The sequence below is a fragment of the Miniopterus natalensis genome, chromosome 3, assembly GCF_054644295.1.
Source record: "Miniopterus natalensis isolate mMinNat1 chromosome 3, mMinNat1.hap1, whole genome shotgun sequence".
Taxonomy (NCBI): Eukaryota; Metazoa; Chordata; class Mammalia; order Chiroptera; family Miniopteridae; genus Miniopterus; species Miniopterus natalensis.
The window spans coordinates 35,221,310-35,509,667 of record NC_142083.1 but is presented as its reverse complement, the minus strand read 5'-3'; the positions used below and the strand labels follow the sequence as shown (position 1 = coordinate 35,509,667).

General features: G+C 39.0%; 7 protein-coding genes, 2 non-coding genes and 1 pseudogene across 16 annotated transcripts; 4 read left to right on the top strand and 6 right to left on the bottom strand.

Moving 5' to 3' along the window:
• Nucleotides 1-13,266: 13,266 nt before the first annotated feature.
• Nucleotides 13,267-58,394, bottom strand: MCCC2 (methylcrotonyl-CoA carboxylase subunit 2). Of its 2 annotated transcripts, XM_016213901.2 has the most exons (17): nucleotides 58,137-58,394; nucleotides 53,847-53,913; nucleotides 49,327-49,411; nucleotides 47,874-47,975; nucleotides 46,146-46,273; nucleotides 43,735-43,847; nucleotides 40,710-40,823; nucleotides 37,244-37,308; nucleotides 32,838-32,937; nucleotides 32,631-32,726; nucleotides 29,933-30,005; nucleotides 26,531-26,607; nucleotides 23,783-23,849; nucleotides 21,252-21,408; nucleotides 20,278-20,392; nucleotides 18,361-18,446; nucleotides 13,267-15,349 (listed from the first exon to the last, which is right to left on the bottom strand). In XM_016213901.2, exons 1-17 carry the CDS (start codon nucleotides 58,263-58,265, stop codon nucleotides 15,232-15,234), a joined length of 1,692 nt encoding a protein of 563 aa, XP_016069387.2. In that variant the 5' UTR covers nucleotides 58,266-58,394; the 3' UTR covers nucleotides 13,267-15,231. The 2 variants fall into 2 exon arrangements, with proteins under 2 accessions (XP_016069387.2, XP_016069388.2); XM_016213902.2 differs by lacking the exon at nucleotides 40,710-40,823 and having other exon boundaries at nucleotides 58,137-58,393.
• A 2,864-nt stretch (nucleotides 58,395-61,258) lies between these two features.
• On the bottom strand, nucleotides 61,259-61,377 carry LOC148093468 (5S ribosomal RNA). The gene has a single exon (XR_015714351.1). It is a non-coding gene; the product is annotated as a 5S ribosomal RNA (ribosomal RNA).
• Nucleotides 61,378-62,162: 785 nt separating this feature from the next.
• On the bottom strand, nucleotides 62,163-142,635 carry BDP1 (BDP1 general transcription factor IIIB subunit). Of its 5 annotated transcripts, none has more exons than XM_016213892.2 (40): nucleotides 142,298-142,634; nucleotides 138,677-138,953; nucleotides 136,999-137,108; nucleotides 134,912-134,968; nucleotides 130,624-130,752; nucleotides 128,951-129,084; nucleotides 127,503-127,597; nucleotides 125,767-125,821; nucleotides 122,730-122,873; nucleotides 119,574-119,858; nucleotides 117,782-117,929; nucleotides 116,446-116,604; nucleotides 113,345-113,504; nucleotides 111,101-111,192; nucleotides 110,164-110,359; nucleotides 108,988-109,121; nucleotides 103,167-104,517; nucleotides 101,657-101,841; nucleotides 100,984-101,200; nucleotides 98,815-98,993; nucleotides 97,864-98,074; nucleotides 96,132-96,271; nucleotides 92,117-92,318; nucleotides 91,667-91,854; nucleotides 90,434-90,821; nucleotides 86,692-86,814; nucleotides 81,818-81,854; nucleotides 81,279-81,371; nucleotides 79,666-79,891; nucleotides 79,041-79,198; nucleotides 77,680-77,830; nucleotides 77,257-77,437; nucleotides 76,288-76,351; nucleotides 75,763-75,949; nucleotides 74,837-75,041; nucleotides 71,166-71,205; nucleotides 70,260-70,527; nucleotides 68,818-69,064; nucleotides 68,251-68,286; nucleotides 62,163-64,807 (listed from the first exon to the last, which is right to left on the bottom strand). In XM_016213892.2, the coding sequence occupies exons 1-40, from the start codon at nucleotides 142,507-142,509 to the stop codon at nucleotides 64,676-64,678; spliced, it is 7,596 nt and encodes a 2,531-aa protein (XP_016069378.2). In that variant the 5' UTR covers nucleotides 142,510-142,634; the 3' UTR covers nucleotides 62,163-64,675. The 5 variants fall into 5 exon arrangements, 4 of the variants coding, with proteins under 4 accessions (XP_016069378.2, XP_016069379.2, XP_016069380.2 ...); XM_016213893.2 differs by having other exon boundaries at nucleotides 92,117-92,291; XM_016213894.2 differs by lacking the exon at nucleotides 68,251-68,286.
• Nucleotides 135,202-136,453, top strand: LOC107537779 (ubiquitin thioesterase OTUB1 pseudogene; annotated as a pseudogene).
• A 1,809-nt stretch (nucleotides 142,636-144,444) lies between the features above and the next one.
• Nucleotides 144,445-147,532, top strand: LOC107537785 (small EDRK-rich factor 1). The gene is made up of 3 exons (XM_016213891.2): nucleotides 144,445-144,537; nucleotides 145,296-145,404; nucleotides 147,329-147,532. The coding sequence occupies exons 1-3, from the start codon at nucleotides 144,531-144,533 to the stop codon at nucleotides 147,399-147,401; spliced, it is 189 nt and encodes a 62-aa protein (XP_016069377.1). The 5' UTR covers nucleotides 144,445-144,530; the 3' UTR covers nucleotides 147,402-147,532.
• A 5,089-nt stretch (nucleotides 147,533-152,621) lies between these two features.
• Nucleotides 152,622-167,749, top strand: LOC107537799 (survival motor neuron protein). The gene is made up of 10 exons (XM_016213914.2): nucleotides 152,622-152,744; nucleotides 153,719-153,790; nucleotides 156,391-156,510; nucleotides 157,577-157,777; nucleotides 157,919-158,071; nucleotides 159,883-159,972; nucleotides 160,951-161,061; nucleotides 161,586-161,636; nucleotides 165,237-165,262; nucleotides 167,417-167,749. Exons 1-8 carry the CDS (start codon nucleotides 152,667-152,669, stop codon nucleotides 161,631-161,633), a joined length of 873 nt encoding a protein of 290 aa, XP_016069400.1. The 5' UTR covers nucleotides 152,622-152,666; the 3' UTR covers nucleotides 161,634-161,636; nucleotides 165,237-165,262; nucleotides 167,417-167,749.
• Nucleotides 167,750-172,537: 4,788 nt separating this feature from the next.
• Nucleotides 172,538-211,212, bottom strand: NAIP (NLR family apoptosis inhibitory protein). Its single transcript, XM_087815408.1, has 16 exons — nucleotides 210,366-211,212; nucleotides 203,997-204,068; nucleotides 201,269-201,839; nucleotides 199,938-200,037; nucleotides 195,756-195,837; nucleotides 194,818-194,869; nucleotides 192,705-192,824; nucleotides 190,695-190,794; nucleotides 186,489-186,570; nucleotides 185,465-185,522; nucleotides 183,234-185,351; nucleotides 179,656-179,820; nucleotides 178,461-178,613; nucleotides 178,049-178,135; nucleotides 175,514-175,678; nucleotides 172,538-173,786 (listed from the first exon to the last, which is right to left on the bottom strand). Exons 3-16 carry the CDS (start codon nucleotides 201,834-201,836, stop codon nucleotides 173,422-173,424), a joined length of 4,215 nt encoding a protein of 1,404 aa, XP_087671534.1. The 5' UTR covers nucleotides 201,837-201,839; nucleotides 203,997-204,068; nucleotides 210,366-211,212; the 3' UTR covers nucleotides 172,538-173,421.
• Nucleotides 211,213-216,092: 4,880 nt separating this feature from the next.
• Nucleotides 216,093-238,642, bottom strand: GTF2H2 (general transcription factor IIH subunit 2). Of its 3 annotated transcripts, none has more exons than XM_016213911.2 (16): nucleotides 238,507-238,642; nucleotides 236,622-236,710; nucleotides 235,286-235,363; nucleotides 234,926-234,962; nucleotides 234,632-234,718; nucleotides 232,865-232,915; nucleotides 232,485-232,539; nucleotides 228,023-228,128; nucleotides 226,832-226,922; nucleotides 226,574-226,661; nucleotides 225,675-225,782; nucleotides 224,155-224,218; nucleotides 222,392-222,495; nucleotides 221,499-221,601; nucleotides 217,666-217,705; nucleotides 216,093-216,339 (listed from the first exon to the last, which is right to left on the bottom strand). In XM_016213911.2, the coding sequence occupies exons 2-16, from the start codon at nucleotides 236,675-236,677 to the stop codon at nucleotides 216,220-216,222; spliced, it is 1,188 nt and encodes a 395-aa protein (XP_016069397.2). In that variant the 5' UTR covers nucleotides 236,678-236,710; nucleotides 238,507-238,642; the 3' UTR covers nucleotides 216,093-216,219. The 3 variants fall into 3 exon arrangements, with proteins under 3 accessions (XP_016069397.2, XP_016069396.2, XP_087671533.1); XM_016213910.2 differs by lacking the exon at nucleotides 238,507-238,642 and adding an exon at nucleotides 237,679-237,800; XM_087815407.1 differs by lacking the exon at nucleotides 238,507-238,642 and having other exon boundaries at nucleotides 235,286-235,379; nucleotides 236,622-236,800.
• A 6,343-nt stretch (nucleotides 238,643-244,985) lies between these two features.
• Nucleotides 244,986-283,982, bottom strand: OCLN (occludin). Its single transcript, XM_087815068.1, has 9 exons — nucleotides 283,895-283,982; nucleotides 278,568-278,678; nucleotides 273,204-273,879; nucleotides 269,309-269,470; nucleotides 259,467-259,612; nucleotides 253,279-253,494; nucleotides 251,215-251,386; nucleotides 248,429-248,470; nucleotides 244,986-246,450 (listed from the first exon to the last, which is right to left on the bottom strand). Exons 2-9 carry the CDS (start codon nucleotides 278,615-278,617, stop codon nucleotides 246,328-246,330), a joined length of 1,587 nt encoding a protein of 528 aa, XP_087671194.1. The 5' UTR covers nucleotides 278,618-278,678; nucleotides 283,895-283,982; the 3' UTR covers nucleotides 244,986-246,327.
• Nucleotides 262,719-262,830, top strand: LOC148093467 (U6 spliceosomal RNA). Its single transcript, XR_015714343.1, has one exon. It is a non-coding gene; the product is annotated as a U6 spliceosomal RNA (small nuclear RNA).
• Nucleotides 283,983-288,358: the final 4,376 nt, after the last annotated feature.

The following is a 288,358-nucleotide window of genomic DNA, read 5'->3' as shown; positions in this document are numbered from 1 at the left end:
TATTTAGTTGATTGGTTTTAGTGTGAAATCCTCTGACGTAATTTTGCTCTAAGCTTGGAATTCACATTTTGCAGTATTTCTTTCTAGTTTACCATAGGCTCATTATTTCTTTCTCCCTTTTTTCTAAATGGCTTATTTTAGACCAAAATATATAGCGTAGAAACCAAGGAGTTTTGTGGAAACGTATCTGTGGATATCGTTAATTTATTGTCTATTATTAATCATTGAAATCATGAACCTTATCACAGGGGAATTCTGGTTAAGACAGGTCTACAAGGCAGGCAAGGGAGAGAGGGGAGGGGAGGAAAATGGCTAGACCTCAGCCAGCTGGGTCTCACCCAGGGAACAAAACGCCTGTAAGCTGTGTTCCTTCATTGAAATGCTTTATTAAAAAACACAGTTTTTCTTTGTCTTTAACCACATTTTGAGGCAATTTTCCATTCTCCCCTTTGTTTCAATTGGCTGGCTAACCCTGAGGTCATTCAGGATGACTTCCCCGATAATGTCAGGCACACACAGGAAAAGATAAAGGCTGTAAGGTTAAAGGCTCGGGCTGCTCCTCACCAGGACTGACCTGCTGGGAGTAGGGGGTCTGGCTGCCCCGGCCCCCCACATACTTGAAGGAGTGAGGACCCACTTGGTGGGAAGCCCAGCTCTCTTCTCTGTTGTCTGTGTGTGTCTCTTTCAAACCACTTCAGAGACTTGGGGTAAGGTTGGGTCTAGGCGTAGGAACGAACCAAAGCAACGCCCTGGATGTTCACAGGCTGGGGTTACTCCCCTCCTTCCTCTGCAGTGACACTGAAGTGCCCTATTACATCCCAAGGGGCCACACTGGCAGGCGCTTTCTGCGCTGAGCCCTGCCCACGCTGCGCGGCAATTCTGCGGGGTGGGTGCTGTCAGTCCCCGTGCCCAGATGAGGAAGGGGTGCAGGCTGGGAACTGCAAGGCCAGGCATCCTGGCTGCAGGGCCCACTATACCAAGGGCACGGTTCTGCCAGCGGGGCACCCCACCACCCCTATGGGTGTGTGGGTGCCTTGGGTAGAATAATGGGGAGTAAGAAGGCAGGAGACCGAAGGCCACGGAAAGGCTGACGATCTGTACCCGGTCCTCTACCTTCTGGACCTCAAGAGGTGAACATAAGCTCCGGGCCCACCTTCAGGGCTGCGATCTGGGTCCTCGGCGGCCTGGGGGCGAGGAATGTTCTCATTTCTTTCTGGGGCTGCTGAAAGGCAAAGGTCTGCCTGAGGAAGGCTAGTCTGTGCCTGGAAACGGGTGCTAAGGAGAGAACTGTCCTCTGCCCTGGTGTTGAACTTTTGCTCCATCAAACCAGGACGTTCTGCGTCACCCCAGCCCCACCTCCAGTGAAGTCCACTTTTCTCTTCTCCTGTCTGCCCCTTTCTTTCTGTCCAATGCTTCCCTAATTTGACATTTTGAAACATTCTACCACTTGTCTAAAACTTACTCACATCATCCAATAATTTCATGAGCTCCTTGAAATACAGACAATTAAATAGCTCTTGGCTCAGTAATGACTTACTATGTCAGACTGACAGAAAAACAACATTTCAAAACTCCTTGTCCCCACAAATCACTACTCTTTCAAGCCTGCGACAAATGTCTACAATTAAGTATTGATTGAATAAATGAAATTTAAAAGTTTTCCTAATAACCCCTAATTCTTTGAGCAATAAAATTGTTCATTTTGACAAGATCCCTGTAAATCTTTATTTTTTCCTGTTGGTCGCACATGCATCACATTGAGCTAAGTGCTTGATGTGGGTTCATTTATGGAGGGAGGAGACTTTTAATGTCTCCCCTGCCAAAGGCCCCTCTGGGTGACAACTGCCTCTCAAAAGCAATGTTCCTCTCTGGGGAATTTTTCCATTAGCTGTGGGTCATCTCCACTCTCAAAATTTATTGTTTGTCTCTACACATGACTGTGTAAGTGAGAGAAGCACAGTGTAGTGCTTTGGCATTAAGCAGGCCTGGGTTCAGTTCCAACCCAGCAATTCTAGTCTCCCACATGTGCACAACAAGCCAAGGACCTGGGTAAATATCACAGCATTGTTTTTAACAGAAAAACATAGGAAACAACCTAAATGTCCATCCCTAAGGAAATACACTGACATGGTATAATATACAAGAATTCAAAGAAGGGATTTAGAGAATCACAATGGCTCGCTTTTGTTAAGTACTTGCAGTGGAATAACTGGGCAAATTTCTGTTCTATAGCTAAACATTTCAGGTCTGCCTCCATGCAGCAATGTTGGTAACGCTTGCTTGAGAGCCCAGGAGGGACTCAGTGGAAATCTCTATCACCAACAGAAATGAACAATTCAGCTCTTCTGTCTCTAATTAGAGAGGCACAGCCAGGGGCATCTTTAAGAACAGCAGCAGCACAAATGGCAGTTGCTGAGCACGTCCTGTGCCGGGCACTGTGCTAAGTGCTTTGCACGTTTCTACCCAATTGATCCTCTCAACAACCCAATAAAGTAAAAACTATTAGAACCCACATTTCACAGATAAACAAATTTGGACACCGAAGAGAAGGGAAATTCGTCAAGGTCACACAGCTCATAAAGGTAGGACTGGAATTCAACCCAGAGGGTCCGGCCCCAAGTCCTATGATCCTAACCACATTGCTGTCTGTTTCTCTATTGGAATCAAAATAGATAGATGTCCAGATAAAATGGGAATTGAGGGGGGCAGGGAGGGTGCAGAATTTTATGTAAGCCACCATTTCTGGGACCTTTGCAAGTATGTACATTATAACAATACCATGTACTAGCTACGAATATAATAAATGTATAATGTGAAAGTATTCTGTGTACATGTGTTTAGAATTCCTTTTTTATACATATTACACGGTTTAATGGTTTGAGGAACAGAAACAAAGATCACTGGTAATTTTCACCCCCAGGTATTTTTCTTCTAAAAAACATGCAAAGCCAAAATTGTAAAAGGGTTTTTAAGTGAACTGGAAGCTACACCCAGCTCCTGAGAATGGTCCACTAGGGAAAGAGCAGGAAACAACCATGGGGAGGGAGAGAGGAGAAAAGATTGAATATCTCTAATAGTTTATCTCTTTAAAAAGATTTCTTCAGTTTCGACAAGAATATGAAAATGCACTGCTCTTTTAGTTTTTCCTCTACTCTTACAAAGTGTGCCCTTTTCCCCTGGTCATTTATATTTGCAAAGCCCGCCATCTGGAAGACATGCTTTAATTTTAATCCTGTCTATTAACATTTGCATTATTAGGAGAGGGTTTAAAGGGCATTACTTTTAACCAAATTTTATTAAGGTATGAATTTAATAGAGTGAAAAGATTAGAAGTAAAAAGCAAAATAGGTGAAAACAAATTTACTTTCTTACAATAGAAGTAATATAGATTCATTTGAGCAACTTTAGAAAATTCCAATATGCAGAAAGAAGACTCTGCACTGATATACCACTGTTTACCTCCCAAGTATGTTTTCCAGGGCTTTCCTATGATTAAATATACATCTATAATTTTTATATAAAATGACATCATACTATATATCCATCTCTATATTTCACTTAATATACAGCAAATGTCTTTTAATATATTTTGCATTATTTTAAACAGCTATATATATTTCATTCTATGGATGTACATATTTAACCAATTGTTATTAACCCCTCCCCCCCAAAAAAGGTTAAATAAATAAAGACACTTTCAGAAAAAGGAAAGCTGGCAGGATCTTTGCTAGCAGACCTACACTACAAATCACATTAAAGGAAGTTCTTAGGGCTGAAGGAGAATCACTCCAGATGGAAACTCAGATCTATACAAAGGAATGAAGAGCTACAGATGGTAAATATGTGGATAAACAACTTTTTGTTGATTTTTACTTTTCTATAAAAGATAACTTACAATTTAAAGCAAAAAAAATCAGTAACAATGTATTGTGGGGTTATAAAAATGTAAAATTACAACATATGACAACAACAGCACAAATGATGGAGAAGGAAATGGAAGCCAACCGCTGTGAGGCTCTTACGCTTTTCATGAAGTGGTGCGATAGTGTTTGAAGGAAAATGCAACGACATGCACATTGTAAACCCCAGAGCAACCAGTGAATAATTAAAACAAGACATAAGAAATAAGACAGTAAACATATGATTCAAAGCAACAACTGGTGTATAAAGAAAGGGCCCTTCATGGAGAGACGCAGGAAGATTCGCTATTTCCCCTGCTGCTATTCAAGAAATAAAAATATCCTCTAACGACCTGACTCTTGTCTAATTCCTTACTCCCACTTTTCGACTCAAAATGTGCGGGCAACCAAATCCGCCTGAGTAAACTCCTAAAGAAACTGAATATAGACAAATAGCCCAGAGGGGCCCACAGAGAGAACTGACCTAGATGGATTCCAAGTACCCTGTGATAAGCCCATGACCTAAGCAGAAAAGCTTCGGGTCTGAAGCTTTGGCATTAATCACCTGTATTTCAGTTTTAACATTATCACCACTGAAGAAATATTTTTAGATTCACTTTTAATACAGTTTGATGTACAATAGCCAAAGTGAAACGATATTGACATTTTCAATATCAAGGGATCGAGTTTTCTAAGGTTCAGTTCCTTTTCACATCCATGTGTCCACAGAGACAAAAACACAGTGACTTGGGCTAGAGTGAGCCCTTCAGGGAGTGATTCCAAATACATATCAATGTTCTGGGGATGGAAATAAACCAGACTTTCTGAATCATCACATCCTGTTGCTGGTCCCAGGCAGAGCTCTGAGTGCCTCTGAAAACGCCTCCTGCTCAGTGAGGCACAGCAAGTGGCTGCAGAGCTCTCTCCGCTGGGATTTTTAAAGTGGCCCTTGAATCTCAATATGTATATTTGTCACTGTAAACCTACCCTAGACTTCCTGTGTGGCTTTGGGTAAGCCACTTGACCTCCTAAAGTCTTGTATTAGTCACCTGGTAATTATTATATTAATAACATCTAACACTTAAGACTTAGTATATGCCTTCCAAGGATTCTAAGTGAAAAAATATATTTGAGTAACTTGCCTCCAAATTACAAGACTAACAAGTGATAGAGCTGGGACTCAGTTCCAGCTCTTTGCTTCCACAGCACAGTCTCTAGTAAAAAATATAAAAATAAATGGCGGGAGACTGAGACATCACAAATCAACTCCTAGCAACAATTTCGAGGTGACAATAGGCAAACCTGGGACAGAACACAGTAACCTCACTTCTGCTCGGGTCTCTACCACCAATGTGCTGCCCACAGCCTCCCCTTGACAGCCCCAAATGTTCATCTTGTAAGCACTTCCCCCAAAAAGGTGGTTGGAGGTAGGTAGCTCTCCTGCAATCACACTGGAGAGGTCCCATCGGTCACCAGGTCCTCTTCTTAGCTGACATGTCAAGCTAAGTTGGCTTTCTCACCCTTGGGGAATACATTTACTCGTACATTAGCAAGTATTACAAAGCCCCATATTGCCAGGCCAGGGGCTGTGCCCGGGACTAGGAATTTAGCGACAAACAAGGTACAGTCCCCGGCTTTGCAGAACATAGAGTCAGGTAAGGAGATGGCCTGAGAACTCGACTATCAACTGCTCGAAGGGGGAGCGCACGATCGGGGGCGTGCAACAGAGGAGTCCACTCTTGAGGACTTTGAGGGAAAAGTGGGAGTTTGTCAGTCAGACCAGGAGCCTGGAATTGCAGGCCGAGCGAGAGCAGGTGCAAAGGCGAGAAAGAGGGAAGCGTGGCTGTGGGACTGCGGGCAAATGTGGCAGAGCAGAACCCGAGGTAGAGACAGGCAGGCCGTGACGGCGGGGGCCTGGCAGGCAAGGCCTGCGCCTCCTCGCCCCTTCACACGCCCAAATAAAACACGGAAAGCGCCCAAAAGGAATAGGCCCACAGCAACAGAGATAAGGCAACAGGACATCGGCGGGCGTACAAAAGAATTCATCGGGTGGAAGGCTCTCGAAAGATGCTGGCTCGTCATAGAGGGAGCCACACTGCGCAGAGCGGCTGCAGCCAAGTTCCGAGTCCTTGACGGGCGCCTGAGTTTCCCAAAAGCAGGACCCGAGGCAAAGACTTGTGTACGGGTAGTTTATTTGGAATGTGGTCCCCAAAAAGCTAATGAGGGGGTGGGCAAAGTGAGATGGGGAAGAAGGGGAGAAAACGTCAATAAAGTGCATATTAATATGAAGGTTACTGCTGCGGGCGACCCGGGCTGGGCCCCAGTGCGGATCAGAGCTTCCATGTGACATTCGGGACACGCCGTTGAAACGATCACCGCCATCAAGCTCCCTGACGTACCTGTCGCCCACACAGTTGCCTTTCTTTTTCTTCTCGTGGAGTGACAACACTTAGGATTTATTCTCTCAGGAACTTTCAAGAATACATTATTATTAACTAAAGTCACAATGCTTGGTCTCTAGAATGTATTCATCTTCTAAATGAGAGTTTGTACCTTTTGACCAAAATCCAATTTCCCCCACCCCTCAGCCCCTGGTAACCACCATTCTGCTTTCTGTTTCAATGAGTTTGACATTTTTAGTTTCCACATATGAGTGAGATCATGCAGCACACTCTTGACACTGCAGGCTGCCCTGACCGTCCTTAACAATACTTATTATGGCCATACTCTTGCCTAAACACTTTTTTTTTTTCTTCCCTATCACTTAGGAATAAAATTTAAGTGCCTTTCCTTATTATTTTTGAGTGTTCTGGACATGGCTTAAATTCTTTAATATTAAAAAACACACACAAATAATACAGTAGTTAAAAAATAACTAGAACAGACAGGCTCATAACAGCCGCCTAATCGGCCTTTCTCATCCATCCCTTATCAACAGAGGCAACCATTTTTAACCACTTCTGTTCTGTTGTCTTGGTGATATCCCTACATAAATGTATACGTTAGTATTTCTTTGCTTTTCAACTTTAGAAGTTATCTATTTAGTTCTAGCTATAAGTAGAGAAAACATGTAGCTCCTGATTTTGGAAGGTGAAGGTCAGAAAATGCTAACAATAAAGACATGAGACCCCAAAAAAGTATTTCTAGAAATCTAGGGCAAGTACCTGAATTCTGAGAGCTCACTGTATACTCTAAGACATCTGCAGAGCTCTCAAGAATCCTCCAAGAACATAGGAGGAGTAGGAAGGGTAACAATGTAGAGCTGATGCCTGTTTAAATAAGTTTTATAAAAATAATAATGGACAGTACCTATCAAGCACTTGCTCTATGCTAAGCACTTTACATGTGTTAACACACGAACTGCTCATAAAACCCAGTGAGTCGGTTTTTACTTGCCCAGCTTCATAACCCTAGTAATGGGGAAGGTGAGACACAAAATCTAGTTCATTTGATCCTGAAGCTCCTGCTCTTGGTCACTCATCTGTAATACCTAGTTTCTAGAGATATGAAAGAATTAAACTAAACAAATTAAAGAATGTTCCACACCAGAAGTCCTGAAGGATTCTGATGTAGTTTGAGAAGCCTGCTTTCTTCATCTTCAGTTAATTAACCTTTGCTGACACCCACTCTGACCTGAGAGATCACAGGTCACACGGCCAACGAGGACCAGCGCCCCCCGCAGCCTCTACTAAAGTGCGCTCCGCAGACCAGAAGCGGTGGCAGATCTCAGATGCTAACCCAAATCTATTAGATTAGAATCTGCTTTTGAATAAAATCCCCCAGCAGTTCATACACACATTAAAGTCTGAAGTACTGCCCTGCAGCATCCCGAACATCCGGGCTCCTCCTTAATCTTTCCTGGGACAGCCTGGTCCGTAACCACATCGCTTTCATTACTAGTAACTTCTCACTGACGCTTCCCTAAACACACTACACCTCCCCCTCCTGTGATCTTACCTTACAAATAACTCTTCAGATCTTGGAAACACCCATTACATCTACCCATAGTCTTTAAGCTGCATGTCCACTTCCTGCAGTATGTTCCAGATCATGCTGTTCATATCCTCCGTATCAGTGGTACCCAAACTAAGATGTGCATTAGAAGCACCTGAAAATATCCAGGAGAAGATCCCAGAAATCTGGGTTTTTTACATACTTCCCGAGTACAGCCAAGGCCCAGTTCTCAGGCCCCAGAACCGCCATCCTGCATGCCCTTGTTAATATTCTTCATAGGCTCTGGCTTATGGCACTGAAGACAATAATCAGCCCAGAGTACAGACATTATTATGGCCCATAATCAGGACATTTTCAAAATTAACTCAGCCAAGAATGTGGCTAGATCTTACCAAGAGTCTCATCACACTGTTAACCTGTATCAAACTTGCTGATAACCAAAATTCCAGGGTCATTTTTCCCCAAGTGAACAGCTGCAAAACCAGGTTCCTCTGGTTCCATACATAAGTCTTTATTTGCCTGAATTGAGATGTAGGTCTCTGTACTTACTACTCTTAAATTTCCTCTTGTTGCTTTGAACCCTTGATTTCACCTACCGAAAGTTTTTCCACCCTCTGCTGGAAGGCAGTGAGTGGACTGGGGAAAGCTGGGCTCTAGAATCAATGGATTCAGGGTAAAATCAGGTTTATTTGAGACAAATGGCCCAAAGGTCTATGCAGAAGACTGTAACTTAAGAGGCCAGCTTAGCACCTTACAAGAAGTGTTTGTGCAAATGTAACATTTGTTGGATGACTTTATGAAATAAAGGCTCATGGCAGTGATAACCAGAGACACTGGTTTGGAGTCTCTGATACTATCCAAGCGAGAATAGATGGCAAGGTCTGATTGAGGCCAGTTCAGGGATAAAAAAGGAGGATTTGTGGAGGTACTTGAGAGGTAGAATCGATAAGATTTGCTGAGCAATTGAATGTGAGGGTAAGGAAGAGGAAAGGGTCACAATGACACCCCTGTTTCTGGACTGAGTGACGGCGAGGAGCTGCTGCTGAAAGCAGGACTAACTGCTCCCTGCCTCAGCCCATCCCACGGAAGTGCCTAAGGCTCAGGGAACCAGCGCTCCATCGCCAGGGTGTTTAACTGGAATAAGACTGACACCTTCATAAACCTAATTCAATTGTGACATGGATATATTTGATCAAAAGAATCTCTGGGCGAACCTTGAAGACATCACGCTAAGTAAAATAAGCCAGACACAAAAAAAGACAAATATTGTACGATTCCACTTATATAAGATACTTAGAACAGGCAAATTCTCAGAGACAGAAAGTGGAATATTGGTTAACAGGGGCTGAGGGAAGAGAAGAGTGGAGAGTTATTGTTTAATCAATACAGAGTTTCAGTTGAGGAGATGAAAAAGTTCTGGAGATGGACAGTGGTTGATGGTAGCACAGCATTTTGAGCCTACCTAATGCCACTGAACCGCACACTTAAAAATGGTTAAAATGGTAAATTTTGTTACATATAGTTTGTACAACAAAAGTTTTCAATGTAATTTCAACCACCCTTGTTGATGAATAGTCTTCTTTATCTAGTGATGGTTGGTTAGCAATGAATTACTGACAGGAGTCCTCAGAGACTTAAATCCACTGAGAAGTTACAACAGAGGCACCAGGGCATAAAGATATGTCTCAGAAAGCAATTCTGTGGAGGCGAAATGTCGCCTGTCGTTATGGCTCATTATGTAAAATACTTCTCCTGTGATTGCTTGTTTGTTTTTGGTCTGATCTTATTTCTTTTTATCACCATGGAAACATCTCATTAGAAACTTTCAGCTATTGGTAACCACTTTTCAGTAGTTAGCCTGAAATGAAGTACATACAGATATCAAGGCAAACTTTTACCTAGGCTGTTAGCTTAAAAAAATGTATATACAATTTAAGTTTAAGCTTTTAAATTCATGCAAACATCTTGAAATAAGTAGTTGCTCCATTTTGAAATCTCCTGACCAGCCTTACCCTGTGAAGTGACTCACTTTGGCGCACACTGGAATCACTCGAGGGAACTTGAACAATGACTGACACCTGCATCTTCACCTGAGACAGTCTGGTTTAGTTATCTGGAGTCCAGCCTGGGCACCAGGGCATTTCATAAGCAAAGTTACTGAATCTAGTGTTCAGCAGGGCTGTGACCCACTGACCAAGAAGTTAAGACAAATTCACCCTACCCTGAAAATGCAGAAAGAGAAATGTTCAATGACCTAATCAAAAATATACAAGAGTGATATCACCAGAGCAGAAATTGCTCTTGCAATCCTAAAATTTTAGAACTAGGAAGGATCTTCAAGATAATCTAGAGCCCCAGTTGGCGTGGCTCAGTGGTTAGAGAGTCAGCCCTTGTATCAAAGGGTCATGGGTTCGATTTCTGGTCAGGGGCACATACCTGGGCTGCAGGTTCCATCTCCAGCCTAGTCAAGGCACTCACAACAGGCACCCAATTGATGTGCCTCTCTCACATGGATGTTTTTCTCTCTCTCTCCCCTCCCACCCCTCCCTTCCACTCTAAAAATCAATGGGGGAAAATATCCTTGGGTGAGGGATTAACAAAACAAACAACAACAACAACAACAACAAAAGTCATCTAGAGCAGTCTGTGGTTCTCAAAGTGATCCCCAGACCAGCAGCATCAGCTGGACATGTGTTAGAAATGTAGATTCTGGGGCCCACTCAGACCTATAGACGAAGCCCAGGAACCTGTGTTTTATTTATTTATTTAAATATATCTTTTATTGATTTCAGAGAGAGGAAGGGAGAGGGAGAGAGAGATAGAAACATCAATGATGAGAGAGTCATTGATCGGCTGCATCCTGCATGCCCTCTACAGGGGATCGAGCCTGCAACCCGGGCATGTGCCCTGACCGGGAATCAGACCATAACCTCCTGGATGCTCAACTGCTGAGCTACACCGGTCGGGCGCAATCTGTGTTTTAAGAATCCCTCCAGGTGATTCTGATGCCAGCTGAATTCTGAGAACCTTTGTTCTAAAGCAGTCATAGGGTGTTTTAAAAAATATCCCACCACTCCCCCCAAAGATTCTGATTCCAGCATTTTTTTAAAAAAACTCCTCAGTTGATTCTCATATGAAACCAGAGGAGAAAACCACTCCTCTAGTCCCACTCCTGTACTGAGACAAGGAAAGGCTAGACCAAGATCAGACAGCTAGTTAGTACCATCACCTAGACAAGAGCCAAGTCCCTTGATTTCAAGTTGAGCTCCCTCTGCAGCAAGAATTCCAGTTCTCTTACTCAGGTTTAACCCATCCTGGAACAGATCTGTCATGCCACCCTTCAAAGTCTCCCCTGCTCCCTTACTTACAGTGTTCAGTTCTAGGTACTTAGCCCTCCATTGTTGGTGGAAGTGGAGCTCTTAGGGTGCCACAAGGAAAAGAAGTTCCTGAGGCCCCCCTGGAAGGATGGGTTTTGTGGAAAGCATTATTGATGATGTAAAATTAAGGAGGTTCCTTCCAAGGTCCCATCTCCATCTGTCCCACCATGGAAAAAGTCCAGTCCTGTCTTCATCAGGGCCAGGATTAAGGCCACTGCCCAGAAATTCTGCTCCATATTAGAGTCCAGTCCAGTCCAGCATTTCACTAGCTTAGCTTGTGTTCCCAGCTTCAGTCCATTGCATGTGGGGTCCACACGGCCATGGGCCATGCGGCTGCTTAAGATCACATGGCTACGGAGAGAGAACAGAACGCATGGGCAAGTACCGGTGAGCGAGTGCAAACAAGAGAGCGAGAGAGAGGAAACTCTGGGGATTTTAACCAAAAGCTTCTTCAAACTAACCAATTAGCTTTCCAAGATTTCACACTTCTGATAGGTCCACCCCCTAGCCAATCCATTGTTCCCCAGGCTAGATGGACAGGCAAGCACCTTCCCTAGTCACCCTGACTTCACTGCACATGTGCCCATCTCCCCCAACAATCCAGTACTGGATGGGGGAGGGAAGGGTGTTAATCCCCTTGGAGGAACAATGCTGTGTGAAGCTGTAGCTGCCAGGTGAAGCTTCCCAGGTGACCATGCTTACAATGCTCTCTTCCTTTATTAGTATTAATTAGCTAATTCTGACAATAACATAGTTACCTTTCCTATATCGCTCAAGGTGGAAAGAGATTAGAAGACAGGTCACATTAAAATCAAGACAAAATTAAAATAAAAATACCAATAGCTCCAAAATAAAAACAGGAGCCTCACAGATACTTGTAAACATTCATGCAAAAACAGCAAAGTATTAACATTTCAAAAGAGATTACCAACAATCTGTTTACCATTCATAAAAGATTAGCACTGTGGTCTTAAGGCTACCCAAAAGGTCCCTTAAGGCTACCTAAGAAGTCACTTACTTGTACTTTCTCGGTATGGCTGTGTTTAAATTATCCCTACTGAAAGATTGTCAGATTTTTTAGCCAGATTTCCAATTAGGAGTAACCTAAAATCTTGCTCAGTGACACATTTCAGTGATCAAAAGGTTGCATAAACACTCAGTCCATCGTCACTATTGATGGTGGTGGGAAATCACATCCCTCCTTTGAATGCTCATGTATCTGAGGGCCAATACCCTCAGTTTACTCTTCCGTCTCCATTATCTTTTTGACTTAGTTTCAATGTTCCAGTGGTTTCATTTCTAAAAAGTCTTTTTAAAAATGCAGGCAGAAAAGTTTTCATCAAGTTTGAAAATACAGACTTATTTAAACCTCCAACCTGCAGGACTTGCTCCAGTGTTTGTTGCTACGAGCACAAGAGCCTGACTCTGGCAACTTCTTTTAAAAGATCGCTGGAAAAATACAGGATGGCAGAGTACCTCGGGCTCACAGAGCCTAGATAACGAGAGTGTTGAGGGGCCTAGAGCAAGATGAATAAACAGCCTTAACAGTCCCCTGAAACAACTCGGGGCCAGGCGCCTTCCATCTTCGTCCCTCTGTTCAAGTCAAATCCTAGAGTCAACCTGGCCAAGGCTCCGGGAGGTATCCAGCTCTTTGCTGGGGACCAGGGCCTTTGCCTGATGCTCACCAAGACTACACAGAACAGGAGAGCTACAGAAAATAAAATCGCCCTCGCACTATGGTAAACTCCTCAAGTCAATTAAATGGCTCTCTACAATGCTAACACATAATATGGTTGATATACTGAAATCTCTATTAAGTTTCAAAGCAGGCAGGAGGCCTCTAGAAGCTGAAAAGGTTTCCCTTTAAAACCTCCAGAAGGAACTCAGCCCTGCCAACTGAGAACATTCCACGTGTTCTTGATTACCTCCAACATCCTTCTAAAAATGCAACTTACCTCGAAATTGAGATCACCTATCTGCACACAACTCAAAAAACTAATGCACAAATGCAGCCTAAATTGAACACCACACACAAATGTTTAAAATACAAATTTTATTAGGAAAGCATTTGATAATTATATTAGATCATATAATCAATCAATTTTAAAATGATGTGATCTGAGAATATCAATTAAAATATGGATATATGGATTTTTTTCATTGATTCAACAAATATCTGAGCACCTGCAAGTGCCAAGCATTGGAGATACAGTCTAAACAAGTAAATCCTTGCTCTCATAGAGCTCACATTCTAGCAGGAGGGCAATATTAGAAAACTGTTTATACTCCTTATAGAAGAAGTGACCGAGGGAGTGATGGTGCTTTACAAGGGCACACTGTAGGTAACTAACTCAGCCCCAGGAAGTCAGGGACAAAAAGATGTGTTTAAGAAGAGACAGTGGAACAGTTCAGGCAGAGGGAAATTTGTAGACCCTGAAGTGGGAAAGACTTCGTAGGTTCAAGGGACTAGAAGTCAGGGTGGCTGAAGCACCAAGGGTGAAAAGAGGAGTCTAGATGAGACTGAAGAAGGGATGACCATGGAGGGCATTAGTGGTCTGGCAGTTCTACAGAAAATCAGTGAAAGATCTGAGTAAGGGAGTGGCACAACCAGATGTGCATTTAGAATGGCCATCCTAATTCCACAGTGATGGCGATTAGACCAGGTGAGACTGTATGCAGCAAGACCACTCCTAATGCCTGTGGTAGTGAAAGACAAAAATAACTGGGGGAATTCAAGTGATAGAGGTAAAATCAATAGAACTTGTTGACTGAGTCTTACAGTTCTTGTAAGACAATCAGTGCAGATATCCAGTCTATCTGGCAGGTCTGAAGATCATGGAAGAGATGTGTTAGGAACTGTCAACACAGGAATCATCCTCATTTAGATGGCAACTGAAGCCATAGGGCTGAAATGGCCAGAAAGATTAAATCAAGCCACAAAAGTACATACATTTAAGAATAAGGAGGTGTGCCCGGGGTGGGGGGGAGGTGGTGTGGAGTTAGTGTTTAACGACAGAGTGTCAGTTCGGGATGATGAGACATTCTGGAGATGGATGGTGGTGACAATTGCACAACAGTTTGAATGGACTTAATGTCATAGAGCTGTACATTTAAAAATGGTTAAAATGGTAAAATGTTATGTATCTTTACCACAATTTTAAAAAAGAATGAGGAGATATTTTATATTATTTGTATCTTTTAGAAAAAGACCGTATTCATGTATTACTAATGAAAAATCAGGATAAATGGCGAAGAGGGCAGGGATCAGCAGAGGAAGAGAGGCCTGCAAAGGAAACTGAACAGAACAGAGTGGCCAAAGAGGCTGGTGGGAAACCTAAAGTATCACGGAATGGGAGCTAAGGAATGTGTTTCTAGGAGGGAGCATTCAACTGACCTGAATGCTGCAGACAATTAAATCGGATGAAGTCAGAAAAGAACCCACTGGTTCCAGAGACCCGGAGGTCAACAGTGACCCTGCAGAGGGCTGCTGGCAATGGAAGCCAGTGAGGGGTAGGTAAGGAGAGAATGGGTAGGAAATAAAGCCCCGAGTGCACACAGCAAGAAGTCTATTATGGGCAGAAACAGGATGATGGCTGGAGGAAAACAGATGCTTTTAAAAAATATATGTGTTATAATACCGTGCATAATCACCAAAGCATCATTTCACTGGAAATCCAACTTTAATACTCTTGATAATATCTGGAATTTATAGGTTACAGAACTTTTCATACTACATGTGGGTTAGTAAGGATAACTGTAAGTTACTCTCTTCATTTTAAGGGTGGAAAAGCTGAGCCACAGAAAAATCTAAGAAAACTTACAAGGAATTGAGGTTCATGAAATAAATATCTTCATTGATTTTTTAAGGGAGAAAAGTACAATGCACTGTGCTAAGAAAATTTTACTGTTTAACAGTTGAAATTTGAAAAAGTCTATAATGTTAAGGCTACTAATGTATTAATTTCTAGTACATGTCCAATGAAAGATGCTTTATATTCCAGTTATATCCTAAAGATGCCAAAGTCGGTCTTCTGGATTGGCGCATTGAGGGCTGCACTGATACTGAGACCCAGGACCAGCCTGGTGTCCACTGGATCAATAATCCCATCATCCCACAGCCTGATAAAAGAACAGAATATGAGTTATTAGGAACCCACCACCAAGCTACCATTTATACATACCCTGCTAAGAAACACTGAGGTTCATGTTCAGGTAATGTGTAGATCTACTGATTAGCTTCTGTGCACTGTAATCTCACAACTGAAACCATGTTCGAGAGAGGGGAGAAAGGGGGAAAAGTAAATGAAATGACATTCAGGCTACCACAGAATGTCAAATCAAGCTATGGCCTTAGGAACAGCTTGCTACAAGAAATCACAAAATAATCCCATTTAAAAATATTTTTACTTATTTCACGAAAAACTTTTCCTGTCCTTCTGCAACATACAAATCAAGTAGATGTATTCCTGTTATTAATATGAAGAGCCATATAAACCCAGGTAACAGTCTCAAACCAAAGTCTCTACTAGAAAAGATGTATCCCTGAAAACTCTCTCATCTCTTAAGAAACTATGAAAATTATTGAATGACTTCAATACATTTTATTAATAAAATAATATCTTCCTATGTAGTTCTTTATTTTTTGAAATACAATAGGAAATACAACAGGAAAACACAACAGCTTTAAACTGCTTTCAGAAGAACTTTTAAGTAGAAATTTTAGTTTGCTTTTCATTGACAACCTCACATTTATAAAGAAAAATGGATGAGAAATATTGCTTTTTTAAAGGGCATTGGTAGGTGGCACTTTTGTTTTCTTTAAACAAACTGCCTTCAGTACTTGGACATAGCATCAATTATTAAACCACACTTACATCGACAGACCATGAATCAAATCTCTGCTCATAAAATATTCATAATAGGGACCCTGCAGTATGAGCTGCCAATAAGAAAAGGCCACTCATGTAATTTGTAACCAGGTCAACTGATTACACTCCTTTCTGAAGCCAACAGCTGAGTAATACAACAAACATGATGATGCCGGGGGAGGGAGCAGGCTGCTTCATCATGGCCATTAAAAAGACTGCTAAGAGGCCTTAACCAAATACCTACAAAGTTTGATTATAAAAACAGGGGGGCAGAATAAAACTGACATGCTGCCAACATCAGTATGTAAGGATTAAGAAAAACATAGGAGGTTAGAGTGGCAAATGATGACAGCTCTCTTGGAAAAGACAGATCGAGCCGTGTGAAAGCCTAAACAGACCCCAGAATTTTACTGTTAAGAGGAGATTTATTAAACCCAAAGAAGGTGCCATATCCTGGCCTGAGAACCCTTCCATCTTTCAAAGTTGCTGCCTCCAAGCCAACAAGTGTTTCAACACTCGTTGAAGGGTTAAGCATCTACAAAGTAAGAGAAAAACCTCACTTCTCTCAATATTTATTTCCAAAGATAACTCTACCTGGCTGTTTGCTGTCTTGCCTTGAATATAATCCATTAAAATAATAATATAAGTATGAAAATAATAAAGGATTGAGTCTTTCTCAAAAGATGGGTTTAGCCAGGGCTGAAAAACAAATTCATGGCTCACACAAAATATGCTATTTTTTGAAGTTTGAAGTTTCAACTGTCCTTGTGAATTTCAGTCAAAATCTTATATTAAAAAAAAAGTAAGTGTGCTTACAATATATATTTTTCTCTTAAACATTTTATATGGTTTTATATTTCCTCTTTTCTTCTACTGGTAGTATAAAAAGATGTTTATTTCTGAAATCAAAGACTATAAAATGCTTTGTTCTTAATTCAATGAATCAATGACCTACCCCAACAAAATATACCTATAAAATTACTTATTAAAGTAGATGTTAACAAAAAGAGAAAAAGGCTTTTTTAAACATCCCAAATGGCATTATTAGAATTCTGATACTAATGATGCTCTGGACAATAAGCATGTCCAGTCTTTTTTTTTTTGTCTTTTTTTTTTAATAGGTTGGTTGTTCCAGTTTGGCTCAAGTTATTATTATTATTATTTTTAATATATCTTTATTGATTTCAGAGAGAGGGAAGGAGAGGGAGAGAGAGATAGAAACATCAATGATGAGAGAGTCATTGATCAGCTGCCTTGAGCCCGCAACCCGGGCATGTGCCCTGACCGGGAATCGAACCCCGATCACCTGGATCCTAGGTCAGTGCTCAACCGCTGAGCCACGCCTGGCCGGGCAGCATGTCCAGTCTTTGTGTGCCCAGCGTTGGAAGCAGTGCCACCCACAGAAGATGTGTTCACATGATTGAAATGGATTCTAACTTTTTATTTTCTTCTCTCCCTCCTCCCCAGTAAATGGCATAAATCAAAGCATAGCCTAATTTTAAAAGACGCAAGTTGTCATTTTCTTTTTCCCCATCTGCCCAAGGGATGAAATGAACCCACGAAGCTTATTCTTCAGAAAGCAAAACACTGAAGTTGTTGGAAAAAAGAGGCCTTGGAGCGCATGCCCTCAAGTCTCCAGCGAGGCAGGCCGTGGTAATTCATTACCTTATTGAGGGTATCGGAAACAAACAGAGCCAAGAGCTGCATGTGTGTACGAGGAAATTATGTGGTGTGGACATATGGACCCTGGCTGTGACTAAGCACCTCCTGAATGCACGAGCACATCTGTTAACAGTGCCAAAGAGCGTCCAACCAACCCACGCTTAAAGTGGGGTCAAAAGGAAACAAACAAAGGGAGAAAGGGAGGGGATGACAGGAATCCACCGGTTTAAGCAAAAATTGAAACAGAACTAATTCCTGAAAGTTACATAGCCAGGATCACGACTCTTAACTTCCTTGCCCCTGTGAGGCCCACCTGTGGCCGCAGTGCCCCTCCAAGGCCTCAGACACCCCACAGAGAAATGGGGTAAAGGAGGAGGGTGAAGGGTGGCAGAATCAGCCCCACGGTGATGGATCCGCAGCCCAGCCTGGGAGGAGCGGCAGGCGTTCCCATTATAGGGACAACAGTACAAAGCTGTGTTCAAACATTACTTTTTGGTTCTCACGGAGGCTGGGCCACCCTGACTGCCAGGTCTCTGTGTAGCCGCTGCCCTGATTGCCAACATGCACCCAGCAAGGAGTGAGTTATCCTCGGGTTCCCACCTTGCACTGGAATAGTAAGGGTTTCCTTCCTCTTCGAATCTCTTAATGATGGGCTCTTTTAAAGCTGCTTCCTCAGCGCTGGAGAACTGAAAGAAAAGGGGCCAGGAATGAGTCCACTGCAGTGGAACAACAGATCCACCCAAGAGAACCTCAAGAAAAAAGGGGCAGAGATGTCATGACTAATGCTACAACCAACATCTGCACAGCGAGGTAGAGATTACAAATGATGCTTTCACATACACAATCTCACCTGAGACGTGACCATCGAATCCGTGCACCACTACATCTCCCTCAGCGCAGACGACAGCCTGGGCTGTGTGATGTACGGTCAAAACCAGGGCATCCCGCATCCCAGCCCAGTACAACAATGCAAGTGAATTCTATAAAAGGGCTACATGACATTTAGCAGCTTCTGTTTAAGAAAGTGGAGAAGCAGGGGGTTTTCTTTCAAAACAGCCAAAATTTTAAATATTTTAAAGCTTAAAGAGAAAAAATATCAACTGCACCTTGAATAATCTCTTCAATTTCCCAGACAGCTGAGAGGTTATTTCCCTAATTAAATGTAATGGCTTGCCCCATCAGTATTGCCAGAAACAAGTGATAATTAATTCAGATGTAAAAATCTTTATGCAAATTAATTTTGAAATCCTGAAAAGTATTTTCAACTTAAAAAATATTCCACACCAAAAACAAATGACTTATTTCAAATAAGTCCAACCTTCTGTTACTATTTTCATAGTTTAGTATCATCTATAGGTAAAGAATTCAAAGGAAGAACCACTGAAATCCTGTACTTCCATATATAAAAACAGATGAATTCATACATCCGTATATCCAATTAATCAAAGAATAACTATTTAATAAGAGATCACCATGTTGGGCTAGAGTTCAAGACATGTCTTCAAAATATCAGGTAGAATTTCATACTCCCGCTCCACTGCCCCTCTACACACACACACGCATGTAAAGCTTTCCTTTTGCTTGGACACTGGTTAACACTACAGTGAATCTGAAACCTCAGTTTTGGTCTTCAAAGTTCCTGCTGTTAGGAAAACACAGCTGAGGATGTGAGGCTGGGTGGGATGTATTCAGGGAGGCAGGAACCACCCTCTGGCTTTTTATTACCCCACTCCATGAACTGGGCAGTTGACCAGGTAGATGCTTGCTAAATGGCAGGACTGAGAGCCTGAAGGCAGGGCCTCCTTCATATTATGCCTTCTTATGAAAACAGTGCACCTACCAATTTCAAGAACATGCAATCATTTTTAAGGCTGGGTGCTTACATAAAACATTTAAAAGCTATAACTAATAAAAATTAATGCAAAAGTTCAGAAGATTCTCTAACAGACACACAAAGGCATTCATTTTAAAAGCAGCCACTTGCTGATCTACCTTCCATCAAGCTTCCAGCACCCTTTCCATTTTGCTTCATTTCTACTTTCACAGTATAATAATGTTAATCAATTCTCATTATATGACTGAACCCTCCCACTCAAGGCATCCTTAACAACAACCTAAAAGTAAAATAGAAAAAAAGAAAATTCTGCTGCTTTGGGTCATAAAATCAAAGACGTAAACCAGATTTATTCAAAGCTCACTAACTGTGAATGACTGAGAATCAACATCTTTATGTTTCAGGCACTCACAGGAAGTTTCTGGAAGTGTTGTCTTGGGATTCTGAAAAAATCTGTACATTACCACAAAAAGGTACCTCAAATGGTGCTAAAAAGAGAGAATGCCTAAGTCTAAATTCCTGAAACAACTCTGAGGTGGGCATCTTCTAAAAAGCCAGGCCCTGCAGGCAGGACCCCGAACCCCTGACCCCTGACCATGGAGGGATTCTGGCTGCACTACTCCTGGCTGCAGGGTGTTCCCTGGTGAAAGCCAAACCTGGAGACGAGAAGAAAAGGCACTTACCTGTTTCCCTTCCCGCATTCTCTGGTCCTTTGCTATCGTCGCCAACACAGTGGCTGCCTGCTCTCCTCCCATCACTGAGACACGAGCATTTGGCCACAAGTAAAGGAATCTTGGGCTATGAGGGGAAGAATGGTCAAATTACCTCGCTGGACAACACAAATGATCAGAGGCCCAAGTTCACCTTTTAAACTAATGGTTCTTCACTCTAGCTGCACATTAAATTCATCTGGGAATTTAAAAAGATACCAATACCTGGAACCCACCCTCATCTCCAAAGGTGGGGCCTAAGAATGGTTAGAAATGTTATGTTCTCTAGGTGATTCTGATGTCTGTTTTCATACACTGTATTTTTACATTTCATGAAAATTTATTGGGTATAAAAATATTCAAAATATCCTCTTATTATCTGTGGTCATGTCCTGTTTTCTAGTCTAGATATTGGTTACTTGTATAATCTCCCTTTATCTTTTAGTTTTACCAGGGGATTATCAAGTTTGTTAACCTTTCAAAGAAAGCAACTTTGGTCTTTCCTGATTTCTTCTGTCTTATGTTTGTTCTTTACTACATCCTGTTGTCTATTTTTCTTGTGTTCAAAATGCTGTTGTTTTTTGAACTTCCTGAGCCAGCTACTTAGCTCATTGACTTTTTCAGCCTTACTGTTTTTCCATGATATGTATTTACATCTATACACCTTTCTCAAAGCAAGACTTTCACCACATAACACTAGTTATGACATGTACTATTTTCATTATCAGTCATTTCAAGATATTTCCTGATCCCCCTTGTGGATTTCTTCCCAATAGTACCTTTAGCATTAAATTTCATTTCACCACCACCCCAATTATACAAATTACGGTATTAATTGTTCAAGATTTGTGAATGCCATTCTATATTTCAAATAAACCTGACAATTTATAATTATACATGAAGTATAAATCTTTCATGTATATACAAAAATCATGACAGCCACCTACCTATATGCTCTGCCACACATCCCGTAGTTTCCAGCCCCGTAGGATCCCCCAATGATGACAGTTATCTTAGGCACATTGGCACAGGATACAGCAGTTACCATCTTGGCACCGTCCTTGGCAATTCCTTCAGCTTCATAGTCTTTACCAACCATAAATCCTGAGAGAAAAAACAGAAAGAGAGCCTCTGAGTGATGGGATTAATGTTCAGAAATCAATCCCACCAAGGTATTAGAAAGCTATCTTATCAAATTACATTTTCCTACAGGCCTCTCACCCTAACAAAATACTTACATGTGAAATGTGCCCCCCAAAAGGTTTGCTTTCAGAGATAAAACAGCCCTGGCTGGTGTTGCTCAGTGGTTAGAGCGTCAACCCGCACACCAAAGGGTCACGGGTTCAATTTCCGGTCAAGGGCAAGTGCCTGGGTTGCGGGTTCAGTCCCCAGCCCCGCAGGCGCGTGCGGGAGGCACCCAATTGAAATTAGTGTGTCTTTCTCCCCCTCCCCTCCTCCCCTCTTCCATTCTCTGAAAAAAAAAAAAAAATCAATGAAAAAAATATCCTCAGATGAGGATTAACAACAACAAAAAGATAAAATAAAATTTTCTCTAATCACTTTTTAAATTTCCTTAAAACAGTTCATCTGGATACACATAGAGATCTTCAAACAAGGTAAGGATGCAATTTATCTTCAAGAAATTACCTCAAACAGTAGCCTGGGATGAAAGGTGACAAGGGAAGCTAAGGAGAAAGTGCTGGGGCAGCTGAGCTGCGAGGGCTTCGGCACCCACCGACCTGGTTTAAAAACAGAGTGTTCCTTCTGAAGGGCTGCTTAAACTTCGATGAAATAAACATTAATGTTTCATAGAGACACTAAGCGTCCCTGTCAGAGACTCAACAGCAAGGTAGAAGAATCTGTCATTATAATTATGGGATCCTTCTACTTCTTCCAGCTCCCATCTCCAAGGAAGCTGGTCTGCAGCTGCACTGGGCCTTCCAGGCTTTGGGCTCCTTCCTCTTCACCGAACAAACACCAAGTCAGCTTTCCGTCCCCCTCCCCACTTGCAGACTCACAGCCTACCTGACTGTCACTGCTCTTGCTTTGCAAATCTCCAGCATCGGATCAGCCAAGTCCGTTCAACCAGTGTTGCAGAGCACCTGTACCCGCTACGGATACAAAGGTAGCGACAGGACAGCCCCTGTCTCACCAGGTACCATCTGCTTCCTCCAGCTACCCCTGAGCTTGCCAGGCCCTAGGAATACCTCAGAGCTCCTTTAGCTACCTTATCTTGACTCCCTATAATGTTCCCACAATATCTACCTCAAATATGGACCCTCTTCAAGCTCTCACCGGCCCCCAACAACCACCCCACTGCCCCTGTAGTTCCTGTAGAACATTCTGCCTTCAAAAAAAAGACTGACGCCATCTCACATGGCTGTCTCCAATCCTTCTCCTTCCCATCCTAAAAAACAACATAATCATACTCCATTTCTTCCTTAACTTTCATCTCTGTGGAAGAAATCAGAGCTACTCACAGATTGTCCCTGAGCCCTCTTCTTGCTTCAGAGTGTTCTTATCTATTCCCATAGCTTTAAATACCATCTCCATAGTCTAACGATACCTACACTTTCACCTCCAGCTAACACATCTCTTCTGTGCTCAAGATTTTTCAACTGCTTACTATATGTTTCCAAATGGATGTCACACAGGTCCCTCAAACGCAATGTTACAAAACTAAACTCAACCTCTGCTCGCTGCCCCCAAGCCACCCAAAAAAAACACAACAAAGCAAAATTGCAGGAATCTTCCGAGCACACAGTTTAACTTACTGGTGGTTTATGAGTCGTGAATCCCTACAGAAACAAGGCCCTGCATGGGTGAAGCCTCAGAATACTTCCTATCTGCCCCATTTTCGAGGATTGCCACACAGGGTCCCCAGGCTTCCATCCGGATGTAACTCCTCTCCAACCTCATCTAGCCAAGTATCTTAAAGTTAAGATGAAGATGTTTTAGCAGTAGTAATATTTAAAACCCTCCTGACTGTCAAGAGCCAAACTCCTTCTCATGAAGGTTTGCCGGATCCCAGCAACTGATTAAGAGCCTCTCCTTCCTTCAAACCTGAGATAACCATGGATGACATAGAAGACTGGGGAAAAAAGACGTTTTCAGCTAACCTACACATCTGAATGTCTCCTATATGTCAGACACCATGCAACATACAAAAAAGTATAAATGGGAGAATCATGGAATTCCAGGAAAAAGAACTCTAGAACCATAAAAATCATTTCATCCACCATGTTAAGATCATCTATGGAACATGAAATCCAGAGAGTTCACATTGATCATACCATTCTTTGCAGTCAAAACTCAAGCCGCAGGGAAGTAATGTACAGCACAGGGAACACAGTAATAACATCACAGTAATGATGCACAGTGAAGAAGGCTACTACACTTACTGTGGTGATCACTTACGAGATGCTGGACAGTGCAGCTCTAGAATAAAGCAACCAGACTGAACACTCTATTTTCTTACCAGTAATGTTTTGCAGAAACAGCAGAGGGATTTTCCTTTGGCAGCATAACTGGATGAAGTGAGCCCCCTATAAGCAAATAAGATGAAAACCTTTTCAAAGATTTGCGATCACCATGCATCCACAACTATACACGTGGGCCAGAGAAAAGAAAGAACACCCTCGCCTGGCTTGTCTGACTTTATAGTGACAGTAACCACACTACTACAGTGCGGACCCACTCGCACTGGGTCACGTGGCTGTGGTGTTGCTGCACTTGCTTTGCAGTCTCCTGTGTGATCATGGGCACACGGCTATGGGGCAACTGCTGTGTCAGGAACAAAGTTAATCACTAATATTTTGAAGAGCAAGTGAAACTTAAGTCACAGAGAAAAAAGGATAGATTGTCAATGAGAATTGCTGAGCTTCATTTAAAAAAGACAGAATATAAACCCTTCGAGAAAATCTATGATGGTATTTACATTTTGATGATCATCTGCAATTCTTTCATGAACAAAGATTATAGTAAAATACATCTCTCTTTCCAACATACCCCAAATAAATGGGATTTTAGATGAATGTTAGAGGCATTCTAACCTTGAGTTTAGGAAACTGTTTAATGACACAAAAATATAACTATTCCTTTCCCTATCTTCTAAAAATTATGTAAGGTCACTCCTATAAACCACTTCCTTTACATTTTACTCTCTATTCGCAGATCCCCTTAACTCTGCTGGAGATGCCGGGGTGAGTACAAATCCTCAGAGCAATTGCTCGGCCTCAGTAAAAGGATGAGAAAACCACAGGCTTGGGGCTCACTTCCAAAAGCCATGTGTCGGGCTGAGGCTGAACGTAGCTCCTCCCAGCTTATCTGCGCCAAGCCACTAATAAAACGAGGTAGAGTTTGCTGGTCTCAGTCTGACATTTCCTCCATTGAAATTAACACATTATATATTCATTAAAAGTCATCAGTTCAGGAATATTTGATATTTTAGGAAACACTATATATACTATTAAATGAAAAGAAGCCATACCTCTATATACAGTAAATCCTCACTTAATGTCGTCATAGGTTCTTCAACTTTGAGTGAAATAACATAACAAAACCAATTTTACCATAGGCTAACTGATGTAGATAAGAGTTAGCTTCCTACAATATCTCATTAATGTTACAGTGAAATTAGATTTTTCAAGGGCCTACTGCATGTGGCAATACCAACTTTATTTTTAAAAGGGTGATAGAGGTATGTGGATTGTTTGGAGCTAAGGGCAGTTTTAGCTTCAGGCTCAAGAGAAGCTCCTGCCCCTCACTTTATTTATTTTTATTTTAAAATATGTTTTTATTGATTTTTAGAAAGAGGACAGAGAGGGAGAGAGAAAGAGAGAAACATCAATGTGAGAGAGAAACATCAATCGATTGCCTCTCAGTTGCCTCCCATATGCACCCCACTGGGGATGGAACCCACAACCTGGGTATGTGCCCTGACCCTGACCAGGAATGGAACCAGTGACCTTTTGGTGCATAGGATGACACTCAACCAACTGAACCACTGCCCCTCTATTTAACTACCTATGACTGGAACTGAGCCTTGCCCATAATAAGAGATTACCAGTGATAATCTCTTTTGACCCAGCTATATGGCAGAGAAAATTTCTACTTACTAAACATCTGTTCTTCTTGTCCTGCAATGACCCTTTGAAGGCCCCCAGGTGCATTACTGAATCCCTAGCTCAGAGTGTCTTATATACCTCAATCCCCCTTTCTATCTCTGAACCTCTCCTGTGTGGGGGGTCTCTGACTCTCAAGTATGTGAGGTTCCCACACTTAGGTATGTGTTAAATTTGGTTATTTTCTCTTGCTAAAAAATGGGGGATAGAAAAAACTAAGGAATCATAATAATATGTTACTCAAGGTTATTTCTAGTATGTGTAGGTGATTTTTTTTTCCTTGCTTTTACTTTCTTGTTTTTGTCTTATAATTGCAGTGGGGAGAACAATAATAACAGCAGAATATAGAAACTGACTTTACTGATAAAACATTCCACCAGAAACAAATTCTTCCTCAATTAAAGTCTGGAAGAGCCTAGCTGCCTGTTACCTGCATCAATATGAGACCATCAACCTTGCTATTTACTCTATAATTTGAAGTAAAAAAACAAGGCTAGAAATTTTTTTCCCTAACATTTTATCAAGTAAGTACATTAATGACATTTATTCAAGTTTAGGTAAGTCTGAGACAACGACATGAAGTTGAACACTAAGCCAAAGGACATTCACGAACTTCCTCTTTTAAAACCAGCATTTCAGTAATGAGACCCACTACCTTCCCTTTTCCAAAGAGTGAAGAGTGTCAAGTTAAACTGATGAGGGGCTAGAAGAAGGTAAACATCACACTGAGACCCACCTGGAAAGTATCTCTGAGTCCTGCACTGTGCTAAGCACTAGAGTGAAACACTCAAGACAAGGATCCTACCTTCTTAGAATATATGCATGTCATAATTCAAGTTCTTATAAGAACAAAACATTTTTGTTTAACTTTTAGTAGTGCTCAAGACAGTTCATCATGCTACTGTAGACCTCCACAAAAACTTTCAAACACTAACCCACACACACACATACATGCTCACATGCATACACGCAGTATTCTTTTTGCCAAGGCATCCGGTTAAATCTTTTAAAGCTTTTATGCAATCACTTTTCATGCATTACTTGTCTTGAAAGTTCACTATGTTTAAAGAAGAAAATCTTGAAACATGTTTAACAGTACTTGCCTTTTTTGCAGATTCAGAAAAGAGAACTCCATTATTTCCAATGATGCCAATTGGATATCCAAATATTCTAGCAAATCCTCAAAAGAAAATGGAAATAAAGATTTATGTAATTCAGAGGGCTTTTAATTCACACACAAAAAAACAGACATATTTAACATCCTTTCATTTCAAATCACACTTTAAAATGTAGAGATTTTTATCTATGGTAGAAAACAGCTCATGTCACATTTTATTTCTAAGGCACTGGAGTCTGGGTCTTTTGCTTTCCTGAAAGGAGTGAGTCACATGTAAAGTTGTCCCCTTTGACTGGTTGGCCTGGTTGGGCCGTAGCATCCATGTGAGTGCTCACTGTGCACCAGACCTGAGGGACATTCTGAAGTAGACCAAAGCAAAGACGGGGAGCCCTTTACAGGTCAACGTTCAAAGCTGTGGGCCAGTGTCAGGTGACAGCTTGCCTGAAAATGCCTGTGGTAATGATAGACCCTTGAAATAAAGGGGATACACTCAGCAAAGGCAATTTAAAAAAAAAAAAAAACAGAAACACTGTCAAACCTGGTGGTAACCAAGTTTAAAGTAAGAAATTCAGGTAAGCATAGGAGAAAAATGAATCACTCCATTTTCACTTTCTCAGTCTGCATCTTTTTCTTTCTCCTTTCCATAAGTTTCGTTTACATCTCACCACCACTTCTACTAACATTCCAGACACCCACTCTCCACACACACGAAATAAAGAAGAAAAAGAAGGGGAAAACATTATATTGTGAAGTAGACTCTTTAGATGACTTCAGGAGGTTAATTACTTTGTGAACCTGAAGAAACTGACTAGAGACCTTCCCGAGAGTAATCCCCAGCAAGCCTACTTACGACTACATACAGATGTCAACTACTTGGAACCCAGGAGCGAACAAGCTGTGCTGGCTGAAGTGGGCCAAAGACAGCACGCTACCAAAGTCCCCGGCTGGCTGTCTTCAGGCGCAAGCCCGACAGGCTGCCGTTAAGACACCCGCTGTGTGATGCCCGACACAAAGCAGGTGCTCAAAAAATTAAGGAGTAAGAGAGGCTGTCAACTATTGATAAGCAGAACAGTTAATTTTTAAAAATTCATTTTTGTTCTTTACTGTGACCTTGTCTTGATTTATTTATTTTTAATTATGTTTATTTAATGTGATAAAAATGAAACACTGATCTGATGGTCACCTGGATTTCTCTTGGTCTTTCAGGCCTAAAATCCCAGCCTGTATGCTGCACACCCTCCATGGCACTGCCACTTAGAGAGTCAAAGCAAAAAGGGGTGACTTCCCAACAGGCCTAGCAATCCACTTTGAGTCCTGCCTCGCCCACAAAAAGAGCTGGGAACCTCGCTCATCTCTCAGCAATAAGGTGCTACCCCCGAAGATATACTGCCCTCTTCACTATTTAGGCTTTTAACCCATCCTTAGCCCCGCCTGGGATCTCCAGGCACAGGGCCTGCTGAGTGGGGCACATGCCCCACTATAATAGGGACACCCCTGAAGGGAGTGCCTTCAGCAGCTTCCTATGGGCCAAACAGGAAAGCAAAATATCCAAGGAACTACTAGGGCCGACATATGGCAAGCGCAGTGGCAGGAGGAAACCCTTAGCTGCTGCCAGGAACTCCTACCTGATCCTTAGAAAATATCTGTTCTTCTTCCTCGCTCCCTCCCCCTAGGTAACCACCCCCCATGCTCCCTTACCCTTCCTTGAGCTCTCATGCTCCCCCACAGCCTCTCATTCGTTTCTTCTCCTCCTCACTCCCCTTCTCTTCCCTCCCCCCAACTTTATTTGAATTCCAGTAGTCAAGAAGAGATGGAGGAAACTGGATCTAGCCACAGCATTGCAGGGGGCAAAGGTGCCACCAGTCTTTTAGCAAGTACAGGGCAAATACACAAAAACAGATGACGACAGCCCATCCATCTTGAGAAAGAAGCAGTTTGGACTTGTTTTACACTACCACACAATGAGGGTAACATCCTGAACTATTAAGTGACAAATCCTGTCTATATATCAAAGAAAAGCTCCTAATCACTTAAACACCTAAATACAAAAACATAAAGTCCACTCCCAGTGTGAACCCTTCTCTTGCTCATAAATCAGACCAGGAGAAAGTGTGCCGACTTATCCTTAAGCCTCAATGTGTATTTGCAACTTGGATTTTTGCAGCTGGTTGTTTTTTCTACTCTGAAATGTTGTCTTCAGACTAACTGCTACATTTTTGAGCTTTTATAAGACCAAACAAAATGCCCACATTTGTTTTGCCATTTGTCTAAGATAGATTATTACAGGTCTAGCATCTATGTTTCAAATACTTTTCTCCAAAGGCCTACAAACTAAACACTTCGGGTGAATGAATTAACTTTTACAAATATCCTTGTTTTGTTTTTTCAGATTTGGTATTCTGTCCTGTATTCTGGACCTAGTATTTACATAAATCAACACAATATCTACACAGAGGCTGTGAGAAGGTTTAACTCAGTCTACATTCTTCTGGAAAGTTTAAACATCATACAAAATTTCCCAGTTGAATTAGAAACCAAATAAAAAAAACTGTGCTGAGTCTGGCCAATGTGGCTCAGTTGGTTGAGTGATATCGCATGTAGCAAGAGGTCGCCGGTTCAATTCCTGGTCGGGGCATATGCCTGGGTTGTGGGCTCAACCCCCAGTGGGGGTGTGTGCAGGAGACAGCCAATCGATGTTTCTCTCTCTCTCTCTCCCTTCCTCTCTCTTTTAAAAAATCGATAAAAACATTTTTATTTTTTTTAAAAAAAAAAAAGAGTGCTGAAAATTTCAAAATAATTAGTTATCCAGAGAAACAAAATGAACTACAAATATTTCTGCTGATTTTATGGCTAATGCCATTAAGTCACAGACAAGGGCCTATCCCACAGCATCTAGACATCATTTAAAACTCTGGTTCCTTGAAGCCATTCAGCCACAAATGATCATTATAAAGCAACTCCCTTTGTTTTATTTTATTTATTTTCTTTTTAATCCTCACCAAGGATATTTTTTCCATTGCTTTTCAGAGAGAGTGGAAGGGGGAGAGAGAGAAAAAGAGAAGGAGGAAGAAAGAGAGAGAGAAACATCAATGTGAGAGAGACACATCGATTGGTCGCCTCCTGCTTGCGCGCCGACTGGGATCGAGCCTGCAACCGAGGTACATGCCCTTGGCTGGAATCAAACCTGGGACACTTCAGTCCTCAGGCTGACGATCTAACCACTGAGCCAAACCGGCCAGGGCAAGTAGCTCCCTTTAAATACTGACTCACACATTTGTAACACTCTAAATAACAAAGCTCTTGCCAAGTGCATCAAAGCCTTGAGACAAGACATCACTTATTTTTGAAGCATCGGAAAATGTTCATATTCAATTCTTCATCTTTATACCTGTAACTAATGTGTCTCCATACAAGGCTTTGAACTCATTGAATCTGCTTCCATCCACGATTCTAGCAATGACCTAAGAGGAAAAATAACAATGTCCCTGAGAAATTGTATTATAAAAGAATTGTTGCATTAAAGTTATTTATAAGGAAAACAAATTCATAGTGAAGTCACTTTCACAAAATTGCACCCTACATAGAAAATCTTCTCACTAGAATTTCACTTTACCTGCATGAAGTCATTCTGGGCTCTGATTTTACACTTTACTATAAAAACAATAGCACCGCATTGCATACCAGACAAGCAGAGACTCCATGAGCTGGTTGCCAGACTCAATCAAAGCTTCAGAGGCTGTTCAAATATACTGGCCTAGGGTCAGGGATTCAATCGGAAAGCAAGGTAGAGAGCTTAGAGTCAGAAGACCCAGGCTCCAACTTGAGGTATCACATATGATTTGTGTGTCCAGGAGTAAGTCATTTAACCCCTCTGAGTCTCAGTTCTCGCTTCTGCAAAGATGGGACAAAATTGTGAGATGTGATGACCTAGTAGTAAAGTAACCTAATAAAATAACACTGAGATGAAGAACTAGCTCTGACTCCCAGCTCTACCACTGAGAAATTAGAGTCACAGTCTGGTTACCTAAAATCCTCTAAGCCTCAGTTTCATCATCTGTTTTTAAAAAGATGAAACACTTAAAAAGTGATAACCACAGCACACTTCCTGGCTGTCATTAAAGATAGCTATTATTATTAAGCCTTTGAAGGGGTTCAGAAGAGGCCCCACCAAGACGTGCTATCTTGGCATGTGGATTAGAGCTGAAGGTAATCGAGATCCTATGGGCTCATCAGAAACTTTTAAGTCTCCCTTAAAGAATTGAAATTAGGGGATTTGCCCATACTAAGAGTTATCAATAACCTATATATAAGGTAGGGTAAAATTCTAATTATTAAATATCTGCTCTTCTTAATGTCCTGCAAATGACTTTCCTCCCTTCTGAAGCCCCAAGGCACCTTCCATCACCCTTAGCTCAGAATGTCATATACTATACACTTCATTTTAACTTTCTGTCCCTGAACCTCTCATGTACGTGGGGTCTCTGACTCTCTCATGTATGTGAGGGTCCCATACATATATATGTAATTAAATTTCGCTGTTTTCTCTTGTTAATCTAATCTGTTTTGTGTATATTTAATCATTAGACCAGTTGAAAGAACCCTGCCAGGTAGAGGAAAGTTTCTTCCTCCTCCACACCTTCAACAAAAGTTCACTGATTCTGAATCTGATACACTTGAAGGATCACCATATATGTATACATATATATATATATGTATATGTATATATATATACACACACACACACACACACACATAATTAACCTAAGAGGAGTAGAAATTAATAAATAGTTCATGCTTGGCACTCATCAGGATTATTTCAAAAAGTTCCAAATATGAAGCATATTCCAAATTTCTTTAGAAACTATTTTAGATGATACACATCACTTTTCTACCTAGTTCAAACTTCCTTTTCCCTATTTACCATACTTTTGCAAGATGAAAAAGCTGAAAAATGAGTGTTTCCCAATATCTTTCTTTCAAAAAAGTAAAAGCTTACTTTGAATTATTTTTTAGTTATTTTTCTGAAAGGTCCTGTTATATAATGGAAATATATGTTATCTGTTCTAAGTGGTATATGCCTCCAAAACTGTACCTTTTAAATACAATCAACAGCTTGGCCAGTGTTGCTCAGTGGTTGAGCATCGACCTAGGATCCAGGAGATCAAGGATTGATTCCCGGTCAGGGCACATGCCCGGGTTGTGGGCTCGATCCCCAGACGGGGGCGTGTAGGAGGCAGTTGATCAATGATCTCTCATCATTGATGTTTCTGTCTCTCTCCCTTTCCCTTCCTCTCTCCGAAGTCCGTAAACATATATTAAAAAAAACACACACATTAAGCCAAAAGACGAAAATATTTGCTGCTTTCTCTGGATAGTAGAATTACAAGCAATTTTATGTTTTTCTTTATTTTCTACACTTTCCACAATTAATACAATAATAGTTTTACAGTCAAGGGGAAAAGTAACACAATATTAAGAGAGAGAATCTGGTATTAAAATAATTTTCTAGCTTAGAAAGTATTCTGCCAGATATGGATACTGAACCAAAAAAAAGACTACATGCTATATGCAAACACTAAAAATTGTCACTCTAGACTACACAAGACTATGTTGACAATCTGTAACCATAGCAACATCTTGACCTGTAATCAAAAGTCTAATCTTTGCTAATGTAATATTGATATAAAAGGGTATATTTTTTCTTTCAACAACTTACTGACATTTCATCCATTCCCTGAAACAAGAACACTGAAAAGATATAGCTGAAAATGATGACGTTGCCCTACATCATTCCTAATGTCCACATTACGGAGTACTATTTATGAACAAACCAAGCTTCGTCATTGTGCAATGAAAACTTTCCGATAATTAAGATATTTCCCGCCCCCCTCTCTCTTTTAGTGTTTACTCTGTACCAACGAATCCTACACTATGGAAAGATCTTTCCCTTACATGTCTGTAACTCCTTAATGAGATCCAAAACAGTTCCTAGGCATGAACATTCTAAACAGGCTCCCGCTTTAAAGATGGATACACACATATGGAGAGACAGCAAGGCTGACAGCTCACAGCTCCCCTTTACATACCTCTCGGACATCAAAGTTCCTCTTAAGGTTAGTGCCAACTATTCCGTACAATTCATCAGCAGGAAATAAAGGGTCTTCAGAAGGCTCAATGGTAACCTGCAGAGAATAGAAAAATCCTATTAACCATTTTGAAAATATTATTTCAAGATGACATAAGCCAAAATGCTTTTTAGGAAAATAAAAGATATAAGAACATATCCAACTCACATCCAATTTTTTCTGATAATTGAGATTCCTCACAATCTTCCTAGTTAAGTGAAGGGCATGATGATCATCCAAAGCGTAGTAGTCAGAGACCCCAGACTTTCTACAGAGTAAAGCACACTAAAATAATCATATTAGAGAAAAGGAAAATACTTAAATATCTTACACCCTAAATATCTCTCTCATCTAAGAATGGAATCATTTTTACTTCCAAACCACTTTCATAAGTGTCATTTAGTTTGATCTTCACAATGTCCCTGGCAAACACTGTCACATCCCTGGTATTGTCCTTGTTTTACAAACAGGAAAAGCTGAGGTGCACATAAGAACCTGGGTAGAACCACCAGCAGCTGCATGAGAATCCATGCCTTCTATTTCTCAGTCTTGACCTCCTTCAACTAGACCACGGGGTTTTGCTGATAAGGACTTCTATTTAATGGTCATCCCATGTGCCTCAAACAAAATTCTTTGTGATAAAGTCCAACCACAGATGGCATACTTTCATCATGCTGCTGGTAACAACAAAAAGTGCTTGCACCTAAGTGAGCTCCTAATGAAGATGCCAACTATGGTCTCTTGCTTCTGAAAGACTGCTGAGCTACCTTCCTACAAAGTTACACCTAAGAGCATGCTATTATAGGGAAACAAATACTCAAGTTTGAAGACACTGTCCCTCGGGTCATGGGTAAAAATGGGTATTGATAAAATGATTCTGTGGTAAGGGCCATAGAAGTTCAATTTCAAGTTCAGTGTCAATGAAATAGGGGCTTGCTCTGGCTATTAGATCTGTTCTGATTAGATGGCTTGTTATTTCAAATGTAAATGTACTGTGACTTTCTAAATAAAGTATAAACAAAATGATAAAGTAGGGCAAAAGTATACACCTGAAAAAAATAGAATTTTGGTTCACTTTATGAGTAAGGACTAAGCTGCTGCAATGTAAATTTTGATGCCTTGTCTAGGGAAAAACCAAACCCCTGGGAGACATTTCTTAGAGCTGGGCTCTCTCAGTGGTTCTGTGTCATTCTCTGCCTCTGGACTGGGTGTCCCTGAAAAGAGCAGAGACAGCATTTACTCCTCATTATGGCCCTCCAATGCCTTTGCAATGTCCCACCCTTCCACCTCTTTAATTTAATACAGTAACTTACAACTGACCATACCTTTTAAATGCTTCATTAATAATTCCAGCTATAATTGCTGGTTTCTGGCTACACTGTAGTAATTCAAAAAGCAAACAGAAGCAGAAGGAACTGCTTCCAAATCAGTAAATATTTAAAATAAAATGCTTTCTTTTAAAAACTGCTTAGTATTTACCAAAATAGCAGGAAAGGGAAACCTTTGATGAGGCATTATGTTATGTAAGTCTTTGTGTCAAATTAATTCTTCAGGATAACTAAAGAGAGGTACAAATATGTATTTATAAAGACAGAGAGAACGTTTACAAATACACATTTATCACTCTTTGATTAGAGAGAGAACCCGAAGCAATTTGTGACTAGTAAATTTTATGACACTGTTCCCCAAAAAAGCCATCACCATCTAATTATTGTCCCATGATTTTAAACAAGTTATTAAGAATAATAGCCAGTAGTAATAGGGTGCTTAGTATGCACCAGACGCTGTGCTATGATGTAGGAAATGAGGTTCAGGGAGGTTAAGTCATTTGTCTAGTCATAAAAGTAATAAATGGGGCAAATGAAAGATGAATTCTAGAACCTACACCCTAAATTGATATACTGCCTACAGCTTTCATGGGCATGGGATTACATTTTTTAAATAGTAAAAAAAAAATGTTTTTAATTAATATTCCTAAAATATATCTTCATCAACCTTCCCCTGATTAAGCACCTACAAACAATGGCAGCCCACTCTGTCCCATACCCATGTACCCTACTCTACCTGCATCCTATCCCTCCGCAGGCTGAAACATCCACTCCCTGTCGCCCTGCAAGGGTCAGTAAATGGCCAGATAGGAGACAGTCATGCTGCATCTCCGCTCACACAGCTATGATCACCTAAATGAACCAGTGTTCTGTTCAAACTCGGGCAGAGCCTCAAGCTCTCCCTCTAAGCTTTTCTCTGCCTTCCTCAACTCCAGTCATTCCCTTAATCATTTCTCCTTTGGCCTCTAGTTGTAAAATTAGAAGCATGTTAGCATATTTTGTAATTGTTTTTTAATTCATTCATTTCTTTCTCTTAGCTGCCTCATTAAATTATAAATCCTGAGGGCAGGGATTAGACCTAAAATTCCTCTGTATTACTCACAACACTTAATACAATCAATCTTTCCAAAATAAGTGCTCAACCCTGGCCAGTGTGGCTCAGTGGTTAGAGTGTCAGCCCATGCACCAAAGGGCCGTGGGTTCGATTCCCAGCCAAGGACGCGTACTGGGTTATAGGTTTGATCTCTGGCCCCACTTGGGGCACATGCAGAAGGCAACCAATTAATGTGTCTCTCTCACATTGATCTCGATCTCCCCCCGCGCCCGCTCTCTCTGAAAAGCAATGGAAAAAATATCCTCGAGTGAGGATTAAAAAAATGAATAAATAAAGAAATAAAGAAATAAAGAAAATAAAGATGCTTTTCTTTAAAAAAAATGAAAGATCCAAAACCTTTAATGATCAATTATAGTGATAAACAATGGCAGTTAACATTTTTTAGGTACTTATTTAAAGCAGGTATTATTTCAAGTAATTTACATGTATCACTTCATTAATCCTCATAAAATTCTAGAAGGTGGGAGGTGGGCAATAAACAAATAATTACCAAAAATAGAGCCCGGCCGGGCGTGGCTCAGAAGTTGAGCATCGATCTAGGATCCAGGAGATCAGGGTTCGATTCCCGGTCAGGGCACATGCCCGGATTGCGGGCTGCAGCTGATCAATGACTTTCTCATCATTGATGTTTCTATCTCTCTCTCCCTCTCCTTTCCTCTCTCTGAAATCAATAAAGATATATTTAAAAAAAAAAAATTCATATAAATGTGTATGTTTGAGAAGGTCTACAAAGGAGGCCTGAACTCTAACCTGAAGTGGTTGGACCAGTGATGCGACGGAGCCAGTTCGTGGCCTGACTCACAAGCGCCAACCGTGCGCATCTCTTCCTGATTCCACGCTCAGTGGGGTCCTGTTGGTAGTTTGAAATGGGCTGTGATGGGATAATTTATACTATAGAAGTTGGCAGATGCCACAAAGCAGGGCTTTTTCCTTCCCGCAGGGAACCAGCTTTTAAATATTTACTTGCTACCAAGAGTTTAGCTAAGCTATTCCATGGTGCTATGCCTCAGCATCCATTTGGCTTGGCCAAGAGGCCTGCAGGGACCTTAAACTGACACTAGCACAGGCACAAGCCCTAGAGAGCAGCTGAGAGTCCCAGCAAAAGTAAGTCCTGATATGACTCTCCCAGCAGCCCTGGTGATCAGCAGTCTCCCCTGCCTTCCAGCGCCTATATGCCTTATGTACCCTTAGATAAGAATCCCCCGCATTGGGCTTATCAAAATTCTGCTCTTTTGGATTGAACTGGCCAATCTGACCCTAGCCCAGGAACCCCAAAGCACTCCAAACTAGGACCCTATTAAAAATATGTGCCCAGCCCAGCCAGGCGTGGCTCAGCGGCTGAGCGTCGACCTGGGATCCAGACGACCATGGTTTGATTCTGGTCAGGGCACATGCCCGGGTTGCGGGCTCGATCAATGACTCTCTCATTATTGATGTTTCTGTCTCTCTCTCTCCCCCTCTCCTTTCCTCTCTCTGAAATCAATCGAGATATATTTTAAAAATAAAAATTAAAAAAATATGTGCCCAGGTTCTTCCTCTCTCCCTGCCTGCACTCTGCCTTGACCTCCCTGTGTGGCCCCTGGAGGCATGCCATGTACTTCCTCCAGGATCCGTGAGTAATAACTTCTCTATTTCATTTTCTGTTGTTGAAGTGCAGCTCACCATCCACCACCCCAGGCTCCACTTCCCAAAGGTTAATTTAACCACTGGGTTTGACCCACCTTCTATATGCTCTCCCTATACTTCTCCTTCGTAGGCCTTATCACACATATACATTTACATGAATTTTTTGTAAGCATTGTTTATTGCCTACCTCCCTGACTACACTGCAAACTCCCTGAGTTCAGAGACAATGTCTAGCTTATCTCAAACACCTAGAACAGTGCCTGTCACCCAACAGGTGCTCAATGGATATTTGTTAAATACGAAATCTGTCTCTCCAGTCTTTCTACAGTGAAAAGCTGATGTTCTAACTTAGAAATGCAACTCTACAGTTCAAAGAATTGAACCCTAAAACAGCAGATCAAGAACAAATAAACATGGCAAGTTTAACACTTGGAAAAATACTTTAAACTTTTTAAAACAAACAAGTGACAATCAATCTTGAGAAGAAACAACCTCTTCTGTTTCACCTGCAGTGAAGATCAGCACCTCCAAGATCCTCAGCTGACACCTCTTCTCCAGTAGCTGCTTTAACCTACAAAGAGAAAAGTGAGTGGTGAGATTTACCCATCTGACACATGCAAATGTCTTCCTAACACACACAGTTCCTGACTATGCCTACCACTCTTTCTTCCAAGGAGCTAAAGAACATTTTGTTTTTTCATTCCACTTGTCTAGCAAACCTAGATAATACTGTCTCTAGTCTACAGATGAAAAATCTGAACCCACAGTCACTAAAGACCTTGCCCACAGCCCCTAAGCAAGTGCTGGAACTGGATTTGAACACAGGCATTTCTGGCCTGAAAGTCTGCTCGGTCCCCTCCTTTAGACTGCCTCCACAGCACGTCAAAGCCTTCGTGTCTGAGCCCACTGCGGGAGCTCCCTTCCCCCTTTCACCCTCCTCCTGGTGCATCCCTGCTTACCCTTCAAGCCCCATCTGCTCTATGTGGCTTTCCCTGACCCATGCAGGCCTTTCACCATTAATGACACTGCACAGTAATAACAGAGCAATGCTTGCTTATCTGTGGTCCAAGAGTATTACACTTACACCTCCAACATGGCACTTGCCAAACTATATTTCAGTAATTTGCATGTGTCTCTGTTGTCTCCTCTACACTGTGAGTTCCTTCACAGAGAAATTATGATTTATCCATCTTTGAATACTCAATAAATGTGCTGACGTAATGCTCTTTCTTCACTGATGTTGAAACACTCCAGCGACTATTATGAACTCTTAATGGTATAATAACTTTAAGATGGGAAAAATATCCAAGATTACTCACATCTCAGATTCAGTAGAATATGACCAAAAAGAAAGAAATCTCAAGTAATAAATTAAGAATGACTTAATTATAGCCTGACAAATTCTAAACAAGAAAAATCTTCAGTGCTAAATGCCAATCTGATCATTTCTTTTTCTTCAAATAGGAAAAGCTTTAATTAAAATAATGACCATTAATCTAAAATACAGCCCAGAAACAACTTATTATTCACTCCATCAAAAGCTGTCTTAAATAAGAAATTATCCCACTGGGAGAGGCAATTAAAAATCTTCACCTCCAACTGTTTCACCCCCAGAACTAAATTTTTGGTTGTCCTCCCAAAGAAATTCAGTGTGAAACAGCATTCGGTTCAGACAATAACTAATTATAAGAGGTGTCTGGATTCTTAGAGTTGTAAAAAGTTATAAACAACCAATATACTATATTTATTTTCAGAGATGACTGGAAAAGCAAGGATTTGTCACTGGTTAATATTTATCGAGCACCCACGCCATGTTTGGTACTGTAATAGGTGCAAAGATGATGAAAGTCAAAGAGAAAATTAAAATAGCTCATTCTACTAAATTACAAGTTCAGATAAACAAAAGAAAAGGAGTACAAAACGCTCTTCCAAAAACCTGTCCTATTACTATGCCTTTTTTCAACCATTTTAAGCTACTGGAAACTATAGCAACTCAACCCCACATGTGTGAAACCTACCAAGCCTTTCCTTAATTTTCAGTGAAACAAGTGTGAAATTCAGAATTCTCCAGCAGATGAAGATGCTGCTGCCTCCTGTTCTACCATAAACAAGCGTCTCGCTGGTGGCCTCCTGAACGAGGGCCAGTTCTGGGGCAGACCGCAGACTTCCCTGGCTGCCGAGTAAAATCTGAACGTGCTGCTGACCTTTAGACAAAATCTTCTCTCAAAAATAGTTAGCATTATTCTAGTAGTATGATGCTGCCTATTTCCCAGAAAGATGTTTTCAAATTTAGTCACATCTTTATCCATTCTCTAATGAACAGCAAACGAGGCCTACTCATGAAAGTATATGCCCCTTTCTATCCAAAGGTAAATTTGGAGGGATTTTCCTTCACTGAACACTGATCGCTATCACATAAAGCTAGAGACATGTTAAAGAGTAATAAACATCACAGGCATGAAATGGCAGCTCCTCAGGCTCACCTGATCCTCACTAAGTTATGAAAAATTAACACAACCATCTGGAAAATATACTGATTTCACAACAAAGCATATGCTCGTTTTAACACACTCTTTTTAATAAATGTGCGTTAATATTCCAAAACCAAAGATGATTCTTTGACAGACTATTTTGAAGATAAACTTATTCTTTGAGATACAATTCACATACCATAAAGTTCACCATTTAAAGTACACAATTCATTTTTAAAATCATTTACAAACTTATGCAAGCATTACCACCAACTAACTCCAGGACATTCATCACTCCCAAAAGAAACTCCGTACTCATTAGGAGTCACTCCCCATTCCACCCTCCCGGTCCCTGGCAACTACTAATCTACTGTCTGTCTCTGTCTCTGACCATTGTAAATATTCACAGAAGTGGGACTATACAATATCTGTCCTGTTGTGTCTGGCATCACGTGTCCAAGGTTCATGTTGTGGCATGTCAGAACTTCATTCCTTTTTACAGCGGCATAATACCTCACTGTATATAGATTATGGTTTTATGACATTCTTCTTCTACCTATTTAATATTCTTGGATTTCACTTATATAACAGGACATTTTGTTGTTCCTGCCCTCTATCACCCTGAAGCCTAGGATCATGTGTGACGTAGGCACGGTGGAGCGGTGACTGCATTACTGAAAATCACTGGAACGGAGCTGACCAAAGCAGAGGGGAGGAAGAGCCAGGGTGTATAATCCAGTCCTCAGTGCTGCACCACAGGCAAGTGACCAGTGAGGCTGCACAGGGTCCCGCTCTCAGAAGGGCACTGGGCTTGAAGTTTAACGCTCGGTGGTCACCCTATTGAAATTCTAGTTTACCTTTGAATTTGTGTTCTGTAAGTAAAGTCTGAGAGGACAAGGGAGTGTATGTGTTGGGGTTTACAGCCTCAGCTCTTGGCTGCTCTGCCTCCCACCACCTCTCTGGGATGGGTTCTTGGCTCCCTGCTTTCCTGCTAACTGGAGCCTGGGTGCTGGGCCCTGTACTATCTTCTCCTCCCTGTCCCTTTCCGAATGACCGTTATATCTGCCCAAGGGAGGGCCTGGCCTGGCACAGAATCAGGGGTCAGGCGTGCCCCCTGGTGCCTCAGGGTGGAGCACAGCAGCACCATCACTATCCCGGCTGGCACTGCTGAATTATGTTCTCCAGCAGATGACTCAGTGGGGGTATGAGCTAAGGGCTAGCCTCTTGCCCACTCCCCGTCAGGATACCAGGCGCATCCTGGCATGGAGGCTGCCCTCCCTCAGGGATCATGGATGCACTGGGAGATGGGCTGGTGGGCCACTGGAAGAAGAAATACCTGGGAGGGAAAAGATGAGCAAGTTCTGGAGATGATGGTGTGATGGTTGCATAACAAAATGAGTACACTTAATGCCACAGAATGTATACTTAAAAATGGTAGAACTGGAAAGTTTTATACTATGTATATTTTACTTCAATCAATCAACTGAAACTGTATTCTTACCAAGGGGGGTCCTGCCAAGAAAATGGTACCCTGCTTGCGTACAATGATGTTTTCATCAGCCATTGCAGGCATGTAAGCACCTCCCGCCGTACAGGAGCCCATGACCACCGCTATCTGGAATCCAAGCATATACAAAATGCATCAGGTACAGCCCAAGCAGTGAATTATACAGTCTCTGGATCTATAGTCCCGTAAGAGTTGCAGTACCAGGGCATACTACTAGCTGGTCCCTGTAGTTCATTTTAAAAGTAGAGTCCTCTAAACATTTGGAATAGTTTCCTTGTATCAAAGCATTCTGAAGGGCCTATGTCACACTTTTACAACGTTTACGGACAATCTCCCTATCAGAGAAGAATGGACCGATAGACCATTAGCCTAAACAACTAAAGGAGAAGAAACCCACAACCCACTTATAGATTAGCAAAACTGTATGAAAGGATAACTTTTAAATCTAATAATAATAAGTTCTCTAAACAATTGCCACTTACCTCACAGGAAAATGGAAATAATGAGCATTGTTAATATTGTGTGTTACCCTGCATATGATACACTCTAAACATAAAACTAATGTTAGCATCACAGTTAAAAATCTTGCTCAATTGTGTGGAAGCTGGGTGATGCCCGCAGGTGGGTTCACAGCAGTATTCTCTACTTTTGTATGTGTTTAAAATTTCCCATAATAAATGCTTTAAAAATATTCTTTCTTAGAGATTAGTATCAATAACCCAGCAATCTGTTTTCAAAATATCTATGGCTAGAAAAACTCATGCCCGTGAGCACACACAAAAAACATTCATTGTGGCAGTGTTCATAACAGTGAAAATATGCAAATAACCACTATGTCCAAGAAAATATTTTGAATAAAGGAATTATCAGTAAATAAGTTCTTTAAAAATCTGAGGCAATAATGGTGAAATACGAACACTTCATAAATCTGAGTTAAGGGCGGGTGAGCATGCTGTTCTACTATTCTCTGTACTTTGTCTGAAATGTTTTATGGGCTTTTTCTCTGAGGTTCCATCAGGAGCAAGGGACATGATTTCACTCTGTCAGCCTGCTCTCTGTGCTGGAACACCAGATTCCACTTAAACTACATCAGTATTTTAAAAAAGTCAAGGAGGCAGAGAAGAGTTAGACCGAAGTAAGAATCTAAAAGAGGACACTTTTCACAAGTAAGACATACAGACCTAACCCGGCCCAGCGGGCCCCATGAAAGCCACCAGGCAGAGGGGAGAACACAGCAGCACTGCCCCACGCAGGCGGTGCAGCGAGGGACAAAGACCAAAGACGGAGGGATGAGTTTGCCAAGGAAGAATTCAAACAGAACAAAACACCAAGAACAGAGAGGGGAATGAAACTGAATGCCATCACGCCATCCGAGGCTGGGGGCAGCTACCAACTTAGTAGAAAAGCCTCCCTAAGGAGGCGCCGGCACACCATGAGCACAGCGACAGCAGGGAATTCCGCCACAGTCCTAAGGGCGCTTCAGGAAAGGTGCACACAGCACCTTTCCCCCTCTTCTTCCCTCAGGGCACTTACTTTGCTCCCTCTCTCTCTCCTAAGCTTCAAGGGCCCTTCCTTTGTTTCTGTCACTCGTTCCCTGAGCCAACACAGCCCAGCTGGCTCACTTTTTCTACCTCTGTGACTTTCTAAATAAACCTTTGCTTGGGGGGGGGGGGGGAAGGGGGGGGGGGAGACCTACACAGAGATTGGAGTCATGTAGACACAAGGCAAAGAAATGCCTAAAGCCACCAGAAACTCAAAGAGGCAAGGAACAGAATTTTCCTTAGAGCCATCTGAGGGAGCATGGCCCTGCTGCCACCTTGATTTCAGACTTCCAGCCTCCAGAACTTGAGAATAAATTTCTGTTATTTTAAGCCACCCAGTTTGTGGTACTTTGCTATAGCAGCCCTACGAAACTAATGCAATGTTAGTACAGCTATAGAAATTATAATACCAGATTAAATGGGCTAATTTCCCCTATAAAACAAAAGATCACATTAAGAATTTCATACCAAATCATAGAAGAGCGATCTATGCAAAACTGAGTAAAGCTGAATTTTCTATTTATATAAATAAAGCATACAGATAGGCAAGGTTACTACATAACAATAAAACATATACTAAATAATAACATACTTTATTGATAGAAAATAAAAAAGAGGAGATATAATTCCAAATGAAGACTAATTCGAATATTAATAAAAATACTACAAACTTAAGAAATCCAAAAAAACATAAACAAAGGAGAAGCATCAGTATTATGAAACATTTCAAACATGCAAAAAGATTAGAGAATAATAAAATAAATACCTTTCACCTAATACCAAGTCTTAATAAATCTTGACATTCGTCCAAATTTTATTCAGATTTTTTTTTTTTAAATAAAATATTTTTTCAGACATAACTGAAGCTTCTATATACCTCCTACCTGACCCCCCCTCCTCTCTACCACTTCAAAGGTGACCACTATTTTAAAGCCAAGTGTATCATTCACATGTACATGTTTAGACAAATAATAGTATTATTGGATGTATTTAAGTTTTACATACATAACAATTGGCTGTATATTTATTCTACTATTTTTTATTCAAAATATATTTTGACATTTATGTTGATGCATGCAATTTTAATTCATTCACTTATACAGCTAAAAATCGTATTACTAATTTCCCATTAATGATCATTAAGAGTGCTCTTCAACTTTTGCTGCAACAAACAATGCTACAACAAACTTTCTTGTACATGTCTCCTCACACATATACTGGAGTTTCTCCAGAGTATAGTTGTAAAAAAACCAATTACTCAGTGCCTATTCTTTTTAAAAACTATTTTTTTGGTGAATTAACTTTATTACAGTAAAAGCATATCCCATAATTAACAGGAGAATCTGACTGAAGGTAACCTTAAGATACTTTCTGTGGAAAAGAATCTCTGAACTCACTTGTTTTAAGTCATCTCACAGTGCCTAGTTAGCAAAGTCACCTAGAGCAAAAAGCAATACATCTCATTAACAAGAAATTACCTGTGCAATATTTTTAGAAGACATGATTGCCTGATTATAGAATATGCGGCCAAAGTGATTTTGATCAGGAAATATTTCTGCTTGTCGACGTAAGTTTGCCCCTCCTGAATCAACTGAAGACAAGGGAAGTGAAAGAAATAAGTACATTTCTATGAACAACATATGCTACACACAGGAAGACTTGTATCAATGACAGCATCATTTCTTAATCACTTTCACAAATGTCTTTCTAAACTATTCTATAGTATCTTTCTCCAATTCCCCAACGCAGCCAAAAGGATTCAGTTTTCCTCAAATCCATTAGGCTCTCCTACCCCCATGCCAAATTCACTTGAAATGTGTAGGGTAATCTCTCCTTTGAGGACCAGCTAAAGCCCCAGAAACACTGTAAATGCTTAACCAGTTCAGCTAAAAAAACTGTCTTTCCCTCTTTTTATCTAATACAAAAACCACCTACAGAAGTTGTGTGACAATTTATCACATACTGCCTCCTAGTGTTGTTTTCACTGCAGATGAGAGTGGTGGGTAAGAACATCAGCTGAGTTCAAAACCGAGCTTGGTGACCTCCTAGCTTTGCAATCACAGGCATGTTTCCCAGCCACCCTACGCCTTGGTTCCCCCACCTGTAAAATGAACAGGTGGGATGACAACAGTAGCTATCCCACAGAACTCTTATTGGGGTGATACGAAATAATGTGTCTGACATACTTAGTTCAGCACATACTGTGAGTGCAGAGTAATACTACAAAGAGTGAGTTAGTCCCATACCTATTATTCCTGCCTACAACCATAAATAAGGCTTTTATTGTCATTTGGTACATTATATCTTGTTTCCAATCATTACAAGCAGGCTGAAGACAAGGACAACATAGTACTCTTCACTGCACCCCCTACAGTTTTTGGCACAGCACCTGCAAGCAACAGGACCTCATTTGCTGTGTTCTATATGTACAAAGTAGTCAACCAGGCAAATTCACCTTCACAGAAAAAAAAAATCTATCAGTTCCTGTTCAAATACTCACATAAATGAACACTATATCTTGGCATTTTATAAAACTAAACCAATAACCAGAAAGTAGCAATTTTATACTGTCTTGCTTTTATGTTCTTTTTGAAATATCTGTAGATTTAAATGTATTTTAATTTTAAATATAAATGTACTTTCATTCAAAATTAAATGTCCTTACTAGACTTCATTGGGTGACCAAACTAAGAAATACCAAAAGCCCAGCCGGGCGTGGCTCAGCGGTTGAGTGTCGACCTAGGATCCAAGCGATCAGGGTTCGATTCCCGGTCAGGGCACATGCCCGGGTTGCGGGCTCGATCAATGACTCTCTCATTATTGATGTTTCTGTCTCTCTCTCTCCCCCTCTCCTTTCCTCTCTCTGAAATCAATAAAGATATATTAAAAAAAAAAAAATTCTTAAAGTATTTAAGTGTCGATCACTATGTTGTACACGTGAAACTAATATATAATACTGTATGTCAACTGTAATTGAAAAATAAATTTTAAAAAATTAAAATTAAATTTCTTTAAATTTTATCTGCTCAAATTATATACATACTCGGCCCTGATGAGGTAGCTAAGTTGGTTGAAGCATTGTTCCAAAATACCAATTTTGTGGGCTCAATCCCCAGTCAGGGTACAAGAATCAGCCAATGAATGCATAAATAAGTGCAACAACCAAACAACAAAAATCAATGTTTCTCTCCCCCCCTCCTTTCTCTAAAATCAATGCATTTTTAAAAATAGTTTATTGATTTTTTTAGAGAGAGAGGAAAGGAGTGGGGGAGAGAGAGAGAAACATTGATGTGAGAGAGAAACCTCAATGGGCTGCCTCCTGCACACCCCCTTAGCGGGTATCAAGCCTGCAATCCGACCGAGCATGTACCCTAATCACGAAGTGAACCAGCAACCTTTTGGTGCATAGGATGACACCCAACCAATTGAGCCACACCAGCCAGGGCTCAAATCAATAATTTTTTTAAAAAAATTATATACATAAGCATTTTAACATCATACTTCACACTCAAGAGATCCAAAAATATTAGCTATTATTTTTTCAAAGTTTGAACCCATTATGGTTAACAGGAAAACAAAATATATAGAAGGAAAAAAGCACACACGTGTAGAGAAAAAATTGGCACAAACCAAAATACTGTCAAGGGTTATTTCTCAGTGATGTTATTATGGGTAGTTCTTACTTATATTTTCTCCCAGAATTCCCAGCCAAGAACATGTATTTCTTTTGTAATTATGAGACAGAGAAACCAATAGTTTTTAAAAATACTCACTGATAGTGTCATAGACACACACACACACACACACATACACACACACACATATCCTTCTAAATAGTAATCTATTTTACCAGCTAAAAATTGTTCATTTTAGAACTCTTTTGACTTGCCCAAGTAGATGCAGGGGAGCCTGTTTTGCAGTGCAATTTCTTGTGCCCGTAAATGTTTTTTCACAGTCACTGGGTAGTAGGTACCTCCTTTAACAGTGGCGTCATTGGCAAAAATCATGCATTCTACACTGAAAGGCAGAAATTTCATTGGAAAGAGAATATGAGGGATTTCTTCACAGTTTAAGTCCAATTACATCATATTCCAAGACACTCCAATGCCACCTTAAACTTCTAGTACATATGAACAATGACAGGCATTAGTAGACAATCTTAGGATATAAAAGCAAGCTTTAATCACAGGTCGAATATTTATTTACGTACTAGAAAATGATCACTTTTAACAAGCATCATCAGTCTTCCATTAGTAGTGAAACCTAACAACCTAAGCCACATTTCATAATGGTTATTTGAATTAAAGGGCCCTAAAAAGATAAGAGTAGTAATAATGGCACCCCCCCCCCCCAAAATAAATCCAAGTCTCAAGAAAATGTCTCATAATTAACCTTCAAGTTTCCTTTTAGGAAAGTAATTTGCAAAAATAAAAACTGACCCATCAAGATTACTTATTTTTCATGCTTTCAAAAGTTCTTCAACATTACTGCCATATGCTTTTCTATAAAACTAAAAAAAATTTAAAATATAACATTCATCTTGCTTAAAGAAACAACAGATGCAATCTTTAAAACAGCGTATTAACAATGTGTACTATAATGGGTCATAACAGTACCCTTTCTCACCAAAACCAGTTTGTTAGGTGCCTCAGCCCACAAGTAACACACAAAGGCCAGGGTGGTGAATACAGGTAGCAGGTTAAGGAAACTGCTTAGAACCCAACTGCCTGAGGTCAAAGCTGAGCTTTGCCAGCGGCTTGGGCAAATTATTGACTCTCTAAACCCCAGTGTCCTTATCTGCACAATAGTTATGACAATAATAATACCCATTCTCACAGAGCTATGGTGCAGATTAAGACAGCTAATCAGTGGGAAGTGTTTACTAAATGCCTGGCATGGCAACTTCGCAGAAAATGTGAGATAATACATAAATATATACAAATACATCTAACATAGCAATCTAGGTTCCCTAAGTCCACAGTGGTTCTCAAATGTTAGCCTTTGAGAACACTGATTGCAGGGCCTCACCCCCAGAATTTGATTTAGTTCTTGGAAGACCTGATAATCTACATTTCTAACAAAGTTCTTAGGGGATGCTGATGCTATCTGGGGACTACACATGGAGAGCGAGTAGCCACATCCTCTTAAGACAGTGATTTTCATCCTCGATGTGAAAAGATCACCTGCAGAGCCTGGGAAAGCACACAAGCAAGGTTTAGAGAGTAAATAACTTGCCCAAGATGAAGCCACTGGCAAAGCTCAGCTTTGATCTCAGTTAATTGGATTCTGAGCCCAATACAAGTACATCTGATTCAGATGGTGTTTATTGGTGTGTGTTCCTCCACCTTCTTGCCAGATCTCTGTGCCTTCAGGGGAGGTACAGCTATAGCCATTTGCCACTGGCCGCAGGCATTCCTGGCTTCTATTCTATAAGCTATGGTTTTTTCCCCTTCAATTTTTGTCTCTAAAGCTCCACAAATGAATCTAATACATGTCTGTCCTAAATAATATCAATAGCATAAAACTTGCATGCTAATATGCAAAGCTGTGAGAGCTGGATGCCCATGCCCTGTCAACCTTCCCGACCCTTGAGGTTGAGTGTAAGTAGGGTACTCACCCTGATACTCTCCCAATGCCTGTAATAATGCCACCTGCAGAGACCTCCTCATTACCATATAATTGGTAACCTGCAAACTGGGATAATTCCAGAAATGGAGACCTGAGAGGAAGGAAGGATGTTGCTTGAATTAAAGTCATTAAAAAAAAAAAAAGCGTATTTAAAGACTTACATGTGGGGGGAAAAAGACATTTTTCTTTAATGAGCCAATGTTTCAAATATGCATATTTTATGTAAAAATCTACAAAAAGAGTATCTAAAACAAAACCTAGTGTGAAAATTTTGGGGATTTATATGGTATAGTCATACAACAGAACACTAGGTACTTACTTTAAAAGATGTTTACGAATGTGTTTATTAATATAGAAAGAGCACAGCACCTAAAACTTATGTAGCACTTACTATGTGCCAGGCTCTCTTCCTAGAACTTTCAGAAACCTCATTCATTTACTCCTAAGAACTACCTTCTCAGGTGGATCCTCTTATAATCCCACTGATTAATGAGGAATCTGAAACACAGAGATTAAGTCACTTGTCTAAGTCACTAGTAAGTGGCAGAGCTAGGTTTTAATAACCAATCTGGTTTTTGTGGGGGGTTTTTAACCACTGTTTTATTCTAGCTCTTAAATGTTTAAGATACAGTAAGTGAACGGGAAAGGGGGGTTAGAAGACCCACATTTAGTATGATTCCATTTTTCCTGAAAAAAATCATGTGTCTAATACACATACCAATGAAAACGGTCTACATGGATATATGCTAGGTATCAGCAGTGTTGTCTCCAGTTGTGTGTGTGTGTGCCTGTCATAAAAATACTTCTGGAGTCTTTATTTCCTTCTCTCCACCCCACATCCACCTAATCCAACCCTCCAGGAAACCCTGTTGGGCGAGCTCTGTCAGAGCCCGACATTCTCAGCATCTCCACTACCGGCCCTCTAGTCCGCGTCACCCGTCTCTCCTGAACCACTGCAACAGCCCTCTAACTGTCTCGGTGCTCCCACCCTTGCTGCCCAGTCACTCACAACACAGCAGCCAGAATAACTTTGTTCAAACATAAGTCACATACTTAAATGTCACCTGCTCAATGAGGCCTGGCCTACCCTACCCTCATTTAAAATTGCAACTTGACCTTCATCTTCTCCCTTACTCTAGTCTACCTATTCTTCCTCCTATAACAGTTATCACCTTCTAACACACTATAAAATTTATGACACTTATCATTTATTTTCAGTCTCCTCCTGCTGCAATGTGAACTCCAGGAGGGCAAGGATCTTTGTCTATTTTGACCATTGATGTATCATTAGCACCTAGAACGGTGTGCAACACATAGTAGACTTTCCATAAGCATTTGGTATTGAATCTTACAAAAAGAACCAGAATTTAAAATCATCTGTTTACAAAGTTAAAGTCCCATGGAACAGAGAACACTGAGTAAGCACTTGGGTATATACCAACCCTGGGTCCATAAGGCCATCGACTCTTTCCCTGGCTAACAGTTTTCCTCTTGATGTATGGCGTTCTCTGGCTTTCTCGCTACCTCCTATAATACACAAAGGATTAGATTAGATTTACATGCAATAATGTCTCTGTTTAACTTAATGCCAGAAAAATATACAACACTCAAGCCACAATATAGAGCTTTTAAAAGTTCAACATATCCTGTGAGGAAAGGCTTATTTTTCAGATCATTCGCTCAACTTACAAACTGCCAGTTTTCTGAAGTTAGTAAACAGGTGTGTGTTTGTTTGTTTAAATCAGTTTATCCCTATTACAATATTATTGACTGAAACTATGTATGGTGTCAGGTGGGTACTAGATTTATTGTGGGGGCCACTTTGTAAGTTATATAAATGTCTAACAACTATGCTATACACCTGAAACTAATATAATATTAAATGTCAACTGTAATTGAAATTTTAATTTAAAAAATAAAAATCAAAAATAAACTAAAATCAATCTTTCCCTGATTTCACAGCATATTATACATTTTCTGAATTCACTAGTATTTACTTAAAAAAATAACATAGTGCCCACCAGGTGTGGCTCAGTAGATTGAGTGTCATCCCCTATACACCAAGAGGTCGCTGGTTCGATTACCGGTCAGGGCACATGCCTGGGTTGCAGGCTCCATCCCCAGTAGAGGGCGTACAGGAGGCAGCTGATCAATGTTTCTCTTTCATTGATGTTTCTATCTCTTTCTCTCTCTCCCTTCCTCTCTATCTAAAATCAATAAAAACATATTTTAAAAAAAAGAGGTGAGCTCCCATGTTAAGGAGAGATTAAAAAAAAAAAGAAATAGCATAGTATTTTCTCTGCAACTTGGCATTGCAAATACTGCCTCATCTCTAACACATTTATTAAATACCTACTACAAATATCTAGCACTGTGCCACATAAAATTTGAAAAAATCCTACCTTCATTTGTACCAGGTAAAAAGCACTGTTTTAGAAATGACTTCCATAGCAGCACAGCAAAATGTATCTAATGGTGCCATTAGCGTGACCCAGGACTTTCGAAGTTGCTCCAAATAGGAGAGGGTTACATGCTTTCCTTATACAGTAATTACAAAGTCCCCTTTTGTTAGTATCTTGACTCAGAGGCTGTCTTTGGTGTTTCCTGATGTTGTTCCAGATAAAGAAAATTACAATTACTGAAGAGTCTGCTGAGGCTGCTTGAGGTGAGAGGTGCACCAAACCTCACCCAGCCTGACGGCTGCCGGGCTCCAGCTGTCAGGATGTCAAGAACACACTTCCAGAAAACCAAGGCAACAAATCAGAAGGATCAGACTATACTTTGTATGTTTATTTTCACTGTTGCCCAAGAATTTCACCTTAATATACTCCTTTTTTTTTTTAATCCTTCCTTTATTGATTTGAGAGAGAGGAAGGTGGAGAGAGAGAGAAACGACGATGTGAGAAACATCTACCAGTTGCCTCCTGTACACGCCCTGACCAGGGACTGAGCCCGCAACCTAAGTATATGCCCTGACTGGAAACTGAACCCACGGCCTTTCGGCCTTTTTGGCGTAGGAAACGAGGCTCCGACCAACTGAGCCTGCGCTTAATATGCTCTTGGTCTAGTGAAATGTTCAGCTATTTAAGAGAGCTATTTCTTTGTTCCTTTAGGTGAGAAAATAAGTTCCTATCTATTTCAAACAAGCTTCCAAGTATAACCTTGTTTTACAAACCAGGACCCTTTCCTGTATCTAAGAGGACTTTTTTTTTCTGAAGAGGTGGATGGCATATTTTAAAAATTAAATCTGTCTTAAGGTTACAAAGAAAATAATATCATATATCTACTCTTTTAAAATGAAAATAATTCTGAGAAGGAAAGACTTAGTTACAAAACAGTGTAATTTAGTCAAATAGCTTTTCTTTTTTCTCCCAACCACAAGGAATGCAGAGTTCCCCACTGAGGTGGGTTTAGAGGTAGGGGAGGGAGTGGGGGAGGGAGGGAAGGGCTACCAAGTGGCAGAAGGAACTTCCCGGAGGGACATGTTCATTATGCTGATTGTGGTGATGTTTTCACGGGTGTATACATATCATAACTCAAACTGTACTCTCTAAATGATGTGATTCATTATATATAAATTATACCTTAGTAAAGCTGTTTAAAAATAAATAGTAGCCTGGCCGGTGTGGCTCAGTGGCTAGAGCATCAGCTTGTACAATGTAGGGTACCGGGTTCGATTCCTGGTCAAAGGCACATACCTCGGTTTTGGGTTTGTGCCCCGTCCCTGGTCAGGGCACATGTGGGAGGCAACCAGCAGATGTATCTCTCTCACATCAATGTTTCTCTCTCTCCCTCTCTCCCTTCTACTCACTTTCTCTGAAAAAGCAATGGAAAAAATTTCCTCAGGTGAGGATTAAAAAAAAAATAAAATAAATAAAAATAAATAGTAAAAGAATAATGAACCTAAAGCACTGCCAGGAAGGCCCAGCCTTGGTGACTATCCTTGGAGAGTCAGGTGACATAAGTGCCCACTAAGGGGCTAGCAAGGGAGGATGGGACAACAGAGAGATGACAAAAACGTTTAAGTACTTAAGACATCATTCTTTCTTAATTCTTCCTAGAGTTTGAATTTGCAATTTGGAACAGCTAGTGAATTCCGGTTTTATTAAGAAAGACCAGAAAGAGGGCCATCCTGATACAGATTCTCAGATGACAGAATTAAGTTCCCCTGGCATTTAAACTCGCCGCCAACGTGGCTCAGCGGTTGAGCATCGACCTAGGATCCAGGCAATCGGGGTTCGATTCCCAGTCAGGGCACATGCCCAGGTTGCGGGCTCAATCCCCAGTTGGGGACATGCAGGAGGCAGCCGATCAATGACTCTCTCATCATTGATGTTTCTCTGTCTCTCTCTCCCTCTCCCTTCCTCTCTGAAATCAATAAAGAAATATATATATTTTTTTTTTAAAAGAGCAAGTCATGTGAATTTAAACATTAATTAATTAATTAATTAAACTGGCCTAGGACATATGGACCACAAATAGATAGCATGACACAGAGTATTAGCTTTCCAAGGATTATTCTTAAAGATTTTGTGTTATCTCCATTTCCACAGATTCAGGGCCAGAAAAGCCTGTTTCCTTCTCTCTCATTTACCATATTGCATCATTGCTAAGACATACATTTTGTTCACATTTTAAGATCCCTGAAATCAGGAAGCATTTTACAGTTTATCTGTTTATTTATTTTTAAATCCTCACCTGAGGATATGTTTTTTGGGGTTTTTTTCATTGATTTTAGAGAGAAGAAGGAAGAGGGAGAGAGAGAGAAACATTGATTGAAGAGAGAAACATCGATTGGTTGTCTACCGTAAGCACCCCGTCTGGGGATTAAACCTGCAACCTGGGTATGTGCCCTGACCCCAGAACTGAACCTGTGACCTTTCAGTGCACAGGAGGACGCTCCCACCAACTGAACCACACGGGCCAGGGCAAGAAGCATTTTACAGTTTACAGCATCTTTCTATCACTGTCACCAGGGGGCAATCACACCATAGCCATCAGTCCAGCGTGCCAAGTGTGATGCTGTGGCTGCAATAAAATCTGAAGAAGCAATAGTTGAACAATTGATGAATTTAAATTTCTACTTTCCCCAAATAGTGGAAGTGCTATATGAGCAGAAAAACTGGCCAATAGGAAAAAATAAAATTTCTGAATACAAACAAGCACATAGTCTTGAAGAGTCAAAAGCTTAACACTACTAGTTTTCCCTAAAAAATGATAACTATAAAGGGACATCTTAATTAAAAGTGTAAAAAGTAATATAAATGGAGCCACTTCGCAATAATATAAATGGCTGCCACTTCAAGCTGCCTTGCAGGTCTTACTCCTCAGACCTTTGGAAAGTCAACACTGAGGAAAATTGCCTTTGGACTGGGCCTAAAGCAGCATTGTATTCTAAACAACTATTGGCAAAGCTATCAGGAAAGCAGAACAACTACTGGACCGAAAATTAAAGACATTCTTTAGACTTATCATCACTATGTTAGCTCATCTATAGAATTTCCTTCCTTAGCTTATTAACGCCCATAAAAATTCCTTCATTTTCTATTCATGCAAGTATTCCCCTTAACTTTCTCATAAATACCTTTGTCTTCACCTCCTAATTGGAACACTATTTGGGTTTCGGCCTGAATCAGTGCTTCCACGATAGCTATTCTTTTGGATCTCAAATAAATACTTGTTGCCTCTTACTTGGCCTTTTATTTTTAGGTTAACAACAGCATAAACTGAAGAATAAATACCCCGATCAGTGTGGCTCAGGTGGTTGAGCACTGTCCAATGAAGCAGAGGGTCCCCAGTTCAATTCCTGGTTGGGGCACATGCCGAGGTCGTGGGTTCGATCTCTGGTCAAGGTGCATGCGGGAGGCAGCCGATTGATGGTTCTCACATTGACATTTCTCTCTCCTCCTCTCCTTCCTCTCTCTCTAAAATCAGTAAAAACATATTTTTAAAAAGTGTTTACCTAATCTTATTTTCTGTGCTCGTCCATGGAGTTCATTTACTAGTGCTTTCATCTGTTCATAGTTTTCCTAAAACAGAAACAAAGAAAGAGTAAGATTAAAAAGCAATTATCTTTTTTACCAAAATAAGAGTTAAGAAGAACATCATGTGCCAACTCCATATGGCCTCCACACTGGGCCACCCTATCCATGTGATGTCCCTGCTAGGCCATTCTGTTGTATCAAATGATTAATTCCTGCCTGTAGCTTTGTTCAAGCTCTTCACTACCACCACCCCCCTCTGGTCCATCTATCCAAACAGCACCCTCTTTTAAAGCCTAATGCATGTCCCATCTCATCTCCAACACCATTTCTGGCCACTCTTACTCATTTTAACATCTTAAACATCTACTGAGTTTAACTGATCTCTATTTTATTTTTTATTTTAAGGAATATAAGCCACATAGTCCTTCATTTTTAAGGGTTAGAATGACATCTTATTTTTTCTATCCTACTTATAACTTTTTTGAGGAGATTCTAACCAATGCAAAAATATTTGCTTACTGACAAATTACACTTAAAAAGAAAGCCTAGGATTTGGAAAGGTGGATCCTATTTTATGTTTAAGAAGGAATAAAACTCTATATTTGCATATGTTTAGAAATTTTCTAGAGTAATATACAAAAATATATAAATACTGAGAAGTGGAAAAAGTGCAGAGGAACTTTCACTTTTATTTTGTAAGTTTTGTTTGAGCAGCACATTGCTTTAAAATAATACTTAGCTAATTATTTTTGAAAATTCAGAGCTTTACCCACTAACACATTTTGTTCTTCATGTTATAACTGGTGATTTAATTTCCTTTACATGACACAATGCTAAGCAGCTTTCCAGCTATTCAAAATTAGATGAATTCACAGTCTTTATGATATAGTTCCATTATTTCCTATTTTCTACAGATCTGAGAGTTCCTGAGGTCATGGAGCAATCCTACTTTGTGTGTTTAAAAGTGAAAAAATGGTTTTTCAGTGACATCATTTGGGGCTCATTCCCAAGCGAGTCCATCCAGTCATTACGACACACTCAACAGCACTGGAAAAGGAAGGAATAGACAAGTTGCATGATAGCAAATTAAAGAGAGGAGGGGTTTCACCAACATGTTCAGCAATCATTTAGTGTGGTTTGTTCTCATTATTGTTAACTTTCCTTCATGGAAATTATCAAACATATACAAAAGCAAAAGACTAGTCTAATGAAATGTACCCAATGCACTTCAACAATTATCCATATATGGCCAAAGTTGTTTCATTTATGGCCCTTGAATTATTTTGAAGAAAATCCTAGACATAACACTTGATCTATAAGTATTCCCAAATCTCTAAAAGATGAGGACCACTATGGATATTTGGGGATATTGTCAATAATTTGTTAATATCCCCAAATATCCAATTAGTAAAGACATTTTCCCAACTGTCAGATATATTTGTTTTTTACAGTTTGTTTATTTAAATAGGCTCCTACATACCCACAATTGGCTGATATGTTTCTTAAGTCTTTTCTAAAATGCAAGTTCTACAATCTTTTTTGTCTTGAAATGTTTTGTTCGCCTCAAAGATTTTTCCCACAGTGCTAAATGCATCCCCACAGTGTCTTTTAGCAAGTTCTTCCCTTGTAGATCTACTAGAGGCTTATGGGATTCCAGTGTACCTTTAGTTTTTTATTCTTTCCCCCCTACCTCCACTCCCCTCCCGCATCCTACCTGCTGGTCTCCTGCCAAGTTTGCAAACCACGGGTTCAGGGCTGATGAAATACGGTTCACATACATACAGAGAAAATAAGTAACCCTCTATTTAAATCATACCCAAACCTCAGGGTACAATCACTGCAGTCAATAACGTCCAATTTGGAAGGCAGCAATAAAAGCCAAAGCTGGTTATGCAAGTGATCTTTACCCTAGCTAAGCTAGCCTCCCATTAAAAAAATAAAGAGAACTGTCACTACCAAGCTTTTCTGAAGCACACAGTGGTAGGAGAAGTGAAAGTGGGCAGTACATATTACTGGTCTAACATGAGCGACTAGGAAAAGTAGGCAGGGAGAAACTAGATTGTGATCACGGCCCTGTGTGCCATCTCCCATCCAAGGCATGGCTTTACCTTTGTTCCCCTTTTATGGGTTTTTTGCATCAAAGTTTACTACTTGTAGCTGGAGGTCCCAGGAGATATGGCTGCACCTAAGTGAAATCTTTTAACATCCAACATAACTTGAGAAGAACACACCCACTCTCTCCACGCTATTTGTTATCTGTGGCAGGCAGTATTAGCTGCTTATCCATGTCCATTCTTCTCATCTTCCTTGATGAAATCTCAATTTTACTCAAGGTGGAAACAAGACCAGCTGGAAATGTAACATATCCTGACCTTCTTAGGTAGACATGTGGCTGTGTGACTAAATTCTAACCAATGAAATACAGGCAGAACGTATAACTTCTAGAAAGACTCCTTAAAAAGAGGACAAGCAGATGAGAGTGTTTATTTGGAACTCAGACATGATGGTTGGAGCCTAAGCAACCATCTTAGACTATGAGGTAAACTGTATTACTTGTTCAAAATTCTTCGTCCCCTCCTATCCTTGCCGAGGTTCACTGTGAGATTATACTTCCCCACCCCACGGTCCATTATTCTGTATATATTACTTGCTTTGTTCAGGGGAATGTGGGCAAATGTGACAGTGTACCAACTGCAAGCAGAGGCTTTAAGAGTGACAAAGTGTTTCCACACTCTCCTCTTCCGCCCCGGCCTTCCACTATGAGAGGAGTCGTCCCCCAGAGCCACTGCCCCTTCGGTCTGGATCCTGGATAGGAAACAAGGAGAACAAGCCCTGGCTGGGTAGCTCAGTCAGTTAGAGTCCTCTCGATATACTAAGGTTTCAGGTTCGATCCCTGGTCAGGGCACATACAAGTAACAATGAATGAATACATAAGTAAGTGGAACAACAAATCAACGTTTCTCTCTCTCTCTCAATCAATAAAAAGAAAGTAGAACAGATCTGAATCTGATGCACTGCTCAGACCAGAACTGCTACAACCAACCCACAGATCTGAAAGTAAAAAATAAGTACTTGTGGGTGGAAGGATTGAGCAAAAAAGAAAAAAAAAAAGAGAAAACTCATGGACACGAACATGTGTTGATTGTGGGTGCTGGGGGTTGGAGAGAGGTATAGGGGGGATAAATGGTGATGGATGGAGACTTGACATGGAGTAGTGAACACACAATACAGTGTACAGATGATGCTGTGGAACTGTGCACCTGAAACCAGTATAATTTTGTTAACCAGTGTCACCCCAATAAACTCAAAAAAAAGGAAATAAATAAATACTTGTTATTTTGGACACTGAGATCTTGGGATTGTTTGCTACACAGCATTACTGAAACAAGAGCTGACTAATACAGATTATGAGATGACCTTGGGCAGAAGAGGAAAAGCATCAGGAGTTAGTATTTCGGGCCTGGCCGGGTAGCTCAGTTGGTTAGAGTGTTGTCCCAATATGCAAGGCTGCAGGTTCAATCTCCGGTGAGGGCACATACAAGAAGCAACCAATGAATGCATAAATACATGGAGCAACAAATCAATGTTTCTCATGCTCTCTCTGCATTCCTCTATCTCTCTCAAATCATTTTTTTTTTAAAGTTATTTCTTTTTTTGAGAGAGAGATAACATGGGACAGACTGAAATTTCCAGCTCTGAGCTTTCAGAAGCTGCAAGTTGTTTGTTTGACCTTGTAAATAGCTCCCAGTTCCAAGAAAAGCCATTCAAAGGTGCTGTAGGATAAGTATTTTCTATTTAACTAAAGTTTGATAAGCACAACTTCCAAGGCTAGCTGTCCTAGGCCAGTGGTTCCCAAAACTGGAAGGCACTAAGCCCCAGGACTTCATTAAGCATGTAAACACCAGAGCCAAAAGGTCCGGGGCGGGGCTTAAGGCAGCTCCCTATCCAACGAGCTCCCCAGCTGGCAATGCTAAGCCAGGTTTTGAGAACCACTTATTTCAAAGACACAAAAAATAGTGCCAATGCTAAAAGTAAACTAAAATGTATTTGATTTGGATTTTTTTTTCTTTCCAATCTTCATGACCCCCTAGTGCGTCCCAGAATCATGACTGAGGCTCCAAAGAAAAGAATAGAAGCTGGTAAAGTGTGTCCACCTGCCTCCTACTCCGGCCAGTCCCGGGCCCCGGAGGCCTGGCGCTAGCGGACGTGGGGCGGAGGAAATCTCAGACTCCCCGGGGCTCCTGGCCCGCGCCGCTCACCCAGCCTACCTGGTAGATGGCAGAGCCCGAGTCCGGCTGGGTGCCCAGCGTGGCCACCGCCTCCCCGTGATAGGCGCGCGGCCGGGGGGCGGCAGCGCGGACGCCCCGCCACAGGGCTAGCCTCGCGGTGGCCCACATAGCGAGGGACGAGCACGACAGCGCTGCGGGCCCGGGGCTTTCCTCTCGCTTCCCCGCTTCGGGCTACGGCTCGGCGCCGGCTCCGGCAGCCCCTACCCGCCTGAGAACCTGCCCGAAACACTCCTGATTCTCTGGCGGACCCAGGCACCGGCCCGCACACGGGCCCGTGATCGGTAGGCACTACGCACCACACCCCCAGCCTCAGCCAATAAGGGATGGAGGAGCAGTCTCGCGAGACCCTGTACTATCGCGAGCCCAGGAGCACTGCGAGTCCAGGGCGGAGAGGCCTTGCTGCCAACCTCGGCGCTGAGTTGGCGAAGGGCCTTTGGGTTTCCTTGGACTCGGTTTTAGTTTGTTTTCTATCACGCTTTCTTCTCCTCCTGCTAATAGGGTATTACAAGACTTGAAAAGGCCTATTCTTATATGAGAGCTGCAAACTGAACAGACATTAAGCTGCCCTAAGAAAACTCTTTAGAGGAGATATTCATTCAACAAAAGTTTCTTCCATGTCTTCTGTGTCAGGTGCTCTTCTGGCACTGGGAGTGCAGTGGAGAACAAAGTGCCTTCTTTTATAAAGTGGAAATATCATAAACAAGTAAGCAAAGAAAAATTCTAATAGTCATAAATTGCAACTTAGCTGTACAGTTTAATGTACTTCTGAAACTGCCTATAACAAATCTGGGCTTCCTCACAGTCCCTCACCCACTGGACAATGAAAAAAAATTAGTCCATGTAAGTCTTTGATTTAATTTTTGTATACGGTATTAGATAAGGGTCCAACTTTATTCTTTTGTATTTGGATATCCAGTTTCCCTAACACCATTGTTGAAAAGACTGCCCTTCCTTCCTCTATTGCATAGTCTTGGCTCTCTTGTCAAAAACAGGGTAGGAAGAGATTAACCAAAGAACTTATAAGCACATATGCATAGCCCATGGATACAGACAATAGACAGGGGAAGGCCTGGGTGGGGTGGGAGAGGGGTGGAGGATGGCAAAGGGGGAAAATGGGGAGCATCTATAATACTCTCAACAATAAAATATATATTTTTTAATTTCTTTATTGATTTCAGAGAGAGGAAGGGAGAGGGAGAGAGATTAGAAACATCAATGATGAGAATCACTGATCAGCTGCCTCCTGCATGCCCCCTGCTGGCGATCCAGCCCACACCCCCTGCATGTGCCCTGATGGGGAATCCAACCTCGATATCCTGGATCATATGTAGGTCGATGCTCAACCGCTGAGCCACACCCTGCCAGGCAATAAAATAAATTTTTAAAAAATCATTTGACCAAAGTATATGCACCAGCTCTTTGGGCTCTATATTCTATTCCGTTGGTCTGTATGTCTGCCTTTATGCCAGTACCACACAGTTGTGATTATTGTAAAGTTGTAAGTTTTGAAATTAGTGTGTTCCAGCTTTGTTGCTCTTTTTCAAGACAGGCAAATAACATGGGCTTCAGAAACAGGGTACCCAAACCAAGAAAGAGGGGTAGGGAATTCACAGAATAATGGCAAATGGAAATCCCAGGATGACAGCTGTACTGCACATGGGGAGCTATGAAGCCACTGGCACCCATTAAAGTAGGAGCTCCAGAAAGTTTTTTTTTGGGGGGGGGGCAGTATCTGACAGTATAGCAATGTAGAAAATTACAAGCAGAGGCATTTAACAGGCTTGCTGGAGGGTGTGGAAAGTTAAGTCAGGGGTTTAAAAACAAACAAACAAAACCCAAAGCAAATGAAAAGTGAAGCAATTACTAAATCCAAGAAAAACAAAAATTGTACCAGATAGGAAATAGCATCTTAGTACATAATGTGGTACAGCAGTGAATAATTACGATAAATACAATGAAAATAGTAAATATGGTTTAACCCCAAATTGTAATTAACAGTGAGAGAAAGCAGGAGGGAAGTGGGGAGGGGTGAGTTATAAGAAAGCTAAAATTCTTTTTAATTATTTATTTTAGAAAGTAAAATTTATTTGTTGTTCCACTTATTTATGCATTCTTTGGTTGATTCTTGTATGTGCCCATATCCTTTGCATATTGGGACGATGCTCTAACCAACTGAATTACCAGGCCAGAGCAGAAAGCTAAAATTCTTATGTACCATAACAAAAAATCAATTGGCAAGGCCCAACATTCATAAATTAGAGATAATCATTTTTAGAAATGTGTAATACCAGAACAGCTTGTGTAAAATCCCACAGCGCTACTTAACTTTTTAAGCCATGTGTAATACTTAATTTTTAAAAACATAAAACAATGCATATTAAAAGGTTAGTACAGTACCTAGCATAATAAATGGCAGCTTCTTGTTTTGAAAAGTGACAGGTTTTTAAAAATTTGGGCAGGGGGAAATGAAGGTAAAAAAAAGTCAGTTTAGGACACAAAATGTATGATATGAAGTATTTTACCTTGCTACAGTTTGGCCCAAAATTTAGCTTTGCATTGCAAAAGTAAACACAAGGATTCACACAGCTCATATAAAAAAATCAGACCGATTGAACAGAAGCCCAAGTATTCCTAGCACTGAGACCAAAGAGAAGTATCTACTATAGATTCCTCTAAATAGGATATTGGATGATAAAGTCTACAACTTCATTATAGCAAAATTAGTTTCTTTAGGCTTTTAGACTATTTCACATAATGTCCCTAAACATGAGTAGGCAAAACAATGTAGCCTATATTCATAGCTCTGTTTTGCTTTTTAATTGACTTTTTTAGAGGAGGAGAGAGTGAAACATAGATAGGCTGCCTCCTGCATGCCCCCTACTGGGATTATGAGTAATCTCGAGATGATTTAAAGTATACTGGAGGATGTGCACAGGTTATATGGAAACACTATGCCATTTTATATAAGCACTTGAGCATTTTGGTACCCACGTGGGATCCTGGAAAAAATCCCCACACATACCAAGGGATGACCATACTCTACTTTTGTGGAAGAAAGAGAGTAAGTATAAGCTGTAGTTGAAAAACTAGAGGCAAAGAAAAGCCTACAGCACCCGGTATTCCCAGGCGGTCTCCCATCCAAGTACTAACCAGGCCCGACCCTGCTTAGCTTCCGAGATCAGACGAGATCGGGCGCGTTCAGGGTGGTATGGCCGTAGACGCTGAAAGTGGCCTCCAGGAGCCTCAAGAGCCTGCGCCTCCTCCGCCTCCGGCCCCTGGGTCCCCGCACGCCCCTCTGCACCCCAGCTGGCAGCTGCGCGCCTTCTGGGGACCCGGGAGACCGCTGCGGTGCGGGGCCTTGCCAGGGCGGTGCGCGCTTCCATTCCCGAGCCCAGGGACGCTGCGGGAAGACACCGCCTTTGGGGGTGGGACGCCCTGGGGGGCGCGGAAGGGGTGCCTTCCCCACCGGCTTCGGACCCGAGCCCCCTTGCGGATGGCGGAGGGCAGGACGGCCCCGGCCTCCCGGCCCCCCAAGCCGCCGGGGGCGCGGTGTTGCCTCCGCCGCTTGCGGGGTGCCTCCCTGGTCTGCGGCGCGCGGGTTCGCGCCGTTCCCCGCGTTTCGGGGCACCTGGTCTCGAAAGGAAAACTTTGGGCTTTCCCCCTGGATAGTGGGGTCAGGCGGCGCGCCCCGCCGGCTCTGGGGGCCCTGTGGATGGCGGGAGGCTCCCTTCAGTGATCGTGGGCGGGGGCACCCCTCCAGGAGCCAGGTTCCCTGAGGCTGCCGCGGGCCGTACCCCCCCCCCCCAGGCATCTTGTGGAGGGGCAAGGGAGGGCTGGGCCACCTCCTCCTGGGAGAGCCCCGGGGGGTCTCTCCCAAGGGCCGGGGAGGGGTGGGGATGGGAAGGTGGGGGCCCGCGGGGTGGAGGCGTGTGGGGCCGAGAAAAAAGAGAAAAAAAAGAAAAACTAATAGTTTTGGTTAACTAAACATTAAGGACACAACAAAAATAGTATAAAATAACTTTTATTTACATAATTTCTATCTGTAGAACATAACTGCTTTCTTTAGAACAAGAAAATTTACAAATGACAGATATTCAGATATTGCTTTTTTTGTCAAAGATTTCTTCAAGCAAGATAATATATATACATGGTCACTTCTATTTTAAATAATATAGTGGTAAACAGTAGATATTCATATTTTTATCTGTGCCTCAATCATTTACCAACAAATTAGGCTTTTAAACCAGCATGTTCACCATTTGCTAAGACGTAAGTGTTCAGGAGGAAAAATCAAGAAAAAAATAAAGACCTTTATAATCATATCTCCTTTAAGATTCATAAAATACAAATTCTTTCCAACATCATCTTTACATGAATGAGATTAAATACAGGTATATGAACAAGTCTTTCCACCTTAAAAAGTAAATAAATACACTGATTAAGGTTCTCTTTCTCCAAGGTAGTTTAAGGACTTAATAGTAGGATAATTTAGCTGGGTGACTTGATTCTCTAATACAATAAATGCCCAAAAGATAAAATTAATCTTTATACAGTAAGAAGTAACATCTTTCATAAAATTAATTCACTGTAGATGAACAAGAGATAGACATTAACAAAGTTAAAACATAAATATTATACAAAAGATAAAATAATAGTTTAATTGTGGCAACCTAACACCCAAATTAACATTAACTGAATGAAAGAAACCTTTTCAGAATGAGATTTTAAAAAATTTATAAAAACAGGGCATTAAAATAGCAATGTGATTTACTACCACGATTCTTGTGATCACATAAAATAAATAAATGCATATCTATAAAGAATTTCCACTCAGATTTAGAGATCCTCCTTTATGAAAAAAGTTAAACTGTAAATTTCACTACAAGAAAATGAAGAAATGCTCTAATATAAATTGTTTTAATAAATTAGGATTACTGTTGTACTTCCTCCTGAGCTACATCCTATTTTACCGATGAACTTGAAAACTGCCCTCCATTTTTTTCAATATACAAACACAATTATCTAGACATTAAAATACCTTCCCATTGAAATACTGATCATTCCATAATGCTAACAACAATTTTAATTGTTAGGCACAACTTATAACTTCAATGACAAATATCTCATAGCTAAAGACATCAGCACCTTAAGGTAAGAAAATTACTATCTTGTGTAGAGGGTCAAACTAAAAGTGCAATCCAGCCACATCCACATTGAAGTATTGTCTGTGGCTGTTTTCAACTAAAATGGCAGAGTTGAGTAGTTGCCACAGAGGCCATCTGGCCCACAAACTCGAAAATATTTTGTGAAAAATGTTTATCAACTCAGGATAAATCTGCTCTTCGAGATATTTAATTGAACCACACCAAAGAATTACTTGGGTAAATAACAGAATTACACATGTAAATCACAAAGTCAAAAAGAACTCAAATTCATATTGATAATAACTGACGTCACGGTCTCATCATCTTATTTTCTGTTACTAATATCACAATTACATTCTGCACTTAAAGGCCTAAGTGTACCTTAAGCAGAATTTAATAAGGGAAAAACTATCAAGAAATTGATTTTTTTAAAAAGGAATGTGTGTTTGTGAGAGTGTGTGTAAAGGAGATTGAGTTTTGCATGGAAAATTTGCCTCATAAACGAAGGTAAGGGTTTTCTTTCCCATACAAATCCTGAGATTATCCAAGAAATAAGAAAAACAAAATATTCACAGTACAAAGTCAATATACTAAAACTATGAGAAAAAATGTATTCAAAACATATACACTATCCAAATACTTTTAGTTATATCACTTTAAATATCTTTAAAATTAAAGAGGGAAAGGAGACAAAATTGTTAATGCCTTCTTTACCCAAATTCTGAGGAGTGAAAATAATTAAAACTGAATATTCTATTAAATAAAAAATTTAAAAATAAATAAGCTTTTTGATGTTTCATCTTTATAAATAATAAGTTTAAATACTAGTTCTTCAATTAGGACTAATGTTAACATGAATTAGAAAAATACATATTTTCGGTCAAATAGCTGATAATAGAAAAGTTTTTAACAATTACCTTTCATATACTTAGAGGCAACTGAAAAGGCCTTAATCACCCAAAGAAAAATCCAAACAAACAGAAAACACCTTCACAAAAGTAGTTTGCTAAATATTAAATACAATCCACAGCCAAATACATCAGCACTGTGATTTATACAGAGACATTTATCCACGCTCACAACACTCCAAAATGTCCATGTGTTTTCAGCACAGGAAGAGTCAAAATGTAAACAGGAGTTGCTATTTCAGTCGAGAAAGCAGTCTTAATTGCCTGGTAATTCCAGAATGCTGAGTTAGTCAGGATGAAAGGAACCTCAGCAAGGTTTCCCACCGATTATAAAAACTTCAAATCAAGCTTATTAAATATTCAAAATCAGCATAAAGAAAAACAAACATGATGCTTTTTTTCTAAATACTGTTTTTGTTGATATAACTGACTCTGGAAATCCTAAACTTAAAAAAAAAATACACTTTCATTCTGTTTTATCCACTTCAATAAAGATATCACTAAAGAAATATTCAGAGATTGTGGTTGGCTCTTCTTCAAGTGCCTGGTTTTGGACACTTTTACATTCTTCTTCCGGTAAGGAACGATCAGGAGAAACCTAAAAAGAGGTAATAAAAGTAAGTATGCAATGTAACCTTCGTGTATTGGTAGCAGCAGTCTAAACTGGTATCTGTTTGAAAAGTAATACAGCATAAATATTAAGAGCTTTAATTGTTCACACTCACTGATCCAAAAACTTCACTTCTGTGCTATTACACTAAGGAAATAATCCTAAACAGTAAGAGTTTTGTGAATTAAATAACCCTCGTAGCATTAGTTATAATAAAATTGGAATCGACAAATAACACATGATTAAGTTAATTGTAGTGCATCCATGATCCATCACATCACCCTAATTTCCATGAAAAAATTTTAACATAATAGAAAAATATAACATCATTAAGTCTACAATCGAAACATTTTATTTTTTTAAATTATTTTTTAGTCCTCATCCAAAGACATCTTCCCATTGCTTCTCAGAGAGGGAGAGAGGGAGAGAAACATGGATGAGAGACGCACATCGATCGGCCGGCTCCCACTCACGCCCCACCCAGGGCCAGGGATCAGGCCCCGGACCCTTCAGGCCATGCACTGACACTCTTCCTGGGCCGATGCTCTTACCACTGAGCAAAACCAGACCGGGCTACAATGAAAACATTTTAATAACCAGTATAAAAAGACAGGAAACAGAACAGTACCCAATAGAATCATCACAAATGAAAGCAATTCTATCAAAAATTAGCATACTTATAAATCTATCAAAAATTAAGACAGGATAGTATCAGCATAGATATAGACATGCATATCAATTATGGATGGAAATAACATATGGATGAAAATTTAGTATCTTATAAAAGTGATGTTTCCAAAAGGAAAATAAGAAAAGCTGAATTATTCAATAAATGATGATGGACAACTGTATAACCATCTCAGAAAAAAAAAGAAAGACCTATATTTCACCAAAATGAATTTACATGATTTAAAAGATTTAAATGTAAAAACATTTTTTAAAACTCTACTATAAAATACCATGGGAAAACTTTTCTAAGAGTGGGGGAGAGGGAGTATCTTTTTAAATGACAGGAAAGCCAGAAGCCATGAAAGATTGAGAAATTCATCTATGTAATAAAAAATGTGTGCATAGCAAAAACCACCACACACAAAATCAAAAAACAAATGACATACAGGGAAATATATATCTGCAACCTATATCACAGATAAAGAGTTTTCTTTAATGTAATAACAGCTTCTACAAATCAATATGAAAAAGACTAGTAATTCATTATGAAGTCAAATGATATGAACAGATGGTTCACAGAAAAAGCATAAATGATTGAAATACATGAAGAGATGTTCAACCTCACTCTTTAAATCTGTAAAGAATGATAAAAGTAAAAGAAAACTGTTAACATGTCCATGTGAGGAAAAGGGCCCTCTCACCTACTGCTGATAATAGAAACTGATACCATCCCTATGGAAGATAATCAGCTGATATCTGTCAAAAGAAAAATCATTCCTTTTGAGCAGCAATTCTATTTCTAGGAAATTTAACCTGCAGATAAAGGTGCAAAATGGCCCATTTATGAGTTAGCTATTGCTACACTGTTTGAAATAGCAAATAATTAGGAATAACCTAAATGCCTACCATATGAGACCAATATTACTTTATGGTACACCCAAACAATAGAATGTTATGTCATCCTTAAAAATAAGTACAGCACTCTTGGACACTTATTCTTAAAAACTGAAAACAAATACCTGTACATAAATGTTCGTAACAGCTTTATTTATAATAGCCAAAAACTGAAATTCACAACCCCAATGTCCTTCAATGGGTAAATAGATAAACAAAACTGGTACGTCCATACTATGGAATACTATTCAGCAATAAAAAGGAAAAAACTATTGATACACAAACCATTTAAATGACTCTGTAGGGAACTATTTTTGGTGAAAAGGAGCCAATTCCAAATGTATGAATCCATTTACACAACTGTATATGAGATGGCATTTACATCACTTTTTTGGAATGACAAATTTAATGCAGAACAGGTTTTCAGAAGTTAAGGAGAGAGTGAAAAGAATGTGGTGGGGTGGTACAGGGTGGAAGTGGGTGTGTCTATAAAAGGGCAACACAAAGATTCCCTGTGGTGACAGAGCTGTTCTGTATCTTTGCTGGAGCAATGTCAGTATGCTGATTGTGATATTGTACCCTAGATTCAGAAGATGCTACCCCTGGGGAAAACCAGATAAAGGGTATATACACTGGGATCTCTCTGTATTCTTTTTTACAACTGACGTGCATCTACAGTGACCTCAAATAAAGTGTAATTTAAATTTTTTAAAAAGAAAGAGAGAAAGAGGAAGTTCTTTAGCTACTGCTTTGCAAACATCTCCAAGACGTACTGTAAGGTGAAAGCAATATGGAAGAGAACAGTAGAGTATTATTTATATAAAAAAGAAAAATGTTTATATTTGTGAATACATAAAATATCTCTGGAAAAGTAAACCAAAAGCTGATCATACTATATATCTGTGGAAAGGGGGAATAGGAAGCTGAAAGGACAGATGTGGGAAACATTTTACTGTAAACTCTTTTTTACAGATTATGAATTTTAAGACGTGGAATATATTACTTATAAAAAAAATAAAATAGCAGTTAGAAAATAACATTTAGTTTAGATTCTTGTCTCTCACTATATACCAAATATACCTCACACTATATACCAAAGTCAATAACCATGAACAGAATTAATTTAAAACTGAAATTTTTATACCTCTGGATAAGAAATTGAAAAAAAAAAAAAAGTAATGGATTTCACTAAACATTCAAAACTTGCAACAAAAAACCTCAAAAATTTTAAAAAATAAACAAACTTGGAAAAACTACTTGCAGCAAAGAGCTAGAAAGTATCTGGCCTTTTTACACACATAAAAATCTCACACAAATTGGTAAAAACACACACTAAGATCCCAAAAGCTGTAAGTTAGCAAGATGGAAACAGGAAAAAATATCTAGTAAATATATGGGGAAAAACCAAGTCACTAGTAACTGAAGAAATGTAAATTAAAAAAATTAAATGACATGTCCACCCCTCTACCATTATATTAAATAAATATTTACTTTGAAGAGTTATTTATCTAATGCTGGCAAGGATGTGATTAAACTGGCATGGCAACACTGCTGGTAATTACAGCACTGTTCTCCAAAGTAATCTGGCAATAATAATAAAGGCCCAGAAAATCTTGGTCTCAGAAGAAAATTCTAGGAAATAATATAAAAAATTAAAAAGATGTTAAAGGTATTTTTACAAAAGTACTCTTTCCTTTGAGTTTCATGCTACCCACTAGCGGTCACCAGCCTTTGTTGAGATGTTAAGTCACCCAATATTCTTCTGAAGTCTTTAATACAGGTTCACAGATTTTTCCATCCCAATACTTCCCATATGCACAGCTTTGGAATGCATAGAAAGAAAACATGCAAACAAATTCTAATCTTACCATTCCTTGATTTCTTGCGGGTGTCAGGACATTTTTCTGCAAGTAAATAAAATGTAAGTACTGCTTTGTTTTGCTTTCACGGTCAGAAGGGTCTTTGCTTGAAAGAAATGGCAATTAAGGGTCTATTCATATTTATAGCTGGTCCAATGGCTCTATAATAAACTAGCTGCAACTTCCTAATGAAACACCTTATCTTCTTCCAATACAGTGGGGAGTGCATGGGTATGAGGAGGACATTGATAAGATTTGTTCGGCAATAATTTCTGACATCCATATAAAAATAACAATTGCTGCCTGCCGGACATGGATCAGCGGTTGAGCATCGACCTAGGATCCAGGAGACCAGGGTTCCATTCCCGGTCAGGGCACATGCCTGGGTTGTGGGCTAGGCAGCCGATCAATGACTCTCTCATCATTGATGTTTCTCTCTCTCTCTCCTCCTCCTTTCCTGTCTCTGAAATCAATAAAGATATATTTTTTAAAAATAATAACAACTGCCATGTTTTTCCTAGTTGAGTCTGATATCCAACCCATTCTATATAAACAATCAAATTAGTTATCACATACCTGAGTTGCTGAACTGCCAATATTCTCAGATTGAGTATTAACAACACTTGGAGATGGAAGCAGATCAGAAGACTCTTGAATTTTTTTCTTGCTTTCACTGAGTAGATTGGATCTTTTCAAATTCTGTCTTGATACAGGTATAAGAGGTTTTAAGCGTTTCTTTCTATGAACCTGAATAGGTTCTTCAGACTCCAAACTATTCTTTGAACATATTAAAGACAAAAATCCCAGGGGTCTCCTGCCAGGTCTAGAAATGGAAACAAAGACATTCAAGAATATCCAGGAAGACACATTCTTAATACCAACTTCTTTCCATTAATCCTACAATGATACATGTGATACCACATTAGTGGTATCGGCACATCTACTAAGGACTGATACCACCATTCCATGACATGTATTGTGACAAAGGTCAAAGCGTACTCTAGAGCAGTACTTCTCAAGCTTAAAAGTGCATACAAATCACCTGGGATCTTATTAAAATGAAGATTCTGACTTAGTGGGGGGTGGGGCCTGAGTTCTGTATTTCTAACAAGTTCTCAAATGATATCCATACTGCTGGTCCCAGGACCAGACTTTGAATACCAAGGCTACAGAGCAGAGGTCAGCAAACTATCACCCACAGGCCAAATGCACTCTACCACCTGATTCTATAAACAAGTTTTACTGGAACACAGCCAGTTCATCTGTTTAAATATGATGCTTTTGCACTACAAATGCAGGGTTGAGTAGTTACAACAAAGACATATGGGCCACAAAGCCTAAAATATATACTACATGGTCTTTACCAAAAAAATTTGCTGACCCTTATTCTAGATACTGCTTCTCAACCAGCTTTACCCCAAACCCCATGACGCCTCCCTCCATGTTCAGCACATTTCTAAGACCAGAAAAGATACTGCTGAGCTTTACTTTCTGTAGTTTATAGAACAAAAATAACAGATTAATTAAATATGCCTTTTTAAGCCATACAAGCCTCCCCCAACCCTTTCCTTTAGTGGAGATTAGTGCATGTCCTACCCTCTTCAACTCACCAACACCATACTAATGACTTTAGTACTGCTGGCAAGCCAATAATTGTCCATAACCCAGAGGCTTTGCTCCTAGAATATGAGGAAAATAATGTGGGGAAAGCTGGCTTTCGGCTTAAATTCCACACTTACTCTCATAGGGACAAAGCCATGGTTTACCTCTGGTATGCCACAAGGGGGAAAAATGCACATTATTTGGGACCTCAATAAAACAACACCCAGAGCTATTGCTGATGTTAGCCTGTGTCTTGGGTCATCTATATCTGCACTGGCAGCTACTTTATGATAGAACAATGATCAAAGTAACAACCATGGACAGCCTGGAAAACAAAGTAGATAATACTAAACCCTAAAAATTTTCTATCTAAAGAGTCCCAGTTTTAGCACTTATTAGAGATTTTCTCATGATACCTGGAGAGTGTGGTTTTTGAAGATGATGTGATGCTATCCACTTGTTCAGACTTAGAAGCTGCACCAGTTCCTTCTTCCTTACCAGACACAATCACCTTATCCTGAAGTAACTGAGGTGTATTCTTTTCTATATGTGTATCAATTATTTTATCAATAGGTCTAGATCCTATACTCTGAAAAGTTGGTTCAAGTTGCTCTTCCTGAGGTTCTGGAGTTGTATGTGTGCTTTCTGAAGTAGGGAAGATATCTTGTCCCTTGTAAGACTTTCCTTAAAAAATAAGAAAACAAATGGTAAGCACACATATTGAAATTAATACATACAATTGAACTGCAATATTTGAAAGAAAAAAACCATGATATTCTATCATAAATGTGCCCTAATAAGAGTAATCTAAATTATAAATTAATGGAGTTGCCTCAATTCTTAAGAATAATATAACTAGTTAAAAGCTAAAGCAACAGCTTCTGTATTCAGATACAGAATAGTAATATCAATATATTTTCACCTAGAAAATCTTTCTCCATAAATATTTCTTGAACTAACAAAGTGATCACTTTCTAATCGCAGGGTATAGCTAAGGACCTATGAAAACTCCTTTATACCCAGCTTTCTCATTCCTAAAATGTAGTTGAGGGGTTAGAGCACTGGTCTTGTAAAATGTAGTTGAGCTTTTTCAGGAATCCTGCAGATATATGGTTTTCTATTAAATACAGGAAGAAAGTAGATTTTTATGGCTCCCAAAGTGTCAAGTCGAAAATCTCAGCAAGGAAGAAAAAGTTCTAATAATAAAAGCATGATTCTCAGAGGAAAGTGAGCAAGACTGCTTCAATCACAAATTTGAACAAGATGGGTCAAAAATAATCAGGGGTGTGTAGGAAAGTATAACCGTAGTAAAATTTACTCACCTGTCTCTTCCAAAACATTTATTAATTCCTTTGAAGATACCTGTTTTAAGAAAATTTACCAAAAAATTAAAAATCTGTTTAGCAAATAAAATGAATTTTCTTTCTTTTTTTTAAGAAAACATGTATCGCCCAAAAAGCTCTAGGGTAAGCCATGTCTTACAGGAATTCTACTAAACATTTATGGAAAAGACATTGTCACTGTTACTTAAATTGTTCCAGAGCACAATAAAAAAGGGAAATTTCCAAATACCTTTTATAAATTAAGCATAATATTGATACCAACTAACCATTTTCACATCAGTACAAAAATATCAAATGAAATATTACACATAATTTAGCAGTACATCAGAAAACTAATAATGTATAATCAAGTAGAGTTTATTTCAGAAATGCAAAAATGATTCAATATTATGAAATCTATTAATATAACTCAACAAATTTGAAAAGAAAAAAAATATATCTACTTTTTGCAGGAAGTGTCCAATAATACTCATTCTTGAAAAACAGCAACAACAACAAAAACCCTTAAAATTGAATAGACAGAAATTTTCTTAAAACCCTAAAACACAACAGTGGCAAACCAAAAGCCAGCATCCCACTTTAGAAACACTAGAAGTATTCCCATTGAAGTCAGGAATTTAAAAAAAAAAGGTTGAATACCAAAAATGTTTTCTGATTTTTTTTTAGTTATCTTAGTCAATATAATTAGAAAAGAGAAAGAAATTAAAGGTATAAAAAGTAGACGAGAAGAACTGAAGTTATATTTGCATATGATACAATTGTTTACTTAGAAATCCCAAGAGAATCAACTGAAAAACATGCATACAATGAGGGGAGTAGGGGAATTCAGTAAGCTCTCTCGGTAGAAAAGAATTTAATGATACTAGGAACAAAATAGGTAAAATTCTTTGAATAATCTAATAAAAAATGTACCAGATTTATATGAAGAAGAGCTTAAAATACCACTAAAGTACACCATGTTTTTGGATGGAAAGATTCAACATCACAGTTATGACATCAATTTTCCCTATGTTAATCTGTCAAGTAATATGATCCTAATACAAGTACCAATAGGGCTTTTTTAATGTTCTGAGCAAGCTAATTCTAAATTTGATACGAACTTTAGAACATAGAATAACTAGGAGAAACTTGAAAAAAAAAGAAAAGTTATTTGGGGGGGGGAATACCCCTTTATTAAAGCACTTAGAAACCACAATAATTAAAACAGCATGATAATGGCCCCAGAACAAATAGGTGATAGGTGAATAAATGTAGAAGAAAAGACAGTTCAGGAACATACCCAAATACATATTGGAATTTAATATCTGATAAAAGTGAATTTTAAATGAGTGAAGAAAAAAGGAATTATTTAGTAAATGGTGCTGGAACAACTACATAGGCATCTGGGTTAAATTAAGTTAGTTCCACTCTTCCTAACACCAAAATAAATTGTAAACAACTTAAAAATGTTAATGAGAAGACTATATTAAATCTCAAGGTAAATTTTCAACATATAACATAATCACCATAAGCCATACATACAAAGACTGATAAATTTAATCATAAAAAAATAAAAAATGTTTGTCTATCTAAAGGCAGTATGTGTGCATTCTAGAATTTAAAATTATAACATTGACTTTTATAAGCAAATTTTATTGTTAAAACATGAAAACAAGGTTTAGAAAAGAAAAATAACAAATTAGCCCAACAGATATATACTTTTCTTCAATGTACATCTATCATTTTTTAAATGGAATATTAAAAACTGATGACTGTCAGCTAGAGTGGCTCAGTTGGTACAGTCATCCTGAGCATACAAAAGGTTGCCACTTTGATTCCCAGTCAGGGCACATACCTGGGTTGCTGGTTTGACCCCTGGTAGGGGGCATGCATGGAAGGCAACCTATGGATGTCTCTCTCTTACATGAATGTAAATGTCTCTCCCAATCCCCTTTCCCCCTACACATGTCCTCAATACATATATGCATAACCCATGGACATGGACATTAGTGCGGTGAAGGCCTGGGGCAGGGAGTGGGTGAGGGGTGGAGGGAGTCAATGGGGGAAAAGGGGGACATCTGTAATACTCTCAACAATAAAGATAAATTTAAAAACAAAAAACAAAATCAAACCAATGACCTAGTTTTACATATAGTAATGTACTATGATATTTTTTCCATGTCATTAAATATACTTTTAAAACACAAAAAAAACAATACAATGTCTACATGGAATGCTAATTGTTGAAACTGGGCAACTACTACACAGGGATATATTATACTAACCTGTCTACCTCTTTAAATGTTTGAAAGTGTTCCTATTAAAAAGTTAACCAAAAAAAAGTCTCCATGAGAAAACCACATAAAGTAGAGTCAAATGGCAAATAACAAACCAGGAAAAAATATTTGCAACTCATATCACAGACATACGTAAGAGAGTTCCTCTAGCCCGGCCGGGCGTGGCTCAGCAGTTGAGCATCGACCTAGGATCCAGGACATCGAGGTTCAATTCCTGGTCAGGGCACATGCCCGGGTTGCGGGCTGGGTTCCCAGTCGGGGGCGTGCAGGAGGCAGCCAATCATTGACTCTCTCATCACTGATGTTTCTACCTCTCTCTCTCTTTCTCCCTTCCTCTCTCTGAAGTCAAGAAAGATATATTTTTTAAAAAGAGAGAGTTCCTCCAAATCTATAAGAAAAAGACCAACAACCCAATTAAAAAATGGGTAAGGAATATACAGTCATCTCACAGAAAATACAAATGGCTCTTGAGAATATGAAAAGATGCTCAACCTTACCCATAAGAGAAATTAAAACTATTCTGGGACACCTTTTTTTCACCTATCAGATATACAAGGATACACTGCCTCTGTTGTCCGCTATCACCTAAGGACTACTAGTCTTCAACTGTCCTTTTGAGAATACAAATTCTTAATGAACTTTTCCATAGTGGAGTACATCATGACAAGTACCAGAAACAAAAACCAGAGGGTGCTAAGAAATAGACAACACAGTGCGTGCTGACTGAATCTGTGTAGTATTATCAGGCTTCTCTAAGGAAGTGATAATTGAGCTAAAGAAGTTTGTATGTTTTGCAAGGGAATGTTTCAGAAAAAGAGACAGCAAAAGAAATGGCCCAAGACATGAAGGAGTGCTATGCTTTTGAGAAACTGAAAGATGACCAACTCGGTTAGAGTGAGGTGGAGATGAGCACAAGACAAGACTAGAGACAGAAATGAGCAAGATAGAGCGCCTCAGAGGTTGTTTTTATTCCTAATAGGTTCTGTTTTTATTCCTAATAGCAACAGGAAGCTTTAAGCATTATGATAATGGTGGTGGTGATATTACTATCATCATTTTACACAACAGCAAACTCAATCAGAGAGGTGAAGATTCTTGCCTGAGGTCTCACAGCTATTAAGTGGTACAACCAAGATCTAGACCTGTGTAATGCTTTTGGCCTATTTTTAGCTAATGACACAGAGCTGGAAATGGATTTCCTGATTAATGTCCATCAATTTTCATGTAGAACAGGTTAAAAGTAAAAACACAAAGCTAGTTTTACTTGAATTATTTATGATGAAAAGTACTAAAACTATCTTTATATAAAGAATATAAAGGAAAAAACAGAAATTGATCTGTTGTAATATGGCCATCTTACTTAATGACTCTTACCTCAGAGGTATATTTTTGACAATTGTCTCTTGAAGTGAGTGAACATTTTTTAGCAGGAAGAACATAGTCACTTTCATCGGGCCTACAATGAAATCTCTTCCTAGACGTAAGATCCAAATTAGCAGGAGGCTTTTCAGAATCATCACTTCCAGAATTAGGTAAACACATGGCATCCTGAACAACTGAAGTTACTGGAAAACTTATACTGCATAGAAAATACATACATATTAAATCAGTGAATTAGAAGTTATTTAATGAGGTTAAAGGCTGAGCAATTCCAATCAAAACTGCCAAAAACACTTCAAAGAAGTAACTAACACATACTTGGCCATGACCACAAAAATGTTATTGAGCTCCACTAATACTTAAAGACTTAAAACTTAAATTCCATAATATTGAACTAAATCTGAGGCATAAAAAGTTCTTGTCTGTAAAGTTAAATTTTAATTTAAAATGTCTCTAATATAAAAGGTTTCAATTTCTAATGCTACTTAATAGACAATTAAGCATCTTAATCAATTATTATTAAAATCCACAGCAAAGAATTAAAATGAGTATCAAAAATATACAGAAATATTACCTATTTTTGCAACTTTCTGTGAATGTATATTCATTTCAAAATTTAAAACATGTATGTTTACAAAGTAACCAAACCTTTAATAGGTGCCACTTTATGATGCAGACTGCTAAGTGTTAGCTTTCAAAACACATAAAATACCAAACAAGTTTCATACAAAAAAATTATATATTTAAGTGACATCATCAGATATAAAATAAACAATCTGTTCTCTAGTTTACCACATAATTACTAAATAAGATATCTAGAACAATTACAAATGATGTTGGTGAATGGCTCGTAACAATCAATAAATTTGATTCATAAAGCACCTTTTCTTCTAGCAAAAACAGATTAGCTCATTCATTACCTCATGTCACCCTTTTCTTCTGTAGTCACTGATTTGACCAATATGGGCGCTGGCAGTAGCGGGTTTGGCATTAAGTGTGTAGCAGTATCAGTAAATTCTTCTACTGCATTGGTTGGAATTTCCACCAGAGTTAATATGAATGCTTGTTCATCCTCACTGTCGTGATGTAGGTTACCAGCCAGGTTCACTATCAAAGTTTAAAAGTTAGTAATGAAAAGCTGAACCATGAAAAAACAGAAAATCATTAATTTATTTCATTTCTAAAAAGCCTCAAAACAACTGACTGCCAAGAATAAAAACTGAACTACATCCAAAAAATAAAAAGTAATTTTATAAAGGATAAAGGTGATTCTCTACTGAGATTTATAATTTTGACCAACAAAATACGTCGTTTTGTGTGTGTTTTTTCATTTAACACCATCATAGAAAAAAACACACAAAACTGTTTTGTTTTTTCCAGTCAAATGGGGGGTAAAAATCATACTGTTAGGCTCTTTGATACTCTACTGAAGCAGATTATCATACCTGTTAAATCCTGAGGATTGATTACATTCTCTTTTTGGACTTCTGGAGTACTAGTTGGTGTGCACTGCCATAAAAATTAAAATGAAAGAGTGAGGTTGACCAAATCTCAGTTTTAAAAAGTTTTCCTGACACTATGATACAGTGAACAGTTATTGTTTCAAAACTCAACAATTATCTAACCATATGCAATTTTTCAAGTGTTTTGAAACTTTTAGTTGTACCAATAAACTTTTGATAAAGTTAAACATTCACACACACACACACACACACACACACACACACACACACACAGGAATTCATACTAAATTGTTCAATATGTATCATCCATGAAATGAATTTTCAAGTAACAGGAAAGAGAGAGCCAAACCCCTCAACCTTTCTCTGTCCTCATTACAGGAGCCACTGTAGCATTACTAGTAGATGGCACGTGAATGGAGGCAAACTGGTCTCCTTGCCTCCAGCATGGCTCCCTCCCATCTGTTTTCCACAAAATTGCAAACATGGCTTTCTCTAAAATGCAATTCTGATTCTAAGTCTCTACTGTTTAAAAATCTCAAAGCTCTCACTTTGTAACCAACAGTGATTGACTTAGGCGAGAATCATCAATGTACACTAAAAGTTGGACACATAGTAATAACATCTCAATAAATGCTTGCTCTGTGAATGAACTTCTCACATCCAGGGGCTAAGTAGAAAAAGAACAATTCTCTGTGTACAAAACACTTCCTTTTTCAAAGTTTTTACAATGAAGCTAGGTATTGGCTAGTTTATCTCTATGCTCCAGAGACTAAAAACACAGTATAAATTCTATCACAGTACATTCTTGCAAAGGCAAAACAGATCAGTGGTTGCCAGGGGCTAGAAGTGGCGAGAGGGGAGATGTATACTGTGTTTATATTATATCTTAATTTTTTTTTAAATGAGGAACAAACACCTAACTGCCACTTGTTATGTTTTTCATTCTTTTACCTCTGGCACATAAAGTGTAAGCACATTGTCTCCACTCGAGTCCTTTTTCAGGGGCTCTCCAGCAGAACTCTCACTCAGACCCCTACCCAAACCAAGTGTATGGGAGCTTGACTCAGAGGAAACAACTGGAGCAAATGACAATAGCTGAACTTCTTGAGATCCCTGTTCTTTATTTTCCTTCCTGAAAGAGAAATTAGTATGTATTAGTTTCAGCATATATTTGAAATCAAGCACACAATCAAAGAATAATGTTTAGAGCTAGGTACATCAAATTCATCTGATTTAATGTTTTTTAAAACTTTTATATTATATTTAATGCAACAGAACCTGTTTTTTTTGTTTGCTGGTTTGTTTTTAAATCTAATTCTTATGGCTACAGCTGAAACACAATGGAAATGAAAGCCCACGACCCCTCCCTTTTACCTCTCAGCCAGGCTCGCCTCCCGCACGGTGCTGGTCTCGTCCAACCCGGGTACACATGCCAGTCTGCTCTGCTCCTTATTCTCCGCTGTTGTAACTGACTCAAGGTTTTTATCTTCTAGGCCTGTTGCTTTAGAAGCATTTTTCTCCATTTCTTAAATAAAAAACATTTAAGATATAGTCCAAAATAGTACAGCTAAATTCTCCATATTAGAAACACATTCTTTCTTCGAAGACAGATCACTATATAGTGGGCTCTTCCAAACATCTCTTAATCCAAAAAGCAAGTTTATTCACAGGGCAGAGGGGTAGTCCTGGCCAATGAGATTTTTGACAGTAAAACATGATTAATGAACCCTACACTGCACATATTTCACTCCTGGCTACCACAACAACTCTATCTCCACTTAATGATAACAGCAGTTTAATTAGAAACCCACAAACAAAAGAGGTTCAGAGGTGGGTACACATGAGTTCCATCTTGGGAAAAGTCCTGGGGAGGGAGCTGTTCTACAAAGAACAATGTCACAAAGGGGAAGAAAATGACTTCTTTATAGAAAAGGTAACCTGAGCCGGCATAATGAGAGAGCTCTGGGAACTGCTCAAACCAGAGTAAGTAATGAATTAACTATCTGGACCACAGGCATTGCTGGTTGAAAGAGAAATCCCAGAAATCAGGAATCCCAAAACAGAAAAGATGATGCTAACCATCCAGACCTTCTACATACAACATGCAAGGTTCAATACAATCTCAGTAAATATATCAAACATCACTAACTTGTACATTTTTAAAAGTGCTGAACAGTGTACAGTATGCATACATTTTTACTTTCTGATAAGAATACACAGACACACACACACACACACATATATGGGTGTACACATACCCTCATTAGATGCTTATGTGTATAAAATATTTCTGGAAGTCTAAGACTGTTAAGAGCAGTTTACTACTAGAAGTTGGATTAGGGGGTTGGGAAGCAAAGGAGGAGGGAGTTTTTAAAATCATGTGCCTTTTGGGCACTGTTATTTTCTGCCACATGCGTGTATGCCTTTCTAAGAAATGTGTGCTTCAGTATTCATGTACACACAACACACCACACACACACATGAACACACACAAACACAGAGAAAAAATACATATGAAAAGAAAGTTTGGTCAAGTAAGTATAGCAAAATGGTAATATTTACTGAAACAAATTGGTGGATTTACAGGTATTTATTTTATACTTCATTCTACTCTTTGTATATTTGAAATTAATAGTAAGTTAAAATAAGTTTAACTGAATATTCCATTTGAAATGTTAATGCAACTTCTTGTGTCAAAGTAATTTTATAACTTGCAAGGGAACAATAAAATTTACCTCTTTGAATTTCCACTTCTCCTTTGGTTACAAACAAACTGGGAACTTCCTGATGAGCACCAAATGTGTTGGTCCCTAAAATCTTCCTAAGATTTGGCTTAGGCTTGGCAAATCTACTTCTCATTCTCAAATTATTGGTCACCTCAGGAGTTTTAGTCCTAGAAAAAGGGAAAAAAAGAGAGAAATTTGTCAATGTGTAATTCTCACATTGATACATTCTGTCTAGCACTGATACAATTATGGTCCACCTTCTAAGGAGCCACGATGTCTATAAGTTTCATTTCTTAATGTTAAAATTATGTGGTAATAACTTCACTAAATGTCTTGTGAAGGGAAGAGAATCTGGACCATGTTTGTAAAACAAAGACTATTACATAAAACTATTTCATTAAAGCCTCAAAGACACACATATTGCAGTAATTTTAATATGTAAAACATTAAACTAAAATAAAAGTCAGCCAATCATTAAAGGGTGAGAAATTAGCATTGCCTACTTTACATTTATACAAGTATTATTCAAAGCTATTAACTAAATTGATGATTGGTTTAAATACATTTATTAATAGAATACTATATTTTTTAATAAAACTCAAAAGAAATAATAATTTAATAAAGCAAAATAAACCTGGTTGATACAGCATTTTCCTTTACTTTCTCCGTTAAACCAATTTCTTCTTTAGTACTTTGTTTCTCCAATACAATCTTGTTTTCTTCTAATGATGAAAGAGGTATACTATTGACAGGTGAAGAAAGCTCCTGACATTCATGAACAATTCTGTCACTGACATTATCTGGGCTAAAAGGAATATGGCTTTTATCCTTTGAATGAACACCAGGAGGTACACATACTCCTGTTACAGAAAAAAATAGAAAATACAAATAGATGTAGAAATAAAATAAGTCGTTCGACATTTAGCAAATGCAAAATTCTATGTTGTTTTTAAAGTTTGCTCTATTGGGCTCCAAAATTAAATTTATGATCTCATATTTTATGCCAAAGATTTGACCTATTCTAATCTTAATTCTTATAGACAGAAATTTTTTGGTTATTATAAGAAAAAAATGAATCTTTTTGTTACTTTCAGTAAATAACCTCAAATGAATTTCAAGATAGGATCACCTTTATTTACAATTTATTAAAACCTGTATTTTATGTTCTAAAGATTTGCGACAGGCTCCAATGCAATACTCTGCGTTAAGAAAGACGCCCGCCCTGGCCAGGTGGCTAAGCTGGTTGGAGTGTTGTCCCATACACCAAAAGGTCACAAGTCTGATTTCTGGTCAGGGCACCTACCCAGATTGAGGGTTTGATCCCAGGTATGGGAGGCAACCAATTGGTGTTTCTCTTTCTCTCTCTCTTTCTCTGTCCATCTCCCTTCCTCATTCTAAAATCAATAAAAACATGTCCTTGAGTGAGGATTAAAAAAAAAAAAAAGATAAGCAATGGTTTTGTTCGCCTCATACAATCTAAGGTTTATGCATCTTTAAAAGAAACATTTCTGTATTCACATGCCATATTTATAGAGTAAAATAAAAAAAAATAAAAAATAGAAGCCCTATAGGGAATACAAATCAGAGAGTTTACTGATAAATATATAATTACAAGCCTAAAAGTCTAACACCTAAATAAATGGCAGGCTATTCATCATCACCAGCCAAAATAATTAACAAGAATATAATTAACATAATTATACATTTAATGTACTTAAAGCAGAAGGTACTTAGAGAGTCAAGACCATTGCTTCTCTGTAAGATCAGCCTAAAATATTAAAAATCTGGGTTGATATAGCTTTTGGGTCAGTCCAAACTAACAGAATATTCTAAACCAAATAATCTCAATGATGGCTATTGCCCCTTCATACTGTATTCGATTGTTATGTAACTGTGAAACTATCCAAAGAGACAGCTCCTTTGTTAAAGAAACGTGTATAAAGTAAGCAGTGATCAATGAGCAAAGTTAACCAACCACTAATGTTTATGACGACAAAGGTAACTCTTCCACAAATACAGATTATTCTTAATAAACCAAGCACACTATCTCGAAATGGTGGCCACTACATCTAAAGGGGCAGTTAGATGAACAGTGCATACATATTACCTTTTCTGGAAAAACAAGCAAGTGGTGCCAACTTCAAATGGAAAAGGCAGGTATTCACTTATTACTCAAATGTGGGTATAATTTCTTAAAAGTTGAATTTTAACAGTTTCTTTTTTTGAGGATTTATCTTTCATTCTTACCATCACTCTGCTCTGTACTGATCTCTGACTGCAACACTAGATCTCCCATTGTAAGTAAAGTTATGGCAGCTTCAGTGCTTCCATCGTTGGTATCTTGTGAGAAAATATACCAACATTAAAACAGAAGAATGAATTTGGAAACTTAAGTTTGTTTACTTAGAAAAGCTTTTTAATCCAGGTGTTTATCCTCTAGCAACAAATTTCAATATCCTCTGTGCCACTATTCTCTTACTAGGGTAATGTTTTCTTCAGCTCAGTATATAAATGCCTCCCTCCCATTAAATAACTTAGTATCTTCAAAAAATGCATCTATGCAGATCAGAGGAAATAAATACTTATTTATTAAACATTTAACTCAACTCATTTTCTAAAGTAACATGCCAAGAAAACACGTTTCTCCTTAAAGATAACACATTCAAAAGCTGCATTGTTTTGTTCACCTCTCCAGCAAAATGATTCATTTACAAACTACCACCACTGCTAAATCTTCATGTTAGTGTTAACCAAGTAGTTTTTAACAGTTTCCTATTAACAGTTACCTGTTCCATCTTGGGTATGTTCACCTGTGGTCATTTCCTAAAAGAGGAAAAGTGATATCTTATGTATTTTCCCAAATATATGTTCTGTATCTCAAAAAGTCCTATGTTGTACTGATCCTTCTGTGCTTATTATAATGGAGTAGAAACTGGTCCCCCCCCCCTTTAATTATAATTATTCATAAAATTTCATAAACAAAAACAAATAATTTAAAAGCCAAGTTCTTCTTCCTCTTGCTCTTTACTGTGCCTCTGCCTTGCACCGTGTGTAAACTGTGCTCTGATCGCACTGTAACGTGCGTCCCATTCCCACTTCACTTCTTCACATTCACAGTCCAGCTTTAGTCACAGCTGCCATTAGTTTTGACTCAATGGAAACCAAGGTCTGAAAAATACCACAATTTTTACACTACTATAAGGCTTAAAAGTTAAATGAATTTTAATAAATTTAAGGACTGATGTCCTGCATGACAGCATTAGGAGCTCTGCTGACCCTCTCCCTAATAAAACTGGTGAGATTTATTTAAAAACAACCAGTAAGACCTCTGGAAATGAACCTAAGGGCATAGGATGAAGAAACATCTGATCAAGAAAATTGATAAAAATTTAGTAACAAAGGCCAAGAGTCTGTGGTATTTGAACAAAGGCTGTTCTCTCCCTCCTTCCTCCCAGCTCAGCAGAATCCACCTCAAAATGCTGTAGCCAAGATAACAGGGCCCCTTCTCCCTGCAGGTCCCAGCTAGAGGGGTTTCTTCCTACCAGGAGTAGGACTTCAGCTTCTAACACAAAAATCTGGTGTCAGATTCATAGTAGATAATAGGCCAATTTCTAACATGATTATGGACACAAAAATCCTCAATACTAGCAAACCAAATTCAGCAACATATAAAATTAGACGTCATGAACAAGTAGGATTTATCCCAGAGATGCAATTTTTTGTTTAATATACAAAATTCAATCAATATAAAAATACATTATATCATACAATAAAAAAATCACGTGACCACCTCAACAGAAGCAGAAAAGGCATATGATAAATTCCACCACCTTTTCATGATAAAATACACAAACGAGAAATAAAATGGAACCTCTTCAATTTGATAAAGGGCATTTATGAAAAAAACCATAGCTAACATCAAACTTAATGCTGAAAGACTAAATGCCTTCCCCTAAGACCAGGACAAGACAAGAATGTCCACTCTTGCCACTTGTATTCAGCATTGTATTAAGGTTCTAGCCAGGGCAATTAGGCAAGCAAAGGAAATAAAGAACATTTGGATTGGAAAGTATTGTAAATTGAATTGTGTCCCCCAGAAAGATATGTTAGAGTCTTAACCGCCAGTACTGTGAACATGACCATGTTTTGGAAACACAGTCTTTGTAGACATAATCAAGTTAATATAAGGTCATACAGGATTAGCGCTGGCGCTAATCCAATATGACTGGTGTCCTTATAAAAGGAGAAGAAACACAGACACACATACAGAAAGAAAACCGTGGCAATCAAGACAAAGGTTGGAATTGTGCTGCCACAAGCCAAGCAATGACAAGGACCACCAACAACTGCCAGAAGGTAAGGAAAATCCTACCTTATCCACTAAAAATTATTAGAACTAAAAACTAAAGTCAGCAAATTTGCAGGATACAAGACCAATATATAAAAATCAACTGTATTTCTATACACTTACAATAAACAATCCAAAAATGAAATTAAAACAACAGTTTCGTCCTAGTTGGGTGGCTCAGTTTTCTGGAGCATCGTCCCGTACACCAAATGGTTGTGGGTTCAATTCCCGGTCAGGGCACATACCTAGGTGTGGGTTCAATCCCCAGTTGGGGTACACATGGGAGGTAACCAACTAATGGCTCTCTTGCTCTCCCTCTCTGGTGAGGATAAAAAAACAGTTTCATTTACAATAGCATCATGAATAACAACATACTTGAAAATGAATGTAACAAAGGAAATACAAAGCTTATACACTAAAAACTACGTAACACTGTTGAAAAAAATCAAAGGTCTAAATAAATGGGAAAACATCCTATGTTCATGGATTGGAAGACTCAACGTTGCTAAGATGGCAAATATACACCCCCCCCCACCTCCAAAAACCTGATCTATAGATTCAGTGCAATCCCAATCAGAATCCCAGCTGACGTCTTTGTGGAAACTGACAAGTTAATTTTAAAATTCATATGGAATTGCAAGGGACCCACAATAGCCAAAACAATCCTTAAAAGAAAAAAAAAGTATAAAGTAGGATGACTTACACTTCTCAATTCCAAAACTTACTACAAAGTAACTGTAATCAACAAAGCATCACCTGCACAAAGACAGACATATAAATCGATGGAACAGAATTGAGTCCAGAAATAAATCCATACATCTACAGCCAACTGATTTTTGACAAACATGCAAGACCATTCAATGGGGAAAGAACAGAAGGTGTGACAGACAACTGGATAGTCATATGCCAAAGAATGAAGTAGGACTCTAACCTCTAAAACTTTTAGAAGAAAAATAGGAGTAAATCATCAGGACCTTGGCTTTGGCAAAGTATTCTTAGATACATGAGCAACAAGAGAAAAATATCAGATTTATTGGACTTGGTCAAAATTAAAAACTTCTGTGTTTTGAAGAGCCATCAAGAAAATGAAGACGACCCGCAGAATGGGAGAAAATATTTGCAAATCATGTATCTGATAAGGGACTTGTATCCAGAACACAGCAGTCCCCCCGATCCAGTTTCACTTTCCATGGTTTCAGTTACCTGTGGCCAACCACGGTCCAAAAATATTAAATAAGAAATTCCAGAAACAAACACTTCATAGATTTTAAATTGCACACCATGCTGAGTGGCATGATGAAATCTCAAGCTGTCCCGCTCTGGCCTGCCCCAGAAGTGAATCATCCCTTTGTCCAGTATATCCATGCTATACATACGGTACAATAATTTTGAGAGAGGCCACATTCACATAACTCTTATTACAGTATATTGTCGTAATTGTCCTAATTTATTATTGTTAATTTGCTACTGTGCCTAATTTATAAATCAAACTTTATCATAGGTATGTATGTATAGAAAAAAACAGTATATTAGGGTTCGGTACTATCCGTGGATTCAGGCATCCACTGGGGATAATGGAACATATACCTGTGGATAAGTGGGCATTACTGTATATAAAAATTATTACAACTCAGTAATAAAAAAACAAATAGACCAATAATTTAAAAAATGGGCAAAGGCTCTGAATAGACATTTCTCCGAATAAGACTTAAAATGGCCAATAAGTACATGACAAGATGCTCCATCTCGTTAATCATTAGGGAATGCAAATCAAAATAAAAAATGAGGTACCATTTCACATCCACTAGATGGTTTGATCTAAAAAGTCAAATAACAAATGCAGACAAAGACATGAAGAAACTGAAACCCTCATACACTGCTGGGAATGTAAAATGGTGTAACAGCTTTGGAAAAGTTTGCTAGTTCCTCAAATGATTAAACACAGTCATTATACAACACAGCAATTATACTCCTAGGAATGTAAATATATGTTCCTACAGAAACTTGTACACAAATGTTAATAGCAGCATTATTTATAATAGCCAAAAGACGGAAACAACCTAAATGTCCATAAACAGATGAATTGTTAAACAAAATGTGGTATATCCATAGGTAATATTATCTGACCACAAAAAGGAATGAAGTACTGATTCATGCTACAATAACAAACCTTGAAAACATTATGCTACGTGAAAGAAGCCAGACACAAAAGACCATATTATATGAGTCCATTTATATGCAATGTCCAGAACAGACAAATCTATAGAGATAGAAAGTAGATTACTGGCTGGCCAGGCCTGGGGAAGGATGGAAGTGGGGATGGGAGGAACTGCTAATGGGCATGGGGTTCCTTTTAGAAGGGATGAAAATATTCCAAAATTAACTGCGATGATGTTTGCACATATCTGTATACCAAAAATCACTTAATTGTACACTTTAAATGGGTGAACCGTACAGTGTGTGAAACATATACTAATAAAGCTGTTTTTAAAAAGTTGTAATTTCAAGTCTTCATTTGCAAAAATAAGATAAATACTAACCAAATAAGGAAGAATGCCAAGCAAAATGCAATTAAATATATTCCTAATAATTTATATTTGGTATAGATTTAATGCAACATAAGGCTATGAGGATAGTAAGACCTATCCTCAAGTCAAATATAATGCTCTTCAAGTCAAATATAAAACCTATAGATTATTTACTACTTTCTACTATTCACACTTACAGCTCCCTACATGACAAAAATTAGCTAAAAACTGCTTGTAAACCTAAAGTATTCAAAATAAACTTCCAGCCCTACCCAGTTTTCTCAGTGGTTAGAGCATCGGCCCTCAGACTGAAGGGTCCCGGGTTTGATTCTGGTCAAGGGCACGTACCTCGGTTGCCGGCTTGATCCCTGCCCCTGGTTGGAGGGCGGGAGGCAACCAATCAATGTGTCTCTCTCACACTGATGTTTCCCTCTCTCTCTTTCTTTCCCTTCCCCTCTCTCAAAAAGCAATAGAAAAAATATCCTCGGGTGAGGATTTAAATAATAAAATATAATAGAATAAAACTTCCCGTCTTTTTTTTAAAGAAGTTACAAAAGTAGTAGAAGTGAGCTAGCTGGGCTGTGTAGGCTCAGGAAACAAATTACAGAAGCAAAAGAAGGGCCCTTGGAACTTAGGAGAGAGAAAGGCAAAGGTAACACACCTAGGGGAAAGAAGAGGGGGACGGGGAAAGGTGTGGCTATGCTCCCGAGAGGGAGAGCACCAAATTTCCAGTCTTTTGAAAGTAAGCAAAGAATTAAAAAAACATATTAAAATGGATGCTTACAACTGATAATGCATTCAAATGTTCTTCTTGTTTAATTTCTTGAGTGGTCACATCTGTGTTTGAGAGCTGATGTTCATCAACAGTTATGAATCCAATATCTGGGACATTCACCGTTATTTCAAGCTGTCAAAATGAAAAGTCTCATTATTTCATTTTGGCAAACTATATACAAAAACGTTAAACTGAAAAATTAATCCAGGTCCATAAATGATTAAAAAACTGAAGTACAGTCATTTTTAAACCAATTTGACATCAACTTAGCAAAAGTAAAACATTTAAGGCTTTTGAGGGGCCTGTGATTCTTATAATCAGTAAGCAAATTTTCCAAGGCTAATCTTCGTAGTACCTAGCATTTAACTTTCCATTATCCCCACTCTCTCCTTACTTTCCCATAATTAATCTCATCAGTCTGTTAACATTTATGGAGTGCTTCCTAAAAATCAGAGGGCTACAGGTAAAAGGATAGAAAGCTGAATAAAAAAAGTTTGGTCCCTGCCCTCAAGGAACTCACAATCTAAGAAAAATAGATATGTAATCAACTAACTATATACTGACTGTCTTAAGTACTTTAATAGAAATGAGTTGAAAATTCTTAAATATATATATTACCCACACCTCCACCAAGGCAACTACCCTATCCCACAACCCAAAACCTATATCATTCTTGATCGCTATATCAATAGCTATGTAAAATAATAGGTTCACTCACATTTACTCTTCATTGAGCAGTCTTTTTGGTCAAAGATTCCTATAATCTGGGAACTAAAAGGGCTAAGGTTTATCACTGAGACTACAAACAAGACAGTACGCTCCTATCCCCTCACTAACAGAGAGGAGTAGAAAGCCTGTGTGACTCGAGAGAGAATGAATATAGAGTCAGGTACAGCATGAAAGCCTGCCTTCAAGATATTACTACAGTAACACCTGTGTGTTCCGTGTTAGTCTTCTCAGAAGCAAACATTAGGGAAAAATCTCTGCTAATATCCTACAAGCCTGGGATGATTAAAAAGTTCAAGTGATTTGAAAAGAAAATATTTCCTGAAAACTTGGGTGAAAATGGGAATATTCCAGATAATTGAAAGCTGGTTCTTTGAACACCATACAGTTTCAAAGCTTTACTTTTTAATGGCTTCACTGAGATATAATTTATATACCATAAAATTCATCCATTTTAAGTGTATCATTCAATGTTTCTTGGATTATGCACAAATATGTACAACCATCACCAGTCACTTTAGAACACTTTCATTGCTTCAAAAAAGAAACCCATACCTGTTAGTTATCACTCCTTTAACCCCTCATCCCCAAATCCCTAAACAACCAGTAATCTGCTTTCTATCTCTACAGAGTTTCTTATTTTGGACATTTCATATGAATAGAATCATATAATATCTGATTTTTTGGTAACTGGCTTCTTTTGCTTAGCACAATGTTTTTAAGGTTTCAAGATTCATGTTGTAGTATGTATCAATACTTTATATTCCTTTATGATTTAATAATATGCCATTGTATTTCAATGCTTTTTAAAGGAAACATTTTTTAACATATAAATGATTTCCCTGCCTTAGTAATCTTGCTATAAAGAATAATATTTAAGCTTTCTTTACTCAATTATTATGATTAATGCTATTTAAGAAGGCATTCAGTATTAATTCAGTGATAAATCCTGGAAGCTGATTTTCAGAAGTTAATTTTTTATATTAGTTTTCGCTAGCAATTTGCCTTTTACCCAAAGAAATTTGTAAAATATAAAACATATAGCTAACTGAATTCACATGCAATGTCAACCAGCTGTCCTTGCACAAAAGTAACTTCCCTTTTGCATTTTTCTTAGTTTCAACTAAAACGTAAATCCACTATCTTTACTTTGAACTGTTAGTTACAAGAAACAACTTGAATTTGCATCATTTTTGTATAGCTTCAACCATTCTAACTCAATAACTTTACAACATCTAGGATGTTATTATTAACAGTAAAGAAAGGCTGGTTTGGACTACCATTCATAAATGTAAACTTACAGATTTAGTAATCCATTAATTCTGGGTTAACTTAACATTACTTGACTTGAATTATTTTGTTTCCTTGTTCTTTTATCATCATGAATACTATCTCGGTTGCCCGGCCAGGTGTGGCTCACCTAGGATCCAGGCGATCGGGGTTCGATTCCCGGTCAGGGCACATGCCCGGTTGCGGGCTTGATCAATGACTCTCTCAACATTGATGTTTCTATCTCTCTCTCTCCCTCTCCTTTCCTCTCTCTGAAATCAATAAAGATATATTTTTTTTTAAAAAAAGTAAAAAAAAAATTTTTTTAAATACTATCTCAGTTAACTCCTGATTCTGTTTCAAATGACTCAGAAACTACCATGAGTACTTATTACAAAATTGATTCATACATGCTACTCTATAAGCCACATTAGTCACTGAAAATTGAAGCAAAACAGAAAACTTTTCAGTTACGAAGTTGGAATACTAGACCTAGAGGCAAAGGAGTAAGGAGCTTTTATAATAAGTAAGTTGAAGTAGTATGTTCCTCCATCTCACATCAATTAGGATGGCTACTATCCAAAAAAAAAAAGAAAAAAGAATAGAAAAGAAAATAACAAGTGTTGGTGAGGATGCAGAGAAATTAGAACCCTTGTACACTATTGATGGGAATGTACAATGATGCAGCTGCTATGGAAAACAGTATGGTGGTTGCTCAAAAAATTAAAAATAGGCCCTGACTAGTGTGATTCAGTTGGTTGCGCACCATCCCATGCACCAAAAGGTTGCTGGTTTGATTTCCAGTCAGGGCACACGCCCAGTTTGCAGGCTCAATCCTCAGTGGGGGTGTGCAGGAGACAGCCTATCCATGTTTCTCTCTCCCTCTTCTTCTCCCTCTCCCCCTTCCTCTCTTCCTCTCTCTCTAAAATAAATAAAAACATATATTTTTTTAAAAATCAGTGAAACTTGAATTTAAAAAAAAATTAAAAATAGATTTATAATCTACCATACATTCCAGCAATTCCACTTCTAGGTATATTCCCCCAAATAATTAAAAGCCGGAGTTAAAAGAGATACTTGTATACCCATGTTCATAGCAGCATTCTTTGTATTAGCCAAAAGGTGGCAGCAACCCAATTGTCCATTGACAGACAAACAAAATGTGGTATATATATATATACATAAGCAAATATTATTCGGCCTTTAAAAAGGAGGACATTGTGGCACATGATAAAACACAGATGAACCTTTAAAACATTATACTAAATGAAATAAACTGCTAACAAAAAGGACAGATACTGTATGATTCCACTTACATGAGCTACCTAGAATAAAGTCAGAGACAAAAGTAGAATGGTGGTTGGCACAGCCTAAAGGGGAGAGGGTAATGGGGAATTAGTTTAATGGGTACAGAGCTTTAGTTCTGCAAGATAAAAAAAGTTCTGCGGATGGGTGGTGATGATGGTATAGCACAATGAATATACTTAATGCTACTGAACTAGACACTTAAAAATGGTTAAGATGGTAAATTTTATATTGTGTGTATTTTACCACAATTAATAATATATAGACCTATGTCCCTTCTATCTTCTCTACCAATCAGAACTCAGGCTGAGCCTATAAAAATTCCATTTGGTAGAGGTAATTTAGAGAATGAACTCTACAAATCCTAATAATCGCTAAGAGAAGAAAAAATGATCCACTGAAGGAAAAATACAAGTAAGATAAAGTTCCAAGCATTCAAAAAACAAACTACCTCTTCCATCGTTTCCTCAATCTGAGTAGAAACAGGTTCAGGAGATCTGAGACCAACAGGTACAAACACTGGAGCTTTGTTTATTTCTTCTGGAGCAAGATGATAGTTTTCTTCCTCATAGGCAGACTCAAAATCTTCCACATCATCTTCTTCCTCTTCCTGGGACGCCCGAAGAGTCACCAGCACGGCCCTCGAAGCTCTAGGTTCCTTCCTAGACGTCTTACTCCGAATTCGTTTTGATCCACGCCCTCTGTTGATATTTGGTTTGACCTTCCGATGCATTCTCCTTTCACTATGATGTATCTCACATCCAGAGGTAGAAGAGAAAGTTGTTCTTCGATTTAGAGCAATTTTAGAGTCATTTGATTCTTTTAACAGTTGTGAATGGCTGGAAATTTAATCAAAATAACAACATAGTCACTACACACACACAATGATAATTTTAATGAAAACCAAACTTTTAGAGTGAAATCCCAACTCAAGCTTTTAAAATGAAAACTCCCACCACTCATTCTGTCAAAAACTTATACTGTGAAAAGAAGAAACTTACTATTAGTTTCTCATTCAGAGTTATCTGAATATAAAAATATAAAAAATTAAAACCTTAGGTATCTACCCACAAATTTTTCATAGTAAGTTTTATTTCTGGGCCATTTTTCCCCTTGCTATTTAAGTGGAGATGAAATACAAGACTGGAAATTATCAGGAAAAAAAGGAATAAAGGTCAATGGGCCAATAAATACAAAATACGAGGTTAAAAAGTGATACTGGTTTATCCTATTAGGTAAACAGATTAGGATAAAAGAAAAAAAGAGGATGCAAAAAAATCCATCAGAACAATGTTGGTTTTAAGAACTCAAGTTCCCTTCCACTTTTCTTGAAAATTATGGAAAAGGGGTACTCTTCCTTCACTGTTTTTATGACCCCATCTAAATTAGTACTCTATTAAGGTACTGCATATTACTCTTTGGTGAGATTTCTGCTCATGTCTAATATACTTAATACCAAGAGATTTTAAATGTAAGAAAAAGAAAATCTTCCTAAAAAGATCAGAAAAAAGTAAATTTTAATAAATAAAAATCGAAAGGGGGAAAGAAATAGACTTGTAGATAAAAAACAATCTATACTTCTGTTAACAGGTCATCTTTTACTCTATCAATATATTAATGTAGGACATCCTTAAAGAGTAAGTTTTTATTTCCTCTTCTGAAAGTATATTATGGAAAATTTTACCTTGCTGGTTTACTGAGATATTGCTCTTCGACAACTGAAGAGACAGAATTATCCTCTACAGTTTTCTGTCCAGCACTTCCTGATGATCCAACTTCTGACTGAGCATCTTTCTTGGCTAAACCAGCTTCTTTGCCTACACAATCTTCTATTGCTGAAACCTCCAGAGGTGTCAGCAGCTCAGCTTTTTCCTTAAATGTAAGAAGAAACAGCTAATATTACCACAAAAACAATCTCTAAGGCAATATGACTTGGTAGTTTGGCCTAAAGTTCCAAGCTTGCTTACACACACACACCATGACTGGCTTCTAAGTTTTTGTAATACTAAAATGTCACTTCAATTTTCATGAAAATAGTAATACAAAAGGCAAAATTATATATTTTTTAATGTTCTTCTTCATGATCCTAACAAAACACAGCCCACTGATAAAAATTATATTTTTTCAAACTTACTTTTTGAAGGAGCTGGGTGTCAGAATCTCCTTGCTGCAGCAAATTATCTTCTGGCTTCCTTGCCTCACTCAGATCTGCTCTGTCTTTTTCTATACCTAGTTCCTCTTCCTTATCATGTCCTCTTCCCAAATTAGGCTTAGCCTTTTGGAACTGTCTTCTTAACAATTGTGCTGGACTAGAAACAGAAGTTTTATGTTCATCTCTGGAATGAAGCACAAATCATTTTGAAGAACAAAAATCAGAATTCTTTCTTAATGTAACAGCTGTTAAATCAAACAATTTTTTTAAATGTCTTTATTGATTTCAGAGAGTGGGAGAGCGAGAGAGATAGAAACATCAATGATGACAGAGTCATTGACTGGCTGCCTCCTGCATGCCCCCTGCTGGGGATGGAGCCCACAACCCAGGCATGTACCCTGACCGGGAATCAAACTGTGATCTCCTCGATCATAGGTTGATGCTCAACCACTGAGTTATGCCGTTTGGGCAAATCAAATAATTTTTGACACAAACAAATACTATATTCAAAGGATTATATGTAAATTGGCTATGCTGATATGAAAGGGAGAACATAAAGGCTTTTATAACATCCATTTTCTGTACAGCGTGGGGAATAGTTTTATAATAATATTAATCTTTTTTACTTTCATTCATTCTGGTTTGTGGTTTCATTCTACTTTAAGTAATTTTCAGAGTAATAACTAGAAATAAACAAACCAAAAAAATTCTAGTAGTTGAAGATGGATTCACAATGGCATTTTAAACAAATGCTTCAACTGGGCTCTGAAGCAGGACCAAATATACGATGTTCACAACAATTGTGGTCCTACTGGTCCAAGAGTAGGCTTGAAAGCTAGAGTCCTTTCTCACTCCAGATGCCTAGCAGTTCACGGAAAAGGGTTTACTGATAGCCAGTGTCATAAGCATCTCAATGTAACCCATTTTATCTGCCAAAACATAGAAAGACATGATTTTAACATTCAATAGAGAGTAACCATAGCCTCCAAGGCAACCCAAACAGCTGTCTTAAGGTTTCCTGAGAATAACTGGCAACAAAATAAATTTGGAAAGCTTCAAATTAATATAAATGTGGATATTTATAAAGAATAATTGCATATGTGTCTATTATTAGTTCGCTAAAAGATCTGTATTAAAGACTAATCTTAAGTAATATTTCTAATAAATTACCCATAAAAAAAGTACTTAGTGACATTTTCAAATATTCCTACCTAAGCTCTTCTGGCAGTGAAACGCCAAGGAAGTTCAAAGAAGTTCTAACAAGGTTATGATGCTAACTAATACATTTAGTGTAAGCTAATGCTTTTGGGAAAACACTTATATGTAACTTAAGTATAATCTATTTACAATCAAGTGTGATTCTACAAAGGTATTTAAAAATGAAATATATACATACGCTACAATGTGCTACTGAAGTCAAAAGGCACAAGAAAATGCTTTACATAAGAATAAGCTAACTTAAAAACTACAGAATATACACTCTGAAGAAAGTATCACTCAAGATATAGCTAACAGCTAGAATAAACTTCATAAAGAAAGAAGGTTAAAAAGGGGGTGGGGGCTGATCAATGTGGCCGAGTTGGTTGAGCATCGTCCAGGGCACGGAAAGGTCACTGGTTTGATTCCTGGTCAAGGGAACACGCCCGGGTTGGGGAAATTTAAAAGTGAGCTCTCCCTTCTTAAAGAATGCAAAGGCTGAGCATAAAATGTCTTGGCATATGCAAAGTTTCTTTCAGGAAGCTCTGCCTATATAACTATATAGAATTTGCTAGTCTGAGTCAAAAATCCTGAAAACTTAAGTTTACATACTAAATTGCCAATGTTACTTTGAGCAAGCCATTTAAATCCTCCAGGTTTATTTAGTCAATTATAGATGAGATCATTAGGAAACGCTGACCTCAAAGGTTACTAGTCCTTAAAGGCTCCTGTGGAATAAAAATCAAAATACTTAACAAAGGTCATAGGCAATCTGCCCTTCTCTCTACTCAGCCTTCACCTTTCTTTCATTTACTACTCGTCCTCTCTTTCCCTGTTTCACTCTGGCCCCCTCTGCTGTGCCTCACACATGCCAGGGGTGTTCTTCCCGGGAGTGCTCTTGAACTGCGGTTCTCTCTTCGCCTACACATCTCCTTGACTTGCTCCTTCACTTCTTTTAGGTCTTCTCTCCAATGGTACCCTTTCAGTGAAGCATTCTCTGATTACTGATAATTAAAAACTAAATACCAGTCATGGTACTTCCTCCTCCCCCATCTGCTTTATTCTTCTCTACTTATTTATTATTCAATTTATTTGTTTATAATCTGTTCCCCTAATTAGAATATAACCACCACAAGGACAGGATTTTTTGTTTGTTCCCATATTGTAATATATTGTCAGCACCCAGAACAATGTCTGGCACATAAAACACTAAAATATTGGTTAAATGAATGTAATAAGGTTCTTTTCAGTGGCAAAATTATGTAATTCTGTAAGACCAAAACGGGATTAAATTATACATGGACAATAGATCCATTAACAATAATTAGGAAAAGCCAGAGATGGAAATAGGTCCATCGTTACTGTTTGGAAATTAACACCTCATAAAGTATTCACTGGAATCATTTTTAGAGAGGAATTACCCAATAGGATCAATCACCAACTAATCCAATATACCACTTGTAATACAAAGGTTATCTATAATGCATATTAGTGGAAATATTTCTAAGCACCACTTTATTTAAACATCCAATTTAAAGAAATGAAGAAATGACTTAGTAAGGAAACTTGATATTAACTGAAGAAAAAACTGGCCCTTAGTTTTAAAATAGTAATATGAAAAGGCTTTTCAATAATATGAAAAGGCTTTGCCCACACCCAGGGGAATAAATGAAATGAGGAAAATTCATACTAAAACAATAAAAGCTTCATATAAGAAACCTGCCGAAAGGAAAGCAAATTGTTTATAGTCATCCAAAATCAATAGCACTACTCATGCAGTTAGATGACATAACATGCCCAAATTCTATTTCTATAGCTTTAGAGAGGGTGAAAAAGGGATACAGTAACATTTCTTCTGCACTGTCCAAAAATTCAAGATAAGTCTATATAATCCTACAAAGGAAGCTGGAATGTTCAAAGTAAACTTATATGTGCTGAAGACATCCTGAGGGAAAATTAATAAATATGTCATTGAAACATATCCTAGTTACAAAGATAGTGCAGTAAATAAGATGGGCCATGGACTATATCCAGAATAGGACAGGTGTTTTGTTTTCCTTATGTAATAAAAAAGAACGTAACACATCCTGCTTTAATATCAGTACCAATAAAACAGATTGCAGCTAATAATTTATAAAAGGAAATGCTGATATATCTTCACCCTTCTAGCATATCCCATTTAATAGATATCATTCTTACCACTTGGTTTGGGACACAGCCCAAATATAGCATGTAGTTAAGTACTTTATAGCACTTCCTGTTTATGAATTTTAGTCAGGAGATTATAAATTTCTAAAGATACAAAGAACTCAAGAACCTATCATAAAAGTTTAGTTTTACCCAGCCGGGCGTGGCTCAGTGGTTGAGCATCGACCTAGGATCCAGGAGATCGGGGTACGATTCCCGGTCAGGGCACATGCCCGGGTTGCGGGCTACAGCTGATCAATGACTCTCTCATCATTGATGTTTCTATCTCTCTCCCTCTCCCTTCCTCTCTCTAAAATCAATAAAGATATATTTAAAATAAATAAATAAATAAAATAAAAATAAGAGTTTAGTTTTAAAATAAGAAATGAGCAAGCTTGTGAAACTTTTCAGAGAATTTATAAATTAAGAGAAAATTAGTCATGCATTTCTTACAGTATTGGAAGAAGCAGATTTAAAGTATTCTAGATCATAATTATTACTTTATCCTCTCATAAAACTTTCAATAAGTGAAGTTATGTAAAATCAATTATGTAAAAACCCAACCTTTATTTCTGGAAAGTTTGATACTTTTCTGATTTAAAAGCACACTCACCTCATCTTTTTATCTACAACATTAATTCTGTTAACATGAAGGTTCTCTACAAGAGCCACATGACTCTGATTTTCATCCATTCTTCCTTCGGAAACTTTGGAGGATACAACTTCAATGTGAGTTCCAATTTGAGAGTTTGGCTGAAATGACAAAACCATACTTAAGTGTTCTTTTAGACAACAGAATATACCTCCTAAAATATTTTGATCATTAAGAAAGGTATTTAGTTTTTTAAAATGAAGGCTCAAACTGGGTATGTTCATGTTCTGTTGCCCAAAACAGAAATGCCTAATTCAGAAAGTTTCAAACATTATCACAGTAATATGTTTAGATGATGCTTTTAAAACTACCATAACCATCTGTTGTGAAACTCAAAACAAAAAAAGTTTAATGATTTTTAAAAGAAAAAGAGTTGGGAGGCTCAAATAAGAACTACAATCACTTTATTTTTATTTTATTTAAAAAAAAATAATATCTTTATTGATTTCAGAGAGAAGAAAGGAGAGGGAGAGAGAGAGATAGAAACATCAATGATGAGAGACTCATTGATCGGTTGCCTCCTGCACGCCCCCAACCAGGGACTGAGGCCACAACCTGGGCATGTGCCCTGACCGGGAATTGAACCCCGATCGCCTGGATCCTAGGTCAACGCTGATCCACTAAGCCACGTCCGGCTGGGCTACAATCACTTTAAATTTAGATTTTTCCCTTAATAGACAGAGAAAGGGACAGAGAAACAAGAACTGACATGGAAACACCAAAGTGTCCTGCAGTAGAGGACTGGATACAGAAGCTGGGACACACGTACACAATGGATACTACTCGGCCATAAGAAAGAATGAATTACTGCCACTTGTAACAACATGGGTAGACCTAAAGAATATTATCCTAAGTGAATTAAGTCAGAAAAAGCTAAGAACCATATCATTTCACTCATATGTGGGATATAAAACTGAAACTCGTGGACACAAATAGCAGTGTGGTGGTTACCAGAGGGAAGGGGAGTGTGGGTGGAGGTAAAAGGGATCTTAAGAAGATATGACTGGGTGGTGGGCACACACAGCAATATACAGATCTTGTAACACAGAAACCCACATCTGAAACCTGTATGTTCATATTAACGATTATCACCCCAATAAATTTAATAAAGTGGAAAAAAGAAAAGAAAAACAAGAACTGTTGAACCGGGCATTACACTACTTAGATTTGTTTCTAATATCAAAAGATCCATCAGTAAGAGAAGCTTAAACTGTCATCCAAAAGAGCAGAATGCTATGCAGCAGTTAAAAATAATATATCCCTGTATTCTTGACACAGAAAGTCAGTTAACACATTAAATTAAAAACGGGGAGCCCAGCCGGCATGGCTCAGTGGTTGAGCATCAACCTAGGATCCAGGAGATCAAGGTTCAATTCCCGGTCAGGGCACATGCCTGGGTTAAGGGCTTGATCCCTAGCAGGGGCCATGCAGGAGGCAGCCGGCAATGACTCTCATCATTGATGTCTCTCTGTCCCTCTGTCTCTCTCTCTCTTTCCCCCGCTTCCTCTCTCTGAATCAATAAAAACATATTTTTTTTAAAAAATTCAGAATGGTAAATCTATAACAAAACTAGATACATTATGTATTGATTGAATACACTTAAGTATAAGATTACGTAAGACAAGTCTGAGCTATCATTTGATATTTTAGTATGCATTAAAAGGCTCAACTTAATTACATAACAATAACTCACCAGAGTCAGGAATTTCCTTTTAGTTTCATCTTTTTGTAGTATTGTTCTTTCTTCCTTAACTATGCCTTTGGCTTCTCCTTTTTCTACCATTTGCCTCTGTCCAGCCTTTTTTATGTTTGGTCTAGGTCTCTGAAGTCGGCCCCTTACTGGTTGAGCAGTTTGGGTAACACTTTCCTTCATTTCTTGTTGAAAAGTGTTTATATTATGAGTCCTAGAAAGAGGGACAGGGGAAAATAGAGGGATTTGACTGTAAAAAGATTAAAATTCACTGTAAAAATATAAAATTTGAGTATCTTCTAAAAAAAATATCCTCTCTATAAAAATATTTTATAGCATTAAAGGAAAACTGTATTACTTTCTGATTCTAACTATATCTTATTTTATAAAAGAACATATTATTCAAATTCTTAAAAGGTAATGAATTTATATGAGGTACCTACAACATTCATATTCATAGAAAGTAAGTATAATTGTGGTTGCCAAGAACTGGAGGAAGGGGAGAATGGAGAGTTATTGTTTAATGAGTATGTACTTTTAGTTTGGGAAAATACAGTTCTGGAGATGGTGGCAATGATTTCACAATGTGAATGTACTTAATGCCACTGGACTGTACACTTAAAAATGGCTAAAAGGTAAATATTATGTTATATGTATTTTACAATTTTTTAAAAGACAAATAATACGTACCTTATATACATATATTTTTAATGCACTGTTTTGTGCAAGATCTGAAGCAGTAAACAGTGAATATAAGCAGACAAGCATTAAAAGGTGTTGAACTCAATCTGATTTTCAATTTTATGGGCAGTCTGCCATAGGAATAAAAATAAACCAAGTATAATATTCTTTATATTCACTTTTAAAATAGATTAACACATCCTAATAAAAATAAAGAAGTATTTGAAAGAACTCTGTCTTATTTTAGATTTTCAAAGGACTATCACTACTTACCCCATAGAAACAAGTAATTCCTTTTCCTGGGTTTGTGTAGACTGAGAGGCCTCATTAGGTTCACAAGAACTTGAAGGTAAAAGGTTCTCTTCTGTCAGTACACATGGTAATATCACAGCCTCCTTCTGACTGTGACCCGATTTGTCTTTTTCTCTTGATGTCATCAGGGAAGATGCATCCTAGAAGGAGATTTAAAAAAAAATTTCATTGAGGGTTGGTAAAAGTATAGGGAAATACAAACTTTCATATACCATTAAAATTATAAATTAGTATAGTATATATATGTAGAGAATAGGGCAGATCTATTAAAGAGTTTATTTCCCAGCTATTCTACTTCTAGAAATGTATCTTATAAAAATACTCAAATAAATATCTAGAAAATTATATACAAGGATATTTATTATAGCAATATTATTAAACTCCCCCCTGCCAAAAAAAAAAAAAATGAGCATTACACTAAAGAAAAAACAAATAAAAAATTGAAAACAAGACAAATCTATCACTAGGGGACTGAACAAATAAATTACAATTTCTTTATAATACAACAGTATAGAGCCATTTAAAATATAAAATTCTAAATACTGCCCTGGCTGGTGTAACTCAGTTGGTTGAGCATTGTCCCATGCTCCGAAAGATCACCAGTTCGATTCTTGGTCAGAGCACATGCCCAGATTCTGGGTTCAATCCCTGGTCAGTGTATGAGGGAGCGGCAGCTAACTGATGTTTCTCTCTCTCCCCCCCGTTCCTCTCTCTCTAAAAATCAATAAAAACATATAAAAAAATTCTAAACACTGATTTCCAAAAGATGTTCACAGCCCTGGCCGGGTGGCTCACTTGGTTGGAGCGTCATCCCATACACCAAAAGGTTTCGGGTTTGGTTGCTAGTCAGGGCACATACCTAGGTTGCACGTTTAATCCCCAGTCACGTGTGTATGGGAGGCAACCAATCAATGTTTCTCTCTCACACTGATGTTTCTCTCTCTCTCCCACCCTTCCTCTAAAAAAAAAATCAATGAAGCCCAGCAGGGCGTGGCGCAGCAGTTGAGCATCAACCTAGGATCTAGAAGATCCAAGTTTGATTCCTGGTCAGGGCACATACCCTCACATTTTATTATTTATATAATAAGTATCTATAGAAAAAAGTCCAGGTGGATATATTCAAAATTACTACATGATTAACTTGGGAGGGAGAGATGGGACATTACAGCGGACTTGCACTTTTTATATTCTACATATTTTCCAATTTGAAATTTTTATAATCAGATAAAATATCAATAAAAAAGTGATTTATCTTTTTTAAATATAAGATTAGAATAAAAAAGTACAAATGTTCAAGCACAATAAGAATTAAGCTACTTAAGATGCAAAATAAGAATTTTATTTTTTTAAGAATTTTAATTCAAAAAAGTACTTTATATGTTTAGAATACTCAATTTATGAATGTTAACATTTCATTTCAAAGTTTCTGATGCTACATCACACAATCTTATTTCGTTTTGAACCAAGTAAATAAAACATCTCCTTTAACTCTTATCAAGCTCTTAACTTTTTTCTTTCAATCCTCACCTGGGGTATGTTTTTTTAATTGATTTTACAGAGAGGGGAAAGGAGGGATGAAGGAAGGGAAAGATGGAGGGAGAGTGGGAGTAAGGAAAAGAGTGAGGAAGAGAGAGAGTGAAACATCTGTGTGAAGGAGAAACATCGATCACACGAGCTGGGACTGGGGATCCAACCTACAACCTGGGTATGTGCTCCGATCTGGAGTCAAATCCGCAACCCTTTGGTGCACAGGACAATGCTCCAACCAACTGAGCAAAACCAGCCAGGCCAAGCTCTTAACTTTGTATTTCGCCTTCACAACAGAGTAAAAGAACTGTCATTCCCGTTTTTCCTTTGAAGAAACTGGTTGCATCACTTGGCTATGATCACATAGCAAAGTTTAGAACCTGAACTAGAGCCCAGGCTTCTTAAATTCTTTCCCATGAAATACTTGCCCATCATGAGAGATTTGAGATTCTTACACAAACCATGTGGAACAATGAGGCACATTAAATACAGCTACAACAAAATCACATACTATAAAAATTATATGAGGAAATATTTGTGAAATTCCAATTCCAGGTGTTTTATTAACTAAAACAAAAAATCTGCATCTTAAATATCACTCACATGTTCAGAGGAGGGAGTGTGCATTTGTTCACCATCCTGTTGTATCACACTAGTCTCAATTTTATCCATTTCCAATTTCTTGCCAGGTATATGTTTTTCTGCTTCCATAGTCTCTCTTTTTAAAGCTGCTCTTGATAAGTTTGGTTTTGGTCTTTTTAATCGACTTCTCATAAAAGGTGCTGGCTTTAATGGCTTCTGTTCTTGAGGAAAAGATTTGCTTTTGGAACAAGGATTATGAAGCTTTAGAATAAACTGAAGGGGCAGTGGGAAAGGAGTCTTAGGACAACCTTAGAGACTGGCAGTAAATATTTAATTCTAATTCTTAACAGGAAGACAAATCAAACTATTTGGTAGATCTTGAAAAAATGAGTGGCACAATCCAGACAGGTGTAAGTCTAGGAATTATATTTTCTTTGCAACAAAGAACATACAGGTTTGTCACACCCATACTGACTTAGGAGTATGTGTTTACACGCAATTCTGTATGTTAGTATTTCTTACAATCAACCGTCAGAATATCCTCAATCCTCTCTCCCAGTCTTTCCCAAACTAGCTTAAAATCAGTAACACTATGCTATAGATTATGTCTTGAAATTCACTTAATTTAACATAATCTGCAAATATAACTTTATATGCTTTTTCTTTAAAAGCACAGAGATCTAAATACTTGTACCTTAAATTAGTATCTGAAAACTGCTCTGGAACATCTGCAGATCGTGGCCCCTGGTCTTCTGTTTTACCAAGTTCAGAAGTCTGCAAAGAAGTCTTCCAATGACTCAATTGACTTGACACTTCCTTTTCAGAATTTTTTTCTTCTATAGATGTATGCACCACAGATAGGACATCACTGCTAACGTTCTGGAAGAATAGTCACAGTAAATCAGTACATATACAAGACTCCTTAAGCATTTCAAACAAAAGCCTACTATATTCTAAACATTTTTCTTTAAAAATCCAGAAGTTTGTTTTTTTTAATTTTTTGGTTTTTTTTAAATGTGTTGCTCTCCTTTTAACATTTTATTTTATTTATTTATTTTAAATATATCTTTATTGATTTCAGAGAGCGGAAAGGAGAGGGAGAGAGAGAGACAGAAACATCAATGATGAGAGAGTCATTGATCGAGCCCGCAACCAGGGCATGTGCCCTGACAGGGAATCAAACCCCAATCGCCTGGATCCCAGGTCAATGCTCAACCGCTGAGCCACGTCTGTCCGGGCTGTTTTTTTTTAATTTTTAAATAAAATTTACAAATGTTAAAACATAAAATTCAGTTAACTCTTCCTTTTATACTGCATATTATGATTTTTCCAAGCCAGTCAAAAAAAAAAAAAAGTCCTCGAAAATGTTAGAATAGGATGAACTTCAAATAACTGAAAACTTCTAATGGAAAGAACTTTTAAAAGTAGAATAAAGTGGGGTGGGGAAGGAAAAATAGAGAAAAACTGATACATTTAGAGTCAAAAGAAATAATTCCAATGTATGTTCACACTAGTTAACACAAATTTAATCCAATTTCATTTATTCCTTTTATCTAAAAGAGTAACTTCAAACTCACATTAAGAATAGTAACTTCACGAGGCCGGCGTGGCTCAGCAGTTGAGCATCAACCCATTATGATCCAGGAAGTCATGGTTTGATTCCTGGTCAGGGCACATGCCCGGGTTGCAGGTTTGATCCCCAGTAGGGAACGTGCAGGTCAATGACTCTCTCATCATTGATGTTTCTATCTCTCTCTCTCTCCCTCCCTCTCCCTTCCTCTCGCTGAAATCAATGAAGATACGTTTAAAAAAAAAAAAGTGACTTTTCCACAATTAAAAAGAATTTTTAATTTTTTTAAAAACAGAATATATAGTTCTTCAAGGTCCCAAAACATAGAATTTAGGACTAAGAAAGTCTTTAGGCTTTCGAGATTTATTTAAATCTGTAATATTTTACTGTGTTTCTAAAATAACTCCATTTTGAACATAGCCTCAATAATATTATCATACAGAGAAAAATTAACAAATTCTTTAATATCATCAAATATCCATTAGTGTTCACTTTCCTGATTGTCTTACAATTTTTGATAGTTTTGCTTTAGAGATTTTAAACATTGTTGGACTCAATAATCATGGAATTATTTTGATAATGTTTCTCTGAAAGAGCATTTTAAAAAAATGTTTAAAGGCAGAAACATACATACTTTGATATTTAGTGAAGGCACAGCACTGCAGTCAGCACTTCTGCTCTGCAATAAATCTGTCTCTGTTTGTTTTGAGGTCCCAGTCTCCTCTGGTTCATTTTCCCTTAAAGAAATATCTATTTTTCCAGTTTTTTTCAAATCTGCCACCATTTCTTCCGCAGCACCGATCTCTTCTGATCCACTTTTCCCCAAGGATATTTTTCTTCCAGTTTCTTTCAAATCTGCCTCTGTTACATTAATAGCAGCCATCTTTCCTGATGTCTTTTCCATCAGGGAAATGTCTCTTTTTCTAGTTTCTTTCAAATTCTCCCTTTCCCCTGTGGCACTGATCCTCTCTAGTACCCTTTCTCTTGAGAAAGTTTCTTTTTCAGTTTCTTTCAAATCTGTCTCCACTTCACCTATAGTTTGGACCTCTGCGGCCTTTTCTTGTGTGGATATTTCTCTTCTCCTGGTTTCTTCCGACTCTGTCTCTCTTTCCTCCGTGGCATTAGTCACCTCTGGTACCATCTCCCTTGGAGAAATCTCCCTCCCAGTTTCTTTCAAGCCTGTCTCCACTTCCCCTACAGTGTTGACCTGCTCTGGGGCATTGTCTTGTGTGGAGAGTTCTCGTCTTCTGGTTCCTTCCGACTCTGTCTCCATTTCCTCAGTGGCACCAGTCACCTCTGGCATCTCTTCCCTTGGGGAAATCTCTCTTCCAGGTTCTTTCAAGCCTGTCTCCACTTCACCTACAGTTTTGACCTCTGGGGCCTTTTCTTGTGTGAAAACTTCTCTTCTCCTGGTTCCTTCCAACTCTGTCTCTATTTCCTCAGTGGCATTAGTCACCTCTGGTATTTTCTCACTTGGAGAAATATCCCTCCCAGTTTCTTTCAAACCTGTCTCCATTTCTCCTACAGTGTTGACCTCCTCTAGGGCATTTTCCTTTAAGAATATTTCACTTCTTTCAGTTTCTTCCAAATCTGTCTCTCTTTCCTCAGTGGCACCAGTCACCTCTGGAATCTTCTCCCTTGGAGAAATCTCTCTTCCAGTTTCTTTCAAATCTGTCTCCATGTCCACAGGGATGTCAATCATTTCTGGTACCTTGTCCCTGGGAGAGATGTCTCTACTTCCAGTTTCTTCTAACTCTGATTCCATTTCCTTAGTAGTGTTAGCCTCCACTGGTACCTTCTCCCTTGGTGAGGTTTCTAGCCTTGCTGCTGTCTTTCTCCCAGGAACAACAATCTCCTCTGGTACCTCTTCCTTTGAGAAAATGTCTCTTCTTCCAGTTCTTCTTATATTTGGTTTTGGCTTCTGAAATCGATTCTTTAGAACTGGAACTTGTTTGAGTATATTTACTTCAATATCCTCTTGAATACTATAAAAAGAATAGACAAATTTTAAACCAGACTATCAGTTGAAGAGAGGATGGTTGAGAACTCACTACTAAAACACCAGGAACTCTCAAATTTGATTAAAAAAAAAAAATTAAGAAAGCCTTAGGAATCTCTGGGTAAAATTTTAAAATTAAAAGCAAGCCCTGGCCAGGGCACATAAATTAACCAATGAATGCGTAAGTGGAACAACAAATCTATGTCTCTCTCTCTCTCTCTCTCTCAAAGCAATAAATTTAAAAAAATAAAAATAATAAAAGAATTTATTTTTTAAAATAATAAATTTAAATTAAAAGAGAATAATTTCATCTTTTGAAATTATGGCAAAGTCTTAAAATAATTAAATATATCTATTTATACAGAGACTTATATAAAGAAAACCTCATCAGCAAGGTCAATAAGAGCAGCAGCTAATTGGCCCTGAGCAGTTTCTTCCTGTGATCCACACCATTCTTCGAAAACACTGCCTGAGAAAAACTCTCCAGGCTCTACACCGGAGCTAGCCCAATTTGTGTCTGCTATTCCTGCATCGTTGCCCCTACTATCCTTTACACAGGCATGGGCCTTGCCACAGAGTTAAGGAACAACTCATTTACATGGCCAGACCTGACTGGCATCTCAAACAGCTAGATGGAGGCATGACTTGAACAAGATACGGCATTATGACTAAGAACCAGGTTGACACCTTCTCACTTTTAAAAACAATTAAAAATGGTATTTCCTGTACAGACATTTCCTAAGAGCTGGGGTTTCATAATACAAATTGGGAATAAAAGGAAGGATTAAATAAACAACATTTTGCAGTTACTTGAATGTTACTGGGCATACAACAATTACTATCTAGAACAAGTACCTTGTTCTCCAGAAAAGCAGCAGCACTTTGGTTTGTGTTTTATTATAGCACTAGATGGTAAAAACCAGTAAAAATATATGAATGAAAACAAGAGTTCTTAGTAACTGGTTAAGAAAGGTCATCAATCTCTTGACAAAAGCTAGAACAAATGAAACACTAGATTTATTCACCAATGTTAGTCTGAACTAGTGTATATAACAGTATTTTAAAAAGGTTTAAAGCTATGTTAGTGCTTGTTTGAACTTGTCTAGGTCCTAACCTATCTTTCTTTATTGAAACATCTGTTTAATGCAATTTTTGATAATTCAAGGCAGGTTCTTAGGACAAGACTGCTTTTCAAATTGTACTTGTTGCCCGGCCAGGCGTGCCTCAGCAGCTGAGCGTTGACTTGGGATCCAGGAGATCAGGGTTCGATTCCTGATCACGGCACATGCCCGGGTTGCGGGCTTGATCAATGACTCTCTCATCATTGATGTTTCTGTCTCTCTCTCTCCCTCTCCTTTCCTCTCTCTGAAATCAATAAAGATTTTTTTTTTTTAATTGTACTTGTTTATATAACTGAGGTGTTTTTTTAACTATCATTAATTTTAGTAATAGGTAATGTTCAGTGTAAAATTAATATCAACTGATAAAAGAAATTTAATTTAGTTAGTCCTCGGTGGATTTTATTCTATTTTCTGACTTATGATACTTTTTACCTCCAACCAGAAATGTTTAGCTTTTAGCGAGGTTCATGCACTAGCAATCCTGGTTTGGTTATCATGGGAAAAGATTAAATGTCATTATAAAGTCACATTTTAAACACTAGCATAGTCTTAAAACATATAACTGCTTTAAGAAAAAGATTTATTAATAATTTCATTATTTCAATATCAATTCAGATTTTAAGATACAAATACACAATGTTATGATTATATTCTATGTGCTTAAATTGTCTGAGTAATCAAGGGGCTTTGATAAGCTTTATTTTATGGATAAATAATCAGTACCAAATTACTTGGAGTTCATGAACAATCAACGAATAGTTCCTAAGCACCTACTACATGGCAAGAAGGCCGGTGCTAGGAAATGGGAATGCAGCGGTGAACAACACAGACCTCTTACAGAGCTCACATCAGCTGCGTAATTAACTGAAGGGCAGTACCTGAGATTAGAAATCAGATACGCAATTGCACTCGATTATTTCTCAATTTAAAACATATAATGGGTTCACAACTCTCTCCAAGATCACAGAATTTAAGAAAAAAGACAAAGAAAAAAAAGGATCACAACTAGAGAACGTAGAAGAATGCACACAAAACTATAAATGTGCTGCATGGTCCACATGTGTTTTTCTATAACATAGAGTTTAAGTATCAACAAAATATTTATAAACCTCCATAAGATAATCATATGAAGTACAAAGGACGCAAAATTAGCCTAGAGAAATAAGTTTCAAAGACATATTTGCTAATATATAATCAAGAAGACTTTATAATGCACTCTTCATCTCAAAGTCTCTGTCTCTATTTTCTCTTTCTTACACAGTACCTTGAACAGTTCAAAGTGTTTGGGAAGGGAGAACTGCCTATTAGATATAAAGAGGCATATGGTTTGATAAAACACAGAATCTTAGAATTGTTTTTAAGGATGTTGGAGATTCAAAGACCACATGAAAAAATAAAAAGGACACAGCCTTGAAAAAAATAGTTGTTGAGATTAGGCTGGATGTTAATTATAAACAATATCTACAAGGGTTCTAAAACCCAAAGACCGCTAAAAGAAAAATTTAATTTTCTACCAAGCCACAGTTTTTTTTTTTTAATATATCTTTATTGATTTCAGAGAGAGGAAAGGAGAGGGAGAGAGAGAGATAAAAACATCAATGATGCGAGAGTCATTGATTGAGCCTGCAACCCAGGCATGTGCGCTGACCGGGAATTGAACCCCAATCGGCTGGATCCTAGGTCGACGCTCAACCGCTGAGCCAAGCCCGGCCGGGCCACATGAACTATTAAATAGAGCCTGAAAATAAATAAATAAATGAAGTCTGGCTTCGCCCTTGAAGGTGTGGCTCAGTTGGTTGGGGCATCGTCCCATACACTGCAAGGCTGTGGACTCGATCCCCAGTTGGGCTGTGTGTGGGAGGCAACTGATTGATGTTTCTCTCTCACATCAATGGTTCTCTCCCCCCATTCCTCTCTGTCTAAAAATCAATAAAAGCATGTCCTCTAGTGAGGACTTAAAGAAGGAAAAAAAAAACAAAACAGTCTGGTTTAAGCAGAAAAAAATATAATCAAAAAACCCAAACTGTCAGAAATCTGTAATTGTTACCTGTATCAAAGATACGTAAACAAGTCATGTTGTTGTACAGGATTCTACCCAGAGGTTCTGTGGCAGAGCGTACAGTAGTTTGGGGGTGGCAGAAGGCGGTATAGGGAGGGAAATAAGCAAAAGAGTAGAGGAAGAAGCGAAGAATAAAGGAAGTTTTCTGTCTTCTAATGAAGATCAGGAAACCGAGCTTCCATTCTCAGGTTAGGTAGTAAATAGGTTAACATAGCTGTAAGAGTATAGAATAGGCCAGACTTTAAATGTAAAGATTGGAAAAATATTAATAATTGTTGAAATTAGAGAGTAAGTACATGGAAGTTCGTCATTCTGTTCTCACTGCTTTTTGCACATTAAATATTTCCAAAAGGAAAAAAATTAAAGTATATTAATAATTTCATCACTCTGGTTTGGTGCCCTCCAGAGGCAAAATAACATATACAAAGAGCTTTGGCTGTGATAAGTATGGGTTTTTACATAAAATTTATGTTAACCTTAAGTAAAGGCAATATGTGATCAATCTAATCCCAAAGAACCAAATACTAACAAAATAAGAAACGTTTCTACTTTTGGACACAGACATCTGATTTAAAATGCATGTTAAATAGTAATCCTACCCATGTTAACTCAAGGTCTGATTTATGATGAGTAGCTCTTTTCAAATCACTCATAACTGAAAAATAAAGCTATGACATAAACTACCTTGAAAAATGAAGTTTATATTTCTAAATATTACATAACTTGATATACAGAAAATAAATCTGTCTGATTTGCTTGTTTTTAAAAATTAACAATTTCTGCCCGGCCGGGCTTGGCTCAGCAGTTGAGGAGCGTCGACCTAGGATCCAGGCAATCGAGGTTCGATTCCCGGTCAGGGCACATGCCCGGGTTGCGGGCTAGCCGATCAGTGACTCTCATCATTGATGTTTCTATCTCTGTCTCTCCCTCTCCTTTCCTCTCTCTGAAATCAATAAAGATATATATATATATTTTTTTTAAATTAACAATTTCTAGCCTAGCCAGGCGCTGCTCAGCGGTTGAGCGTCGACCTAGGATCTAGGAGATCAGAATTCGATTCTCAGTCAGGACACATGCCCGGGTTGCGGGCTCAATCCCCAGTCAGGGGCGTACAGGAGGCAGCTGATCAATGACTCTCTCATCATTGATGTTTCTATCTTTCTCCCTCTCCTTTCCTCTCTCTGAAATCAATAAAGATATTTTGTTTTTTAAATTAACAATTTCTAAAACTTTATACAAAATTTTAAAATTATATAATCAATAAGATGATGCTTACCTTAGACATTCATTAAGAGACTTGGGCTCATCTGGTTGCATATTTTGAAAAGAAGTACCTTTTTCTTCAGATTGTGATGTGATGTCTTCACACTCAAAATTTTTACATGACTGATTTTCTATTTGTTCAGGAGTCTTGATAACAAACACAGACATTTTTTTTAAAGTTTTGGGTTTCAAAATGAAATAACCATTTATAAAAGATTTCATTGAAAATTGTGTCCAATTTGAGAACAAGGAAAATAGTAAATATTTCAAAATTATAAAATGATATTCAAGGGATGCTTTTTGGTTTTTTCTTTAGATATTTCAGAAAATTTCATAAGCCATATCTTTTACCTCATCTCAAACACCCATTTTCCTCCCAATCAGAAAGCAAATAACTGCTTCAGTCTCATCTGTAAGAATTATATCCTGGGGTCTATCTTTCTGAATCTGTTTTCTTATAATCACATTATAGATCTTGGGAATTATAACAAGAAATTCAAATCTCAAACTATGCCAACTGTTACCCTTATCACAAAGACCAGTTATTATGTAAATAATCTAAAATCCATAACCTTTGTTCTTAGAATTATATTTTAGTAGGGAGTTTTTAAGATTTTATTCTGTTTAAGCCAGCGTTAAAATTCACATATTTAGCCTGGCCGGGCATGGCTCAGCAGTTGAGCATCAACCTAGGATCCAGGAGATGGAGATTAGATTCCTGGTCACGGCACATGCCCGGGATGTGGGTTCAATCCCCAGTAGGGGGCCTGTAGGAGGCAGCCAATCAATGACTCTCATCATTGATGTTTCTCTCCTTCTCTCTCCCTTCCCTTACTCTCTGAAATCAATAAAGACATAAAAAAATTTTTCTTTAAATTCACGTATCTAGCTATATTTTCAAAAAGGAAGTTTAATTCAAAATCTGCAGAGTAATGAGGAAAAGCAAGTCCAAATATGAAGTAAGGTGAAAGCCAATGATCCATCACATAAATGCTCAAAATCCAGAGGGCTGAGAGTTACATGGCTTTACAATTAGCAAAGTGGCTGGTTATGAGATTTTGCCTTTTATATTTAATGAACAATGCATACAATTTTATGGCATTCCTGTTTAAAAACAGGGAGGGGAGGCAGTGAAAGGAGGCTTATGTATTTGTTTAACAAAAAAACTGGGAGGAATCAAAGTACTTACATCTATATCAATACAGGATTCATTTTCATTCTTTTCTATATTGGCCCCAATCTCTTCCTGGGATGCCAGGATTTCTTTTCTCTCAGCAGCTTTACCTATGTTTGGCTTTGGCCTTTGCAATCTGCCCCTCGTTAGTCGTGCAGGTCTGAAAGCCTTCTGTTGATCATCTTTCTGCAGATTCATTTTTTCACTCAAGCTAAAACAATTACAAAGAAATAAAATCTAGTTATTCTGAAGTCACATACTTGCTTGTTTTCAGTATTCCCTTCTCTGATATGAATAAACAATTTATAATATAAAAGACTTCACAAGTATCCTCAAGAATGTTCTTCAAAGATATTCATACTTTTACACTTTGAATCTTTGAAACTCAAGACATAATCCTGGAAGCCTGAGTATAAAAAGCATTTTTAAATCAAATTTTCATCACAAAATTAGAAACTCTACACCTGACAAGCATGTAATACAATTCCTCACTAAGTATAATATTGTGTAATGCACACCTCCAGGGAACTGGAAATAGATTATAATATAAACGTACAGTTCATAATCCACTGGTTCAGATTCAGGCTGGCGCAATGCCTATTTGAGACCGCCGCTGAAAGTTAAATATTCCCTTTTGAAACCCCTCGCTATAAGCAAAATTACCCAGAAATACATATCTTACCCATTAACTTATCTAACAAGACTTTGTTAATAATCCTGTTAATAAATTGAGGGAAAATGAAATTGCTAACTCAATGAATCCATATCACAATTTATTTCTACAATATGTATTAAACATAAAGGGCATTATTAAAATATTTTAACACCTACTGCTGAAAATGGACTTAAAGTACATAGCTGAAAATAAACTTCAGACAGTATCAAGCAGAAAACAAGTTACTGCAATCATTCCTAAGAGCTGCCATTTTTATTTTACTTCCTAAATACTTACTCAGACACAGTACCAGCTGTTGAGCTCTCGCTCTCTGTATTCTCCAATCCAGAAATGTTGAGTGAATTCATTTTATCCTGCTCCATGTGAGTCTATGAATTCAATGTTTTACATTTAGTCTACTTAACTTCAAAAAGTTCAAACTTTGCAATAAATAAAGGGAAATTACAACAACAAAATTTCTTTTGTACTTCTAATTAGAAGAGTTTTGAAAACCATACATACAAATTTAAGTATTATAAAACATACAGAGTGGGGCAAAAGTAGGTTTACAGTTGTTTGTATGGAAAATAATGCAATAATTAACAAAAAATAATATAAGAATAAACTTGTGTTTCACGTACTCACAACTGTAAGCCTACTTTTGCCCAGCCCTGTATAATCACATACATTACTGACAAAAGCACAAATCAGTATATCCTTTCTGGAAAGCCTATTGTCAATATGAATCAAGAGCCTTAAAAATATTCATCCTTTCTGACGCAGCTGTACGATTTCTAAGACTGTATTCTAAAATATTTAGATAAAGATTTAAGTACAAGGATGTTCACTGGAATATTATGCAAAAGAGCAAACACTGTAAACAGGCAAAATATTCAATAATGAGTAAATGGTTAAAAAATTCATTTCACACCCATTGATAAAATATTATGAAGTCACCAAATTAAAAAAGCATGTTTTCAAAAGATGTTTAATGATATGGAAAAATATTTATAAAATGTTAAGTGCCAAAGAAGGGTAAAAAACTGAATTAAAACTACTAGTTAATTTTGTAAAAGAAAAGCTGGAAGAATTAATATGTTAAAAGGTTAGTTGCATCTGAATAATGAAATTACAAGTTACAAGTAATTTTTGTTTTAATATATTTTTTTTAATACTCACCCAAGGATGTGTTTTTATTGATTTTTAGAGAGGGAGGAAAGTAGGTAGAGGGAGAGAAAGAGAACATTGATGTGAGAGGCTCCATACAACTAAGCGACACCAGCCAGGGCTGTTCTAATTTTTATATGAATCTATATTTCCCCAATTTTCTATAATTTAAAAATATCTTCTATAATTATAATATACTATATTTTAAAAAGCATGATAAGAAAGATATTTCAGATAAGAGGAAAAAGGTAGACTAACATTTTAGCAAAAATGAAAAACATACAACAATATAATGCTGGCAGGAATATAAGGAAACAGGAACATTCATTTGATACTTGCAGCAATGTAAATAGTCATGTTTTTGACTGTCAGTCTGACAATGCACAAGACCTATAAAAATATTGAAAATACTTTGCCCCATTAATCTAACCACCTCTGGAAATTTATCCTTTGTCTTATCCTTAAGAAAGTCCTATTTACAAAATTGTTTGCTTTTATTTCAAAAGTTTTTTAAAAATGGAAATAACCTAAACGTCTACAACTAGGAAAATGGTTAGTAAATTGATAAGTTAACCCGATGCAACTATTTAAAAGGATCAATCAATCCCAAGAAAGTATAAATGAATAATTTCAGAGAAAAAAGTTTTAAATTTTATGTTATAATTAAAAACTACAGAAATGTTTACATATATAAAAAGAGTCAAATTTTATAAAGGAAAAACAGAGTAATGTAACTGTGTTTAGATGAAAGGGTTGTAGATATAATTTTATGTATGGCTGGTTTAAAAAATATTTAGAATAAATATTTTATATGAGTCAGACTTGTCATTACCGTACTGAAGATGTTTGAAATTTGTCCTCGGTTCTAAAGAAAATGCGTAAGTCCTGGCCAGTGTGGCTTAGTTGCTTGAGTGTCATCCCAAGCACTGAAAGGTCCCGGTTCAATTCCTGATCACAGCACATGCCCATGGTGTGGGTTTGATCCCTGGTAGGAGTGCATTCAGGAGGCAACAGATTGATGTTTCTCTCTCACATCGATGTTTCTCTCACATCAATGTTTCTCTCTCTCTCTCCCTCTCCCTTCCCCTCTCTCTAAAAATCAATATAAACATATATAGCTTTTAAAAATTGAATTAAAATAAAATAAAGCAGAAGCCTAGTAAGACAAATTTAATATTAATAGGTAAATTGTTCAAAAAAAAAAAAGCACAAGCAGAAGACTAATAAGACATTTAATGTTAATATGTAAGTTCTTGTATCTTTGTTTTAGTATGAGCAACATTACTTTGTAACTACAACTAAACATCTTTACTTCCAACTATTCAGAAAACTTTTTTTATAATTTTAATATCCATAAAGTCTCTAACTTCATACCTTATCAACTGAAGTTTCTGGATGTAAACTCTTACTCTCTCCATCTCTTTTACCTTGTGGAAGAACTGATTTCTTCCCAACAGCCCTTGATAAATTAGGTTTAGGTCTCTGGAGTCGTCCTCTCACCATCGGTTTAACATTTTCTGTTTGATCAGTTTCCCTAAAAAAAAAAAAATTATTTAAATTGCACTATCATTGAGGCATACTAAATGAAATTCTTTAACAATCCACTCAGAGCCAAAAAAAAACTCCTTTAAGCTTACTTACGATAAGAGTAGCAAAGAAAACTGAAAAAGAAGAGCAATGAGGTAATAACTAACTTGTTCCAGCAGACGTTAAAAACGTAGTAGTTCGCATCAATAATTAAAACACTGTGGTACTGACATAGAAAGAAAAAGATAAATGAGACAGAAAAGAAAGCTGAGATGACCTCAAAACACACGATTTTAGTATATAATAAAGTTAGCATTTCAAAACAGTGAAGATAAGATGAAATACAAAATAATAATATTCTTAAAAGTATTAAATAATGGTGGAAAAACTGGTAAGAATGGGGAATAAAATAAAATTAGCTTCACTCCTTGCACTGTACTCAGATATATTCCTAATGGATCAACGATTTAAATGAAACCATTAAGAAAACATGGATAAGTATTATTTTATAATCTTGAGGTAGGATAAGACCTAAAATTTGATTAAAAGTTCAGGAGCCATAAAAGAAAAAACTGAGAAAATTAACAACATAAAAATTTAAAATTTTACATTGCTCAAACATGGCCAGATCAGAAGACAAATTACAAACCAAGAAAGCATATTTTACAACTCACACCACAAAGCTTACCTCCTTAAAATATAAAGAATTCCTACAAAAAATATCATCAATAACTCATTAAAAAATTGGACAAAGAATATGTACAACTTAAAAAATAAAAATAGGTTTAAATATGAAGAGATGCTCGACTTCACTCCCAATAACGAAAGTACATATTGCCCTGCTGGGTAGCTCAATTGGTTAGAGCATCATCCTGATACATCAAGGCTGCAGGATCAATCTCTGGTCAGGACACATACAAGAAGCAACCAATGAATACATAAGTAAGTGGAGCAACAAATCAATATTTCTCTCTCTATAAAATCAATAAATAAATATTTTAAGAAAAGTACATATTAAAGTAGACAGAGAGAGACTACATGAGCGAGCACAAATGTGACAAGACATTAAAAAGGTTGCTGATTTGATTCCTGGTCAGGGCACATGCCTGGGTTTTGTGGGCTCAATGGTCGGTAGGGGCGTGCAGGAGGCAGCCAATCAATGTTTCGTTCTCACATCAATGCTTCTCTCTCTCTCTCCCTCTACCTTCCTCTCTCTTTAAAAGTCAATAAAAAAAATCTTAAAAACAAAAAAAATCAGAGAACTACCAGGAATTATATATAGATATTCACTGTTCTATTCCTTTGACTTTTATTTGACTTTTATTTAGGTTAGAAAATGTTAAAATAAAAAACTGAAGAATATTCAAAAAAGAATTACATACCCCTGCCAAAAAAGAAGGAATGGGGTGGAAAACTATACTGACGTGTTATTTTACAATCTATCAAGACCAGCAAAAATCCAAGTTTAATAACAATGTTATTAGTTGGTAAGGAAGACAGATGCTTTCTAACATTGTTGGTGGGAATATAAACTAGCCTAACTCCTATGGAAAGCATTTTGACACTATCTATGAAAATCCTAAATGTACACACATATATATCCATGGAGCAAGCATTTTCATTTTTAGAAACCTACCCTACAAATATACTTGCATATAGATGAATGAATGGAGATGTAAAATTATAAGCATTGTTTGTAAAAACAAACTATATAGCCATCAACAGGGCATTGATAATATGTGATTCTTCCATACAAGAACACTATGCAGCTATAAAACAAATAAGGTCTTTATGTAAAGATATGAAGATATAAGGGGAAAAAATTATAAAATGGTATGTATACAACTAGAATTTTTAAAAGAGTAAAAAATTATATTTGTACTAGCATTTTTTTTTTTTTTAAATCCTCATGCAAGGATATTTTCTCCAATGATTTTTAGAGAATAGAGGGAAGAAGGGATGGGGAGAGAGAGAGAAAGAGAAGGAAGGAGAGAGGGAGAGAAAGAAACATCAGTGTGAGAGATGAGAGAGACACATCGATTGGTTGCCTCCCGCACTCACCCTGACCAGGGCCTGGGGTCGAACCTACAACCCAGGTGCGTGCCTTTGACCAGGAATTGAACCCGAGGCCCTCCAGTACTCAGGCCAACGCTCTAGCCACTGAGCCACATCAGCCAGGGCTATCTGTATTAGCTTTAATATACTCTTTTTTAAAAATTTCTGAAAGAATATAAAAAAATAAAACTGATTGCTTGTTAGAGTGAATAAGGATATGGTTGGAGGGCTATTTCACTCAATACCTTTTTACACTTCTAGGCAGTTGAACCATAAGAATATATTGCCTATTCCAGAGACTAACTTAAATTATTATTTTAAAAAATAAGGTTGATTCTTAATATAACCTTGCTTTACTGAAAATAATTCATAAACTGAATAGCTTTTAAGCCCGTATGAAGAGTTATGGGGGAGACAAAAATGAAGTCTGAATTCTTGACATATCTCTTCAAAGAGGAATTCCTGTGGTGCTTTTGTTCTATTTTTAGTGAAGATATTAATTTAACCAGTATCTATATACTAAAGAACATAATCATCTCTTTAAAATCATAAATATCAAAGTCCACTACTTTGACAACAGGCGTGAATATTAACTCAAACCAAATAAAAGTAAAATCTCATAGAAAACATTTAAGCTTCTAAATTATTTTAGAATTTCGTAAGTTACCACTTTGCTAAAATTCGTGTCACTATAATACATCACATATGATAGAGGCTCTTTCTATAGTGAAATATAAAGTTAAAAACCCTGATGTCACACTCAAACCACAGACATATTAAATAGTCTATAGCTACCTTCTCACCCCTAAAGGAAACAACAATATTATCATTTCTTAAATAAGAAATTATCAGAAGTTTGAAAAATTTGAAACCCTACCATGTAAAGTACTTACAGTGATATATTTTTTAGTTGAACAATTCTTTCTTCTGTACAACTACTCTCAGCATTATTCACCTCACACAAGGCTCTAATTCCAACTTCTGATGCATGCATATCTGAGGTGCTTGAATCTGAAGTCTCAGTTGCTGCTGACATGGCATCATGTTGACTACTAAGGAAATGAAAACATCAGGGGGAAAGAAATTCTTAGTAATGCATACTTTATACTAATTCTTTAAAAGGTTTTTTAAAAATACTTTATACAAACCAACACTATGGATGATAATCCTTCATATTATGGAAAAATTAAAACAAATATTTTGGCTTTTCTATGATCTCTCTTGCACCATGTTATTAAGAACTATTCCTTCAAAGAAAGCAGCTGCCACAAATTAACAAGCTTGGGAAAGTGCTCAAAAAGTCACAAAAGAAAAATCCCTTAAATATGGGATTCACAAATCAAATGTGTGTGTAAAATCATAGTAATATTTAGAAATTATCTTTCACTAAAATTTTATGAGAGCATTTCAGATCTTGCTCCTCAGAAGATATGTCATTTTGGCTCAAATAAACTCATAAAAATTCAAAAATAGCCCTGGCCTGTATGTCAATAAAGACACATAAAAAACAACAAAAAAAGAGAGATTACTGTGGCTATTCAAGTTTATTAAAAAAAAACACACACAAAAAACCTTATGCTAGGTGAAATAAGCTAGTCAGAGAGGGACAAATAATATAAGGTATCTAAAGTAATCAAACTCATAGAAACATAAAGTAGAACGGAGGTTGCCAGGGGGCTAACAGTAAGAAGGAAATACGGAGCTGCTGTTCAACAGATGGAATTTCAGTCATGCAATGTGAAAACATTATAGAGCTCTACTCTACAACACTGTGCTTATAGGTAACATACTATATACACTTAAAAATTTGTTAGGAGAGATGTCATGTTACATGCTTTCTTACCACAATTTAAAAAACAAATACAAAAAAAACTCAGCAGGATACATCATATTCAAACTGCTAAAAAACAAAAATAAAGAGAAAATTTTTATAGAACATGATAAACCCATGCAAATACTATCTATCATAAGAAAGCTGTGGTGGCAAAGTATGCATCAGAACAAATGGCAATATCAGAATGATATGATACAAATGATAAAAGGCAGATTTCACCACAAATAGACAACAATTCAAGATATGTATGTACCTAATAACAGAGCCTGAAAATACATAAAAACAAAAGAAAGGAAAAAGAAACAGGCCAAATCACAATTACAGTCGGAGACTTCATACTCCTCTCTCAGTAACTGACAGAAAACGTAGGCAGTCAGGAAAGAGATATGAAATACCTCAATGAAGGAAGAGGGTCCGTTTTTCTCACAACTCTGTCACTGGAGGAAAAATCCTCAACTTCACCGACGGTTTGTACAAGGGAAAGCTTCTGCTCCTTATTGCTTTCATCTCCTTTTCTCTCGGGACTTAAAGACTGACATTTATCTATAAACACAAAATGCAAAATGCATGCTATTCCAAAAACTGAAAGCAAAAACATCTATATTTTAAAGCTCAAAGGAATTTACATATAACACTCTCTTCCTATAAATCATTAATCCATTCAAGTTCTTATCTGCACGAGACAGATATATTTTTAGAGCATTAATGAAAAATCAATCAACTTATAACTGTTTCTGTTGTGAGGATCTGCACAAATTTCTTGGGCAGTTTGTAGCATCCTCTTTTTATCCTGCTTAAATTTTAAGTGGTTAAATATGTCTAGTTAGGAAACAAAGTGGATTTGGCTCTTCTGTTCCTTCAGAAGTATCATCATTGTAACACAGTAACAGCTATCATTTCAGTACTTACTAAATAACAGAAAGTGTAAGTCCATCAGATAAATCTCTTAATATGCAAAACAACCCTACTGAAAGGTATTAATACTAACCCATCACAGAGAAAAAGGATCTGAGTTCAAAGACCTTAAGTGACTCACCCAAGGTCACACTTAGCAAATACAAGAGCTGGACTTTAAACTAAGGTCTGCCTGATTTCTAAAGTCCCACTGCTTGCTTAATCACTGAGCTATTCTGCTTTACATGTAATATCTTTAATAGTTAGCCACAAAAGAGCACAATATGCTAATCCATATAAATCATACTATGCTACCTGCAAGGACTCATTTATTAAAATCATATTGGTACCCTGGCCAATAGGGTTCAGTTGGTTGAGCATCAAAAGGTTCCCAGCTTGATTCCCAGTCAGGGTACATGCCCAGGTGTCAGGCTCGATTCTCAGTAGGGGGCATTCAGGAGGCAGACAATCAATGTTTCTCTGTCTCTCCCCCTCCCCCTTCCCCTCTCTCTATAAAATCAATTAAAAAATATTTTTTTAAAAATTATACTGGTGAAGCTGAACTACATAAAGTTTAAATTCTATAGACTCTTAAGAAAAGAGAACAAGACTTCCCTAACTCTTAGCCCTCCTTCCCTAGCAATTCGTGTCAATATGTCTGCATTCTATAGAAGTTTAAAAAATGAAAATGGGAGGAATAGTTATTCCAATAGCTCTTTTATAGAAATTAAACAACTTATTATGGGTTCACAGAGGTGCTCTGAAAAAGTAACATGGAAATCTGTGATTTATTAAATAACACAAGCAATATACATTTAACTAGAGTAAGTCCTCACTTTACCTTGTCAATACATTCCTGGAACTGAGGCAAAATGACATATAACAAAACCAATTTTACCAGAGGCTAACTGATATAAACAAAAGTTAAGTTCCTAAGGCATCTCATGAAGATGTAAAAAAATGATGTTGAATGAAACCACATTATTCAAGGGCCTGCAGTATATGCACTGGACTTATCATTGTTAATGTGAGTACATAGGAGATAATACTTCTTAGAGGCAAACTTGAGAGAAAAATCTCCCCATTTAGCTTTGTTTTTGGGTTTTGTTTTACAACTTTTTTCCTACTAAATTAAAAATAAAAGTGTTTAACACAGTATATAAATAAAAAACCAATTAATAAGCATTATTAATTACTACTATCCAGGATAAAGGCATTTAAGTTACACACCATATTATTGTACAGTATGTCCTTAAATAATGCAGGGGCTATTAAAATATGTAAGAAACTTACTTTTCTGTTTTTCTCCTTCTGAAGGGCCTGGCTGCACAGTGGCACTTCCTGAAAGATTTTTTATTTCTTGTTTACCAGCTTCATCTTGATTTTTCCTTCTCCGTTTCTTTTGATTTAGGTCTGGTTCTAATGCAATCTGTTCTGAATCCTGTCCTGATAAAGTCAAAGGCTGCAGCTCTTCTTGAACTGTCTGAACATCGTTTTGAGATTCTTCTGTGTCTGAAATTTTAGCACTCATAGACTCATCTGGATTATCATTCACTTCTTCACTGGCAACTTTTTTCACTGAAAATAAAAGAAATGGTTATAAATTACATGAACAACCTACAGAAAAATTCTTAAAGTTGGAGAAGATACTCAAGGATGTCCTCTATAATATTATTTGTATGAGTAAAATTTTTAAGACAACATAAAATGCCCAACAGAGAACTAAATAAGTTATAATACTACATTGATGCTATAAAAATCCATGCAGTAAATAATAATGAAGTAGGCTTATACGTAGTGATATATTTCAAAAAATACTGTTACATTAAAAAAAATATATCAAGCACAGCCTGCCTGGCTCAGTGGTTGAGCATTGACCTATGAACCAGGTCACAGTTCGATTCCCAGTCAGGGCACATGCCCAGATTGCGGGTAGAAGGCAGTTGATCAATGATTCTCTCTCATCACTGATGTTTCTCTCTCTCTCCCTCTCCCTTCCACTTTCTGAAATCAATAAATACATATTTTTAAAACAAATTTTTAATCAAGTTGCAAAACAACACATAGTATGACCTCATTTTTATTAAACAAAAACAATTACATATACTCTAAGACACACACATACATATATGCATAGAAAGAGTTTAGTAATAGTTATGCCTAGGAAATCTGAAGAATCTGGCAGGATAGGAGAAAGACTTCAAAACTTTTTTTCCTGGATTATTTTTCAATGAACAATCTTTTTAAGGCATATTAATAGTCAACTGTATCAAAAGATGAAAACAGCCCTTTCCAGATAGCTCAGTTGGCTGGAGTGTCGTCCATACACCAAAAGGATGTAGGTCCAAGGAACATACCTAGGTTCCAGTTCAATCCCCAGTCGGGGCCATAAGGGAGACAACTGAACGATATTTCTCTGTTTCTTTTCCTTCCTCTTTCTCTAAAATCAACTTAAAAATTAAATTTTAAAAAACCATATCCTCAGGTGAGGGTTTTTTAAAAAAAATTTTTTAAAGAAAGAACAATAAAATAATTTAAAAGCCATAAAGAGATCACCATGGAAAAAGCATCCAAACCAAAAGTAAACAACTTCATAACCATGACTGATCAGACATCTCAAAAAATATCTAATCCTAAAAAAAATAATAAAATTCAATGTCATTTATTTTTGTGGGAAAAAATTCAAAACAAAATTTTAAAACAGAAAATAACACTTGATTTATTCTCCATCAGAATAATAATCAGCAATTTTTAAATTCTGAGACTTGTAATAATATATCTGAAATTTTCTCACATTTAGTAAGATACAGTGAGTTATTTGTATTATCAACTATAACATGATAATCACAACTTTAATACATCTATTTTAATCTCCTAGGGCTATGTATAGTAAGTTAAGAAAAATGACTAAAGAGTAAAATAACTTTGCAGTTATCAATACTACTTTTTAAAAGATATAGACATCATACTCCAGAAAAGAAAATTCTAGATTGGCTCTGTTCAGAAGAGTTAACACAGCAGGCTATCCTTTGAAAGGTCTACTTAAAAAGGTTGGCCCACTGGCTATGTCTAGAAACTTGGGTTTGGGGAGAGTTCCCATCTGCCTACCTAAACTCTCTGTACAAATAATGTGGTTTATGCTAAACAACTGCTTTCCTTCTGGGAGTCCTGAATTCTGGTACATGCCAGGCAGAGGTTATGACCAACCTCCAATAAAATCCCTGGGCACTGAGTTTCTAACAAGCTTTCCTGGAAGACAACTTTTTACGTATCTCACTACAAGTTGGTGATAGGGCAATTAAGCATATCCTGTGTGACTCCACTGGGAGAAAATTCCTGGAGGCTTGTACCTGGGTTCCCTTACGCAATTCTGTATCAAAACTCTGACTACAAATTGCACTGTGTGTAAATTATAAATCAACTTTTTTAAGTCAACAAAGACCCATGTCCCTTTTCCCTTTGCTAATTTTGCTCTGTATCCTGTTATTGTAGTAAGTCTCAGCTGTTTACAACTATACGCTAAATCTCGAGCCCTCTCAGCAAATAATCTAACCTGGTGGGCAGTCTTTGGAAACCCAGCAGAGGCTCTCACAGTAGGTTTGAGTCCTGTCTCTGCCACTACTAACACTGTGAGACCTTAGAAAAAAAAACTTAGGATTTGCAAGACTATTTCTGGGTGATTAAAACGAACAGAAAAGGGCTGGGATGTGGACCAGCTGACATAAGGTTCCCTATCATTCCAACATTCTTTACATTATGTGATTATAGCTAAACACTGTCCTCTTAGATCAGAATTTAAATAAACTATAAGACTGAAAATTTTAAAAACCTACATATAAACAATTTCCTACCTGGTATAAGTCAACATTAACCCTCAGAAATAAGTTATACTCAAGCTATACAATTTAGTCACAAGTCCAAAGTATTAAGAGTTTCTTTTTTTTTTTAACATTAGAATTTTGTGCCAAACTTGTTTTACAGAGGAAAATGATAGTAAGTAACCAAACATGACACTCCAAAATTCTGATACTCTTTTATTATCTACAACTACACTCTAGATTGGGGTGGGGAACACCCGGCCCTTAGGCAGTATATGGCCCTCGAAATCATTTGGTCTGGCCCTACCCAGGAAACTGCAGGCAGGACTCTAAATTCAATAAATCTAGGAGCTTTTTTCATAGCTAATTTTTAAGTTGATAACTTTGTATGGCCTGCAGACGATGTTACAAATATCCAAATGGCCCTTGGCAGAAAAAAGGTTCCCCACCCCTGCTCTAAATGCAAGAATGTCAAATAGCCCAGCCATGATAATTACAAAATTTTAAAGAGAGCTGCTGTTTTGAGCAAGGTAACGAAAGTGCCTGAACTACATGTGAACACTCAAAGACTTGAGGTACAATGTTACAAGTCTGTTAAGTAAAATAACACACTGTCTTTTGAAATAAATACCTTTTAAATTTTTTCGTGGTTTAGAGGATTTCTTCTCCTTTACACTCTGAGTTTTAATGGATTTTTGTTTTCTTTTCTCTTCTTCAGCAAGAACTTTCTGAAGCAAATGAGCAAAAAAATCGAAGTCAAAAGGGCGCTTTTCCTCTGTTTAAAAAAAAAAGAAAAAGAACCTTCAAGTTTTCATTTAAGTATCATAACATCAAAAGCAAATTGGGCCTGGCCTGGTCACTCAGTTGATTAGAGCATCATCCTGATACGCCAAGGTTGCAGGTTCAATCACTGGTCAGGGCAAATACAAGACTCAACCAATGATGCATAAGTAAGTGGAACAACAAATCAGTGTTTCTCTCTCTCTCTCTCTCTCTCTCCTTCCCCCCCCCCTCTGAAAATCAATAAAAAATAAAGTAAATCGGCTTATCAACATAATGGAAAAACAACTCTAGTCACTATAGTAAACTCACATAATAGAACACTGAGTAATAAAAAGAAACAAAATTTTGTTTTGCTATTTAAAAAGGACCTACTGATAAAAGAAATAACTCAGGTGAATCTCAAACACCTGATGAGTGAGCCCTGGCAGGGTAGCTTAGTTGGTTGGAACATTGTCCCATATACCAAAAAGTTGCAAGTTCGATTCCTGGTCAGGGCACAAATCTAGGTTGCGGGTTCAATACCCAGTCAAGGCACATATGTGAGGCAACCAATTGATGTTTCTCTCTCCCTTCCTCTCTCTCTAAAATAAAAACAAACAAACAAGACACATATCCTTGGGTGAAGATTTAAAAAAACAACATAGTGCATGAATGAAACTAGACACAAAGGGGTACATCATGTATGATTCCATGAATAAGACATTCTGGAGCAAGCTAAACTAACCTATGATGAAAATAGTGGTTACCTGGGTCCGGATAACGGTGGAGACTGACTAGAAAGGTAGACAAGGGGCCTTTCTCGAGAGATGAAAATGTCCCATATATTGTTTTGGGTAGTGGTTACACCACCAATTCTTTGTCAAAACTCAAACTACAATTGCACTATGTATAAATTATAAATCAACTTTTTTTAAAAACCTAGGACTAAGAAGTCCTCATAGCCTATGCATCACGATATGCCCTCTCTTTATTACTATTTACTCTTCCAAACATTAGCAAAGAAGAAAGCAAATAAATATTGATAAGGATCACTCTCACTACACACCCATCAACAGCACTATATCAGAAAGAGCAATTTGTGAATAAATCAGGAGTAAATCCACTACAGGAGTTAAATCCTTGCCTAAGTTAAGCTCTAGTCTAAAAATATAGTAAAGCCCTGGCCGGGGTGGCTCAGTTGGTTGAAGCGTCATCCTGTGCACCAAAAGGTGGTGGGTTCGATTCCCAGTCAGGGCACATACCCAGGTTGCCAGGTCAATTCCCGGTCAGGACGTCTATGGGAGGGAACCGATCGATCAATGTTTCTCTCTCACATTGATATTTATTTCTGTCTTTCTCTCCCTACCTTCCTCTCTCTAAGATCAATAAGGGGAAAAAAGACTTAAAAAAATAGAGTAAAATGAATTTAAATAAAAATATAGTGAATGTAAATAAAATGTTGCTTTACATACATAAGCTCCAAGATTGGATGGATGATTAGAAGATGGCCTCAGAAAAAGAGGTATATACCAAAACAAAAATAAATTAGCCTCAAGAAGCCAATCCCAAACCTGGGACTCCTGAAAGCCCAATTTTATTGTAGACTCAGCCTTTATCTGTTCTGACCTTCTACAACAATGATGATAAGAAAGGCAGCACTAAAATAATCCATAAAGGTCCTCAGAGGAATCTGAAATATAAGTTCTAGAAAACACCATTTAGGTTTAAATTTTTTTTTAATTTTCTACTATAAAGCACTAAAATTAGTGAATTCTAAAGGTATCTATTATAATGGTTTTAACAATGGCTCCACACCCCATAAAAGACTATTTACAGCTTTATAAATTCTTTTCTGATTATAATACGTAAAACATAATGAAAAGTTTTGGACCACTTTTCTAAAATAGAGAGGGTTGAGGACTACAGTATTCCTGATTTTCCACAAGCCATTCCTGGAAGTGGTTTCCCTGAGGACCCAATACAACATGGGGCGTAGGGTCCACTCATCTACCTTAGTATTTACTCATTAAGTAAACGTACATGCTCCAAAACCTAAGTCTTCTCTCTAGGTATTATTCTAAGATAAGCTCTATGATAAATAGACACTGAATACATTTATTCATCATGAAACATCGGATAATTATCTTGCAAAGAATAGAGGAACTACTATATATATGATACATGTAATTGTTTTCTTTACAGATCCCTTGATATCTTTCTCTGGATTTGAAAAGAAAAAAATGTTAACTTTAATGAAGCTATTAGTTAAAAGCTGAAAGGTATACATTATACCTTCAAAGCAGGTGTAAATTCATATGTCATTTTTTCAGACAGTACTTCCCTGACCACCCAATCTAAATATCCACCCCTCCCTCTTTTTTCTTCCTCTTAGAAATTAATCACTATCTAAAATTATGCTTACAGACTATATCCCTTTCCCCATCCAATTACACCGAAGGCCATAAAAGCAGGATTTTCATCTGTCCTGTCACCATTATATACACCATGCCTAAATAGTGACTAGCACACAGCAGGTGGTCAGTACTATTGAATGAATTATGACTGACCACTGGAGAAGGAAATGGCTATAGTATAATATCTTCTAGAAACAATTAACTCCTTCTTGAATACAGAGCACTCCTTCAGAATAAAGAGCACTTAGAAATGGTATCTTCAATACATCTGTGACCTCCTGGACCCCAAAAGTCTGCTTGCTTGCTTCTTGGTATTTTAGCTAATCCCTTACCTATAGATCTGTATCAGCAGCCAAACCTGCACTGCTAAGGAGAAAAATTTTCAATCTTATTCTATGACAAAACAAATCTAAAACACACTGGAACCAAAGACAAAAGATTGGCCACTTTTTAGGATCTCCAAAGGATTGTTAAAGAGGTCTTAACACTTACGGAATGCTTTGTCTATTCTCCATCCATTTGTTTTCTCTTCACGTTTAAATTTATTCTGTTAACAAAACAAAAGATGCTATAGTAATTTTCTCCCATTAAAGGATTATGTTTTTAAAAAAATAAGCATTAAAATGAAACTCTTATAGTAACATATAACCCAAATAAATAAAAATGTCTTTGCCAATAAGGAAGTTAGTTAACCTTTAGCTTTTTAAAATTGAGATGAAAGATTTATACTGAGCTTCCTGATCCTCCTTATGATCAACAGCATGTATCAGAAATGAAAGATAGATTTACAGATAGAAAAAAATTAAGACCACTAATACAAAAATAGATCAAACCTGTAATCTATTAAGCTAACCAATACTAACTCTATATAAACTAATATATTCATATCAAGTTAAACCTATTACATTATTATACTAATACGTTTTTAATGGCATGGAGGGGAGATTGTAAAGAAACACCTAAGCAAAATTTTGAAACAAGCCATGTTTATCTCTGGGACTTTATATTAAGGGACGTTTCCTCATGCCCCATTCCCAGTTCCACTGCAGATTAACTTCATTATAATGGAGAAAGAAAAGGGTTGAGGGTCAATCCATCCTAAGGTCATTAGGATATCTGAGGGCCTAAGTTTGTGTCCCAGAATGTCTAACCATACATCCCGGGAGAGGAAACAATCTGATAATTTCTCCCTTCTACAGATCAGAGGTCTAATGTTTTTATTAAAAAATATAAAAATAAAACTTTTCAATGGAAAAAAAATAGAGAAAAGCACACAAAACAAAGAAATTACTTCATGGCCCCCTTTTTCTCTCCAAAAGAACCCAACCACTAACCTGATTTTTAAAGCAATTATTTTCTTGCAGTTCCCTTCTGCTTACCATTCAAGAGAACATCCTTAGACACTATAGCTTATCCTTACCCATTTTTTTAAAAACTTATGACTTTAACATCTTTAAATCTACAGATTACTCCTTTCCTATTCTTTATTTTTCTTCATAAACTTTTACCAAGTAATACAAAGTTTTCAATGATCATCTTTCTCCCTTAAAAGATTATATTATTCTTTAAACATCTCAGAAGTGCCCTGGCCGGTATGGCTCAGTTGGGTGAGTGTCAACTGAAAGTGCATTACAGCAACACAGTGTGCACTCAAATGCACTCCCACCCAGGAAACCTATAATAAAGTTTCTCAACAAAGGGAACTATAAAGCAGAAAAAGCTCATCCTTTTAGGCATACAAAAGCACTAATTGACATCACTGTTAATAGTGTCACTGGCTATCCCATATTTAAGGTGGCCTAAGAAAGCAATGGTTACATCAGATAATGAGAACTGTGTAATTCAGCATGCTTCTCTTCATGCCTTCCAAGGAAATAAAGAAATATATTTCATGATAAAAAAGCTACCCTTAACCCAAATATTCTAGTACATTTATCTTCCCTCTTCATTATCTAATTCTTCTTTTACCTAGTGTCACTGCCTTTACTGGTACTCCCAGAAAGATATTTTAGAAGTGGACAAGATATAAATAAGAAAATACAACACTAAAGTTAAGGAGATTGTATTCATATTAGAACTGAGAAATAGTACATTACATTTTGAGCTATAAAAAGAAACAGGTGTACCAAAAACATAATAGTGAAAAGGGTGGACTGAGATTTAAATCAAAGGTTAAAAAAATTAGTAATTTTTAGTCTCTTTCCAATTAACAAATGTAATGGGTTTACCTTAATTTCTATCCTTGCTCTGTGAGGAAAAAGCTGTCCAATCATAGAAAAGTCAGTTCCTACCATGCTGATGGCTAAAAAAAACATATCTGTTTCTGTAAGAAAGACCAAAGATTAATCTTCTCAATATTTCAGAGGAAAAAAAAACCTTACCTAAGTATTTACTTTGAGTTATAAATTTGACAGTACTTAGAAGTTTTTTATTACAGTCCAGGAAATCTTTAGTCATAGATATATGTCTATATACAAAATTATAGACATATTTCAATTTTGTTCCAAAGAACCTCATGGATTTAAAAACATCTTCAAGCCCTGGCCGGGTAGCTCAGTTGGATAGAGTCATTCCAATATGCCCAGGTTGCAGGTTTGATCCCCAGTGAGGATATATACAAGAGGCAACCAATGAATGCAACTGGAACAACAAATTGTTATCTCCCCCCACCCCCAATCCTCTCTCTAAAATCAGTCAATAAAAATAAATTAAAAACATCTTGCCCAGCTGGACATAGCTCAGCAGTTGAGCATCGACCTAGGGTCTAAGAGATCCCAGTTTGATTCCCAGTCAGGGCACATGTCCAGATTGTGGGCTTGATCCCCAGTCGGGGGTGTGCAAGAGGCAGCCGATCAATGACTCTCCCATCATTGATGTTTCTCTCTCTCTCTCCCCTTCTCCCCTCCTCTCTCTGAAATTAATAAAGATATATTTTTAAAAAACCAAAAAAAAAACTTTAAACTTTCATATAGAAATATTGTATAAGAAATATGCATACTCACACCAAAGCAGCTAGAATTAAAAAAAAAAAAGACATTCTACCTATCTGGTCTCAAAATCAGTCATAGCCAATACAATATTACCATTATGCAGGCAAAAGAAAGTAGCTGGAAAAAAACATAATAAATTGTTGACAAAAGTAACCTCAAGAGAATAAGACTGGGGAAGTCAGGGAAGGGAAGTATAGAATCTTTCTTTTCACTCTATATTATTCTGTTGTGTTTGAATCTTTTCCCAAAACAAACTATTATTTCTACAATAAAAAGTAAGTAATAAGCAACAGCATGCAATAGGTATTATATACTTTTTTAATAGCATAATTTTTACTTTTAGAAACTTTATTATGCAATACTATCTGAGGTAGAACATTATTGTAAGCATTAGCAATATTATTAATTCTTCATTGAAACAATATTTGTTGTACAGGAATTTGACAGAGAGAAACATTCCAGCCAAAATGACCATAATGCTAATTCCTAAAAATCCTTCTAAGATAAAGTCAGGGTTATAGTTCCATGAGGGTGGGGGAGTGTCAATAAAATTAGACAGGCAGAAACAACATGGTAGCTTGCATTTTATTTACTTAGGAGAGACCTGGTTTAATTCAGAAACAGAGAAAATAATTCAATTCACTTCAAATAAATGACCTACACGATTTAAAATGAAAATTAGTTACCTTTATTTGACCATGGTTTAGAATAATAGTTTTTCCTAAAGCTGGAATAGGTAGTTGTAGAACCACGCTCAAATATGGGGTCATTTTCCTCAACAACAGAGGGACCTTTTGTCCTTAAAACTTCTACAGTTAAACTGAAAGAAACAAATTTTAAAATAGATCCATACTAAAAGTGAGTAAAAACACACATAGTAAATACTATTTGAATAGTGATATTTTGAAATTTACCATGGCAGAGTCATATCAAAAGTACAATATACATTTGAGGTATGCATATTTTCTAAGAATCAAATTTTCACATAAAATGTGATCGTCAGGGGCCCTGGCCAGTAGCTCAGTTGGTTAGAGCATCGTCCTTATACGCCAAGGTTTCAGGTTCAATCCCCAGTCAGGGAACATACAAGTATCAACCACTGTATGCATAAATAAATAAGTGGAACAAAAAAATCAATCAATCAATCCCCTCCCCCCTCTATACATATCTCAAATCAATATATTAAAAAAATAAAATGTGACTTCCAGAAGGTAAAAATAAATACCAACCTTTTTTTCAAAATCCTTAAAAGAAATATAAAATTCAGGAAATATCTTTGGGCTACATAAAAAACTGTTTGTTTCATTGACTTCCACATGTCTCCTATATTTAATATATATTATCATGCTAGACTCAACAAAGGATATTGAGAAATACAAACATTTTATACTTATGTTTTACATTCCTGCACACAAAGGAGTTAAATATGCTTTTAACTATTTAATGACTAGTAAAATCATCATCACAAAATAATGGAAACAACATGAAAAAACAATTATCATTAACATTATTACATTTATGTTTAATCACCACAGAATCTATATGTTATAAAATGATTTTTTATTAATTAAACTACCAGGAGACTTTCTATCCCTCTTTTTTATTTACTTACTAAAAGTTATCTACTTTTAAAAAAATACACTTCGGAAAGAAAACTAAATTCCACAATGCCAAATATGAGAAATCTAATGTCATAACTGAGAAATTAAACCTCACCATAACAATAATCAGATCATATGTTAAACCTATGTTTCACTGAATTTTCATTAGTTACCACGATCCACCAGAATACGGTATTAGTTAATATGAAAACTTGAATATTGACTTCAAGACTGAGTCAATCTTTGAAATCTATCCTCAGAAGAAGGCAGCATGTGATTGGCTCAATAGCTCGTCCCAATTACCAGTAAAGTTGGTAAAACAGCAGTAGGTTAATGGTCAGGACTATCTTCTCATACAAAATACAGACTTATAAAAACTGCTAAAAATTATAGCCCTGGCCACACAGCTCAGTTGCTTACAGCGTCATCCTGATACTCCAAGGATGCAGGTTCGATCCCGTCAGGCTACATACGAGAATCAACCAATGAATGCATAAATAAATGGAACCACATATCGATGTCTGCCTGTCTCTCTCTCTCTCTTCACCTTCCTCTCTCTCTAAAATCAATTATTAATAGTTTTAAAAATAAAAACTTAAAAATTTTAAGTGAATCTAACACACCCTTCTTTTACAACATGCATTTCACAAATATAAACATCGTAGTCTAAATGACAATGACAGAGAAACTCAAGCTCTCATTAGAAAAAGCACTTCTGTTATCATGAAACCAGAATCTCTTGCCCTTTTTTAACTTACCTTTCTTCATCCAAAATTATAGAACCATCTTCTGCCACTTTTACTCGGGGAACCAGCAATGGGCCATCATCCACCTCTTCTTCCAGTTCTTCACTATCTTCAGCATCAGGAGTACTCTTATCTTCTTGTCTATCAAAGGTAAACACAGGTTGACTCATACAGCCACCAGTAACATTTCTGACTACTATGAACTTCTAATATAAATTATTGCAAATTCAACTTTCTAGCTATTTCCAACTTTCCCTGTAACTTAATTGAAAATATTACGTGTTGCCCTAGCCAGGTAGCTCAGTTGGTTAGTGTTGTCCCAATATGCCAAGGTTGCAGGTCCAATCCCCAGTCAGGGCACATACAAGAATCAACCAATGAATGCATAAACAATAAATTGATGTCTCTCTCTCTCAGTCTCCTAAAAATCAATCTATAAATAAAAGAAGGGGGAAGAAACAAGATTGCGGCGTAGGTAGCAGAAGGTACCCGCCGGCTCCCACAACCACATCAAAATTACAACTAAAATACAGAACAACTATCACTCAGAGCCTCCTGAAATCTGGCTGCACAGCAGCCCTACAACCAGGGAACTGAAGAAGCATGGAGACCGGTAGGAGGGGTAGAGACGCGGGTGGATCTGGGCTGGACCACAGAGACTCGGCCACAGGCCCACACCGCTGCCGCGTTTTAAACCAAGGAGGGACATCTTGGGGTGGAGGTTTCCCGGAGGAGTGAGGGGTCCCAGCCCCACAGCAGGCCCCCAGCCCAGGGCTCCAGGACCAGGAAGAGACGACCCCACAACTTCGGGCTATGAAACCAGCGGGGACTGTGGCTGAGGGTCTAAGAGGCTGCAGGAGCCCAGGCTTTCCTCTTAAAGGGCCCGTGCACATACTCACTCAGACCCGCTCCCTCTGAGCCCAGCATCGGACAGCAGCTTGAAAGGAACCTGGGACACTTGGGGAGGAACTAACCTGCCTGAAATTGGGGTGAGAGCTGGAGGGGCAGCTTCCTCCCAGTCAGAAGAGTTGGTGAAGGCCATTGCTCCTTTGGCGAGTCCTCCCCGCACACAGCCGGCAGGCAAGAGCCACATCTGAATCGCCAGCACCTGACTCACACCTTTGGCCCCGCCCCGTGATTCCCGGAGGCCCCGCCCCTCCCCACCTGCAGCTCATCCAGGCCATTTCCAGGGGCTTTTCTGTGCAAGTGGCCTCTCGAGCCCCATGCTTAGGACTTTCCTAAAATCTCTCAGACAAGCAGCAGCGGGCCCCATACAGCTTGATAAGCGGCCCCAGGCCTGGCACTAGCGGCAGCTGCATTGGCTCATAGCTTGGCCTCTCCTGGACACCTCCAAGCCCAGCATAAGTAGCAGCCAACTATGGTTTGCTGTGTAGCTCACGCTGGGTGGCCCTGGGCAAGGCACTGGCACAGGCTGACTTTGCACCTCCCAGGAGGCCCCAGAGACAGTGCACCTGGTGGTCAGACTCAACCACGCTGGATTACAGCCCTACCACATCCACGAGTGGCACGCTCAAGGGGCGCACTTGGTGAACACCAAAGCCCCACTGAAGTAAATCTTGCTCCTCAGGGGTGTCTCCAGCACAGCAGCTCTCTGGCAGTAGTTGCAGCTGGTCCTCACAGCTGACTGGCCTGGGGGTCAATTCCTCCCAGGGACGCCAACAGCAACCAAGGCTCAACTACAACAGGACAGTGCACACAGTCCACACAGGGGAGCACCTAGAAGGCCCAGCTCAGGTGACTGGGGAGGCTGAGCCACTGGACCCTACAGGACACCTACTACACAAAGCCACTCTACAAATTCCAGAAGAAATAGCCGCTCTACCTAATACATAGAAACAAACACCTGGAAGCAGCAAAAATGTGGAGGCAAAGAAACATGTCACAAAGGAAAGAGCAGAAGAAATCTCTAGAAGAGGAACTAAGTGAAATAGATCCAAGCAAGCTAACAGATACAGAGTTCAGAGTTTTGTTTATAAGGATGTTTAAGCAGACTATTAGGGAAATAACTGAGAAAATCGGTGACATAATAAAGTACCAATTTGAAATGAAGGCTACAAGAACTGAAACGAAGAATAATTTATAGGGAATCAACAGTAGAGTAGAGGACACTGAGAATCAAATCAGTAATTTGGAACATGAGGTAACAAAAAACACCCAACCAGAAGAGCAAAAAGAAAAAAGAATCCAGAAATATGAAAATAGTATAAGGAGCCTCTGGGACAACTTCAAGAAGCCCAACATTTGTATTATTGGGGTGCCAGAAGGGGAAGAAACAGACCAAGAAATTGAAAATTTATTTGAAAAAATAATGACAAAAAACTTCCTCTACCTGGGGAAACAAATAAACTTACAAGTCCAGAAAGCACAGAGGGTCCCAAACAAGAAGAACCCAAAGAGGCCCACAGCAAGACACATCATAATTAAAATGCCAAAGGTTAAAGACAAAGAAAGAATCTTAAAAGCAGCAAGAGAAAAGCAGTTAGTTACCTACAAGGAAGCACCCATATAACTGTCAGCTGATTTCTCAACAGAAACTTTGCAGGCCAGAAGGGAGTGGCAAGAAATATTCAGTGATGAAAAACATGGAACTACAACCAAGATTGCTCTACCCAGCAAAGCTATCATTCAGAATTGAAGGTCAGATAAAGAGCTTCACAGATAAGAAAAAGCTAAAGGAGTTCATCACCACCAGACCAGCATTACAGGAAAAGTTGAAGGGTCCTCTTTAAGAAGAGGCTAATGAACAAAAGAATCTGACGAACTAAATAGATCTAGAGACATTGACGCATTCAACAGACAATCATCTCAGAGGAAAGAGGGAAGAGGGGCGAAGGGTGGGAAGAGGTTAACCAAAGAAGTTATATGCATATATGCATAACCCATGGACACAGTTAATAACAGGGTGAAGGCCTGAGGAGGGGGTGGGAGTGAAGTGGAGGGGGTCAGTTGGAGGGGAAAAATGGGACACCTGTAATACTCTCAACAATAAAGATAAATTTAAATAAATAAATAAGCAAATAAAAATACTATGTGTTGTTAAGGACATAGTTATAAGATTTTCTCAAATTTTATCTGGTAGAATTTAATAAGAAGCCTTACTTTCTTTGAAAATAAAAAGAAATAAATGCTCACCTTTTCTATCTCAAAAGAGTATCAGAGTAAACCACCTACATATAGGAGTAACAAAAATAACCCTTACAGTTATATAGCATTAGTTTCCAAATCATTTAATTAACTCTCAGAACAACCCTTGAGGGTATTTTCATATTCATTTGAGGCTTAGAGAAGACAAGTAACTTTTGCTCTAGGTTACACAAACATTACTGTTTGTGTAGGGTACACCAAGAAACCAAACACAATTTTCTAAATAATGACTCCAAATCCATTACACTTTCCATTTAATTACATTGTCTCCTTAAGGTTTTACTGAAGCAAACATACATAGAAATCTATAAAAACATAACCTATTTGTAAAGCTTGAGAGTTTTGCTTTAAAACAATGTGGATTCTAAGCAAAATAATAATCATTACTTAATAAGCTTTGAAGTACTAACCAGAAAACCCCAATGTTTCTGCTAATTTTCCACAATCCCCCACCATGAATTACAAGGCTACAATAACTTCCTAAGAGGGTCTCCTAGAGGGCTTTCTTTGTAGGAAACTAACATGACAGTGCAATGTGGAAGGCAAAAGGGAGCTTATACAAAAAAAGACTCGCTAGTGGCATCAAAGCTACACCTATTGCAGGGCAGCATACACAGAATGCTAAAAAAAAAAAACCAAAGGGAAAGGAAGGAGGAAGAGGAAAGGGGAAAAAAGGGGGAAAGGAAAGGAAAAAGAAAAACACTGTATCTATGTTTGCTTGAATAAACACAGATTAGAATTAGAATGATACATTAAAATATTGGTAACATGCTGCCCCAGGAGAGGAACTAGATGGCAGAAAGAGTTGGAAGACTTTTCTCAGTATACTTTTGTTCCTTTTGAATTTTGTACCATGTGAATATATTATTTTTCTAAAGCAAAACAAAACCCCTTTTAATTCCAAAAGCTTTAATGTAAACTAATAACATTGGCCATTTATACATGCAATATATAAATAGTGTGGGGCTTTCTTACTCATTAAAATCATACAGTAACTTTATTCTTGTTAGCAATTCTACTTAAAATTTCTATCACATGTAATTTGACTATAACAGGAAGTATCATTTGATTTCATTTTTTAAAAAATATATCCATACCAGAATATATTAAAAAAAGAATAAGATGAGATGCTTACTCTCTTGTCTGAACTGTCAATGATTTTTCAGTTTTCTTTTCTTGCTCCAGTGAAGAACTATTAAACAAAAATAACAGAACACTTCTTAATAAATAATTAACTTATATCTTGTCAATTCTATCTGTAGGCAAGAAGTTATTTTAACTTGCATTTTTTAAATGACATTTATTAATAATGGTGTGTCCCAACAGTCAATTCTTAAGCCAAGTATAAATAATCTGTTAGTCCCTAAGTAGGGAATTCTCTTACCCTCTAATTCCTCAGTGAAGGGAGGATCCCAGTCTGAAGGCATGAAGCAACCTAGCTTTCTGGCCCTGCCTTCAACTAGGCTAGCAATTTTCAGCCTTTTTCATCTCAAGGCACTCATAAAGTAATTACTAAAATTCTGCAGCACAACAAAAAATATATTTTTTGCTGAGCTGCCAAAAAAAAATAGGTATCATTTTGATTCATTCACACCGGACAGCTATTGCTGTGTTGGCTTTTGTCATTTTTTTACTTAACAATCTAAGGGAAGAGAGGTCAGTGCCCGTGACTAAATAGTCAGGTATTACATGTTTTAAGAATTCTTGTGGCAAACCAGTTGAAAATTGTTGAACTAGGCCAAAGACTTAGTGAATCTGAAAAAGGCTATATTGAAAATATGCCACTACTACTACACCCACTGGCTAAACCATCAACCACTCAAAAATAAGATTTATCATAAACCCTCTGCCTCCTCAGGCTAACTTTGATTAAAGAAGCTTTGTTCGAGCAGAAGCAGGAGCCACTGGGCAGCGACACCCAAGGTGTTAACTGTCTTGCCTATGATGAAGCCATCATGGTTCAGCAGGACTTAATTCAGCAAGAGATTGCTGTGCAGAACCCTCTGGTCTTGGAGTGGCGGGAGTTCTCGGTCCTGTACAAGGAGTATGCTGAGGATGACAATATCTATCAACAGAAGATCAAGGACCTCCACAAAAAGTACTCATATATCTGCAAGACCAGGCCAGATGGAAATTGCTTCTATTGAGCTTCCCGCTCTCCCACTTGGAGGCGATGCTGGATGATAGCAAGGAACTGCAGAAGTTTAAGGCTGTGTCTGCAAAGAGCAAAGAAGACCTGGTGTCCCAGGGCTTCACTGAGTTCACAATTGAGGATTTCCACATGTTCATGGACCTAATAGAGCAGGTGGAGAAGGAGATCTCAGCAGCTGACCTGCTGGCCTCCTTCAATGACCAGAGCACCTCGGACTGCCTGGTGGTTTACTTGCAGCTGCTCACCTCTGGCTACCTGCAGCAGGAGAGCAAGTTCTTCGAGCACTTCATCAAGGGTGGGTAGAATGTCAAGGAACTCTGCCAGAAGGAGATGGAGCCCATGTGCAAGGAGAGCAACCACATCTACATCATCACGCTGGCCCAGGCTCTCAATGTCTCCATCCAGGTGGAGTACATGGACCACAGCGAGGTCAACACCACCAACCCGCACATTTTCCCTGAGGGCTCTGAGCCCAAGATCTACCTTCTCTACTGGCCTGGACACTATGACATCCTCAACAGATAGGGCTGCCCTGCTGCCCTCCCTTCTGCCAGGCGCTAGACATGTACAGAGGTTTTTATGTCGGTGTAAATGGTCATATTTCACTCCCCACCCCCTTCCCTGTCATACAACCTTCCATGTTTTATTAAAAGGGATGCTGGTGGTGAGAAGAAAAAAAGAAAAAAAGAAAAAAAGAAAAAAAAAAGGCAGCTTTGTTCTTGGAGGATTTAAAGGTAATGAAAATTAGATAACCCCTTCAGATCAGGTTATAGTGTACAAGAAACAAATTGCAATCATGATTACAGAAGAGTTGTTTAGTCTTACTACATCTTAATTATATAACAAAGAAAACTTATTTTCAATCTCAAAAGTAAAAAGGATCATTTACCATCCCAAGAAAGTAGTTGCTTAGAATACCACTAATTTTTGTCGCAAAATTCCACTTAAAAGGACATCAGATGTGCTACAAATTTTGTCAACATGCTTTTGGAAAACATGAAACTGTACTCTACAGATACACTTAAATTACTACATACTCAAAGAAAGTAAAACAGAAATAGTTTACTCACGTCATTGGATTGCTATCTGGCAGGTAATATATGAAGTCTCTCATAGTCATTTTTGAACGATCTGGTGCCCTCTGACTTTCATTTATGGCATATTTGTTTTTCCATTGTTTCTAGATACAAAGAGAGGGGAGGAGAGAGAGAGAGATCCACTTTTATTTTATAAATACAGAAGAATTTCAAATGTACTGTATTCAAGTATATAGTCAACTGCTGCATTCATTGCAAGTGCCTCAATACTACTCATACCACAATTATGCCTAATTTTAGGAAAAATGTTATAAACTGAACATTAAAAAGTTGTTGCACATTAAGGAATTTTAAAAATTAAAGTGACTGGGAGTGGACAAAAGCCCAATATACAAAACCATGCTTACTGGTGCCATCTAACAATAATTTACTGAAAATTTATAAATACACAGCTTTTATTTACCCTGCAGTGAATTCTGTGTATTTTATAAAATTCTTGAAGCAAATGTTTAATTTTTAGTTGCCCCAAATAAATCTAATTAAGCATATTCTATAAAACAGAACATTTCAGAGACTTAGGTTTTAGAGGATATGGATTAAAATGTCATATCCTCCACTGATGGGTGACATAAAGAAAATAACCACTCTGAGCTTGTTTCCTCCAGTGTAAAATAGTGATTTTGAGATAACAAATATAAAGCACTAAGCTAAGTGTCTTCTTCTTAATTAAAAAAGAGAATTCTGCAATTAATAGTGAGAGCTGACATTTGTAAAGCTCTCATTATTTGCCAGACACTAATCTCAATGAGTTTTACATGTATTAGCGCATTTAATCTTCATAACCCTTCAAATAGGTAGATACTATCATTAGTCTTATTTTACAGATGAGGAAATACATATAGAAAGGTTAAATTGCCTTAAGTCATATAGTCAGTAAGGGATGAATCTAATATTCAAACCATAAGGAGCTAACTTCAGAGCTTGCATGCTTCACTGCTTTTACATTGCCCTCTAAGAAAAATAATCTTCAAGATCAAAAAGACCATGGATACATAATAATTTTTCCCATTTATAATTTCCCATATTGTCAATTTAGAAAATATTACTGGTTCTTTTTTGTTCAACTATACCTGTCTTAAATCAAATGAATATAACTCATGTCACTTGGACATCCTCATAAAAAATATAATTAGAAGTTATAAATATACCTAGCCACTGTGGCTCAGTTGGCTGAATGTTGTCCCAAGCAACAAAAGGTTACTGGTCCAATTCCCTGTCAGGGCACAACCCTGGGTTTCGAGCTCAACCCCCAGTAGGGGCTGTGAAGGAGGCAGCCAATCGATGTTTCTCTCTCATAGATGTTTCTCTCTTTCTCTCTCTCTCAAGAAAAAAAGTTATAAATATGTGTATATGTATGTGTGTGTGTGTGTGTGTGTACGAAACTTCTATTTGTGGCGTTCACCAAAAACAATCAAAGATATAGATAAATAAAGCAAATAAAAATTAGTATCATGGAAAAAATAGCTTAAGTCCATAGTGCTTCTTAATCATTCTGTTAAGAATATGGGATACTCTGTTAACATGAGGGATATTATTTGGTTTTGTTCCCCCATAAAAATGCTACGGATGCTTATTTTTCCTCTGAATGATGTCTGACATAAAAACAGCAATCTAGCAGGCAACAGTCAAAATTCTGATTTTTCTCTCTTACCTTCTCTTTTCTTAATTCTTCTTTTAACATTTCTCTCAGTTTCTGGGCTTTATAGATTCGGTATCTGTCTGAGCATGGCTGTTTCTCTTTTGTTGGAATTGGGTGTGGCTGTGGAGCTTCTTGATTAACTGTAGATAAGACTTGAGGCTCTGAAGGAACACTGACACTAGGCTTAACCAGAGTAGGAGTACTTGATACTCTCTTTCTTCTCTGTGAAACAGTAGAGGAAGATTTACTGGATTCTTCAACATCATTCTTACCATCAGTCTTTTCATTACTGTTGAAATTGAAAAATAAAAATAAAAAAGGCATCATGGATTTTCTTTTAAATATTTTAGTTTTAAAAACTAACCTGGTAAAAATCCAAAACAGTAAAGTCTCATTATTTAAAAAAAAAAATCAATGACTTGAGATGTATGTTATGACAGAGGTTGCAATAAAAAGTTTTAGTAAATCATTTTAACAGATATGTAAATTCTAAGCCCCTAAGCGCATCACAGCACATAATTTTATGTTCATGCTAGGTGCCTCAAAAACAAACAAACAAAAAAAAAGCCCACCTAACTTATAAAAACAAAGCTTAATTAGCCTGATTTGAATCACTAGATAACTGAGGGGGTTTTTTTAAGTTAAGCTTAAAAAAATAAAGTTAAGGTTATAATCCACACTGACATCCTTCTAAATTGATCTAAATTATTGGCATTTTATTTTAATTATCAACCTGAGATCAGTCAAACCAAACATACATGTCAAACCTCTGAAATATTTGAATTGCAGTATTTGAAGATATACACTTAGCTACGTTAATCAAAATTCTGTTTGAAGCAGAAATCAATTTTCTTTTGTCAGGCACAACTCTACTTATACAGCTACCAAACTCTTCACTCCAAAAAAGTGCTCAGTCACTCCAAATTAGATATTATATGTAGTTCAGATTGGATATAACTATTTCAGGAATGGTCTGAAAGCAAGGTAAGTAAGAAGAGAGGGGGTACAAGTAATGAATTAAAAGCAGTCTACTTTTTTCATATGTTACAGCTAGTTACATATAAAAGTGGAAAATGCCCAAACCTATACTTTTCCAAAAAATCTCCAATTTAAATTCTTACCTCAGCCCTTATAATGTGATACACGTACCACACGCATTTCACCCAATTACGGTGGATGCTGAAGGACAGAACATATACCCCATAGATTTTTACAACTAGCAAGAAAAACACATGATTAAAAAAAAGTATACTACCTAAATGTCTACTGTAAGAATTAAATATCCTCCAGCCTAAATGTGAAGGCTATATAGACTCTTAGTAATATATTATCAATCATCATTCATTATATGTATGTTAACATGATCTGTGTGAACTTCATTAATTTAACAGCAACTGGCATCTGTATCTCTGTTCTGGGGAGGAATTTTGAAACAAATTCATGTAAGAAACTTCAACATTACTAAGCAACACTAAGCTAGCAAAATAACATCCTATATCCAGTACCACTTCAGGTCAACAGAGGAAGAAAACCAAAAAGAAAAGAATAAAAAGCTCACCTTCAAGCCAGAGCATAAACAGAATTTATACCATCTCACTGTTATTTAGTAAGGTTGGTTTTTATTCGTCTCCTCACATATATACTACAGAAACAGAGGCATTAGCCTGCCATGTCTTGACTTTGCTCCATCACCTTTATTTCAAACAAATAACTTTTTGTAAGCAACTACTGTGTCCTGTGCAAGATGGTTTATACAGTTTTTTCTAACCCACACAACAACTCTCCAAAGCAGGTAATATTATCACCATTTTACAGATGAGTAAATTCTGCCTGGGCAAAGTCTACTAAATTGTTAGATTCGGTAGAAGAATTCTGAAACTAAATGGGATACATGACACATGCTTTTCCATGTTAAAGGGGCTTACTCTCAAATCAAAGTAAATAACCAGACCTTTCCACTGACATAAATCAGCAGAACCAAAATAACACTGACCTTTTAAAAATAAATGTTTTGCCTGGCCAGTCATGGATCAGTGGTTGAGCATCCATCTAGGATCCAAGAGATCACAGTTCCATTTCCAGTCAGGGCACATGCCCGGGTTCTAGGCTTGATCAATGACTCTCTTATCATTGATGTTTCTATCTCTCTATCCCTCTCCCATCCTCTCTCTGAAATCAATAAAGACATATTTTTAAAAATAATAATAAATTAAATTTAAAAAATAAAAAAAAATAATAATAAATAAATGTTTTGCCCTGGCTAGCGTGGCTCAGTTAGTTGACTGTCCTCCCATCCATTGATTCCCCGCAGGGTACATGCTGAGGTTTTGGGCTCCATACCCAGTAAGGGGCATGCAGGAGGCAACCCATTAATGTTTCCCACACTGATGTTTCTTTCACTCCCTCTCCCTCTCTTTTCCTCGCTCAAAAAAAAAAACCAAAACAATAAATATATATATTTTTTAATATATCTTTATTGATTTCAGAGAGAGGAAGGGAGAGAAGGAGAGAGGGAGAGAGAGAGATGGAAACATCAATGATGAGAGAGAGTCATTGATCTGCTGCCTCCTGCATGCCCCCCACTGGGCAGCTAGCGGGAAACTCAGGCATGTGCCCTGACGGGGAATCAAACCAAGATCTCATAGATCCTAGGTTGATGCTCAACCGCTGAGCCACTGCTAGGCATCAATAAATATTTTTAAGTAACAATAGTTTTGGCCCTGGCCAGGTAGCTCAGTTGGTTAAACCGTCCTCCTCATAAGCCAAGGTTGCCTAAATCAAGGTTGTGGGTTCCATCCCCTCAGGGCACATACAGAAGAAACCAATGAGCAGAACCAGTGTGACTCGGGTTGAACTTCTACCTATGAACCGAAAGGTCACTGGTTGATTCCAGGTCAGGGCACAAGCCCGGGTTGTAGGCTTGATCCCCAGTAGGGGGCGTGCAGGAAGCAGCCCATCGATAATTTTTGTCTCTCATCAATGTTTCTATTTCCCTCTCCCTCTCCCTTCCTCTCTCAGAGGACTATGGAGATAGAAACATCAAAAAATGTTTTTATTGATTTCAGAGAGAGGAAGGGAGAGAGAGAGAGGGAGATAGAAACATCAATGATGAGAGCCATAGATCGGCTGCCTCCTGCACGCTCCCTGCTGGGGATCGAGCCGGCAACCCGGGCGTGCGCCCTGACCAGAATCCAACTGAGATCTCCTGGATCATAGGTCCATAGATCCATGCTCACTGCTAAGCCACTCCCGCCAGAAAAAATATACATATTTTTAAAAGAGGCAACCAATGAATGCATAAATAAGTGGAACAATAAATCGATGTTTCTTTCTCTCAAAATCAATAAATAAATATAAATGTTTCAAAAACTACTTACTCCAGAAGAATGAAAACTACGGTAATCTCAATTCTCTAATGAATAACACCACGTGTGGATATTCACCTCAAGACTGTGAATTCCTCCCACAACCACATGAAGGCATGATTCTCTCCCCCAGAATCTATATCCTCCGGCCTCAACTGTAAGACTTCGTGCCAGCGAGGGAAACACTTCTAAGATAAAGTTCACCTGCTCAGCTGACAGGCCCGGAGAGGCGGAGCAGATGAAAATGTTTCCCTCTTCAAGCACTTACCTGCTCCTGGAAGCCTCTTCTTGCGGCTCTGCTCTTTGGAAATCCACCGGGGGCACATCTGTGGGCTCCACGGGCTTTGGGTCACGGGCCGCTGCCGGTTCCGGAGGCCTGGGAGCCTCCTGTCCACGCTGGGGATTGGTGGCGGTGGAACACCTAGCGCCCACACCAGGCCTGACATTCGGCTTCACGCTAAGGCGTGCCCGGCGGAACATGGCGGAGCCAGGGGGCCCGGGGAGGCGGCCCCACGGCCGCTCTTAGCCCCGAGCCCCGGCCGCTGCCCCAGAGAGGGTTAGGAACTACGCACTTTCCCCAAAGCCACAAACCAGCCCAGCCGGCAGCTACCGCAGATTCACGCCCCCGCCGCCTCCTGCTGCCCCCCGCCGCCGCCTCTTCTTCATGACCCTGCTACATTAAGAGCTGGATTTTCCCCAACACCTTACTACCCACCCTTAGAGGGCGCCTAAACCAACACGTCATCAGCGAGCGCTGCGGGATGACGTAAGACGCACAGCGCCCGGAGCCATGGTAACTGTCAAACTACAGAGTCTGAGTTACCGATGAACCAGAAATAGAGACGCCAGGCGGTGTGTTCTCCCTTCTCCAGGCGTCCTTAGAAGTTGTTGAAAAGAGCGGAGAAAGGTAGTACACCCCTCAGCCCAGAATTTATGGGAACTACTAAAACCGCTCGCCGATTTTGTTTTTACAGGGTTCTGTAGAGCAGAGACTGTTTAAGAGCACATCCCCAGGGCTTAGAAATTCTAAATTGAGTGGAACATAGGTTAGAAATTCAGGTGTGAAGCAACTGATAGCAGTTACCTCCTAAGAGAGGAACTGGGTTTCTGGGAAATATATCGTGGAAGGAAGAGCATTAACTGTACGTACTTGTGTACTTTTTAATGTGAATGTATTGCCTATTCAAAAATTATTATAGTTAAAACTTTGTAAATCAATGTATCCTTAATCTGCTTCAGAAGGTAGCAGTAGAGCCATAAACAAGGCATTCTGGTAGGGAAGAAAAAAATACAACAAACAAATGAACAAGATAACTTAAGAATGCATTTAATGTCATAAAAGAAATATAAAGGATAATATGACAGATTAATAGAAGACTGGCTTACTTTAGGTCGGATGGTTATAGAAGGCCTCCATGATAGAGGAAAATTGGCGAGAGGGGGGGTTAGCTCTACAGAGTATGGGCCAGTGTTTGAACCTGCAATACAAATCCCCTGACTCATGGAAACACAAAGGCCTGATTTCCTTCTTGGAAAGAGAAAAGGATTCTACAAGAACATCCTGCTACATTAATAACAAAATGTCAAAGGAAAAAATCCTGAACTGATTGAAGAGATTGCTAGGTGATCCAGAGGGAGAAAGAGAGACAAGCGCTTTTGACAGTAGGAAGGCAAGGCTGAAAGCACAGAAGACAAAATATTCCTCCAAGACTGGGAAGGAAATGGAGGTTCGTGGGCTCTGTGGGCTCCCTCCAGTACTCTGGGGAGGCAACAGAACCTCATATACACCTAAAGAAATTAACAGACTTTAGAGTCCGTCTTAAATTTGAATCTCACTTCTACAAGTCCCTATAGCTGTTAGGTCAGGTCCTGCGGTCTGAGTCTCAGTCTCCTCCTGAGTAAACTGAGAATAATGAAGCCAGCCTACCCGGCAGGGTTGGTGCTAGAATAAGCAAGGAAATTAAGGGCCAGACGCTGCCTTTGGCAGTTACCCTCAGTCTGTTCTGTCCCATTCACCCCCTTCCCGCCGCTGCAAGGAGGTGAAGAAAGCTTACGTTCTTTGTCGGGAGTTAGATATTATAGCATTTATTGTCATTTTTGTCGTTATCAAAAAATGGGGCCTGGCCAAGCCCCAGTTCCCGGTCCATGGTAGGGGAAGTCCGCACAGGCCTATCCCTCTCTCAGACACGAGGCCTGTTTCGGAACTCTACCTAACTTGCAAAGCAGAAGGAGCCTGGGGTGCCGATTGGGTCCCCCACGCTGCAGCGGCGAAAGTCGCCGCGGCGCCCCGCCCCGCCGCGCACGCGCAGCGGCTGGCCACTCACGCACGTCGGGGGCCCCGCGCCGGTGGGCGGAGCGGCGGACGGGGCAGAGGCGTGGCCCCGCGGAGGGCGGGCGCCGGCTCCGCCCCCCGGCCTGCGGGTGGGGACGTCCGGTACGCTCGCGAGGAAGCCTTTGCTTTTCCGAGTCGCCCTCTGACCCGCCCGGTGGCGGTGGTCCGCATGGCCCGTGAGTGTGCGGACCGGTTGGGGAAGCGGCGCCCGAGGCGCGGTTGGCGGGGAGGCGGGGGCTGACTGGCGAATCCCCTTGGGTCAGGCGGGGCGGGGACCCCGTCTTCAGTCCGCAGAGAGGGACGGTCGGTTGCGGTCCGGCCTGGGAGGGCGCCTGCCCCTCAGGTGCGAGTTTGCACCGTAGAGAACACCTCCCCGGAGGCGAGGCGTGTGGAGACCGAAGGCCCGGGAGGGGTCCTGGCCTGGAGGTGGTGTATAGCTGGTACTTAAAATCATAAGGCCTCATAAAAACTGGGAGCTCCCGCTGAGTCTCCTCCCTAGTTCCTTTGTTTGGCCCTCACAGGTAATGTTGCGCAGGCATCTCCATTTGCTTGCTTGACAGTTGGCTTGTGACGGGCCAACCTGCGCGAAGTGTGATCTGTGTACCTGTCTTTCTCACTCCGCCCACACCCCGCAAAAGCTAGAACTTATTTTGGAATACTGGCCCATCTATACAGACGATTAGAATGGAACGCCCGTTCTAAGAGAACTGGCATTTACAGCTAGTGAACATCTTGATTGGTATGATAAAACTCTTAAGATCTTAAGTATTTACCTTTAAGCGTCCTCCTTGTGGTCAGATCTGAGAACACCACTCAGTGCAGTACTCTGCTGGCTTATCTATTAAAAAGCAAACTTCAGATGCACTTAAATAAGAGCCTTACAATGGAATCGGTTTTGAAGATGGGAAAAGAACATGACTGTTTTTCTTTGTAGGTGGAAATCAACGAGAACTTGCCCGCCAGAAAAACATGAAGAAATCCCAGGAAATTAGCAAGGGAAAAAGAAAAGAGGACAGCTTGACTACCTCTCAGAGAAAACAGAGGTCAGTGATGCTAATGGGATTCTCAAGTCACTGACGTTTTCATTGTGGAGAATGGAAAGCATTTTTTAAATTCTTGGTAGAACTAGGCCTAGCCTGCAGAAAGGAATAACAGTTGAATATTTGTTATGTGCCAGGCATACTAAAACTATATGGGGTAGTTATCGTCCCAGCCCATGGATGAAGAATTTAAAGCTCTCAAGCTTTAAATCTCGAGATTCTCTGTAGAATCTCCTGCCACTCCATCACAACCATAAGAACTTCATTTAGCAAAATAATTGAACATCTTCCATATGTCCACTCTAAGGTGCTAGGCATACAACATTTTCAAAGCAGACATTCTAGCCAAACTAGTCTGAGTGACAGGTGATTCAATTAGTAATAACTGTTTTGAAGGAGACAAAAAAAGTACATGTAGCTATATTGGCTTCTGAAGATCCATTGGGTTGGACAGAATGCAAGTGAACACTCTTAGTATATGACTATGTATGACAAATAATACAAAACTGCTATAAGAATGCCTTGAGACTGAGCTTAAGTGAAAAAAACAAAATGCATTCAGCACTAGCCGGGTCGCTCAGTTGGTCAGAGTGTTGTCCCATGCACCAAAAGGTTGCGGGTTCGATTCCCAGTCAAGGCAACCGATCACTGTTTTTCTCTCTCCCTTCCTTTCTCTAAAAATTAGTAAAAACATACACATGGGTGAGGATTAAAAAAAACATGCATTCATGTTTCTAAAAAAGTTAATCAAAGTTTAATTTTATTCTAAAGTCAAATGTTATTATGTGGAACTTGGAGGTCAAGTGAATAGTTGACTACTCATGCTTTAGTGTGACTTCTCTGTGGTCTTCAAGCTTGACTGCACATTACAACCGCCTGGGAAACCTTGATGCCTACTTGGTCTGCTATGCCCTACACCCATTCCTGATTTAATTGGTCTGGGGTTAGGCATTAAAGGTGCTCTAGGTAAGTTTTATCGTACCTTAGTTAAACCTGACTTTTAAAAAGTTCCCCAGGTGAATCATTGTTTAATGAGGTTGAAGCCTTTAACCCTCACCCAAGGATATGTTTTTATTGATTTTTTTTTTTTTAGAGAGAGAAGAGCGGGGGGAGAGAGAAACAGAGAGACAGAGAGAGAAACATCTATGTGAGCGAAACATGGATTGGTTGCCTCCCATATGTGCTCCCACCGGGAATCAAACCCACAACCTAGGTATACGCCCTGATTGGGAGTCAAACCCACAACGTTTTGGTATACAGGAATGATGCTCCAACCAACTGAGCCACCCAGCCAGGATGAGGTTGAAACTTTTTTTTTTTTTTAATCACCTTTTTTAAAAAAAATCTGATTGATTTGAGAAAGAGAGAGACGTCAATTTGTTGTTCCACTTATTTATGCATTCATTGGTCGCTTCTTGTATGTGCCTTGACTGGAGATCGTACCTGCAACTTTGGCATATTGGGATGACGATTCTCTAACCAACCCAGCTATTTGGCCAGTGCTCTAGGAGACTTAGTAAATGCCCCTTTTTTCCAGGGAAAAATTTAGAGTGAATTAGCTTTGTTGACAACAAAAAATAACTGCTATTATTTCTGCATATAGCTAGCTAATGTCAGATGCTTTTCTATGTATTCATAGCTATTCCTCAGAAGGACCCTGATATGCATCGCTCTGATTTTGAAAGGCTTTGAGGTTATTTGCCTAAGGTGATGATAACAGAGATGGTATTCAAAATAAGATCTGGCTTCAAAGCCTTCTCATTCTTTGACTTCTAATTCTGTCTCCATCTATGAAAATGGAAAGACATGAATATTTACATCTTCTTTTAAATTGTCCTCTAACATACTGAGTGGGTGATATACAGAAAACAATTGAGGAAATAATCAGCTTTTCTGTAACAACTTACAGCCTTTTCTCCCATTATAGGGATTCTGAAATCATGCAACAAAAGCAGAAAGCAGCTAATGAGAAGAAGTCTATGCAGACAAGAGAAAAATGATGACTGACACTTTGGAAAAGCTGGGTGCTACTGCCAACTAGGTGTATCATAAACTCTATGATCAAGATTTTGTAGAGTAAACAGTCATTACATATGTTAACATATCCTTATAAAAACTATTTTAAACTTTACCTTTCAGTCTTAGTGTGATGTTTCAGAACCATTCTTCATAGAATAAAACACTAACCATGCATGTGCCATATTGGTGAACATTTTTTTTAATAGAAATCACTCTTTGTAAATTTTTTTAACATGTTTTTATTGATTTCAGAGGAAGGGAGAGGGAGAGATAGAAACATCAATGATGAGAGAGAATCATCGATTGGCTGCCTTCTGCACGCCCCCTACTGGGGATCGAGCCCACAACCCCAGCATGTGCCCTGACTCAGAATCAAACTGTGACCTGGTTCATGGGTCCACGCTCAACTACGGAGCCACACCGGCTGGGCTGAACGTTATTTTCTTATCAGCGCTGAGCACATATATAACTAATTAGAGAGGTAATGTGGTCAGATAATAGGGTCTTCTATATAAATCTAGAATTTTTGTCTTAAACTTCGTTAAGGTAGATCTTTAAAGTCAACTTTATTATATAATAGAATTTAAGATGCATTTATCTAATTTGGCTTTGTAATCAACTGGTTTGCTTGAAGAATTTATAATATAATACAAATGACCTGGAATAGCAACTAAATGACCATAAACTAGGTCTTAGTAAGATTTTTATAGCAACTAAATGACCATAAATGAGGTCTTAGTAAGATTTTTATTTAGCCTGACCAGGCATGGCTTAGTGGTTGAGCATCGACCTAGGATCCAGAAGATCAGGGTTTGATTCCCGGTCAGGGCACATGCCTGGGTTGTGGGCTAGGCAGCCGATCAATGACTCTCTCATTATTGATGTTTCTATCTCTCCATTCTCCCCCTCCTTTCTTCTCTCTGAAATCAATAAAGATATATATATTTTTTTTAAAAAAGATTTTTATTTAACAGCTTTAACATTTTTGAAATAAATGCCTTTTTAAAAACAATAAACTATTTTGATTTTTTTTTTTTTTTTAATCCTCACCCAAGGATATTTCTCTACTGATTTTTAGAGAGAGTGGGAGGGGGAAAAAGAGGGAGAAAAAGAGAGAAAGAAACATCTGTGTGAGAGAGACACATCAATTGGTTGCCTCCTGAACACTCCCCAACTGGGTCTGGGGATCGAGCCTGCAACCGAGGTATGTGCCCTTGGCCAGGAATCGAACCCATAACCCATTCGGTCTGAGGGCCAATGCTCTAACCACTGAGCAAAATCAGCCAGGACAAAAAAATAAAATAGACTAATTTTTAGAACAGAATTAGTTTTATAACACAATTGAGATTCCCATATACCCACTGCCCCTGGATGTCTCTCCCTGCGTGTCTCCCCCATTATGAACATTCCCCCACATTTTGTAATTGATGAACCTACATTGACACACCATTATTACACAAGTACATAGTTTATATTAGGATTCACCTTTTGTATTTTAAAAGTGCCATTACTTTTTTTTCTTTTAATACTCACCTGAGTACATGCTTAGAGAGAGGAAGGGGGAAAGAGAGAAAAAAACATAGATTGGTTGCCTTCCATATGTGCCCCAACCAGGGATCTTACCCGAAACCCAGGTATGTGCCCTGACTGGGAATCAAACCCAAAACCTTTCGCTGCACAGGACAACTCCCAACCGAGCCACTCCAGCCAGGCAAAAGTGCCATTTCTTAGTCTGTTCTGAGACTCTTCAAAAACTTGTGACTTGATGGTTATAAATTTTGAAAATGTGTTAACCTAGAGTAACTAAAGATTTGAGACATTATTTTCTGAAGTAAATGTGCATAATTATTGCAAAGAGAATAAGGTAACTTTAATGTATTATTCAAATACTTGATTTTCCACATCATACAATTCAACAAATTTTTACTGATCATCTGTCTACCTCTAAACTAATGGACAGATCTTCAAGGATTCTCCTAGTATCTCACCCTGGCCAGTGTGGCCCAGCTGGTAGGGCATAATCGTCCTGTGTGCCAGGAGGTTGCTGGTTCAATTCCCGGTCGGGGGTATATGGCTGTGTTGCCTCCCAGTGTGGGACGTGCAGGAGGCAGCTGATTGATGTTGCACTCATATCGGAGTTCCTTTATCTTCTCTCCCTTTCTCTCTCAAAATCAATAAACTATTCTAAAAAAAAAGAATTCTCCTAGTATCTTAATGAAGGTTCTGTTAATCTTGTGATAGGTCACTCACCAATGGTACTATCCATAATAGGATAGAATCCTAAGTCTCTAATACTGAATAAGGCAAACATGAAGTTTTTAGCCTGAGTTCTTATCTTCATATTGGCACTGATTTTCAAAGTAAAGCTTTGTTCTACTTAGTTAACTTCAGTCTTCAAAACATTATATGATGGTAGTCACAAGGGCAAAAGGATTATAGTAGCTTAGGTTACATTCTAATAAAAAGGATAATGAAGAAGTCATTGCACCACAAAGATTCTTTATGGATCTGATTTCTGTAATTCTCTCTCTAGAATGTCTACACAGAGTGATAAGCCATGAGTACAAAGAATTTTTTTTATGCTTTATGCCATATCCTTTGCTTTTTTTAATGAATATTTTTCATGTTTAAAATATCACATGTAGTGGAATAACTTTGGACTTTTTAAAAATTAATTCTTTAAAATCTAGGGAAAACTACAGTTCCAAAAGAACATGAATATTTGAATAAAGAAGATCTCTGGGTTGTGATTAATCATTGAGACATATCCAAACTGAATGCTATCAATTTTTTATGGTATTTACTTGAATAAATTCATTGCAAAGATAAAGGGTTTGATTTTTAACTTCAACATTACTAGACATTTCCTCTAGACAGAAAAGAGGGAGAATTTAGTTGCTGAAATATATTGACACTTTAGTTTCTTTTCATGTAGCATGTATTTTTTTAAACATATCTTTATTGATTTCAGAGAGAGGAAAGGAGGGGAAGAGAGAAAGAGAGAAACGTCAATGATGAGAGAGTCATTGATCAGCTGCCTAGCCCATAACCCGGGCATGTGCCCTGACCGGGAATCGAACCCCGATCGCCTGGATCCTAGGTTGATGCTCAACCGCTGAGCCATGCCGGCCTGGCTCATGTAGCATATTTAAGCAAGGTAACTAAAATAGCTAAACTTCTAAAGAGGGAAACTGACTACAAAATATTAAGGGGAAAATACAGGTGAATAATTGTAACAAGTCAGTAAAGTTAATTCACGTACTAACTTTAGGTATTTCTTTGAGTTGTGACCAAAGCAAGATAAAAATATTTAGATGAAGTGGTACCAACTTTACAATGTAATTTGAAAAATAAGAAAATCCATGAAACACCCTTATGGACATTAAAAATACTATGTTACATCATCCTTAACAGGATTTAGCAATCTTCCTAAGTCTTGCTGAAAATAAGAGGGAGCAGCTGCTACGGCCCAAGGTGATATACTAAGGTCAGTTTCGTCAGTTACTTGATCCCTTTTGAATGCCTTTTCTATTAGTGGCAGTGTAAGAAATCATTTCCCACTTATCAAACTAGACTGTTTTTGAAAATTGGGCTAAAAGGGAATATTGATTACTGGCTTCATTTTTCTAACTTTAAAAATACATATTTTGCTCTTTTCCCCATGTTATTATAAATGGGAAGAGTTTACCCATGCCAGAAAATGACATATTTTTGTTTTGTATTTTCAAGTTCCACTTTGTAAAGAGAGTTTTTCTGTTTAAGGCAGGTGTACTACTGCTGTTTGAGTCTATAATCTGCTTCAAAATTACTGAACTTTAAAAAGCACATCCCCCACAATGTATACATATATCAAATCATCACCTTAAATACAAGCAATTTTCATTTGTCAATCATACATCAATAAAACTGAGGGGAGGGGGCATATCCCTAAAGTGAAAACCTAATATAAAATTGACTTTGACAATCAGATGATGAGATTTGTACACCTTACCATCTGTGTCATGGTTTTAACAGATATATCAATTATGTCAACTTCTTGAGGTAAATTCCTAATTGCCTTTGGTGATGAAGATCTATAAACATCAAAATTCAATTAAAAATTGAATTATTTTGATGATTGTCACAGTTTTTTTCATTAGATCAAACTGAATAAGAACATTTATTAAACTGCCTCCTATAGTTTCATCTGCTAAAGTACTTGCTTTATATAATAATCACATTTTGATATATGTTGTCTCTCCAAGTCATGAAAATGTCAATGAGATAAGAAGAATGACTACAAGTTGCTCAAATGCACTTCCCTATGAATTCCAGAAAGATTTAAAACTTACTACAGGCTTTTCCTTACAACTTTGCTTCTTAAAAACAAAACCTTTTACAAAGCACTCATTAGCTAATAATACACATTAGAAGTTCACAGATAGCCTGCTATTGGGACATGTGCCCAGGAAAATTGAGATTTTAAAATTTGACTCTAACATACTTTTTAAAATTAATTTTTAGAGACAGGAAGGGAGAGAGAAACATTGACTTGTCCCCCTTATTTATGCATCCATTGGTTGATTCTTGTACGTACCCTGATCCGGGATAGAACCCATAACCTTGGCATATCAGTACAACACTCTAACCAAATGAGCTACCCAGCCAGGGCTAAAACTCTTTAAAGCACTTAAAAATATATATTATTGGTTACCTCTGGACTGATTTTTATTGTATTGGTTTACCCATATTTTCTAAATCACCTGCAATGAACACTTTCAATCCTCACCTGAGGGTATGTTTATTGACTTTTAGGGGAGGAGAGGAGGGAAGAGAGAGAGGCACAGCTGTGAGAGAGAAACATCTATCGGATCGCCTCCCAGGGCGCCTGAGGGGGAGTCACCCCCAACCTACGTAGGTGCCCTCATCAGGAATCAAACCCACAACCTTTTGGTGTAGGGAGGAGGCGCCAACCAACTGAGCCACTGCAGCCACCACAATAAACACCATTTTTAAAGAAAATGTATTGTTCAAAACAAAAACACCCTGGTAGAACCACTCTACAAATAAACAAAAAAAGTGAAATCGAAGAATTGAAAGCACACACGGAAGAAAAACAAGTGAGGCGGAACCCACTCCGCGCAAGCGGGCGGAAGCCGCGGGGCCGCCCGGCCGCCGTACTCTTCCGCTCCCAGAGGCCCGGGCGGCGGAAGTGGTCGTTCCCGGAGGCACGCAGCCCACGCCGCGCATTTCGTCGTGCCCTCGCCATGGCGATGGGGGCAGGAGGTGGTGGCGGTGTCCCGGAGCAGGAGGACTCCGTACTGTTCCTGCGCGGCACCGGCCAGGTGAGGTCCAGCTGGCTCTACCTCCCCGGGGCCCAGTGCGGGCTGCTAGCGCCTGTCAGCTGGCCCCTGCGCCCCTTCCCCAGCCGCGGGGCGGGACCTGGCAGTCTGTTCGCTGCAGGACTGTGGTCCGCCTGTTTCTACGCCTTTTCCTATTTGGGAACCGCCGCAACTAGCTCCTTCCTCGCGCAGCTTGGGCGTTCTGATGGCTTTGAGCAGAGGCCCTACCCCAACTTAATCGTACTTTGGTTTGTCCATTCTGACGGGCGCGTGTATGGAGGCAGGCCAGGGCGAAGCTGGAAACCAGTTAGGAGTCTACTGAAATGATCCAGACTTGGATCAGGGTGTTAGCAAAGGAACAGAGTACAGTGGTGCCTCGGTTTCCCAACGTCTCTCTGGAGGAACATTTCGTGTTAGGAACGCTGTAAACCCGGAAGGAAATGCTTCGGTTTTCAAACCCGCCTCAGAAGTCGAACATGCCACACGGCTCTGCTGAGGGCAAGATCCGGAGGCCTAGCTGTCGGCCGCTGATCCCTTGGTTTCGGAACGTTTCAGAACTCGAAGGGTCTTCCAGAATGGATCACATTAAAAAACCGAGGTACTACTGTACTTGGATTCTAGACATACTTTGAAACCAGAGGCAACAGGTGTTGCATATGGACTCAGTAATGGAGATTTGAGAGAGGAAAGTAAAGTATGAAGAAGTGAGAGGGAAGAGTACAAGGGAATTATCTTAATGATTGACCATGAAATTTAAGCTGACTAAGAAAGGAAATGAGAGTAGTAGGACCGTGAGAGACAGTTTTAAAAGCGAGAGGATCAAAGTCTTGCTGTTCCCAGTGAAGTAGAATGAATGTCATGGTCAGACTACTAGAAGGAGTAGGTTGTAGATCCTAGGTGGTGGTGGCACTATCTAACACATTTTTTTGATGAAACACATTCAAACATAAATTGTTTTTGTTCTGTACCCTTCCCAGAGTGATGATTCTGACATTTGGGATGATACAGCACTGATAAAAGCTTACGATAAAGCTGTGGCTTCATTTAAGGTATGAAACGTTTACTTTTTTGCTTATGTCCTCATTCACTTGGGAAAAAATTGATAACATTTGCAGTACAGTGTTAAAGTACATATTATTTAGTTCTAATTTTGAAGATTAAAAGATAACATTGGTCAGTTAAATTAGACATTTTCCTTAAAGTAGTGGGTAGATAGTCTGTTCATGTGTCATGCCTTTAAGAGAGGCAATTTAACTAGAATTTTAAACACTTGTTGCTTTTAATGTGTTTTTATTGCATAAAACTATGGAAGTTATCTAATTCAGATTAGTGGAAGGACAGTGTGAATTATAATTTTTAAACATTTAACAAGTCTTTCTTGAAATAATGGTGGTGATAAATGGCAGTAGTGCATTAATTAACACTTGTGGAGTGTTTACAGTGTTCTAGGCACACTTTTAACTGCTTTACATATACTAAATTAACATAATCTTCCCAGATCCAATTACTTGGGTTTCAAGTCAGGTGTTCCTGATGGTAGGAATGTACAAGTCTTTTAGGGGGTGTAGTCTGTTTTTGTGGCCCACACAAGACATTTACACAGTTGTCCAACATCATCACTTTACCCACTGTCAGAGGTAGTTGGTCTTATTGAGCACCATGTGTGAGCCCTCAATAGTCCAGGCAGAGCATACGCTCATATAGAACACCAAGCATAGAATCCACTCCCTTCCTGTACCATAGGTAGAAAGATCAAACCTGTGTGTCATCCTTGAAGCTGAATTCTAAATTTGTCAATAGCATGCTTTCCAGTGTACTCTTAGACTAGAAGTACACTAACTCAGGGTTACCAAGACAGTTCAGTAAAGTTCAGATTAAAATGGGGCTCAGTGTGGGATGGGATAGGTAATATTGTAGGGGGAAGTAATCTGAATAGAGGAAAGGAACTGATTTGAGGAAAAAATAGTTTATTTTTAGTTGTGTTGAGTTTGAGATAAATGTGAAGATATGAAATTGATAATTGGAAATGTTGGATTGAGCTAAGGAGAAAAATCAAAGCTGGATAATAGCTTTGGAAGTCTGTTTGTATAGAAGTTATAACTGAAGTAATAGGAGTATATGATCATAATCAGGTAAAGAAGGATGGCCCAGTTTTGTTGGGAATTCCCAAGCTTAAGACGTGATCAGAGAAGAAATAAAAGCATTGGGATACCACCACCCCCACCGGCTGGCGTGGCTAACTGGTTGAGCATTGACCTTTGAACCAGGAGGTCACAGTTCTATTCTGGGTGGGGGCATATGACCAGGTTCAGGGTTTGATTCCCAGTAGGGGGCATGCAGGAGACAGCCAATCAGTAACTCTCTTCATTAATGTTTCTATTCTCTCTCCCTTTCCCTTTCTCTCTCTGAAATCAATAAAAACATATTAAAAAACAAAAGGCATTGGGACTCTACATTGCTGTCATCCAAACTCATGAATATCAAAAAGAAAGATGATCAACAGAGTCTAATGTTACAGAAAGATTGAGAGTGAGATTTGATTAAAGGGGTTTTTTGGTTTTTTTTTTAAACATATCTTTATTGATTTCAGAGAGAGGAAAGGAGGGGGAGAGAGAGAGATAGAAACATCAATGATGAGAGAGTCATTGATCGGCTGTCTAGCCCGCAACCCAGGCATGTGCCCTGACCGGGAATCGAACCCCGATCTCCTGAATTCTAGGTCAATGCTCAACCACTGAGCCAATCCTGGCCGGGCAAAGGGGTATTTTTTGTTCCCCCCTCACCCCAAAATAAAAACAGTTTATTTTGTTCATGAATTGTCTTTAAATATATCTTTATTGATTTCAGAAAGGAAAGGGGGGGGGGCAGAGAGAGAGACAGACAGACAGACAGACAGACAGACATTAGTGATGAGAGAGTCGTCGTTGATCAGCTGCCTCCTGCATTCCTCTTCAACTGGGGATTGAGCCCCACAGCCCAGGCGTGTGCCCTGACCGAGAATCGAACCTTGATCTCCTGGATCCTGGCTCGATGCTCAACCACTGAGCCACACCTCGCCAGGCAGTTTATGAATCTTTTTAATAAATTGTTTTGAGAGAGAGAGAGAAACATCATTCTGTTGCTCCACTTACTTATGCATTCATTGGTTGCTGCTTGTAAGTGCCCTGACTGGGAATCGAACCCACAGCCTTGGTGCATCTGGATAACACTAACGAACTGAGCTATCCGCCAGGGCTGTTCATAAATCTTAACAGTTAGATATCATCTCAGTCCACATGGCTTCACCTGGAGGGGCTCACTTGGGTGGAGGGTGGGGGGGTAGGGGGTGGGGGTCGCCGTGAGGAATCTACTTTCATGATGGTTCATTCACACAATTGGTGCTCACTTCTGCTAAGAGCTCAGCCAGGGCTGTGTGCTGGGGGCCTCTGTTCTTCTCCAAGCAAGCCTCTTCATGATAAGGAGTCTTTAGAGCTCATAATTAGAATTGATGCCTTGAGGGCAGTTTCTGTAGCATGTGGGATGGTGAAAGGAGGAAGTGGAGGCTCTCTGAGGTGGTGGGGCCTTGAGAGCAGCTTATAATGACTGAATTATATTGTGACTTTTTCTGAATCATCCTGTAACATGTACATTTCTATTCTTATTTTCATAGCATGCTCTAAAGAATGGTGACATTTCTGAAGCTTCAAATAAACCAAAAGGCACACCTAAAAGAAAACCTGCTAAGAAGAATAAAAGCCAAAAAAAGAATACCACCACTCTCCTGAAGCAGGTTATTTTAAGACACTGGGATTTAACTTCAAAGATTTCTTTCATATTGTTCTTATTAAATAGTGTAAAGTATATTTAAGGAATTAGATGGGACTAATTAACACTAAATTCAGGACGATGTTCACTTTATGTGGGAGGGAGAGGGAGAAAGGCAGTGCTATTTTGGGAGGAGGACCTGAGGGGCTTAAACTGAATTGGCCATGTTTTTGTTTTTTTATCTTTACCCACGGATATTTTTTCCATTGCTTTTCAGAGAGAGTGTGGAAGGGGGGAAGAGAAGGAGGGAGGGAAGGAGGAAAAGAGAGAGAGAGAGAAAAACATCAATGTGAGTCAGAAAGACACATAGATTGGTTGCCTCCTGCACGTGCCTGGACTGGGACGGAGAGACCTGCAACCCAGGTACATGTCCTTGACCGGGAGTCAAACCTGCGACCCTTTCATCCGAGGTCCAATGCTCTAACCAGTGAGCTAAACCGGCCAGGGTGACAGTGTTTTACTTTTTAAACTCTGGGGCGGGTATCCTTTTTTTTTCTTCAAAAACCCTAAAACTATTAATACCCGGGAACCTAAAATTCTGCATAGAGTCCTTCCTGCTATTTAAAACAGTAGACCTGGAAGCTAAATATTAGAGGTGTCAGTCACTTTAGTTCCATCATTAACAAGGGGGAAGAGACTAACCTCTGTTAAACATTGCTGTATGCCAGGCCGGAGGTGCAGGGCACGCCACACTCCCTCCTCTGCTCTTCACAACGAATAAACGGGAGGCGGGTTTTATTATGTTCACTTAGCAGATGAGGAAAATGAGACTCAGATTAAAAACTTGCCATGGTTATAAAAATGGCAGAATTTATGTTATATGACAGGATTACATTATATTTATATTGGAATTCACATTTATGTGTTTGGGGCTCCAAGTCTTTTTTCACTGTTTCTTTCTGCCTTCCAGATTATTTAACTGAAGGCTATGCCTTCCATCCCCCACCCTACCCCACCCAAGCAAGACAATAGTTTACCTTCTTTAAAAGAAGTATGTTCATGTGCATGTGTATCTTTTTTTGTTTTTGTAGTGGAAAGTTGGTGACAAATGTTCTGCCATTTGGTCAGAAGACGGCTGCATTTACCCAGCTACCATTGCTTCAATTGATTTTAAGAGAGAAACCTGTGTTGTGCTTTACACTGGGTATGGAAATAGAGAGGAGCAAAATCTGTGTGATCTACTTTCCCCAACATCTGAAGTAGCTAATAATATAGAACAGAATACTCAGGAGGTAAGGATACAAAAAATAGAATTCTTGGGAGCAGAGACTAGATGAGAAGCTACATGCTATCACTAGTTGCTGTTAAAGGTGTTAAATTTTCCTTAATGGCACCTATATAACAACAATACGTATATTTTTTTCTTTTTAAAGAATGAAAATGAAAGTCAAATTTCAACAGATGAAAGTGAGAACTCCTCCAGGTCTCCTGGAAATAAACCAAATAACATCAAGTCAAGAACTCCATGGAACTATTTTCTCCCTCCACCACCCCCTATGCCAAGATCAGGACTAGGACCAGGAAAGGTAATTTTTACACACAAAAGATTTCCCAGGGAATATTGAAACATTCAACAAATATTCAAATGTTCCATTTAGAGAATTGTAAATTTGCCCATGAAACTTTTGTCCCTTTCTGTAGGTGTTATAAATACACACTTGAGAATTCTTTTTTTTTTTTTAAATATACCTTTATTGATTTCAAAGAGAGGGAAGGAGAGGGAAAGAGAGAGAGAGAAACATCAATGATGAGAGAGTCATTGATCAGCTGCCTCCTGCACGCCCCCGACCAGGGATCGATCCCACAACCCGGGCGTGTGCCCTGACCTGGAATGGAACCCCAATTGCCTTGATCCTAGGTCGACGCTCAACCAATGAGCCACGCCCGGCTGGGCCACACTTGAGAATTCTTCAGAAAGGAAATATGATAGTAATGTAGAATAGTTTATAATGAAAAGCTTTTCCAACTTTTTAAGTGGAATATTAGGTATTAGACTAAATAATGTAGTGAACTTAAGTTAGAAAGTATGATTTATCAGCTAACTATCCTGATAGTTTCCCAAGTCACTGCGTAAGATATGTGAAAATCAGAAAAGAATACAGTATTTACATCTAATATAGGTATAATCCTAAGGAGCTCCCAGATTATTATAGAGTACATGTAAATATTGTTTTCCTTTATGCTGCTTTTGGTTATAAGTAACAAATCAACTTTAAAAAGGTATCGTGGAACCCAAGTAGGTATTTCCCTGTCTGGTTGTTTTGTATAAAATAGTGATTTCCCTGGAGGTTATGCTATTGAAGAAATAATTTTTTTTTAATAAAAATATCAAGCATCTCTTATTAAAACATTTTCTGAAAGATCTTTTTTTTTTTTTTTTTAATATATCTTTATTGATTTCAGAGAGAAGAAGGGAGAGGGGGAGAGAGATATAGAAACATCAATGATCAGCCTGGCCGGGCGTGACTCAGCAGTTGAGCATGGACCTAAGGATCCAGGAGATCGTGGCTCAATTTCCGGTCAGGGCACATGCCCGGGTTATGGGCTTGATCCCCAGTCAGGGGCGTGCAGGAGGCAGCTGATCAATGACAACGCTCATCATTGATGTTTCTCTCTCTTCCTTCCTCTCTCTAAAATCAATAAAGGTATATAAAAAAAAACAAAAACATCAGTGATGAGAGAGTCATTAATCAGCTGCCTCCTGCATGGCCCCTGCTGGGGACCGAGCCTGCAACCCCAGCATGTGCCCTGACTAGGAATCGAACCTCGATCTTCTGGATCATAGGTCGATGCTCAACTGCTGAGCCACACCAGCTGAGCTGCAAGATATTTCTTGAGGTTTACATCATATTACAGTTTCTAGAATGATCAAGCCTCTTAATTTATGTGTGTGTCTCTATGTGTGCATGTATATATCGAGCTTCTTTGGTCTTAGAGCTGATTTTTCTTGCTAAGTGAGAGGTTTACTAATTTTTACAACATATGCTCTAAATTAGCATATGTAACGACTAAAAAGGATGTCAATAAAAAAGATTATACAATCCAGGTAATGAAATTGAGGGCAATATAGTGTTTTATGAATAAAATATCTTGCTAAATACACTATCTCTTGATTTATTAGGTAATCAAAATTTTTTCTTACTTTGATTTTACTCCCTGAATGTGTATAGGAAGGAAATGAGAAAAATCTAGATTTATGAGAGTGTTTCACATCAGCATTTGGTACATGCAATTCTATTTCATCTTTTTGATTATTTAAATTCTTTTTTGGCATTAAATTTTTTTTTCCTCTTTTCATATTGAAATTAGTAATCTTCCTTTGAAATACTTTTTGCAGCCAGGTCTAAAATTTAATGGTCCACCACCACCACCGCCGCCACCACCCTTCCTATCATGCTGGCTGCCTCCATTTCCTTCTGGACCACCAGTAAGTACGAACAATTCAGAATAAACTTTGCTTTCATACGTAGGTTCTAATGGGTAAAAACTTGAACTAAACCTTGGGGGTTTTGTTTTGTTTTTATCCTCACCCAAGGATATGTTTACTGGTTTTTAGAGAGAGACACACACAGAAACATTAATGTGAGAAACATCGATCGGTTGTCTCCCGTATGCTCTCTGACCGGGGATCAAACCCACAACCTAGGTGGTATGTGCCCTGACCAGGAATTAAACCCGCAGCCTTTTGGTGTATGGAACGATGCTCCAACAAACAGAGCCACGTAGCAAAGACGGGTTTTTATTTTTAATGCCAGGCTCATTCCTCTTATTGCCCCAGCTCTTAGCCGTATACGGCCTGCTTCCTTCCTGGCAGAAATTGTATCTTGCCCTATAGGAACGTGGTTCCTATTTGGAAGGGTTTAATTATGCCGTACATAAGGATTTATGTTCTGCTTTTCCAGGTGTGCTTGGATGTTAGCTTGTGATCATGTAAACTATCCGGACATCTAATGGTAGAGTTTCAGATAGCAATAGCCCAGATACAAAGACACTTTTTGGCCAACTGTGTGTGTTGGGGTTGGGGCAGTGCAGATGTTCACCCAAGACCTTTATTTGAAATGCTGTTAGGGTGTTTTATTAAGGAAAACCATCAAAGTGTTTATGCTTGGTCTTTCGCCCACAGCTTCATAATGGAACAGAAAAGCAGTTCAAATCAAAGCAAAATGTGTAAACATGTTATGCAATCTATTGTCTTTTGATTGTTGTGCAGTTTAATTTTGTTGGTCTTTTGTTGTTGTTACTGGTAGGCTTTCTTCAAATGTCAGATCTTAAAAAGAAATTTTAAATAGATAACATGGATTTAGGGTAAAATACAGTTAACACTCAGCATTGTTTCCATAAAATGGATCTCCAGACTTCACATTTTTGTTTACTGACTTTAAAGTATATTTTTCTTCATTACCAGGTAATTCCACCACCACCTCCCATATGTCCAGATTCCCTTGATGATGCTGATGCTTTGGGAAGTATGTTAATCTCTTGGTACATGAGTGGCTATCACACTGGTTACTATATGGTAAGTGATCACTCACCATCTTTTCCCAACATTTTGTGGTTATGTGACTTTGTTGTGTTTGTGACTAAAAAACTGATTTGTTACATTAGCCAGATCCTAAGGGTTTAAAACTACCTTAAAAGTTTAAAAAATACAACTATTTGTCTAAGGCTTAAATTACTCTTCTGTTATCTCCACTAAGTGTAATTGTAGTGCAATTAAAAATATTTCAATCTCTTTAATCTTTCTGGGTTTTGTTTTTTGTTTTTCTGTGGGGATTTTTTTGTTTTTTGTTTTTGGTTAGTCCTCGCCCAAGGATATTTTTTCCATTGATTTTTTTTTTTTTTTTCTGATGCAGGGGCGAACACTCTAACCACCAAGCCACACTGGCCAGGGCTAGAATCACTTTTAAAGCACATTAGTAGGCTATAAACTTGTTTTCCAATAATACTTGTTAAATAGAATTAGTAAAATGTCTGATGTGAAACAAAATGTTTTTTAATATCTGTATACTATTCATTTAAATTTCTTTATTTTCCTTACAGGGTTTCAAACAAAATCAAAAAGAAGGAAAGTGCTCACATTTTAATTAAGGAGTAAGTATGCCATTATTATAGAAGTGAATCTTTTGTATACATTTTATAGTTTTTGGAAAACATATTTTAAAAAATGAAATGTTAAAAAGTAGAAAAGTTAATGTAAAACTATATTAAAGACATTTTGCCCTGGCTGGTGTGGCTTAATGGTTAGAGCATTGGTCCTTGCACCAAAGGGTCATAGGTTCGATTCCCCATCAAGGGTATGTTCCTGGATTGCAGGTTCAATCCCCAGCCCCAGATGCTGGAGGCAACCAATTGATGTGTCTCTCTTACATCAGTATTTCTCTCTTTCTCTCTCCCTCTTTCTCCTTTCCACTCTCTCTAAAAATCAATGGGAAATATGTCCTCAAGTGAGGACTAACAATAAGTAATAGTTAAAAAAAGACATTTTGATACCAAAACTATTTGATAAAAGGTTTATCTACATCCCCTGTAGAATGCTCATGATATCAAAGTATCTGTCATCTCACCAAGTACATGTTTGTTGGTGGTATGGAAAGAAAAACATCCTTTTCAATAAAGAGATCCTTAGAATGAGTGATGAAACTGCATCACTGGGGTCAGAAAGCTGGATGTGCCTTTTGACTTGTGAGGCAGTATGAAATGCACTGTGAACTATCAAGTGTTCTGGTCAAAAAAGTGTAACTGGAATTTAATCAGGCCTTTGAGATCTTTCCATTTACCGAAAGTACTGGGGATCGAGCAACAAGTTAAATGACAACGCAAAGAAATGATCAGACAGCTCTTCAGTGTGGAATGCTGTTAAAGATAACAGTCCTCGTTTCTTCAAAAAGTCAGCATCATGAAAGAAAAAACGGTGTGGAGCGGGTAACTATTCTAGTTTAAAAGTGACTTAAAAGACAACAGCCAAATACAATGTGGATCCTCAATTGGACCCTGGTTTGAAATGACTTGGGTATTGAGGAAATTTGAATATAGACTGGATTTTAAATGATATAAGATAATTATGGCTAATTTTATGAGCTATGATAAGGGTATTGTAGTTTATAGAAGAATGTTTTTAAATTTGCATACTAAAGTATTTAGAAGTGAAGTGTTACAATGTCTCAATATATTTTTAAATGGTTTATCAAAACGTCTGTGTGCATGAAGCATATATAGGCTATTGAATTTAAGTGGTGTGTTCATGGATGTTCATTGTACTGTTTTTTCTATTTTCTGTATGTTTAAAAAGTACATGATAAAAATGTTCAATATTTTTAAACTAAATTAGTAAAAGCTATGTGTCTATCATTGTATTTTTTTCACATATTTACACTTTTGATCCATATTTATCTATATTTTGATATGGATGCCATCGTTGTGTGTGTGTGTCCACTTAACATCACATTTAAAGATTATTAATTTTAGAGAGAGAGAAACATTGATTTGTTGTTCCATTTATGCATTCATTGGTTGATTCTTCTATGTGCCCTTCTGGGGATTGAACCCACAACCTTGGTGCATTGGGATGACACCAACCAACTGAGCTACCTGGTCAGGGCCAACATCACATTTTTAATACTTTTACATATTCTCTGTCAGATTGTCAATATGTTATGCCACTATTCCTTTAGTTTAGTTTTTGGCATTCTGGATAATGTTACAGTAAATATGTCCTTATAGGTAGTGATTTGATTCTGTTCTGTCATAGCCTTAAGGAAAACTTCTGTGTTGGGACTATTTGATAAAAGATTGTGGATATTATGATTTTTGGTAGATGTTTCTGTGTTGCCTTGAAAAGCAAATTTTGAAAAACATATTTCTTTTTTGATTTTCAAAATGGGAGATGCACTTCTGGGAGGGGTATTTTTTAAATTACCTAAATCATATTTGAAAGTATAATTACTTAGGGGGCAAACTTGGAGGGAAATGGGGCATATCTATAATGTAAAATATAATTTTAAAAGAGCATAACTATATTTCACTCTTTGATTAAAGTCATTTTCATTCAATTGAAGTTCTTCAGTTAATAGTAATACAAGAATACACTCTGTTTTGGGTACTTACAACTATTCCCACTATTTTTATTTTATTATTTTTTAATCCTCGCCTGGATACTTTTTCCATTACTTTTCAGAGAGTGGAAGGGAGAGAGAGACATTGATGTGAGAGAGGCACGTCCGTTTGTTGTCTCCCGAACTCGCCCTGACCCTGACAGGCCAGGGATCGAGCCTGCAACCGAGGTGCGTGCCCTTGCCCAGAATCAAACCCGGGACCCTTCCGTCCGTGGGCCAATGCTCTAACCACTGAGCAAAATCAGCTAGGGCTATTCCCACTGTTTTTAAATATTTTATCATTTTCCTCATGAATACTTGGTAGGATGACAATTCATTTTATCACCTTTCCCATTTGGAACAATTTTCAGTTTTTTGAAAGATTAGTCTATTGCAGCAGTTTTCACCCCTTTCATCTCATGGCACAATTAAACTACTAAAATTCTGAGGGACACCAAAACACATTTTTTGCCAATCTAACAAAAAAAAAGCCATAATTTTGATTCATTCACACCAGATGGCTATTATGTTGGCTGTTGTCATTTTTTTACTTGACAATGTAAGGGAAAAGAGGTCAGTGGCCCTGACTAAATAGGTATTGAATGTTTTAAAAAATTCTTGCAGCGCTGAGCTGGTGTGGCCCAATGGTTGAGCATCAACCTAGGAACCAAGAGATCATGGTTTGATTCCTGGTCAGGGCACATGTCTGTGTTGTGGGCTCGATGGGGGCATGCAGGAGGCAGCCGATCAATGATGTTTCTCTCTCATTGATGTTTCTATGTCTCTATCTCCCTTCTCTAAAAAATCAATAAAAACATATTTAAACAAAATTCTTGCAGCATACTGGTTGAAAATCACGGGTCTCTTGTATTATGATGGTTAAAACAAAATACTAAACATTACACTAAACCTCCCAAGTATGTAAGATTAATATGTCACATTTGGGGTTATGATACATATTTCTATATGGCAATAATCTATTTCCAGTTTTTTAACAGTTACATACAATTATTTTTGTGTGTTGATTAATTTTATTTATATCTTGGGCTTCAAATTCTAAATAGTTCTGTAGATCATCATATGTCATACTGCTTTCCCAAAAGAATAAACTAGTTAGTAATGCCCTCATTCTTTTTTTTTCCCACTCTCATCTAATTGTTAGAGTATCTACTTGTTATAGTTTAAGAATTCTTCTTTATTGTTACTTTTTTATAAAATAAAGGTCTTAAAATTTAAACTAATACTCAGTTATTCTTGTAATTCTTTGTTTTTTAAAACTACATTTTTGCTTGTTATTTATAGCAGTCTAACAGGAAAATATGTTTAAATGAAAATACACAGAACTGTGTATTATGCTACCTGCTATATATAAAAATATATATTTACATACGTGTATATATGCATTGTCATCTCAGTGATATTCAGTTTACCCCTGAAGAGGGGCTAGAAGACAAGCATGTGAGGGAGACTTCACAGTATACCCTTTTGTATTTTTTCTATTTCTGTGCTGTGTACATTTGACAATAAAAAATATGTAATTACATCTGATAAGATGTATCAATCATTATTCTTTTAAACTTCTAATTTTTTGTTTTTATAGGTTATTCATACAGTAGTCTTTAACAGGTAAGTGCTTTTTCCTCATTATTTCCTGTTTATACTGAGATATATATGTACTGTATATCAGTATATAAAACTGTCTTGTTTTAAGCAGCTGCAGAATACTCTTATGTATAGATGTATGTCATATTTAAATGAGCTCTTATGGATGGAAGTTTAGGCTGTTTGCAGTCATTTGCTATTAAAACTACAGTCAGTATTATTTTATATAATTCTTTTTGTAAGTGTATGAATACATATCTAGGATTATCTAAGTAAATAGAATTACAATCTAGAATCCCAGTCTAGAATTAGAACTGCTAGATTGAAGAGGATACGCATTTATAATTTCAGTAGATTTTTGTTAAATTGCTCTCAGTAGAGATTGTATTCATTTATATTCCCACCAACATTGAGAGCTCCTGTTTCCCACAGTTGAGCCAATAATTTATCAAACCTTTGGGTCTTTGTCAATCTAATGAACATGATTATCTCATTGTATTTATAATTATTTTATTGTGAAGTTCAGCACCTTTTCATGTGTAAGAGCTATGTGTCTTGTCTTTTCTGAAAACTTTATGAACATCACCTTTGCCCACTTTTCAACTTGGATACATTTTTCCTTTTGATTGGCAAGAATTCTTTGTATGTTATAGTAACCACCCCTTTGAGATATGCACTGTAGATAGGTTTTTCTAGTTTATCATTTCATTTGACCTTGTTTATAGTGATAGCAGTTGTCGCTTTGACAGAAATGTTTGCTTTTTATCTAATCCTACTACTTTGTTTTCATATAGTCAGATTCATTCCTTTTTTATGGCTTTTGGATTTTTTCCTAATGTTTCTATAGTTTTACTTTTTTTTCTTGTATATATATGGTTATTTCCCCATTATCATTTTAGATATTTGTGTTTACTCTCTTTTAAATTTTTGCTTATAAAATTTTATGTGCTGTGCCCAGCCAGCATGGCTCAGAGGTTGAGCATCGACCTAGGATCCAGGAGATCACGGTTCCACTCCCGGTCAGGGCATGTGGCTGGGTTGCGGGCTTAATGCCCAGTGGGGGCGTGCAGGAGGCAGCCGATCAAAGACTCTCTCATCAGTGATGTCTCTCTCTTCCTCTCCCTCTCCCTGAAATCAATAAAAAATATATTAAAAAAATAAATTTTATCTACTGTAGATCCTTTTCACTCATAGATTCTGTATTTGCAAATTTGCCTACTTGCTAAAATTTATCTGTAACCCCAGGATCAGTATTTGTGGCGCAGAAAGGTGAAAATTTTGAGTCGCCTGACAGATGTTCCCAGTTGAGGTTGAGCAGCACTGTTCTTGTTTCAGTTCTCATACTATGAACAAGTGTCCTTTTCACAGTCTTAGTGCTACATTTTTGTGCCTTCTGATTTCGCTCCCTAAAATGGCCTTTAAGCATTATGCTGAAGTGCTATCTCGTGTTCCCAAGTGCAAGAAAGTTGTGATGTGCCTTCCAGAGAAAATACATGTGTTAGATAAACTTCATTCAGGCATGAGTCACAGTACTGTTGGCTGTGAGCTCAGTATTAGTGAATCAATATAGGTTAAATAACGTGTTTCAACAGAAACACACATAAAACAAGGTTATGTGTCTATCAGTTGATAAAACTGTGATCAGAGGCCTGTGGAAACTTAGCCCTGTGTTTCTTCTAGGAGCGATGGCTTAGTGTTTATAAGTTCAATGGTTGTGTTGACTTTAGAACATAACCACTGTGAATCATGAGCATCAACTGCATTTCCTTTGACTTAGTTACAAACAGTATACAGAAGCATGAGATTGTGAAAATGACTTCGCTAGCAATTTTAGTGAGACTTCACATACCGCAAACCCAAATTGTTTTTAGCACATGGCTTTGATCATTGTTTTGTAATATGAGAAATCAAATACCAGTGCTCCTTAAATCTTTAAAAAATATTCTTGCTCAGTTCTTCCAAATGAATTTCCCAATTAATTTGTCTATTTAATTTAACTATTCCATAAAGGTAGAAACTAGGATTACATTAAGTATATTAGCAGATTTTTATTCTGGTTTTATTTACCTTGATGAGTGTATTGCTTTCCATTTTTTCTCTCCTTTACGATTTTTATAAGAAAACAGGTTTTTAAGTTTCATAATTATATCTAGACTTTTTTTTTTCTTTCAAATTAAGGTGCAGCTCTCTCCCAAGGAGAAGGGTATTTTGATATGCCCTGGTCGAAGAGAACAGTTTTCATCATTTTCTTCATGAGCACTTGGTTGAGTGGCACAATCATCTACATTTGCCCTTGTCATATCTGACTCGTACTTAAGTAATCGGCCAGGTATTTCTAGGGAATAACCAGTTTGAATAACTGAACAATGGAAATGTGAGTAATTAAAAGAAACTAAAGGTCACATACAGTGCAGAAAAGTCAATCTGTCAACTCATTTGTATATTGTAACTTTCTTAGTATGTTAAGCTTTTTACTAATGCCTTTAAAAATAAATGGTAAATATTTTTTAATCTTGACTATCTGAATATTTTTCTTTGGAATACATATGGTAAGATAGAGTTTGTAGACAGAAAATTGCTCAGGGAAAAGGAGTTAGATTGTAAATATACAACCAATTATAAAACTGTTGCTGATAATCCATGGTTAAGAAGCAAGGCCTAACTGAAGCTGAGTATCACAAGAACTGGACCGGCCAGTCAGGAAGCAAGGCTGTATTGTTTCTTTAAAGTCATATTGTCGGAGAGAAACAAGATGGCAGCATAGGCAGCACCTGCACCCGCCGCCTCCCGCAGCCCCATCAAAGTTACAACTAAAACAGAACCACCGTCACTCGGAGCCTCCTGAGATCTGGCTGCACAGAAGCCCCACAGCCAGGGGACTGAAGGAGCATCGACACCGGGAGGAGGGGCGGAGACGCGGGTGGGTCGGGGCTGAACCGCAGAGACGTGGCCTCGGGGCCACATCTGTGGCCGCGGGGCCCACATCCGGTGCAGCGGTTTAAACCTGGGAGGGGATCTCGGCCGTGGAGGTTTCCCCGAGGAGTGAGGGGTCCCAGCCCCACAGCAGGCCCCCAGCCCAGGGCCCCAGGGCCGGGAAGAGACGTCCCCACAACTCCGGGCTGTGAAACCAGCGGGGACTGTCCCTGAGGGTCGCGGAGGCTGCGGGAGCCCCAGCAGCTCCTCTAAAGGGCCCGGCACGGACTCACTCGGACGCTCCCTCTGAGCCCAGCGCCGGGCAGCAGCCTGAAAGGACCCGGGACACTCGGGGAGGAACTAACCTGCCTGGAATCCGGGCGAGAGGCGGAGGGCGGCTTCCTCAGGCAGAAGGGCTGGCGGAGGCCATGGCTCCTGTGGCGAGTCCTCCCCGCACACAGCCGGCAGGCAGGCGCCATGTTTGAATCGCCAGCACCTGACTCCCACCTTTGGCCCCGCCCCGTGATTCCCGGAGGCCCCGCCCCTCCCCACCTGCAGCTCATCCGGGCCATTTCCAGGGGCTTTTCTGTGCAAGTGGCCTCTCGAGCCTCATGCTTAGGACTTTCCTAAAACCTCTCAAACAAGCAGCAGCGGACCCCATACGGCTTGATAAGCAGCCCCAGGCCTGGCACTAGCGGCAGCTGCACTGGCTCATAGCTTGGCCCCTCCTGACACCTCTAAGCCCAGCACAAGTAGCAGCCAACTACTGTTTGCTGTGTCGGTCATGCTGGGTGGCCCTGGGCAAGGCACTGGCACAGGTTGACTGTGCACTTCCCAAGAGGCCCCAGAGACAGTGCACCTGGTGGTCAGACTCGACCACGCTGGATTACAACCCTTCCACAGCCATGAGTGACACTCAAGGGGCCCACTTGGCAAACACCAAAGCTCCACTGAAGTAAGCCCTGCTCCATAGGGGTGTCTCTAGCACAGCAGCTCTCTGGCTGTAGTTGCAACTGGTCCTCACAGCTGATTGGCCTGGGGGTCAATTCCTCCCAGTGATGCCAACAGCAACCAAGGCTCAACTACAATAGGACAGTGCACACAGCCCACACAGGGGAGCACCTGGAAGGCCCAGCCTAGTTGACTGGGGAAGCTGAGCCACTGGACCCTACAGGACACCTACTACACAAAGCCACTCTACAAATTCCAGAAGAAATAGCAGCTCTACCTAATACATAGAAACAAACACCTGGAAGCAGCCAAAAATGTGGAGGCAAAGAAACATGTGACAAAGGAAAGAATAGAAGAAATCTCCAGAAAAGGAACTAAGTGGAATAGAGCCAAGCAAGCTAATAGATACAGAGTTCAGAATTATGGTTATAAGGATGCTCAAGGACCTTAGTAAGACTATTAAGGAAACTAGTGAGATCATCGATGACATAATAAAGTACCAATCAGAAATGAAGGCTACAAGAACTGAAATGAAGACTAATTTACAGGGAATCAACAGTAGAGTAGAGGACGCTGAGAGTCAAATCAGCAATTTGGAACATGAGGAAACAAAAAACACCCAACCAGAAGAGCAAAAAGAAAAAAGAATCCAGAAATATGAAAATAGTATAAGGAACCTCTGGGACAACTTCAAGAGGCCCAACATTTGTATTACTGGGGTGCCAGAAGGGGGAGAAAGAGACCAAGGAATTGAAAACCTATTTGAAAAAATTACAGAAAACTTCCCTACCTGGGGAAAGAAATAGACTTAAAGTCCAGGAAGCACAGAGGGTCCCAAACAAGAGGAACCCAAAGAGTCTCACAGCAAGACACATCATAATTAAAATGCCAAAGGTTAAAGACAAAGAAAGAATCTTAAAAGCAGCAAGAGAAAAGCAGTTAATTACCTACAAGGGAGCCCCCATATGACTGTCAGCTGATTTCTCAACAGAAACTTTCCAGGCCAGAAGGGAGTGGCTAGAAATATTCAAAGTGATGAAAAACATGGAACTACAACCAAGATTGCTCTACCCAGCAAAGCTATCATTTAGAATTGAAGGTCAGATAAAGAGCTTCACAGACAAGGAAAAGCTAAAGGAGTTCATCACCACCAAACCAGCACTACAGGAAAAGTTGAAGGGTCTTCTTTAAGAAGAAGCTAATGAACAAAAGAATCTGACGAACTAAATAGGTCCAGAGACATTGATGCATGGAACAGACGATCATATTTCAGAGGAAAGAGGGAAGGGGGGGTGGAGGATGGGAAGAGATTAAGCAAAGAAGTTATATGCATAACTCATGTCTGAAGGCCTGGGAAGGGGGTGGGAGTGAAGTGGAGGGGATCAATTGGGGGGGAAATGGGAGCCTGTAATACTCTCAACAATAAAGATAAAATTTTAAAAATAAAGTCATATTGTCATTTTCTTCCCTGTACCTTCTCTTCTCTCCTCCTGTCTGTCTGCCTGCCCCTCTCTCTTCTGGCCTCCTCCATGTGGTCATCATGCACATGTCTGGCATGGTTGCCCAACCTGTTCTCTCTTCATCACTACCTTGTAGTTCCTTTGGTCATCTATTTGACTATATCTGTATCCTTGGTTCAAATTCTCAGGAGAGGTAGATCGTATTGTTTCAGTTTAGTCTAAGGTTTGGTGTCCATGGCATCTGGGATTCTTTCTAGTCCACTTAGCTGCAGGAGAAAGGGTTAACATGATAAATGCTATTTCTTTCAGAGGTTTTGCATGGGAAAATCAAATATGCTTTGCAGAATGGGTTATTCTACGGCTTAAGCTTTCTAGTCTAGTATAGATTAACTGGAGTTTCACCATTTTTCATGACAATCAGCCAGTATTTTATATATTTAGCATATTTTAATAGCCTAAATATGTGCCAGGTTAAATTTAGTTATGAAGGCAGCTTACTTGCTTTCTAAGGTATTTTTTGGATGTTACCTCCCTTATTACCTAATACATTTGGAGAGTGGTCATAGGATCAGGAAAGTCATTTCAGCAAATCTTATTTAACTTTGTGTGCTAGGCATTATTCTAGTTTCTTGGGAGACAGCAATGAACAAGGCAGATGAAAATTCCTGCTTATAGTGGTGGGAACTTTATAAGGAGGCAGATAGTGATACATGCTGTAGAGAAAAGTGAAGTAGGGAAAGGCATTAGGCAGAGTGAGATTGGAAGTGGGGATGCTTTTCTAAAAAGAAAGGTCAGGAAACTCCTCATTGAGTTCACATGTGAGCAGAGATCTGAAGGAAATGAGAGCTATTCACATAAATAGAGGGAGAACCTCCCAGGCAAAGGAAATGACAAGTGCAAAGGCCCTGAGAGGAGCATGTTTTGCATGTTTGAGAAACAGCAAAGAAACCAGCCTGGCTGAGTGGAAGTGAGCAAGGAGGGGAGATTAGAGAGACCTAGGTAAGAGAGGTAGTGAGGGGTCAGGTTATCTGTAGGCCATTGTAAGGTTTTCAGCGTTTACTTTGAGCTGGGAATCCATTGGAGGATTTTGAACCAAAGGTGTAGCATGGTCTGATTTATAAAAAGAGACTTCTGGCTGCTATGTTGAAAACAGATGATAAGTTTCTACGAAAGAAGCAACCCAGTGAGTTAGGGCCCGTGGGCGGTAGTGGTTGGACCTGAGTGTACTTTGCAAGTAGAGCTCAGGATTTACCCATCGATTACACGTGGAGTAATAAAGAGAGGAGGCAGGATGACTCTAGGTTTTCGACCTAAGCAAGTAGAATAATAAAGCTAGAATTTAATGAGATGGAGACATCTAACTAAAGAGTACTTTGGTGGAAAGGAAGGATAAGGGTTGGGTTCGGACATAGGAAACCTGAGATACCCTTAATAGGAGCTGGATATGAGTAAAGAGTTCAGAGGAGAGATCTGGGCTAGAGATGAAAATTTAAAAGCTAGCACAGATGTTGAATTTAAAGCGAGTCAACAGGATGAGACAGCCAAGGAAGCGCGTTTAAATAGACATGTCAGAGAACTTGGGTACTCCCAGTGCTTAGAGATCAGGTATGAGAAGCAGTAAAGGAAACAGAACTCCCCGTGAATTAGGAGGAAAGCCTTGGAAGCCAAATGAAGAAAATGTTTTGAGGGGTGAGCAATGGACCACATCACAGCAACTGAGGGGCAGGTGCTCCCAAGTAGGGTGAGGACTGAGGAGCACAGTTAAATTTAGCAGGTGGCCACCGGTGACCTCACAAGGGCGGTTTTGGTGCAATGGAGGAGGTAAAATCCTGGCGGGAGGAAACCTAAGAGAGAACGACATACACAACTGAAAGCAGTGCATATAAACAACTCTTTCAAGGAATTTCATGTTTTTTTAATTTTTTTAATATTTGGATATTAGTAAAATATTTGATATAGCTTTGTCTTAGAAAGTTATTTTTTTAACCTTGTTTCAGTTGTGAATATGTATATAAATGTGTGTAAAATTTTTAGTATAGAAGTTATTCCTTGTTGTGGGTCCTTGTTTAAAAAAAAGTTTGAAAAAATCGGGAGTTAAAACGAGAAGGTGCAGGGAATGCTTAGAAAAGAGGCTGAGGATAGGGGGCATGTTACTCATGGGCACAGTGGAAGGATGTTAGAGAGTTGGAGAGGCTGGGATATGTGAGAAAGAAGAAGTTTAGAAACATAAGAGTGAGTGCCAGGGCATTTGAATCAAATCCTCTGGAATTAAAGCATTTCCCCCTAAATCCTATTTCTTTTTCACATTGGCAGTGGATAATGGGAAGGTACAAGTAAACTCGATTACACCAAAGTTAAATATACAGAACAGATACTGTAAGAATTAAGGAAATCTCTCTTGGCCCACAAAAGATTCATCTGCACCCTGTGTTAAAGTGAACTCTTGTTTCACCTATGTATGAAACTGATTCAGTCCTTAAGTTAGTCATTTCATATATAACGTGAATTCTTCCATATCGTGACTTTTAAAAAGATCAGTGTACCTCCCTCCACCCCCTCCTTGTGGCTTTGTTACTCTTTACCATGGTTGGCCTGAAAACCTGATGCTGATGATGGATGATGGAGGGTTAGATGTATAAACTTTAGTTGGGACAATCATTGAGAGCCTTCAAAGATACTGGCAATAATCTGTTTCTTAAGTTCAGTGATGGGCAGGCAGGGTTGTTGTTATTTTTTTCATACCTTACGTTTTAGAAATATTCTTTTGCATGCAATACTTAATAAAATGTTTTTGGATAATTAGGTTTTTAGAATTTTTGACAAAAATTTTCTAGACTCAGCAGTTTTTAGCCAAATCTTCTATTTCTGAATGATTGGAGAGAATGGCAATAACCATTTCCAGTGAATAGATAAGTGTTTAGATTGAGGGTGTTTTTCTTTCATAGAAGTAAGCAGTGTGATGTCTTCTGCATCCAGGAGCCAGCTTAACATGTTGATTGTGGTGAGGCTCGGCAGCCGTGACATACATTGACCCAAAGACTTCACTGTGGTGGCCTGGGCTCTGATACACTCAGCGAAATGCCTGGAAATCGTCAACTCTTGCAACTTTGGCAAGTTGTCCAGAGCTTGAAAGAAATTTCTATATCCTTCCTCTGTAATCTTGTGATTCACTGAAAGGTTTAAGTTCTCAAGTTTCTGGAAACCTCCATTGATTGCTACTTTGGCTGTAGAAGCAAAAATATTTATGAAATTGGAATCATAAGGACTTTTATTTCAATAATAGTAGACTAGGTTATTAGAACCAGCCTCCTCTCCCATCACCACTACCACCACTGAAAGTAGAAAATGCCAATAAAATATTTTTTAAATATCTCCTTAAAAGTCCCAAAGAGCTAACAAGTTAATAAAGAACTGCCTGGGCAAAACCCAAGGGAAAAGCAGAAACTAGAGAAGTAAAGCTAAGCCCTAGAGCACTGAGGCTACTTTTGCTGTAAGAGTTTGCCATTCTGTACACATTTGGACTTTTCATTTGGTCTCACGGGAGGACAGATGTCAAAGCACAGTATGGTAACAAAGTTACGAGGGACGCCCAACCGGGCGTGGCTCAGTGGATGAGCGTCGACCTGGGATCCAGGAGATGGAGGTTCAATTCCCGGTCAGGGCACATGCCCGGGTTGTGGCCTCGACCAATGACTCTCTCATCACTGATGTTTCTCTCTCTCTCTCCCTCTCCCTTCCTCTCTCTGAAATCAATAAAGATATATTTTAAAAAACAACAACAACAAAACCCCAAAGCTACCAGGGACATTAGAGACTGTAGCAACCACATCTCTTTTTACAGAGAATAAGATTTCACGTTCCTCAAGCCGAGTCTTCTCACTACTACTAAACACTACACCTGTTGCCCAGAAGGGACCCTCCTATTATTGAGGGTTTTGAAGGGTGTGGGAACCTAGCACACAGTAAGTTCTCAATGAATATAGGTTGACTTTACTTTGGAAGTGGATAGCCTAGCAAGGTTTTTGTTTTGTTTTTAATTGCTAGCAATCTTTTTCCTAATTGGGGCAAAGGTTCAGTTTGGTTTCACTCTAGAATCCATGGCTGTAGCACAACTAACTTTAGAGACTGAAGTGCTGAGAAAATGAAAGTTCATTGAACTGTACACTTATGACTTGTGTACCTTTCTGTACGAGTATTAATATTAAAATTCTTAAAATACTGTAAAAAGAAGTACATGGAAGGTATATGGTCAGGTGTCTGAAGCACTGGGTGTCAAGAACATAGACCTGCCCTGGCCAGTGTGGCTCAGTTGGTGGTTTTTCCGTGCACCAAGACGTCGCAGTTCAATACCTGTCAGGGCACATGCCTGGGTTTTGGGCCCCATCCCCAGTAGGGGGTGTGCAGGAGGCAGCCCATCAATGTTTCTCTCTCTCCCCCTTTCCCTTCCTCTCTGGAAAATCAGTAAAAACATATACAAATTTTTTTAAAAAGAACATAGACTTGAGGGCTTGTATAGTCTCAAATGGGAGGACATCTTTTACTTCCAAATCTGACCAGAATGACCCTAAATCAACAGGACATAAGAGGGAAAGATAAGATAGTGAAAATGAGGCAGTGGGTTGAACATTTTTAGAGAGACAAAAGTTTTTATAGACATTTTGTAGCAGAAAGCTTGAATAATATCACTGGCTTTCATGCAAGCTGAAACATTTTTTCTCTTAATCCTCACCTGAGGACATGTTTGTTGAGTTTGTTGATTTTAGAGAGAGGAAGAAGAGAGAGAGATCGGTTGCCTCCCATATGTGCCCCGACCAAGGATTGAACCTGGAACCTAGATATGTGCCCTGGCCAGGAACCGAACCCACAACCTTTTGGTGTACAGGACGACACTCCAACCAACTGAGCCACCTGTCCAGGGTAGGGTGAAACATTTTACCTGAGGGTAACTCACCAATTTCCATTACACTCTCATCATTTAAAGTCTTGAAAAATGAGAGAACTCGGAGACATCGAAGATGCTGACATTGCTGGATGATCAGTTTGGCCACTTGCTGAATCCCATCCCCAGTAGGAAGGATCAATTCTTCCAGGTTGGTAAGAGAACCTAAAGTGTAGGCTGTCAGAAGACACAAAAAGGCTCTTTTCGTACTGTGTTCCCAAACGGTGGTCTCTAGCCTCAAAATCATACACAGTCCAGGAGGCCCCATGTAGCAGAGACTGTTCCTCTTCCTCTCCAAGGACGAGAAAGGGGTCAGCCTACACCTTGATCTTCATTTTTCCTTCCACACAACCATTTTTTTCACCCTCCCCAATCAATCTTTCCTGCATTGGAGTCCAGAATACCTCTGACATATCCAGTTCCTCACTGAGGCTGAAGCTTCTGGCGTCCTGCATACTCCCCTAGCTCCTCAAGGCCTTCAGGCCCCTTCCTCTCAATCCCACCTCCTGCTAGAATCTCAGTGATCTCTCCCTCTGCCTCATAGCACTAAAGCCTCACAATTCACCACTCTCTCTTTTCACTTTCATTCCTCCTTAACATGGTACACTGTGGACCACTTGAACCCTAGAAAGTTCTCTACTTCTGAGGCCTCACACCTGAAGATGTTTTGAACACTTTCTACCATAAAACAATGTTCCAGGCCCTGGCCAGGTGGCTCAGTTGGTTGGAGCATCATCCCATACACTGAAAGGCGGTGGGTTCTAGGTCAGGGCCCACATCTAGGTTTCAGGTTCAATTTCCGGTCGGGACACGTATGGAAGGCAACTGGTCAATGCTTCTCTGTCACATTGATGTTTCTCTTTCCCCCCACAACTTCCTCTCTCTAAAATCAATGAAAAGCATACCCTCAGGTGAGGGTTAAAAACAAAGTTCCAGCCTTATCTTTTTTTAAAAAAAATATGTTTTTATTGATTTTAGAGAGAGGAAGGGAGAGGGAGAGAGAGATAGAAACATCAATAATAAGAGTCATTGATCGGCTTGCCTCCTGCACACCCGGACTGGGAATCGAGCCCGCAACCCGGGCATGGGCCCTGACCAGGAAGCAAACAGTGACCTCCTGGTTCATAGGTTGATGCTCAACCACTGAGCCAAGCCATCCACGCTCCAGCCTTATCTTTTTCTGTTCCAGTTCTTCTATCAGCTATTTCTGTAAGAACTTTGGTTTCCTTTGGGGAAGCCAGTATTTAGAAGTCAAGACCTGGGTATCTGGTTTGCTCAATTGCTATTAAGGTGCTTTCCAGTCTCTCAGTTGACTGAGCTAAGCAATATATGTGTGTGTTTGTATATAAAGATATATAGGTAAATCGATATCTATATCTGTGCATACATTGATCTATTTATCTATGTGAATAGGTTAAAAACCATGAGTTCACACCAGTATTTCTAATTCTAATTTAATAACTCAGAGTTCTTTCTAACCTACCCTTTGAATATCTATAAATTCCTTCTCTAACAGTGAGGAAACTTGGCTCTCATTATACTCAGTGTATTTGCTTAACCAGCCTGTTGTATATACCAGGCATTTCCTTGCCCCCTGATCCTGCCTCTGCCCCTTCAGCCCTCCTGCTCCTCCCCCACCCACAGGGCTGCCTCCACAGAAAGGAAAGAAGAAGAGCAGATCCTGGTGATCCTTAAGCATGCTGAAGTTTAAAAGGCACTACCTGCTCAACACTCCATGTCTCTACTGACTCACCTTATGTTTTCCTGAGTTAAAAATGAGATATGAACCCAAAATGGAGTCCCTTATGCTAAGCCCCATGTTACCAAACCTAGACTTAACCTTTCAGCTCTCCCAGAAATGTAATCTTAAACCATTAATCAGGAAGCACCTGATCAGTACTAGTTAGGTAATCTGCCTTACAGAATCCTGCCATCCCCTAAAGGAAATTAACCTTGCAATCAGCAACCAACTTTTTGCCTAATATAACTTCCTTGTTCCTGCTCCCTTCTGCCTATAACAGTCGTTCTGCATAGCTCCCCAGAGCTCCTTTCTGTCTGCTGAACAGGATGCTGCCCAATGCAAAGCCAGTTATGCTCAAATGAACTTAAAAATTTTAATATGCCTCAGTTTATCTTGTTTTCCCATGGGCATACATTACTTTTGTAATCATCAAAAAATGAAAAAATAATTAAGCTCTTTCATTTTGTTAAATCTGGGTTTTCCTATACCAACTTTCCTTAACCTTAAAAGATAGTTTTACCTATATCCCAGAAACTTTTGAAACAACACAGATTTGACATGTTTGGAATGGGTACCTGCCAATGAAACTGCATAGTGCTATAATGACCAGCTATGTTCTAAGAAATAAGGCACCCTGAGGATACGCGAGGCACGAGAGGGTAAGAGCTGCGCAGCGCCGGCCCCCCTCCTGATGAGCTGGGGCAGTTAGTATGTGTCGCGCTTTATTCTAACTAGTGTAAAACAGGTGAAGGGGTTGGGGGGGGGGGGGTGAAGAGTAAGTAAAAGGCACCGGTTCGTAAACGTACCAAATTTTTCAGACGCTTCCTTATCATCAAAATATTGGAATTCAAGATTTAATATCTTCAGAGAAGTAAAATTTGGCAAAATGGTGACTATGGAAGGGAAAATAAAAATCCAATATGTTAGCTACAACTCTTATACCAAAAATTAATGTAATTAAAGAATATTTTTAAAGTGATAGAAAATAATACAATAATTCAGATAGAATTAATTAGTATGACTAAGCTGGTAAATCTTTGCTCAGGAAATCATTATGATAACTAGAAATATTTAAACTTCGAGAAACAAATAGAACTTACTTCATAACTCATTCAAGATCACATATCTATTACAATAGTTCTTTGACAATTGCATGTTTAAAATTTGGCTATTTTTTAAAAGGGACTTAAACCAAAATTTTATGATTGTAGCTCTTACCAAATGGGACGGGTCGAAAAAATGCTCCAGAAAGCTTAATTTCTTTGAGTTTCTTGCAGGAAGCAAGTACGGTCATGAGAGACTCAAAATCCGAAAAGAAATTACATTTCAGATGGAAAACATGAAGGTTAGGAGAATTCTGAATTAATTTAACTGTAAAATATCAAAGATTTAAGACATTAGGGAAGATTGCAAATTTCTATCAGGATTAGCCACATAACTTGTTATTTTGGTTCAATAACTTGTTATTTTGTCTTGAAATAAAACAAAGCACCAGGATGTAATGACTGAAAAATCAGGCCACTTTGGGTTTAGGTTCAGGTTCTACAACTAACTAGTGAGCTATGTGAACTTGGACATGTAGCTACTAAGCCTCTCTGGGGATCAGTTTTCTGTAAAATAAGGGCATTGACTCAGTAAAGTCACCTTCAGCTTTAACACCCTGTTTCTGAGTTTGTAGGTGACATTTACACAACTGGAATACTATACAACAAAAGAAAAGCAATTCTGCGTGTCAGTTCCATAAAGATTTGCATTTCCTTAGTCCTCGGTGTTCAGTCTAAGAACTGATGATGCCTAAAGCATTTTGCTAAATGATTTATTTAAGAAAGGTGGCTGCACAAGTTGCCCATGAACCATGAGCATAGGCTGGTGAGAAAAACAGGGAAATGTTTCCCATCACTACCAATCAGCATATTTCCTTCCACCTAATTCGGCAGATATCTGTAACTTAGAAATAAAATAAAAAAGAACTCTACAAATTATTTTGGAGGGGCACTATACCAGTGGTTAAAGCTCAGACTTGGTAGTAGTCAGAATTCCTGTGTTTGGATCACAGGTCTACCATTTCCTTAGCTGGGTGACCTTGAGTAAATTACTTAACCTCTTTATACCTCAATTTCCCAGCTGTAAAATGAGTATAATAATAGTGCCTTACCTTATCTCATAAAATGGGTATGAATTTTAAATCAGTTAATATTTGTAAAGTGCTTGTAACAATTCCTAGCATGTAGTAAGGGCTCAATAATTACAAATAGCTCTCTGCTCTCTTAATGAGAAAGTGCTATTCCCACAATTTACCGTGGATACAGCCTTCACCCACAGATCCACGGAAGCTTTAACCCTAAAATGAATCACTGGCCAAGTAGCTCTACCAAGTGATGTAAAAACAAGTAAATCAAATTGCCATCCTTACCTAGTTTGGAAGGACCATTCTCAGCAGAAATTTGGATCAATAATTTCTCCATATGGTGGAGGTTTAGGAATTCTTCAGGAATGACTGAAAACACATTTCTTTTGTCGATATTCACAGACAGTTCTTTCAGGCACAGGAATTTGTCCAACTTAGGAAGGAGCTGATCTGGAAAGCAGCACAGTTATCCATTATTAAGGTAAAGAGTTCCAAACGGCAAATTTGAGACTCATTTTGATTCATCAAGCCATTTTCACACGAAAACTTTTTCACATACTGTGACTGGAGAAAAATGTGTCTCGTTCCTTCTCCCCTCCCCCTGCCTCCTGCATCTAGTGGGAGTGCCATATCCCAAGAAAAGGAATTTTCTGAGACTCGCATGGGAGGATGAGATATGCTAGAGAGCTTTATTTCCGAGGAATTAAGTCACTGGGTTTCCAAAGACCCATTTCCCTTAATCAAGTCATAGAAATGTAGTAGGGCTAAAATCAGAGCCAGTGTCGAGTTTCCGTTCCATGTTGCAGCTGGGTCCCATTAGTCCATTGTGTGGGGTATCCACATGGCCGTGGGCCACTCGGGAGAATGCCAGGAAGCCAAGCGTGCCAAGAGGAACCGAGAGAGAGAATTCCTTTGTTCAGGGGATTATATGTCCCAAATTTGCAAGCACTTGCAGTGGCCACACCCATTCTGGCCAACCTTCTCTGTCCCCAGGTGTGATTGACAGGCAAGTACCTTCCCTCTGTCATGCCAGCATTACTGGGCATACATTTATCTTCCCTTTGTTGGATCCCTTCCCCAGTGTTTTGCAGGGAGCATGCCTATAATGTCTGGCCTTCACTTTGCTCCTTTCCTATTAATAACTAGCTAATTACAACAGCCTCAATACCATAAAACTTTTTTTAGAAAATTCATATATGAAGATACTGCTTTATGCTGCATTTATTGATTACTATGTGGGAAGCCTTGTGCTACTGTCTGGATTCACAAAAATAAGACCCTGTCTCAACAAATACTGCTGGGAAAACTGGATTTCCTCATGCAAAAGAATGAAGTTGGACCCCCTACCACCCAGCACCATATACAAAATTAACTCAGGATGGATTAACAACATAAATATGAGAACTAAACCATACAACTCTTAGAAGGAAACAGTGGAATCTTAGATATGCTACCAAAAGCACTAGCAATTGGACTTCATCAAAATTTAAAACTTAGTGTGTCAAAGGACATCACTGAGACATTGAAAAGACAATCTACAGAATAGGAAAAAATATTTTCAAACCACATGTCCAATAAGAATTTAATATCCAGAATATACAAAGAACTACAACTCAGAACTAAAAGAAAACACAATTTAAAAATGGGCAAAGGGCCCGGCCGGGCGTGGCTCAGTGGTTGAGCATTGACCTGGGATCCAGGCAATCGGGGTTCGATTCCCGGTCAGGGTACATGCCCAGGTTGCGGGCTAGGCAGTCGATCAATGACTCTCTCATCATTGATGTTTCTATCTCTCTCTCTCCCCCCTCCTTTCCTCTCTCTCAAATCAATAAAGATGTTTAAAAAAAAAAAATGGGCAAAGGACTGAATAGATATGTCTTCCAAAAAAGACACAGTCAATAAATAAGCACATGAAAATATGCTCAAATCATTAGTCATTAGGGAAATGCAAATCAAAACCGCAATGAAATACCACTTCACACCTACTAGGATGCCTTAAAAAAAACAAGCATTGATGAGGATGTGGGGAAATTGGAGTCCCCCACCCCCTGCCTTGTACATTGCTCATGGAAATGTAAAATGGTGCAGCCACCGTGGAAAACAGTTTGGAGATTCCTCAAAAATTAAATAATTTTTTTTTTGAGGTCGAGGTAGAGACAGAGAAACATCGATGTGAGAGAGACACATCCATTGGTTGCATCCTGCATGGGCCCGGACCGGGGCCAGCAATGGAGCCTGCAACTTAGGTACGTGCCCTTGGGCAGCATCAAACCCGTGACCCTTGGGTCGAAGGCTGACACTCTAAACACTGAACCAAACCGGCCAGGGCAATAAAATTACTATTATTAATATGATGCCACAATTCCACTTGTGAATATATATCTAAAAGAATTAAAAGCAGGGTCTCAAAGAGATATTTGTATGCTCACGTTTGTAGCAGCATTACTTACAATAACCAGAAAAAACAACACAAGTGACCATCAACAGATGAATGGATAAACAAAACATATATATACACAAATACATACCTACATGATATATATATATACACACACACGTATACATATATACAGTGGAATATTATTCAGCTATAAAAAGAATGAAGTTCTGATTCATGCTACAACATGATCAACCTTGAACACACGCTAAGTGAAATAAGCCAGACACGAAAGGACAAGATATTATATGATTCCATTTATATGAACTATCTAGGCTAGACAAATTTATAGAGACATAAAGTAGAATAGACATTATCAGCAGCTTGGAAGAGGAAGGAGTTATTTAATAGGTACAGTTTCGCCCTGGCTGGTGTGGCTCAGTTGGGCATCATCCTATGCACCAAAAGGTTGCTGGTTCAATTCCTGGTCATGGCACATGCCCGGGTTGTGGGCTCAGTCCCCAATGTGGGGGCATGTGGGAGGCATCCATCAATGTTTCGCTCTCACATCAATGTTTCTCTCTCTCCCTCTCCCTCAAAAATCAATAAAAAATATTTTTAAACAATAGGTTCAGGGTTCCTGTTTGGGATGATGAAATGTTTCTGGAAATGGATAGTGGTGATGATTGCACAACATTTTAAAGTACTTAATGCCGCTGAGTTGTACACTTAAATGGTTAAAACTGTACATTTTGTGTATATTTTACTATAATAAAAGAAGTATTGAAAATAGCAAACAAAATTTTGATAAATTTGATGATAAATAACCCACAGATCCAAAAATGTTCAGTGACCCTCAAGCAAGATAAACACAAAGCAAAGCATATAGGCTTGTAGCAAACTGTTGAAACACCAAAGCCATACTAGCAAAAAATAGAAAATGGAAAAAAAATTAAGTATTATTTACACAAGTATCAAAAAACACAAACACCTAGGAATAAATTTAATAAAATATAAAGCCTACACCGAAAACTTGCAAACATTACTTAAAGAAGTGAAAGGAGACACAAATAAATGGGAGATATTATTTCCCATGTATTTGTTTCCCAGGTAGTACACTGTAAGCCCTTCCTCCCGTTTAGCAGGGAAGGTGAGGGTAATCCTCAAGCATCATCTTTACATACAGATCATTATTTTACTAATAACAGGTAATTTGTGTCTGTTTTATTAACTTATTTTTATCTGAGTTGTTTGAAAATAGTTAATTTTTATTATTATCTGAGTTGTTTGAAAATCATTCTATTTAGAGGCCTTTCACTAATTCATACTATTGACAAAAATAAAATCCTGAAGGTTTATTTCATATCTATTCTGTCAGCAAGCATCTATGGTCTCATGCTTTCAGAAGTTTTATCCACCTAAAACCAAGGGTGAGCAAATAAAATTACCATCAGAACAGCCAGCTTAAATATATTCAGGTATATACCTTGTATCTGGGTTGTTCCTAAGATTTCAAGAGATTCCAAGGAAGTCAGGTTGAGAAGCAATTCCTGTTCTGCTGCATTCAGCTCAAATTCACTTATGGAGCACTTGGTGAAAGAAGCTGTATGCTGCTCAAGAGCTGGGCAAAGGCTTTCAATAAAGCCCATGCTGTCCTTTAAATGAAGTTCAATGTGCTGTGAAGCTGAGAAAACTTCCATTAGAACCCTGAGCATCTCTTGGTCCACACCATCCATATTAGTCACATGGACTTCCAGAAGGGGAATCTTGTACTGCTTTGGAGAAAGTTTCCAATAGCCGGTACTGATGACTGGTGGTGCACTGACTTTCATATTCATATATCTCATAATGTTTTCCCGTTTTTCAGTTAAAGTCCGCTCCCATTCCATCATATCTTCAAAGGCAGAAGCACAGTCCTGATGTATTGTTGGTGCCTGTGATTTGTCCCAACACTTTTCCAGAACTGAACTATCTGATATAGGTGACCAGATTTTCATTTTTCCACTTATGCAGACTTTGATGCTCCTCAACAATAACAGGCTTTCTGGGTGGTCAAAAAAATACTGTAACTTAAGCATATCCAAAGGCAGGGTTTTCCCTTGAAGGAATTGCAAAATAAATGGAGAACATGCTTCAACAGTGTTGCTTTGATAAGCAAGTCTTATGGCAAAAGCCAGCAAGTGGTCTGAAAGCAGAGAAAAGTAATTTTGTGGAGAGAATTGCCACAATATCCTATATAAGTGCACCTTCTCCAAATCATCCGAATGGTGCTTCAGGTTGTCATCTTTTTCAAATATATTTCCCAATGACTCTTTATTATCCAACAAATGAAGTAAATAAGATACAATTTTTGGCCCTGCCTTTGTTGAAGGATAGCAGGAGACATATTTCAAAAAATTGTTACAGGGGCTGACAATCATCATGGGTGATTGGATTTGTTTCAGATAATAAAGTCCCAAATCTTGATCATCTTGCCTATCTGAACCCAAGAGTACAATCAACCTCATCCCAGCAAGAAATTCTTGGAATGTGGGATCTAAAAACTTATAGACTGGTCTCAGTCTCTGGGCTGTGAATTTACTCATCAGGCACATGGTTAGATCTTCATCTTTGTCAACCCCTGCTTCTATAAGGTCATTGTCACTAAACTCAAAGCAAGATGAGAAAAACCCTTTCAAGGCTAACTCACCACAAGAGGACACAGCTGCTTTGAGACGTTCAGCTGAAGTTTTGTGCTTTAAGGAAAGGCAATCCATATAGGACTTGAAAACAACCACATCATCATAGGACTGGTCAAAAGGGTTTTGAAACCAATTAGCACAGACTGCTGCTACAAAAAGAGGAGTTTTCTGAATTCCCTGCAAATCTGCATTTACTCTAAAGTGAATCATGAACTTTCGCAGACGGGTCAAATGATTAGAAAAGAACTTCCGTAATATATAGATAGTATTGTAGAAGGGAAACACTTTGATCTCTAGAATCGTATCTAGGTATCGGCGGATGTCCCTGGCCTTGTTTGTATGGACAGCAATCAACAAACAGGTCCTTGATGAGTGGTTTTTTTGAATCAGTTTTTGTATGACTTGAGGGACTGAGCACATTTCTGTGTAGTCATCCAAAAGGAATAACACCTGATTCTTCAACAGCTGGATGATGTTCCTCAGGCACGTTTCAGTAACAGATCGTTCAGTCTTTAGGAGTTGGTCACAAATGATGTTGGCCAGCCCCTGGTCCAGTCTGGTAGAGCTAAGGGAGAGATAGAAGACCAGCTGGAACCTGTTTAACAAGGGGCAGCATCCTGATGCCCATAGAAGAGCTATTTTCTTCAGGAGGACTGTCTTTCCACTACCAGCTTCACCCTCCACACACATGACAGAATTCAAGTTGGCAAAGACATCGGACAACAGCACAGGCTTTTGCACAGGACTGCTGATGTGTTTTGAAGCAAGGGACAGATCACAGTTCAGCAAATGGTCTGTGGCTAGACGGGAAGAGACCTCCAGCAAACACATGTGGCGGAAACTGGCATCGGTGTAGGCATCTCTCAGTTGCTGGTTCAAACTCTTTGCCTCCCGAAACCACTGTGCTTCACTCTGGACCATCTCTGTGGAGAGAAGAAAGGAGGCACAATTACAAACCCTCTCTCTCTTAAAATCCCCCATATATAAATATATGTATGCATATATATAGTCCCATGAGCTGCTTCAAAATCCTTACCTGGCACTATAGAACTAACTGCTGCCGAATCTTCAAGATTGATTTCACTTGTGGTTTCCTTTGAAAATAAATGCTCTGTTAAATCAAAATTCATATAAGGGATGAGGCATCATGTTACAGTTGTGGACCAAACATCATCTAAACACAGCCTACCCTCAAATATTTATGCCAATTGAGGGGAAAATGCTACAAATATGGAGCAATACATGATCTGCAAACACCTGCAAGTGTGTGCTCCTAGGTAGTGCGCATGGGTGAGTCAAGCCTTGATTACTGCCCAGGTAATCAGAATCAGCATCTAGAGCAAGACGGCCCTCTAAAAATCAGTAGATACAGCTGTTGACCTTAGTTACTAACGTTTAATATTACATATCTGCGGTGTAGGAAGTTTATGTTTCTTCCTTAAAAATAAGCTATTTAAATAGCCCCAAGCTTTTTTTCTTCAATTTCATTTTTCAGTTCACAAATATAAACTTGAATCAAATGAACAGCCAGTTACTTTTTATTTCTGTGGGATGACAAACATAATATACCTAACATACAGCCTCAAATAAGGTGTGCGTGTGTGTGTGTGAAATTTATAATGGCTTATATCCCAGAGAACTATGAGGGATTTCTCCATTTAAAGGGGTCAACCTATTATCTGGGTTTATGATTTGGTTGATCATTTGCTTTTGTAAAAGAAACATCATTCCAGCCTTGAGAATGGCCAAGTAGCAAGTCAGACCTTACTATCCTCCAAATAAAGATTTCAGATAGAATCCAGGTAGCCTGGATCTTATCATCTCTAAGTCTAAAAGAGTCTGGGCCCCAAAGTAGAAGGGATTGACTCTACATTTAATGAAGGTAGGTATTATGTCTCACTTGTTTACTGTAGTGTCCCCATCCACACCTAGCACATCATAGGTACTTAATATATATTTGTAGAATTTATTTATTTACTTATTTAGGATAAGCAATTCCTGTTCAAAAATGGTTTTCAACCATGTACTGCTAAAGTAAACAAGATGGTGGTGTTCATTACCATTAATTCAGAAAGTTTCTCGTGGCTCTGCAGGTCTGGAATCACTTCTGCAGACGCCTTCATATTTTGGAGAAACTGACAACTAAGGACAGAAGTTATAAAATTAGTTGTAGGCAGTAAGTGTTTGCATTAGGTTTTTAAAAATACTATTAGAGTTTTAATGGAAAAAATAACATCTCTAGTGATTTGTTCTGACAGTGACATTATTAAGCAAGATATTTAGACTGTGGATCTCAGCAATAGCAATGTAAGTGCTTTATAAAGTAGTAGTGGGGATAACATTCAAACATGAAGCAAACTAAAATGAACTTAAAGAATCAAAAATAGAGAAGAAAGCCCTGGCCAGTGTAGGGTATGGCTCATTTAGTTGGAGCATTGTCCCATACACCAGTGTGGCGGGGTTTGAATCACATATCCAGGTTGTGGGCTTGATCCCCGGCTGGGGCACATGCGGGAGGCAGCTGATCAATGACTCTCTCTCATCACTGATGTTCCTATCTTTCTCTCCCTCTCTCTTCTTCTCTTTGAAGTTAATAAAAACATATTTTAAAAAAGAAATCACGTGCAGCAGAATAATCTTAAAAAAAAAAAAAAAGTAAAGCCTGGCCAGGTGTGGCTCAGCGATTGAGCATCCTACAATCCAGGAGATCACAGTTGGATTCCTGGTCAGGGCACATGCCTGGGTTGTGGGCTCGATCCCCAGCAGGGGGTGTGCAGGAGGCAGCTGATCAATAGCTCCCTCATCATTGATGTTTCTGTCTCTCTCTCCCCCTCTCCCTTCCTCTCTCTGCAATCAATAAAGATATACTTTTTAAAAATAAAAATAAATTAAAAAAAAATTTTTAAGTAAAATGATTTCAAAAAAGATATCATGTAAAAACTAATTATAGAAAAGTTGGAGTGGCTATACTAGTATTAGCTAAAGACTTAAGAATAAGAAATACTATGAGGGATAAAGAGGGACAATTCATATATTCTCTGAATATGAAAGGACAAAGAATAATCAAGACACTTGTGAAGAAAAATAATAGGAAATTGTATGGGAAAATACAAAAATATAGCTCAACATTATTAGTAATTAGATTGTCAAAAATTAAAATTTGGACAATACCAAATTAGTGAGGAAGTAGACCAAGGAAAACTCACTTATGCTTGTGGAAATGTAAACCAGTACAACCACTTTGAAAAAAGTTTTGCACAATCTAGTAAAGTTGAATATGTGCAAATTCTAGAACTCTGCAATTCTGTTTTGTTATGTATCCTAGAGAAACACACATGGGCACTGAGAAATATACACAAGAATGTTCGTAATAGCATTATTTGAATTTTCAACACTCTAAAAACAACTCAGATGTGAATCAATAATGGAACAGATAATTTATTATAAACTCATTAAAACTTATTTTCCCTGCTACACTATATAGCAGGGAAAATAAGTGAACTACAACTCTACATATAATTAAGAATGAGTCTGGCCCAGCCAGGCGTGGCTCAGTGGTTGAGCATCGACCTAGGATCCAGGAGATGGAGTTTTGATTCCCGGTCAGGGCACAGGCCCAGGTTGTGGGCTCGATCCCCAGTGGGGGGCTGCAGGAGGTAGCCGATCAATGGCTCTCTCATCATTGATGTTTCTCTCTCTCTCTCTCCCTTCCTCTTTGAAATCAATAAAGATATATCTAAAAAATAAAAAAATTATTAAAAAAAAGAATGAGTCTGAAAAACAATGTGGAGCTAAATGTGTCAATCATAGAAGAACCATGCAGTATGTTTCCATTTATTTTCACTTCAAGAACAGGCAAAGTTCAATATGTTTAAGGCTATGTATGCAGTTGGTAAAATTACAAACAGAGCAAAGGAATAATTAACAAAACATTCTGGATGACGTTTACCTCTGGATTGGGGAACAAGGATGTAACTGGAACTGGGGAGGGTGGGCATACTGTCGCCGCCTAAGGCATTGCTAATGTTCATTTTCTTAACTTCTGTAGTTGATGTATTGGCTTCTTATTCTCCTTCAAATTGTAATAAATATTTTAGGTACTCCTTTGGAGGCATCCTACTCTTCAATTTTTTTAAAAAAAGGAAAGAAAAAGAGGCAGAGAGCCCGGCTGGGTGTGGCTCAGCGAGTGAGCATTGACCTAGGATCCAGGAGCTCGGGGTTCGATTCCCAGTCAGGGCACATGCCCGGGTTGCAGGCTCGATCGGTGACTCTCTCATCATTGATATTTCTATCTCTTTCTCTCTTTCCTTTTCCTTTCCTCTCTCTGAAATCAATAAAGATATATTAAAAAAAAAAAAAGAGGCAGAGAAAGAGTAAAATGCCACACAAAAGGAAGTTGATAGATCCCAGAAAAAATTTAAGACTGCACACTAGCTTATCTTTCCAAGAATTAAGAAGCATGTCCCATGATTCTCAACAATTTACTAAATACTAAATCCAAATAAGAAAGAAAAAAAAGCAACTGCTTCTGTCAAAACTCCTTTAAAGCAGTATCCTCTTAAGAATCTTAGAATTAAATGGGAGTATTTGTTTTAACATCTGTATGTATTAATATTTATTTCTGGAAAAACTCTTACAAATTACAAAATGAAAACAACAAATTTCTTCTTGCAGCTTAACATTTATGAAGAGTTTGGTAGGCAAAAATTAAACAATCCAAAGGGTTAAAACATTCACAGAAAAAAATATTAAAGAAATAGCCATTCCTTCATGAAATTTTAGAACACCAGAAACAAGTGGAAAATCCTAAAAGCTTCCAGAAGGGGTAGAAAATAGTTTGCAATCTAAGGATTAAGAATCAGAATCAATCACAACATTGGAAGCTATAAGAAAATGTAGCAATGCCTCTACAATTAAGAAGGAAAATGATTTCCAACCTAGAATTCTATACCCAGCCAAACAAATGTGAGAATATATTCAAATATATGCATTATATACAAGCTAGAAACATGTATCTCTTGTGCAACCTTTTCCAAGGAACTTGGAGGAGTGCTCTACCAAAATGAGTGAATAAACCAAGAAGAAGATGGCATTAGATCTAGGACACAGGAGCTACAACACAGGAGAGAGCCAATAGAAATCCCTAGGATCCTAGGATGACTATAGGATAAGTAGTTCGTGTTGGAGAAAAACTTCAGGAAAATGAAAATGATGGGATATCTTATAGGTCTGAATGACTGGAGAGAAGATTTAAATATTTGGGAGAATTTGAAGATGAACTGGTGCTGCCTGGCTGGCATGGCTCAGCAGTTGAGCATCAACCTATGATCCAGGAGATCACAGTTTGATTCTGGTTGGGTCACATGCCTGGGTTGTGGGCTCAATCCCCAGTCAGGGGCATGCAGGAGGCAGCCAATCAATAGCTCTCATCATTGATGTTTCTATCTCTCTCTCCCTCTCCCTTCTTCTCTCCCTGAAATCAATAAAGATATATTTAAAAAAAAAAAAAAAAAAGATGAACTGGTGCTAAAGACATAAGAAAACAACAACAACAAAAGAAAACCTAAGCAAATGCTGTAGTTAAAAGAAAAAGTATTGATGAGAATATGGAGAAATATATGTAACCCTGCCATAAAAAGAATGAAGTACTGATACATGCTACAACCTCAATGAACCTCAATACATTATGCTAAGCAAAAGAAGCCAGACACAAAAAAGTCATATTGTATGCTTCCATTTATATGAAATATCCAGAATAGGTAAATCTGTAAAGACAGAAAGCATATCGGTAGCTTTAAGGAGCTAGAGTGGGATAGGGTGGGGAGATAGGGAGTGACTGCTTAATGGGTACAGTTTTCTTTTGGGGTAATGAAAATGGAATTAGAGGGAGTGGTTGTATAACATTGTGAATGTACTAAATGCACTGGATTGTGCACTTTAAAGTGGTTAATGTATGAATTTCATTTCAAAAAACAAAAAGTTAAATAAACACACTAACACGACAATTATTTCTAAAAAAATTATAGTTTGTACAGAGAGGGGAAATAAATCATAATTTACTACAGGTTCAGCTCTGCATAGCATTTATGCAGTCATGATAAGTAAACATATAATGTAAAAATACTGATGTAACCAAAACTATGCTATAATTATAATGAATCAGAGGGATGAGCAAAGATTTAATAACAAAATGAGGAAGAGATTAAGGGACAAATTGTTTTAAAGTACATCCAAATTCACAGACACTAAGCATTCATTCCACTCACTTAGGAAAAAATTTGGTATGATCTTCTAATGGGTCATCCCCTTCCACCCAGTTGTTCATACATCCTTCACAGGAAAAACACTGGACGATGTCACCTATACCTAGATATAAGGAACTTCAGTCAGTGCTACTGGCATGTGTATTTCTCAAGTGACACAGGTAATAACACCAGGCCTTTATTAGCAAAACTCTACTTCCATTTCCAATTAGATTTTGTGACAAAGTCACAAGTTGGGTGACCAGTGAAGCAGTCTTCTATACAGGCCCAGAGGTGTGATGAGCAAATAGTCATGGATGCTCCTATGTACCATGCACTTGGATGAACACCCTCTCCCTATCCCATCCTCCTCCTATGGAGCAAGAGATGTGCAAATCAGTGTGGGATTAAAGCTCAATGAAACATGTATCTCTTGGTTTTTTGTCTGTTTTGCTCACCAATTAATTTCATGGACTCAGAAGAGTACCTAGCACTTATTAGACACTCCATTAGTATTTGTTTAGGGACTAAATCACAAAGGATGTATTTGGAGCTCAGGGGAAAAAATATGAGCAAATGTTGCAGCTCTTGTGTAAGTTCATGAAGAATCAAATGGCTCTTACTATGTTATTGCCAGGTTTATTCCACTAGAAGTAGGATCAAGTCTCCTTGTGAGACTCTATTTCTTTGGAAGGAAATTAGCATTTGAATCTACTAAAGCACTAAACTAGAAATGGAACATCCATCATCTTCCTTCCACCCTTGGGACCCTTTAGGCACTGCAAAGCTAGGGCAGAGGAGGACCTCCCTTTGTGTCTGCATGAAAATATGAGGTCCTAGTGCTTGCAAGACTGTAAGAGGGTCAGATGATTAGGATTTGTGGGGAGAGGTGAAATGTTCAAAAGAGAAGAGGGTGAGGACACTGAACAGAGCGTCTTTGAGGGAAGCTGGCAAGAGGAAGACAGAATAGAGAGCATAGGAACACTGCCTTTCCAAATGTTTAAGACTGTGAGCCATTAAGATTTTCTGTACCAGGGAATATTTTTGTTAGATAAAGTGACCACTGTATTCCCCTACTCTGTACTGCTCTGAGATAGTTATATCTACTTGACCTCTCAGTAAAAGATCTTCATGGCCCTCCACTGTAAGTCAGTTTGTGTGTTTGGTCTGAAGGAGGCCGGGCAGCAAGGTACCGAGGAAAGGCACAATATCCTTTCTCTGATCCTCAGACAGAGGGTTAGCTGAAGGAAGCCAACCTACTCTTTGTGGATTACAGAGTAGAACTTCCTGGTGACCAGAAGCTAAAGAGAATACCATGAACTGATGGAAGGTTCTTCATTAAAAGAAGTATTACCTGATTTTCTCTTCCGAGGACAGTGTTAAAGAATGCCTCTCCACACTCCCAGTATCACTCATTCTTCCATAGTAACAGAAACCCCAATTTTTAGCTGGGTACATTGCCACCCAGGAAAAAGATTTAAGGTACCAGCTTCTCTCATAGCTAGGTATGGCCACCTGACTACTAAGTTCTGATTAAAGAGGTAGAAGCAGAAGGGTCATGTGACAGTTTTATTGAGCTTTGCTTTAATGCACTTCACAGATATTACATTTTTTACAAATTGAAGGCAAGACCCTCCATTAGCAAATGGATTATGATTTGCTTACTGTGATAGTTGCTTGACTGCAGTGGTCAGGAACCGAACCCACAGTATCTCCGAGGTCTGCCCCTACTAATGTGTATGTCTTTCATAAAAACAAAGTGGTATGAAGCTAACTTTTGAAAAGTGGAGGATACTTGTAATTGTATTCATTGTTAGTCTAGACCTTAAGGCTTCAAGTTGGAGCTTCTCCACCTAAGGGAGCTGTGGAAAACTGGGAGAGGGTTTCTGACACAGCAAGGAAAAAGGATATGTAAGGAAAGACTAAAAGAGTGGAGATTGTTGAGACTAGATAAATACAAGCCCAGGGTCATAAAGTGTATGCGGGGTTTGAATGAGCAGCAAGGCAGGTGCTTGGCATGAACTACTGACTCACCTGTGTAGAAAAGACCTGCTTTGGCCAGAGCTGCAGGGCCCACAGGGGATGCATGGGGCCACTTCTTAAAAGTGTCCAGTCGTAGTTCTTCATTAGCAAAGATGCTGTCATTGCAATAAGCTTGAATAAAAGGCATATGGTGAGACCAGCAAGTTTTGATATTGCAAGTATCAGTGTTCAAGTTATCACTTCATATTTACAGATAGAATGGTATGGTGCTTGCAGTTGGCTTCAGTATAATTGGAAGAGGGGTTAAAAAGAAGAAAGGGGTTTAGATGAAGCAAGATTGGCCATGTGTTAAATTATCGAAGCAGAGTGGTGGCTATATGGTGAGTTTATACTGTTATCTTATTTCTGTAGATGTTCAATATTTTCTATAATAAAACCTTCTAAAATTATCTCTTCATCATCTAGCATCAGAATAAAATGAATGAAAAAGCTAAAGGAGATACCCCTCCACAATTTAGTGTGACAATTGGAGAAAAACAAATTTTCTTTGTAGCTCCCTTAAAAGCAGGCAGATGTATTTCTTGTTCTTTAGGGTGTTCACTCAATGGAGTGGTCTCCATTAGATTTCCCATCTTGGGTGGGCTCCGGGTTTTGGTTCCTGTGATCTGTGCCCTATAAGGACTTGAAAATTAAACCTACTTGGTTTTGCAAATTTTCTAAAGATGAAAGTTTGCTTCGATGTTCTGCTTAACCCCGGGATTCCTGCCGTCACTTTGTTTTTAGTCTGCTTATGCTTAATGTATTGGAAAAATCTCAGTCTTTTCCTCCAGGGTGTCTTCTTTACTCTCACACTACACAACACCTCTGACACCAGATGTGTGGTGATTTTCCCCCACTAAGCAATTCTCTCCCACTAACCAATTCTCTGACACCAGCTAGGTGCCCTATAATTTAACTGAATTCTGACCCTCTCTACCTGGAGACAGCATCAGCTCCCACAAGTTAAGGGCTCAGTCCTACAAGATTGCCCCCACTTCACTTCATTTACTGCAGTGGTTCATAGAATTTAGAGAAACACTTATGTTTACTAGTCTATTAAAGGCTATGATAAAAGATACAGATGAACAGCTAGATGAAGAGATAGGGTGAGGCCTGGGAGGGCCCTAAGAATGGGAGCTTCCATCCCCATGTAGTTGAGATGTGTTACCCTCCCAGTACGTGGATGTGTTCACCCACCTGGAAGCTCTATGAACCCTGGGCTACTGGGATTTCCATCACTTAGACATGTTAATAATTAACTCCTTTTCCAGCCCCGCTCCCCTCTCTGGGGAATGGGGGGAGGGACTGAAAATTCTAAGCTTCTTATCATGGTTTGGTCTTTCTGGTGACCAGCCCCCATCCAGGAGTCATCCAGGAACCCACCCAGAGTCACCTCACGAGAACAAAAGATGCTCCTAGTGCTCTTATCACTCAGGAAATTGTGAGGGTTTGGGGAGTCCTGTACCAGGAACTGGGGTCAGATTATATATATATATATATATATATATATATATTTTTTTTTTTTTTTTTCTTTTTTCTTCCTATTATCTCACAATTTCTTAACAGACACTGATCCATTTAAGAATGTTTTCAGCCTAGCCAGTTTGGCTCAGTGGTTGGAGTTTTGGCCCACAGACTGAAGGGTCCCGGCCCTGGTCAGGGTGAGTGCAGGAGGAAGCAGGAGGAAACCAGTGGATGTGTCTCTCACCTCAATGTTTCTCTCTCTCTCTCTCCCTCTCCTTCCCTCCCCTCTCCACTCTCTATGAAAAGCAATGGAAAAAATATCCTTGGATGAGGGTTAAAAATATTTTTTTTGTTTAAAAAAAAGAATGTTTTCTAGACCATTTTATCCAGAAAATTTAATCGTTTTTAAGGCACGTGTCAGTCAGGGACCCAACCCTGCCATATTTCCCTATGTTCATTTATGCTTTAAAAAAGCAAACAAAGAAAAACCAACCACAAAAACCTGTCACTCCAGAAAACCAGAAATCTTATGAAAAAATGTTTGTAATGACCATGGCGCAGTGACACAAGGAAGAAAAGGGAAGGGTCAACAAGCATGAGGACAAAGAGAACAAAAGAGAGAGAAACAAGCAGCGTGTCCGGGACGCGTCTGGGCGCTCACCTGATGCCACAGGTAAGTCTCTCTTGACCCAGGAATTCACAAAATGTTCTCCCTGAAGAAAGTCAGAATTTTTGGCTTTGACTTAGAGCATACACGTATCTATGAATAAAAGTTGAAAGAACTTCCCCCACCCCCAAGTGAAGAGTTTCATTGGATTGAGCGGCAGGGTTGGAGACGGCTCTTTAAACTTTTGTTTCTATTAATGTTGGAATTTTTTCTGCAGTGCTACCTAACAGGAACCCTTCTGCGGTGACTGCTTCCAGAGATCTAGCTCCAAAGCTGATTTCCATGTGGATACCACAGGTGCACTTTGACTAGAGAAGAAGGATGAGATAAAGGAAGGAAGCTGGAGCCAGAAGGACACTAGGTATTGAGCAACTGACCCTTCTCTGATAACTGCACCTGATTTCTTTCTCCCCCACTTTCAGGTCAAGGTCTCTCTGCAGGGTTCACATCTTCTGAGTCATGTTAGCCAATAAATTTCCTTTTTGCTTAAGCCAATTTGGGTTGGGTTTTCCATGACCTGCCACTAGGGAGTCCTTACTAATATAATAGTTATAGAGTAACCAGTCAGAAGACAGTAATTCTGAGGCCCTCTGAGGATGATGGTGACATGGTCCCAATACCTTACACAGACATTCAGATGGGGACGGCCAAGGGAGGTAGGGGAAGTGACCTCAATCAAAGAAGACAAGACTATGAGGAAGGCTGACAGACCAATCAAAAGCCAGCCCTGGAAAAAAGACTTTTAAGGGCTCTAGTTTAGCAAGAGAATGGGATTTTCTTCACTCTGCCAGATGAGTAGGGGTAGGAAAGGAGGGAACAAGAAAGAAGTAGACTCCATGACCCCGTCCCCCCAAAAGCTCACCCCCTTCTAATTCAGATATTATTAGGTAGTCAAAAGTCAACTTGAGAAAAACAATGCTATTGTGCATTACCGTGACACCAACAAATCCATTGTAGCTTTGAATGTACTGGGCAATTTCTTCTGAGGATTTCTTACTTTGAAGAAATTCACATCTATAATCAATAAACAATTAAAATTTACCCCAATACTGTGATAGAGATGTCCTATATCTCTATTACTGCGGTGATGGTTACACAATGAACATTTGTTAAAACTTACTGAATTGTACACTTAAAAATGGTGAATTTTATTCAACTTCAAATAAAACTCTCAAAAAACTAACCCCAAAACTTAAGAGAATCATCATTGTTCTCATATAATTATTCTTTATTTCTATTGGTGACAGCATGAATAGTTTAAAATTAAATCTTCAGATTATCTTTTCTTTTGAAACAAAATGTATAATACAAAGAGACCGATTTACAGTAATGTATAGGCTAGAGTTTTTGTTTGTTTGTTAAATAAAACTATGGTGAATAAATCTAATTCCTGTGGTTATGTGAAAGTTACTGGTAATAAGGGGAACTATGTAAAATAATACATTTCATCTACTGAACAAAACACATTGCCACTCCTTAAAAAACAAAGGAAATTAATAAATTTTGAATTTTTATAAAAGACCACATTAAACACCATTTAAAAATCATATTTCTTTCCACAAAAGAAAAGCAATTTTTAAATTAACTTGAAAATAAAATTCCTCTAATCAAATTTAAGGTTTCTTTCTAGTGGTGGTGTAGTAACTAGTGGGCTGGGAATTGGGCCAGAATGTTAGCCCCAGTTCTGTCACTAAGGGGGCTGTGTCCAATCTTGCCACTGTTCTCTTGTAATTACTTTAGAAAATGAACTCCATTCGAGACCATATAGAGCCACCATTTTCTGGGCAGCCAGGTGTAGAGGAGGGGACTGTTCCATGGCCAGACTAGTGTCTGTCCTGCAAGCTGGATCCAGGCCAGAACAGACGGTGCTTTCCACAGACCTTCCTCAGAGATTCTCTGATCATAACTGATGTTCACCCTAACATAAATCAGCACCCCTGTAACATGCTGGTATCTGGAACAGGTTGTTGTCCTGACCTGGTCAAGCATGTGAAGTAGTTTTCATACGGGGTAGCATTCACATATTAGTATCTGTGACTACAGCCCTCTTTTACCACCTATATAATTCTCTAGCACCTGCCAAGTGGCATGGGGACCTATTTTGCCTTGCTGCTGCCCACGGCATGCCTCATATGTAAGTTTCCCTTAATAAACTCTATTAATTACCACACTGGAGCGACCACCCTCTTTCTTCCATCTTCCCCTGCCCTCCACTGATGGAGGCAGATGTTCAGTCTCTGGGCTTTTCCCTGGGTCTGTGTGCACTATCAGAGGGTCCCCAGTTTGTAGGTGTACAAGTCCTCCCAGGGATTGCCTTAAGTCTGCACATAACCTTCCTAGAACATGATGGGTGGGGTTGTGCTCTGCCCACGTGCTTAGTATGGATTGAGGAGGCACTCAATACATGGTACTTTTTTCAAAAACTACAATAAAATCAACTTACATTTGTTGAGTACTACTCTTTAAAAAGTGTAAGAGTACTCAGACATTTTGAATGTAGTTTATAAAAGAAGCAACAAAGCCAGTCTATAAAATTGAAGTCCAAGCAGCTAAGGACAGAGCAATCAATGAGAAACTTGGGGATTCTTAGTTCTAATTCCAGCTCTGAAATTTACTGGCTGACCATGTGCTAATGATGGCAAACAGAGGAAACGTGGAACAGTTGGTCATCTTCACATAATACATAATAGTTTGTACAAGGCGTTTGCTCCCTAGAACTTTATAATCCTTACAACCCTACAAGCTATGTATTACCACCTGCACTTTCACATATGAGACTCAGAGTTACTTGTCTAAGGTCTGGTAGTTAGGAAGCAGCTCTGCATATCTCTTAAGCTTCTGCACTCTGTCCTGCCTTTCTTTGAATCAGCAGGCCTTCCCTTTCTGACTCTGGTACTGGGCTGATATCTTCTCTCCTATGCTTCTTACCTTTCCCTCAGCCCTATGTCAGAGAAGGTACACCAGAGCCACTCCAGACAGGATGTGCCACTCTAGTTGGTACTAGTCACATGATGGTCTATGTGAATGGTGTCACTGGGAGTTGTCCAGTATATAACCCAATGACACTAAGCATGGTGGCCCGGAGTATAAGTGAAGCCTGAACTGAGCCCAGAGCTGAGACAGGTCCCCAAGAGCCATGAATACTGAGCCAGGGCTGACACTCATCTGGTACATATCCGTATGGTACATGTCAACACTGAGTATGATTGGTTGGGTCCATTCTGATTGGTCAAGGAGCCAGAGTGACAGTCAAAATATTTAGCAATCTGGCTTCAAGCATCCCTACGATTGTCTCATCTGCTTGTCAGGAAGAGCTTTCCTCTCCCTTCCTCCCTCCCCATCTCTCTCTCTCTACCTCTTTCTCCTCTCCTCCTTTGTTCCCTTCCTCCCTCTCACCCCTGTCACTTTTTCTTTTCAACCTGAAAAATAATTCACATTTGTTTCCAAAATTTAAACAAAACAGAAGTGAACAAAGTAAAATATGAAAATTCCTCTCCACTCCATCTCTTGACAAACCCAGATTGATCTATTGTTTGGTTCATATCTTTTCATAACTTTTTCTATATATTTTCAAATACATCTGTATATAAGTTGAGTGGCTTTATACATTTTTAAGGGCTTACACTACACATATTATTTTGCATATTGCTTTTTTTGCTTAATATATCATAGACATCCTTCCATTTTTGTGAGCATGGCTATCCATGTGCAAGATGACTTATAAACATAGATAACTACCCAGTTATTTTGTGGTTGGCCTATGATCCAACGAATAACTTCTTTGCATGTAGTAGGTGTGTGACAAATAGTTGTTAGAGAAATAGAATATAAGCCTGATCACATTTCTGGACAAGTACTAGGTTATAGGAAATATAGGAAGTAGAAAAACACATTAAATGACCCCATAGAAACAGATTCAGCTAAACCTAGAGTGTAGGGAATTTTACAGGACAGATTACATGGTTTCTTTAATGAGTAAATGACAAGAAAAAGAGGAAATCTATAAATTAAAAATCTTAAGAGACATATCAATTAAGTGTAATATGTAGACTTCGGATTCTCATTCAAATTAACCAACAGTAAAGAGGGAGAGAGAGATGGGGGACAATGAACAATGACTCAGATATTTGATGATATGTATTGAGAAATTATTGTTAATCCTTTTTGAGATAATGATATTGTGGTTTTGTTTCTTAAATATATTTTAGTATGTAACTCAAAAATATAAGAATATCAACAAATGACATTGTATGATGTCTGGGGTGGACTTCAATATAATATGGCTATTATTATTATTACTTCTGGGAAAAGATGGGTGAGAAATGGGTAAGAGAAGACTTGGCCATGTGTTAATAAATGTTTATTATACTATTCTCTCTACCTTTGAAATTTTCCACAGTGGAAGTTTAAAAAATTGTAAAGAGAATGAATATGTATTTGGTAGATACAAAGTCATGTAGAGAATGAATATGTATTTGGTAGATACAAAGTCATGTAGAAAATACTAGTAAGTATAGCATTAAAAATAATTAATTTCTTTTCTAAGCAGGGAACTAAAGACCATTGCAACATTCCAAACTGTGACTTCTTAAAATATATATTTTTTAATGTATCTTTATTGTTGAAAGAATTACAGATGACCCCTTTCTTTCCCCATTCACCCCTTAAAATAAGACATTTTTGTTTGGTATGTGATCAGCAGTACGTGAAACCATTTGTGATAAAGTCTTAACTATTGTTTCACTTTCTGACCTCCTTTATATGCCATTTTACATCATCCCTATGTGAATTATTCTTATTTATCAATTAGGGAAGATCCTGAAACTTCTACTTGGCAAAACATGTCTTAGTATTTAGGATAATAAAACAACATTTAAGAAATTAATTTATAGTTACATGATTCAAAACTTTCATGATGTGATCAGGCCTTTCTTGCTTGAGTGAATGTTTGAATAGATTCCGGAATGTTCCAGGTTTGAATAGGAAAAAGCTCAAAACCGAAGATGCTGCTCGAGGAGGCCAACTCTTGCCTTTAGTTTTGTTTCATTTAAAAAAGTGAGAGAGAGAGAGAGAGAGAGAGAGAGAGAGAGGATAGGGGGGATTTATCTACTTACTTGGGGAACAACTTCGCATGTTCCTTCCAAGGATCATCTCCTTCCTCCCAATTTCCTAGACATCCTCCACAGGAAAAACACTGCACAGTGTCCCGTTTCCCTGTGCGTAAAGGAAAACATTTAGATTGCCCAGCAGTGGCACCATGGGTAAGTCCAGAAAGTGCGTGTCTGTGAGTTGACTGCTCTGTGCATGAGTGAGACTTGCTCCGACATGTCTGTCCACTCACTGTCATCTAGTTGAATCTCCATCCACAGCCCCACTTCCCTAAAAGACCATTTTCTAAGCCTAGGACCTACCCCTCAGCCAAGGCCTTACTCGACTTATAGAACTCTAACCTGTTTAATCAATATGCCCGCCAGGTGTTCCCAGAGCTGGTGTTTTGCTATTTGAGCTCTCACAGCTGAAGTAGTGGGGAAGCAGAGGAACCCCAGAACTCCTGAGGTAAAGCACAGTTAGAAAAGCTAAGTTGTAGCTTTGCAATGAAATTTCTGTGCACACTTAGACATGTTTTTAAACTCTTTGAGCCTCAATCAACTCAAGTGTGAAATGGAGGGAAGGGGCCAGTTTGTTGGATTAGAATTAGTGCTTAATCCGAGTCTAGCATCAAGTAGGTGCTCAGTAAACAATAGCTGTTATTGTTATTATCATTCTCATGCACATCCGTCACAACATTTATGGCATGCCTAGGACAATTCAAACTGCAGTTTTCTTAAATGCAGTTTGCCCTGTACATTAGAGTTAGCCCTAAGAGTAAAACCAACCAAGGCCCGGCCAGGCATGGCTGAGCAGTTGAGAATCGACCTAGGATCCAGGAGACTTTGGTTCCCAGTCAGGTCACATGCCTGGGTTGCGGGCTCAATCCCCAGTTGGGGGTGTGCAGGAGGGAGCCAATCATTGATGTTTCTATCTCTCTCTCCCTCCCTCTTCTTCTCCCTCCCTCTCTCTGAAGTCAATAAAGATATATTTAAAATAAAAGAACCAAAGGAAGATCTGCAGCAAAAGTAAGATAGGGGAGGAGACTGGGGTCCAGCTCGCTGACCTCATGATTTATTTTAAGGACCTTAAGAATGTTGTCGGTATTGTCTAAAGTTTGAATGTAAGGAAAAGTAACTAATTATTTATATATATATATATATACACACACACACACATATAATATGCTGTATGAAACAAAGCAGATGTAAAATTACTGCAGTTGAATTTTAATAAAGTAGACCTTATAGCTAATACATTTAACAAGTGAGGAAAGATTCACAGAATATTGCAACTGAAATATGGAACCTAAACTTAAAACTCCAGAGAAATAGTTACAAAAATGACTTCAGATTACCTGTGAAGACAAAGCCAGCAGCTGAGAGCCCCCTTGGGGATGTCCTGTGGACATAAAATGGCCAATCTTTGAAGGATTCAAGCCTGGCCGTCTCTTCTTGGTACTTGGCTTTGCCTCCTCTCAGCTTGTTCTCTGGGTTCTTAACTCTTACGTCATACTTGGCAATGTTGCCAACATCTTTGCCCAAAAGGAACTCACAATGTGGACGAAACTTCTTGTGGTCCTCTATGGGGGATCTCTGGAGGCTAGTACCAAACAGGATTAAGCTACAGCAGAAGCACTGCACCCCAGCTTTTACGCCAGTAAAATAAAACCCAGCCGCTGCCATCTCCTGGGGTGTCCATGAGCTATAGGGGTCATAGGCCACAAAACTCTGTAACCTTTTTGCTTCACTGCGCATTTCTGAGTTAAAGCCTTTCTGCATTTTTTTTCGTTCTTCCTGTTCCTCTTTTTCCATTTCCTTTACAAAGTGAACCGCGTCAATGCCTAGAAGAGCAGACAGCTCTGGGAGGAGGGCTTCCTCATGCTGGGAAATCCTCTCCTCGTCAGCCTCCTCCTGAGAGGCCATTTTCTGAGAAGGAAAAGAAAAGCAGGTTAATAGACATTTCCACTAGTTGGACTAGTCCTGAGATTTTCTTCAACCCCTCTGTTTTTACTGTGTCATTTCTTCTGAATGACACCAATCTCCTGTGCATCATTGTAATGCAGATGATCACGGCCAGGAGGTTCACACTGGATCTGGACAGTCCAAAGAAAAACTGGGGAGCCCAAGGAGAATGAGGCATATCTTCATTCAGCTGATGGCGGGGCTGAACATACACGAGAAACAAACCATCTTCTCCCAGTGGTGGCCAGCTGGGCATACATGGGGGACAAACCATTCTCCTGGGGACAAACAGCACCCCGGAAGGTCCCCAGCCAGTTTTATAGTAACCAGAACAATAGTCAGTTAACATGACATCTGTTACAACTGTGCTATATCATGTTTACATAACTGAGGCCTTCTGCTGGCAGGTGGCAAGAGAGCCTAAGTGTTTTCACTTTCCCCACAATCTTTCAGCCTGAGTCAGAGCAAATATGCTAGTAGGTCAGCTACAGTCCCTCTCACTTCATCCTGCCCGCCCACCAGTAAGGTCGCATGTGCCATCCAAGGGGCTGGAGGCCCTCTTATCACAGCATCAATCATCACTTATGTCAAAGGCATAAAATAGAGGACACCTTAGTGTAGTCATAGAAGAGGTTCAGAGATGCTTGCCTGTGTCCTCAACACTTCAGGAGCCTCAGGGGTATTCCGTGTAACACCCCAGGTAGAATTAGATGGCTCCACTTTGCAAGCTGTGTGTTATGTGCCCCTGCCTTTTCCAGCTCAGCTGATTTGCAGTTTGCTCATCTACCCATAGTTCTGCAAAAGTGGCAGCGAACAGGTCTTGATTAAGACCAAGCACGCCCTTCACTTCACAGTACCTGAGGCAAGGAAAAGCACTCATGTGTCAGTAATGCCTTAAGTCTGTTTCAGCATTTTCCTCTCTGTACCAGTCCACAGGGTTGCTTAGCTTTTTGATTGATTAGCTCCTTTGTTTCAATTCTCTTCCTGCACTGTCCCTGTAGAGCCTCTTTAGTGGTTACCTATCAGATGAGGGTCTCATTCTGACCAGAAGAAATACCTGCCCACCTCTCCTTTGTCCTCAGGTTTCTTCCCCTCAGACAAGGAACCCGCCAAAGCTTGGTGGTCTTGACAGCCTAAGGCTCTTAGTTACTTTCATTTTCACCAAAGCAGCCAAAACCAGCGGAAGCACAGTATTCTTGGCTGACTTCACCTCTATCTGAATTTCTGTTTTAATTCACTTAGTTATTTCCGCTGGCTCTGGATTGACTATCTTTAAATTCCACTGCTGTGCTTTCCCTCCTATCAGTAGTTACAGTACTTGAATGAATGAATTCAAACCAGGGATTCCTCACCAGCCAAAACTGTTTCTATTAGCCCATCCGCAGTGCTGTCTTCAGCAATTACACAGGGTTGGGAAAGTGAGAAAACTCTCAGGCCTCTGCATAGAATACTTACATAAGACTTCAATAGAGGTAAAGAATAAAATACAAAAATAAAAATGAAAAACAGGCAAACATCAGAGGGGGCTCAGATTCCAGGCCCAGTTCCCCGGAGGCAACCAATCCATGTGTGTCTCTCACATCGCTGTTTCTCTCTCTCCCCCTTCCACTTTCTCTGAAAAAGCACTGGGGGGGGGGGGGGGGGGGATCCTTGGGTGGGGATTAAAAAACAAAACAAAACATAAAAAAAAAGCTGGTACAGGCTGCCCTGCTCTGCCTCAGACCCCCACACAAGGCTGCATTGTTTACTACTTAGCACATTCTGCTCAGATTTGGCCCAGAGACAGCACCATGGCCCCAGGCCTCCCCAGAGATAAATAAGCACAGGGTTGCAACAGACCAGTCAGGATCAATTTTCCTGGTTTGGTGGTCAGTTTTACTAATCAGGAGGCCATTTCTGGGGAGGAGAGATCTCTAAGGCCCTCTCCATATTTCATGTCCTTTGACAAGAGCTATGAGTGACAGCAGAGGTAACGATGTTGTTGACCTAAAATTTAAACCGGTCTGGGTGACTATAGTACCTGTCCTCTTGCCTCCAGAGAAACAAAAATAAGAGAATGAGAGGGCCATAACTTCCGGTGTGGGAGTAAAGCACCTTTGCCAGAGATAGTAATTTACTTACCTAGAGGTTTATCCAGAGTCCCAGGCAAATGGAAGGAGAATGAGTGGCCTGAGTACAAATGCTCTGTTTGTCCTTCGATGGGAAGCAATGAGAAAATATTTGAGGAACTAAAACTGAAAACAAATTGCAGTTCACTGAGAAATTTCCAGTAAATGCCCTAAGGTATTCAGTAAAAAAAGCTTAGTCAGACCCCAAAAGGAATGAAAAAACCTTCCACGTCCCACAACAGGAAGTGTTTTATTCTAAACAGTTAAGATTGGTTAGTGCTCACCGTGCTAGTGTAAGTCTTATTTCTTTGATGGTGATAGTTTCTATCTTTCTGGTATCTTTTAGGATTTTCTCTTTTATCCTTGGGGTTATAAAATTTCAAAATGTTGTATGTAGGTCTGGGTCTTCCTACACTCATTGTACTGGGCACTCAGTGGGCCTTTTCAATCTGGACATGTGTGTGTCCCACCAGCCCTAGGCCATTATCTTCTGATTTTCTTTGATGATTTCCTACTGTCTGCTATTCTCTCTTTTTTTCTTAACCTTCACCAGAGAATATATTTTTTATTTTATTTTTATACTTTATCTTCACCCAAGGATATTTTTTCCATTGCTTTTCAGAGAGGGTGGAAGGGAGAGAGAGAGAGAGAGAGGGAAACATCAGTGTGAGAGAGAGAGGCAGGGAGAGAAACATCAGTGTGAGAGAGAGAGGGAGAGAGGGAAACATCAGAGTGAGAAAGAGGCGGGGAGAAACATCAGTGTGAGAGAGAGAAGGAGGGAGAGAAACATCAATCTGAGAGAGGGAGAGAGGGAGAGAAACATCAGTGTGAGAGAGAGAGAGAGGGAGAGAAACATCAATGTGAGAGAGGTGAGAGATGGAGAGAAACTTCTATGTGAGAGAGACACATCGATTGGTTGCCTCCCACATGTGCCCTGGGACAAGCCTGCAACTGAGTTACACGCCCTTAGCCGGGATCAAACCCAGGACCCTTCAGTGCACGGGCCGACGCTGTAACCACAGCCAAATCAGCTAGGGCTCGAGGATATATTTTTATTGATTTTAGAGAAAGAGGAAGGAAGAGAGGGATCTTAGTGCTTTTGCTCTACTTTCTGGGAGCTTTTCTCTCCATTATCTTCCAACCCTCCAATAGTAATTCTTAATTTCAACAATTATAGTTTTAATTTCTCACAGCTCTTTCTTGTTCTCTGTTCTTTATTTTCATGACATCTTATTTTTTTTAACCAACAAAATCTTTCTGAATCTCTCCCCCATGACACTGTCAAATGACCAAAACAAGTTAAAAAGGAGTTCCCTGTCCTAATTCATGGAAGAACAGCCCATGGATTGGCGGAGGCAGGGCCTCCCTCACAGCAGTGGAGCACTGTTCCCCAGGGATCTGGGGCAAGAGCAAGTTTTATAGAGAAGAGGCAACGGGAAACAGAGCAGGACAGGCTCAGGGAGCAGGTATTTCCTTATAGGTCCACAGTCCCATTTCCCACGGGAAGGTAGACTAGCTAAAGCTAAGTTGGAGGATCGTGATTGGTGTATGTTAGGTCTCCATGACAGGTGTGTCCCCTAAGTGCAGGCTGACTCAGGTTTAGATTTGTCACTTGGGCCAGGCCACTAGGGTGGCTACCATTTTGTGGGTCCTGGACTGATAAACAAATTAACTTTATTCATACTAAGGTTTAGTTCATCTGTCTCCTAAATTATCTGTTTTCTCCAAGGCTATTACCATTTACCTTGGTGTTCATTTTTCACATTTCCAGCCATCCTCAAATGTACACTGATTCTCAGTTTTCAATTTATGTTTAAGAAGTAGAACATTTAAAACCTGATTGGTCAGAATTATGGTTAAAAATCTAACTAAAAACCACATAACTGTGACTTGAACCTAAAGCCCTTTACTTTCTGGAGGCCAGATCGAGGAGCCAGGATTTACCCTGGAAAAGCCCTAAATGTCAGAGGAACACCTTAGAAAATTATTTTAAGTTACCTGAAAAGACAGAGCTCGTAGCTGAGAGTACACTTGGGCATAAAATGACCAGTTCTTGAAGGATTCTTTGTTTGGGGTGCCAGCGCCCACACTAGCTCCTCTAAGTCAGCTGAAAGTTTATTCAAAATTTAAAAAAATAATCATCTCTTTTTTTTTGCCTCAGGTTTAAAACCTGTCTATCAAATAAGCTGATCATGGCGTAAAGGGAGCCAACTGTCTGGAGCACAGATTAGTCCCTCGATTTCCAGGGGCCAACTGGGTGGGTGAAAATGTTCTCTCGACTGTGCTGGTCCTCACATGGGTGTATACATCAAGCCACCCACTAAAAATGGGAGCACTTTATTGTTTGCTAATTAAAACTCAGTTTGATTTTTGAAAAATTCTAAGTATACATACAAATCCACTAATGTTTAAAGAGAATCTAAAAAAATGAAAAACAATTCTGTGTTTGGGGTTTGTTTTCTGTAGTTACCTGAGTTAATTTTTTCAAGTTCAGTAGAATTCTTTTACCAGGATGTTTTTAAGTTACCTATGTACGTCTATAACAGAGGCAGTGGTTTTCATACGTTAGCATTTATCACAATCAACTGGAGGCTTTGTTAAAACACAGATTGGTAGGCTCACCCCAGAATTTCTGATTCAATAGGTCTGATAGGACCAAGAATTTGCATTTCTAACTTGTTCCCAGGTGATGCTGATGCTCTAGTCCAGACACAATCTTTAGAATCACTGATTATAGAGATCCTTAAAAGATCCCACTTCCTCCAGACTCCATTCTTTTCTCCTTTTTACCCACCCCAAAGAGTCAATTCTTAATACTGAACATCTAAATTGAATTATCCCCAAAGAAGGATATATCCTAGGAACGCCTGACACGTGAAAATTAAGATTATCTGCCCTGATGATAAGGAATAGAGAAGAGATGGGTTGTAAACTGGTGGCCTGAGATGTTTTATTTAGCCTGTGTGGTTTTTAAGCTAGATACCAACATTTAAAACAGGAGAATTAGCCCAGATGATGTGGCTCAGTGGTTCAGCATAGACCCATACACCAAGAGGTTGCTGGTTGAGTTCCCAGTCAGGACATAGTTTGGGCTCAATCTCCCATGAGGGGCATGCAGTAGGCAGCCGATGGATGATGTTTTTCTCTCTCCCTCTCCATCTCCCTCTCTCTCCTTAAAAAAAAAAAAAAAAAAAAATCAATAAAAAATATATTTCTTTTAAAAAACAAGATAATTCACTTAAAAATCCAGTTTTTCAGTTTATTTTTAAATATCAAAATACCTTTAAAAAACTTTTTAAAAAAAACTATGTAACAAATACACATGTATAAAATTCAAAAGGTACAAAAAGATGATAGTGAAAACTACGTCTCTTTTCTACCCCTGAGCCCAGCATCTAGAGGCTGCCTGTCTCAGACGGAACAAGTGCTTTCCAGATGCCAGCACTGAATGTGCACCCAAGGCCATCTCACAGCTCCTCTTCTGCATTCCCATAGCACTTGGCATATGACTCGCACTTTCACACTGAATTCTTTATAGGTGTCCCTTCTAGGGGGGAGCATTCCAGATCCATGACGTTAGGGTTTGTCTTTTTTTTGGTGTCTACATCCTATGGCCTAGGGTCCTGTCAGATAGAGAGCAGATGTACAGGTTTGCTGAGTGAATTAATAAATGAACAAACTGTGTATTATTGTCAGGGCCCTGGCCTGAGGTGTGACTCAAATTGCAACTTAATCAGGTGAAATCAAGAATTTAAATCCTATGAGGACCTCATCAGAGCACCCAGTCCACCTTGTAATAGGCCTCCCCAGAACAGAATTAGAAAACATGGAAAGAAAATAATGAATCTTCTGTTCTTTTATTTTTATTATTTCAAAGAGAGAGGAAGGCAAAGGGGGGGGGGGTGGAGAGAGAAACATCAATGATGAGTCATTGATTGGCTGCCTCCTGCATGCCCCCTGCTGGGGATCGAGCCCAAAGCCTGGGCATGTGCCCTGACCAGGAATTAAACTGGGATCTCCTGGATAATAGGTTGATGCTCAACCTCTGAGCCACGCTGGCTGGGCGAATCTTCTATTCTTAAAGAACAGAACACTCCTAGGGCTGCTATCCAGAAGTGTGAAAATCTCCCATGCCCTTTTATTCCTTACTATAGGCCCTGCGGACTCCAACTTCTTGCCTTTTCTCCTAAACTCTGACACCCACTAAAGGCCTGCAATTCTACCACCCCACTTCCCAGGACTGGCTGTGCCCTTTCTTTCTCACCACTTGAAATTATGTCATGTTATGAATTTGTCAGTTGTTACAGAAATACAGACAGCTGAACATAGATGGAACATGAGGAAGTTACGAAGTATTGAGAAATCTTAGAAAACATTTATGGTTCTTCTTTCCTACTGCTGTCCTGGGAAGAAGTCCTGCTGTCTGCTCACTGTTTTGAAATATGTTAATGTTTTGATTATGACATTCCTTCAGGTATACAGTGGGTCATGCATGGTCCTTAAGTATAGGGTGTACCAAAAAAATGTATACACACTTTAACAGCTGATTACTCACTTAATTTTGAAAATGAAATTTATGCTGATAAACACTAACTTTATAATCATTCAAAGTGTGTATAACATTTTTGGGGACACCTTGTACAAGACTTACATGTTTTTAATCTAATCACATTTCTTCCGCCTCTTGGAGGACAAGGAGACTGTTCCAAGACGAGATGGCTGCATGACCTACCTATTGGCCCGGGACCAGGAAAGGGAGATTGCTTCCCACTAACCCAACCTGGAGACTGTCTGATCATAACTGACATTCCTTCTGACATAAACCAGTCCTCCTCCCCTGCCTCCCACTACATGCTGGTTCCTGGAACAGGCCATTGTCCTGACCTGGCCAGGCCTGTACAGCATTGCCCCAAACCTAGAACTAGCCACGTACCGGTTCTGGTGACTGTTCTGCCTGGTTGTATGTGATCTTTTGGCACCTTCTAAGCAGCACAGGCCATTTTGTCTTGCAGCTGCTCAAGACACACCTAGTATATAAGTTTCCCTTCATAAACTCTACTAATTACCAGCTTGGGGTGGCCAGTCTCTTTCTTTGGTCTTTCCCTGTCCTCACTTATGATAAGAGGTAGATTTTTCAGTCCAGGGACCTTTCTGAGTCTGTATGTACTAAGCCTTCAAATAGTACCATCACCTTACTTTGTATATAGTTATTCTCAAGGGCAAGAGTCACAACAATATAGAAACAGTGCACATATTGCCACATATAGGTGGAAAATGCAGTGCTTAAACCATGACCCAAATAAATGAAGAGGAAATTTATCACAGTTCCCATCTAACCTCCAGCTCCACACTTCACTACCTTTCTTGATGAACAGGACAGCTAATGTGTTATTATTCAGGCTCTCAACTAACAGCTAACATTAGCTACATTATTTTCATTTGCTTCACCACAACTTCCTAGGATTCCATAAATATTATTATTTTTGAATAGTTTATTTGTTTATATGGCTCAAAAACTTAAACTATATAAAAATATTATAAAATAGTTCTCACTCTCAACCCTGTGTTCATCCACTCTTCTACACCCCACCCCAGGCAACCACTTTTATTATTCCCTGTGTATTCTCCCAGTGTTTTGTGTGTTTTTTTAATATATCTTTATTGATTTCAGAGAGAGGAAGGGAGAGGGAGAGAGAGATATAGAAACATCAATGATGAGAGAGTCATTGATTGGCTGCCTCCTGCCTCGACTGGGAATCGAGCCTGCAGCTTGGGCATGTGCCCTGACCAGGAATCGAACCTCAATCTCATGGATTCTAGGTTGATGCTCAACCACTGAGCCACGCCCGACCAGTGTTTCATTTTTAAGACAGATTTATTGAGCTATATTTCACATACCATACAATTTACCAATTTAAAGTATAGTTCAGTGTTTTTTAGCATTTCACAAAATTAAAAAACCATTATCACAATCAATTTTATTTTTATTTATTTATTTTTGTTAATCCTCACCTAAGGATATTTTTTCCATTGATTTTTAGAGAGCATGGAAGGGAGGGAGGGGAGAGAGAGAGAAAGAGAAACATCAGTGTGAGGCCACATTGATTGGTTGCCTCCTGCATGTGCAGGATCAAACTGGTAACCTAGGTACGTGCTGTTGACTGGAAATAGAACCCTCCACTCTTCGGTGCGCTGGCCCAGGCTCTAAACACTGAACTGCACTGGCCAGGGCTGAACAGTAGTATATTCTGAAGGATGTACTTCAGGTGAAGGAAAACAATCTTAAACAGATCTGAGATGTAAGAAGAGATGAAGAGCCACAAAAGTGGTAAATGATTAAATCTTAATAAACAGTGACTAATTAAAACAAGTACAGTGGTACCTTGGTTTTTTAATGTAATCCGCTCTGGAAGGCCGCTCAAGTTCTGAAAAGTTGGAAAACCGAGGGATCCACAGCCGACAGCTGGGCCTCAGGATCTTGCCCTCAGTGGAAGCCACGTGGCATGTTCGACTTCCGAGGTGGGTTCAAAAACCAAAGCATTTACTTCTGGGTTTACAGCGTTCGTAACCAGAAATGTTCGTCAATGGAGATGTTTGAAAACTGAGGTAACCCTGTATTAATTTCTTGTGAAACAGAAAAAAAAGAAATATACAACAATAAAAATATAAAAGTCAGGAGGGAGGTAAATGAGGTTAAACGTATTATCTAGGGCAGGGTAAAGGTACACACTCACTTTGGATTTGATGTTATGTATGAGTATTGGACAAACTCCCAATGCCTCCTCAGATTCCCTGGGCCATTACTTCTTTCCAAGGTGTTGCTGGCCTCCTACTCCACACTGCTGCTGCCTTGGCCCAGCTTCCTGAGCTGGCTGGCTTCCAAACTGAAGTACACTAAGCCTATCTGATCTGAGTTGCCCCTCGGCCTTCTAGCATTGGCTGCAATTACACACCACTGAGCATGAGACCTGGCTTCCTGAGCAGTTACCTAAGGACTAGATGACACAGCCATGTGTCACCTTAGCCAATGGGAAATGTAAGATGGAAGAAGTTAGGAAACTACGATGCCCCTCCCGCCCTTCAGTGGACTGCTCAGAGGGGCAGTTTCTTCTTATAAACCTTCCGGAGAAGTCCCACACTCTATGTGAACACACTTGCTGGGACATTCCTATGAGTCTTCACCCCCTGTCACCAATCCTGGCAACTGTGGTAACACATTGCATCAGTTTCTTCCTTACCTCATTCCTTTCCCTTCTCTACCCTACCCTCACTTTCAGGCACCTCTCAAATAAAGGAACAATAACTACATCTTTGCCTCAGATTCTACTTTCTAGAGGACCCAAGTTTAGAAATTATGCAGAACAAGACGGCAGCGTAGGTAACAGCTGTACCCACCACCTCCCACAACCACATCAAAATTACAACCACAGTACAGAACCACTATCACTCAGAGCCTCCTGAAATCTGGCTGCACAGAAGCCCCACAACCAGGGAACTGAAGAAGCATCGAGGCGGTAGGAGGGGCGGAGACGCGGGCGGGGCGGGGCTGAATCCCAGAGATTCACCACCGGCCCACACCTGGTGCTGCATTTTAAACCCAGGAGGGAATCTCAGCGGTGGAGGTTTCCCGGAGGAGCGAGGGGTCCCAGCCTCACAGCAGGCCCCCAGCCCAGGGCTCCGGGGCCAGCAAGAGATGTCCCCACAACTCCGGGCTGTGTAACCAGCTGGGACTATCCCTGAGGGTCGCATCCGGAAAGGACCTGGGACACTTGGGGAGCAACTAACCTGCCTGGAATCCGGGCGAGAGGTGGAGGGGCGGCTTCCTCCCAGGCAGAAGGGCTGGCGGAGGCCATGGCTCCTGTGGCGAGTCCTCCCCGCACACAGCCGGCAGGCTGGCGCCTTATTTGAATCGCCAGCACCTGACTCACGCCTTTGGCCCCGCCCCTCCCCACCTGCGGCTCATCCGGGCCATTTCCAGGGGCTTTTCTATGCAAGTAGCCTCTCAAGCCTTATGCTTAGGACTTTCCTAAAATCTCTCACACAAGCAGCAGCGGGCCCCATATGGCTTGATAAGCGGCCCCAGACGTGGCACTAGTGGCAGCCTGCATTGGCTCATGGCTTGGTCTCTCCTGGACACCTCCAAGCCCAGCACAAGTAGCAGCCAACTACGGTTTGCTGAGTCGCTCATGCTGGGTGGCCCTGGGCAAGGCACTGGCACAGGCTGATCTTGCACCTCCCAGGAGGCCCCAGAGACAGTGCACCTGGTGGTCAGACTCGACCACGCTGGATTACAACCCTTCCACAGCCACGAGTGACACACTCAAGGGGCGCACTTGGTGAACACCAAAGCTCCACTGAAGTAAATCCTGCTCCATAGGGGTGTCTCCAGCACAGCAGCTCTCTGGCTGTAGTTGCAGCTGGTCCTCACAGCCAACTGCCTGGGGGTCAATTCCTCCCAGGGATGCCAACAGCAACCAAGGCTCAACTACAACAGGACAGAGCACACAGCCCACACAGGGGAGCACCTGGAAGGCCCAGCTTAGTTGACTGGGGAGGCTGAGCCACTGGACCCTACAGGACACCTACTACACAAAGCCACTCTACAAATTCCAGAAGACATAGCAGCTCTACCTAATACATAGAAACAAACACCTGGAAGCAGCCAAAAATGTGGAGGCAAAGAAACATGTCACAAAGGAAAGAATAGAAGAAATCTCCAGAAAAGGAACTAAGTGGAATAGAGCCAAGCAAGCTAATACAGAGTTCAGAATTATGGTTATAAGGATGCTCAAGGACCTTAGTAAGACTATTAAGGAAACTAGTGAGATCATCGATGACATAATAAAGTACCAATCAGAAATGAAGGCTACAAGAACTGAAATGAAGACTAATTTACAGGGAATCAACAGTAGAGGACGCTGAGAGTCAAATCAGCAATTTGGAACATGAGGAAACAAAAAACACCCAACCAGAAGAGCAAAAAGAAAAAAGAATCCAGAAATATGAAAATAGTATAAGGAGCCTCTGGGACAACTTCAAGAGGCCCAACATTCGTATTATTGGGGTGCCAGAAGAGACAGAAAGAGACCAAGAAATTGAAAACCTATTTGAAAAAATAATGACACAAAACTTCCCTACCTGGGGAAAGAAATAGACTTAAAGTCCAGGAAGCACAGAGGGTCCCAAACAAGAGGAATCCAAAAACACATCATGATACAGCATGACACATCATAATTAAAATGCCAAAGGTTAAAGACAAAGAGAGAATCTTAAAAGCAGCAAGAGAAAAGCAGTTAGTTACCTACAAGGGAGCCCCCATATGACTGTCAGCTGATTTCTCAGCAGAAACTTTGCAGGCCAGAAGAGAGTGGCAAGAAATATTCAAAGTGATGAAAAGCAAGAACCTACAATCAAGATGACTCTACCCAGCAAAGCTATCATTTAGAACTGAAGGTCAGATAAAAAGCTTCACAGATAAGAAAAAGCTAAAGGAGTTCATCACCATCCAACCAGTACTACAGGAAATGTTGAAGGGTCTTCTTTAAGAAGAAGCTAATGAACAAAAGAACCTGACAAACGAAATAGATCCAGAGACATTGACATATGCAACAGATGATCATATTTCAGAGGGAAGAGGGAAGGGGGTGGAAGATGGGAAGAGATTAACCAAAGAAATTATATGCATATATGCATAACTCATGGACACAGACAATAATGGGGTGAAAGCCTGGGGAGGGGGTGGGAGCAAGGTGGAGGGGGTCAGTGGGGAGGGGGGGAATGGGACAACTGTAATATTTTCAACAATAAAGATAAATTTAAAAAATAAAACAGAATCTGTATTTTTTTTTAAAAAAAGATTGTAATTTCTAGGGTAACCACTAAAAGAACAAAAATAGAGTATGTAATTTCCAAGTTAGTTGAAGAAAAACCTGGAATAGTCTAAAAGAATAAACCCAAAAGAGGCAAGAAAGAAGAGGGGAAAAAAGATGAAATAGTTAAAATAACAAAATAAGACAATAGATTTAAACCTAAATATATCAGTGGGCATTAATTTCATAACTATGTATTAATTTTTATCCTACACTAAATTAACACAATTTTATTTTTATACTAAAAATGAATAAAACAAAATCACTGAAATTCTATATGTACTTTAATTATAAAACAATGAAATTATCACATCAATTTAAAATTTTTAAGTAGCCCAGCATGGCTCAGTGGTTGAGCGTCAACCTAGGATCCAGGCAATCAGGGTTCGATTCCCGGTCAGGGGCATGGAGGAGGCAGCCAATCAATGACTCTCTCATCATTGATGTTTCTATCTCTCTCTCTCCCTCTCCTTTCCTCTCTATGAAATCAATAAAGATATATTTTAAAAATAATAAAAACAAAAATTTTAAGTAACTTAAATACAATAATGTACAATGACTTGGAAAACATTATAACTCAAAATAATAGAAAAGCAAAATTAACTAAACGAAGTGCTGTTTGAATTCCAGGGATTCCTGTGCCAGAACACAAATTTTAAAATTTTATATATTAATTTTCAGGGTTAGCATTAAGGTTAGGGTTAGGGTTCAGGATTGGGTTATGGATAAGGTTAGGGTTAGGGTTTAAGGAAAATTAAAATAATATTACATTTACTTAGCAAAAAATTACTTAAATCATATTAACCTTTTGAACAGCTTGTCATGCCATGTTTTAATTGCAGCTTCTTCTAAAGAATCATTTTACTTACACTTGCAAGTGTTTCTTTAACGTCTACTATTGGAATCAAATTCCTGAAGGAGCTGGAATACTAAGAACACACCCAGGGTTAGGGTTGAGGTTAGGGTGAGGGTTAAGGATGGGGTTAGAGCTACAGTTAGGGTTAGGTCTAAGGTTAGGGTTAGGGATAGGGCTTGCATTAGGATTAGTTTTAGGCCTAGGGTTAGGTTTAGGTTTACGGTTAGAGTTAGGTTTAGGGGAAAGGTTAGGATTAGGGTTAGTGCTATTGTTAGGACTACGGTTTGGGTTAGGGCTAGGGTTACGGTTAGAGCTAGGGTTAGGGCTACTGTTACGGTTAACAATAATGCTAGGGTTAGGACTGGGTTTAGGTTTAGGGCTGATGTTAGGGTTAGGACTAGTGTTAGGGTTAGAGTTAGGTTGAGGATTAGGGCTAGGGTTAGGGTTAGAGCTAGGGTTAGGGCTAAGTTTAGGGTTAGAATTAGGGTTAGGGCTAGAACTAAAGTTAGGGTTAGGAATAGGGTTAAGGTTAGTGTTAGAGCTAAGTTTAGGGTTAGGGTTAGGGCTAGAGCTAGGGTTAAAGGCCAGGGTTGGGTTAGGGTTAGAGCTAAGGTTAGGGTTAGGTTTAGGGCTAGGGTTAGTATTAGGGTTAGGTCTAAGGTTAGGGCTAGGGTTAGGGCCAGGGCTGGGGTTAGGACTAGGGTGAAGCCTAAGGTTAGGGTTAGAGCTAAGGTTAGAGTTAGGGCTACTGCTAGAGCTAAGGTTAGGGGTAGGGGTAGGTTTAGGGTTAGGATTAGGGCTCAGGTTAGGGTTAGGACTAAGCTTAGGGTTAGAGTTAAGGCTGGGGTTAGAGCTACAGTTAGGGTTAGGCCTAAGGTTAGGGTTAGGGTTAGGGTTAGGGTTAGAATTAGGTTTAGGGCAAAGTTTAGGATTAGGGATAGGGTTAGGGTTATTGTTAGGACTCAAGTTAAGGCTAGGGTTAGGGCAAACGTTAGGGTTAGGTTTGGGCTTGGGTTAGGGTTAGAGTTAGCTGTAGGGTTAGAGCTAAAGTTAGGGCTATGGTTATGGCAAGGGTTAGGACAACATTTAAGGTTAGGGTTAGGGCTAGGTTTAGGTCTAGAGTTAGGGTTGGGGTTGGGGTAAGGTTCGTTTTTGTGTTATGGTTAGGGCTAGGTCTACGATTTGGACTAGGGCTAGTGTTAGGGTTAAGGTTATGACTAGTGGTAGGGCAAGGTTAGGTTTAGGGCGAGGGTTAAGTTTTGGATTAGGCATAGGACTTTCGTTAGGGTTAGGGTTAGGAGTAATGGTAGGGCAGGGTTAGGGTTAGGGCTAGGATTTGGGCTAGGGTCATAGTTTAAAAAAAAGAATAAATAAATAAAACATGTTTTCTTAGCAAAATGTTTCTTTAATGATATTTTCCTTTTGAACAGCTTGTCATGTTTTAATTGGAGCTTCCTGTAAAGAATCATTTTATTTCCACTTGCAAGTTTTTTTAACATGTTCTATTGGAATCAAATTCCTGAAGGAGTTGGGATATTATGAATACAGCCAGGACAACAGTGGAGATAGTCATGAACAAAAACGTCACAGTCCACACAGAAAACATTTTGGCACACAGTGCAAACACAGACCTGCAGTGAAGAGAAAAGAAAATTTAAAAAGCAGTTTTCAAACGTTAAACAGATTATACGTAGAAGACACTAAAATTGCTTTGCTCGTTTATATTTCTTATCAATTTTTCCCCACCTACATTATTATTTCCAATGTACTATGTGTTCTCTAAGGTGATTATTTTTTCCAAAAAAAATTCCTTAGAAGTGAAGGAGTAACTTTGCGTCCTTAAAGTCTCTTCTATCATTGGACACTCTCAATATTTCATTTTAAGTAACTATTTGGGGGAGACACATAAGCTTGTATTTAGGGATAGTTTTGAATGCTTAGAGAGGTCATCTGACTGATTCAATTAAAAAGAGAAGCACTGTGGGGGTGGGAGGGTGGAGGTGGAAGAGGGTACAGGAGCAATAAATTGTGATCAAAAAATAAAATAAAGAATTAATTAAATTTTTTAAAAGGAGAAGCACAACAATTAACAGATTGTTATTCCTAGCAAATAACCTCACAATTGCAAAAGTTATATTACCCTTTTAATTAAGCCCCTAAAGAATATGGCAAAGGTCACATGTAAGACAAAGAAAAAGGAGAGAACTCATTATTCTATTAGTAATAATTAGCACAGAGAGACTTGTGCTTGGGGTAAAACTTCCAGAGCAGCATCATACACAGATTCAAAAATTATTAAATCTTAAGCAGCATAGAAGTAAAGATGATATGTTCTTAAAAACTGTCAAATAATTCAAAAAGTGATTCCAGTGAGGATGAAGCTCCTGGCATCAAAGAGGCATGGAAAAATTAATGGAAGTGTTTTATGAAACATGAGAGTAAACAAGAAATCCTTCCCACTAACATGTTATATAGTTTATAATGTAAAGTTTTAAATATTGACAGGTAACTAAATTAAGAAAAAGTTAAAACTAGACAGTTACCTTACTTGTGTCTATATAAGTTTATACATTCAAATTGAACCCTTTCAAAAAATTTTAAAATATTTTCTCATTGGCAAACCTTTGGTTTGTGGCCACCTTAAGTGGTAACTTCACTTCAGAATGGGTTATGAAAGAACTTAAAGCACAATATGGAGAAACAATGTTTACCACTTCCAAACTAAATGAGGTTTAGCTTGCAAACTAAAGACTGTTTAAAGTACTAAAATATCTTTGTAGCAAAATTAGAATGCAGAATTACAAAACAACTGTTTAAACTACTGTGCTCCCATTTTATCTCTATCTACTGTTATTAAACTGAGAAATAACCTGATAGAAGTCTGGTCATCAATAATCTACTGAAAACTTTTAATATTTCTTGCACAATATTTATTATTTAGAGAGCCATGAACTTACATGTTGGTCTTTCAATTCCCCCTGACATCCATAACAAAATCTGAAAAAGTTTAAGAATCATTTTGTTTAGGATTAACTCATTAAAATAGCTCAGCAAAAGCTCAGTAACAAAATCCTTTAATTAATAAGTAATCTTACTTACAATTAATTTACACATGACTTTTAGGCGAAAGAGCTAAGAATACCAGTAATTTAAGAAAATTCCACAGTAAGTCCAAAGTCACCTACCAGCTCCAAATTTTACTTTAAAAAAAAAATTTATTTTCTTCAAGGAGGAAGTTGATCCTAGTGATTTTAGCACATGCATTAAACAGGAAACAATAGTGATGTGTAGAATTCACTGTTTTCTAAACGGAATTTTAAAACTACTGCAACATGTTATCTACAAAACTCGCTTACGTCATGTAAACAGAATCACAAGTTTGGTTTTGGTACTTTTATTCCTCTTTGTCTTCAGTTGTACAGTCCTTCTAAATTCAAAATGAGGAGAAAATCTGTTCTATACCAAATTATCTAAGTAATAAATGTTATATTTTGAAAATGTCGAATAAAATATTAATTTTATTTTCGTCAAGGTTAAACATGAGCATGCTTTCTCAGCTGGGATTATACAGGGAATTAAACCCTACAGAAAATAATGAGTAACTATTTTTCACCTCTCCCAGAGATAATGGACAGGTATAATTCTAGAGGAACAGGAGAGAACTTAATTTGTTGCATAGAATAAATGCTTACAGGCTTAATTTTCAAGGAATCATTCTCAAAACTTATTACAAAAAAATAACAGTTCCCTGCCTATTCACCCCCACACTTCCAGTTCCCCAGAGCAAACACTTTCAAAACTTTTGTCTGATAGTTAATTATGCTTATAGTGCTCTCTTGTTTTTTTCATAGGCACTGGCTATGAACTGCTAAGATTCTTTTCCAACCCTCTTGAACCAATAACATGTACATGCATAACTAATGTCATTCTCAATTCGATGTCGTTAAATCATTTTAGATAAAAGAATAGTAAAGATTTAGGCAGTGCCCTCGGCGGTCCCAGATCTGTCTCTTGCTTCAACAGTGTTTGAATGGAACAGACCCAGGGACGCACTTTCTTCCAGGACATGATGAAGCCTTTCCAGGATGAGTGGGGCAAAACCCAGATGCCATGGAAGCCACCATGGCCTTGGACAGGAACCTGAACCAGGCACTTTTGGATCTGCATGCCCTGGGTTCTACCTGCGCAGACACTCATCTGTGGGACTCCAGGAGAACCGCTTCCTGGGGGAGGAGGTGAAACTCATCAAAAAATGGGTGACCACCTGACTCACCTCCGCAGGCTGGCGGCCCCCCAGGCTGGGTTGGGCGAGTATCTCTTTGAAAGGCTCACCCTCAAGCACGACTAGGAGCACTGGAGCCCAGAGGCCTTTGAGGGGTCCCCTCTGCATTCTCCTGGTGTCTGGCTTTTACCTGAGCCTCTCCCCAAAACCCTTGGCCATTCTTTTAACCACCCTGGAGCCCTCTCCCATGCACTGGACCAAATGGAAACAATACAGTTTTTGCAGCAAAAAAAAAAAAATTTTAGTTTATTATGACTTTATAAACATATTCATCTGAGACATGTAATATAACTTTTCCTCTCTTTAAAACATTTTCCTTGCCCTGGCCGGTGAGGCTCAGTTGGCTGACCATCGTCCATGCACCGAGAGGTCACTGGTTTGATTCCAGTCAGGGTACATGCTGGGGCTGTGGGCTTGATCCCCAGTAGGAAGTGAGCACGAGGCAGCCAATCAGTGTTTCTCTCTCACTGATGTTTCTATCTCTCCCTCTCCCTCTAAAATCAATAAAAACATATATTAAAAAATCATTTTAAAACATTTTTTCCTAGAGGTGATTATTGTAGTTATTCATAAGCTTAGTTTTCTATGGAATTACCATTATCTCAGCCCCAACCTTTCCCTGAGAATTCTAGACATCCTCCCATTATGTTAAACTACATCAGGGATTACACAGTTGTCATCGTTTGGGGGATATCTCTCCTGCAGCAGTCTCATCGTCTCCAAACTGGACTGATCGTTCTCTGTGCCTGACACACAAACGTCATACTGGGGTATCCCCTTACCGTCACTGTAGGCCTTTGTTTAGCTACTTTTGAATTTAGATAGATACGCCTATTCTCTTTCAGTCACTCTTTCTCAGTTCCTTTGAAGCATCTCTTCCACAACATCCTCTGAAAGTCTCTTTTTAAGATTTTACAAGTCTGAAAATGCCTTTATTCTGTGGCAGGGTAGTAAGAACCTAGGAAAATCCTGGGCAAGTGGATGGGGAAACTGAGACCAAAAAATTTAAACAAGGTCAAACAGTTTGGGCAGCTTGCAGCCAGCTTTTGAATTGTAAGACCTTATCTTCCCTGGCCAAGGCCACTTGAGAGCAAATGGTTTATACCCTCCTCCCTAACCAGAGAATACATAGCTTAAATCACCCTGGCCTGGGAAACAGAGAACAAAGACTCAATTAATGCCATTTGTGCAGCTAAACCCAAGGACAGATGAAGTTGGGGAATAAATAACAAAAACCCCATTAAAGACAGACCTAAGATAAAAGTAAAACAGTAAAACAGACCAAAGAATAATCCAAACTCCCCTATACACTCATTTTAATGCATCAGCATATTAAAAATGCTCCTGGAAAGCTGATGAATATTCTACTGAAAGCCTCCCCTAAGTCTCACCTGCAGGGGGAAACAATAAAAGGACCCCAGGACAAAGGCAGGGTGGGCTCCCTCTAGAGCACGCCTGTGCCCCTTCCCGGGCATGAACTCTTTATTTGTAAGGGTCCCCACAAGACTTGCAGCCAGGGGAGTGGTGGGCAGCAGCAGCTCAACCAGGTTCATGCCCCATCCTGTCCCCAAGATCCCCTTTTCCTCTGACTTCCCAGTGAGCTCACAGCAGCCCCACCCAGGCTCACTTCTTTCCTCTAACATTTCTAGGGAGCCAAAGCAGAGCACCGCCTAGGCTCTCCTCTGTTGTTTCTTCTACCCTAATTTCTTCCTTTGTTTCAGTGTCCCCGGCATTAACAAACATACTCTCAAACCCATCTGGACTTGACTGTGAAATTTTTCCTTTACGAAGTCAAGAACCTACACACTACAGGCTGGCCTGAGACAGACCTGCTCTGTGCCAGACCCTGTCTTGGCTCTAGGTATGTAGCTTAGATTGCTAACAGTTTTTCACTCCAAATTTTGGAAGAAATTGCTCCTTGCCAGCATCCAGTGTTACTGATGAGAAACCAAACAATATTAATTCCAGATTATGTGACCTAATTTTCCCTCTCCAGAAATGTTTATAGTATTTTGCTGCATAGTCAGAAATTTCATAATGGTATCTTTAGTGTGGGTCTGTTTACCTTCAATATGTTAGAGGCCTGACAATCCCTTTTAATCCAGAAAGTTTTGCCCTTTAATAGAAAAATGCCCTTCAATTTTTCTACTTTTCATTTGATCTTTCCTTTATTTTCATATTATTCTGATATTAGACCTTCTGGATAAATCCTCCAGGTTTATACCATGGAAATTAACAAGTGCTAAGAATCAGGGCCTTTTCTTTTTGGAGAGCTGGTTCACTATACCACCACTCTTACTATATACACAGGTGGGTTGAGGGAAACTAATAGGTTTCTGGAGATCCAGATCTATTCAGTGAGTTCTTTCAGTCATAACCAAGGCATTACACATCTCATTTTCTTTGTTAGAAGTAATTTTGCCCAAGTTAATGCAACTTTTTAAATGTAGTGACAATGTATTCTAACTTTACCACTTTTAACATATAAATGAATCAAAACCCATATACCTTTCTCCATTATGTTCCTCTAGAAGAATTTCTTGAAAAGCATCCAAAGGAAATAAATGATGGTAAGACCGTGCCAAATGGGGAGCAGACACCAAAGTAAGACCTGACACATAAAGCAGAGAGACATATTTAACAGCCCAAACCTCATAAAGACAGTGGCTGAAATGTCAAGTGATATAACTTAGGCTAAATATTTTCAAGTTTTTTGTTTTTTTTAATTGTAGCTATTCATTTCTTCAGTTTACCTGTGGCCATAAAAGGAGGTTCTAGGATAGATGTGACCTCTCTTTGCCTATTTGATCACTTATAAATAAAATTCTACAATTCTATTAATTTAATTCCCTATTCTTCTTATATATATTTACTTTATGAAGTTAAGAGCTGCAAAGTGTCTACCAGATCTGCTGCATCTCCTTTAAAGAACATGCTTTATTCAGAAAGAGAATCAAGATACTCTTCTGGAATGCCATGTTTATTCTTGGAAACAGAGTACAGGGCACTCAATAAAAAAAGTAGTCTAGCCCAGCTGGGTGGCTCAGTTAGTTGAGTGTCATCTTATAGACCAAAATGATTGTGGGCTCAATCCCCCAGTCAGGGCAAATACCTAGGTTGTGGGTTCCCTCCCTGGTTGGGGCATACAAGAGGCAACTGATCAATGTTTCTCTCTCACATCAGTATTTCTTTCTCTCTCTCTCTCCCTTCCTCTCTCTCTAAAATCACTTTAAAAAAAAAATCTTTGGGCAAGGATTAAAAAAAAAAAGTAATCTATTTTTTTTCTCACATTAAATCCAGAAACACAAGCAGAGCTCAATATTTACATTTATTTTAAGAGCAATATAGGTGAGAAGTTATTCAAGATTAGTTTACTGAATAATAAACAGTTGGTTTCTTACCACAGATTTTACATTCAACAGGAAGCTCACAATACTTTGCCCGACATTGTGGACAGAAATAGCCTCCTAATGTAAGTCCTGGCTCAGTATTGCTATCCAAATGCCTGAGGGGAAAAACATTACTTTAGAAACATGATATACAAAAATGTAAACAGAGCAAAAGGAAGTATGCTACCTTGATTTTTAAATCTTAAAGTTGTTTCATAGCTCACTTATATTCATTTTGGGGTTTTTTCCTGTCTGTACTTTTGAATAGTTTCCATTAATGTCTTTGAATTCACTAATCTTTTCTTCAGTGACTAATTTGTTGTTAAATTTTTCCTCTCACACGCTGTATTCTTCATCTCTAGAAATCTGATTTGGGTCTTTTTTCTAACTTCCATCTCTCTTATCATGTTCATGTTCTCCTATACTTTTCCTGAACATATGGGTGTGTGTGTGTGTGTATAAAATAGGTGTTTTAACATTGTCTACTAATTCTATTAATTGTGTTATTTCTGGATATGTTTCCATTCTCTGATTTTTGACTCCTTATTATGGGTATTTTCTGACTTCTGTGCATGCCTGGTAATTTTTGATTGGCTGCCAGATATTGTGAATTTTGCTTTGGGGTGGTGGATTTTTTTGTATCCCCTTAAATATGTTGAGGCTTTTTCTGGAATACAGTTAAGTAACTTGGAAATAGTGTGATCCGTTCAAGACTTGCTTTTAAGTTTGTTAGGCTGCCCAGAGCAGCTGTTAGACTGGGGTTAATTTAGTTCCATTATTGTGGACTCTGTTCAATCCTGTTGTGTTAACAGATGTCTCCAAACTGACTGGTGGGGACATAAACTATTCTTTGCCCCTCGTGAGCTCTAGGGATTGTTCTGCCTGCTCCTCTCCACTGGCTCTTTCCCTGGCCCCGGTAGTTCACTCACAGAAATGTGCTGATCAATACTCAGGTAATGACTCATGGGGAAGTCTCTGCAGATCTCAAGAGCTCTTTACTCTCTACTACTCTGACCTACAAAATAATAGCCATTTCAGCCTCCCCTAACTGGACTTTGTCTCTTCAACTGAGCAAGACCTCCAGGCTCTGTATAGGTTTTCCTTCCCTGTATTGCAGCCTGCAAATTCTCTTTGGACAGTAAACTGCATAGGGCCCACCTCACTTGTTTCCCTTCTTTCAGGGATTATTATCTGTATTGCTTTTTTCCAATGTCTGAAAATGGTTGTTTTATATACTTTGTCTGGTTTTCTAGCAGGAGGCAAGAGTGTAAATCCAGTCCCTATTATACCTTTATAGCTAGAGACAATAGTCTTATTTCCAATTTTTAAGAATGACTTTCTTTAATTTTGTTTTATAATTACGTAAAATGTAAAGTTCCAAAGTTAAAACAAGGTATATTCAGAAAAGTCTATGGTCTAATCTCATTGCCTTTCTCCATACATCACCTAGGTAAACTTTTTTTTTTTAGTTTTCACTTTTGATTTCTAATACTATTTTTCTTATTTATATAAGCAAGTACGTATACCTAGTCAAATTTCCACCCTCTTAGATAACTGGTAGCATACTACACATTGTTCTCTATCTTGTTTTACTTAGTAATATATCCTAAAGATTACTGTATAGGAGTTTATAGAAATAGTCCTCATTTTTACAGCCATTGTATTTCTTTTACAAAAGCCATTATATTTCAAGTCCATCTTTTTAATTTATAACTTATAGAAGAGAATTAAAGATATGAGAACATCATCGCTGACGTTTCCAGGTTTTTACTTACGCCATGCTGAAAGAGGGTTTTGCATCTTGATCAGACAGAGAAGCAACAGTATGCTGAGGAAATCCTTCATAGAAGACAATGTATTACTTTCTTTTTCCAAGCAAATAACAAAATTCTAGGGCTAGGAACCTAAAAATGTTCCTACTACAAAGCCCACAAAGTTGTACAAAGGTTCTCTCCCCTGCACTTCAGATATGTCTATTATAGCATGGTCAAACTGACTGTAATTCCGGGTTACAAGAAAAGTCAAAAGTGGAGGAAATGGGAGAAAGGTCTGTCCATACATATAGCCTCAGCTTCTCAAGTTCATATCTGTATTTTCTAATTCAATAACAAGTAACATATACTGCTTATTAAAAAGAAAATGTCATTTTTAAATAGTTTCTGACATAATGGAGGAGTCTATTGCATAATCTACTTTCAGTTTATATAAAAAATACATGTCTGTGTTTAAATTTTTGGAATGCACAAACCTAGGTAGTTTGTTTTTCATATATATTTTAATTTGAAGACAAATCCAAGAAATCATAAACAAAAAGAGATTTTATTACATAAAAATGTTAAACATATCTACATATCAAAACAAAAAAAAGTAAAGGTAAAGGACCAACTGAAAAAATATTTACATCAGGTGACAGAAAATGGGTTGATATTCCTAAATGACTCTAACAAATCAATTTGAAGAATAAATTATTATAAGATAAAAGAAGAGCTTTAAAATGGGCTAAGGAAATGTATCAATAAATCAAAAAAGATTAGCCAACATCGTATCTAAAATGTATTGAGTATTTATGTCAAGCATTATTCTGAACATTTCATCTGCATTAACTCAATCCTGACAACACACAAGATAGATACGAATCTCATTTATAGATGAGGAAACAGGAAAGAGCAGCTGACCAGTACTATAAATGGCCCAAAACAAGACAGAAGAGCATTCCACTTCACTGACAGTTAAAAAATGTATATTAAGCAAGAAGATTCTTATGTTTAAATAGTTATGTCTTTTTCAATTATAAATGTAATGTTCATTATAAAATTTTTAGAAAATAAAGGAAAAAAAATTTTTTAAATGATGCAAAACCCAGCATTCCCCATCTTCCAAAAACAAAATCACATTGAGCAATCTGATGTGCCTTCCTGCAACCTTCTGTCTTGCAGTTTGTATTACAGATTTGATCAAACAGTACCAAGGATTTTGCAGCTTATTTGTTAAATTTCCTAATACAAGGACTTTTCTATAAATGCAGTGTCTTTATGCCTTTCACACCTTAACAATAAAAAAAAGCCAGTAGTGTACTCTGAGTAATAGGACTACAAATGGTTTTAATTTTCTTTTTACATCTCTGTATTTTCCAAAATTGCTTCAATAGCATAATTTTCTCTAATTATAAAACATTTAAGTTAAAAAAAATCTTAAATGTTAAAATAACTTGTGCAAATGAAAACAGAAAATCTAGTTTGAGCCAACATGTATTTTTTAAATGTTTATGTTAAAATAACACAAAATAAACACTTACCCATACGAATCAGTGAGCATTCAGAACTTGAGCTGGCAGGAGGAGGGCTAACATGATGTGTCAGCAATTCTTTGTAATGACTTTCATCTAAAATAACATGGTATGTGCCTAACAAGATGAGAAGCAAAAGAAAAGAAAATCAGCTTTCTAGACATAATAATGAATTACATCATTTCCATGTATTTCTGTAAATGTTTCACTATCTAAACTATACAATTTCAAAATAAATACTTAAGTTAAATTATCATTTTTCAAAAACCTTATTTAAATAACATCTTTATATTGACTTTTCAAGGAATAACTATAATTACAATTAAAGCCAAATTATAAGATCTTTTTTTTTTTTTTAATGTATCTTTATTGATTTTAGAGGAAAGGAGAGGGAGAGATAGAAACATCAATGATGAGAGTCATTCATCAGCTGCCTCCTGCACGCCCTGTGCTGGGAATCAAACCCACAACCCGGGCACATGCCCTCACCAGGAATCGAGCCATGACCTCCGGGACCCTAGGTTGATGCTCAACTGCTAAGCAACGCCCGGACAGGCAAGTTATGAGATCTTTACAAAGTATTACACTTAATGAAATTTCAAGCTTTTCAAGAGTTATACTGCTTCCTCTGAATATTGACATAACTTCTGAAAATTTCTTGCATTTTGAGATATCAACAAAATCAATAATATATTTAAGATGACTACCCATATTTTGGATTTCAGGACATGAATTGATTTAAGTTTAGTAGCTTAAAGACAGGTTAATGAAAGAGATTCTGTAGAACTTGTCAAATCTTTGAAACTTGGAATATATTGCTTTCATAATATGAAAAAAATCCTGATGTAATTCATTGTTACTTCTTACATAGTAAATATGAATAAATATTAAAGAGTCTAGATATATACCACCAGTTTCACGAGCAAGTACAGTGCAAACCCGAACTTCTGCAGACAATCCAATAACAGACACTCTAATTTTAGTTGCCTTTAGGGTCTTCATAAAATCCAAGTAAATGGACAGTTTTGGGGGAAGAAAAAAAAAGCATTGAACAATTAATGTGTTTGAAAAATAAACAGAATGCTCTGAAAACTAGTAATAAATTCACTACACAATTTTCTTTAGAGTTGTAACTTTGGTTTTGATTATAAAAGTATTGGATCTACCTTGATAAGATCATAGATATTAGACGGATCACACGTTGTGAGGCTGCTAAAGATGATTAGGACTTCTCTACTTGTATGTCCAGGCATGTGTCTAAAGAAAGATAAAATACATTCCAATTAGGTATAACAAATTACACTAATGAAAAATTTACCCAAAGACAGTATACATGGTTTATACATTTAGACTATAGAATTTCTCATTTGTTTCAACACTGCAAAGGAATGAATTGAAAACTCTTTTAAGTTCTGGGGATAGAGAAACAAGACTGACAAAGGTTCCTGACATCATGAAGCTTACATTCTAGTAGATTTGCTTCATACAGATCTAAAGGGTACATTGCAAAGTATAACAATACCAATTGCATCAATTTTAAGGTGTATGTATACATGTGGCTTGACAACAGTAATGTACTTCTTTTTTTTAAGTCTATAATTTAACCTCATGGTGATTCAGTCATAATAATCATAAACATTAATTTTTATGTACCATTTAATTAAATGATGGCCTATGGAATCTTAAGATGTGATAAGCAGTTATCCTCTATACTAACTAGAGATTTCTACCCCTTTAGCATCAATTTTATCAGTTTTTTGGAGCGTACTTGCTTATATCTTCATTGTTAGGCTCTCAGCTTTCATTTGTGGATGTAGCTATTGTGCCTACCTTCATTACAGCTACTTCGAAACTAGAAAAATATCTATTATATAAAGGTATAAAAATCTGAGTCAGGACAGACTAGCCAGGGACAAAAATATATAAGCTTTAACTATACTGAATACTTAATCTCGCGTCTGTTATGTTCTACATAGTTGAACTTGTTGGAAAAGAGTACTATTATTTACAAATCACAAATAAGCTATTAAAAGTCAATAAATGCACAAAACCTCACATTATCATACCACATTAAATTCCATATACAATCAATTTTCAATAAAATATTTTTCATCAACGTATTTCTTTTGTACTACTAAAATTGCTACAATTTTAATTATGTTTTTCTAAATCCTCGCCAATTAAAATGTAAAGTAAAAATTACTAACACCACACTAAACATCATAAATGACATTACATATTTCACTTCATAATGATTTCATTATAGCTGGTTTTATAGAGAAACATATTAACATATCATTTCAACTTATTAAAAAAACTTTGAGATCAATTATATGTAATAAATGGAAAACACTAACTTTAGAGTTTGCATAGCCATGTTTAAGGAGTTATAAAGAGATGGCTCTCCATGGCAGGTCATATCTACAGCTTTCTTCAAAGATGTTATGTGTTTTCTAGGGTTTCCTAAAATAGAAATGGAATAATTTAATTTAATTTATTTATTTATTTTTTCTTTTTTAAATTATAGTTTACATTCAATATTATTTTGTATTACTTTCAGGTATACAGCATAGTGGTTAGACAATCATATATTTACAAAGTGTTCCCCCTGTTAATTTACTTTTAATAATACTCTATTTATACTTTACGGAAACTTATGTCTCTCCAAAAATTTACATATTTATGTTAAAGAACAGAATCCCTTCAATTTATGTTTTTAGCAACATACACTTTTATCAGCGATGTTTGTTATATAATGTCTCATTTCATACTAAAAAAAAAGAGTAATCCTCACTTAATGTTGTTGACAGGTTCTGTGACTTTAAGTGAAACAATATAAAATGAGACCAATTTTACCATAGACTAATCAATATAAACAAGAGCTAAGTTCCTATGGCATCTCATCAATATTATAATGAAATGATGCTGAACTTGATGTTATTCAAGAAGGACCTGCTGTACAAATAATATTTTTATCTATTTGCACACATTTTATTAATATTAACCTAGAGTGCATAACTTTTTACTTTAAATATTTCCCTATTTCATCATTTTTAAGACTAATATATGTTCACATTTTAACATCTCTGAAATCACAATTTGTCTTACCATCGCTGGCAGCCAGCAGCATTGTTATGACAGCTGTCATTGCCTGCTCATGTGGGAACCTGTGAATGGCTATGGATGTGTTGTTGCTTTAAATGCATTATGAACACTGTGCCTTTCATGTTGAGTTTAACTGTGATTTAAAGTGTTTTTTAGAAAAGTTATTAATACAAAAGGTTAAATCTTTATGTAGACAGGCATGGAACAGAGCAGTGAGGTGTAAATTTATTACTAGTGAACGCCTACAAGTCTACATTTTTCTTCAGGAGAAAAACCCAAGAGCTTTATTAAACCTAAGAAAAGAGGGTTTCCAAAAATAGACAAAGCTGTGTTATCTTCTGTTATGGGAAAAATAACTAAAAAGGTTAACATCTGAAAAGATTCTATATCTCAACTCAAGTAATGCAAATGAAGGGAGCAAAAACTGCCAAATTCTTTAGAACAATAGTTGACAAACACATTAAATCATCAAGAAGCTGGAATGAATGAGTCACATATCATTTGACCTTGTGTCAAAGTTTAACTGCTAGTGTTTCCTTTTTCTTTTTTAAATCCTCACCCAAAGACATGCTTAGAGAGAGAAAGGAAGGGAAGGGAGGAGGGAGAGGGAGGGAGAGATAGACAGACAGACAGACATCAAGGGGTTGCCTTCTGTACATGCCCTACTCGGAGCTCACACTCACAACCCAGGAATGTCCTTATCTGGGAATCGAACCGGCAGCCTACCAATGCACAGGACAAAGCTCAAACAACTGAGCCACTCTGACTGGGTGGTGTTTCCTTCTTGATGGCTCATAAACTAAAGGTATCTCACAAATATTAAATCTGAGAGTCAATGAAATATGGTATTCTTCAGATATTTTATCCTATTTCAACACTGTCTTCATATTAATTAACAATAACCAAAACATCATTAAATTGATTTTATTGTATAGTGTAATTCATCAAACTACCTACCTACTACTGAACATTTATTTACAATTTGCCACTATTACAATTACTGTTAAAAAAAGGTACATTTGTAGTGAGGTTTTTTCTTCTTTCATAACATTTCCTAAGTATAACTCCAAGGAACAATCATTTTTATGACCTCTCCCTCCCAAATAGCAAGCAATATATTCTTGTTGAAACTTCATTTTGCTCATTTAAAATACAAACAATAAAATGTTGCTAAGTGGTTTGTTCTTGATCACTTGTTTGGCTATCCTCGTATGAATTATGTCTTCTTTGTCCATTCATCTACTTAGAGCTTCTTGGTTTTATTTATCTGAATAAATTTTAGTATGTATGCTGCCAAAGTGAGCACAGAGTAAGTTTTTTGTTTAAGATTTACTAGATTTTATTTTTTAAAGAAATATTAGGGTCATAGCAAAACTGAGCAGAAAGTACAAAGAGTTCTCATACACTCTCTGCTCCTAACACATAACCTCCCCTACTATCAATTATCAAAAATGTTAGTTAGTTACAACTGATGAACCTACATTAACACATCATTGTCACCCATAGTTTACATTAGGGCTTACCTTTGGTGTTGTCCATTCTTTAAACAGAATACATTTTAAAATATTAACCATTTGCCATATTTAATATATACTGCAATTATTTATTCTTAGCATCACAAAATTTTAGAAATGAAAAGTACCTCACTAAGCCCAAATCCCTCATTTCATAAGTGAGAAACAAATCAAATAAGATGAATGATTTGCCCAAAGACATATGCCTACCCAAAGGCAGGACCAGCACTCACACCTAGACCTCCTGGCTCTCTATCCACTTCTCTTTCTACCACATCATACAAATATTTTTTTCATCTCCCACTGTACTGTGAGTCTGAGAAAAAAGCATACTGCATTACTATCAGTGTGGTTTATAGCAGTGATTCTGATCACAGAGAGAGTGTACCTTCAAGAGGTCTATCAGAATCTCCAGAGAATTTGTGATCTCTATGTATATGACTTCCTTGGCACACACAGTAAACTGTTACTAATTTGGGGGTAGTAGTAGAAGAGTTGGCCCTACCTCCTTTCCCTATTGTATAATAACCTTCCTTAGCTCATGAGATTCTGATGAAGCTGACCCTGATTCCATCCTCATCCAGGGACAAGCATGTAATCCAGGCCTACCAACAAAACACTTCATTCTCCTGTCCACTCTGACTGTTCATGGACAGGCAGACCATAATTAGTAGCGTAAATAAGAGTCCTATCTGGGACTTGTGCTAAAGCTACAAAGGTTATGTAGACTTGGAGTATTAGTATTAATGGACATCTTTTCAGCTCACAAAAAACTATCAGAGAATGAAGCAAGGCAGAGCTAGCACCCCTAGAAACAATTATATATGAAATCAGCCCACCTTTAATACATGGGCATGTAATTTCCCTTTTGTGCCTAACCTAGTTTGAGATTTTTTTGATTACTTGCCACTGAGTTTCCTGGATAACTCCAGGTTGACATCCATTTTACTTCTTACTGCCACAGTGAAAAACAGTTAGTGATAAAAGTACGTCACTTTCCTCATGTGTACTGGTGAGGTTCCTCATGTGTACTGATGAGGAAGAGAGGTTGAGAATGACATTTAAGCCCGGCTTGGCATGGCTCAGCTGTTGAGCATCGACCTAGGATCCAGGAGATTGGGGTTCGATTCCTGGTCAGGGCACATGCCCGGGCTGTGGGCTAGGCAGCCGATCAATGACTCTCTCATTATTGATGTTTCTAGATGTTTCTATCTCTCTCTCTCCCTCTCTCTGAAATCAATAAAGGTATGTTAAAAAAAAAGAAAAAAAAAGACTGACATTTAAGGGATAGAGTATTTCACAGAAAATAAAATGAAACTAGTGATGTAAATTTATAACACATATACCAAAGCAAATAAAACCTGCCATTATCTTTTAAAAGTCTCAAATTCAGTTAAGCATGCCATGAAAACAAAAAAAAACCTGAATCATTAACAATAACTACAATTTACTTTTTATATTCTTTGCTCTTTAGAGGTTTAACTTGTAAAAAATTCATTTTAGCTTGGACAATGTGGCTTAGTGGTTGACTGTTGACCCATGAAGCAGGAGATCACGGTTCGATTCTCAGTCAGGGCACATGCCCAGGTTGCAGGCTCAATCCCCAGTGGGGAGCATGCAGGAGGCAGCTGATCAATGATTCTCTCATCATGGATATTTCTCTCTCTCCCTGAAATAAATTTTTTAAAAAATGAACATACTTTTTTTTTTAATATATCTTTATTGATTTCAGAGAGAGAAAAGGAGAGGGAGAGAGAGAGATAGAAACATCAACGACGAGAGAGTCATTGATCAAGCCCGCAATCCGGGCATGTGCCCTGACGGGGAATCGAACCCTGATCGCCTGGATCCTAGGTAGACGCTCAACCGCTGAGCCACACCCGGCTGGGCAGAACATACATTTTTTTAAAAATTATTTTTAAAATTAAGTGGATTTTCTGAATGGTTACAACAATTTTAATACTTTGGGGATGAATGTTTCTATCTTACGCATACATATTTACTTTCATTGTGATACTATTCACCACTGTACAGAACTCAATTTAAAACAGTTCATCTCAGACACTAAGTTTAATAGAGTTTAATAGAGAACATACAAGAAAGCCTAATTTTACTTATTAGGCAACCTTATAAACAGGGTTACAAGGTTGGGTAAATAAAGTCAAGTCCTTGAGTCCTGTAAAGGTAATTTTATGCATACCTGAGAGTTCTGTCAGTTTTTCAGCTCTTTTACTCTTTGTCACAATAATTCCAATCTAGTAATAAAAATAAAAATAATTATTAATTTAACAAATTATTTCTTGGTAAGAATGTACATTAATATAAATTAGTAATTACAGAAGGAGTAAGAAACATGTGAGACTTTTTCTCATGATAATTTTGACATAAATTTAGCTGAGTTCACTGTACATAATTTAACTTTTAGAGTTATCTTGCTTTTCATTGACAAGTATACCAAAAACTGGTACACAATCTGAATCACTTAACAATTCATAGAATAGATGCCCAATGTTTTAAAAATAAATTCATTTGCAGTAATATCAGGAATCTAATTCTAAATTCTGTCGCTTATTTACATACCTGACTAATAGGATTTTGATCAAAATATTCCTCTACGAAGTATTCCAACAACTGTTCAAATAAAACAAAAAGGAAATACTAGGTAAGCGCAAAATAACAACCACAGGGAAAATATTTTGGGAAACCCATTTATCAAGCATGATTTTTAAGTTTACAGATTTTCAAAAAATGTTCAGTAGGCCCAGCAGGCATGGCTTGGTAGTTGAGCATCAACCCACGAACCAAGAGATCGAGGTTCGATTCTGGGTCAGGGCATATGCACAAGTTATGGGCTCGATCCCCAGTGGGGGGCAAGCGAGAGGCAGCTGATCAATGATTCTTTCTCATCATTGATGATTCTATCTCTCTCTCCCTCTCCCTTCCTCTCTCTGAAATCAATAAAAACATATTAAAAAAATAATGTTCAATAGTAAAAATGTTAAATAAAATATGATAAAATTTAGCCCTGACCCAGGTCAGTTGTTTGGAGCATTGTCCTGCATTCCAAAAAGGTTGGGGGTTCAATCCCTGGTCGGGGCATGTATGGGAGACAACCTATCGATGTTTCTGTCTCTCCTTTCCTCTCTCTCTAAAATCAATAAAACATATTCTCTGGTGAGGATTTAAAAAAAAGACAAAATTTAAAATATTAAATATTAAAATATTAAACCTGGATCTGAAATGGTAAGTGAGAACATAGGTTTAAACTAGGCCTTAAAAGATGGAACCACTTGTACATGTAAGACAAACAATCTAAATAAGGAAGAGATCCAATGAAGACAAAAAAGGAGAATGAGCCGAATTAAGGATGGATTTTGATAAATTAGGAATAATCTGAATATATTTATAAACTGAGGAGATTGATTCAAGTAACTCAAAGGAGAAAGAAGATTCAATAAAGAAAAGGAATAACTGACAAAACAAGGCACTGACTTAGGGTAGGAGGGTAGAAACGAAGGGCATAAACATAGTAGTCCCCCCTTATCTTTGGGGGATACATTCTGAGATCCTAAAGCCGCAGATAGTTTTCCCTATACATACAAACCTATAATAGAGTTTAATTTACAAATCAGAAAATAACAAAGGCACATAAGAAAATAACAAAAATAACTAATAATAAAATAGAACAATAATAATAATACACTGTAATAAAAGTTATGTGAATGTGGTCTCTCTGTCTCTCCCTAAATATCTTTTATACTGTGAATACAGAATGGATACACTGGACAAAGGGATGATTCATATCCATGTCAATGTGGCAGGACAAAGCAGGACAGCATAAGATTTCATCATGCTACTCAGAATGGCATGCAACTTAAAACTTATGAATTGTTGCCCTGGCCGGGTGGCTCAGTTGGTTGGAACGTCATCCTATACACCAAAAGGTTGTGGGTTCAATTCCTGATCAGGACATATACCTAGGTTACAGGATCAATTCCTGGTCAGGGAGTGTACGGGAGGCAACCAATCGATGTTTCTCTCTCACACTGATGTTTCTTTCTCTCTCCCTCCTGCCCTTCCTCTCTCTCTAAATCAATAAAAACATCCTTGTGTGAGGATAAAATAAATAAAGCTTGTGAATTGTTTATCTCTGGAATTTTCTATTTGATATTTTCAGACTATGGCTGACACGGGTAACTGAAACTGAGGATAAGGGGAGGGACTACTGTAATTAGCTATTTTGGTGTATCATTTCCCTAAATGATCTGGTAGCACTTCTACTCAGCTATAGTTTGTATTAACTCAAACTCAAAATAAAAAGATTGTATTTTAAAATTTTTCTTTTACCTTTAAAGTACATGTCAGCCTATTTGGCTTTAAATCTTGGTCTTCCATTGTTCTTGATCCATCTACTACCACATAAAGATGGCGCATCTACAAAAAAGAAATACAAAGAAGGAGAATTTTCAAATACATTTTTGACCAAGTAAAAATGGCATTTAGTACTCACATAGTCTATACATATATTTTTAATATGTCCTTTTAAAAGGTTTTTTGTTTCACTATTGTTTATTCTATCAAGCCAGAATGTTTCTCGACCCCAAAAGAGTTCTGTGCCAGTAAAAGAAAAAAATAACATACCATTCCAAGTCGAACTTGTCCATGGTGCTCAAATACTCTGTTAAAATTATACAAACATTTTAATGGACTACCACATGATACCCAAAGAAATCAATACAACTTTTTAACTAACCTACTTTTTTTAGTAAAATAAATTATTAACTTATGGAATCTACATAATTATAGGCATTTTGGATAGTCCCTAAAGACCCATTTCCCTGCTGAGGCACTAAGTTGCTGGTTCCTTCCCCCTATTTAGAAGGTTACAGGTCAGTTTTCTTGAAACACAACTGAAATTAAGTACTGTAAAGTGGATTTAGATGGACAGAAAGGCTTAAAGAAATATTTTATCTTTTGTAACACACAAAAACGCTTACATACCTTTTTCTCTTTGCTTTGAACAGGATATCTTCTATTGTAGCTTTAAGTGATCCTGATTCATCTTCTTTAAGAATCTCCCTATAAGTAGTAATTACTTGTTTAAAAAGATAAGCTAAAAATTTATTAACCCAACAGAAATGAAAACACATGTCCACATAAAGATTTGTATGTAAATGTTCACTGGTGTATTATTCTTTTTTTTTTTTAATATATCTTATATTGATTTCAGAGAGAGGAAAGGAGAGGGAGAGAGAGAGACAGAAACATCAATGATGAGAGAGTCATTGATCAGCTGCCTCTCGCACGCCCCGACTGGGGATTGAGCCCGCAACCCGGGCATATGCCCTGACCGGGAATCAAACCCCGATCGCCTGGACCCTAGGTCAAAGCTCAACCACTGAGCCTCGCCCAGCTGGGCTGGTGTATTATTCTTAACAGCCAAAAACTGTAAACAATCTAAATGTCCATCAACTGACGAATGGATGACTAAAATCATGGTATAACCGTATAATATATGTCACCAATTTAAAAAAATGAATTACTAATACATTCTACACGAATGAATCTTGAAAAATAGCATTTTTTAAAAATTGATTTTAGAGAAAGAGGGAAGGAAAGACGGAGAGGGGAGAGAGAGGGAAACATTGATTTGCTATTGCACATATTTATGCATTCACTGTTTGCTTCTTGTATGTGCGCTGACGGGATACCAAACCTGCAACCTTGGAGTACTGGGATGACACTCTGACCACCTGAGATACCCACCAGGGCAAAACTAGCATGTTAAGTGAAAGAAGCCAGACACAACTAACCACATGTTATTACATTTCATGTAAATGATTATATTTACATGAAATGTCCAAAAAGGGCAAATCTATAGAAGCAGAAAGTGGATTTGTGGTAGCCTAGGTCTAGTGGTATAAACTGAATTAATTGTAAGTGGGCATGAGGGATTTTACTGGGGTGGTAAAAATATTCTAAGCCCTGGCAGAGTAGCTCATTTGGTTGGAGTGTCATCTCAGTAAGCAGAGGTTGCGGTTTGATCCCGGTCAGGGCACATACAAGAAACAACCAGTGAATTAGCATAAATGAGTGGAGCAACAAATGGATCTCTCGCTCCACCTTCTTTTCTCTCTCTAAAAATCAATTAAAAAAAATTTTTTTAATGTTCTAAAACTGATTTATGATGATGAATGCAGAACTGAACAGATTTTCTAAAAATCACTGAATTATGCCCTGGAAAGAGGTGAAGTTTAACATTTGTAAAATATACTTTAATAAAGTTGTAAAAGATGTCTAAAGGAGAAGAGAAACACTGTAATAATGCTCTACTCACCATGTTCTTTCATAGCCTCCTTCCCATCGCTTAGTTCTTTCAGGTTCTTCATCCATTTTTTTCTTAAATGTATGATATTATTCAATATCCTATAAAAACCATTGCATTGTGAATTTCATAAAGATATTTGTCACCAAATGCCTACAATTAAATTTGAAAAGTAAAGAGGGGGAAGTAAACATACAAAGTAAAAAAAAAATCAGAATGCAAGGTCATCTTACATTCTTTCAAATTTATTCAATAACTGTTGTTGGGTGAAAATACTTTACAAAATCCTCAAGGAACTTTTTCCCATCCCCAAGGAATACTAATATTTACATACAAATTTGGCACCAATAGAAGTTATCTTCTTGTAATTTTTTTAAAAAACAAAAATGAATTTTAGCTGTGTCATAGGACAGGACCATAGATTGTAAGAAGTGGGTACGGGTATAGATAAAACAAGATTAGCTACAACTAATGGCTATTATAGCTGAGTGATGGATACGGTAACTCATTGTACTACCCCTCCATCTTTGTGCATGTGTAAATTGTTTCATAATCAAGTTTTTAAATGAAATTTATTATTATTTATAAGTGATAAATGCTTATGGCACATAATTCAAAAAATGACACAATATTAAACCTACATTGATCTCAACTATTGAAAGAAAAAATAAGGAAATATTTATTAATTCAATAAATATGACAACTTCAATAAATAGGACAATTTCAATGAACAGGCGTTATGTGGATGATAGGATTAGGGGTGACTGGTTTTTGCTTCTTTATCCTGGTCTGTATTTTCAATATGAATGTGTATGTCTTTAATAATGAACAATAAAACAGGTAGTGGGCAGAACCTATTAACTGCAACCAAGTAAAAAACACCCCATCACACCCACATCTCCACCCTCTCCAGTGAACTTCCTCCCCTTACTCCACACTCCTTTTCAGCTTCCTCGTGAATAAATGAAGGCTCAAAGGAATCCCAAGTACCAAGGCATTAAGGACAAAACAAATCCCATTTGTATTATTGTTGCTATACAACATACATTTAAAAATTTAAAGAACTGACCTATAAATGGATTTCTGGAATCAAAATCTATTGATTGACAAGTTGGAGACGGTCACTGTTTTCTGTGGCACCTGCTATAATTAGGCACTATTTACTAAAGTCCTGTGTCTCTCACTGAAATAACAAACCACTCTTGTTGGGAGAGATTCATGTTTCAGGAAACCTGGTGATCCACTCCAATGTCCTCAAGTAAAGAGAAATGAGTTAATTCTAACTTCTGCACTATTTCAGTAACTGCGCTGGTGCCTTGCAGGTTTAATGATGTGTGGGAACGCAGCATACAAGGACTAAACTGAACATTTTGGTCCTCCATGCAAATGTTTTCGATGTTTTTAAACTCAAATTCTTTTAAAAGGGGCTACTGCCATCCAATACATCAAAATGTATTTTATTTTTAGTTTGTTACTTTGAATTCTCTGAAAGTTCAGAAACAAAGCAAGAAGCAGAAACTGCAGGAGGGAACACTTCTGGCTCACGCCCTACAAGGACCTTGTCATTAGAGCTGCCTGCACCAGGGAATTACAGGGACAGGGCAGGTATTGGCTAAGCTCCCCATAACTGCAGACGTCCAAAGGGAAGCTGGATGTTTACAATGCATGCTGTTACCAGAGAAGGGGGTTAAGCATCCTGGAGAGGGATGCACTTGGTGACCTCTTACGTCATTACCTCCAACTGACCTCTTAGGTCAGTCATCTCCTAAAACTTCCCAATATTCCATCTTCTTAAAATAGCACTGATCTGTTTCCTGGGAATCCAACCCCAGAAAAGCCACTTTGCCCAACGTAATCCTGTCGGTGTGAATTCTGTCACCTGAGCTCAGAATGCTACCTGCAAACAAATGAGATCTGCGCCAAACATCCCACTGATGAAGTTTCCCCTCAGACCTGGTCCTAGCGAGCGCTGTGAGACAGGCAAGGGCGATTACTGTCCTGTTTTTCAGGTGTGGAACTCGAGGATCAAAGGCTGGTGACTCTCTCTCGAGGACACATGCTGGAGGCAGGTCCCAAACCCGAGCCCAGGATACCATTCCCCAAACTCGCGCTCTGCCTTAGGGCCATTCCCCAGACTGCAGCCCCAGCGGCTCCCACGCAGCTCCCCGCACGGAAACTGCCCTCCTCCTTTTCTCCAGGCTCCCCCACTGCCCCATTCCCTACGACGCTGGTCGGAACTACTGAGCCTCCGCCGGGGAGAGGGAAGGGCCCGCCGGCCGCCACGCTCCCCAGGCTCCGGACCCGCGCCTCGGCTCTGCGCGGGCCTCCACCCGCGGACTCACCGGTCCCGCCCGACGCGGCTTTGCCCGGAAGCCGCTCTGTCCGGAAGCGCCACCCAATCCGCTCTGAGGGCGCCTCCAAAGTCCTTCCGCCGCGCGCGGAGGCGAGGCACAAACGTTCCGACTGCTTCAGGCGGAGGTTGCCGGAGCCTGGGGATCTCCGCCTGCGGCTGCCCGGGAGCTGATCTCGGGCGCGCGGTGCCCGCTGACCGAGAGGCGGGAAAGGCGTCGTTCGGTCTTGGACGGTCGGAGTCCCGGTAGCTGTCGAACTGAGGAGCATGATTTTGTTTTATTTCTACAGGGTTGGCATGAAGAACTCAGACCGCAGCAGCAGCAGCAGCACCCTGCTGTTCTGGCAGCAAATATTTTCTTGAACACCAACTTTGGGCCCGATGTAGTTCCAAGCACTGAGGACAGAGCAGTGAAAAACTGGCAAAAACCCTTGACCTCATGTACTTTTCCTTCTACTATGGAGATAGTTATCAAGAAAAACATGCTCTATCCAACGGTCATGGTGGCAAAGAGTAAAACAAAGCGTGGAAGGGGAGCGGGTTGCAGTTTTAAATGGCGTGGTCAGAGGAGCTCCGCACCAAGGCGGCTGAGCCAGGACCAGAAGGCGGGAGGGAGTTACCTGATACTAGGGAAGAGCTCTCCAGGTAAAGGGAGGTGTAAGGGGAAGAGCGTGTGGTGTGTTAGAGGGGCTGCCTGAGGAAGCAGGGGGTGAATGGTGGCCGCAGAAGTCAGAGGGGCGGGTGGTCTGAGCGTGGTGAGGCCCTTTGAGGACTCGGACGGCTGGAACTAGTGTAGCAGGCAGTGCAGCTGGTGAAGGCGGCTGCGTTCACAATCTTGGTAAGTCTGGGTGTGTTATGAACAAGGAACCAATGACCCCAAACGTTTTTAGTTGAGCACCCGAAAGGCTGATGTTGCAGTTCCTGAGGGATGTATGTGTGTGCTTAGGACCAGATCCGTTTTGGAAGAGTTGTTTGAGATGCCTACTGATGGAGGCAGAGATGTTGATCGTGCTCTGTTAACCGCGATTGGGAGAGGGGGGAGGGCACCTAATAGGAATAGGACCATAGTTGTTTAATGATCATTCACCTTACTAACTATAGGTATGAGGTTTTTCTTACAGACCCTGGGAAACTGGAAGAGGAGACACTTTGGGGCCTGCACCGGCCCATTGCCCAGAAAAAAGAAAAAATATGCATTTCAAGAACAGACAAGGGCAGAATGCATTTTGATTTGGTTGCTGTGCCTGGAGGCTGAACCCCCATCCGGGAGTTTACTTCAAGAATGCCGACCATCCTCAGGTCCTAGGAACTGGCAGAACTGGGTTTTCACACCATTGAAAATTAACTACCCTGTTATCAGACTTCAAGATCCTGGAAGGAGACACACAGACCACAGACCCTGAGGACATCCTCCCAACTCCGCCCCCCCTGCACGCAGCCTTTCTTCCTTGTGCCCTATTTAATCAGCCAGCCAGTAAGGGGGGGGGGGGGCAGAGCAGATTTTATGTGGACAAACCCCACTTCTCTCCCTTTTTTTGCCGGCTATAATGGAATGTTCAAATGATTCAACCTTGTCTCTGCTTAATTGGCTGAAGTAGCGACAGGCAGCCCAGACCCATTGTGTCCAGTCTCGCTCATACGTGTGGAATTAAATACTAGCAATTCCCACAATTGAGAAATGGAGAGGCAAGGCACCCCCAGAATATTTGAAAAAAAGTTAGGCCCAGAAAAGGAAGAGCAGAAAGGAACTACAGGATCTAGAGCAACTTTGTTTCCCTGTTAGCACATGCTTCCTCTCTGTTACCTGTATTGCTCTATTGGCACCAAAATCTTCCCACGTGTTCTACCCCCTCAAAAACAAATAGAAGCCGTCCTGCACAGTAGTAGAGAGAACAGGCCTGGATTTAAAATCAGGCTCTGCCACACTAGCTGGGTGACCTCAAGCAAGTCTATAAAACGGGGATCCCTCCACCTGCCCTACAGGGTTTACACATCACAGCAACTCCATAACCAGCTCCTTTTATTTGTCCCCAGAAGACAAGGTGTTATTGTTCAGTGTTGGGAGCGTTATCTTTAAAAGGGAGAGGATCGCCCCAGCCTCAGCCGGTGTGGCTCGGTTGGTTGAGTGTTGTCTGGTGCACCAGAAGGTCACTGGTTGGATTCCCCTGGGCTCCATTCCTTCCCCAGTGCCACCGCTCACCTTCCACCTTTGACTCCTCTACAGGACTCACCCCCAAACGCCACTCTTCTTCCTTCCTTGCTTCCATAACCTCCAAGCTTCCTTCTCTTCCTTTCTCTTCCCCCTTTCTGACTGGCCACTCTGCTCCAGTCCGAGGCGGGACGCGTTACTGCAGCACAAACGGCCACCACCCCACGCTCCAAGTTTCTCACTTATGTTTACTGCCCTGGAAACTTTTTTAACGGAAAACCAGGGAAGGACAGAGGACTCCCCAGTAAATTTAAAGTGTACTTGTGGAGAGGAGGCTGACTCATTCAGATTTCAGCAACTGTAAAGTTAACTCTCCTCCGTACAGATTTTAATTATAGACCTGACTCAACTAGGAATGGTACTAAGGCAAAAAGAAATATGCATAAATCCATGGTAATATCTTGCCATAATTATGACACAATATTCTAATCATGTACAAAGTAGTAGAATAAATGACCCCACCTAGCCAAATGTTTCAACTTGTAAAAGTATGGGACAACTATAAAGAATGGAACAATTTGTTCTTTGCCCATGGGTGGCTGGACACAATCCAGAGAGTCAGGAAATTCATGAACAGCTTGGCCAGTGGAATCCAGCTGAAATTCAAAGTGTGCAAATTAAAAGACTAGGAGAAGTGAACCTGCCTATTCTAATACTTAGATGGAACTTAAATCATTCGAGAGACTCATTAAAAACCTTCAGAATTGCTTGTAACAGTATCTAATAATCCTTATCTTGATATGTATTCTTTTAAAGGATTTGTTCATTTATGAACAGTCACAATGCCAAGACTAATGCAGTTATGTCTGGAATTCAGAATTTACACCCTAAAAATGCTGCACCCAACACAGATGAAGCATATAGGGGATTGGGATGATACATAAACTTTTAAGGCAACATTTGCTTTTTAAAAGCTTGTTTAAAGTTCCATCTTTGGGAAACAGATGTAACCGGTCATATTTGTTATTTACTTTCTGACAAGGACTGGTCTAAATCACACATTAATTACCTTCATATAACTAGATTAGGTACAAATATCTCTTTTTCAAATAAGCAAAATGAGATATAGGAAGACTAATTTGCCCAAGGTCACACAGCAAGTAATTGGGGGGGGGGGGGTAAAGCAAGAACACAGGCAGGAGAAAGCAAGCAGGTTCTTTGGCAGCAAGTAGATTTTTTTTTTGGAACACCCTGCCACATTTATTGCAGTCACACACACACACAAATACCCCCTAGTGCTGTGTTGTTTTTTCATTCCAAAGTGGCACTATTTTAACACAGTGTTTTCTAAAAACTACCCAAGATATTTGGGCATTTTATTCATGAAAACTATTCCCATTAGAAGAAATGTTAACAACATGAAACACAGGAGGAGGGATGAGATAATTTTCCACCTAATTTATTTGTGCTTTCAGAAAAGAGAGATTACACGGTGAGTGTAAGCAGAGCCATGAGCTGCCAGGAGATTGAGTTTGAATTCTTATTTCTATGGCTGAGACTTTCAAATGTCCAGTTGAGATACTTGCAATCCTGATGCTGAAAAAGGATGTGTTTATGTTAGGACTACCTCTGAGCCCCCTCAACTGAATCAGATCCCTGGAACCATGATTAAAGATCTCTTCTGCCCTGACCCTTCTTTACACATGCATACCCCCATTCAGGTCATTACAGATACCTCAGATATTTATATGAAAACATTTGATGTTATTATATGTAACATGAAATGTTACATTTCAAAATTAAAATAGGACATTTTATTAACATCAGATAGAGCAACTCCACCATATCCAACCAATCAATTTATTAGGGAAGTCAAGCTAGAATGGGAGTATAGAACCTAGTAATTAAAGATTCCTAGTTTAGTCACTTGCTAGAATGTGATAATGGACCCATTAATCCATCAGATCATTAGTTTTCTTTACTGTAAAATGAGAAATGGTTGCAAGGCAATAGACTATTGTAAGAAATTAAATATTTCATGTATGTATGTGTGTATATACAATGTAACTTTTACTACAAATACTAAGACTTTATTTCAAAAACTACAAGATATGCCCAGCTGGGCGTGGCTCAGCGGATGAGCGTTGACCTAGGATCCAGGAGATTGGGGTTCGATTCCCGGTCAGGGCACAGGCCCGGGTTGCGGGCTCGATCCCCAGTCGGGGGTGTGCAGGAGGCAGCCGATCAATGACTCTCTCATCATTGATGTTTCTCTCTCTCTCCCTCTCCCTTCTTCTCTCTGAAACCAATAAATATTTTTAAAAAAACACACACACAAGATATATGTGATAAAACTAACACGTTATTTTTGTACCTGGGTGGTGGGTACATGCATGTTTATAGTTTTCTGAATTTCTTTAAATTTTTCAAAATTTTAAATTAAAATATTGATCTCTTCCACTTTTAATACAAAACACACATGTAAGGAAATCACTTTAAGCCATGCACCTTTATCAAATGGACCACATGCTTTCACAACAAAATCTTGAACAATATATATAGCAGAAAACAGAACACAGAAGTAAGAATCACAGAAGGTCAGAGAGGGAAGAGACCTCTGACATCTCCCCTAAACCTCTTCTTTTCTACTAGGAAACTGCTTGAGTGGCTTTTGAAAGTTATATCCAGATAGCTAATGTCAGTCCCAGCAGAAACACACTGATCCTGGCCCCTAGAGTGGTCTTTAGTAAGTACCACATTTGAAAAATGACTTTTTTAAATTTTAATGTCCAATTTTACAATGCAAACTTATGCAACTTAATTTTCTACATTCAGCTGAATAGGTTTTGTCAGAACACTAGGAAGCTTGCCTTCATAAACTAATTGCATTGACTTCCAAGAAGAAAGAATTAAAATCTTAGCACAAATAAAAATCAGTTAAGTTGCTCAAGAGCACCCTTACCATTTGGTGTGAATCCAAAAGGTATGAAAAGCATAGATGATTATCTTTAGTCCTAAGTAACAGAAGCACATGGAAAATTAAGAATTTCTTCAATTTGAAGAGATGACTCAGAATTATAATGGAAACATTGTTTAAAAGTTTACTTTGGGCCCTGGCCAGGTAGCTTCGTTGGTTAGAGCATCATCCTGATATGCCAAGGTTGTGGGTTTGACACTGGTCAGGGTGCGTACAAGAAGTAACCAATGAATGCATGAATGGATGGAGCAAGTCAGTGTTTTTCTCTCTCTCTCTCAAATCAATAATTAACTGGCTGGGTGGCTCACTTGGTTGGAGCATCAAATCAATAATTAAGTTTATCTTTGGAAAATGATTCAGACTTGTATATAAAAAGTTATATACTTGTGGATGAAAAAGGGGCACTATAATAAATCTGACAGGTCCAACGCTAATCAAATTCCTAACTGGGCAGATTATGGTGTGTAGTCACATACCTCAGGCATATAACTTCTTTAGTAAAAGGTTTATCTTGCCTTAAGCAAGCCCTGTGCATTGTTCTTGTGCTTCCAGTTTAACCTTTGAAATGCCAGAATATTCTTCTTTTTCAGACTCCTCTGAGGCATAACCACCCTCAAGGGAGCATGTAATCTTTTTTACAATACAATCCCTACCTTGCTTTCTCCCACCTTCATGTAATCTTCCTTAATTCCAAATATACAAAAGAAACTGTAATTCTTGGAGCATTTGAGATCTTGCTTCTGGACATGTCAAAACATTTGGCTCAAATAAACTCCTATAAAAATCTCATAGATGCACACCTCATGGACACAGATAATTAATTTGGTAAAAGCCAAGGAAGGTGGAGGTGGGGGAGGGTGGAGGTGAGCAAATGGGGGGCAGCGGGAGAGAAGGGGGATTCCATCAGTAACGTCAACATTAAAAAATAGAAAATAAAAATTCTCTGCAGGTATGTTGATATACTTAAATGTCTGAATTGCATACTAATGATTAATTTACAGATTCTTCAAAACATTTCACAACAGAGATCTAAACTGAGGGGATAATCACAGTCACCTTGGCTAGTAATATGCCCAGTGATATCAGCTAATTTTACTTCACTAATAAAAATCTGAACAAAAAAGGGTTGTTGAGATTTAAGGGCATGATGTAAAATATTTGATGTTTTGTGGTACTGCATTCTACTTTCAGACAAATCGACCTTCTCATAGCTAATGGACTGGGAAACAAACAACCAGCACAGCACCCAAAATAGTTTAGAACAATAACATATAATTGCTGAGTGTAGTTTTGCAAACCTTAAAATTATCAGCACTAATGACATCAAACAGGTATATTATAGAAAGAAAATACTTGGTTTAATACCTTATAAAATATGTACAGAACTTGAACATTCCTGTAAGATACATTTCAAGTCACATCTGAATTATAAATGTAATCAGATACTCTGATATAATTAAAAAGCCTAGTTGGTTTAAAAAAAAAAAGGCATGTAAACCATAAAAGATTAAAAAGTGTTTTAAAATACACAATAAAATTCTAACCAGTGGTTTTAAATTTTGATTTTTAAAAAGTAAATATATATTTACAACCTTTAAACTTCACAATTTGTTATTTTTACATTTGATCTTTATTACCAAGATAACATAAAACAATAAAAAGCTCTTTAAACCATTTACACACAGAAAAATCAATAGGGAGGTTGGTAGAATGTAATATCCATAGTAGGTAAAATATGAATGGTCAGGGACTTTATTAATGGAGTCATAAAACAGACTTAACCAAAACTGTAAGCTAAGGAAACAAGCAGTTTCACTTCATTGCAGGGACCCAGTTTCCTTATCTGAAAAGGAATGATTATAAATAACAGTTATGTGAAGGGAGGATTCTGGGAGGAATATATGAGATCACCTACGGGAACTGAAGTTCCACGACATGGCTGCCTAGGGCTTCAAAGTTCATAGCACGGTCCACTGGCCCACTCAGTGACCTTCCTTAAAGGTTTAAAAATCTCAAACAGTTAGTTCTTAATGCAAGAACCAATGTTTACAGCATAAAATCCTTAATTGGAGTGTTCGGCCCAGTTGATCATCAAAAGCTATTTATAAAATGCTTCAATACCAATGATATTAAAGCTACCAAAAGTTTGTAATGATCACAAAAGGTTTGGCCTCTCTGGTTAGAGCCCAAAGTTATTTCGCATTCTGACAACACTGCAGAGATGTCAGACACTTCTCATCACTCAAACAATCTGGAATCTGCCTTCTGTTTTCCCTCGGTCATAATCTCCAACCATCTTCTTGATGTGCGACAACTTACTCTTCAACTGCTTGCAATAATTCCTCTTATTTTTGTAATCTGCAGACTAAAAGAGAAAAAAAAAAATGAACCAGGTAAGTTTAACAAAATGAAAACGAGTCCTGTGTAGCTGCTGGGAAGGCAGGGGTCAACCAAAAAAAGGGGTCTATTAGTCATCAGAATTGTTGGGAGTGTGAAACAACATAACATACATAAGGCGCCTGGCAGTATCTCAAACCAGACAGGCAGCTGATTCTCTTTGCTGAACATCATATCTTCTAACCTGAGTTTTACAAAAGGATACACTAATTTCTAATGATTTGTAAAGTGACCAAAAAAACTTACTGGCCTTTTTGCTAACACATACATCATCTAAAAATTCAGTAAAACAACAAACTGGTGATATCAGTTGACTTGGGAAAAGGAAACTGGATAAATGGTGAATGAGACAGGAAAATTCACTCTACATGCTTTTAAACTCTTGCATTTAAAACCATAATGTTTTGTAATTTTTGAAAATTTAATATAAAATCTTTTAAAAACAAAAAAATCATTTGAAATCAAGAAAGACTGATAATGGTGAGTGTTGGTAAGGATATAGAGCAACAGGAATCTACACTGGTCAGTCGGAATATAAATTGACACAAACCAGGAAAGTTGTTTGACAGTACCCACCCAAGGCTAGATATATACTTACCCAATGACCCTGCAATTTCACTCCTAAATATATACCTAACAAATGTGCGCACACATGCACAGACATTTACAAAAATGTCTGAAGCTGCATTAGTTGTAAAAGCCCTAACTTGGAAACAGTCCAAATGCACATTAATGAGAATAAATGAACAAGTTGTGTTTTATTCACACAATAAGTAAAAATAAATGAGCCACAACCACATGCCAAAACATGAATGAATCTCACACAGTACTGAGCAAAAGAAATCACACAGCCCTGGCCAGGTATCTCAGCTGGTTGGAGCATCCTCCCAATATGCTAGGGTTATGGATTCTACCCTTGGTCAGGACACATACAAGAAACAACCAATAAATGCATAAATAAATGGAACAACAAATCGATGTTTCTCTCTCTCAAATCAATAAATAATTTCTTTTAAAAAGAGAAAGAAGTCACATATATATGGTTCCATTTATATAAAGTTCAAAACAGGCAAAATTAATCTATGATGTTAGAATGGTGGTTACCTCTGGAGAGAATGTAAAAATTGGAAGAGAGTAGTACATGAGGGCACTGTCAGGGGTACTAGGAAATGTATTTCTTTCTTTTTTTAAAAATATATCTTTACTGATTTCAGAGAGAGGAAGGGAAAGGGAGAGAGAGAAGCATCAATGATGAGAGAGTCACTGATCGGCTGCCTCCTGCACACCCCGACCAGGGATCAAGCCCGCAACCCGGGCATGTGCCATGACCGAGAATCGAACTGCGATCTCCTGGATCCTAGGTCGATGCTCAACTGCTGAGCCATGCCCGGCCGGACTTGGAAATGTATTTCTTGATCTAGGTGCCAGGTACAAAGGTATGTGGTTGCTTTGTGAAAACGTACCAAGCTGTACATTTATGATCTGTGTACTTTTCTGTATGTATACTTCAAACTTTAAAAAAGTTTTTAAAAATCAGAATTGGTGGTAGCAGCAAACAACTGAAATTAAGTTTCCAACTTCTGTGCAGACGGGCGTGGCTCAGCGGTTGAGCATCGACCCAGGATCCAGGTGATCGGGGTTCGATTCCTGGTCAGGGCACATGCCCGGGTTGCAGGCTCGATCAATGACTCTCTCATCATTGATGTTTCTATCTCTGTCTCTCCCTCTCATTTCCTCTCTCTGAAATCAATAAAGATATATTTAAAAAAAAACAAAACAAAAAAAGTTTCCAACTTCTCAGTTATAGTTTATCTTGCAATTATTGGGCCTTCTGACTATAATCAGCGCATGCATGACGAGGTATTCACAGTCACTCTAAAGGTTAAAGGAAAAACACGTGATAGAAAAATTATTCCTCAAAGAATGTTACAATCCAGGATACTTACCCCTTTTACTTGCTTCAGTCTATTGTATTCATCAGCAGCAGCCTATTAATGAGAAACACAAGGGAATATGTTCAATAGGCATCTTTCCTCTTTCAAAAATAACATTACTGATGCTATATTCTGAAACTAAAACTGCCAAAAATACAGGAAATTAAAATAATGAAGCCTTAAAGCTCTTAAAACTACTATGGTCAGCAGGAGACTGAGGAATCCGGTGAAGATAAATGGATGACACAGATCTCATGTTCCGTTCACACAGGCGGGTACTGTCCTGCTGCCTCTCATCTTTCCCCACGCCAGTCCACGCACCATGCTGACACCCGAGAAGACGCTTGTAAAGCACAGCTCTGATCAGGTTATATTCTATTATAAAACTGGTCAGAGCTCCCCATTAACCTCCCTACTAATCTAGTCTCCTACCCATCCAGTCTTAGTACCCATCATTTGCAATTCCTTTTAAAAATTAAGCATGTTGCCAAGCCAGCATGGCTCAGTGGTTGAGTGTTGACCAGGAAGTCACGGTTCTGTTCCCGGTCAGGGCACATGCTGGGGTTGTGAGCTCAGTCCCCAGTAGGGGCCCATAGGAGGCAGCCAATCGATGATGTTTCTCTCTCACCATCGCTCTCCCTTCCTCTCTCTCTAAATATCAATAAAAACGTGTGTTTTTTAAAAATTAAGCATGGTAATGCTTCCAGGTTTCTATCATGTTTCCCCTATGGCTGAACTAAGGCACCCCCTCCCACATTTGTCTGGAGAATCTATAATGGTTACCTCTCAATGAAGCCTCTCCTACACTCTTCAGCCTTTAGCAGGCCTTATGCTTTCTCTGAGCAATTATTTACAATACTATCTAACATAATGTGAATATGGCATTAGTCACACTGTCTCAGTTGTTTAAATGTCCATTTCTCTCTTAGGATATGAACTCTTTGAGGGGTGACACAGGATTTTATTTATCTTTCTACCTTGAGCACTTCTACATCAAGGGCAAATTAATGATCGATAATTGTTCACTGAATTGATAAAGGTTTATGACAACACCATAACACCATACTAAAGCCATAAAAGAAAACAATACTTAAATCAAACTATATAAGCAGATCACCCCAATTAAAAATGGCAAAGGGTATTTAATAAAACGAGTATGAGGTTCCGATAAAAAAAATTTAAGTACTAATATCTAAGACACAAGGCAGTAATTTTTCAGGCACTAAGTATTAGTGAAATGTGGGTCAAATGAGCCCTGTAGAACATCAGTAGCGGGAATCTAGTTGATATCTTTCTGGAGGGCAGTTTTGAAACAAAAATTTTAATGTGCATAACTTGTGACTCAGCAATTTCATATTCTGGAATTTGCTCTGGCTAGATAAGCAGACAAGTATGCAAATGTGGAGAAGTTCACCAGCGTATTACTGGTACTTCTGGGGTGTGGTATATGTGTGTGTGTGTAGGGGGGAGTAGGGCAAGGGGTAGACATGAATGTCTACTCACAGAGGATGATTCTTAAGTAAATTATGGTAAAATCATAGAACAGAAAATTGCGTAGCTATTTTTTAACACATAAAAATATTTTTTCAGCCCTAGCCAGGTAGCTCAGTTAGTTATTGTACTGATATGTCAAGGTTGCGGGTTCAATCTCCAGTCACGGCACATATAGGGAGCAACCAATAAATGCATAAATAAGTGGAACAACAAATTAATGTGTCTGTCTCTCTACCCCCTTCTCTCTCTAAAAATCAATATAATAAATAATAAAAAAATAAATCACAATAAAAAAATTTAAAAATATTTTAAAAATATTTTTCAATAAGTAGATCATTATTATTGATAGGAAAGGATAACCATATGCAATTGTAAAGTAAAAAAGCGGGATGTAAGAAGTGCCATGAAGCATTTAAAAAGAACTCCCCCAATAATGGGGGTACATCAAACAGAAAAAGGAAGTAACTGAAAGAGTTCCCAATGGTCACAGTATAACAATTCGAGCAACAAAATATAGTATTCAAAGTAAGTATAGTATTGTAAGTCAAAATATAAATAAAATATGCATGAGTCCATACTGATATAAGTGACTGACTAAATAAATTTAAAAATGGAAGAAGTGAAACATTTCCCATGCAGAATAATTCCAATAATTTGTGTAAATACAATGCCTTCAGAGACCTGGAGCATAATTCCCCATTCCTTAAGTGTGATCGATGCATCGTGACTTCCTTCCAAAGAGTATAGCATGGAAAGGGGGATTAAGAAGGAAAGAGGAACTTTATATGGACAAATACTATTTCAGCCAGGTGATCAAGGAGACAAACCATAAACTATTTTTGAGTAAAAACACAGGAAACTTATAGGTAAAACATATGATTCCTTATCAAAGACTGTGTGTGTCTAGGTTCACTTCCACATGGAGGGACTATTTTAACAACTCATACTTTGGTGATAACCAGGAGGTAGAATTTAAGGAATTCATGCAATTCTGTACTGTTTGAATTTTTAACAGAGAGAATGAATTAGGTGTATAAACAGAAAAAGTAATATATTTTCTTTTAAATAGGAAGGGACATATGTATGTAGACTATTGCTTTGTAATTCTTAACTACATTAGTATTAGTACACTCTTCAATTTGGAAAGGTTTTCATCCAAGACTCAATTTCAATTATTCTTCAATGAAATCACAGTATGATAATTTCTAGCACATTCTGTATCGACATCAGTATAAAGGACACTCTGATCCCCACAGATCAGAGAAAAAGTATATGTAACATACGATTATCAGGTTTGACCTTACCATGTACTCTTCACTTTCTTCTCTATAGTCGTCCAATTCTTTATCCAGACGAGAGAGTTCTCTATTGATCTCATCAAGCTCTGCTTGTAAGCGCTTGTATTCCTGCAGGTCCATGTCAAAACTTCTCTTATAGAGTTGTCTTTGTTGATCTGAAGTGATAGGTGGATATTCCCTAAAAATTGAGTGAAAAAATGACTCTGTATCCTTAGCATACATAAAATCCGTCGTTTCCTCCTCAAAGATAGTAAAGCTGCTGGGACGTGGAAAAGGATATTCTTTTCTTTTTGTAGCTTATGGGGGGACGATGGTGGGCTGTAAATAATTCTCTCAGGAAGGATTATACTTTATACATCATTCACAATGGCTTTGTTTGTTTTTCTTCCTTTAACCCTCACCCAAGGATATTTTTTCCACTGCTGTTCAGATAGAGAGAGAGATCGATGTGAGAGAGACACATCGACTGGTTGCCTCCCATGTGCATCCCAACGTGGGCTGGGGAGCGAGCCTGCAACCGAGATACGTGCCCTTGGCCAGAACCAAACTCAGAGCCCCTCAGCCCGAGGGCCGACGCTCTAACCACTGAGCCAACCGGCCAGGGCCCTCATCCTGTTTTTTTTAAAAAAACTATGTCTACATAATTTTTGGAAATAAAGTTTATGATAATAAAACTTATGTTTAGTGTCTTAAAGCTGGAATTCTGGACCACAAAATACGTCGCCATCACTGCAGCAGCGCAGCCGACGGCAGCTGGCTGTTTTCTGCTACCATCTGTAGTTTTCACACTGTTTGGGTTTTTCTGTTTGTTTTTTATCTTGGTCTTGTTTTTCCTAGTGGAAATAGCTTAAGTCCTTTGATTATAAAAGTAGACTTCTCTCAACATACCAGCTGTTCTTTACATATGAAGGTAAGGCGATTCATCCATAACCCAGTGAGGAAACACTGAGTTGTTTCACAGAACTAAGGAACTTCACATTTTAGATCTAAGTCAGTCTAATACCTTCATTTTACAGAGAGGAGAAATGAAAGGATTTGCTCAAAAGGGAAACAAGAATTCAGGACTTCAAAAAGTTGTCATTTAAATCTTCCACGATGTAAGTTGGGCAAATAGTTCACAGATAGACGGCTGAACTAGGCCAAAAACCCTTAAGGAGAGAGGGGAAACGAAGTCTGAGAAGCAGCAGTGCAGAGGGATTTCAAACTACACACGCCCCACGCATCCCCACACCTTGAGAGCAATGTTTTCATTAATCATCATTCCCACCACAAATGTTTCTGATGTGTGTCCCTCTCCTCAGAATACTTGGGCATGCCCAGCCGGGCGTGGCTCAGCGGTTGAGCGTCGACCTGGGATCCAGGCGATCGGGGTTCGATTCCCGGTCAGGGCACATGCCCGGGTTGCGGGCTCGATCAATGACTCTCTCATCATTGGTGTTTCTATCTCTCTCTCTCCCTCTCCTGTCCTCTCTCTGAAATCAATAAAGATATATTAAAAAAAAAAAAGAATACTTGGGCATAAAAAGGCTACACATCAAACACGAATATAGCTGGTGCTGAGGGACTGTAACAAAACCACTCACACACACAAAGGAACTTAGCCTCAGCCTTGGCCAGGGCACTAAATTGTTAACAACTGTTTACAGAACTGTTTTCCAAAGTCCTTTGAATGAACTTTTAAAAGAATCTCGTCGTGAAAGCTTAACAGTAAATGCCGAAGCAGAGCCTTGGCACCAGTCTGGGAAATTTATAATCAGTAAAATAAAGTTCCTCTACACTTGAATTTTATTTATTTTGAAAGGCCTTTCTTGGGTGACTCATGGTGAAGTTCACCAACCATTTTGTGGGGGACACTGAAAGTGTTTGTAAGACACGGTTATAGCTAAAAACATCCCCTCCACGCCCATCTTTATTACAAACATGTACTAAGAAAAAAACATAAAAAACCTGCCTCCAGTTCTGGTTGGCAAAGAGTGGAATTATACCATCCACCCCAGTTTAGGGTACAACAGCTCCCAAATGCTAACATCAGAGGTGCAGGCAGTTCTAGCAAAAGAGGAGACTCAGTACCTGATCCAGTCCTCCTCCAGCTCATCGCAGGACTCGCCACCAGTCGTGTAGTCTGTCTCATAGTGGTCTTGCTCTGCTTTCTTTGACTTTCCTCCCCTTCTCTTTGTGGGAGCCCTTTTTGAGGGTGTCTCAAAGTTTCCGTCGTTGCTATAATGAGGCTGCCTGAAGTCATCCACAGGGGAAGTCACTGGAAGCTCCTGCACCACTTCAGGCACCCTGATAAAACAGGAATCATTTTTCAGTGGTCACTGGGTACACTACAAGCCTTTGCCAGTATACCACAAGCACAAAGAGCAGCAACAGCAACTAGGAGATCTACAGGTAGGTGCATTCATCCAAGCCGTTCATACGCTCAACACTGAGCAGACCCCTAGTGTCCTGCGTTCAACGTAGCACCGGCTCAGATTCTCAAACACACGAGTAGCTATAGGGTTCCTATATAAGAGGAGCCCATCTGTAAACCTTCTAAGTCAAATGGATCTAAAATTTCATTTATTTCACACTGACCTGGACAGTGCGTTTACCTGACCCGCACAGGGGACATACTCCACAAAAGGCTGTCAGGAAAATAATGGTCGCGATTCTTTTCTGCAGGTTCTTCGAGTTCCATGGAATGTTGAGTGGAGAAGAGGAATGCACACACATAGCTACCTTTGGAAGCTGACTCCCAGAGACAGGTCTTTGTCATATTAATTTTAGACTCCTATATATCAATTCTCTTTTCAAGATACCTCAGAAAACTAAAAGCACTAAAAATTTAAACTAATAAACTAAAGAGCTTTATATTGTAATAGATGAAAAAGCTCATTAAGATCTTTTTAAAATTGCTATGTTAATCACGAAGCCCCACGGAACGAACAGAAGGGTTACCATTCCATTTATTTTTCTGATGCAATTATTCAATATTGCATCAGATTTTTCATTGCATATAACGTTTCTGCCACAAGCTTAAAACTGAAGCCGAACACGGAATAAAATACCAAGAGCTGTGGCAACTGTACACCACTTCTGAGTAACAGAAATGCAAAGTTTCCCTTTGCCTTGTAGCAGAGCTGGAGAAGGGCAAGAGAAGGGAAAGGAAGGCAAAGAAAGCACCTGAAACTTCCCAGCATCAGCCTTGCTATTTAAATCAACCATTAAAGATATCTGAAGATTTTTGTTTCTTATTTCTTTCAACTTACCACAACTGTAATCTTGAGCTTTATCTATGAGGTTTACTCTCTTTTCTAGGTGATCCAGAACTGCCTGATTTTAACTGTTGTCAAAGTCTAAAGTTGTGTGTGTGTGTATGTGTGTATGTAGTTGGGGGTGGTGCTAGGTATTTATTTATTTCTAAACTTATTCAGGTTAACATGGCTTTGTGTGCTATGTCAATGTTACTTCTAAAGGAGGGAAAATGTGACTTTCTCCATAAGTTAATAATTCAACAAGTTCCTAGACACACTGCCAAAATTATCAGGTACTATGCATGCTTCTTGCTTTGAGGTCACAAACAAAACCTTTAGCGTGCATTGGGTTTATATGAAGGACTGGGGGCCAGAAGGAAAGGAAGCTAAAGTGCAAGAGAAATTAGAAAAAAGAAAACATTAAATCACCCTTCCTCCCATAATTTTTTATTAGCTATTGATATTATAAATCTTTACCTTGGAACTTTTCTACCTCCCCTCTTCCCACACCCTTTAAAATACTAAACAGTAGCATACTTAATATAGCAAAAAAGCTAAAAACAAGATGTTTAGCAATAAAAGTATATATACAAATGTAAGAGCTAGGGGATATGTGTACTCTCAATAATCTTTGAACCTACTTTTAGATACAAGTCCTATTAGGTCAAAATCCACATAACCCAGAACAGGTAACCAGCTGTGTATCTTCCTCAGTATCCAACTCAGTCTCCCAGGTCTGGAAGTTCCCCCTTTTGTAGCTTTTGGATCGTTTCTTTTTCATTCACTTGTTTTATTCTCTCACACACGCCCTCACAGGCCTTTTTGGCTCTTATCTTGCCCAGGCTCTCAATATAGTTATTGTGTACTTGCTTCTGCACCTGCTAGTCCGCAACCTCCAGGAGAGCACGGGCTTAGTATTCCCGGGGCGGCTGGCCCAGTACTGTGTATATGGCGTGCAAGGTAATTACTGAATTAAAAACACAGTCACAAGAATCCTGTTTTCTGATGACACCCAGTATCAATGAAGGAGAAACAATGCTTGATCAACACTAGTGTCTTCACTGTCAGAATGCTGCCCATTATAAGCACGGTATTTAGAACTGCCATCAGTATTGTGGAGAGAACTAAGCCTTGCTAGTCAGAGAATGCATCTTCCTGACCCTGGGGATGATGATGACCCAAAAGGGCCAATCAGAACAGACTGATATGCAAGCTTTGGGAAAGGAAATTTCATTTTCTGACCCTGGGCCTGAAGATCAATACAGCGTAGGGAATGTGGATGGCCCATCCTGTTACAGTGGAAGCTGCACTGAAAATAAAAACAATGTAGCAACAAGAGCCCTGATATCTTCTGAGTCCCTGGATCACGCCATGCCTGACACAAGCCATCCCTGGGCTTTCTGCGAGTCAGTGAATTCCTAAGGCTTGCACAAAAGTCCTAACATATTACTCCAGCAACCTATTTGCTACCACCGAACAATGGTCTGTCTCATTTGTCACCCTAGGGGGTCATCCTGCCTTGAAAGTTCTCTGTAGTGTCAACACTCAATTCCCTTGATTTATTCAGGTTAACTCACCCTGGGTGTAGACAGTATAGTAGGGAGCATACCTAACAGGGCTCTCCCAAATTCACTTAGAAAGGGGAAGAAGCAACCATTTTCAGCTAAATTCTGCTGCCACCTAATCCAGGATTAATTCTAACTGCCCTGAAATTCTAAGGTACAGGACATTATGATGAAGAGGAGCCAGACATGAGATTATGTCTATGATTCCATTTAATAAGAACTCCAATAACAAGCTAAACTAATATATGGTGATAGGCATCAAAATGGGGTGGCAAGGGTGCTGATGACAAAGGGTACAGAGAACCTCTGGGAATGCTGCAAAGGTCTCTCCTGGTGCAGTGTGGTTATTTCAGTGTTCACATATGTGAAAATTCATCAGGCTCTATATTCAAGATCAGTGCTCTTTACTGAAAGTCTGTTATGCTTTTGGGGGGAAAAATCTTAGTATTGAGGTACCTTATCCTTAACATGGACCTCAGGCACAGCGTTCCCATTCTAATTCCTGCTCTGTCTACTACATTAGCAAGGAGGAGAGGTGCTCGTGGGTTACTAGCACCTTCAAGAAAGCCTGAGGAAAACCAGGCTATGGTTAATGTGCATCCCCATGTCCACAGCAGATGCACTCTGAATCCTCCATAGATAGCACTCAGCACTCTGCCACAGTCAATATTCAACAATTTCTATTACTCCCCAGAGATGGCAAGTTCCTTCCATCACTACCACACATCAGGTGCTGTGGGGGACACTGTCACATTCGTATCCCTTAGCACCATTTCCATCCTTCCCTTCCTCTGGGTTCAAAAATTAATCATCACATTTGCATTTTCCAGACCTTCAAAAGAGTTCTCAGATGTAGGTTGGGAGTATAAACTGGTACAACCATTATGGAGTATAGTTTGATTACATCTACCAAAATGAAATATACAATTTCCTTTAGCCCAGCAGTTCTGCTTTTAGCATTTCTCCTCCAGATACATTCACATATGTGCAAAGTGACAAATGTGTAAGTTTATTCCCTGTTTGTAATTACAAAACATTGGGGAAAAACAGAATAAAATTAATTATTGATGGAATATTATGCAGCTATGAAATAGATCAGTAAACTCTTTGTATACCAATATGAACAATCTTCAAGCTATATTGCTAACAAGGCATTTAATATGCTAGTATTTTTTTTAAAGAAAAAACCCCCAATATTCATATTTGGTCAGCATATTTTATTTAAAAATAACCTCTGGAAGGATATAAAAGAAACTGGCAATACTAGTTGCCTCTAGGGAGAGGAACTAGAGGGCTATTTTGTCCCTTTTAAATGTTACATTATGCGTGTATTGGCTTACTCAAGAATAAGATTTTTAAATTGTTCTAAATGAATTTGAAAGTATTTACATTTTCATGAAAAGGGACAGCATGTGGGACTCTATGTAACCATGCAGGCCTTACAATTAATTTAGAGGCACAGCTGGTCACATGCATTACAGATATTTATTTTGCATGTGTGAAAGTCCTACAAATCATAGCCTAAAACTTTCATAAGGATTACATCCCTACTTTGTACCTTTGCCCATAATGGCCTCAGTGCTTTAGTTTTTATTAAAATCCAAAGAGAAGAACAGAGAAAATGCTCTTCCTCCCGCTCATTCACAACTGGAGTGGACAGCACAGCCAATTCTGCAGACCAAAGCAAAATATATGGAGGGTAAAGCAGACTGCCAGTCTGTTTCTAAATTCCATTCCAGGGCAATAATACATCTACTGTCTTGAAACTGCTTCCACAGTTAACTCAGCTGCTGGTGTCACCTTATGGGGCTCCAGGCACCCAAATTGTACGCTCAGAGTGGATCTCTGCATACCTCAGCCCACTAAATGAGGGTGTGGGGCTGGGGATAAAACTTGAAATCACAAAAAAGTTTCCAGCAGATATACCTTTGACTAAGAACAATCAAACTAGCTAAACGGAAGGTTTCCCTTTGGTCTACAGAGGGATTTGGAGTTCTAGAATTCTATATAGCAGCCCAGCTTATCACGCTTAGCAAAAATTATATACAAGTCCTTAATACCTCCAGCATCCTTCTCTCACTAGTCATTAGATTGAATTAGAATTAGGTATTAGGGTAAACTAAAACCACAGGGGGATACCATTTAAAAAACCATAATGGCACCTACTCTAGCTCAGAAACTCACTTTGAGGTTTTCCACACTATATGTAAAACAAAACCTACAGGTTTTACCAGCAATATGGAGGCTCTAGCACAGCAAAGGAGAGCCCAGAATTCCTAAATTCAGACAAAGCCTTACAGTTTAAAATGTATGTGGGCAGGGTTGATCAATGAGCAATCTCCCCTTTCTACTGAGGAAAGAGTGAAGACAGGGAAAATATAAAATGGAGTCACTTTAACCAAGCTGCTACATTATTTAACATTATGAAGGTTGAAGCATGAAGAAATTATTCTTTTTCTTATCTTAGCTTGCCTGGGAACTTAAACTTTTGAACTTTCCAGTCGTGAACCAATACCTAGATAATGCCCAGACATACATCAAATTTGCAGGTAACCCCCTGACTACCTCCTAAAGGACTCAGGACATGACCAGCCTCCTGGTGCCCATCCTCCAGACCTCCTGGCATCCATCCAGACTACCTGACATCTCACTGATAATTGTCCTGGCCCAGCTGAGGGCTAAGAACGAAGGACTGATTATTCTCAAGGATGTGACTTTAACAAACTTTTTTAATTTTTATTTTTATTTATTGATATTTAGAGAGAATGAGGGAGAGAGAAACACTGATTTGTTGTTCCACTTATTTATGCATCATTGGTTGATACCTGTACCTGCCCTGACCGAGGATCGAACCTGCAACCTTGGCATATCTGGACCATGCTCTAACCAACTGACTTACCTGGCCAGGGCTACTGTAAGAACTCCTAACTTTTCTTTCTTCTTTGGAACACTTCTAGGTTTTTGCCTAGATATACCCAGTTTGCAAACTCTAAGACCCTTGAGTAAATTGTTATTGATTTCTAGCCAAAGCTCCTGATTCTCTGTGCTTATTCAATGCTCTAAATGAGATCTAAATAATTATAGGCAAAGGAGAGACTGAGAAATGCACTTAGTTATGCTATCAATCAGTAATGTCCTTTCACCCACACTTACACTCAAAACCAGAAGCAGGACAGAGAACCACACTCTTAGAGTGAAAGAACCTAACCTTCCCTTTATCTATTAAATCATCACGAGAAAAGCATTTTTAGTTAGAAGAGAACCCCACTTCACAGTCCCACCCTTCTTATCTTCCAAGTAACCCTAGGCATCCACCCACAATGCAAAGATCAGTCTCCAGCCTTTATGCAAACTGTTGGATTTTTTTTAAGGCAAATAGCACAAAACAGAAACTGATTTATAAACTTGCAAATATTCATATTTTAGGCTCACTCTATCAGAAGAAGGTGCTACTTACGGTGTTGATTTATAGGATGACTCTGGATACAACCGCTTGTCATTCACTTTACCATTGGAAGAGTAGGCCACGGGACTGTACACTCTCTCCACATAGTCCGAAGGGGGAGGGGGCATGTCTTGTGTGCCCGCAGAAACATTTTTAACCTAGAGAAACAGGCCCAAGAGACACAGGTATTATTTAGCCTATAATTTAAAGGAGCAAGAAATGGACGAAAAAAAATATATAAAATTATCTAATATTTATTGGGCTCATTAAATACTATTAACTTGTAATGGCTGCCTTGTTATTATTAGTGGTAACAGTCAAATTAGTATTTTTCCAAACACATAAATGGTGCTATTGTTAGTTTAACAATCCAGAAGGAATTACAAAGGAGAAAGAAAAATCCCAATTACCTGGTTCTCATCCTGGTGTGATTAGGAGGACTTGCTTCTGACCCATATTAGGAAGACTAATCTCATTTTATCTAGGCCAGGTCTGTGTTAGGGTGAGAATTTTCATTTCTAACAAGTTCAAGGTAATGTTTATGCTGCTGTGTGAGGACCATACTAGGAACACCTCTTAGCTAGGACAAAGGACATTGGTTCTTATAACCCATTCACCCTAAACACCCATCATCAAAACCATGGAAGAAATTACAAAGCTCAAACTGATTTCTGCTAGTTCTGTAATGAGATCTGTGTATTCTCCCTTAATGTACATTCTCAATGGCACCGTAATTAATAGCCTGTACTGTACAGTTACAACACCACTGTTGCCGTCCCTCTCTGCTCTCCTGTAAGTGAATTTTTCATAAAAAGGAATACATATTAGGGATTATGCTTTGTTAACATGAAAGGTTTCCCACAGAACCTTTGGGAGAAAAATTTATTTTTTATTTTTTAAAATATATCTTTATTGATTTCAGAGAGAGGAAAGGAGAGGGAGAGAGTGAGATAGAAACATCAATGATGAGAGAGTCACTGATCGGCTGCCTAGCCCACAACCTGGGCATGTGCCCTGACCGGATATCGAACCCTGATCACCTGGATCCTAGGTCGACACTCAACCTCTGAGCCACGCCTGGCCGGGCTGGGAGAAAAATTTAAATATAATAAGCACAGCCAATTAGATTCCCAACATTGTTAGAATTCATGCAGTAGAGCTAACACTCTAAATTTCACCTAATAATCTTTACACATTACTCTGCAATTGCCTAAAAGTAACTGCTAAATTTTGAGTTCTTTCAAAGTAAAGGAATAAAATAAAGCATGGGAAAAACATTAAAAATAACTCCATAGGCCCTGGCCATGTAGATCAGTTGGTTAGTGTCATCCTGATACGCCGTTGCGGGTTTTGATCCCTGGTCAGGGCACATACAAGAATCAACCAATGAATGCATAAATATGTGGAACAAATCGATGCATTTCTCTTTCTCTCTCTCTCTCAAATCAATCAACAAATAAAATTTTAAAACTCCATAAATTATTTCTGAGAAAAAGAGCAACTTTTCAAAATTAGGTATAGTGGGACCACTTTAGCATGGCGATGAGAACAAGGGCATCGGATTACCTGGGCTTACTCCAGGTGTGCCAACTACAAGTTCTAGAAAGCCTCAGTCTGCTTATCGCAAGAAATGGGGGAGCTACTTACTTCATAAAGTTGTTTCGACAATTACATGGCATGACAAGGTATCACATTTAGCCCAGTGCCTTTATGAACAGAGTAAAAATTCAGAAGATGCTGGGTTTTAGAATTAAAGCCATTAAATCTAAACAAAGAATTTTATAAGTATCTGAATATGACAGCAGACTTTTCATTATATTCTATTATGCATCCTTGCAATTAGGTTCAGTATCAATACAGTGTATTTCCTTGCAACACACACTCCTGATATCTTGTTTCCCATTAAGCACAGCGTTACAACATGACCTGTTGTTCTTTCCCTATCGCTGCAATATCACATTCTGAAATATTTATTTACCCACCCCTCTTTTTGATTGTTTAATATTCCCGTGAGTCAGGAAAGAATGGAATCATTTCCTCCTGAAAGTGGAGTTTGGCAGCAACTGGGAAACCAGTGGGTGGGTTGCCAGGGAGTGTGCTTAGATCCCACCACAGGGGGGATGGGTGGGAACCATTCTTGGCTCCCCAGATGAATTCCTTAGGACTTGACGCCATCTCCAAGCTTCACAGGCAAATGCTCTTCCAGCCAAAGTCCTGTTCTTATTCTGGAGACTTCAAAGTTTAAAAAGACTTCCTTTTCTTTCTTTTTTTGTTTTGTTTTATTGTTGACAGTATTACAGATGTCTCCCAAGACTTCCTTTCCTGTAAAACCCATTTAACACTTCTCTGGGTTCTTTCCCCTTCACAGCTGTAGCAGAGGCTCACGGGAGCTTGTAGATTTCCTACTGACTCTGACAAGCCAGAAACCAAAACCTGACAAAAAGGTGCCTGGGTGTCCTTGTAGAGACTTCTTGCTGCTTGGAATGGAATGTCCTTCCTCCTTTCTTCGCCAGCTAATCCTTAATTGGGCTTCAAGTCTTGGCTCACTACCAAGGAGTAGTAGTGCCACTGCCTCCTGGAGGCCTTCCACATGTGTTCTGGCTGGGCGAGGCACCTATCTGTCCTCCTATCTCCTCAAGCACCTGGGCACACAAACCTCCCACCCGCCACAGCACTTACGCACTGTGGGACAGTTGTTTACACACAATGTAATGGCTGGCTCCCATATCTCTAACTTCAGGAGGCAGCGGACTGTTCTAAAAGCCACCACCACTGTCTGCCTGCTTATGCTGTGCCAAATACTGAACTGATACATCATTTAGTAAGCACAACCTTAGAGGTAAATACTATAATTCCCTTTTCAGAAATGAGGAAGCCATGGCTCAGAGAGCTAGACAACTTTCCCAAAGAACTGTACCTAGCAAATGGAAAGTGGGATTTAAATATAGGGCTCACTGGAAAGCCTCTGCTAAAATTCACCACATCTCCCTGGGCAGTCTCCTACTTTCTCTTTGGGTCTCCAAAGCCCAGCACGGTACCTGGCACAAACGAGGAATCCACAGTTTGCTGCATAGAGGTTATCTCACTTACTGCTGCTCTACATTTGGTATACCCAAACATCTTATTAAAAGAGCGGCTCTGAGCTGACCTTTAGCTCTTAGAGTCAGCAGGACTGGACTAACTTGTCCACTGACTTCACCCTCCAGCAGGTCTTTGGTTACTTAAACCTTTTTTATACATATGCACAAAAAATTCCAAGGTACTGTTTGTTTTGGCAGAACATATACTAAAATTGGAACAATACAAAGAAAATTCATTATTAGCATGGTCTCTGCAAAAGGATGCCATGCACATTTGTGACAGGTTCACATTTTTAGAGAGAGAGGAAGAGATAGAGAAAGAAACACTGATTTGTTGTTCCACGTATTTATGCATTCACTGGTTGATTCCTGAATGTGCCCTGACTGGGGACTGAACCCACAACCCTGGCGTATCAGGATGATGCTCTAACCAACTGAGCTACCTGCCCAGGGCTCACCCCAATAAATTTAATTTTTAAAAATCCCCACACAGACTTATAGAAGAATTAGAAGCACACTTTGTCCTTAAAAGGAGCTTAAGAGTCTAGAGGCAAAATATATTTGTAAAATAAGTAGGAAGATCATTTTTTTCCTTTTTATGCTTCACTTTTTCTGAAAAAGCTAAAATATTACTTTTTCTCATAGTACCAATGCAAAGTGAGTATAAACCTGCTTCTTTGAAAGGAACAGAGAAGGAAGGAGGAAGTCCCTGTGCGGAGTGACCAGATACTAGTAATTTATACAGGGAGTCCTCAACCTGTTTCCTATTAGGACAAAAACAATTTCTGAGCTTCACTATTATTATTGACAGGATCCTCAGCCCACCCACAAGACTCGGTGATGTAGTTAAGTTCTTTAAACACACACACAGACACTACCACCACCACCACCACCACCACCACTTTAATAACTGAAATAAATGGAATCTGTTTAAAGATTTAGAACCTGAGAAAAACTACACTTCATTCTAAACAGCCAATGGTGATCAGTTTCCCTCAAGTATCTTGAGCACAAGCTCTGAGAAATTGGGGGCAGAAGTAAAAACACAAGTTAAGGAAGGTATGTCTTCTAGTAAGTACCGAGGGTAAAGAAAAGTTTGAGAGCCAATCATTCCAGAAACCAAATGCTGCAATTGTTGCTCTGAAGCACAGAGGAGCCTGGGAGGCTGATCCAGTGCCCCTCACTCTAGGGCCTTCCAGTGGGGAGGAGACCCAGGCGAGGGGGAGGAAAGCTGAGGGCAGCAGGAATCCACACAGCAGGGCCCCACCAGCTTCCCTTATCTGGGATCTGCTGGACGAGTTCCCGGTCCTAGTGGCACCCACACCCCACACACAGACTGTAAAAGGGGAAGATAAGAGAGCAGAAGGAAAGATAGACATGCTGAGGAAAAATACACCTAAGCAGCCAAAAAATGACTCAGACTTACCCTTGAGACAAAATTCAAAAAGGAGAGGCACTTACACTGACCTCGTTTAAGGAATATGAATAATTAATTTAGGGTGAGACACAGGAGAAGTTTTACTAAGATTCATATTTCAATCCAGAAAAGAATGAAATTCTTTTCACTCCTTGGACAGTTCATGAAAATATCCTAAATCCCCGTGAGGTGCCAAAAGGAGAGCAAAGAGTGGGGCTCTCCTCAGGCCTCCTGCACACCCCGTGAGCACTGTGCCCTTCACCTGGGGCCGGGCAGATGCATGCAACCCTGCTGGGAAGGCTCCTGCCTCGGCGCAGCCTCGCACCTGACCCGAGTCACGGATGGGACACAAAGGTAGGGCCTTTTAGGACCCTTCGAAGAAAACCTTCTCTACCCCCAAACAACTTCGTATGTCACGAAGAATTAGTACAAGCAGAAAGGAGCGACGACAGTCACTCCCCATGTTTCTCCTCCCGTCTTCCCTCCCAAGTCACTCGAGGGAAAAGGAGCCAGGCTCCACCTGCACCCAACTCAGGTAGCGATCTGACAGAAGTCACCTGCCTCTAAGAACAAGAGGAGAGTCCACCTGTTGCGTATTTATGGCCTGTTAATTCCTCACCACTGCCTGGGGAGATCCAGTTATCTCCACTTTCAGATGAGGAAATCGAGCCTCTAAGATTAAATTAATTTGCTCAAGGTCACACAGAAGGCCATGGTAGAGAGGGGAAGTGAACCCTGGTCCACCTGGCTCCAAAGGCCAACTCTTTCTCACACATCCTGCCATCCCAGTCACTTAAATATGGCTTGAGGTGCCCATCTTGTCTGGGTAGTGACCAGTTCCTGTAACAAAAGGACTCATTCTCATTGCCAGGACTCCTCACCACACCCTAATGAGATTGGAGGTGAATCCATTTTGAAGACATTTATTTGCCTTTTAGACTAATGTTGTAAAAGCAGCTTTTAACACAAAATTACTATGAATAGGTGCTTCAGTCACCAGGTGCCTTTGTTCAGGTCCCAGTGTAGAAACACCACCCTCAAAAGGGAAACAGAAGGGCTTTTCCTGCTCGGTAATTATCGTGGAGAAAGAACAGACATCAGAGGGAGGAGTACCTTGATCTCAAAGTACCACCTCCAGTTTTACAACCTACGTCCATTTTCAGACCAGTAAGTCGTCCAACTTGTTTTTCCTGTTTTCTGATATTATACCCACAAGATGCTCCCCCAATGAGCCTCAAAGTTCCCTAAGACTTTTCTTCACCTTTGGCCTCCTGAAGGCAGATGTTCCCAAATGTACTAATCCCACAAATGAAGAGATCATGGACCAGGTTCGGGCCAATCTGATTCATTTACCGTTGATCAAATGGCACTGAGGATTTAGCAAACACAATGTCCCCAACAGAAGTGCACGTTGTCCGTAGGGAAATATTAACATATACCAACAAAGATGAATTCTGAAACTCCCTAGGAGTCAATGAATTGTTAAAAGAGCTCTGGGAAACGGTGAGCTGGAGAAACCTTATACTCAGTGAGTGATAACATTCAAGGCCTCCTTGCTCTAGAAACGGAAATCCTGGTGCAGACTGTATTTTAATAGCGCTCCCAAACAGGTGTGCCATAGGCACAGAATGCCTCAGTCCTGAGCCCGTGGTCAGGCCCCATCTGCGGTTTACTCCAGGACTCTGCACAATGCTGTTATTTTCTAAGTATGCCATGATATGGAAAAGGCCTATGTGGACCTTAACTCAGTGCAGCTTGGCTCTGCAGGACAGTGGTTCTCAAAGTGCGGTCCCCAAACGAGCAGCATCCATGTTACTTGGGAAACTCATTAGAAATGCAGTTTCTTCAGGGCCCATTCCAGAACTACTGAATGAGAAACTTGGGGGCAGAGGGCAGGGGTGGTTAGCAAGCTGTTTTAACCAGTCCTCCAGGTGATTCTGATGCTTGTTAAGGTTTGAGAACCACTGACCAAGGTACTTATCAACTATGGTTAACTTAACATTAATTCTATGTAATGCTGGAAATGTAGAAATTCCTGCTTCAGAGAGCCACAAAGACATCACCAGCCTCACCACATATTCCACCTGCTATGACACCTTCCATTACAACTCTCCAAACTGGCTCCCCGGGTGCCCGGACCTGCCCGCCCACCCCTTTTCACTCACAGGGGGTACTCCGTGCCAGTGGGTTCTAAAAGTCAGCAGACGGACAGGGCACTTCTGCTTTTGTTCCATTTTGACCCACCTGAGGTCACAGGTAACAATACCAATATAGTATACCAATAGTCAGCAGCCCACAGGACTGCTTTTACATTAAAGAATGCTTGTCTTGGTTGAAAATTAAAAAGGTATTCAAATTTCTTCAGATGTCTAACACTGATTACTACCACTGCCCTGTCCCAGTCACCTGCCCCATGCCTGTCTGTCTCCCCCATCCTGTGTATAAGGAGGTATTATGCAAGGCCTGCCTATACCTTTCAGGAAAAAAAAAATTCTTATAGGAACTTGTAGCAAGCTTATAAGCTTACAAGTAAGAGGAAAATTAATATAAACTGCAACCAGTATTAAATTACTTACATTTTGGGTCCTCTTACCCAAGCTCCCTTATTCAAGCTCATCACTGCAAATGCTAACAATTATTACTCTAGCTAAAATTTACTGGGTATTAATAAAAAATATGTGCTGGTCTGTACTGACTTAAGCCACTGAATAGTTAGAGAATCAGCAAATCTGCAGATGGAACTTGTATTTTCCCCATTTATACATCAGGAGCTTATTAAATAAACAAAGTGACGATCTTCATCAGAGTCCAAGGAAACCAAAAGCTACCCCAGGCTGACCATAAAGAACAATCAGGGACCCTGTCCCTTCTCTCTACCCAGCCTGCTCACCCTCACTAGGCTCCTACCCTTGTCAGGTAAATACTTGGAGCAATGCTACATAAATGTTGCATCACAATGTCAAAGGCTTAGAAACTTCTAGAAATAAAACTACCTAGATAACAAACTTAACTTTAAGCATTTCCTACTTAAAAACAGGATATTTTTTGAGTTTAGCAAAGCAAACTTGCCAAGTGAGCGAAGAATGAAACTTGGGCAGATGAGCAGAGAATGAAAGGAAAAGCAATATACCTGTGGCCCAAACCACCTCCAAGTAGCTTATTTCAAATACTGGCCTTCCTTAGACATTTCAGTTGGGGAAATGAAGGGAAAGGGAAAAGACATGAGGAATTTGCATAAAACATTAGTATGCAAAAATCATACACCTGCTATTCAACAGGTGTCTTTAAGTTTCATACGATGAAACAGTTATTACTACAGGGAAACTATTACGTACCCATCACACAACCTAGTCTGGCTATCAGTTTTTCTAGGGATTCAGTGAGGGAGCATTATAAAAATAATGCCTTTTAAAAAATTAAGTCCTTCCAGCTTCATCATCATCGTCACCTCCATAGGTTATTATGACTAGCCTTTGCCAAATTATCAAAAGCACCTAGAACTGATTAAACTTTCATGACAGTAAAATCAGAGGACAGCCCAAAGTTCACTGGGACTCTATTATTACTGGCTCTGGTCTCTTAAGTCAGGTTTTTTTTTTTTAAGGCTCTCGAAACCTTAAGTAAACAAATCCAACAGCCAGTGAAAACTGACACGCCCAGAAACTCCAGAGAAACATTTACTTCATAGTTCACAATAGACTCCTATTCCATCTGCAGTGGCCTTGCCTGGAGCTAAAGGTCAAAAGAAAACATTCCCTACCACCTTCACACTTCACAGATGGAAAAACTGAGGAGGGAAAGAACAAGCAGGCTTCCAGGGGAGGGCAGGGACGCAGAACTATCCTCTCCACATACGCGACTGCACTTCTGACTTTCCTAAGGTTGCTTTTTTTTTTTTAATCTTCACCCAAGGATATTTTTCCCATTGATTTTTAGAGAGAGTGAAAAGGGGGAGGGGGGGAGGAGAGGAAAAGAGACATAGATGGGAGAGAGACATGTCAATTGGTTGTTTCCCACGAGTGCCCCAGCTGGGGCTAGGGATCAAACCTGCGACCCAGGTATGTGCCCTTGACTGGAAATCAAACCCAAGGCCCTTGGGTGCACAGGCTGAGGCTCTAACCACTGAGCAACACCAGCCAGGGCAAGACTGCTTCATTTTTGCTCTTTAACTAACTATAAAAAAACAATACTTCAGCCCTGGCTGGGTGGCTCACTTGGTTGGAGTGTTATCCCATGCATCAACAGCAAGGTTGCAGGTTCGATCCCGGTTGGGACACATATAGGAAGAACTGATTGATGTTTCTCTCTCTCTCTTCTGCTTTCTCTAAAATTAGTAAAAATATATCCTTGGGTGAGAATCAAAAAAAAAAAACACACCAAACCCTTCATCCGTGTTTATAGAATCCTTCAAACACAAGATGTATACGATGCTACAGCTAAAGGAGACTTCAGGATGATCAATATCTTTGCCCCTGACCAGCAGTACCCACCCTTAGCCCTTTCCACTTAACTCCCACTAGCCAAAAATAAAAAATAAATAAAAAACCTACTCTGGAACCAGTGTCCAGGATTCTCAACTAACCTTCATGGAAGAAATCAATCTGCTCAAAGAAACCTATGATGGCAGTTTCTGAAGCTGCTCCCAACAGATCCTAACAGGATTTCTAAGAAACAAAGTCTTACTCCAAGTATCTCTAAAGACAGGTCAGGTTATCAATAACATGCACTGGGGGGATATTTTTGAAGAGAGGGCTTTTGAGGGCTTGCAGCAAATCACATCATATAAGAAGCCACATACCACTAGGATTAACAGTGTATAAAAAAAGGAAATTGCTCTGATTTCTCTCAGCCTCATTAAAGTATTTCATAGGTACTATAAATATTAGCACAGAATTAGACACTTTGATTCACCAGGCTGTTCTCCATGTAAAAAGTTTAAGTCTGCCATCTGCCACCACTCCAAAAACACCTTTTGGCAATCTTGACCCAAGAGAGCACCCTGGGTAATAAATAGTGTTTCCCTCCAAAAGGTAAGCAGGAAAATAAAAGGGGGCTGGGGAAGTTGTCTGAGTTTTGTAAAGGCCAAGTTCCTTCTACATGATTACTTTAGAAGCAATCTATTTTCAGTGCCTAGATCTACTTCTTGAAAATGAAAATCTGATTTTTACCTTGTAGTAAAATTATTTCTACTTATTGCACCTTCTTAAACTTCTGAGTAAAACCTGAGGCCACAACTTTTGCAAAAATATGCAATAATTCTAAGAACAAAGTTTCACAAAGCACTAACGGTCAAGTTTAGAGACAGAAACCCAGGGGTTTAATAAAAGATTGGATGCTTGATGTTTTTTAATACTCACCCACTCTTCAACATTGGGGGCCTGCTCATCATAAATTGGTTCCTTGTCCCACAAAATATTCGACTTGTCATACTGGTCCATCTTTCTTCTTGTTTTCACGGCAAAGAAAATTATTAAAGCAAAAGCCACAATAACCATGAATCCCAGTACAATGGCAATGGCCTAAAGACAGTAAAGATAGGCATAATTAGATTTTAATTGCTTACTTTATCCCAATACACCCTCTACTAGTACTTAATCCATCCTCTAAAAATACCCTACTAAATATCTGTGATTTAACTGATATAAAACTGATACAAATAGTTACATTTTAGAAATAAAATCTAGTCCATACTAGTTAAGCTAATGCTAGCAAAATACACACACACACACACACACACACGTGTGCCTTAAGTCAATCCTCAAAATACAGTTTCCTCAAAATACAGTTAATTAACGTTAGGAACTATCATCACCCCCATTTTTTAGAACTTTACAGAAAACTATTCCAAAGCTTGAGCACCAAGGGGCCATATTTTACAAAGGATCTCCCTTACCATAAATTATGCAGATATGACCTAACCAAGCTATAAATTAGAGGAAACTGACTAATGGCTCACTTAGTCTGGCACGTTTTTCTGTTTTAGGAGTCTTTCATGTACTTACTAGAAAGGGCTCTGTGACAAGGAAACCCTACCCGTGACAGTTCTCCCAGTGCCTGGTAGATGTGTTGTGGTGCACTGGCCCAGAGGCACCTGGAGCTGAGGCAGGCACCAGGACTCTGCCTGGACATCTGCTACTGGGTAACAGGAGGCGCTCTCTGCAGCTGTCTATCTAACAGTGATATCCTTTTTCAAAGAATACAGCTTTGGGGTAGTCAGAGGACTAAAAAGGATGGGGGTGTGGTAAGATAGGAGCACCGACCCTCAGCCCTATTTACCACAAATATATCTGAAAGTCAACCACAAACATTCTGAAAACCTACATTTGCAGGGAAAACATTTCAGTCTTCAAAACAGGCTGAGAATTCCTGAGTCAGTTAGTAACCCAGAAACATTTTCTTAATATAATTACGGGGTGACTCATGGTTACTGAAGGCAGGTTTTTTTTCTATCCCATCTGCACATTTGAATTGCCTGGATAGTTTTTAAAACTACTGACTTATGCTCTAAAAATAACAAAACACTTTTGAAAGAAATTAAAGGTGACCTAAGTAAATGGAAAGACATCCTATGTTCATATATTAGTAGACTTGATATAAAGATGACAATACTCCCCAAATTGATCTACAGGTTTAAGACAACCCCTCAAAATGCTACCTGGCATTTTTTTTGGCAGAAATTCACAAGCTGATCCCAAAATTCACATGAAAATACAAGGGACCCAGAATCTTGAAAAGGAACAAAGTTGGCAGAATCCCACTTCCCGATTTCTAAACATACTACAAAGCTACAGTAGTCAAGACAGTGAGGTACTAGCATAAGGATAGAAGCATAGATTAATGGAATCAAATTGAGAGTTTAGAAATAAAGCCTGACATTTATTGTTAATTCATTTTTGACTAGGGCATGAACAATTTAATGGTAAAATAGTCCTTTAAAAAAATAATACCAATACAACTGCACAAAGAATGTTAGACTCCTTCCTTATACTACGCCCAAAATAAACTCAAAATGGATCACAGCCTGGCCAGTGTGGCTCAGCAGTTGAGCACTGACCTATGATCCCGGCGACTGTGGTTCAATTCCCAGTCAGGGCACATGCCCAGGATTCAGGCTCGATCCCCAGCAGGGGGCATGCAACAGGCAGCCGATCAATGACTCAACATTGATGTTTCTGTCTCTCTCTCCTCCTCTCCCTTCCTTTCTCTGAAATCAATAAAGATATATTTAAAAAAAAAAAAAAAAAATCACAGACCTAACAGAAAGAGCTAAAGTTGAAAGTCTTAGGCCCTAGCCAGTTTGGCTCTGTGGAGTGTCAGCCCCTGGACTGAAGGGTCCTGGGTTCGATTCCGGCCAAGCGCACATACCTCGATTGCAGGCTCAATCCCTGGCCCTGGTTGTTGTGCGTGCAGGAGGCAACTAATCGATGTTTCTCTCCCCCATTGATCTCTCTCTCTCTCTCTCTCTCTCTCTCTCTCTCTCTCTCTCTCTCTCTGTCTCTCGCCCTTCCTCTCTCCCTCTCCCCCTTCCACTCTCTCTGAAAAGCAATGGAAAAAATATCCTCAGGTGAGGATTTAAAAAAAAAGTCTTCAGGAGTAAATCTTTGTGATTCTGAATTAGATAAAGTGTTCTTAGATATGACACCAAAAGCACAAGCAACAAGAGAAAAAATTTTGTGCAACAACAACATACAGAAAGGTAAATGAGAATGACAAAATGAGAGAAAATACTTGCAAATCATACATCTATAAGGTACCTGTATCTGGATATATAAAGAGTTCTTGCAACTCAACAATAAAAATACAAGTAGCCCAATTAAAAAATAGGCAGATTCTAAACAGCCGTTTCTCCAAAGAAGATATATGTACAAGGAAAACAAGCTCAACACCATTAGCTGTCAAGGAAAATTAAATCAAAACCAAAATGAGCATGGCTAGCCCGGCTGGGCGTGGCTCAGCGGTTGAGTGTCAACCTAGGATCCAGGCGATCAGGGTTCGATTCCCGGTCAGGGCACATGCCCGGGTTGCGGGCTCAATCCCCAGTCGGGGGCGTGCAGGAGGCATCAATGACTCTCTCATCATTGATGTTTCTATCTCTCTCTCTCTCTCCCTCTCCCTTCCTCTCTCTGAAATCAATAAAGATATATTTTTAAAAATGTCTACGCTAAAAAAAAAAAAACACCCAAAAAACAAAATAAGCATGGCTAGAATCAGAGAGACAAAAACAGTATTGGTAAGGATGTGCAGAAATTGGAATCCTATATATTTCTGGTAAATGTAAAGTAATGTAACCGCTTTGGAAAAGTCTGACAGTTCCTCAAAAGGTTGAGCAAAGTCACCATAAGACCCAGCAATTCCACCCCTAGGTATATACGCAACTCAAAAGAAATTAAAACACAGGTTCACCAGGCATAGCTCAGCTGTTGAGCATCGACCCAGGGTCCAGGAGATCGTGGTTCGATTCCAGGTCAGGGCACAGGTCAGGGCATATGCCCAGGTTGCAGGCTCGAACCCCCAGTTGGGGGAGCGTGCAGGAGGCAGCCGATGAATGACTCTCTCATCACTGATGTTTCTCTCTCTCTCTCTCCTTCTCCTCTCCTCTCTCTGAAATCAATAAAGATACATTTAAAAACAAAAACAAAAAAACACAGGTTCACATAAAAACTTATACATAAATGTTCAGAGCATTATTCCTAACAGCCAATGTGGAATTAGCATATATGTCCATCAACTGATGGATAAATAAAATTTGGCATATCCATATAATGGATTATTATTCAGCAATAAAAAGGAATGAAGTACTGGTACCTGCTACATCGTGGATGAACCCTAAAAACATTAGACTAAATGAAAGAAGCCAATCATAAAAGACTGCATATGTATTGTGTCATTCTGTTTATATGAAATCCAGAATAGGCAAATCTCCAGAATAGGTATGAGGAGTGACTGCTAATAGGTATGAGTTAGTAAAATGTTCTGTGGAGAATAGTGAAAATGTTCTAAGATTGAGTGTGGTGATGGTTGTACAACTCTGTAAATATACTAAAAACCAACGAACTGTACTCTAAATGGATGAATCATGTGGTATGTTAATTGTACCTCAATAATAACACCTAGCTTTTCTCTCAGATTCTGATTTAAACAGAAGTGGGGCCTTGGCATCAATATTTTTTAAAAGTTCCAAAGAGATTCTATTAAACATCCCAAGTTGAGAGCCTCTGATGCAAGGTGTGAAAAAAACAAAATTACTCATACCTCCTGGGGATCCACCACACAGTAGTGATACAAATACTGATCCACGTAGATTCCAGTAGTTGCAGGTGAATAAAACTGGTTGCAGAGGGCAATAATTTGTGAACCATACATAGATCCAGAAGCTTGGGCAGTTGGATTGACTCCCATTATATAGACAATTGTGGCAATAAACACCAGGAAGCCCAGGACAGCACTCACTATTATCACGGTCAAGTAGTATCTTCTTGTTCTAGATAGCTCAGATCTTATAACACTGGTAACAAATATCACCAATGCAGCAACGAAACAAAAGACAGCCATAGCCAGTAGGAAGCCCTTTGCCGCTCTTGGATCTGTATAGCCTGTTCCATAACCATAACCGTAGCCGTAACCATAGCCATTTCCGAAGCCTCCAAAGCCACTTCCTCCATAAGGGTAATTTATACCACCTCCTAATATGCTGCTTCCATAGCCTCTGTCCCAGCCAAGTGTGGAGGCGACACAGGCAAATATGGCGATGCACATGACGATAATGAGCATAGACAGAATCCGAATCACTCCTGGAGGAGAGGTCCATTTGTAGAAGTGAAGAATTTCATCTTCTGGGTAGAAGGAGTACGCCGTGTGAGAGAGCATCGGTCGAACGTGCATCTCTCCGCCGTACATGTCATTGCTTGGGGCATAATGGCTGGGTTTGCTGAAATGCACATGAAAATAATTTCAAGTTAGCACTTTTTGGAGGTAAGCAGAAAGAACATATAAAGTACTTGGAACAATTTAAACAAACCACTGGCAAAAACAAACAAACAAACAATTGTTAGTACTGTTGAAACTGCAATGGAGCAATTTGTGTCCCCCTACCCCAAATTAAAATGTCAACATCCTAAATCCCAATGTGATGGTATCAGGAGGTGGGGCCTTTGGGAGGTAATTAAGTCATGAGGTGGAGCCCTGGTGAATGGGAATAGTGCCCTCATGAAAGAGGCCCCAGAGAGCTCTCTCACCTTTTCTGTCATGTGAGGACTCAACTAGAAAGTTGGTGGTCTACAACTAGGAAGAGGGCCTTCACCAGGACCTGATAATGTTGACACCCTATTTTGGACTTCCAGCCTCCAGAAATGAGAAATAAATTTCTGTTGTTCATAAGCTACCCAGTCGATAGTCCTTTGTTAAATCAGCCTGAACTGACTCAGACCCACTGAACAGTAAAGATATCTGTGCATGAGAATCTCCTGGTCTGGAGGGCTTGTTGGCCTCTACCCCCAAAGTTTCTGATGCTGCTGGTCTGGGAACCATACATTGAGTTTCTATGTACAGAACAGAAGTTCTCAAATTTTGCTACATATTAGAATCACCTGGGGAATGTGTAAAATCCCCAGATGGAGCACTTCATACCAGTTAATTCATAATCCCTGGGGATGGAACCCATGAAGTTTAAAACAATGGTGTCAACCCTTTGGCCTGTGTGATTTGAGATCAATGCATTCAGACATGACACCTACAATGACCTGCCACTGAACATGTGCAATTCCTGATAGCCTCGCTCTCCTACCTAAAAAGGTACATTCATTCATTTATTCATTTGACAGCTATTTACCGGAGCTGCCAGGCTGGGGCTGTGCTCGGTACTGGGGATACAACAATGAACAGAACAGTCTCAGTCCAGGATCCTCATAGAGTTGAGTCTCTATCAGGGCAGTAAGACATTAATCCCTACTTGATCTGTAATTAGTTATGGTAAGAGTTATACAGTAAATCAAGTATGTAATGAGGGCTCATCAGGGTGATGCCTAATTGGACATTAATTCTTCTTTAAAAAAAATACCTTGCAAACTCCAGTAATTAAATCATAAACACAGCTTGTGAAAGGCACACTGATGTGTGAACACACTGAATTTAAGAACTGCATGTCTTGGGGAGGCAAAATTCAATTCGAAAACTGACCTCAGCCCCTTTTGTTTTTGTCATTACAGTATTTCCAGTCCACCAAGGCACAACATCGTAGTACTAGGTGCTTCAAAGAAATTACCTGAGTACATGAGAACAAAAAGGAACTGGAGAAACTGGAGAGAACACTGATAAGCTGGTCCTTGAGAATGTCAAGTGTGAAAGCTCCATAACCCATTCTACCGGAATATCTGGACTGTCTCCGTTTGGAGCTGTGATGGACCGTGCAGCTCTGAACATCTTGAACACCTTGTATCCTGGCACACACAGCACTTATTCTTCTAAGGTATGTACCCAGGAGTAGAATTTCTGGGTCAAATTTTTTTTTTTTTTTTTTTTAGTTTCAGCTCCACTAGACAATGTCAAACTGTTTGCCAAAATGATTCTATCAACTTACACTCCCATTAACAGTGTAATGTTCACAGAAGTATTGCTTATAACCCAAAACAGGAAACAGTCCAAATGGGTGCAATATTGCAATTTGTAAGAAATATATATTTGGTCATTCACTCAGGTGACCAAATATATTTTTCTCATATATATCTGGTCTTCTATAATTCCTGACTCATAGCTCTAGGGACCTCTTAGGTCGGGTGAAAGGGTGTCTTTTGTTATGTTAATGAGGTGGTTTGTAAAAGCACTAAGGGGGAGGGTTGGAACTTTCAGTCACCACCCCTACCCTGCAGGCTCCATCCAACCACACAAACTACCTTCAGGGAAGGGAGAGGGGTTAGAGTTTCAATCAACTGCCAAAAAGACCAATTATTTAATCAATCATGACTAAGTAACAAAGACTACATAAAAACCCAACAGAACCAGGTTCAGGGAGCTTCGGGGTTGGTGAACACGTGGAAATTAAGGGAGAGTGGTGCACCTGGAGAGGGCATGGAAGCTCTGAGCCCTTCCCACATACCTTGCCCTATGGCTCTTTCATTTGGCTGTTGCTGAGTTATGTCCTTCACAATAAATCAGTGATCTAGTGCGTAACATGTTTCTCTGAGTCCTGTGAACCATTCTAGCAAATTAATTGTACCCAAGGAGAGAGTTGTGGGAACCTCTGATTTACAGCTAGTCAGTCAGAAGTGCAGGTTACAACCCGGCATTCTGAATTGGAAGGGGAGGTTGGAAACTCCAATCTGTAGACAGCTGGTCAGAAGCACGAAAGTCTAAGCTTGTGGCTAGTATCTGAAGTGTGTATATTTGGGGGTGGGGGCAGTCTTGTAGGACTGAATCATTAACCTGTGGAATCTAATGCTATCTCTGGGTAGACAGTGTCAGAATTGAGTTGAATTCTTGAACACCCTGTTGGTATCTGAAAATTGTTTTAGTGGGGTGGAGAGAAGAGGTCTGTAGGACTGAACCCTTAACTTGTGGAATAGAATTCTATCTCCAGGTAGCTAGTGTCAGAATTGAGGGCACCCTGCTGGTGCCCTGAGAATTGTTTGTTGGTATGTGGAGAACCCCACACACTGGAACTGGGTCCAGGGGTCCAATTTAATGGATAACTGTGATATATCCATATGATGGAGCTACAGAGCTGTGCTAATATGGCAGCCACCAGCTACACGGATTTACTGACCACCTGAAGTGTGGCCAGTCCAAACCGAGTTGTGCTTTTAAGTGTAAAAGACACAGTGATCACAGTATGAAAAAAAAAGAAGACCAGCAAGAAAGAACCCTAATATTAACTGTGTACTCTGGCTGATAATGATGTGTCAATGTAGGTTCATCAGTTATAACAAATATACCACTCTGGTGGGGGATATGAAAATGGGTGAGGCTGTGCATGTGTGGTGGCAGGAGGAATATGGGAAATCTCTGTACCTTCCCCTCAATTTTGCTATGAATGTAAATCTCTAAAATATAAAGGCTTAAAAAAAAAAAACCAGAATGTAAACTATCCCATAAATCAGTCTTTATATCAATCATGTGTTGAAATGATATTTTAGATATATTGTTAAGTGAAATATATTATTAAAATTAATTTCTTTTATTTTCAGTATGTTATAAGAAAACATAAAATTACATATATGACTCACATTATATTTCTATAGCACTGCCCTGAAGCAAAAAAAAAAAAATTTTAAAAACAAGTAAAACTAAATTGTACTCTTTAGGATGCATGACCATTTGTCAGAACAGGACTTTAAGGTGCTATTTCTTGACCTAGGTGATGATTCTGCCTTGTCTTTATTCATCATCTCATACCTGTGCCCTTTTCTATTTGATATTATGTTTCACCATCATTTACAAACGCAACATAAAATAAACATCAGGCTAATGGAACACTACTCAATAACTATATTCTCTAACATTTTAACAACCACATTGTCATAAACAGCTGTGTCCATACCAAATTCAAGAATTGCTCAGGACGCTATGTAATATGAACACAACCCCAACTACAGTTATCAAAGAGTTAAAGCTACAAACTTCATACTGAAAGGAGGCAATCCCTAGCAATGCTTGGTAACAAATTTAAATGAAAGAATTCACTGTTAAATCCCCAAATAACTAGGGATGCCAAGAACCCTCAACTTTGCTTATTTTATATAATGGCAGGAATCACTCTTAAAATTAACAATGTAGAATACAGGATGCTAAGTGAAAGAAGTCAATCACAAAAGACCACATGTTGTATGATTCCATTTATATGAAATGTCCAGAATGGACAAACCTAGAAAAGAAAGTAGACTGGTGGTTGCTGAGTACAGGGGGGAAGTAGGGAGTGACTGCTAATGGGTAGGGGTTTCTTTGGGGAGGGGGTTATAAAAATGTTCTAAAATTGTGGTGATGCTTCCATAATTCTGTGAATATATAAAATCACTGGGCCGGGCCAGTATGGCTCAGTGGTTGGGCATCAACCTATGAACCAGGGGGTCACCAGTTCAATTCCTGGTCAGAGCACATGCCTGGGCTGCGGGCACGATCCCCAGTAAGGGGTATGCAGAAAGCAGCCGATCAATGTTTCTCTCTCATCGATGTTTCTAGCTCTCTATCCCTCTCCCTTCCCCTCTCTCTAAAAATCAATAAAAACTTTTTTTTTTTTATATCAATGAACTGTCCATTCTAAATGAGTGAATTGTATGGCATGTGAATTATATCTCAATAAAAATGTTATTTAAAAATTGGTGCTATGTTGCCAATGGTCATTTAAACAAAGCACTAATATGGAAGCTTCATACCAATTGTGAAAAACCAAAGGAATAAATATACACACAAATATAAGACTAGACTATATTGAAGCAAACAGAAATAGCCTCTGCAGAGATAAACTCATCCTGGAAGTATGGGTAAGAAGGGAGCTCATTTTTCACTTAATACACATATTTCATTTTTTAAAAGCAAACAAACAACAGATGACAGTTTCAACAAGAAACACGTATTTTTTACATATGATACTTTTTAAAAAAGGAAACTAAAGAATTATTTACTTACAATTCATCAGGTCTATATGGAGGTGGACTTTCAAAAGGCCTCGATGACATGGTCAATGGTCACCTGATCTTCAAGATGAGCAATGTCCTGTAGCTCCCAAGATAAGCCAATCTAAGCAACATAAGTAGGGTAATGGCATTACTACTGAGCTCAGAGTTTCCTTGCATCACTAAGAAAACTAATGATACCAATCTCAAGTAACTGCTCACACCATGTTTATTTCTCTTGTCCTTCCCATTGCTATTTTTATACACTGGACCATTAATTCCTTGAGCACAGGAAATCAATGAGCATAAGAATCATTCAACCTGGAAGTCCTCAAAGCACCAAGCACCATGCTCTGTATATCAGTGGCATACAAATATTGTTTAAACTTGAAATCCCACACTGTAGTAATAAACAACTCACAAAGTTTGGTAAAAATGGTATTTATTTTTTAAAACAGTCCCTTCAAAGAACAAGAAAGATGGGTATAAGGAAAAAAATTTTTTTAACACATTGTTTCATATTACTTTGGAAAGTTGATATAAAATGAGGCCCTGGCTTGTGTGGCTCAATTGGTTGGGTGTCATCCCATGCACCAAAAGGTTCCAGGTTTGATTCCCAATCAAGGCACATGCCTAGGTTTCAGGCTCAATCCCCAGTAGGGGGGGTGCAGGAGGCAGCTGATCTATACTTAGCTCTCTCACATAGATCTCTCCCTTTCCCTTCCTCTCTCTAAAAACCAATAAAAAATGTTTTTTAAAAATGAGAATGCACATGAAAATGCCTATCTAGCAGAGTCTAACATACTGGGCCCTCAAAGTTAACTAGAGCATACTCTGGTTTAAAAGTATGTTTTTCTCATTACAAATGATTACAAGATGCATCTATGAATGGTGGGACTGTGGGCTTTTTCCCTTCTGCCTTTCTAAGTCTTCAAAACTGGATATAATTTATACAAATTATGAGGGGAAATCACTAAACACACATTGTATTAAAGAGTCCTCTTCTCTAAGGGGAAAAGCAGAATGATTTCTAAAATTCCTCCATTTGTTCCAATTTCATTCAATCAACAAGTATTTATTAAGTGCCTCCACTATATCACAGGAGCCTGTGGAAATTAAGTATGAGACACAATTCTCCGGAAGGTCACATGTGTCAGAAAGAAAACAGCTACTACAATGGGCATTATTTAGGACTGAACTTTGTGATAAATTGCAGGATGGGGATGACCCTTCAGTGTGCAGGCCGACTCTCTAACCACTGAGACACACCGACTGGGGCATAACTGTCCATTTTTAAAAGTGCATTTCCTTGGTGAGAATTTCAACGAAAGCTAACATAGTATTCCAAACTCAAGCACTTTTCACAGAGATAGTGCCTGGATCTAGGAATGGCACGATTATTAAAAAGAAGAAAACTTCAGAGACACAGAAGCATGGAAGAGACTGAGGGATCTCAGAGGGAAGGCAGGGGTAAGGGAGTGGGGGGTGGGAGACTAATCAAAGAACTTTTATATGCATAAATGCATAACCCATGGACACAGACAACTGTATGGGGAAGGCCTGGGGGTGGGGCGGGTGCAGGGTGGAAGGAATCGATGAGGGGAAAAGGGGGACATCTATAATACTTTCAACAATAAAGATAAATTTTAAAAAATAAAAAGAAGAAAACCTCTACATAACCTTAAAATTTGTGCATCATCTTCCAACTAAGTGCCTCTCTAGGAGGGTGACTAAGATTATTAAAGAACTAGAAAAATCATGTCTTAACACAAATGATTGGAAAAACAGGAAACGTTTGGCCTGGAGAACTCAACATTAGAAGGGCCACTATGGTAACCTTCAAATATCTGAAGACCTGTCTTTGTAGTCCCAGAAATAGTTCCTCAGAAAAAAAACAACACAGCCGGTTTTGCTCAGTGGTTAGAGCTTGGACTGAAGGGTCCCAGGTTCAATTCTGGTCAAGGGCACGTACCTCAGCTGCAGGCTCAATCCTGGGCCCTATGTCCGGGGTGCATGCGGGAGGCAACCAATCGATGCGTCTCTTTCACATCTATGTTTCTCGCCCTCTCCCTCCCCCCCACCCTCCACTCTCTTTCTGAAAAGCAATGGAAAAAATATCCTTAGGTGAGAATAAAAAATTAAAAAAAAAAAAAAATACTCCAGGGTCAGATTTCCTCTCAATGTTAGAAGAATCTCCCTCACCCGACCCCACACACACTCCAAAAAATAACAACTAACAATGTGATCTGATGCCAATTATGAAAAATAAGTTGTTTCATCTTTTGGGGGGACTGGACAGGAGAACTTAAAAGGTCTCTTTCAAGGCCATCTGTGACTGTGCTTTAAGGCCACAGCCAAAAGAGAAAGAGAGCCAAGACACAACAGACTGTTGTCCAATGCCCAGCCCTGCACGTCATAACAGTGAAAGGGACCTAAGTCAAACAGCTGAGTAAGAGTCGGGCAAAAGAGCAGCAGCAAACACTTGAGTATGTTAAGCTGAAAGTCAGCTAATGTTAACATATAACAAAAATTCTCTTGAAAATGTTTACTGGTCAAAAGATGACAATAAAAAAACAAGCTAAGATGAAATAGAAAAGTCTAAAAAATACTATGCCCCCAAATTGCTTGTTAAAGTAAACTGTCAAAAAGTAAAAAATAAACTTTATTATATTTAAGGGCAGTCTGTTCCTTTTCAATCACATATAGCAATAGTTAATTTGCCTTTAAGAAGTTTTTTTTAAGTTGTGTCTGATTTTAAATGATTCTATTTAGGGTACAGGCACATCATTAGTAAACTGCCTAATTTTTGAAATTAGGCAGATTTTGATATAGACAAGTTCTGTGTCAGAAACTACATTTTAAATAAGCTCTCCAGATAACTGTTAAGCACATCATATATTTTGAGAATCACTGCCTAGAATAAAAGCGTCAATCCAAGGAGCCTCTTGTGAGTTTCCCGTTTAGAACACTCAGATCTTTAAATGGCAGGGGCCTGTGGCTCAGTTCTCAGCTCAAATGTCACCTCCTCAGAGATGCCCTCCCAGTCACTCACGCCATTCACTAAACCTGTTTTATTTTCATAGCAAATTTTCCTAACTAAATTATTAGTTTTTCTTTTCTTTCTTATTTTTTTCTGCCACTATCTCCACCCCAACTGGAAAACCACCTTCACAAGATGCCTGTTTTGACCATCAGTGTTATTCCTGATCCCCGGTATGAAGTGATGATCTACCAATATCTGATTTATAAAAACCAATAGCCCATATTACAGCTGGAGTTTCAATCCAGCCGTGGCAGTCTTGAAGTTCTTCACTCATAACACCCAGTAAATACAATCCTTTAAGTTCAACAAACATAAATAAGAGCTTTACAGTCCGAGGGGAAAAAGAGAGAAAAGGGTGAAATACACAACCATGTGGGCATCACCTGGGAGCTCCTTAGAAATGCAGAATTCCAGGCCTCACCTCTGACCTATGAATCAGAATCTGTATTTTAATAAGATCCCCAGGTGAGTCATACCACATTCAAGACTGAGAAGGTAACTAAGTTTAAAGGTGACTACTCACCTTTAAAATGGAGTTCTAACAAGGTCTACCTTTTAGAGTAGTTGATAAAATGATATAACGTACAAAGGCTTTTAGAACAGGGCCTCGAAATCAGGAGGCACTGACCATCATTCACCTAAATAGCCTGCAAGTTGTGTCAATCTCACTATCCCCCTCTCCATCACCTAACAAAGGAGACGCCTGATAACTAAACAAATGCAAAACAACAAAAAAAGTTTTGCTTTGTCTGAGGAGAGATCTATTACTGTGGCTCCATCATTTAAAATTTCTATTTAAAAAAACATCTGAAATTTAAAAGAAAGATCCTTATGTACAATGCAAAAGAAACATTGTGACGGCTGGGAATGAGTAGTTTGAGAAATCTACCTCCGTCTAAAAAGAACTAGTTTCAATCACAGCAAGAATCGCCAGCAGCGCCTTAAAGGCAAGGGCGTCTCTTTTCCAGGGAACCCAATAATACACCTGTTGTGTGGGAGGGCCACGCACCAGCCTGGAAGGCGGCCTCCTCCCCGCCCAGGGCCACTTCCCGGCGGGCACTTTGCCCGGCTCGCCCCGGGGCCGGCCTGAGGATGGACGCCGCGGCTTCTGTCCCCGCTCGGCCGCTTCGCCCAGGGCACGAGGGGCTCGGGGCTGCTCCTCCAGCCCCAAGGCGCAGAGGCCATTTTGGCCCCTGCACCCACCCCCTCCCCGCGCACTTCCCCCGACAAAGGCAACATGTCTGCTGGACTTGCAGGTCTCAAGACCCGGCGGCCCGGCGGGGGCACGTCCGCGACCCGCGCGTCCCCGCGCGCCCAGGAGCAGCCCCGGCTAGGCGCGCTGGCCGAGCGCGGACCGCCCGAGGGCTCGGTCACGGCTGAGATCCGAGCGTGAGCACATTCCCTCGAAGTGCTGCCTCCCTCGAAATTCAACCTCCGTCCCCCCGGCTGGAGTCCACGAGGGCTCATCCCACTCCCACCAGGCGGACTCAAAATTCAGAACCGTCGGTCGGCGCCCCCCGTCACTCCGGGAATACAGTATTTCACAGGTTCAACCCGGCCACCCTCTCTCCCCGGGACACCCAAAGGGGTGGGGTGGGCGCGGGAATGAAGAAGTCCCCGGGGATCTAAGCACCCCCCTCGCTCCCGCCCCGGGGCTCAGCACCTCCGAGGAGCCGGGCGCCGCGCCCCTCTCCCTGAGGACTCCCCAGAACTGCAGCCCAAAGAGCAGAGAGCAGGGCGCGGGGTTCTCACTGTTCGCGACCCGCCCGCCTTCCAAAACCGAAAAGTTGCCCGCGCCGCCCGGGCACAAGTGCAGGAAAGCGCCTCCGCCGAGGAGCTGGTCGGCGCCTCCAAGTGGCCCAGGCTCCGGGACGCAGCCTCCAAGTCAGCCTCGCGCGGCTCGCTCCGCCGACCAGCCCAGCGGCGAAACCGCCACCGAAACCAGTCCCCCGCGCCTTCCCCCGCGCCTCCCCTACCACACCCAGGCACCGGGGTCCCCCCACGGGGATTCTGGGGTGCAGTGCGCCCCCGGCGCCGCGCCCACCCCTCACCTGCTCACTGCAGCCCGGCCCGACCCACCGGGGACGGAGGGAGCCGAGGAGCGCGCTCACCTGGCGGGCGCACCTACCGCTGTGCGGACCGCCAGCTCCCGGAGCCGGCCGGGATAAGGGACTCAGCCCTCCTCCTCTCCCCCCTCCCCGCCCCGGTCCCCCCACCGGGGCAGCTGCCCCGGAGCATGCGCGCCAACTCCCGGCCGGGTTGCGGGAGGCCCGCGGCCCCGCCCGGGCGAGCCCCACCTGCTGCACTCCGCACGGATCCCAGGCGCTCCTGCCAGCTCTACCCGCAGTCCCCGCGACTCCGCCAGAGGCCGAGAAAGGCGGGCCGGAGGTGTGGCGCGGCAGCCTCCTCCCGGGTGACCCATTCACCTGAAACTCGGGTGGGAGGGGGAAGGGGAGGCGGAGGAGGAGGCGGGAGGGCCGGCCGGCTCTGCGCACCCTCGCCGACGCGGCGTTAAAGGAAAAGCTCCGCGTTCCAGGCGGAGGGACGGGGACCGGCGCCGAGGGAGGGCTCGGGCTCCCGGGGACTCGGGGGCGCGATGTCCGGGGACCGCCCCGGGGCGCGCTCGGAGCTTCGCGGGCGGCCGTTCGAACAGCGGAGCGAGGTCTTCAGGGGGCTGTTTCCCTCCTGCGGAGGGAGGGGCCGAGGCTGCTCGGCGCTGTGGCTGGAAAACCACGTCTTCACAAAGCACTTTCCTGCTCCAAAAATTTGGTTATAGTTTTGTGGGAAGGAAGCATCGAGATGTGGGAGATTTTCAAAAGTCTGCGTAAATTTAGGAACTGTTTCTGAATCTCTGGATCCAGAAAAAAGACCATTGCTCAGAATGGTTAAATGAAGGTGATGCGCCGTAGATACTGGTGTCGGTAAATCTGCCATCAAAGTTAAGCACACACCATGGTATATACATGATGACCACTTCGGGGTCCGTTGCGCCCTCCCCAAATTTAACTATGGTATGATGGAGAATCTCTCTTGTGGGGGAGGGGCGATTAAAACAATTTAATATTCTCTTTGGCTTAAAAACAACCACCCTAGTTTTGTTTGCTTTGTTCTCGTTCTTGATCTGGAGGCTGTTTCCAAAGGAGTGTTCACTTAGGAAAATTCGTAGTCTACACTTCAGGATATATACACTTTTATATATGTGTGTTGTATTTAAATACTTTTTTAAAATTAGTACTCAAGAATGTGGCAATTTTAGTTCTTGCTATTGAACTATCAGCATTGAAGGCTAGGATTTAGGTTCCTTAAGTCCCGCTTCATTTTGTGTTCCCATCTGGAATGTCACCATTGCTAATAAACTTCTTTCCAATCCCACCCACTTCTCTGCCTTTAATTAAGTGGTTAGAGATGTGACTCTCCCATAAAATAGATCTTAAGCCATAATTCAATACTTAAGGAAGTAAAAGCATTATATGAATATAAGGTATTTAAAGTGATGACAGCCTTAATGGGTAATTAATCTGATTGGTGTTGTTTTCATGGAAGTCATTGCTACAATTATTTTAATATGACTGTAGTTTTTGAAGGATGCAGTTTAAATTGGTGGTGTTAACACTGGGGAAGTCAGGTTAATCCTCTTAATGTTCCCTGTCAGATTACTGAAATCTCCAAACATTCCACTTGGTTTATAATTAAACAAGGGAACATTTCCTAATACTCTCAGATTTATGTCTATTAATAACACATGTCTCTTATAGTGTACTTCTACATGTTCTGAAAAGAACTTAGAGTGTTTTCCCTACTTATTAAAATTGAAGTGTTTCTCATACCATAAAATTCACCCTTAATTTTAAAGTATACATACAATTTAGTGGTTTTTAGTATATTCACAAGGATATACAACTATTACTACTATCTAAGTCCAGAATATTTTCATCACCCTAAAAAGAAACCCTGTGTCCATTAGTGCTCACTCCCCAATTCTCCTTGCCTCTGGACCCTGGCAACCACTTACCTACTTTCTGTCTGGATTGATTTGACCATTCTGGACATTTTATATGAATAAATAATACAATACGTGTGTCTAGCTTCTTTCACTGAACATCATATTTTCAAGATTCACTCATGTTACAGTACCTACCATTCCTGTTTATGGCTGAATACTATTCCATTGAATGGACACACTACATTTTGTTTAAACCTTTATCAGTTGATGGACATTTGGGCTATTTCTCCTTTTGGTTATTATAAACACTACTATGAATATTCATGTACAAGTTTTTGTGTGAACATGTTTTTAGTCCTCTTGGGTAAACTAGGTTTTATAATTAAATTTTTTATCATTTTAAGAGATTAATACATATGTTTTGTTTTTAGTTTTTTTTATTACTTTTTATTATGTTTTTTAATCCTCACCTGAGGATATTTTTTCCATTGATTTTTTTTTTCTTAGAGAGTGGAGGGGAGGGAAGAGGGAGAGAGAGAGAAACATCCATGTGACACAGACACATCGATTGGTTGCCTCGAACCCTTGCCCTGACCAGGGCCAGAGATCAAGCCTGCAACAAAAGTACTTGCCCTTGACCAGGAATACGAACCTGGGACCCTTTGGTCCATGGGCCCACGCTCTAACCACTGAGCCAAACCTGCCAGGGCTGCTGTTTTTCTATTCCCACACCAAACCTAAACCCAAAGGCATGTGTTAGAATGCAAACTTTGTTACCACATTTCATTTGCCCTCATTCATTCATTCAACAACCATTTTCTGAGTGATTGCCATGTGCACAATAGTGAACAAAACCCCAAAAGTCCTGTCTTAGTGCAGCTTACTTTCCTGCTGAATTCATGCATATGGAATATTAGAATTTATTAAGTTGAAAAGTATGAAATTAGAAATAGTTGCTCATTTTTAACGACAAAATGGTAATTTCACATGGTTCAACTTAATACTAAGCTAAATTTCTATTGGAATGTATGCCATTTTTATTCCATCCAGATTAATTTTCCAAATGATGTTCACAAAACTGAAAAATCTAAAAACGGTGTTCTTTTAACTATTGCCTAATAGTGTGCATATTAGGTACTAGTTGAAAATGTTCGGAAAGAAAATCCAGCCTCAAAACCTAAATACATCTTTCTTCAGTAGCAAAACAAAATTTGTTGGATGCTAAGTGATGCCATGCTTAATGCAATCGTGTTACATGATCACATTTTAGCAAAATTTTAATTATTTGTAATCAAATATTCCTTCTTGGAAACTCAGTAGAATTATGGACTATGATCCACTATTGAACATTATTTGATGAAAATCCACATGACTCAGAGGAAATATTCTCAGAGGTAGTATGATTAGAAATTTATTTTCCCTGCAGTCAAGTGCATGGTAAAATAGAAAACCATTTTTGTTTGTTTGTTTGTTTTATATGTAAAGGAGAAAGTTCAGAGCTCAGAATATGGTGTCAGAAATTTGAATTAAAATATCCTGTTGCCACTTATTAGCTGGATGGGATTAATCTTTAAGGGAAGTTGAAGTCCATAGTCTCATTTTTCTCTACTGTCAATTTGGGATGACAATAAATAGTACTCTCTTCATAAGATTGTTGAGAAGCACAGGGACCATTCACTAAGGTAAACCATGTGGTGGGCCACACAAGCCTCAATAAACTTACCAAATCATTGCTATATTCCATCTGCCTGAAACAGTTCCTGTCAGTTATTCCATAAATACTTGTTGAATGAGCATATTAGTATAATTCTGATTCTCGCATCCAACATGTCTGTGGAGTCTTGTCCATTTCTCTGATAGTCTACTGCCATTGTGAAAGGAGCACATTCCTATCTAGCATTTTGAGGCTTACATCTCTAGTACTAGGTCTTAGAGGAGGAAAGAAAGGGGATTAGAATATTTTCATTCTGCCTCACCTGCTTAATGACTGAATCCAAGGATTGGTATTTGTTAAGGACAATTCATTATGGGGTTGCTGAGGGCCTGGGGGGAAGGCACTGTATTCTCTCCACCCGATTACAAGGTGGGAAATACCTAGTCCACACAGGGCAGTTTCCTTGGACAGATTTATGAAGGAGTCTATGGGGAAGTCACTAGGAAGGCAATTTCTGAGAGGATGATGATGTATGGTGAGTAAAACTCTATCTCCTCAGTCCCTAAGTATTAAGCAAGATCCTCAAGGAGGTGCCAAGGTTAAACAGAGTCAATTCCTAAACAAGCAGAACAAGAGTTATAGCAATCACCATCATTTACTCAGGGTAACCATATGCCAGGCACTGTACTAGTGCCTTATGGACTTTTGTTTGTTTTTTGTTTGTTTTCTCAACAATTTTATGATGTAATATTATTTTCCCCATTTCTGGAAAACTAAAACTCAGAAAGGTTTGATCATTTGCTCAAGGTAATATATTAAGTTGTAGTGTTCAGATTCAAACACAGGTTATCTAATTCCAGAATTAATGTTCTTAACAGTTTTACTGCTTTTTTGTCTCTTAAAAAAAATACCCAAACACCTTTAAACTACCCATAAAAATATTTCAGAATGCAGCCATAGAAAAAAATAATCCCCCTGGCCGGTGTGGCTTGGTTAAGTGTCATCCCATGCACCAAAAGGTAGCTGGTTTGATTCTGTGTCAGAGCACATGCCTGGGTTGCCGGCTCAGTCCCCAGTAGGGGGTGAGCAGGAGGCAGCCGTTTGATGTTTCTCTCTCCCTCTCCCTTCTTCTCTCTCTAAAACTCAATTTTAAAATTTTTAATT

Coding starts and splice junctions, on each gene's coding strand:
- MCCC2 (XM_016213901.2), bottom strand. CDS start 58,265: ATGTGGGCCACCGCGAGGCTAGCCCTGTGGCGGGGCGTCCGCGCTGCC. Junction 43,848..46,145: donor GCTCCCCTGCATCTACTTGG/GCAAGTCAAAAG, acceptor CCTTGTCTTCAG/TTGATTCAGGAGGGGCAAAC. Junction 15,350..18,360: donor CCTTACTATTCCAGTGCAAG/GTGGGAACCCGA, acceptor TTCTTTTATCAG/GCTGTGGGATGATGGGATTA.
- BDP1 (XM_016213892.2), bottom strand. CDS start 142,509: ATGTTCCGCCGGGCACGCCTTAGCGTGAAGCCGAATGTCAGGCCTGGT. Junction 98,994..100,983: donor ACACTCCCTCCTCTGAACAT/GTGAGTGATATT, acceptor ATCTCCTTCTAG/GATGCATCTTCCCTGATGAC. Junction 68,287..68,817: donor TTGGCAGTTCAGCAACTCAG/GTATGTGATAAC, acceptor ATTTACTTGCAG/AAAAATGTCCTGACACCCGC.
- LOC107537785 (XM_016213891.2), top strand. Junction 145,405..147,328: donor ACCTCTCAGAGAAAACAGAG/GTCAGTGATGCT, acceptor CTCCCATTATAG/GGATTCTGAAATCATGCAAC.
- LOC107537799 (XM_016213914.2), top strand. CDS start 152,667: ATGGCGATGGGGGCAGGAGGTGGTGGCGGTGTCCCGGAGCAGGAGGAC. Junction 159,973..160,950: donor CATTTCCTTCTGGACCACCA/GTAAGTACGAAC, acceptor CTTCATTACCAG/GTAATTCCACCACCACCTCC. Junction 161,062..161,585: donor ATCACACTGGTTACTATATG/GTAAGTGATCAC, acceptor TTTTCCTTACAG/GGTTTCAAACAAAATCAAAA.
- NAIP (XM_087815408.1), bottom strand. CDS start 201,836: ATGGCCTCTCAGGAGGAGGCTGACGAGGAGAGGATTTCCCAGCATGAG. Junction 195,838..199,937: donor CATGCGAAGTTGTTCCCCAA/GTAAGTAGATAA, acceptor TATTGATTATAG/ATGTGAATTTCTTCAAAGTA. Junction 173,787..175,513: donor TGAGAGTGTAATGGAAATTG/GTGAGTTACCCT, acceptor TTGCTTCTACAG/CCAAAGTAGCAATCAATGGA.
- GTF2H2 (XM_087815407.1), bottom strand. CDS start 236,673: ATGAAGAACCTGAAAGAACTAAGCGATGGGAAGGAGGCTATGAAAGAA. Junction 234,963..235,285: donor TTCAAAGCAAAGAGAAAAAG/GTATGTAAGCGT, acceptor TAATTTTAACAG/AGTATTTGAGCACCATGGAC. Junction 224,219..225,674: donor ATGCTCACTGATTCGTATGG/GTAAGTGTTTAT, acceptor TCTTCTATGAAG/GATTTCCTCAGCATACTGTT.
- OCLN (XM_087815068.1), bottom strand. CDS start 278,617: ATGTCATCGAGGCCTTTTGAAAGTCCACCTCCATATAGACCTGATGAA. Junction 273,880..278,567: donor CCATATAGACCTGATGAATT/GTAAGTAAATAA, acceptor TGTGCATTTCAG/CAAACCCAGCCATTATGCCC. Junction 253,495..259,466: donor TCATCCTATAAATCAACACC/GTAAGTAGCACC, acceptor CTGTTTTATCAG/GGTGCCTGAAGTGGTGCAGG.